At 43.9% G+C, this 288,358-nt stretch overlaps 3 protein-coding genes and 1 long non-coding RNA gene across 13 annotated transcripts in view; 2 read left to right on the top strand and 2 right to left on the bottom strand.

Annotated features, from left to right (window-relative positions):
• Window positions 1-47,413: 47,413 nt before the first annotated feature.
• Window positions 47,414-238,864, top strand: CIT (citron rho-interacting serine/threonine kinase). 7 transcript variants are annotated; one of them, XM_034934622.2, is made up of 49 exons: window positions 47,416-47,495; window positions 48,563-48,671; window positions 55,543-55,684; window positions 67,027-67,202; window positions 74,505-74,606; window positions 90,572-90,714; window positions 91,928-92,021; window positions 99,406-99,609; window positions 101,785-101,938; window positions 121,327-121,510; window positions 139,629-139,734; window positions 140,643-140,786; window positions 142,058-142,177; window positions 147,850-148,020; window positions 148,284-148,334; window positions 148,853-148,906; window positions 151,789-151,929; window positions 153,793-153,918; window positions 157,521-157,616; window positions 163,744-163,860; window positions 166,097-166,206; window positions 167,252-167,426; window positions 172,544-172,741; window positions 182,318-182,371; window positions 189,414-189,611; window positions 190,414-190,607; window positions 194,105-194,240; window positions 196,128-196,232; window positions 203,284-203,424; window positions 204,168-204,275; window positions 205,892-206,054; window positions 206,344-206,508; window positions 210,398-210,535; window positions 211,084-211,264; window positions 211,438-211,529; window positions 212,049-212,153; window positions 212,399-212,568; window positions 213,658-213,702; window positions 214,131-214,211; window positions 214,365-214,500; window positions 216,399-216,538; window positions 220,252-220,344; window positions 222,745-222,853; window positions 222,951-223,079; window positions 223,847-223,927; window positions 226,623-226,701; window positions 226,839-227,018; window positions 234,221-234,524; window positions 236,401-238,864. In XM_034934622.2, exons 2-49 carry the CDS (start codon window positions 48,576-48,578, stop codon window positions 236,422-236,424), a joined length of 6,255 nt encoding a protein of 2,084 aa, XP_034790513.1. In that variant the 5' UTR covers window positions 47,416-47,495; window positions 48,563-48,575; the 3' UTR covers window positions 236,425-238,864. The 7 variants fall into 7 exon arrangements, with proteins under 7 accessions (XP_003832449.1, XP_034790513.1, XP_008956041.1 ...); XM_003832401.4 differs by lacking the exon at window positions 213,658-213,702 and having other exon boundaries at window positions 47,414-47,495; XM_008957793.3 differs by lacking the exon at window positions 213,658-213,702 and having other exon boundaries at window positions 205,937-206,054.
• Window positions 238,865-243,030: 4,166 nt separating this feature from the next.
• On the bottom strand, window positions 243,031-256,730 carry PRKAB1 (protein kinase AMP-activated non-catalytic subunit beta 1). Of its 2 annotated transcripts, XM_063593709.1 has the most exons (8): window positions 256,270-256,410; window positions 252,992-253,166; window positions 252,196-252,359; window positions 250,599-250,692; window positions 250,202-250,316; window positions 247,991-248,124; window positions 244,655-244,723; window positions 243,031-244,408 (listed from the first exon to the last, which is right to left on the bottom strand). In XM_063593709.1, exons 2-8 carry the CDS (start codon window positions 253,124-253,126, stop codon window positions 244,331-244,333), a joined length of 789 nt encoding a protein of 262 aa, XP_063449779.1. In that variant the 5' UTR covers window positions 253,127-253,166; window positions 256,270-256,410; the 3' UTR covers window positions 243,031-244,330. The 2 variants fall into 2 exon arrangements, with proteins under 2 accessions (XP_063449779.1, XP_003832451.1); XM_003832403.5 differs by lacking the exon at window positions 252,992-253,166 and having other exon boundaries at window positions 256,270-256,730.
• The window catches only part of LOC106635409 (uncharacterized), a 281,598-nt gene continuing 249,831 nt past the window's right edge, over window positions 256,592-288,358 (top strand). Inside the window, exon 1 of one of the 2 annotated variants that reach the window (XR_001338735.5) lies at window positions 256,592-256,730. This is a non-coding gene — a long non-coding RNA (uncharacterized LOC106635409). The remainder of the gene's footprint in view (window positions 256,731-288,358) is intronic. The other variant, XR_008620511.2, reaches the window with a different exon arrangement.
• The window catches only part of TMEM233 (transmembrane protein 233), a 49,549-nt gene continuing 42,494 nt past the window's right edge, over window positions 281,304-288,358 (bottom strand). For both annotated transcript variants that reach the window (XM_003832404.7, XM_034934623.3), the window contains one exon: window positions 281,304-283,672. In XM_003832404.7, the coding sequence (XP_003832452.1) occupies window positions 283,666-283,672 (7 nt within the window). In that variant the 3' untranslated portion in view covers window positions 281,304-283,665. The remainder of the gene's footprint in view (window positions 283,673-288,358) is intronic.

Here is a 288,358-nt window from a genome sequence, read left to right as displayed (position 1 = left end):
GTCAGGAGTTGGAGACCAGCGTGGTCAACACGGTGAAACCCCGTCTCTACTAAAAATACAAAAAAAAAAAAAAAAAAATTAGCCGGGCGTGGTGGTGGGCGCCTGTAGTTCCAGCTACTTGGAAGGCTGAGGAGGGAGAATCACTTGAACCAGGTAGGCGGAGGCTGCAGGGAGCCAAGACTGTGCCACTGCACTCCAGCCTGGGGCGACAGAGGTAGACTCTGTATCAAAAAAAGAAAGAAAGAAAGAAAAGCCTCTTTATGAGAGCTCCATCCTCTGACCTAGTCACCTCCAGAGACCCCACCTCCAAATACCATCACATTGGGGATTAGGTTTCAACATATGGATTGAGGGGAAGGGGACCTTCAGCCTATAGCACAGAGAATGCTGAACCCCTTCTCTACAGTTCCTGATTCAGCCGGTTTGGGGTGGAGTCCAATAAATTACATTTCTAACAAGTTCCTGGGTGCTGCTGCTGCTGCTAGTGCCAGTATAACACTTTGGGAATCACGACCTGGCCTACCCTTACCAATTCGGTATTATTCCAAGGGAATCAAAGCTTAGGCAAAGCTTGTTCCTTCCTTCATGCGCTCAGGGAATATTTATTTATTTATTATTTTTTAGACGGAGTCTTGCCCTGTTGCCCAGGCTGGAGTGCAGTGGTGTGATCTCGGCTCACTGCAACCTCTACCTCCTGGGCTGAATTGATTCTCGTGCCTCAGCTTCCCAAGTAGCTGGAACTACAGGCACGTGCCACCACGCCGGCTAATTTTTGTAATTTTAGTAGAGACAGGGTTTTGCCATGTTGGCCAGGCTGGTCTCGAACTCTTGAGCTCAAGTGATCCACCCGCCTTGGCCTCCCAAGGTGCTAGGATTACAGATGTGAGCCACTGTGCCCAGCCAGGGGAATCTTTATTTAAAGCCTGCTTTGTGCAAGGAACTATCCTAGGTGCTCCATAATCAGTGATAAAGTTCTTGCCCCCATTCTTAGAGACTAGTGGTTTGCTCGAGGTAGCACTAGCACTTGAATTTGCGGCTTCTTACTCAAAATCCAGCACTCATTCCATTATGCAACAAGCAGCATTAACAAACACCTCGGTTGCTATTAATTACTCCCTTTGGAATCGCTTGAACTTGGGAGGTGGAGGTCGCAGTGAGCCAAGATTGCACTGCTGCACTCCAGCCTGAGCGAGAGAGCGAGACTCTGTCTCAAAATAAATAAATAAATAAATGCTCCCTTTGATATCTTCTAAGTAGATGTCCTTGAAGGTGACCTCAGATGTGGCGTGCAGGCATTTTCTTTGTAGATAGGTTTGCATTTGTAAGTTTGGAGAAAAAAGCTTCAATGGGAGCAAGGAATGTGAGGGTCCCTCAGCACTGTGAAGAGACAAGAGCAAAAGGGAACTCTCCCTTCTGACAACTGTGGGAGAGAAATGACTAAGAACAGAAGGAATGACTAAAGAGATGCTGAAGACACCATGGTGCCCTACCCAGATCCCCCTTCAAGGATGCAGGATTATTCTCCCAGATGCTGGGAGTGTTGCAGGCTGGCAGCCTCCTCTGGGGACTGCCTTTGCTAAAGAGAGTGGCTTCACTCAAGTTCACACCCCCTTCCTGGGAGGCCCACAACCAGTAATCAATGGGGGACATAAATCTCTCAGGTTCAAGCAATCCCCCTGCGTCAGCCCCCTAAGTAGCTAGGACTACAGGCGTGCGCCACCAAGTCCAGCTAATTTTTGTACTTTTTTTTTTGTAAAGATGTGGGTCTTTCCATGTTGTCCAGGCTGGTGTTGAACTCCTGGACTCAAGTGATCCACCCGCCTCAGCCTCCCAAAGTGCTGGGATTACAGGCGTGGGCCACCATGCCCAGCCTTGCAGAGCTTTTTGAGGGGTCATCTAAAGCCTTTGGTGCGGCTGCATCACAGCTCAACTTCCCCCTGCAAGTCCTGCTTCCTTCCTCAACCTTCACAAGGACTGGGATTCCAGAGTACTCCCTAATAAACATCCTGCATGCTAATCTCCATCTCCGAGTCAGCTTCCCAGGAACCCAACCTGCAACAGGGATTTCAAGGTGTCTATGGTGGGTTGAGTAACCTCAAACTTCTCTTCCTTCCTTTCAAAAACTTCAGTGAAATTAACATTGCTTATTCACATTTTGTGACACAGTATTTGTAGTGGATTAAATAGTGTCCACCTGGAACTCCAAAATATGGCCTTATTTGGAAGTAGGCTCTTGGTAGATGAAACTACTTAAGGATCTCAAGGTGAGATTATGACAGGGTCTCACTCTTTTACCCAGGCTGGAGGGCAGGGGCACAATCATGGCTCAGTGTAGCCTCAAACTCCCATGCTCAAGCAATCCTCCTGCCTCAGCCTCCTAAGCAGCTGGGACTACAGCCATGCACCACCATGCCTGGCTATTTTTTTTCCCTTTGTAGAGACAGGGTCTCAATATGTTGCCCAGACTGGTTTTGAACTCCTGGCCTCAAGTGGTCCTCCTGCCTTGGTCTCCCAAAGTGCTGGGATTACAGATATGAGCCACCATGCCCAGCCCAGTATCTTATAAGGAGTGGAGAGACACACACAGATGATGATCATGCGAAGACATAAGGAGAGATTGAAGTGATGCAGACACAAGTTAAGGAACAGCTAGCACCACCAGAAGCTGGAAAAGCCGAGTAACGATCCACCCTTAGAGCCTTCAGAGGAAGCCTCCCCTGCTGACACCTTGATTTGGGACTTCCAGCCTCCAGAACTGTGAGAGAATAAAATTCCATTATTTCAGCTACCCAGCTTGTGCTACTTTGTTATGGCAGCCTTAGGAAATGAATACAGTATTTTATTTGGAAGCGCTTGAAGGGGAAAATGAGGTGACAGCTGACCATCATGCAAATGGAAATGCAATGCCCGTTGCACGTCATGTAGCAAGCATTCAAAAAGTGCTTGTTGAACTTAACTGAACTGAATGCTAATAAAGGGAAAAGCAAAGTTTATTGGAAGTTATCTTAGGATAGCTGCTTGATTTATTTTCTTTAGACCCTGGGCCTGTGGGCACCTGCTAATTTGCATACTTACTCATGGTATTTGATTCTGTGCGTGGAACTGTGGAGGGAACACTCTTCATTTTTGGACAATTTTAGTACTGCTTTAGAAGTCAGTCACTAATGAGGTTCCTGCACTGTATCACTATAATCCAAGTCCTGATCATTTAAACTAGATGTAAAATTTAAAAATGCTCCTGGCCTTTTTTCCTCTGTTTTGGGCTGCTCCTCTTGGCTTCTGAGGAGCCCCCAGTTCTGTTTTTAGGTGTCTAGGTAGGTAAATAATACATGATTTACAAAGGCGATTTAAGAGCTCAGCAGAGCATCAAATGTGAGTGCCCTTGCTAGTTATTTGTTTTTTCTTTCTTATAATTAAAATTTTTTAATTTTCTTTTTTTTTTTTTTTTTGAGACAGAGTCTTGCTCTGTCGCCCAGGCTGGAGTGCAGTGGTGCGATTATAGCTCACTGCAGCCTCGAACTCCTGGGTTTAGCTGATCCTCCCACCTCAGTCTCCCAAGTAACTGGAACTACAGGCATGCACCACCATTCCTGGCTGGTATTTTTATTTTTTGTAGAGACAAGGGTCTCACCATATTGCCCAGGCTGGTCTCGAACTCCTGGCCTCGAGTGATCCTCCTATCTCACCCTCCCAAAGTGCTGGGATTACAAGTGTGAGCCACTGCCTTTGCTAGTTCTTATCTTGTCACTGTAGCTGATAAATCACCACCATAAGCCTCAATTTGTCTTATCTATAAGATGGAGCTCTCATTGCTTTTTTTTAAGTTACCAATAGCAGGAGAATAAAGTGAGTTATCTGATCAACTCCCACAAGCTGAGGTGTTCCTCAGGTCACATTTGGGGGTCCAAAATCACTTTTGAATCCTGCAGGTTGAGCCTCTGGATCAACATTGCGCAGAGGAGGGTTGCATCTATATATTTTTTTTTTTTTTTGAGATGGAGTCTTGCTCTGTCACCAGGCTGGAGTACAGGGGTGCGATCTCGGCTCACTGCAACCTCTGCCTCCCAGATTCAAGCAGTTCTCCTGCCTCAGCCTCCTGAGTAGCTGGGATTACATGCCGGCCACCACTCCTGGCTAATCTTTGTATTTTTACTAGAGATGAGGTTTCACTAAGTTGGCCAGGATGGACTCGATCTCCTGACCTTGTGATCCGCCTGCCTCGGCCTCCCAAAGTGCTGAGATTATAGGCGTGAGCCACCTCACCTGGCCGAAAGTTGTGTCTATCAATGGCCAAGGGTACAAAAAAAATGAGTTCTGAGCTTTATATGTTATTTTTTCTTTTCTTTCCTTTTTCCTTTTTTTTTTTTCTTTTTTTTTTTTGAGACAGGGTCTCGGTCTGTTACCCAGGCTGGAGTGCAGTGGCATGATCACGGTTCACTGCAACCTCTGCCTCCTGGTCTCAAGTGATTCTCATGCCTCAGCCCTCCCAAGTAGCTGGGACTACCATTTTTTTGTATTTTTAATAGAGATGGGGTTTTGATATGTTGGCCAGGCTGGTCTTGAACTCCTGGCCTCACGTGATCCACCCACCTCAGCCTCCCCAGATGATGGGATTACAGGTGTGAGCCACCAAGCTCAGCTCTGGCCTCTCCATTCTAACTTCCATAGTATTCGCGTCATCTTCACAGTCCACCCAGTGGTCTTATGGCTGCTCCAGATTTTACTTTCTTTTTTTTTTTTTTTTTTTTTGAGATGGAGTTTCACTCTGTCACCCAGGCTGGAGTGCAGTGATGCAATCTTGGCTCACTTCAACCTCTGCCTCCCGGGTTCAAGCGATTCTGGTGTCTCAGCCTCCCAAGTAGCTGGGACTACAGGCGCGCACCACCATACCCGGCTAAGTTTTTGTATTTTTAGTAGAGATGGGGTTTCACCATGTTGGCCAGGCTGGTCTCGAACTCCTGACCTCAGGTGATCCGCCTACTTCTACCAGACTAGCCAGGGGAAGAAATAATATATTTTCTGATATCTCTTATGTTAGTCCTAGGATTCACTCTCTATTGTTGACCTGAATGCAGTCATTTGCTGATTTAAGAGCTCAGCAGAGCATCAAATGTGAGTGCCCTTGCTAGTTATTTGTTTTTTCTTTCTTATAATTAAAATGTTTAAATTTTCTTTTTCTTTTTTTTTTTGAGACAGAGTCTTGCTCTGTCGCCCAGGCTGGAGTGCAGTGGTGCGATTATAGCTCACTGCAGCCTCGAACTCCTGGGTTTAGCTGAACCAATTGCTGTGGCCAGGAGACAAGAACTAGGGAACAGAAAGCTCTCAGGAGTAAACATCTCTCAGGTTTCCCTTTTTATTTTTATATTATTATTATTATTATTATTATTATTATTTTGAGACAGAGCCTTGCACTGTCACCCAGGCTGGAGTGCACTGATGCCATCTCTGCTTACTGCAACCTCTGCCCCCAAGGTTCAAGTGATTCTCCCGCCTCAGCCTCCCGAGTAGCTGGGATTACAGGCTTGTACTACCACACTCAGCTAATTTTTTGTATTTTTAGTAGAGATGGGTTTTTACCATGTTGACCAGGCTGGTCTCAAACTCCTGACCTCAAATGATCTACCCACCTTAGCCTCCCAAAGTGCTGGGATTACAGAGGTGAGCCACTGCGCCCGGCCAGGTTCTTAGATGCCACACCATCTCTCATCTCTATTCTCTCAGTATCTCTGCTCCTTCTTTCTGCACATCAACCATCTCTATTTTTCTCTGCATAGGGTGGAAGGTGACCATCCTCAGTCTTTGAGTTTATGTGGCCTCATTCAAGGGATAGTATAGTCTGACAGATTCTCATGTTCTGATTTTAAATCCTGGCAGAAATAATCTGATTGGGCTTAGTAGGATTAGTTTCTTTCTTTTTTTGAGACAGAGTCTCGCTCTGTCATCCAGGCTGGAATGCAGTGGCATGATATCAGCTCACTGCAACTTCCGCCTTCTAGGTTCAAGCAATTCTCCTGCCTCAGCCTCCCTAGTAGCTGGGGTTACAGGAGTGCACCGCCACGCCTGGATAATTTTTTGTATTTTTAGTAGAGGCAGGGTTTCACCATGTTGGCCAGGCTGGTCTCGAACTCCTGACCTCTGGTGATCTGACTGCTTCAGCCTCCCAAAGTTCTGGGATTACAGGCGTTCACCACTGGTCAGTAGGGTTAGTTTCGACTCTGGTCCCAACAAGTATGGTCAAGGAGTTGGGATTACATTGTCCAGACATGGCCAAAAGGAGCCACCACGGGAGTTGGGAATGGGGACAAGACAGGTCTCAGGGACTTGGTGTTGTTCCCTTATTACCAATGAGAAGAAGTAAATACCCTGATATGCCAAAACCTGAGAAAGGCCTTCCACTCAATAGCCCTGATACATGTATCAGTTAGGATATTTTGGTTGCAAGTGACACAGAAATCAACTCTGGCCAACTCAAACCAAACATTTATACATATATGTATATGTATAAATATACACATGAACACTCTTACACACACATATGTATCTGGAATCCCAAGAGACAGTGTCTAATTGGAGTGGCCTGGGTCACATGATGTGCTAGATCATTATAATAATGGCTCTCTGCAGTGGCTCACGCCTGTAATCTCAGCACTTTGGGAGGCCGAGTCAGGAGGATTGCTTGAGCCCAGGAGTTCCAGACCAGCCTGGACAACATGGTGTAACCCGTTTCTACAAAAAATGCAAAAGTTGGCCAAGTGTGGTGGTGTGCACCTTTTAGTGCTGGATACCTGGGAGGCCGGGGTGGGAGGATCACTTGAGCCTGGGAGGTTGAGGCTGCAGTGAGCTTATGATTGCGTCACTGCACTGCAGTCTGGGAGACAGAGTGAGACCCTGCTCAAAAAGAAAAGTAAATAAATAATGGCCCTTTACCCACCCCTCTTTGCAATGTGGTGTTGCTGTTCCTCCCTTCAAGAGGTGGACTCTATTCTTCTGCTTGCTTGAACTGATACTGGCCTCATGGCTCACATTGACCAACAGAATGTGGCAGACTTGATGCTGTGTGAGCTTCAGAGCTCAGGTTTTAAGAAACTTTGCAGCTTCTGCCTGGCCTCCTGGGGGACAAGCGGTCATATGGAGGAAAACTGAGGCTCCTCAGGGGACAGTCAGCACCCACTGCCAGTTACTGAGGGAGGCTGTCTCGGATCTTCTAGCTCAGCCAAACTTCCGGTTGAATGTAGCCATGTGGATGAGCCCAGGCAAGATCAGCAGATTTGTCCAAATGGCCAACCCTAGAACCATAAGAAATTAACAATGATCATTTTAAGCCTCTGAGTTTGGTGTTGTTTTTTACACAGCATCAATAACTGGAACACATGCCCATCCCCCTGGGCCTGGAGAGAAAGGATCTGCTAGGAGAAGCCTCTAGAAACCTCTTTTGGCTTCCACAGTGTGAGGGCTGCATACTTAGACTCTCTGCCCTGTGAATTTCCCACAGCCAGGGAGAAGCAGTTCTTCAAAATGCAAGCAGGGTGCTGTTTGGAAGAGAAAAATATATATACCTGGAAGCTCAAAAACAACAAATATCCACTCTATTTTGCTTTGAGCTTTTGTAAGCACAGCTGTATAAACACTCCAAATACCTATTACATGTTGTCTTAAACTCATACTTTTGAAAATAAATACCACCAGGATGGGCTGATTTGAATTAAATAGACAGAGACTACAGTTTGCACCATCTGCAGTCCCCCACTTCTCTTGGCCCAATTTGAGAACAAACACATACACACCGAACCACAAGAGAACGACTGATTTAGAACAAATTAAATAAAGTAACATGTAGGATGTCAACACCACGCGCTCCAAGACAGGACCCAGCACACCTACTCTGAGTGTGGAAGACAGGCCAAACCATGTGCTAAACCACCAAGTACCCTCAGGTCAGAAGCAGGATTGGCAGCACTTCCACTTCCCGAGTGAATTCAAACTCTGTGATTCTCATCCAGGGGTGATTTTGCTCCCGAGGGGACATTTGACAATGTCTGAAGACATTTTTTTTTTAAATTTTTTTGGAGACGGAGTCTTGTTCTGTTGCCCAGGCTGGAGTGCAATGGCACGATCTTGGCTCACTGCAACCTCTGCCTCCCGGGTTCAAGTGATTCTCCTGCCTCAGCCTCCCGAGTAGCTGGGACTATAGGTGCCCGCCACCACACCCAACTAATTTTTGTATTTTTAGTAGAGGCGGAGTTTCACTATGTTGGCCAGGCTGGTCTTGAACTCTTGACCTCAGGTGATCCGCCCGCCTCAGCCTCCCAAAGTGCTGGGATTGCCAGCGTGAGCCACGGCGCCCGGCCTTAAGACAGTTTTGGTTGTCACAACTAGGCAGCGGGTGGGAGTGCTACTGGCATCTAGTGGGCTGAGGTCAGGGAGGTTCCTCAACGTCCAGGGTATCCCCCCACAACAAGGAATTATCTAGCTTAAAATAGCAATGGTACTGAGGTTGAGAAACCCTGATTTAATATAAATAGAATTTCCAGAGGGAACAAGAATCAACCACATCCCTGGATGTCAGAATAATCACAGATGAATACAAAGCCCCGTTATTCAACATGGCATGGTATACAACACTCTACCAGGCTCTAGAATCTTGCTGCCCACCAGCGATCCCACTGTTAGGTATTTACCCAAGAGAAGTAAAAACATACCTCCATACAAAGCTTTGTGTGTGAATGTTCATAGCAACATTATTCATAATAGCCCATATGTGGAAGCAACTCAAAATGTTTACTGTGTAAACAAAATGTGGTCTATCGTTACTACTCAGCTATAAAAAGAAATGATGTACTGATACACGCTACGACGTGCCTGGGCCTCGAAAACGTTATGCTCAGTGAAAGGAGCCAGATGCAAAAGACCACATATTACATGATTGTTTTTATATGACATACCCAGGAAAAGCAAATTATAAAGACAGAAAGTAGAGTCGTGGTTGCCTGGAGCTGGCAGTGGAAATGGGGATTAATTGTAAATGGGCATGAGAGACCTTATTGGGGTGATAAAAATATTCTGGCCGGGTGTGGTGGTTCACGCCTGTAATCCCAGCACTTAGGAGGCTGAGGTGAGCAGATCACTTGAGGTCAGGAGTTTGAGATCAGCCTGGCCAATATGGTGAAACTTCGTCTGTAATAAAAATAGAAAAAATTAGCCAGGCATGGTGGCATGCACCTGTAGTCCCAGCTACTCGGGAGGCTGAGGCATGAGAATCACTTGAACCTGGGAGGCGGAGGCTGCAGTGAGTGGAGATTGCACCACTATACTCCAGCCTGGGAGACAGAGCAAGGTTCCATCTCAAAAAAAAAACAAAAAACAAAAAACAAAAAAACCCAAAAAAAACCTGGTGATGATATGGTGATGATGCATAACTCAGCAAACTTTCCAAAATGTATTAAATGGTACACTCAGGATGGCCAGTTAATCTCTTGGTGTTCTTAGCTGCATCATCTATAAAATGGAATATATAGTACTTACCTCACAAGACCGTTTTAAGAAATAAATAAAATTTATTTTCCAAATATAAACATAATGGCCAAACTTTTTCTTCTTCTTCTTCTTCTTTTTTTTTTTTCCTAGAGACAGGGTCTTGCTATATTGCCCAGGCTGGTCTTGAACTCCTGAGCTCAAGTAATCTGCCCGCCTTGGCCTCCCAAAATGCTGAGATTACAGATGTGAGCTACCTGGCCTGACCAACCCTTCTTCAATCTAAGTTTAAGTTGCATCAGAGATGCTCTCTTTCTACATTTTGCTGGGATCAGCAGGCAATACTCCTGGGTCCTATTATGATATGGATAGAAGTCATTTTTGCCCAAAGTTATGATTGGAATGGATTTGCTTCCACATACTTCAGCCAAAACAGAATTGAAAAAAAAAAAAATAAAAAGGAGTTTTTGGGAGGTTATATTCTGTAACAAAAACCCTCTCTCTAAACAGACCCGACTGGTTTAGGTGACATTCCAGGACTTGATTACTTCCTATAAGTGCCTCCTTGCATTTAAAGAATCTCTGCCATGTTCTACTGAGTATGGTAAGAAAGTTCTCTCAACTCTGTGTTGACAGAATTATTTGAGTAATTAGACACAGTTCTCAACACAGAGAGAACTGTATCTAATTACTCAAATAATACATGCTCATTATTAAATAAATCAGGTGGGGCATGGAGGCTCATTCCTGTAATCCCAGCACTTTGGGAAGCCGAGGTGGGAGGACTGCTTGAGTCAAGAAGTTTGAGAAAAGGATGGGCAACATAGTGAGCCCTTGTTTTGTTTTGTTTTGTTTTTTGTGGGGGGTGGAGTCTCGCACTGTCGCCCAGGCTGGAGTGCAGTGGCGCTATCTTGGCTCACTGCAAGCTCCGCCTCCCAGGTTCATGCCATTCTCCTGCCTCAGCCTCCCAAGTAGATGGGACTACAGGCACCCGCCACCACACCCAGCTAATTTTTTGTATTTTTTAGTAGAGACAGGGTTTCACCATGTTAGCCAGGATGGTCTCACTCTCCTGTGCGAGACCAGGATGGTCTCGCTCTCCTGTGCGAGACCAGGATGGTCTCGCTCATTTCTGTGGAGAATGGGGTCTTGCTATGTTGTCCAGGCTGGACTCAAACTCCTGGGCTCAAGCTATCGTTTTGCTTCTGCATCTCTCAGTGTTGGGATTACAAGTGTGAGCCAATGCACCCCGCCCAAAGTTTTTACCTAACAAATAGGTCCTGTTCTGCAGAAGTCAGTGCCAGGGTCTTGAGTGGGGAATAATTTTTGATGCCAAACTGAAATAATTGGAAGCATCAGAATCTAGTCTTAAAGAGTTTATTCAAGCGAAGAGCTGGGAATAGCCAATCTGGGAGACACAGACTCCAGAGAAATGAGGTGAGAGTTCGGAAGTTGAAAGTTAAGTTCTTGGTTATAAGCAGAAAACAGAGTCTAGTAGAATGGTAACATTTTCTACATAAGCCTGGTTTATGAGTTACAACAATTTAATTAGTTACAGTTTGTTTTCTTTTCCTTAAGGCTTGTTTTCTTTTCTTTACAGCTGGCTTGCATTTCCTTTCCAATTTAAAAGAGTATATTTAGCATTCCATCTTAAGACAATGTGATAGCTATGAAATCTTTGTGTGAGAAAGGTAAGCAGGAAGTTAATCTATAATGAAAATCAACAGTAAAGAGGCAAGGGGTCTTCTCTGGTGCCCTTTAGTCATTTGCAACATTTTACAAACAACATAGTTTAGGAAGATGGCTAATCTGGCTAGGCACCAGGGCGCGGTGGTTCACACCTGTAATCCCAGCACTTTGGGAGGCTGAGGTGGGCAGATCACAAGGTCAGGAGATCAAGACCATCCTGGCCAACATGGTAAAACCCCATCTCTACAAAAGTTAGCTGGATGTGGTGGTGTGCGCCTGTAGTCCCAGCTACTTGGGAGGCTGAGGCAGGAGAATCACTTGAATCCATGAGGCAGAGGTTGCAGTGAGCTGAGATTGCATCACTGCACTCCAGCCTGGTGACAGAGTGAGATTCCGTCTCAAAAACAAAACAAAAAGGCCGGGCCCAGTGGCTCATGCCTGTAATCCCAGCACTTTGGGAGGCCAAGGTGGGTGGATCACGAGGTTTGGAGATCCAGACCATCCTGGCTAACACGGTGAAACCCTGTCTCTACTAAAAAATACAAAAAATTAGCTGGGCATGGTGGCAGGCGCCTGCAGTCCCAGCTACTCAGGAGGCTGAGGCAGGAGAATGGCGTGAACCCGGGAGGCGGAGCTTGCAGTGAGCTGAGATCATGCTACTGCACTCCAGCCTGGGTGACAAAGCGAGACTGTCTCAAAAAAAAAAAAAAAAAAAAGGAAAAAAACTAAAAAAAAACAAAAACAAAAACAAAAAAAGAAGATGGCTAATTTATAATCAGAGAAACAAAGGTTACAGCTGTCTAGGTTACAGCTGCCTATCACATGACTCAGTCCCCATAATCACATTCCTTTAAGGCTCAAAATAGAGTTTCAATGGCTTAGATTTCGAATTACTTATTTTTACATTTTGTATATAATGGATAGAGTGTAATCCTCATTTCTTTCCCATACCACAGTATGCATTTCACCCAAGATAACCACTGATACATTTTATATGTATTTCCCTAACTTTTCCCAAGCATATGTCAATAGATCTTTATCTTATTTGTATGGGATGGCACTGTACATCCCATAAGATACCTTGGCATATGTATCTTAGATATTTTTCTTTGTACACACAGAGTCATTATTTATTTATTTATTTATTTATTGAGATAGAGTCTTGCTCTGTTGCCCAGGCTGGAGTACAGTGGCATGATCTTGGCCCAGTTATTATTATGATGTTAGGAAAAGTTTTTTACTGTAAGGCAAATTTCTAGAGGAAGAATTGTTGGGACAAAAGGTTAAAACATTTCTTATTTTCATAGATGTTGCCAAATTCCTCTCCAAAAAGGTTTGTGCCGATTTCAGTTTCTACCAACAGTGTATGATAAGAATTAAAAAAAAAATATATATTTTTTAGGCCAGGTGTAGTGGCTGAGCCTGTGATCCCAGCCTTTTGTGAAGCTAAACAGAAGGATTGAGGCCAGGAGTTTGCGACAAGCCTGTACAACAAAGTGAGACCCCATCTCTAAAAAAATATTTGAAAAATGAGCTTCTAGATAAGATTTAATGTTCTAATTGCTGTTGGCAACCATAGCTGAGACTTAGTAGTGATGATGATTGATTTCCTCATGAGCCTTTTGTTCTCTTTCCCTGGTACCTTTATTTACATCATTATCTCTAAGTACATCCCAACAAGTCTTCCAGATTTATTACAAATACCACCTCTAGCCCAGTGGCTTTCAACTGGGGACAACTGGAAATATTTGAAGACCCCTTTGGTTGTCAGAACCAGAGGTAAAGGGTATTGCTGGCATCTAGTGGGTGGAGGCCAGGGATGTTGCTAAGCATCCCACAATGTGCAGGACAGCACCACAAGAAAGAATTATGCAGCTGAAAATGTCAAAAGTGCTAAGGTTGGGAAACCCTGCTACAATTTTTTTAAAAATAGAGATAGGACCTCGCTATGTTGCCCAGGCTAGTCTCAAGTTGATTTATCCTTTCTCTGCACACTTGATGCTTACTGTCCATTCTTCAGTTTTGGCACATAATAAATTGCTTTATATCATTGGTCACTCTCTGTGTCCATTGAGATTCTTTTGTTGGAAGTGATAGGAATTTCAACTTGAATACATTTAAACAGTAAATTGAGCTTATTGGCTCGCATAACTGAGTTTCTGAGGTCATGCTGATTTCAAGTGAAGCTTGAGCCAATGACTCCAATGATGTCAGTGAGGACCCAGTTCTTTTTTTTTCCTATTAGTTGTGGTCAGTTTCATCCTAAAGTCCTCCTTTTCCACCTACTTGTGCTATGAGTAAAGCAGATCAAGTTTCATATCCTTATATTTTACTGTCCAGAGCTTCACAGTAGCCACTAGTCACACGTGGCTCTTGAGAAATCTGTTTAGGTCTGATTTGAGATGTGCTGAAGGTATAAAATACACATGTCAGATTTCAAAGACTCACTATGAAAAAAAAAGAATGTAAAATATTGATTTTTTTCTACTATTGACACACTGAAATGATAATATTTTGGTTATATTGGATTAAATAAAATATATTATTAAAATTAATTTCACCTTTTCCTTTTTAAGCTGCAGCCAATAGAAAATTGAAATCTGAATATGGAGCTCACATTATATTTCTATTGGATAGCAGTGGTGTAAGAGAAGAACCTCTTCTGAAATCTTCCTCAAGAGAGAGGAGACTTTTCTTTCCCAAAGACCACAGTAAGCATCTCCTTACCTATCGTTGACTTTGGTTGGGTTTCTTCTTCAATTGTGAACCAATCATCATAGGGAAAATGTACGGGATAAGTTGATTGGCTGATGCTGGATACAGGCCCACCCCTGGAGGAGGAGTTGGATCAATATCGCCTAAAGTTTATGGCTGAGAAGATGAGGACTGAGAAGATGAGGGAGGGAGGGAGGGGGGTTTCACACAGGATTTTTTTTTTTTTTTGAGATGAGTCTCTATCTGTTGCCCAGGTTAGAGTGCAGTGGCACGATCTCGGCTCACTGCAACCTCCACCTCCTGGGCTCAAGTGATTCTCCTGCCTCAGCCTCCTGAGTAGCTGGGACTACAGGCTTGCGCCACCATGCCCGGCTAATTTTTGTATTTTTAGTAGAGACGGGGTTTCACCATGTTGGCCAGGCTGGTCTTGAACTCCCGACCTCAGGCTATCTGCCCACCTCCGCCTCCCAAAGTGCTAGGATTACAGGCGTGAGCCACTGCACTGGGCCCACACAGGATATTTTGGATTCTGTTTCAGAAGGTAGGGTAAGGGACATTGACTCTCAGCTCTTAGCTTATGCTCTCAGTTGCAAGTAATTTATAAAAAAAAAATTTGTTATTACACAAATGACATATGCGGATTATTTATAACTTTAAGAGCTGTCCACTGTGCCCTTTAGGTTGACAGTTCTCCCTTGGGTAAGACTTAAAGCAGTTTTCATCTGGATTGTATACATCTTGAGTACCATGCCTCATTATTCTTTGTGTCACAGTCCATGTCTGACACTGTGCTTTGGCCCATGGTGCTAATGAACTGTAATGGTGATGACAGTGGCAATGGTGGGGACCTCCATGTACACAGTTACATTTCTAGAGATGGACGCACCTCCACTGGGAAGCATCCAAGCAATGCTCAGGGAGCTGTGCCCACCAGAGCAGCAGTGTGGATTCCTGGTATTTGGAGGGGAGGTAGACAATGGAAGGAGAAAGAGGGAGCAGATAAGAAAATACCATCATCCAAGATCATCCTCAATTTGGGGTAAATGCTATACTGGAATTAAAGGATTCACGGCAGAGGATGGTCAGCCATGGGATGGAGATCTTGATGTTTAAGCTAAAGTGATGTTAGCAACCAGTTTGGACAGTGCAGAGGACAGACTGTAAGGTGGCTAAGGTGGTCCCCATGATCTTCATCTCCTGGTGTTCATATCCTGTGTGATCCCTTTGCCTTGAGTGTGGGCAGGACCTGTGATTTGCTTCTAACCAGGTGACTATGGCAAAGATGATGGGTTATCACGTTACATAAGATTGTCGTGTGTGTCTTGCTGAGAGACTCTCTCCCTTGCAAGCTGCCATCTTGTGAGCTGCTCTGTGGACAGGGCCACGGGGCAAGGGAAACTGGGAGTGGCCTCCACTGACAGTGAGTAAGAAGCTACAGCTACAGCTTTCAAGGAACTGAATGTTGGCGGCAATCATGTGAGCTTAAAAGCAGATTCTTCCCCAGTCAGACCTTGGTATGAGATTCCACTGCCCTGGCTGGGACTTTGATTGCAGCTTTGCAGAGCACCTACCTAGGCTGTGCCTGGACTCCAGACTCACAGAAGCTATGAGATAATAAATGCAGGTCGTTTTATGCTGCTAAGTTTTGGCAGTATGGTTATATAGCAATAGATAATGAATACAGATAGATCTGGCTGGGAGTGGTGGCTCATGCCTGTAATCCCAGCACTTTGGGAGGCTGAGGTGGGAGAAGTGCTTGATCTCAGGAGTTCAAGACCAGCCGGGGCAACATAGCAAGACCCATCTCTTAAAAAAATTAAAAATTAGCCAGGCATGGTGGTGTGCACCTGTAGTCCCAGCTACTCAAGAGGCTGAGGTGGGAGGATGGCTTGAGCCTAGAAGCTCGAGGTTACAGTTAGCTATGATCATGCCACTGCACTCCAGCCTGGGAAACAGGATGAGGCCCTGTCTAAAAACAACGACAAACAGACAGACCTGAGTGATATGTCCATTTAATTTTCAGCAGGCATTCGGAGCAGCTTATAGGGTTGTTCTTGTTTTATTGACTAGTATCAGTGAATAGAGAGACACTTTAGTAGCTTAGAAAACACAAGACTCTCTCCATACATTATTTTATGATGGATAGACCCCAATTTCTGTCATTGATTGGCTGCCATAAATATTTCCAAAAAATGTTCAGTCTTAATGATTTCTTGTTCCTTGAAGAAGCTTAGTTACACAGAGTGAAAAACTGGTGGAGAATCTTAGGTGAATTACCCTTTTGTTAGTGCTAGAATTAGTTTTTACTTGGCAAAGGAAAGGGAGCTGGAAACTGTGTTCTTGAAGGCACAAAACCTGGATTTTCAAAGGCTGTTTTTTTAGACCCTGCTAATGGGGAACAGAGAGAAAACTGCCTTGGAAGGGCAATCATCTTCAAACCACACCACCCCTGAAGGAGAAATTTGATTCTAAAAATACACTACCAAGCACGCCAGTTGAAAGAGAAATGCCTAATGGTTGTGGAAAATCTTTATGCCCAGAGAAATTGGTCACATTAAGGTCCTGTCTTGCTTTTATCTGCTGTGAACACAATGTATGTTGATGCATCAACCCATTGTTCTCCCTTTTCAGGAGTTTCATCTTAGATAACAGCAAACTGTGGGAGTTCGCAAAATCGATTCATTGCTGTTCTCTTATTTCCTGTTTAGCATGTGCTAGAATCTGCCCTACCATCTAAGGTTCGCACATTTCTGCTTTTAAATTTTTAGAATTTATTTTGCCTTTTTTTTTTTGAGACAGGATCTCACCCTGTTGCCCAGGCTGGAGTGCAATGGTGCGATCTCGGCTCACTGCAACCTCCCCCTCCAAGGTTCAAGCGATTCTCCTGCCTCAGCTCCCCGAGTAGCTGGGATTACAGACACCCACCAGCATGCCCGGCAAATTTTTGTATTTTTGGTAGAGATGGGGTTTCACCGCGTTGGCCAGGCTGTTCTCGAACTCCTGACCTCAGGTGATCGACCTGCCTTGGCCTCCCAAAGTGCTGAGATCACAGGCATGAACCACCACGCCTGGCCTATTTAACTTTGTTTTTGTTTTACAGACAAGGTCTCGCTGTGTCACCCAGGCTGGAGTGCAGTGGCATGATCATAGCTCACTGCAGCCTTAAACTCCTGGGTTCATGCGCATGCGATCCTCCCGACTCAGCCTCATGAATACCTGAGACTACAGGTGTGTACCACTAGGCCTAGCTAATTAAAAAAATTTTTTTTTTTTTTTTTTTTTTGTAGAGATAGGGTCTTGCTATGTTGCTAAAGCTGGTCTCAAACTCCCTGGCTCAAGTGATCCTCCCGCCTGGGCCCCCCAAAGCACTGGGATTACAGGTGTGAGCCACTGCAGCCGGTCCATGTTTTTATGCCATGAAATAATATATTCTTGAAGACCTCCATGATATAAGGTGCATGCCAAAGGAGTTTGATCCTTTTTCTTGCCTTTTGTCACAGAACAACTCTGGAGGAGGCAGCCAGGGCTCAAAAGCTGATAAAAAAGCTTCATGGACTCCATGTTCCAAAGAAAGAAGAAAATAACTGGAGTCCCCTCTTCTATTAAGAAGTAACCAAATAGGCTGGGCATGGTGGCTCATGCCTATAATTCTAGCACTTTGGGAGGCCGAGGCGGGCAGATCACTTGAGGTCAGGAGTTCAAGACCAGCCTGGCCAACATGGCGAAACCCCGTCTCTTCTAAAAATACAAAAAAATTAGCTGGGTGTGGTGGCATGCGCCTGTAATCCCAGCTACTTGAGATGCTAGGCAGGAGAATCGCTTGAACCCAGGAGGTGGAGGTTACAGTGAGCCAAGATTGAGCCATTGCACACCAGCCTGGGCTACAGAGTGAGACTCAGTCTCAGAAAAAAAAAAAAGTAACCAAACTACTTCGCTATCCACAGCCTCACTCTATCCCATCCTGCATCCCAGCCTGTGTATTGGGGGAGGGAAGGTGTTAAACCGAACTGAGTTCTGCTCGCCTGGCACGGTAAGGCCAGATATCCACATGGAGGTTTGCAGCAGGAGAAGGGAAGGTATTTATATGCAGGGTGCCAGGCAAGGAGAATTGGGCAGCTAATGCTTACATCCTGACCTCCCTGATGGTTTTTAAAAGCAGGGGTAAATTTTAAGGAAGCAGAGTTATAGGCAAAATTGTAAATCAATACATGGAGGGTACAACTTGGTTTTTGGCCTAAAAAGGCAGGATACCTTGAAGTGGGGCCCCCAGGTTATAGGTGGATTCAAAGATTTTCTGATTTGCAGTTGGTTAAGGAAGAGAAGCTTTGTTTAAAAATTTGGGGTCAGCAGAAAAGAACGTTAGCTCCTGGCTTCCTCCAGGCCCTTCAGGAACAAATTTAGAACAAAGCATGGTGGTCAGAGGTCGGTCATCAGTCTCCCCTCATCTGAGGTCTGTGCGCCCCTGGATGCCATTTGGTAGGGGTCTGGGTTTTTGAAAAACAACTTAGGGATGTATGTTTTTTTTACTTTTATTTTTTTCTGTTTTTGTTTTTGTTTTTTTGAGACAGGGTCTCACTCTGTCACCCAGGCTAGAGTGCAGTGGCGTGATCTTGGTTCATTGCAACCTCTGCCGCCGGGGTTCAAGTGATTCTCCCACCTCAGCCTCCTGAGTAACTGGGATTACAAGAGTAAGCCACCATGCCCAGCTAATTTTGTATTTTTAGTAGAGACGAGGTTTTGCCATGTTGGCCAGGCTGGTCTCGAACTCCTGACCTCAGGTCATCCACTCTCCTCAGCCTCCCAAAGTGCTGGGATTACAAGCGTGAGCTAGAAGCTTTTCTTTGAGTTGGAGGGCACCTGGCAGAAGTGAGAACCAAAGGCATCTCATTCCTAGGGTGGCCAGAGTGGCTGCCTACTTGGGCTGCAGAATTGTCAATGGACTGTCTGGGCTCACGGTGTTTTTCTTGTCTGTTCTCATGCATTTATTCTTCCTGAAGAATTTCATTTTCAGTTCTCTTGTCTCTGCCATACCTCTCCCTGAAACCCTGAAGTTGGAATTCTTTTTATTTTTGTTTTTGAGACAGAATCTTGCTCTATCGCCCAGGTTGGAGTGCAATGGTGCTATCTCCATTCACTCTCTCTGCCTCTCAGGCTCAAGTGATTCTCCCACCTCAGCCACCCAAGTAGCTTGGACTACAGGCACGGACCACCACACCTGGCTAGTTTTTGTATTTTTTAGCAGAGATAGGGTTTCATCATGTTGGCCAGGCTGGCCATGAACTCCTGACCTCAAGTGATCCACCCACCTTGGCCTCCCAAAGTGCTAGGATTACAGACATGAGCCACCACGTCCAGCCTGGAATTTTTTTTTTGAATTGCATTTCAATTTTTTCTTTTCTTTTCTTTTCTTTTTTTTTTGAGATGGAGTCTCGCTCTGTCACCCAGGCTGGAGTGCAGTGGCATGATCTCAGCTCACTGCACCCTCTGCCTCCTTCAAGCAATTCTCCTGCCTCAGCCTCCTGCGTAGCTGGGATTGTACGCTCACACCACCATGCCTGGCTAATTTTTGTATTTTTAGCAGAGACGGGGTTTCATCATGTTGGTCAGGCTGGTCTTGAACTCCTGACCTCATGCTCTGCCCGCCTGGGCCTCCCTAAGTGCTGGGATTACAGGCTTGAGCCACTGAGCCTGGCCATTTTTTTTTTTAATTGAGATAGAGTCTCACTCTGTTGCCCAGGCTGGAGTGCAGTGGTACGATCTTGGCTCACTGTAACCTCCAGCTCCCGGGTTCAAGCGATTCTCATGCCTCCACCTCCTGAGTAGCTGGGACTACAGGCATGAGCCACCATGCCCAAGTAATGTTTGTATTTTTAGTAGAGATGAGGTTTCACCATGTTGGCCAGGCTGGTCTCGAACTCCTGACCCCAGGTGACCTGCCCACCTCAGCCTCCCAAAGTGCTGGGATTACAGGCATGAGCGACTATGCCTGCCCACATTTCAATTTGAATTACATTTTATTTTTTCCCACTTTATTGAGCCATAATTTACATACAATAAAATGCACCATTTTAGGGCTATATTTAGATGAGTTTTGACAAATGTATACACCATGTCACCGCCAATGCAATTAAGCTATAGAACATTCTTGTTAGACCCCCGGAGATCCTTTTGCAATTAATCCTTACCTTCATCCCCAACTCTAGCTGCCGTCATTTTTTCCCCTCTCTAGAATTTTATATAAATGCAATCATACAGCATGTATTCTTTTGTTGTTTGTTGCTGTTGTTTTTTTGAGACAGAGTCTCGCTTTGGTACCCAGGCTGGAGTGCAGTGGTGTGATCATAGCTTACTGCAACCTCAACCTCCCAGGCCCAAGGGATCCTCCTATCTCAGCCTCCTGAGTGGCTGGGACTACAAGTGCATGCCACCATGCCCAGCTAATTTTTATTTTATTTTTTGTAGATACGGGGTCTCACAATATTGCTCATGCTAGTCTCAAACTCCTGGGCTCAAGCAATCCTCCTACCTTGGCCTCCCAAAGTGGTGGGATTACAAGCATGAGCCACTGCCTTCAGTTTTGTGCTCTCTTCTGAATCTGGCTTCTTTCACTCAGCCTAATGGTTTTGAGATTCATTTATTTTCATTTATTGTATTGTTTGTATCAATAGTACATACCTTCTTTTTTTTTTTTTTTTTTTTGAGACAGAGTCTCACTCTGTCACCCAGGCTGGAGTGCAGTGGCACGATCTCAGCTCACTGCAATCTGCACCTCCAGGGTTTATGTGATTCTTCTGCCTCAGCCTCCTGAGTAGCTGGGATTACAGGCGTGCACCACCACGCCCGGCTAATTTTTGTATTTTTAGTAGAGATGGGGCTTCACCATGTTGGCCAGGCTGGTCTCGAACTCCTAATCTCGGGTGATCCGCCTGCCTTGGCCTCCCAAAGTGCTAGGATTACAGGCATGAGCCCCCGTGCCTGGCCGCACATACCTTCTTAATGTTGAGTAGAACTGCACTGTATGGATAGACCACCATTTATTTATTCTGCTTTTCCTTTTTATGTTAAATTGGGAAGAAAAGGAATTCTTACAACATTGGCACTTCTTATTTAGGAACAGATCATCCCTGTCTTTTCTTACTCAGGCCTTGTTTGTAAGTCTGTAGTCAAGCTTTGCGGTTTTCTTTATGAGCCCCTTGCCCTTTTCTTATTGTGTTGATTTCTAGGAACTGGATAGTTTGTTGTTACTGGAGGAGAATAATTTCTCTTTAACATTAGCTCAGTGGTTGTTACTAGTGTAATGGAAAGCTATTGATTTTCTGTGTATGTGCATTCATCTTATATTGGGCTATCATTTGGAATGCCTGGTCTACAAGTGCACGCCACCCCACCTGGCTAATTCTTAATTTTTTTGTAGAGAAGGTGGGGTCGGGTAGATGGTCTCACTTTGTTGCACAGGCTGGTCTCCAACTCCTGGACTCAAGCAATCCTCCTGCCTCAGCCTTCCCGGGCTGTGATCTCCTTTTCTAAGAGTGATACTCCTTTTTCTTATACGTGTAATCTCTGAGGAAAGGGAGAAAAACGGGAGGCAGATGGTTGGGGTACAGGGGTAGAGAGACAGAGAGAGGAGGCGAAATGAGGCAGCTTGAACTCCTGATGTTGGGTGGGACAAGAATGAATTAAGTGGACTCCCTGGAGCTTAGCTGAGAGAAGGGTAATTGGAAAAGTCCAAGCAAGAGTCCATTTCCTATGTCAGAAAATTGTACAAGGTGTGGCCCTTTTCCTTTATTTCTAGTCTCTGCCCCAAGCATCAGAGGAGCTTTGAACGAAGGAGGGTGGGGCAGCATGTGAGAGCAGACCACTCCCCACAGATCATTCTTTCCCCCCACTCCAAAGCTGGGCTTATCGGGGAGGGGAGTAGGAGATGATGCATCAGACACACTATCAGAGCCTTTGGGGCTGGGGCAGTGGCTCATGCCTGTAATCCCAGCACTTTGGGAGGCCGAGGCAGGAGGATCGCTTGAGCCCAGGAGTTCTAGATCAGCCTGGATAACAAAGGGAGATCCCACCTCTACAAAAAATATTTAAAAATTAGCTAGGAGTGGTGGCATGTGCCTGTAGTCCCAGCTACTCGGGAGGCTGAGAGGAGAGAATTGTTTGAGCTTTGGGAGGTCGAGGCTGCAGTGAGCTGTGATCACACTGCTGCATTCCAACTTGGGCAACAGAGCAAGATCGTATCTCAAATAAAGGGGGTGGGGTGGGGGGACTTTGGGAAAGTTGAGGACATGAAAGCCACGGGGTTTGCTAGGGATGTCTCTTAAGGGTGGAAAAGGAAGGTTCCATAGAGAATGGTTGAAGGAAGAGACTGGAAAAATAATAAATCGGGGGTTTTTTTGGACATAATATTTAAACAGTTGCTTTTACAATGTCAACTGTATTTCTATCATCCCTGTTTTAGGAATGGTGCAATTAAGGCCAGAGAAGACATTGTCATTTGGGGCGAAAGCCCATCTATCTCATCTTTGTAGAGACATCCCTCTCTGAGTCAGACTTGGATCTTGACTTTCATGGCACTGCCAGATCAGCAGCACCAGATAAAGCATATCAAGGACCTTGTTACTAAGACAGGCACTAGTGAAAATGGGGGCTGCCCCTGCAGCTACTCTATTGGGCCACTAGATAGCGCTTCTGCTTCGAGGAGGTAAAATGCTAAACCAAGCAATGGTGCTTTAGATGGTTTAAAGATAAGGAAGCAACTAACGGAAGTAATTTCCAGGGCAGGACTCTAAAAAGGCTATTTGGAAGAGAAGTACAGGTGCTCATTAGGTAGTGTGGAATGAATGTGATCTAGAAAATTGCTTGCATTCCATAGGAAAAATTTACATTGCTAAACAAGGAAATTAAAAAGACACAAGGAAATGCCACTTCATCCCTATTAGGATGGCTATTATATATAATATAATATAGATATTAAATGGAAAAATATATATTATTTATAATATATAAGATATATAATGTATAATATATTATTATATAATGTAATTATATTATATATTATTTATATTTATTGTTTTATATATATATAAAATGGAAAATAATTTAAGTGTTGGTTAGAATGTGGAGAATTTGAAGCCCTGATTCGTTACTGGTGGGAATTTCAAATGGTGCAGCCACTTTGAGAAACAGTTTGGTGGTTCTTCAAAAAGTGAAACAGAAGTGATGTATGATCCACTCCTACGTATGTAAATATACCCCAAAGAATGGAAAGCAGGGACTCAGATATTTGTACACCAACATTCTTTCAGAAAACAGAAGCAACCCACGTGTTTATGAACAGATGAATGGATAAACAACATGTGGCATATACATGCAATGGAATATTCAGTCATACATGGAATGAAGTCCTAATACATGTTACAACATGGATGAACCTTGAAAACATGCTAAGCGAAATCAGCCAGGCACGAAGGGCTGCTGTATGATATCATTCCACTTATATGAGGTGCCTAAAATGGGCAAATTCATAGATACAGAAAGTAGAATAGAGGTTAAGAAAGCAGAGGCTGGGTGCAGTGGCTCACGACTGTAATCTCAGCACTTTGGGCGGCCGAGGCGGGCAGATCACTTGAGGTCAGGAGTTCGAGACCAGCCTGGCCAACATGGTGAAACCCCGTCTCTACTAAAAATACAAAAATTAGCCAGGGGTGCTGGTGCACACCTATAATCCCAGCTACTTGGGAGGCTGAGGCAGGAGAATCACTTGAACCCAGGAGTTACAGGTTGCAGTGAGCCAAGATTGTGACATTGCACTCCATCCTGGGTGACAGAGTGAGAGGGAGACTCAGTTTAAAAAACAAACAAAAACAACAACAACAACAACAAAAAACAGAAAGCAGAACGGATGTTGCCGAGGGAAAATGAAAAGATGTAATTTAATAGGTACAGAGTTTGTTTGGGATGATGACAAAGTTCTGAAAATAGGCAGTGATCATGATTCATTGCACGTTATGAATGTACTTAATGCTACTGAACTGTATGCTAAAGAATAGTTAAATAGGCCAGGCACAGTGGCTCATGCCTGTAATCCCAGCACTTTGGGAGGCCGAGGCTGGCAGATCATCTGAAGTCAGAGTTCCAGACCAGCCTGGCAAAACTAAAGTCTATACAAAAAAATACAAAAATTAGCTGGGTGTGGTGGTGGTTGCCTGTAATCCCAGCCACTCGGGAGGCTGAGGCAGGAGAATCGCTTGAACCCGGGAGGCGGAGGTTGCAGTGAGCCGAGGTCGCGCCACTGCACTCCAGCCTGGGTGACAGAGCGAGACTCCGTCTCAAAAATAAAAGTAAAAAAATAAAGAATAGTTAAATGAAAAAAATTATGCTGTGTATATTTTACCACAATAAAAATAAATAAATAGCTGGCCAACATGGTGAAACTCCGTCTCTACTGAAAAAAAAATACAGGCCCGGCGCGTTGGCTCACGCCTGTAATCCCAGCACTTTGGGAGGCTGAGGCTGGCGGATCACGAGGTCAGGAGATCGAGACTATCCTGGCCAACATGGTGAAACCCCGTCTCTATTAAAAATACAAAAAATTAGGCCGGCACCTGTAGTCCCAGCTACTCAGGAGGCTGAGGCAGGAGAATGGGCGTGAACCTGGGAGGCGGAGCTTGCAGTGAGCCAAGATCGTGCCACTGCACTCCAGCCTGGGCGACAGAGAGAGACTCCGTCTCAAAACAAACAAACAAACAAAAAAAAAACAAACAAAAAACAAAAATTAGCCAGGTGTGGTGCCATGTGTCTGTAATCCCAGCTACTTGGGAGGCTGAGGCAGGAGAATCACTTGAACCTGGGTAGTGGAGGTTGCAGTGAGCCGAGATCGCGCCGCTGCTCTCCAGCCTGGGCAACAAGTAAGACTCCATCTAAAAAAAAAAAAAAAAGAAAAAAATATTGATAAAGCTATGCCCTCTGATATTTGTTCTTGGCTAAGAAAGCTGCTCCTGACATTTTATTAGCTAACTTGCAGTTGGATGTAAAAGCCTATAATCAAAATACACCAAGGTGGGCAGATCGCTTGAGCCAGGAGTTTGAGACCAGCCTGGGCAATATGGTGAAACTCCATCTCTACAAAAAGTACAAAATTTAGCCGGCCATGATGGTGCGTGCTGGTAGTTCAAGCTACTCGGGAGGCTGAGGCATGAGGATCACCTGAGCGTGGGAAGTTGAGGCTGCAGTAAACTGAGATGGTGCCACTGCATTCCTGCCTGGGTGACAGACTGAGACCCTGTCTTGAAAAACAAACAAACAATCAAAACAATCAAAAACAAAGAGAAAAGAAATACAAATGGCTTTTAAATACATGAAAAGATGCTCAACTAAAACTATACTGAGATAGCATTTTTTTCATCTATCACATAGCATAGACAACACATTTAAATAACATGCTGCATCAGTAAAGATGAATAAAAGGCAGCTTTGTACAACTCTGGTAGGGCTATAAACTAGTACTGCCCCTCTGGAGGGCATTTTCATCTACCAAACTGCTGAAGAGAACATCTGACCCAGCGAAATTGCACTTAAAAATTTGTCATACAGGGTCTAATGGTATTTCTAGTTCTAGATCCCTGAGGAATCGCCACACTGACTTCCACAATGGTTGAACTAGTTTACAGTCCCACCAACAGTGTAAAAGTGTTCCTATTTCTCTGCATCCTCTCCAGCACCTGTTGTTTCCTGACTTTTTAAATACCATTCAACCCAGCCATCCTATTACTGGGTATATACCCAAAGGATTATAAATCATGCTGCTATAAAGACACATGCACACGTATGTTTATTGCGGCACTATTCACAATAGCAAAGAGTTGGAACCAACCCAAATGTCCAACAATGATAGACTGGATTAAGAAAATGTGGCACATATACACCATGGAATACTATGCAGCCATAAAAAATGATGAGTTCATGTCTTTTGTAGGGACATGGATGAAGCTGGAAACCATCATTCTCAGCAAACTATCGCAAGGACAAAAAACCAAACACCACATGTTCTCACTCATTGGTGGGAATTGAACAATGAGAACACATGGACACAGGAAGGGGAACATCACACACCGGGGCCTGTTGTGGGGTGGGGGGGAGGGGGGAGGGATAGCATTAGGAGATACACCTAATGCTAAATGATGAGTTAATGGGTGCAGCACACCAACATGGCACATGTATACATATGTAACTAACCTGCACATTGTGCACATGTACCCTAAAACTTAAAGTATAATAAAAAAATCATACAGATAAACTTGCACGTGTGAAACATACATAAAAGTCACTCTTTGCAGCATTGTTTGATGTAGCGATACATTAGAGACAACCTAAATGTCCATCATTTTTAGGCTGATTAAATAAAGTTTGATACAACCATTCCATGGAATACTATGCAGCTATAAAAGATAAATAAATTGTAGCACTATCAGAGGCTGAGGCAGGAGGATCGCTTGAGCCCAGGGGTTCAAGACTAGCCTGGGTAACATAGCAAGACCACACCTCTACAAAAAAACACAAAAATTATTTGGTTGTGGTGGCAGGTGCCTGAAGTCCCAGCTACTCAGGAGGCTAAGGTGGGTGGATTGCCTGAGCTCAGGAAGTCGCAGTGAGCCATGATCATGCCTCTACACTCCAGCCTGGGTGACAGAGAGAGACTCTGACCCCCCCGCACCCCCCAAAAAAAGAAGGAAATAAAGCAGGAAGAAAGCTAGAAGCTCTTTATGTAGTAATAGAGTTGCCATATATATATATATATATTTTTTTTTTTTTTTTTTTTTTTTTTAGTCAGGGTCTCACTCTGTCGCCCAGGTTGAAGTGCAATGGCATGATCATAGCTTACTGCAGACTCCAACTCTTGGCTCAAGTGATCCTCCTCCACCTCAGCCTGCTGAGTAGCTGGGTCTACAGGCACACGCCACCATGCCTGGCTAATTTTTGTATTTTTAGTAGAGACAGGATTTCATCATGTTATTTTATTTTATTTTTTTTGAGACAGAGTTTTGCTCTTGTCACTCAGGCTGGGGTGCAATGGTGCAATCTCGGCTCACTGAAACTTCTGCCTCTTAGGTTCAAGCGATTCTCCTGCCTCAGCCTCCTGAGTAGCTGGGATTATAGGCGAAAACCAACACGTCTGGCTAATTTTTTTTATTTTTAGTAGAGATGAGGTCTTGGTATATTGCCCAGGCTGGTCTCAAACTCCTAGACTCAAGCAGTCCTCCCTCCTCGGCCTCTCAAAGTGCTGGGATTACAGGCATGAGACACTGCGCCTGGTCAAATATGTGGTTTTTCTATGGAATGTAATTCTGGGAGGAATCATATAAAAGTCGTTCATTGATACCTCCATGAAGAGGAAATGGTAGTCTGGAGGGAGATATTCTCTTTGGATGTGCCTTTTGAGTTTGAACTATGTAAATGTACATATTGCCCAAAAATAAGTAAATAAATGAAAAAGCGGATGACTAATCCCTAAAATTTTGCTCAAGTCTAGTTGCATGGAGTTAAGGTGAAAAGGCAAACAAGATATCTTAGATAGTAATGATTTTGACATTGGTAATGATACTAGTAGCCAATATTTATTCAATGCTCTCTGTATGCCAGGCCTTGATTATAAAATGCATTTTTTTGTGGTAGGCTGCAGAATAGTCCCTCAGAGGATGGCCATGTTCTAATCCCTGTAAATGTTACCTTATTTAGAAAAAGGCTCTTTGAATGGCCGGGTGCGGTGGTTTACGCCTATAATCCTAACACTCTGGGAGGCCAAGCCGGGTGGATTACCTGAGCTCAGGAGTCCGAGACCAATCTGGGCAACACGGTGAAACCCGTCTCTACTAAAAAATACAAAAAATTAGCTGGGCGTGGTGGTGCGCGCCTATAGTCCCACCTATTCAGGAGGCTGAGGCAGGAGAATGGCTTGAACCCGGGAAGCGGAAGTTGCAGTGAACCTTGATCATGCCACTGCACTCCAGACTGGGTGACAAGGCCAGACTCCATCTCCAAAAAAAAAGGAAGGAAAAGCTTTGAAGATGTGATTAAGGATCTTGAGATGGCCAGGTGCAGTGGCTCATGCCTGTAATCCCCACACTTTGGGAGGCCGAGGCGGGTGGCTCACCTAAGGTAAGGAGTTCAAGACAATCCTAGCCAACATGGCAAAACCCTGTGTCTTTTAAAAATACAAAAATTAGCTGGGCGTGGTGGCAGGTGCCTGTAATCCCAGCTATTTAGGAGGCTGAGGCAGGAGAATGACTTGAACCTGGGAGGCGGAGGTTACAATGAGCTGAGATCTCACCACTGCATTCCAGCCTGGGCAACGAGCAAGACTGTCTCAAAAAAAAAAGGGTCTTGAGATGGAGAGATTGTTCTGGATTCTATCAAGTATTTTTTTTTCTTTTTTTGGGACAGAGCCTTGCTCAGCCATCCAGGCAGGAGTGCAGTGGTGCAATCGTCGCTCACTGCAGCCTCCACCTTCTGGGCTCAAGCAATCCTCCCACCTCAGCCTACTAAGTAGCTGGGACCACAGCATGCACCACCAAGCCCAGCTAATTTTTTGATTTTTTTGTAGACAAGGTCTCACTGTGTTGCTCAGGCTGGTCTCAAACTCCTGGGCTCAAGTGATCCTTCCAAAGTGCAGGATTAAAGGCGTGAACCACCGCGCCCAGTCACATATATTCTTTTAAGAGGGAGGCAGAGGGAGATCGGACAACATACAGAGAAGATGACATGAAGACAGAGCAGAGGGAGACTTAAAGATGCTAGGCTTGAAGATTGGAGTGAAACAGCCACAAGCCAAGGAATGCTGGCAGCTACCAGAAGCTAAGTGAGGAAAGGCAAAGATTCTCCCGCTAGAGGCTCCCGAGGGAGTGTATCCCCTGCTGACGCACTGATTTCAGTCCAGCAATAGTGATTTCATATTCCTAGCCTCTAGAACTGTGAGGGAATAAATTTTGTTTGCTTTTAGCCACCACGTTGCTGAAAAATTGTGATAGCAGCCATTAGAAGTGGACACGCATTTCAAAACCAAAGTATTCAACTAAGCCCTCATCTTCATCCCTCACTGTGTTCAGAGCTTTAGGGACACTGCTTTCTTTCAATTTGATACTCAAGGCTCTCTTGCCCTTCCTCCTCCACCTTTATTCAGGTATAATCAACAAATACACATTGTGTACATTTACAGTGTGCAACATGAGGTTTTGATGTACGTATACATGTGAAATGATTAAATCAAACTAATTAACATATTCATCACCTCACCTTTATTTGTAGTGAGAACATTTAACATCTACTTTTTTTTTTTTTTTTGAGGCAGAGTCTCACTCTGTCACCCAGGCTGGAGTGCAGTGGCACGATCTCAGCTCACTGCAACCTCCAACTCCCGGGTTCAAGCGATTCTCCTGCCTCAGCCTCCCAAGTAGCCGGGATTACAGGTGCCCACCACCATGCCCGGCTCATTTTTGTATTTTTCGTAGAGATGGGGTTTCACCAGGATGGACCAGGCTGGTCTCAAACTCCTGCCCTCGGCCTCCCAAAGCGATGGGATTACAGGCATGAGCCACCACGCCTAGCCAACATCTATTTTTTAGCCAATTTCAAGCACACAGTACATTGTTATTAACTAGAGTCACTATGCAGTACAATAGCTCTCCTGAATTGATTCATCCTATCAAGTGAAACTTTGTACCTTTTGACCAACATCTTCCTGTCAGGGCTCCTTTTCACTGCTGGGTCTTTGAATGTGCTGTTCCCTCTGCCTGGAATGTTTTCTCCCACTCTTTCCCTGGTTAACTCCCACCTTTCCTTCTGATATCAGCTCAGAGACCACTTCCCCAGAAAAACTTTTACAGCTTCATTGCCTAGCTTCAGGTTTGTATACTTCCAGATGGACATTTTCTAAGATAAAGACCCCTGGAAGAAACCCAGGTCGGAGGCAAATTATGTAACATATTTCTTACAACAGCCCAGGGAGGTAGGTGTTATGATCTTATTTTATAGATGACGAAATGGAGACAAAAAAGAGGTTACATAATTTGCCTACACACAGGTAATAAGGGGCATAGCTAGAAGTTAAACCCAGGTCTGCCAGCTTCAGAGATGTGTGTGTGTGTGTATATAGGTGTGTATGTATATTGTGTGTGTGTATATATGTGTGTGTATGTATATATGTGTGTATATGTGTGTATGTATATATATGTACAGATGTTGGTATGTATATATATGTATGTGTATATATGTATGTATATATCGTGTATGCATATATATGTGTGTATATTTGTGTATATATGTATGTATAAATATGTGTGTATACACGTGTGTATGTATATACATATGTATATGTGTATTCATGTGTATACGTGTGTATATGTGTTTCTGTATGTGTGTATGTGTGTGTATTATATATGGGCATATATGTGTGCATATGTGTATGTGTGTATATATGTGGGTGTGTGTATGCGTGTGTGCATGTGTGTATACATATGTGTATTATATATGTGTATGTGTGTATATATGTGTGTACGTATATGGATATGTATGTATGTGTGTGTGCATATGTATGTGTGTATATATGGGTGTGTATGTATAATAGGTGTGTATGTATGCATGTATATATCTTTGATTAGTTCTGCATCTCTGCATCTCTGAAGAATCCTGAATAATATAGTCTCAGTTTTTTTGTCATTTTAATTTCATTGCTTTCATGAAGTCATGATAACAGATGCTCTTTTAAAATTATTTGAACATTTAGAAATATTAAAATACATATTATTTTTAAATAAAATAAAATAATAGAACCAGGTGCTGTGACATGCATCTGTAGTCCCAGCTACTAGGGAGGCTGAGGCAGGAGGATTGCCCAGGGGTTCAAGGCTGCAGTGAGCTGTGATTATTCCTGTGGATAGCCACCATACTCCAGCCTGGACAATATAGCGAGGCTCTGTCTTTAAATAAAACAGAATAAAATATTATAAAACAAAAATATTATAAAATAACATTAAACATTTTAAAAAATATTCTTATTTTGCAAAATAAGTTGTTGAAATCCTATGTCAGTCACACACACACACACACACACAGAGACATACACACACACACACACACAGACACACACACACATACATTTGGAAATTTGATCATCTGTAAAGTCTCCTAGCCTAGCTTGGGAATCAGCTGGCTTAAACCTATTTCCTTGTGCTTCATTTTGGAGAACATCACGACTCCTTCAGTTTCTGTCCAGTTCTCCCGGGGTGGACCAGGAAATGGAAGTCAGGAGTTCAGAATTAAGGCTATGGAGGGCATATGCTGGCATTCTCCCTTTATGTAATACGTGGGAAGTAAAGGGCTGATGTGACAGCTTCGAAGAACTATGCAAGGAGATGCCACTTCCCACCCATTAGGACGCCTACTGCCAAACAGAAAACAACAAGTGTTGACGAGGATGTAGAGAAATTGGAGCCCTGGTGCATTGCTGGGAATGTAAAATGATGCAGCTACTGTGGGAAACAGAATGGTGGTTCCTTAAATAACTCAAAATAGAATTTCCTTATGATCCAGCAATTCCACTTCGGGAGATATATCCAAAATAATTGAAATCAGGGATTCAAAGAGATATTTGTACATATTATTCACAATAGCCAAAAGGTAGAAGTAAACCCAAGTGCTCATCAACAGATGAATGGGGGCCGGGCACAGTGGCTCTTGCCTGTAATCCCAGCACTTTGGGAGGCCGAGGCAGGTGGATCACCTGAGGTCAGGAGCTTGAGACCAGCCTCACCAACATGGTGAAACCCCCGTCTCTACTAAAAATACAAAAATTAGCTGGGCATAGTAGTGCACACCTGTAATCCCAGCTACTTGGGAGGCTGAGGCATGAGAATTGCTTGAACCTGGGAGGTGGAGGTTTCAGTGAGCCAAGATCACACCACTGCCCTCCACCCTGGGCAACAGAATGAGACCTTGTCTCAAAAACAAAAAACAAACAAACAAACAAACAAAATGATGCCGTGGTGCATGCCTGCCATTCCAGCTACTCAGGAGGCTGAGGTGGGAGAATTGCTTGAGCCCAAGAGTTGGAGCTTGCAGTGAGCCCTGATCACACCCCTGCACTCCAGCCTGGGTGACAGAGCAACACCCTTTCTCAAAGCAAACAAACAACCCCCTTCCCAAAACAGATGAATGGATAAACAAAATGTGGTCTATCCATACAATAGACTATTATTCAGTCTTAAAAAGGAAGGAAATTCTGACACATGCTACAACATGGATGAACTTGTGTTAAGGGAAACAAACCAGTCACAGAAGAACAAATATTATATGATTCCACTTATATGAGATATCTAGAGTAGTCAAAATTTCAGAGACAGAAAGTAGAACGGTGGTTTCCAGGGCTTTGGGGGAGTGGAGAATGGGGAGTTTGTGTTTAATGGGGATGGAGTCTTAGTTTTGCAGGATGAAAAGAGTGCTGTGTATGGATGGTGGTGATGGTTGCACAACCATGTGAACGCATTTACTACCACTGAACTGTACGCTTAAAAATGGTTAAGATGGCATGGCGTGGTGGCTCACACCCATAATCCCAGCACTTTGGGAGGCCGAGGCAGGTGGAGGACCTGAGGTCAGGAGTTTGAGATCAGCCTGGCCAACATGGCCAAACCCCGTCTCTACTAAAAATACAAAAATTAGCTGGGCATGGTGGTGCATGCCTGTAATCCCAGCTACTAGGGGGGCTGAGGTAGGAGGATTGCTTGAACCTGGGAGGTGGAGGTTGCAGTGAGCCGAGATTGTGCCACTGCACTTCAGCCTGGGCAACAGAGCAAGACTCCGTCTCAAAAAAAAAAAAAAAAAAAGGTTAAGATGGGCCGAGAGTGGTGGCTCACACTTGTAATCCCAGAACTTTGAGGGGCTGATGTCAGCGGATCACCTGAAGTCAGGAGTTCAAGACCAGCCTGGCCAACATGGCAAAACCCCATCTCTACTAAAAATACAAAAATTAGCCAGGTGTGGTGGCAGGCGCCTGTAATCCCAGCTACTTGGGAGGCTGAGGCAGGAGAATCGCTTGAACCCAGAGGTGGAGGTTACAGTGAGCCGAGATCTCACCATTGCACTCCAGCCTGGGCAACAAGAGTGAAACTCCGTCTCAAAAAAAAAAAAAAAAATGTTAAGGTGGGCCCGGTGCAGTGGCTCACACTTCTAATCCCAGAATTTTGGGAGGCCCAGGTCAGCAGATCACCTGAGGTCAGAAGTTTGAGACCAGCCTGGCCAACATGGTGGCCCTCTCTAGTAAAATGCAAAAATTAGCCGGGCATGGTGGTGGGCGCCTGTGGTCCCAGCTACTCAGGAGGCTGAGGCAGGAGGATCACTTAAACCTGGGAGTTGGAGGTTGCAGTGAGCTGAGGTTGCACCATTGCACTCCAGCCTGGGCAGCAGAGTGAGACCCTGTCTCAAAAAAAAAATAATTTAAGCAAAGAGCTATGCAAGGCTGGACAGTGTTTTTGCCAATATATACATGCCCCAGATAGAAATCTTTGGGTTCTGTAGATCTTTCTCACACAGAGAGCTGAATTAATGCATCTTGCAGTCAGCCTCTCCAAGTGTTTTCACTTTATTAGAAGTTGAAAAATAGAGAAAACATTACAAAAGCAGTCTAAAAGCAAAAGGAGTAGAAAAGTGCAACCCAATATTATTTATCATGGAAAAGGCCAATCCAGTTAGTCTTAAAGAATGAAACTGCAAATATAATTCTTTGTAATGGATAAGCATTTAGTCATTAAAAAGGAATGTCTTTAAGGCTGGGCACGGTGGCTCACGCCTATAATCCCAGCACTTTGGGAGGCTGAGGCTGGGCGGATCACGAGGTCAGGAGATCGAGACCATCCTGGCTAACACGGTGAAACCTCGTCTCTATTAAAAAATATAAAAAATTAGCCAGGCATGGTGGCGGGTGCCTGTAGTCCCAGCTACTTGGGAGGCTGAGGCAGGAGAATGGCGTGAACCCAGAGGCAGAGCTTGCAGTGAGCCGAGATCGTGCCACTGCACTCCAGCCTGGGCGACAGAGCGAGACTCCATCTCAAAAAAAAAAAAAAAAAAAAAAAAAAAAAGGAAAGTCTTTGACCTCACCTACCTGTTCTTGCCTGCACTAACTTTTCTTCAACCTTTCCAGTAGGCCCAATATTAGTGCTTCAAAGATGTCCACATTCCATTCCCTAGAACCCATGGGTATATTACCTTATAACAAAAGGGATTTTGCAAATGTGATTAAATTTGCAAATTTAAAATCTTGAGATGGGGGAGTTATTCGGGATTATCCAGATGAGATACAAGAGTCTTATAGAGGGAAGGAGGGACTGGGTGCAGTGGCTCACGCCTTTAATCCCAGCACTTTGGGAAGCTGAGGCCGGTGGATTACTTGAGGTCAGGAGTTCGAGACCAGCCTGGTCAATCATCTCTACTAAAAATACAAAAAATTAGCTGGGTGTGGTGACGCATGCCTGTAATCACAGCTACTTGGGAGGCTGAGGCATAAGAATTGCTTGAACCCAGTAGGCAGAGGTTGCAGTGAGCTGACATAGTGCCACTGCACTCCAGCCTGGGTGACAGAGTGAGATTCTCAGAAAAAAAATAAACTAAATAAAATAAAAAATATTTTTAAGAAAGAAGAAAAGAGGAAGGCCAGAAAGATAAGGAAATAAGAATGTGACAAATAAATGGGTCAGAAAGAGAGAGGGAACGGGAGAGAAGGAGAGAATCAAGATGCTGTATTTGCTACATTATTCGCTTCGAAGATGGCAAATGAAGCCATGAATCAAAGAACGTAGGTGGCTTCTAAAAGCTGAGGCAAGGATAAGGATTTTCTCTCAGAGACTCCAATACTTTGATCTTAGTATGTGATACCTGTGTTGGTCTTTTGACCTCTAGCACCATAAGAGAAGAAATTTGTATTCTTATAGGCTGGGCGTGGTGGCTTATGCCTGTAATCCCAGCACTTTGGGAGGCCGAGGCAGGAGGATTACATGAAGCCAGGAGTTCAAGATCAGCCTGGGAAACATAGCAAGACCCTGTCTCTAAGGGAGGAGACCACCCCTCATACTGTCTTATGCCCAATTTCTGCCTCCAAAGAAAGAAGAAGTAAAAACTAAAAGGCAGAAATGAAATCCACAGGCAGATAGCCCTGCATGCCCTGGGCCTAGTAGTTAAAAATCAACCCCTGATCTAACTGCTTGTGTTATCTATAGATTCCAGACATTGTATGGAAAAGCATCGTGAAAATCCCTGTCTTGTTCTGTTCTGTTCTAATTACCAGCGCATGCATCCCCCAGCCACATACCCCCTGCTTGCTCAATCGATCACAGCCTTCTCACGCGGACCACCTTTGAGTTGTAAGCTCGGGGAGCTGGGCTTTTTGAGATGCAAGTCTGCTGAAGCTCCTGGCAGAATAAAGCTCCTTCCTTCTTTAAACTGGTGTCTGAGGAGTTTTGTCTGCTGCTCGTCCTGCTACATCGCTACAGGAAAAAAAATTAGCTGGGCATGGTGGCATGCACTATGATTTTGTCACTGCACTCCAGCCTCAGTGTCAATGTGAGACCTTGTCTCAAAAAAAAAAACAAAACCCAACAAAGCCATGCGCCATGGCTCATGCCTATAATCCCAGCACTTTGGGAGGCTGAGGCAGGCGGATCACCTGAGGTCGGGAGTTTGAGACCAGCTTGACTGATATGGAGAAACCCTGTCTCTACTAAAAATGCAAAATTGGCTGGGCGTGGTGACGCGTGCCTGTAATCCCAGCTACTCGGGAGGATGATGCAGGAGAATCGCTTGAACCCTGGAGGCAAAGGTGAGCCAACATCGTGCCATTCATTGCACTCCAGCCTGGGCGACAAGAGTGAAACTCCGTCTCAAAAACAAAACAAACAAACAAACAAACAAACAAAAAAACTGTGTTGTTTTAAGCCACTAAATGCGTGGTCATTTGTTACAGCAGCTATGGGAAGCAAATACACCAACCTCCTTACTGTTTCTTGAGTACATCAGCCTCCTTCCCACCTCGTGACCTTTGTCCTTGCTGATCCCGCTCTACCCCAGTTACCTGCATGGCTTTTTCCCACATTTGGGGTCTTTACTCCATCAAGCTGCTCCTGACCACTTTGTTTAAGATTGCAACCCTCCCCTGTACTCCAGGAGCCTTTCTCCTGGTTCACTTTTCCCCCCATAACATATTTTACCTCTATTTAGTTTTTATTTTTTTTTGCAACAGGGTCTCAGTCTGTCCCGCATGCTGGAGTGCAATGGTGCAATCTCAGCTCACTGCAACCTTCACCTCCCAGGCTCAAGCACTCCTCCCACCTCAGCCTCTCAAGTAGCTGGGACCACAGGTGCAAGCCACCATGCCCAGCTAATTTTTTGTATTTTTGGTAGAGATGGGGTTTCACCATGTTGCCCGGGCTGGTCTCGAACTCCTGACCTCAAGTGATCCACCTGCCTCGACCTCCCAAAATACTGAAATCACAGGCTATTTTACTTCTTAATCTTGCTTGCTGTCTGTCTCCACCCACTGGAACATGAGCTCCACAGGCCAGAGATGTTTGTACAGTTTATCTCCTGCTGTCTTTCCAACACCAAAAAACAGTGTCAGCAAATAGTAGGCATCCAATAAATGTTTGTTGAGTGAGTGAATGGAGAAATGAATGATTGAAGTCTTACAAAGTCTTCCTATTCTTTCTACTAAATAAATAGTCCAGTTACTTTAATCCCTGTATTTTCTATTCATCTCTCTTTTTTTTTCTTCTTCTTTTTTTTGGGGACGGAGTCTCACTCTGTTGCCCAGGCTGGAGTGTAGTGGGGTGATCTTGGCTCAGGGCAACCTCTGCCTTGCAGATTCAAGTGATTCTCCTGCCTCAGCCTCCTGAGTAGCTCGGATTACAAGTGCCCACCAACATGCCCAGCTAATTTTTGTATTTTTAGTGGAGACAGGGTTTCACCATGTTGGCCAGGCTGGTCTCAAGTGATCCGCCCACCTTGGCTTCCCAAAGTGCTGGGATTACAGGTGTGAGCCACCGTGCCTGGCTTCTACTCATCTCTTGAAGGGCTTTTACTGATGTCTTCCTGTGTTTTTTTGTTCTTCCCCAGGATGACTGCTTCTAGATATTTATTCCATGTTCCGATTCAAACCCATCAACAGTCACAAAATTCTTACATGAAAACTTAAAGCAGGGTGTCTTTTACACCTGACCTTTATATGTAGCACTTTATTGACTTATAGGTGCATTGATTCATTTAGTCACACATTAATTCGGAGAATACAAATTTATTGAGAGACTACCAAAGGCCAGGCACTGTGTAAGATATTGAGGATTGTCGCCTTCACCAAGACAGGCATGATTCTTGCTCTTGGCTGGGCGAGGTGGCTCATGCCTGTAATCCTAGCACTTTGGGAGAATGAGGTGGGAGGATCACTTGAGCTCAGGAGTTTGACACCAGCTTGGGCAACATAGTGAGATCCTGTCTCTTAAAAAAAAAAAAAAAGAAAAGAAAAGAAAAGAAAAAAAGGATTCTCTCGTGCAGCTCGAGTGCGTGGGCATAGGAGAGGGACTTAAAAAATAAATATTAGATTGACAGGAAAGGTTAGGAGTCAATTATATTAATTAATTAACTTATTTATTTTTGAGATGAAGTCTCACTCTGTCACCCAGGCTGGAGTGCAGTGGCACAATCTTGGCTTCCTGCAACCTCTGCCTCCTGGGTTCAAGTGATTCTCCTGCCTCAGCCTCCCGAGTAGCTGGGATTATAGGCGTCTGCCACCACACACAGCTAATTTTTTTTTTTTTTTTTTTGTATTTTAGTAAAGACGGGGTTTCCCTATGTTGGCCAGGCTGGTCTTGAACTCCTCACCTCAAGCAATCCACCCGCCCTGGCCTCCTAAAGTGCTGGGATTACAAGCATGAGCTACCGTGCCTGACTGAGAGTCAATTTTATTAAAAAGTTATTATTATATGCAGGCCTAAGACAAGCCCAGATGAAAGATATAGGGCATATATATGTATATAGTTAAAAAAAATTTTTTTTAGACAGAGTCTTGCTTTGTCACCCAGGCTGGAGTGCAGCTCACTGCAGCCTCCACCTCTGGGGCTCAAGCAATACCCTCACCTCAGCCCCCCAAGCAGCTGGGACTACAGGCACACACCACCACGTCTGGCTAAATTTTGTGTTTTTTTGTAGAGATGGGGTTTCGCCATGTTGCCCAGGCTGGTCTGAAGCTCCTTGCCTCAAGTGATCTGCCCACCTTGCCTTCCAAAGTGCTGAGATTACAGATGTGAAGCACCGTGCCCATCCAATGTAGGGCATGTTTAATCATATTCCTAGGACAAGATATTTGGCTTATTGGAGCTTAGCCAAGGCATGAGACACAGTTTCCAATAAGTATATGCTTTGCATCAATTTTGAGAGATTGACATTAATCTAGTCTCTTTCTAGTAGATTAGACATCAGTAACAATTATGTTAAGTATACAGAGCAGGGACCCGGATCACTGTATGAATTTGATGACATTTTTTTTAAGCTGTCCTTAGAGAATAGTTGGTATGAATCAGGTGCCTGAGTTTCTTGCATTATAAATGGATTGGGAATTATAAAACACTCCTGAAGTCAGTGGGCTGAAGGATTAGAGGTATGTTTTTATATCTTATAACATTAGAAGAAACACAATTAATGAACATACCCAAGCACCGTAGAAAAATTGCCTAAATCAAATGGCAGGGAGGCTAATTACCATTTAATTGAGTTTTGAAAATTTAGCTTTTCTCGTTAAAAGCTTTGTCTCAGGTCAAAGAGGGAAAAAACCATCGGAAATCATTTGTTCAAACTTGGAGAAAACACTGGGAAAGTGATGGGATCAGAATGAAAGTTCTAATAATCAGTTAAAATTGTCATAATATTTAAAAACTGGGTAATGTATTTTGGTTGTTTTGTGAGCGCTGCTGGCTTAATTAAAGTATATTTAATGAATTCATTGAGAATGTTCACATCATACAGTTATAGCAGGTGCTTTTCAATCCAGGGTGATTTTGTCCTCCAGGGGATATTTGACAATGTCTACAGACATCTTCGGTTGCCATGGCTGGGGTGTGTGTGCTAGTGGGCGGAGGCCAGGGATACTACAATGCACAGGACAGAGCCTCGACAACAAAGAATTATCTAGCCCCAAATATCAACAATCCTGGGACTGAGAAACCCTGAGTTAAAATGTTTCACATTTATATACTGGCTTTAGAAATTTTTTTACATTAAAAAAATTGAGGCCAGGCACAGTGGCTCATGCCTGTAATCCCAATGTTCTGGGAGGCTGAGCTGGGAGGATTGCTTGAGGCCAGGAGTTCAAGACAAGCCTGGGCAACAAAGCCAGATCTTATCTCTACAAAAACAAACAAACTGGGTATAGTGGCATGCACTTGTAGTCCTAGCTATTTTGGAGGCCGAGGCGGGAAGATCCCTTGAGCCCAGGAGTTCAAGGTCACAGTGAGCTATGATTGTGCCATTGCACTCCAGCCTGGGTGACAGAGTGAGACCCCATTCCTAAAAATATTTTCAAAATTGAGGTATAATTCACATACCACAAATTTTACTCTCGAAAAGTGTACAATTCAGTGAGTTTTAGTATATTTACAAAGTTGTGTAATCATCACTAATATCTAATTCCAGAACATTTTTGTCACCCCAAAAAGAAACTCTGTACACACCTATTAGGATGGTCAAAATTCAGAACACTGACAATATCAGGTGCTGACAAGGATGTGGAGCAACAGGAACTTTCATTCATTGCTCGTGGGAATGCAAAATGGTACAGCCACTTTGGAAGACAGTTATGTGTTTTCTTATTAAAAAATAGTGCCGGGCGCGGTGGCTCACGCCTGTAATCCCAGCACTTTGGGAGGCTGAGGCGGGCAGATCACGAGGTCAGGAGATCGAGACCATCCTGGCTAACATGGTGAAACCCCATCTCTACTAAAAAATATAAAAAAATTAGCCAGGTGTGGTGGCGGGCGCCTGTAGTCCCAGCTACTCAGGAGGCTGAGGCAGGAGAATGGTGTGACCCTGGGAGGTGGAGCTTGCAGTGAGCTGAGATCGTGCCACTGCATTCCAGCCTGGACAACAGGGTGAGATTGCGTCTCAAAAAAAAAAAAAAAAAAAAAAGTAAACATATTCGTACAATATAATCACACTCCTTGGTATTTACCCAGAGAAAATGAAAACATGTCCACACAAAAACCGGCACACGGCTGTCTATAACTGCTTTATTCACAGCTGCCAAAACTTGTAAGAAACCAAGAGGTCCTTCAGCAGGTCATGAATAAATAAATTATGGTATATCCAGACAAAGGAATATTATTCATTGTTAAAAAGAAACGAGGTGTCATGTCATGTAAAAAACACAGAGGAAACTTAAATGCGTATTCCTAAGTGAAAGACACCAATCTGAAAAGACTACATACTGATTCCAACTATATGACATTCTGGAAAAGGTAAAACTATGGAGACAGTAAAAATATCAGTGGTTGCCAGGGATTGGAGAAACGAAAGAATGAATAAATAGGCAAAGCACAGAGGATTTTTAGGGCAGTGAAAAGACTTTGTATGATACTATATTGGTGGATACATATCATTATACACCTGTTCAAACCCACAGAATGTATAATACCAAGAATGTAAACCATGGATTTTGAGTGATAATAATGTTTCTTCCTCTTTTTCTCCCTTCTTTCCCTTTCTCTCTTTTTTCTCTCTGTCTTTCTCTTTCTCCCTCTCCCTCTCTTTCTCCTTCTCTCTTTTCCTTCCTTCCTTCATTCCTTCCTTTCTCTTTCCTCTCTCTTTCCTTCCTTTCTTCCTTCTTTCCCTCTCTTTCCTTTCTTTTTTGATAGGCTCCTGCTCTGTTGCCCAGGTTGGAGTGCAGTGATGCAATCATAGCTCACTGCAGTCTTGACCTCCCAGGCTCAAGCGATCCTCCCATCTCAGCCACCAGAGTAGCTGGGACTACAGGTGTGTGCCACCATGCCTCCGTTAATTAAAAAAAATTTTTTTGTAGAGACAGGGTCTTGCTATGTTGCCCAGGCTGGTTTTGAACTCCTGGGCTCAAGCAATCCTCCCACCTCAGCCTCCCAAATTGCTGGGAGATAATAATGTTTCATTCAATTAATCAGTTGTAACAAATGTACCACCCTGGTGGAGGATAGTGATAATGGGGCAGGGTATGTATGTGTGGGGACGGGGGATGTAAGGGACATCTTCGTACCTTCCTCTCAATTTTGCTGTGAACCTAAAACTTCTCTAAAAAAATAAAATCTGAAAACAAAAACCACAGTGGATCCACTACACCACCTATTGAAGTCACTAAAATAAAATACGCTGACAATACAAGAAAAAAGAAAGAAGGAAACTCTGTACCCAGTACCCATTAGTAAATCACTTCCTATTTCCCCATCTCCACAGCCCACTAATCTACCTGTCGTCTCTATGGATTTACATACTCTTACGTATTTCATGTAAATGGAATCTTACAATATGTGGCCTTTTGCACCTGCATTCTTTCACTGAGCATAATGTTTTTGAGGCTCATGCACATCTTAGCATGTTTAAGTGGTTCACTCCTTTTTATGGTCAAATAATATTCCATTGCATGGTGATACCATCTTTTGTTTATCCACTCATCAGTTGACAGATATTTGGGTAGTTTCCACTTTGTGGCTATTGTGAATAGTGCTGTCAGGACCATTTGTATACAAGTGTTTGTGTAGATATATGTTTTTATTTATTTCTTTTTTTTTTTTTGAGATGGAGTCTCGCTCTGTCACCCAGGCTGGAGTGCAGTGGCGCGATCTCGTCTCACAGCAAGCTCCGCCTCCAGGGTTCACGCCATTCTCCTGTCTCAGCCTCCCGAGTGGCTGGGTATACAGGCGCCCGCCATCACCCCCGGCTAATTTTTTGTATTTTTAGTAAAGACGGGATTTCACCGTGTTAGCCAGGATGGTCTCGATCTCCTGACCTCGTGATCTGCCCGCCTCGGTCTCCCAAAGTGCTGGGATTACAGGCGTGAGCCACCGCGCCCGGCCATGTTTTTATTTCTTTTGGTTATATGCCTAGGGAGGAAATTGTTAGGTCATACTATTGCTCTATGTTTAACTTTTTGAGGAACTGCCAAACTGTATTCCAAAGTGGCTGAATCATTTTACATTCCCACCAGCAGTTTAGGAGGGATCCATTTTCTTACACCCTCACCAATACTTGTTATTGTCTTTCTGTTTATTTATAACTATCCCAGGGGACATGAAGTGTTATTGTGATTTTGATTTGCATTTCCCTAATGACTAATGTTGTTGGGCATCTTTTCACGTGCTTTTTGGCTATTGGCATATTTTTTTGGAGAATTGTCTCTTCAAATCTTTTGCTCGTTTTTAAATTGGGCTATTTGTTTTTTATTGTCAGACTGTAGGAATTCTTTGTACATGATGGATGCTAGTTTCTCATTAGATATTTGATTTACACATTTTTCTCCCAGTTTGTGAGTTGCTGGCTTTAGATTTTACAAAGCGTTTCACATCTCTTAGCTTTTAAATCTCCCTACAGCTAGGCATAAATTTAGGCTCAGAGGTTAAATGATGTGTGTAGAATCAGAAGTTTGTTCATATGTGAATTCCATAAACTTTTATTGAGAGCCTACAAAGTTGACTGTTGCTAGGCTAGAAAGATCAAGTGTCTAGAATTTGATTTCCATTTCAGTTAATTTTTTAATTTTTTAATTTTATTTTTTGAGACAGAGTCTCACTGTGTCACCCAGGCTGGAGTGCAATGGTGAGATCTTGGCTCACTGCAACCTCCGCATCCTGGGTTCAAATGATTCTCCTGCCTCAGCCTCCTGAGTAGCTGGGATTGCAGGCATGGGCCACTCCGCCTGGCCGATTTTTTTGTATTTTTAGTAGAGATGGTGTTTCACCATGTTGGCCAGGTTGATCTTGAACTCCTGACCAACTTCAGGTGATCCTTATGCCTTGGCCTCCCAAAGTGCCAGGATTACAGTCATGGGCCACCATGCCCGGCCTCCATTTCAGTTTAAAACCTCAAATGGAACACCATTGGAATGAGAGAAAGTGAGGGGAAGGAAGAGAAAAGGACAGAAGAAAGAGGAGAGGAAATCAAGTTGTATGTCCTTTGCTTGTGTATAGTGCTTGGGAATCTCTTCCTTTTGTATACCCATCTTCACTTAAGGCTCCAAATATGAAAACACGAAACACTTATTTTAGAATTCAGTCCTTACTTAAGCTGAGTATAACCCATACGCCCCAGTCTCCTTCTGTTAAATTACTTAGCCATCACCCTCTTTGGTTTCACCATGGTGGATCACAGAGCAAGGACTGGAAGGCCCATTCTGAGGTCTCCACTTTGCATCTGAGCCAGTGCGAGAGTGGGTCCTCTCCATAGGGGCAGACTCTTGTTAACAAAGACTGATAATAAAGCCGCATTGTCAGTTTATTAAATTACAATGAAAAATACACTTTGACATTTGGTTAGTAGTATATTTGCCCTTTCTAGGCAAGTGGTTCATGACATTGGCTGCACATTGGGGTCACTTGGTGTATTAGTCTGTTTTCACACTGCTGATAAGGACATACCTGAGACTGGGCATTTACAAAAGAAAGAGGTTTAATGGACTTGCAGTTCCACATGGCTGGGGAAGCCTCACAATCATGGCAGAGGGCAAGGAGGAGCAACTCACATCTTATGTGGATGGTGGCAGACAAGAGAAGAGGGCTTGTGCAGGGAATCTCCCCCTTATAAAACCATCAGATCTCATAAGACTTATTCTCTATCATGAGAACACCACAGGAAAGACCTGCCACCATGATTCAATTACCTCCCACCGGGTCCCTCCCACAACACGTGGGAATTCAAGATGAGATTTGGGTGGGGCCACAGCCAAACCATATCACTTGGGGAGCTTGATCAACTTCCAATTCCTAGGCTTGATCCTGGAACAGTGAAATGAGGATCTCCAAGGATGGGGCCCAGGTATCAATGTTATTTTAAAGCTTGCCAGGTGATCCCAATGTGAATGCAAGGTTGTGAACCACTGCTTCCGGAATACCTGCACCATGAGAAGGTATAATAAATGGTGTGTGTAGAATCAGAAGGCAATTCATTTGTAAATTCAGTACACTTCTATTGAGAGCCTGCAAAGTTGATTGTTGGTAGGCTGGAAAGAAGTAATTAAATTGTAATCAAATGCACATGGAGTTAGATTTCATCATTTAGTCCACAAATATTTATAAATATTATGTGCTAGGTGCTGGGATAAACATAAGTCAATACAGTTTGGTGGTTATCAAAATGGGCTTTAGAATGAAAGAACGAACTGATGTCCTGGCTCCACTGTTTACTAGTGTGTGACTTAATTTCTCTAAGCTTGAATTTCTCTGCTGGTAAAATGGGGTTGCTAACAATAATGCCTACTTCAGAGGCTTGCTTAAGAATTATGTCAAATGATGCAGTGTTTCCCAAATTTCAAGATTTGTTCTAAAGCTATACCCATGTACAACCTGTACTACTGTTTACTTAATATTTCCTTTACTGGCTCGTTTTTTCTTCTTAAATATTTCCTTTGGTCTCACTCCAAGTGGTATCATCTATAAAATACTTGGTTTGATGGGCTAGCTATAGTTTTTCTAACATATAGTAAAATATATAATTTAACAAATAAGTGACTTTTTTTGCCACTTGAAAGTGTTGCTCATACCAGTTGTGGGGACACATCTTTGGGAAACAGGGAATATCTGGGATATTTGCCTCTGAGCCAGCGTGAGAGTGGCTCCTTTCCATAGGGGTGGATGCTAATAATAGTGCCTACTTCAGGGGCTATTGAAGGCTTGCACCTAGAAACCTAGAAAGCACTCAGCTAATGATAATTATTCTTTTTTTTTTTTTTTTTTTTTGACCGAGTCTCACTGTCTCACCCAGGCTGGAGTGCAGTGGCAAGTGAGATCTCGGCTCACTGCAACCTCCGCCTCCCAGGTTCAAGTGATTCTCCTGCTTTACCCTCCTGAGTAGCTGGGATTACAGGCACCTGCCACCTCGCCAGGCTAATTTGTATTTTTAGCAGAGATGGGGTTTTACCACATTGGCCAGTCTGGTCTCAAATTTCTGACCTCAAGTGATCCGCCAATCTTGGCCTCCCAAAGTGTTGGGATTACAGGCATGAGCCATTGGGTCTGGCCAGTTATTTTCTTTATATAGAAGTTTCTGGGCTGGGCGCAGTTGCTCACACCTGTAATCCCAGCACTTTGGGAGGTCGGGGCAGGATGATTGCTTGAGTACAGGAATTTGAGATCAGCTTGGGTAGCATAGGGAGACCCCATCTCTACAAAAAAAAAAAAAAACAAAGAAACAAAAAAACAGCCAGGCATGGTGGTACATGCTTGTGGTCCCAGCTACTGGAAGGGCTGAGGTGGGATGATCACTTGAGCCTGGAGAGGTGGAAGCTGCAGTAAGCCGTGATTGTGCCACTGAACTCCAGCTTGGGTGACGGAGTGAGATTCTGTCTAAGAAAAAAGAAAAAAAAAGAGGTGCTTGATAAATAGTAGCTATCCATTATTGGCCCCGGGAACAAGAAGTAAGTTATGTTTGGGGAAGGAAAAAAGAACAAATGTGTATTAAGCAAGCCTGTAGCTCTAATTATGTGCTGGTGTGCGTGTGTGTGTGTGTGTGTGTGAGAGAGAGAGAACACATTTCCAGTTCTGTCTACTGTAGAATTAGGAGAGTACAAAAAGGACTTTACATATATAAATAGAACATACACACACACACATGCGTGCACACATATACACACAATTTAATCCTTATGAAACCACATCCATATTGTTGCTACCTAGGTTAAGAAATAGATCACAGCAGCACCCCAACACCCTGAAAGGCCTCCATCCCAACCCCAGGTAACTACTATTCTGGCTGTTGCTTTCTTTATGGTTTTGTCATTACTTTAAACAATGACAAAAACTGCAATGATTTGCATCAACCTAATACATCCCTCCTTAAACAATGTTGCTTTGTTTTGTCCTGTTTTGGAACTTATATGAATGGAATCATAATGGAATCATATGTTATTGTCTTGCTTCCTTCATTAGGCCTTGTTTTGAGACTCATTATGTCATTGTGGTTAGTTGCAGTTTATTCTTTTTCATTGCTTGTGAAAACACTGCAATATACAATTTTGTCTTTTCTACTGCTGATGGACATTTATATCGCTTCCAGTTTTTTGCCAACACTATTTTGTATTCTTATACACATCTCTTGGTGTACATAAGTAGGAGTTTCTCGCCGGCGCGGTGGCTCAGGCCTGTAATCTCAGCACTTTGGGAGGCCGAGGTGGGCAGATCACTCGAGGTCAGGAGTTCAAGACCAGCCTGGCCAACACGGTGAAACCCCATCTCTACTAAAAATACAAACAATTGGGCATGGTGGCATGCGCCTGTAATCCCAGTTACTTGGGAGGCTGAGACAAGAGAATAGTTTGAACCTGGGAGGTGGAGGTTGCAGTGAGGCGAGATCGTGCCATTGCACTCCAGCCTGGGAGACAGAGCAAGACTCCATCTCAAAATAAATAAATAAATAGGAGTTTTTCTTAGGTAGAGAAACTACACCTAGCAATAGTCATAGAATGCACAAATCTTCAATGTTAGCAAATAATGCCAAACTTTTTTTTCAAATTTCAAAGAGATTGTATCCATTTACACGCCTACGGGTACTGTATAAGTGTGTGTACTTCCACATCTTCGCAAACACTGTCATATCCTTTTGTTGTTGTTGTTCTCGAATTTGAGTGTTATTCTTTCTCACTGTGACTTTATTTTTCATATTTTCTGATTATGAACGAGGTTGACAACTTTCACACATTTGTTGGTCATCTGGATTTCCTTTTTGGTGAAGTGCCTGTTTAAGTATCTCGTCTATAATTTATTTTAAAGTGTCCTTTCAGACAGTCTCAATGACTGTCACCAACTCCTTGCAGGGCAGTCAGCCCGGAGATAGAGTAATCAAGGTAGGTTGAAGTCAAGCTCAAAACATTCGCTGCCTCAGCTGTAGCAGAGGACCACTGGGCTTCCCCAGGTAACAAGTACTTCTACCTTAGCCACATGAGAGAGAAAGAAGACCAGGCAGAGCAGCCTGGCTGCCTTCCTCCTTGCAGGTGGCCGAGAGCAGGGGACAGCGCCCTGGCGACCTCCTCAGGGATCCTAGATTAACAGTCGCGTCCTCAAACGCAGCATCCTGCGTAACCGCCAATTTCAAACTTCCAAGACCTGCCCTGCTGATTTTGCCCTTCCCTTTTTCCCGTTGGTCGCGAGTCAAAGGAAGATGCAATTTGATTGGCTCTCCCCTTCACTTTCCTCCCTGCCTTTAGGGACATGGGCGGGTCCTGGCTGAGACGCCCATGTCTATCATAGGAACGGAGACGCTGATTGGTCCAAACACGGCTGAGACCCGCCCGCGCCGTTCCTCGGGTTCAAACGCGGCGGCGGGAGGCGCGGGGCGGAGCAGATCGCAGACCTGGGGGTCCGCAGAGCGTGAGTCTGATCCCCCAGACCTAATTCTACCGCACCCGGCTCTGCAAGGCCAGGGGAGGGCCGCCTCCACCCATACAAGTCCCGGGTTTCCCTCCCGCCCCGGGAAGGGCGGCAATTCCATCCCCAGGGCTGCGGGAGGCCTGGAGGGTCTTCCTGGGCTAGCTGTGCGCGCGCCCACCTTCCTTGGGAGCCGAGGGGTCAGCCGAGTGGTGCTGGGGCAGGAGGCTTGCTCCTCCCCTAAACCAGGCGGAGTCCTTTGTCTCTTCAGCTCTGGCTCCTGTCAGCACTAACTGCATTATTCTGCCCAGTGTAGTCGGCCGGTTCCTTATTAACTGCGTGAACTTAGCCATTTGCTTAACCTCTCTGTTTCAGCGTATTCATACCCCGTGCCCACCCCATCACCTCATGATGCCCCCGCCTCTTTCGCTCTGCTCCAGTCCCTCTGGCCTCGCTGTTGCTGGAGAGGCCAGGTCCTGCCTCAGTGCTTTTGGCTTGGCTGTTTCGTTTGCCACGGATATCTTTCTTTCCCCAGATATCAACATGGCTTGCTGGTCACTCGCTTGAGGTCTTCAAGTCTTGGGTCAAATGGTGGCTTCTCAGTGAAGTCTTATTTGACCACACTAAAAATTGCACCATCTCACCCCCATTGTCCTTTTCTTGCTCGATTTTGTTTTTACCCCATAGCACTTAACACCTTACAACAAGCTATATATTTTGCTTATTTCAGTCATTCATTTAATAACTATTCGCACCTATTTGTGTGCCAGGCTATGTGTGCCCCCACTGCATGGGGGCAAACATCTCTGCCCTTGTGGAGCTTCCATTCTAAGGGGGGAGATAATAAACACATTTATAAGTAAGAGAATATGTCAGATAAGTGTATCATCTCCTGTCACAGTGAGTTAAAATCTGGTGTTTAATCTCCATGATTAGACTGAGCTTCCTAAAACTGGAGTGGTAGCTGATTTTCACCTCCTTGTCCCTGATATCTTGAGGGAGATCAGGATCTCTCAGGCCCTTCCTGCTCAAAACATAGGACACACTTGACTTTTCTGATATCCTTTCAGCGCCAGTGGGGAGATGTTGAAGTTCAAATATGGAGCGCGGAATCCTCTGGATGCTGGTGCTGCTGAACCCATTGCCAGCCGGGCCTCCAGGCTGAATCTGTTCTTCCAGGTAACAGCCTACCCTGCCAACTTTGCTCACCTGTGTGTGTCCTTGGAATCTCCTTGTCACTCACCTTTGCTTTTATTTATTTGTTTATTTATTTAGAGTCTCAGTCTCTCAGGCTGGAGTACAGTGGTGCAATCTCGGCTCACTGCAACCTCCGCCTCCTGGGTTCAAGCGATTCTCCTGCCTCAGCCTCCAGAGTAGCTGGGACTACAGGCGCCTGCCACCACACCCGGCTAAATTTTGTATTTTTCTTTTTAGTAGAGACGGGGTTTCACCATGTTGGCCAGGCTAGGGTCAAACTCCTGACCTCAAGTGATCCACCTGCCTTGGCCTCCTAAAGTGCTGGGATTACAGGCATGAACCGTGCCCGGCTTGCTTTTATTATAGGACCAGGGATAATATTTTAGGGGAAATTCTGTTTTGTTTTGTTTGAAACAAGGTCTTCTGTCGACTCTAGGCCTGTGCCACCATGCCTGGCTAATTTTTTAATTTTTTGTAGGGATGGGGTCTCACTGTGTTGCCCAGGCTGATATAGAACACCTGACTTCAAGTGAGCCTCTTGCCTTGGCCTCCCAAAGCACTGGGGTTATAGGTGTGAGCCACTGCACCTGGCCCTCTATTTAGAGTTTTATATGCACTGATTCTTTTGGAAAAAAGACACTGTGCAGAAGTAGATAGCTGAACTTGCCTTAGAAGGGAGATCTTTTCATATTTCTCACACTTTACACTTCTGTACTAAAGTTTATTCATTCATTGATTGATTGGTTGCTTGCAAGACAGGGTCTTGCTCTGTGGCTCAGGCTGGAGTGCATTGGCACAATCACGGCTTACTGCAGCCTTGACCTCCTGGGCTCAAACGATCCTCCCACTTCAGCTTCCCGAGTAGCTGGGACCACAGGTGTGTGCCACCATACCTGGCTAATTTTTGTATTTTTTGTAGAGATGAGGTTTCACCATGTTGCCCAGGCAGGTCTCGAATTCCTGGGCTCAAGTGATCTACTTGTCACAGCTTCTGAAAGTGTTGGGCTTACAGGCATAAGCCCCTGTACCAGGGCAAGTTTGTCCTTTTATTGAAGAAAGAAAAATAAATGAACAAAGATGCTTTTTAAAACTACAATTTCTGTGGGTATAATCCTATTCATTTTCATTGCAGGGATGTTTATTTTTTAAGATTTTTTTTTTTTTTTTTTTGAGACAGAGTCTCGCTGTCGCCCAGGCTGGAGTGCAGTGGCGCGATCTCGGCTCACTGCAGGCTCTGCCCCCCGGGGTTCACGCCATTCTCCTGCCTCAGCCTCCCGCGTAGCTGGGACTACAGGCGCCCGTCACCTCGCCCGGCTAATTTTTTGTATTTTTAGTAGAGACGGGATTTCACTGTGTTAGCCAGGATGGTATTTTTTAAGATTTTAAAAAAAGTTTTGATGAATACCACACCTGTTTAACCCTCATTCCTCTCAAGATACACATTTCTGTCACCCCAGATGCGTTAAAACTTAATATCATAAGATTACTTCCAAATAGATTTTTAATTCTTTTGTTTCTGATGTATGTGGAACACTGGTGAAGTAGAAATCCTTGTTTGATTTATGTATTCGTAAGTCAGGGGGACAATAGAGACCATGAAGATTTAGAATTGAATCCCAGTCCCAGCACTAGTTAGCTGCATTACTTTGGGTGAGTCAGTTACCTTTTCTGAGTCCATTTGCTATTCTTTAAAATAGGTTGTAGCCTGTAATCCCAGTATTTTTGGAGGCTGAGGCGGGCGGATTACTTGAGGTCACGGGTTCGAGACCAGCCTGGACAACGTGGTGAAACCCTGTCTCTACTAAAAATATAGAAAATTAGCTGGGCATGGTGGTCACATGTACCTGTAATCCCAGCTACTTGAAAAGCTGAAGCAGGAGAATCATTTGAACCCGGGAGGCAGAGGTTGTCGTGAGCCGAGATGGTGCACTGCACTCCAGCCTGGGCGACAGAGTGGGTAAGACTCCATCTCAAAACAAAACAAAACAAAAGAAAACAAAAAAAAATAACATAGAGGTTGTAGTACCTAATCCACAGGGTTGTTGTGAGGATTAGATGAGATATTCCATTTAAAGCACTTAGCACCTTGCCTGGCTCTTAGTAAACTCCTTATAAAAAATGGTAATTATTGTTAATACTCAGCATAGAATAGTATTAGTTATAATATTAATACTAAATTTGTTTCCTTAATAGTAATTATATTTGGGAAGGTAGTTATGTAGGATACCTGTAAGATGATGAATGATGAAGTATTCTTGATAACTTTTTTTTTTTCCAAAATATTGGTATTGGGTGTTTAAACAGATGAGAGTGGAAACAAATTGAAAGCTTAGGTTTTTCTGTGGGACCATCCCCATCAGCATTTTAAGTCTTGACATATCTTTCACAAATGAATAGTCTGTCTTTAACCTTAGATGGCTGGAGTGCTGCCACGTTTCAGCCCCTTTATCATGCTACTTTAAAATATCTCCAACTTGCTGGGCGTGGTGGCTCACGCCTGTAATCCTAGCAATTTGGGAGGCTGAGGTGGGTGGATTGCTTGAGGTCAGGAGTTCGAGAGCAGCCCGGGCAACATGGTGAGCCCCTCCGTTTCTACTAAAAACACAAAAAATAGCTGACTGTGATGGTGTGTGCCTGTAGTCCCAGCTACTCGGGAGGCTGAGGCAGGAGGATCGCTTGAGCCCTGGAGGCAGAGGTTGCAGTGAGCTAAGATTGTGCCACTGCACTTCAGCACTTCAGCCTAGGCGACAGAGCAAGACCCTGTAAATTAAAAAAAAAAAAAAAAAAAAAAGGAAAAAAATTTCCAACTTATTAAGGGCTTATAATGTGCTGATTATGTAATAGTTATGGCTTCCAATGTGTCTGGCATAGAACTGGCATGTTTCTGAGTATCTCACTTCAGCCTCATGACAGAGGTAAGGACTATTTTTTATTTAAACTTTAAATAGGAGGCAACAGGCCAGGTGTGGTGGCTCACACCTATAATCCCAGTACTTTGGGAGGCTGAGGCAGGTGGATTGCTTGAGTCCAAGAGTTCAAGACTAGCCTGGGCAAAATGGTGAAACCCCATCTCTACAAAAAATATAAATAATTAGTCAGGCATGGCGGTGTGTGCCTGTAGTCCCAGCTACTCAGGAGGCTGAGGTGGAGGCATCTCTGGGGCCCCGGAGGCAGAGATTGCAGTGAGTTGAGATTGCAACACTGCACTCCAGCCTGGGCAACAGAACGAGACCCTGTTTCTAAATAAATACATAAATAGGAGGCAACAGATATAGACAGATATGGAGGTAGGTAAGGCCTTGCCCAAGATCATATACGTTGGGTTTTGCAGATGAGGCCAAGATCAGACTCCATCTTTGGTTGGTCTGACTCCAAAGGCTGACCACATAGCCATTGGGCCACAGCACCTGTGCACGTCAGAATTTATTAAGTATATCTTGTATTTAGTCATTATAACAGGAAGACGTATGGGTAACCCCTCAGTTCATCTCTTTTTAATGCTGAGTTCCCCCTGCCCAGTAAAGCTATTATTGCAAGTATAGTATATACCTATCATTTGCCTTGAGTTATCAGGTAAGGATGCTGTTTGTTCTTTTCCCATATAGTGCTGTTTGAATGAGGTTGAGATACAGTAGCAATTTTGTTTTCCATTCAGGTGAGTACCTTAGACTGAGTGTCATTTTGTCTTTTTTACTTCTACTCAACAGGATTTCCTGACATGTTCGAGGTCAGTGATTGTCAGACTTTCTGAGCCAGCAAAATTTCCCAAATTGCTGGGTAGACACAGGTTTTCCAACTTTTTATTTTGCCAAGTAAGGATATATAAAAAAAAATAAAAAGAAAGACCTATTATTTTCTGGCCCTTGTATTTCATAAAGGGCATTTTAAGAAACAACAAGACAGGAAGAACATCATCTCAGAATAAAGGACCATTTTTAAATTTGAATACATTTAGTTTTATAAAAAAGATATCATGTGGTGTTCATTTTTTCTCATTTCACTGCAGGCTGTTGAAAACTTTGTTAAGAACCAGTACTATATTTGGGAACCCCTGCTTTAATTGATCTAAACTCTTGAAGAATAGAAGAAACAAAGCATTTTATTTTTCTGAGTTACTGGCAACTATTACTAAAGTGACAGATATGGTGGCCTTGAATGCAGTGCTTCCCAAACCTGATTGAGGTCTGACTCTCTTGGGGACCAGGGTCTCATTCTGTTGCCCAGGCTGGAGTGTGGCAGCACAATCTTGGCTCACTGCAGCCTTTACTTCTTGGGCTCAAGTGATCCTTCTACCTCAGTCTCACAAGTGGCTAGGACTACAGGACCATGGCACTACACCTGGCTAATTTTTGTTTGTTTGTTTGTAGAGATGGGATCTCGCTGTGTTGCCCTGGCTGGTCTTGAACTCCTGGGCTCAAGTGATCCTCCCACCTTGGCCTCCCAAAGTGCTAGTATTCCAGGTGTGAGCCACCTCTCCCTGCTGGGGAACTTGTTAATAAAACAGATTCTAGGCTACAGTCTGGAAAATTCTAATTCATTTGGTTGTGGGGGAGGGGGGCATAGGACCAGAGAATGTGTTTGTTTGTTTGTTTGTTTTCTTAAATTCTCCAGTGCCGTTGTGATTCAAATGCAGCCGGTCTGTTTCTGTTATCAAGTGCTGTGTAACAAAGCACTCACAAAGTTTAAAGCAACAATGATTTATTTTTTCTTAGGATTCTGTGGGTTGGCTGGACTCAGCTAGGTAGTTCTGCTTCATCCTGTGATGTCAGCTGGGGTCACTTGTGGGGCTACATTCAGCTGGGATTATGTCTGGGACTGGAACATGTGGGTGCTGACTGCTGGCTGGGGCACCTTAGTGTTTCTCACATGGCCTCTCTTCTCCATGAGGTCTTTCAGTAGTGTAGCCCAGGACTCGTAACTTTTTTTTTTTTTTTTTAAGACAGACTGTCGCCCTGTCGCCCAGGCTGGAGTGCAGTGGCACGATCTCTGCTCACTGCAACCTCCGCCTCCTGGGTTCAAGCAATTCTCCTGCCCCAGCCTCCCGAGTAGCTGGGATTACAGGCACGTGCCTCCACGCCCGGCTAATATTTGCATTTTTAGTAGAGATGGGGTTTCACCACGTTGGTCAGGCTGGTCTCGAACTTCTGACCTCGCGATCCGCCTGCCTCGGCCTCCCAAAGTGCTGGAATTACAGGTGTGAGCCACTGCACCTGGCCGACTCGTAACTTTTTTTGTAAGTAATAAATATTTTAGGCTTTGTGGGTCCTGTAGTCTCTGTTGCAACCACTCAACTTGGCCATGGTAGCACAAAAGCAGCTAAAGACAATATGTAAATGATGGGTGTAGCTGTGTTCCAGTAAAACTTATAAAAAGTCTGTGGGCTGGATTTGGTCCAAAGGCTACAGATTGCACACCCCTGGTCTAGCCCAAGCATCTGTGCATGGTGGCTGGCTTCCCAAAAGTGGAAGCTGCTAAGCTGCGTTTTTTTTTTTTTTTTTTTTGAGAGGGAGTCTCACTGTGTTGCCTAGGCTGGAGTGCGGTGGTGTGATCTCGGCTCACTGCAACCTCCATCTCCCAGGTTCAGGCAATTCTCATGCCTCAACCTCCCAGGTAGCTGGGATTACAGGTGCCTACCACCACGCCTGGCTAATTTTTGTATTTTGGTAGAGACAGGGTTTCACCATGTTGGCCAGGCTGATCTCAAACTCCTGACCTCAAGTGATCCACCTGTCTTGGCCTCCCAAAGTGCTGGGATTACAGATGTGAGCCACCGTGCCTGGCCGCTTGACAAGCTTCTTAAAGGCACTGCCCTGAACTGGCACAGTGTCACTTGTGTCACATTCTTTTGGTTGAAGAGAGTCTCAGAGATGGCACAAATTCAAAGGCAGGAGAAATAGACTCCAGCGCTTAAAGGAAGGAGTAGCATGTGCCTACAGAATTGGAGGAACTGTTGGAGGCCATCTTTGAAGAGAGACCACCACTATCCATGGCTTGGCACGTGGGAATCACTGCTCTATACCAGGGTTGCAGACTCATGTCTTTGGGGGCCAGGCAGTGAGTATAAATGAGTCAAGTGGGCCAGTTGGAAGATGGAGTCAGACCTGCAGTGAACTCCCAAACACATCTGCTACCGGGAGGGGCAGCATTACTCAGCTCCAGCTCAGCGTCATCAGGCAGGAAGGCGAGGCAGTGTTGCCGGATGTGCCAGTGTTTCAAAAGAAGCCAGAGACTCCATTTTTTTTTTTTTTTTGGTATGGAATCTCCTGATTTTGAAATATTGGCAGATAATTCAAATTATCTTAAACACTACAGGCCAAACAAAACATATCTGTGGGCTAGAGACAGTCTGCCAGTTTGTAACTATTTCTCCAGATCATGAGTAAATTTGGCTTTATGATAGTCACTCAGTTCTTATTACTCTAGGTTGTTCAAATGAATTAAAAAAGCTGAAATTATATGAATAAACCCCTGGGCACACATGAAAGAAGTGAAAAACCCATTGTTTCCTATTGTAGAAACATGGAAGCATGTCAGAGCCAGAGGATCCAGAGGAAATATTCTCACTAGCCTCAGACCCTCAGGAGTGAGGGAGCTTTTCTTGTTAATGGCCACGCTTGTGCAGTTTTCCTTCCCAGGTGCTGGTGAAAGAAACCCACAGTCTTGGAATCATGGAAGTGATACCATAATGACTGTCAGTTGACGTTGCTTTAAAGAATGAAGCCACAGAATTGTGCTGTTAGCGTGTCGTGAGCAGTTAGTTGAGTTGGTGGCTTGTAATTTACTCTGTGTGGATGTTATTGATCAAAGCTTTTCATTATTGACAGTGTCTCCATCTGCTGTTTGCTGTTTTTAGGGGAAACCACCCTTTATGACTCAACAGCAGATGTCTCCTCTTTCCCGAGAAGGGATATTAGATGCCCTCTTTGTTCTCTTTGAAGAATGCAGTCAGCCTGCTCTGATGAAGATTAAGCATGTGAGCAACTTTGTCCGGAAGTGTAAGTTTGGGGAACTTTTTCTTGAAAACCGTCCTGAGAGAGAAAACTAGAAAGATGCTTGAGGCAGAATGAGTTACTGGTTGATAGTAGTCGGTAAGAACTCTGGTTCTATATAAGACAGATCCAGGTTCAAATTCAGGCTGCACCTCTTATAGCTGGGAGACCAGGTAAGTTGGGCTTCTTGGTTGCAAGCGACAAACTTAATTCAAAGACTGAATTTAGGCCAGTTGCAATGGCTCATACCTATAATCTCAGCCCTTTGGGAAGCTGAGGTGGGTGAATCGCTTGAGCCCAGGAGTTCAAGACCAGCTTGGGCAACATGGTGAAACCCCATCTCTACAAAAAATACAAAAATTAGCTGGGTATGGTGGCTTGCACCCGTGGTCCCAGCTGCTGAGGAGGCTGAGGTGGGAGGATCACTGGAGCCCGGTAGGTTGAGGCTCAATGAGCTGTGATTGTGCCATTGCACTCCAGTCTGGGTGACAGAGTGAGACCCTGTGTGAATAAAAGAGTGAATTTATTGGCTCATGAAACTGAGAAATCCAGGAATGAGTTAAGTTTTAGCTTTAGGCATAGCTAGTTCCAGAGACCTCAGTAATATCCCGTGGCCCTATCCTTATACTCACTCAGGGCTGACTTTCTATTAGGCAGAGTAGGCACGGTGCTTAGGATCTGTGATATTTAATTTTAATGAATTTAATTAGTTTTAATTAACTGAATTAAATTTTAATTTGTTTTAAAATTATAGGAAAAATGAATATAATAATGTATAATGATTCTGGATTACATTCATCTTTATACTAATGTAGTCATAAAATATAATTTTTGTTTTTTTTGGAGACAGGGTCTTGCCCTATTACCCAGGCTGGAATGCAGTGGTATATCATGGCTCACTGCAGTTTCAACCTTCTAGGCTCAAGCAATCCTTCCACCCCAGTGGCTGGGACTACAGGCTCACACTACCACGCCCAGTTAATTTTTGCTTTTTTTTCTGTAGAGATAGGGTCTTACTATGTTACCCAGGCTGGTCTCAAACTCCAGGCTTGAAGCAGTCTTCCTGCCTCAGCCTCCCAAAGCTTTGGGATTACAGGTGTGAGCCACCATGCCTGGCCCCATAAAATATAATTTTTGAATTCTTTTTTGTTTTTAATGGAGGAAGGGGCTGAGGAAGGCAAAAGTACCTAGGGCCTATGAAGTCATATATTGGCCTTGCCTTCACCCTGTTTCTGACTTTGCTTGACTTCCATGTGATGAGGCAGTTGGCTGTTAGTGTCCCAGTTTCATACTCTTACATTAGTGTTTTTCAACCAGTGGGTGATTTGATGTTTTCGGTTGTCAGAGCTAGTTGGGGGTGGTGGTGTGTGAGTTTGGGGGGAAGGGTCCTACTGTCAGTTAATGGGTGAGGCCAGAGATGCCACCAAACACCTTACAGTGCACAAAGCAGCCCCCATAACACAGAATTATGTAGCCCACAATGCCAACAGTGCTGAATTTGAGAAACCCCACCTTGTACAACATTGCTGTGCAACCAACCACCCTAAATATTACTGACTTAAAACAATAGTCACTGTGGCCGGGCGCGGTGGCTCATGCGTGTAAGCCCAGTGCTTTGGGAGGCTGAGGCAGTGGATCACTTGAGGTCAGGAGTTCCAGACCAGCCTGGCCAACATGGTGAAACCTTGTCTCTACTAAAAATGCAAGAATTAGCTGAATGTGGCAGTGGGCGCCTGTAATCCCAGCCACTTGGGAGGCAGAGGCAGGAGAATCGCTTGAACCTGGGAGGTGGAGGTTGCAGTGAGCTAAGATCTCACCATTGCACTCCAGCTTGGGCAATGAGTGAGACTCTGTCTTAAAAAAAAAAAAAAAGTTATCGTATTACCTCTTGTGTGTGTAGGTTGATTGGACTCAGCTGGGGATTCCTCTGCTCTGTATTACATTGGCCAGGATTTCAGTCACCTGGGGCTCTCCTGGGCTGGAATGTGTGAGAGGGCTTACTCAGTGTTTGGTGCCCTGGCTTGGAGGCTGGGCCCAACTGGGCCTCTCTCTCTTCATGAAGTTTCAGGGCCTTTTGCTGTCCACATGGCACCTCTATGTGGTCTCCAAATCAGAAGTCAAGGAACTACAGCCTGTGATGCCTATTTTGTAAAGAAGGTTTTACTGGAACACAGCCCTACCCATGTGTTTGTACAGTGCCTATGGCTGCTTTCACATCATAACAGCATTTTATTTCATTTTATTTATTTTTTTTAGAGACAAGGTCTTACTCTGGCTGGAGTGCAGCAGCACAATCATAGCTCACTGCAGCCTCCAACTCCTGGGCTCAAGCAATCCTCCTGTCTCAGCCTCCTCAGTAGCTAGGACTACAGGCCCATGCCACCACTAATGGCTAATTTTTTAATTTTATGTAGAGATGGGACCTTGTGAGATTGCCTAGGCTGGTCTTGAACTCCTGGCCTCAAGAAATCCTCCCACCTTGGCCTCCCAAAATGCTTGGATTACAGGCATGAGCCACTGTGCCCAGCCCACAATAGCATTTGAGTAGTTGTGATAGAGACCAAATGGCCTACAAAGCCCAAAATAGTTCCTGTTTGGCCCACTTCGAAAAGGCTTGCTGACCTCTGAGCTACATGGTCTCTCTAGCAGGACAGCCTCGACGGTAGCTCAGGTTTCCAAAACACAAAAGTGGAAGCTGCCAGGCTTTCTTAGGGGTTATCCTAGGAGGGACATAGGATCTCTTTGACTGCATTTTATTGTTTGATGCATGCTCTGGGCTGCTCAAATTCCACCTGAGAGGAAACTACACAAGGTCATGAATCCCAAGAGGACTGGGGCATTGGGTGCTATTTTTGGAGACTGGCTACCACACCCTGCCCAATGGTAGTCTTCCCTTATCTAGATTAATACAACCCCAGAGAAGATTCTAACTTGGCTCTGCTTTGGGTCATTTGCCTCCCTGGAGGTGAGGTGTTGTGATCGGTTTTGTTGGAATGCCCAAAGGGGTCAGGGCAGTGTGATTACCAGGACCTCATGCAATGGGGGATGTGTGGTTATGCAAAGGAGCCGGGGATGCTGAGTAGAAAAAAAATCAGCATATGTTCACTATAGTCCTCTTCAGTATTTTACATGTACTTTGTTCTCAGTTTTCTCATCTGTAAAATAAGAATAATGTATATCCTTTTTTTTTTTTTTTTTTTGGAGTCTTGCTCTGTTGTCCAGGCTGGAGTACAGTGGCACAATCTCAGCTCACTGCAACCTCCGCATCCCGGGTTCAAGTGATTCTCCTGCCTCAGCCTCCTCAGTAGCTGGGACTACAGGCATGCACCACCACACTCAGCTAGTTTTTGTATTTTTAGTAGAGATGGGGTTTCGCCATGTTGGCCAGGCTGGTCTCAAACTCCTGACCTCAAGTGATCTGCCTGCCTCGGCCTCCGAAAGTGCTGGAATTACAGGCATGAGCCACCACGCCCGTTGGGAATAATGTATATCTAATGAGGCTGTGTTGGGATTGAATGAGTTAATGCACAGACCAGATTTGTCATGTTGCCTGGCCCATAGGAGACAATAAATGGTACCCAGTATTAATAACTGTGAATGTCAACAACATTTAATATATTGTATATCTTCAAAATGTACTTGAGGTATTTGTTCATCATTCTGTTTTTGTTTGAATAAGCTCCTGCCTTCTTTTTGTGAATATTTAAATTTATAAGTAGCGAGTGGGAGGGGAAGGAAATTATGTGATGAGGCTAGCTTACTGAGCCATCTGCAGGCACCTTCATTAGTCTTGAGACTGTCCTCTGGTTACTTAACAGCAGTGAATTATCTAGAACCATTTAGTGATCAGAAGACTTGGTTTAGTGGAATGTAGATTTTTTTCTAATAGAACCCTCTTCCAGGGAAATGTTTCATATTTTTGAAGAGGTTTCCTGGGGAGTGGTTAAGAGGCCATGATTGAAAATGGGTGATTACATTAGTATGTTTTCTATTCCTCCCCTTTTTGAGTTTCTGTTTTGGAATGTAAGCTTTGTTTTTCTGTGTGGAGAAGGGTCCGTCAGCTGCTTCTGCCCAGGTTTTTTGAATCTTCCTATAGGGATGGAGATTTTCTTTGGGGACTGTTAGAGAAAATGGAATAGAGTGTAGCTCTGAAGGAGAAGGATGTCTCCAGCAGAAGTACCTCTAGCCTTGGGCCAAGGGAGGGAAGGGAAGGGAATGAGCATCTGGGAACCAGGGAAGGGATTTTTGTCTTTCTTAATTACTCTTACATCCCCAGTGCCTAAAATAGTGTCTGGCGTATGTTAAGTCCTTAGTAAATACTTGTTGAATGAGTGTATTGCTCAGTGAACAAAATAAATGGCAAACATTAAGCACATTATCAGATAATTTGTGTAAAAAATATACAGCAGTGTTATACTAAAACTTGCACAGAGGCCAGGTGCAGTGGCTCACGCCTATAATCCCAGCACTGGGAGGCCGAGGTGGGCAGATCTTTGAGCTCAGGAGTTTGAGACCAACCTGGGCAACATGCTGAAGCCCTGTCTATACAAAAAATACAAAAAGTAGCCGGGGCATGGGGACGCACATCTGTGGTCCCAGCTACTTGGGAGGCTGAGGCTGGAGAATTGCTTGAAGCTGGGAGGTGGAGGTTGCAGTAAGCCAAGATTGTGCCACTGCACCCCAGCCTGGGTGACAGAGTAAGACCCTGTCTCAAAACACAAAACAACACCCCCTTCAAAAAAAATCCAAAACCACCACCACAACAAAAAAACTTACACAGAAAAGTGTTGATAATTGTCAAAATTGGGCTGTTATTGGCAATTTGACAGTAGCTGAATGACTACCATTTGAGCTATATTCACTATAGATAAGATCTTCAATATATTTACAACTTTAGTACTAATGGGCAAATGATAACTTTTGAAAAGTTTTTTTTTTTCTTATTGGAAATAATACACAATACAATGTTAAATATAGAAGGTTAAACGTGCATCTGAGTCTGTTTGGGCTGCGATAATAGATACCTTAGACTTGGCAATTTATAAACAATAGAAATTCATTGCTGACAGTTGTGAAGACTGGGAAGTCCAAGATCAAGGTGCCAGCGAATCTGGTATCTGGTGATGGCTCCCTGCTTCAAAGATGGCACCTTCTTGCTGCATCTTCATCTGGCAGAAGGGGCAAACACCATTCCTTCAGCTTCTTTTTTTTTTTTTTTTATGTTTAAAACTTTTAGTCCGGCGTGGTGGCTCATGCCTGTAATCCTACCACTTTGGGAGGCCGAGGCAGGTGCATCATGAGGTCAAGAGATCGAGACCATCCTGGCCAACATGGTGAAACCCCCCCGTCTCTATACTAAAAATACAAAAATTAGCCAGGCATGGTGGCGTGCGCTTGTAGTCCCAGCTACTCAGGAGGCTGAGGCAGGAGAATTGCTTGAACCTGGGAGGCAGAGGTTGCAGTGAGCCAAGATTGCGCCACTGCACTCCAGCCTGGCAACAGAGTAAGACTCCGTCTCAAAACAAACAAACAAAAAAAACAAAAAAAACTTTTATTTTAGGTTCATGGGTAAATGTACAGGTTTGTTATGTAGGTAAACTTGTCTTGGGGTTTGTTATAGATTATTTCGTCACCCAGGTACTAAGCGTAGTAACCAATAGTTATTTTTTCAGATTGTCTCCCTCCTCCCACCCTCTGTCCTCTAGTAGACTCCAATGTCTGTTGTTCCCTTCTTTGTGTCCTTGTGTTCTCATCCTTTAGCTCCAATTTATATGTGAGAACATGTGGTATTTGGTTTTCTGTTCCTGCATTAGTTTGCTAAGGATAATGTCAGCCTTTTTTTTTTTTTTTTTTTTTTTTTTTGATACAGAGTCTCGCTCTGTTGCCCAGGTTGGAGTGCAGTGGTGCGATCTTGGCTCACTGCAACCTCTGCCTCCCGGGTTCAAGTGATTCTCTTGCCTTAGCCTCCTGAGTAGCTGGGACTACAGGTGCGTACCACCATGCCAGGCTAATTTTTGTATTTTAGTAGAGATAGGGTTTCACCATGCTGGCCACGCTGGTCTCCAACTCTTGACCTTGTGATCCGCCGGCCTCGTCTTTTTCCCAAAGTGCTGAGATTACAGGTGTGAGTCACTGCACCTGGCCCAATGTCAGCCTCTTTTTTAGGGAAGTGATTTAATCACTTCCCTAAAAGTCCTACCTTGTTTTTTTTTGTTTTTTTTTTTTTTTGAGGCAGAGTCTTGCTCTGTCACCCAGGCTGGAGTGCAGTGGTGCGATCTTGGCTCACTGCAACCTCCACCTCCTGAGTTCAAGCAATTCTCCTGCCTCAGCCTCCTGAGTAGCTGGGATTATAGGTGCCTGCCACCACGCCTGGCTAATTTTTTTGTATTTTTAGTAGAGTTGGGGTTTCACCATGTTGGCCAGGCTGGTCTTGAACTCCTGACCTCAAGTGATCTGCCCAAAATGCTGGGATTACAGGCGGGAGCCACTGTGGCCAGCCCCTGCAAGTCCTACCTCTTAATAGTATTACACTGGGGATTACATTTCAACATGAATTTTGTAGGGGCGAGGGGCACAAACATTTAGAATATAGCACATCACATACATAGTGAGAGAAAAATCCCTCAAAATCTTACCTGAGACAATCACTGCCAACAGATTGCTGTATAGTGTGCCAATTTTGTGTGTGTTTGTGTGTGTGTGCCTTAAAATATTTATTATGGAAATTTAAAAACATACCCCAAGGTGGCTAGGTGTAGTGGCTCACGCCTGTAATCCTGGCACTTTGGGAGCCCGAGGTGGGTGTATTACTTGAGGTTAGGAGTTTGAGACCAGCCTGGCCAAAATGGTGATACCAGTCTCCTAAAAATACAAAAATTAGCCGGGTGTGGTGGGCACCTGTAGTTCCAGCTACTCGGGAGACCAAGGCATGAGAATTGCTTGAACCCTGGAGGCAGAGGTTGCAGTGAGCCAAGACCATGCCACTGCGCTCCAGCCAGGGTGACAGAGTGAGACTCCATCCTAGAAACAAACAAACAAACAAACAAACAAACCAACTAACCAACCAGAGATACTCCCTGTCTGTAAGGAGTATGTGTTCTAATGGAGACTGAGCCATCTTGTTCTGTTTAACATGTGCCTAATGTTCTTTTATATGGGCGGACTTGTAGGTTGTTTCAACTTTTCTGTTGATGAACCTTTAGGTGGTTTCTGATTATTTTTGTGTTACAACAGTTTTCATCATTCACATCTTTGTATGCATCTTTTTTGAGCACGTGTGCAAGTATTTCTGTGGACAATGGATGATTCCTAGAAATTGAAAGTTTGGATTACTGTGTTCCAAAAAAGGAAGCAATACACCCAGCTATGCTGGCTTTTGCTCTTAGGTCCAGATGATTATCTGACAAAGTTATTCTCTGATTGCATTTTCTTTTCTTTTCTTTTCTTTTTTTTTTTTTTGAGACGGAGTTTCGCTCTTGTTGCCCAGGTTGGAGTGCAACAGCGCGATCTCGGCTCACTGCAACCTCTGCCTCCCAGGTTCAAGCGATTCTCCTGCCTCAGCCTCCTAAGTAGCTGGCATTGCAGGCGTGCGCCACCACACCCGGCTAATTTTTTGTATTTTTAGTAGAGACGGGATTTCTCCATATTGGTCAGGCTGGTCTTGAACTCTTGACCTCAGGTGATCCACCCGCTTCAGCCTCCCAAAGTGCTGGGATTACAGGTGTGAGCCACAGTGCCTGGCCCTCTGACTGCATTTTCGCAGTGTTTTGGGTCCTTATCTCTACCTCAGTACCTCAATATTCAGTGCCCACTGGGCCCTTAGATACTGCAGCTAAAAGTGCACAGGGGTGGAGTGATGTGACGGTTTTGGGGTCACAGAAGCAGCTGGTATAGAGAGAAGTTGTGAAGTTTTTTTTTTTTTTTCCTGAGACAGAGTCTCACTGTATACCCTAGGCTGGAGTGCAGTGGCTTGATCTCGGCTCACTGCAACCTCTGTCTCCCTGGTTCAAGTGATTCTTATGCCTCAGCCTCCCGAGTAGCTGGGATTATAGGCATGTGTCACCATACCCAGCTAATTTTTGTGTTTTTAGTAGAGATGGGGTTTCACCATGTTGGCCAGGCTGGTCTTGAGCTCCTGACCTCAGGTGATCCGCCCACCTGGGCCTCCCAAAGTGCTGGGATTACAGGCCTGAGCCATTGCGCCTGGTCTTTTTTTTTTTTTTTTTTTAAGTAATCAGAGGCTTGAATGTAGCCTCTCATCTGTTCACCTTAATAATCCAAAAGCCTTTAGATAAAGAAATGGAGATTTGGAATGGCTTCTCAGAATTCCAAGAGAGTATTGTCATGGTTTTGCCTGCAAAGCACCGTGGTCTGTCTCCTTGTGCAGTTGAGAAAGCTGGTGGTCGCCAGTGACAGGCCCAGAGTTATTAAGTTGGACACTGCTTTAAGCAACTTTGTAAACAATCCAAGGCATACTAGAGAATTAGGAGAGATTGGCTTTGTGTATGAGCAATAACAAAATCAAGTTCAATCCAGCAAGTTTTTGGGGAATTATAATTCAAAACTCAAATACTTGACCTGGAAGAAACTTGGAAAGAGGGAAGGAAGACGGGCTTGTTACAGCATTGTCAGGGTAAAAGGAAAATACCGTGCAGCTTTTAATTTTGCTTCTTCATGGCATTCCCCATGTAGGTGCCCTAGATTTGTTTTTTACAGTGGTCACGACTTCATGCGGATCCACCCACCACTCTTGCCTGGTTCCCCAAGGGACCAAGGGAAGGTGTATTCAGGATGATTGCTGAAGTGAGGGGTGGGGTCTGTGGCTGAGAAGACTCTCAATACCGCAGCACTCATTATAAGCCTCTGACACAGGAGATTTCAACTCCACCCGTGCAACAAAGGAACAGGGTGGGCAAGAGCAGTTACAGTTGCAGGCTGAGTGCGATGGTTCATGCCTGTAATCCCAGTGCTTTGGGAAGCCAAGGTGGGAGGATTGCTTGAGTCTAGGAGTTTGAGACCAGCCTGGGTGACATAATGAGACCCTACCTGTACAAAAAAATTTTAAAAATTAGCCAGATTGGTGGTGTGCGCCTATAGTCCCAGCTACTCTGGAGAATGAGGTGGGTGAGGGTCCCTTGAGTCCAGGAGTTCGAGGCTGCAGTGAGTTATGATTCTATGATTTCACCACTGCATTCCAGCCTGGGCGACAGAGCAAGACTGTGTTCTTTTTTTTTTTTGAGACGGAGTCTCACTCTGTCACCCAGGCTGAAGTGCAGTGGTACGATCTCCGCTCACTACAACCTGCACCTCCCAGGTTCAAGTGATTCTCTCCCTCAGCCTCCCGAGCAGCTGAGATTAAAAGCGGCCGCTTGTGTGCAGCTAATTTTTGTATTGTTAGTAGAGATGGGGTTTCATCATGTTGGTCAGGCTTGTCTTGAACTCCTGACCTCAGGTGATCCACCCGCCTCGCCCTCCCAAAATGCTGGGATTACAGGCGTGAGCTACTGCACCCAGCCATTTGTGTCTCTTAAAAAAAAAAATAAGAAAATGAAAAAAATGACATTGGCCAATTCATTAAAATGCCACTCACTGACTGTGGTATGAAATGGCTTTCCCTTTGATGGACCGAGTCTGTCTCATTGTGTGAGCCACTTGCAGGGCTGAGTATGACTCTAGAATGTAGCTCCTAACCTTATCTGCTGCCCAGCCATTGAAATGGCCATGCCTTCCAGTTCCCAGAAGATTCCAGTGTGTGTTTGGGATTTTAAGACAGTCTCTTGGTCTTCAGTGTGGCATCTTTCTGCCGGATTCTCCAGGATAATTTTGATTATAAGCATTGCATTGCCCTTGGTGTGTAATGCCTGTGTATGATGCTGTTCCCTTGTAACGTGCAGGATTAAATTTTTGGGTCAGCCACTGCTGCTCCCCTTCATTCCTGCAGGTCATTAGAGTCATTGTACATCTAGCGATGTCTCAGATCAGTGTATCTAGAGTGTTAATAAACATGTTAGATTCCAAATCTACTGTCCATTTAATCCATACTTCATACATTGAGGATCTCTGACTGAAAGATTAGACTTGGAAAAAGAATAAGACTGTGTGGTAAGAAAACTATAGTTGCAAATCCATTTGGACGTGTAGTATGTCAGCCCTGCAGAGCAGATGTCAGAACCCCATTTAGTTCTCTGAGTGCTAAGCCCTTCTGCCCACCACGCTGTTTTTTTTTTTTGAGATGGAGTCTCGCTCTGTCACTCAGGCTGGAGTGCAGTGGCGCGATCTCGGCTCACTGCAAGCTCTGTCTCCCAGGTTCACGCCATTCTCCTGCCTCAGCCTCCCAAGTAGCTGGGACTACAGGTGCTCACCACCATGCCCAGCTAATTTTTTGTATGTTTTTGGTAGAGACGGGGTTTCACTGTGTTAGCCAGGATGGTCTGGATCTCCTGACCTTGTGATCCACCTGCCTCGGCCTCCCAAAGTGCTGGGATTACAGGCGTGAGCCACTGCTCCCGGCCCCCACGCCTTTTTTTTTTTTGGAGACAGAGTTTCACTCTGTCACCCAGATTGGAGTGCTGTGGCACAATCTCAGCTCATTGTGTCCTCTGCCTCCCAGGTTCAAGTGATTCTTGTGTCTCAGCCTCCCGAGTAGGTGGAATTACAGGCGCGCACCACCACACCTGGCTAATTTTTGTATTTTTAGTAGAGATGGGGTTTCACCATGTTGGCCAGGCTGGTCTCGATCTCCTGACCTCCAGTGATCCACTTGCCTAGGCCTCCCAAAGTGTTGGGATTACAGGCGTCAGCCACCATGCCTGGACCCCTCTGCCCCTTTAAGCACTGCCACATATTAGATCTACGAAGGCTTTACGGATACAATCCAAGGAAGATGAACCTTGGGCTAGTGGGATAAAACTAAGCGCATGTAGTTAGAATGGAATGATCTGGAAACCAGGTCCCAAGTTGGTCTAAATTAGACTCATGTTGACTATGTCACACTGTAAACCAGTCTAAATGCTAATAAGCATGCTTGACCAAACACTGCCCTGCAGCCTTCAGAGAGGAAGAAGGAAAACATAATTTGTATCCTCTCTCCCTATTTTCTGAGTCTATGGGATTCAAATTGTAGCTGCCATGGAAACTGTACTTTGGAATTTCTGGAGCCCTTAATTTTAACTTAACATATAAAAACACTTTTGTACTGATTTTATAATTATTCATGATGGATGAGAAAGTGAATGTCTTTGACAGTGAGGGAAGCTATCCGAACGCTATTTTCTTTTTTTTTTCTTTCATAAAGATGCATATATTTGCATGCTTTATTTACCTGGGGCTAACTCTTGCATCTTTTGCAGATTCCGACACCATAGCTGAGTTACAGGAGCTCCAGCCTTCGGCAAAGGACTTCGAAGTCAGAAGTCTTGTAGGTTGTGGTCACTTTGCTGAAGTGCAGGTGGTAAGAGAGAAAGCAACCGGGGACATCTATGCTATGAAAGTGATGAAGAAGAAGGCTTTATTGGCCCAGGAGCAGGTAGGAGGATTTTAACATCATGCTTTTCCACTTTCTGTACCGGAGTGTTCATTGCAAAGACGATAATCTGCTGCACTGGCGTCTAGGATCGAGCACATTTTCCTCTGTGACTCTATTTAATTATGGTTGGGGCAAAAAGGTCTCTCATGTTCTTAGCTCATCTTCTTGAACTGATGTTGGCTAATTTTGAAGGCTCACAAATTCCTCTTGATGTATCATGTTTCTATCGTTGTAATTTATTTCAGAACCAAGGTGGCCTTTTAACTAATGAATTTAAGATGATCTTTTATGACCATTAGCGGAGGACTCAGGATATACATATGGTGGGGTGAATCAGATTGCTTTTGTACACGCTTTAGGTATTTGTGTTGTGGGCATATGGATTTGGTTTTAAAACAGGCCTTTGAAGAAATCAAATAACATTCTTTGTTATGTGGCTAGGGAGTTGCTTGTTTGAGAGCAGGTAGAACGTTATCTTTTTTGTTATGGTATTTTTCTTTCTTTTAAACAAGGCTCTGTCTCTAGACATATTGATTCATTTGCTGTGTTTGAGAGAGATGGCTGTCAGCCTTGGAATTCAGAGAGTAATTTATTACTTACAGACATTTTAGTGCACATGATATGTCTGATAATGTACCCAGCTCTGCAGGAAGCTTGCAAAAGGAATAGAAGTCCCATGGTTGCTATTTTCAGTGTTTAAAAACAACCTTGGAAAGTGGAGGAAAAATGCAAATGTATAAAGCAGGTGCTTACCAGCTAAAGTATCACAGAAGTGGGAGAGCAATTAGCAAATTAATTAATGATGATGTGAGGGGAGATGTTGTGGGTGAGCAAGGGACAGTTAGGGACAGTTCTCACCGATGGGGGGAAATGTAGGTTCTCGGCAGAGAGAAGTGATGAGAACATGTTGGGTAGAAGTGTGACATTCTGGAGTACTAGAATGCTATGCAAGTGTGTGTGTGTGGGTGTGTGTGTGTGTTCAGTGGTTCAGAACAGACTGGGAAATGGCGAAATGAGGACATTTGGGTGGGGAGGGGGAAATGGGTGGGAAACTCAAGAACCTTTTTTTAAAAAATTGTGGTAAAATATATATAACATAAAGTGTACCATTTTAACCATTTTTAAATGTGCAACTGAGTGGTATTCAGTGCATTCATGATGTTGTACAACCATGACCGCTCTCCATTTCTAGAATTTTTCTATCATCCCAAACAGAAACTCTCTATCCATTATACAATACCTCCCCATTCCCCCAAGAACCAGTTTTTGAATTGCAGTTTACTTTGTGAGGCTGTTGGGGATTATTTAGGCCTCTGGAAGGAGGAGGTTGGGATCAGAGTCTGGCCCTGTGGACTTCAATGACTTTGTGTGGCCTCCAATCAGAGAAGCAGCGGAGGGCAGGAAGCTGCTTGTCAGAATCTGAGAGTGATGTGGCTTCTTTGTTTAGCAATAAAATGTGAGCACATGATAGAAAGGAAAAGTGACAGGACATGGCAGATAATTTGGAAGAGAGGAGTGGAAGATGCTCACTCAGCCTCCCAGCTCCTGAGAAAGAACTGTGTCTCATCAGTTCACACTACCTGAGCATCTGTTGTATCTGGTGTGTTTCTAGGTCCTGGGGAAGAGGCATTACATGTAGCCCTGACCTTGTGATGCTTATGTTTTTGATGGGAAATAGTGCGTGTAAAAAGAAAATAATCCATCAGACCACACGGCAGGCAAACAATAGAGATATTCAAATAGGTATACCTTCCTCCAGGCGAATGGCCTGAAATGACCATGTGGAAGTGTGGGCTGGGGGCTTATAAAATTATACACATACAGGCGCTAACTAAAGCCGCCTATTCATTCCTTAAGAGGATGCATAGAAAAGAAAAGTAGGGTCCTTAACTGAGCCATTTGGAATTTAAGGGCATGAGAGAAGCCAGCACAAGCAGTGAAGGAAAAGAAGTGCCCGAGAGGAGGGAGGGATGCTGTTCTGCAGACAAGGCCTGCTGCCTGGGAGAGGCCCGCACGCCCACCCAGGGTTCTCTGACAGCTGGAAGGGGTCTTCAGAGACTGTTTCTATTTTATTTATTTATTTATTTATTTATTTTGAGACAGTCTCTGTCACCCAGGCTGGAGTGCAGTGGTGCGATCTCAGCTCACTGCAAGCTCCGCCTCCCAGGTTCACACCATTCTCCTACCTCAGCCTCCCGAGTAGCTGGGACTACAGGCGCCTGCCACAATGCCCGGCTAATTTTTTTGTATTTTTAGTAGAGACGGGGTTTCACCTCGTTAGCCAGGATGGTCTTGATCTCCTGACCTCATGATTCGCCCACCTCGGCCTCCCAAAGTGCTGGGATTACAGGCGTGAGCCACTGTGCCTGGCTGACTGTTTCTACTATTTTAGAGAGAGGGTCTCACTGTCATCTGTGCTGGAATGCAGTGATGCAGTCATAGCTCACTGCACCCTCAAACTCCTGGGCTTAAGCGACCCTCCCACCTCAGCCTCTTAAGTAGCTGGGACCATAGGCATGTGCTGCCACACCCAGTTAACTTTATTATTTATTTATTTATTTAGAGAATGAGTCTCATTCTGTTGCCCAGGCTAGAGGTGCAGTGGCACGATCTCGGCTCACTGCAACCCCGCCTCCCAGGTTCAAGCGATTCTTCTTGCTCAGCCTCCTGAATAGCTGGGATTACAGGCACCTGCCACCACACCTGGCTAATTTTTGTATTTTTAGTGCAGAGGGGGGTTTCACCATGTTGGTCAGGCTGGTCTCGAACTCCTGACCTTGTGATCTGCCTGCCTCGGCCTCCCAAAGTGCTGGGATTACAGGCGTGAGCCACCGTGCCCGGCCCACTTTATTATTTTAAAAACATTGTTTTATTTTTATTTTTTTGAGACAGAGTCCGCTGGAGTTCAGTGGCCGGATCTCACTCACTGCAACCTCTGCCTCCTGGGTTCAAGTGATTCTTGTGCTTCAGCCTCTCTAGTAGCTGGGACTACAGGCAGGTGCCACCATGCCTGGCTAATGTTTTTTGTATCTTTTTAGTAGAGACGGGGTTTTGCCATGTTGGCCAGGCTGGTCTCGAACTCCTGACCTCAAGTGATCTGCCCACTTCAGCCTCTCAAAGTACTGGGATTACAGGCGTGAGCCACTGTGCCTAGCCCCCAGCTAACTTTAAAAAAAAATTTTGTGGGCCGGGCGCAGTGGCTCACGCCTGTAATCCCAGCACTTTGGAGGCCAAGCGGGGCGGATCACTTGAGGTCGGGAGTTTGAGACCAGCCTGACCAACATGGAGAAATCCTGTCTCTACTAAAAATACAAAAAATTAGCCGGGTGTAGTGGTGCATGCCTGTAATCCCAGCTACTTGGGAGCTGAGGCAGGAGAATTGCTTGAATCTGGGAGGCAGAGGTTGCAGTGAGCTTAGATCACACCACTGCACTACAGCCTGGGCAACAAGAGCGAACACTCCGTCTCAAAAAAAAAAAAAAATTATGTAGAGGTGGGATCTCCCTATGTTGCCCGAACTGGTCTTGAACTCCTGGCCTCAAGTGATCCTTCCATCTCCCCCTCCCAAAGTGTTGGGATTACAGGCATGAGCCACCCCTCCTGGCTGAGACTGCTTATTTTATTTATTTTTAATTTTTTTTGTTTTGAGACTGCTTATTTTAATGGAAGCTTCAGGGGTCAGACAGAGTCAGTGGTGAGCAAGCAAAGGTGTAGACTGTTCAGTTCAGCCTTCCTTGGACACCTTTTATGTGCCAGACAAAAGAAGGATCAGCATATCAGGTGCAGTAAATTATTGGGGTTATGTTGGTGTTTCCCAAATGTGTTAGATTTATCCCTGGTAGTGTTAAATCTCATGATTTTAGGTAGTACATGGACAACCTATGTAAAAACATTTAATAGTTTAATATTAACTAGCATATCAAAACCTGTGACTTTGCTCACGCCTGTAATCCCAGCACTTTGGGAGGCCAAGGCGGGAGGATGGTTTGGGCCCAGGAGTTTGAGGCCAGCCTAGGTAACATGGTGAGACCCTGTCTCTAAAACAAAACAAAACAAAACAAACAAATAAATAAACAAATCCCCTGTAACTTGTTCTAACAATAACCTAAACAATTTTTTATTTAAAATTAAATAAAAAAAATTGAAACAGTAACCTTTTTTTTTTTTTTTGGAGAGAGTCTTGCTTTGTCACCTAGTCTAGAGTGCAGTGGCACAATCTCTGCTCACTGCAACCTCTGCCTTCAAACAATTCTCCTGCCTCAGCCTTCTGAGTAGGTGGGATTACAGGTGCACTCCACCATGCCCAGCTAATTTTTGTATTTTTAGTAGAGACGGGGTTTCACCATGTTGGCTAGGCTAGTCTTGAACTCCTGACCTCCAGTAGTCCACGTGCCTCGGCCTCCCAAAGTGCTGGGATTACAATCACAAATTTATAGAAAAGTTGCAAGTACCGTGTAGTCAGGGTTATTAAGAGAAATGGAACTAGTAGGAGATAGATATATAATCATCTCCTAGGATTATAAGTTGACACATAAGACTAACCGTCACATACAGTATAAACAACTTTTTTTCTTGAACCATTTGATAGACACACACACACTGATATACATAGAATATATATACACACACACAGAATGTATATACACGTAGAATATATGTGCATACAGAATATATATACACAGAAATATATATGTACACATGCATAGAATATATTTACATATATATGCATATATATAATTTATTTATTTTAAGCAGTTGATTTATACAGTTTTTGTTTTTGTTTTTTTTTTGAGACGGAGTCTCACTCTGTCACCCAGGCTAGAGTGCAGTGGCGAGATCTCAGCTCACTGCAACCTCTGCCCCCGGGTTCCAGTGATTCTCCTGCCTCAGCTCCACAAGTAGCACACCACCATGCCCAGCTAATTTTTGTATTTTTTTTAGTAGAGACGAGGTTTCATCATGTTGGCCAGGCTGGTCTCGAACTCCTGACCTCAAGTGGTCCGCCCGCCTTGGCCTCCCAAAATGCTGGGATTTCAGGCGTGAGCCACCACGCCTGGCTCCCATAATGTCTTTTAGAATAAAACGATCGAGTTGAGGATCACATGTGACACTTAATTGTCCTGTCTCTTTAGTCTCCTTCAATCTGGAGCAGTTCTTTGATTTTTCCTGGACTCTCATGACCTTGACAATTCTGATGATTATAGGCCAGTTATTTTGTAAAATTTGAATTTGTCTGATGTTGCTCATGTTTAGATTTAGGGTCTTGGTCTTTGGCCGGAATATCTCAGACAAGATGCTCTGTTCTTATTGCATCAGAGCAGAAGACTCTCTGTTTCAGTTGATCACATTTATGTTGATGCTCACTTTGATCACTTGATTAAGGTGGTGTCAGTTATGCCTTTCTACTTGTAGGGTTGCTCCTTCCTCCTTCGTGATTTTATTTATTTTATTTTTCTTAGAGACAGGGTCTTGCTTGGTTGCCCAAGCTGGAGTGCAGTGGTGGGATCTTGGCTCACTGCAGCCTTGAACTCCTGGGCTCAAGTAATCCACCTGCCACAGCCTCCTGAGTAACTGGGACTGTAAGCGAACACCACCACACCCAGCTACTTTTTGTATTGTAGAGATGGGGTCTCACTGTGTTGTCCAGGCTGGTCTGTAACTCCCGGCCTCAAGCAGTCTTCCGGCCTTGGCCTCCCGAAGTGCTGGGATTACAGGCATGAGCCACTGCACCCAGCCTCCTTTGTAATTAAAAAAGTATTTTATGGGGAGTTACTTTCAAGTGATGGAAATATTTTATATCTATGTGGACTTGCATTTTCCTATTTCAGTCAGTGAGTTATAATCCATTTCTGTCACTAGTTTTATACTTAAATTGTTCCCAACTTGGCCACTGAGAACCTTTTTAGGTTAGCTTTTGTGTCCTTTTCACATGTCTCCAAGATTCATTGAATACTTTCCTGCTTTCTGGTATAGCAAGATGTTCAGGTTCTTTTGGTACTTTTACTTTCTCTGCCCTGGCTCTGGCATCAGTCATTTCTCAGAGGAGCCCTGTTCCTTTCAGTGGACAATGGTGTTTAGAAGCCAAGATCTGGACATTGGGTGTTTTCATTGCTACCGGTGTGTCACTACTCCCAGACCCCTTTCAGTGGACAGCACTAAGGAATACACATATGTATATACAATATATCCACCTACACATGTGTGTGCACTCACACACACACATATACATTACATCTATATTTGTGTATCCATGTCTATATATTGAAAACTGTGGCTGGGCACAGTGGCTTATGCCTTTAATCTCAGCATTTTGGGAGGCTGAGGCAAGAGGATCACCTGAAGCCAGGAGTTCAAGACCAGCTTGGGAAACAGAGAGAGACTCTGTCTCTACAAAAATAAAAAGGGAAAACCATGAGTTCACACCAGTGCCCCCAGTTCCAATCCAACTTCACAGGGTTCATTTTAGTTTTCACCCTTTCCATGTTTGTAATTCTCTTCTCTGACATTATACCCTTAATATGTTTACTTATTTTATGCATCTGTATGCATCCAATCTACTGTCTTTGTTGGTATCCCACCTCCCCTTGGTGGGTCCAGATAATCTGCTCTGGGTTGCCCTTTCACGTGGATGTCTTCCTCACCCTGTGTGGGCCTGTGATACCGGGCTGCCCCCACACATGAGTGTTGCCCTCCTCACGTTGCTTGGGACTGGCACTGTGTCCTGGGCCACCATGACTTTTCTCATAACCAGTGTGGATGCTTACCTTGTTCCACACCAGTGAATGGCTTCAGGAAGAGAAGAGGAAGAGAAAAATATTTACATTTAAAGAAAGGTAGTTTAAAGAAATATGTTAGGTAAAGAATTGAGCAGGTAATATACGGAGCTGGCAAAAATTGTGACCAAAGTAGGTGAATGATTGAGATTTATGCAATTCTGGGCTAAGTGACAGCCCCTTCCCTTTCCCTTCCCTTCCCCTTCCCTTCCCTTTCCTTCCCTTTCCCTTCCCTTTCCTTCCCTTTCCCTTCCCTTTCCTTCCCTTTCCCTTCCCTTCCCTTCCCCTTCCCTTCCCTTTCCTTCCCTTTCCCTTCCCTTTCCTTCTGTTTCCCTTCCCCTTCCCTTCCCTTTCCTTCCCTTTCCTTCTTCTTCCTTCCTTCCTTCTGTTTTCTTTTCCCTTCTTTCCTTTGCTTTTTTTTTGTTTTTAAAAGCTAGAAACATCAGTTTAGGCATAAAGACAGAGGAAAAGGCTTCTTTTTCCTCTCACAGTTCTTTACAATTGTCTAAGCAGTTTCTTTTTTCCCTAGGTTTCATTTTTTGAGGAAGAGCGGAACATATTATCTCGAAGCACAAGCCCGTGGATCCCCCAATTACAGTATGCCTTTCAGGACAAAAATCACCTTTATCTGGTGAGTCTTTACATCTGTCTCTCTGGAATTAGCCTAGCACTCTGACACTCAGATGCCTGTGGTAGAACTGAATGTTGTTCTTGCCCATGTGGTCTCATTCATACAAAGACTTTCTTGCCTTACAGGTGTCTCCCTGGTTTCCTTGTTATAAAGATCAAGAGCTAACCCATTTAGAAACAGCCTCATTGGGCTGAACGTGGTGGCTCACGCCTGTAATCCTAGCATTTTGGGAGGCCGAGGCGGGTGGATCACGAGGTCAGGAGATCAAGACCATCCTGGCTAACACAGTGAAACCCCGTCTCTACTAAAAATACAAAAAAATTAGCCGGGCATGGTGTCGGGTGCCTGTAGTCCCAGCTACTCGGGTGGCTAAGGCAGGACAATCGCTTGAACCTGGGAAGCGGAGCTTGCAGTGAGCCGAGATTGCGCCACTGCACTCCAGCCTGGGTGACAGAGCAAGACTCTGTCTCAAAAAAAAAAAAAGAAAAAAAAAGAAACAGCCTCATTGACGGTTGGATATTGTAGCTGTGGCTTTCAGGCAATAATAGGGAATCATTTGTTGGGGAATAGTCTGTCATTATGTATAAGATAATCTTGCTTTAATTTTTAAAAACTTCCTGTGTTAGCTTGCTTAGGATTAAAAAAATGATAATAGTGCATGGTTGTTATAAGAAAATGCAAACACTGCAGACATGCATGAAGTTGAAGGGAAAGCCCCCCATTTTCTTTTCCTTTTCTTTTTTTTTGAGACAGAGTCTCGCTTTGTCACCCAGGCTGGAGTGCGGTGGCACTATCTCGGCTCACTGCAATCTCCACCTCCCAGGTTCAAGAGATTCTTCTGCCTCAGCTTCCCTAGTAGCTGGGATTACAGGCACGTGTCACCACGCCCAACTAATTTTTGTATTTTTAGTAGAGATGGGGTATTACCACGTTGGCCGGGCTGGCCGCAAACTCCTGACCTCAAATGATCCACCTGCCTCGGCCTCCCAAAGTGTTGTGATTACAGGAGTGAGCCACTGTGCCCGGCCCCTCCGTTTTATTTTCTAATCCTCCTCCCTAGGGGAAGAAATGTTAAATGGTTACATAAGCTTTCCCTTTCTGACCCTTAACTGTGCTCTGTAGGAGCATGGTGGGGGATGTTTCTTTTCTTTTCTTCTTTTTTTTGAGACCAGGTCTCGCTTTGCCACCCAGGCTGGAGTTCAGTGGCATGAACATGGCTCACTGCAGCCTCGACTTCCTGGGCTCCAGCAAACCTCCCACCTCAGCCTCCCGGGCATACACCACTGTGCCTGGCTAATTTTTGTATTTTTAGTAGAGACGGGGTTTTGCCATGTTGCCCAGGCTGGTTTCGAAGTCCTGAGCTCAAGAGAACTTCCTGCCTTGGCCTTCCAAAGTGCTGGGATTACAGGTGTGAGCCACCATGCCCAGCTCCGGTGGGGGATATTTCTATATCCACATGTGTATAGTTTACTTTATAAAAATGGTATGTTACTCTGTGCTTGGCTCTCCAGCTTGCTGTTGCCTTTCACCAGTGTATCCCAGACATCCTTTCTTCCTTGTCAGTAACGCAGGTCTACTTTATTCTTTGAGCAGTGGCATAATTTTCCCTGATGTGTATATATCATAAGTTAGAGAATGCTAAAATTCATTTTGGGGCCTTGTTTAGGTTCTTGAGGGATTAAATTCCTAAATTTAAAAAGTGTATCCTAGAAACAATTTTTGTTCCTGATTCAGCCCTTAAAAGAGGACTATCATGTTACCTTGAATGGAGATAAACAGGCTCACGTAAGAGAGAAGGGTAAGAGGGATGAACTCCCACTTATCTTAAACTTCTACTGGCCTGTTTTTGGGGAATTTGCTGCTTTTATTCCTGACCTAAAATAAATAAGTTTATGTGTCTTGGTTTCATATTAGTTGAGAACCCAGTGCCTGGAGAGAAGTTTTCCTTGTCCTCTGAGTGAGGACATTCACATATGAATCTATTGGCAGACTGACTTTGACTGACCACACGTGCCTTCAGAACCAATGCCACAGCTCTTAGGTTTATGGCCTGAAACACCCTTTCCTTACATATTGCCTTAGAAGCTTTCCTTCCTTGAGACATGGGGCATGGAACCCTCACCTTCACAGATGACCTTGGTGTGTTTCTAGGGTTGCTGGTGTTCCAGGACATCTGTTGCAGATGCAGTACTTACCTTGTGCTCTCTGCATCTTAAGCAGCTTCTCATGTTTGAATGTATTAACAGACTTTTAATTTTTTTTATTTTTGAGACAAAGTCTCACTCTGTCACCCAGGCTAGTGTTACCCAGGCTGGAGTGCAATGGCTCAATCTCAGCTCACTGCAACCTCCACCTCCTGGGTTCAAGCGATTCTCTTGCCTCAGCCTCCCGAGTAGCTGGGATTACAGGTGCATGACACCACGCCCTGCTAATTTTTGTATTTTTAGTAGAGACGGGGTTTCGCCATGTTGGTGGGGCTGGTCTCAAACTCCTGACCTCAGATGATCTGCCCGCCTTGGCCTCCCAAAGTGCTGGGATTACAGGCGTGAGCCACTGCGCCTTTTCTTTTCATTTTTTTTCTGAGATGGAGTCTTTCTCTGTCACCAGGCTGGAGTACAGTCATGCAATCTCAGCTCACTGCAACCTCCGCCTCCTGGGTTAAAGTGATTCTCCTGTCTTAGCCTCCTGTGTAGCTGGGACTACAGGCGTGTGCCACCGTGCCCAGCTAATTTTTATATTTTTAGTAGAGACGGGGTTTTGCCATGTGGGTTAGGCTGGTCTGGAACTCCTGACCTCAGGTGATCCACCCGTCTTGGCCTCCCAAAGTGCTGGGGTTATAGGCGTGAGCCACTGTGCCCAGCCTCAGGCTTCTTTATTAAGAAGAAGTTCGGGCCAGGTGTGGTGGCTTACACCTGTAATCCCAGCAATTTGGGAGGCCGAGGTGGGCAGATCACGAAGTCAGGAGATCGAGACCATCCTGGCTAACATGGTGAAACCTCGTCTCTACTAAAAATATAAAAAATTAGGCAGGCATGGTGGCGGGTGCCTGTAGTCCCAGCTACTCGGGAGGCTGAGGGAGGAGAACGGTGTGAACCTGGGAGGCGGAGCTTGCATTGAGCCCAGATTGTGCCAGTGCACTCCAGCCTGGGTGACAGAGCGAGGCTCCGTCTCAAGAAAAAAAAAAAAAGAGAAGACGTTCCCTTGAAACAACAGGGCTTTTGTTTGTTTTGGTTTGTGTTTGTTTGTTATTGTTGTTTTAGATACATATTTTTTTCTTTTTTTTTTTTTTTAAGTGATGATGTCTCTGTTGCAGTGGCATGATCATAGCTCACTGTAACCTCAAATTGCAGGGCTCAAGTGATTCTCCTGCTTCACCTTCCTGATTAGCTGGGACAACAGGTACAAACCACCATGCCTAGCTAATTTTTAAATTTTTCATAGAGACTAGGGTCTCACTATGTTGCCTAGGCTGGTTTCGAACTCCTGGCCCCAAGTCATCCTCCTGCCTTGGCTTCCCAAATTGTTGGGATCACAGGCATGAACCACCACACCCAGCCTATTTTAGATATTTTAATTCGAGCTCTACAACAGGTTTAGAACACTAGCTTGTGAAGATAAACTTCATTTTCAAGGCCACACAGAATCTAAGCAGTCCTGGAATTAGGAAGGGCTTTGATTTTTTGGACCAAAGTTGAGAGTCCACAGTTTTCTGGTCTACCTTGCACTGCTCCATAAACTCATATTTCTATTCTCTGAGCTGAAGAGCTCCCCTTGTTGGTGTCTAGTCTCAGGCAGCTTATTCTTAAAAGTAAGCATTATTGAAATGCTTTGGGATTTTCACATCATCAAGGTCCATTTTGGTAGAGGCACTGACAGATTTTGAGTGTTCTGTGTGAAGGAACTCAGTTGAGGATTTAGTGGTCCATGTGGCAGGCTACTGCTCAGTAGCTTCAGGGAAACCACTGCTTGCCTCCCCTGTGGCCAGTGAGGATGATCAGAGGAGTCCCAGCAGGAATGCCCAAATGTAGTTTTCTTACATGTTGATGGGAGTGCATTGTTTCATGTCTAAACAGTTCTCAAATCACATCTTCAGGAGGGTACTATCTGGGCACTTTGATAATTTCTCACTTTGATGTCACCGTTCTTATTACCATCACCTAGTTTTGTCATAGTAGAAATAACTTTCCTTTTTCTGTGTGTGTGTGTGTGTGTGTGTGTGTGTGTGTGTGTGTGTGTGTGTGTGTGTGTGTGTGTGTGTTTGAGATGGAGTCTTGCCGTGTTGCCCAGGCTGTAGTGCAGTGGCGTGTTCTCGGCTCACTGCATCTTCTGCCTCCCGGGTTCTCCTGCCTCAGCCTCCCGAGTAGTTGGAATTACAGGCGTGTGCCACCACGCCCGGCTCATTTTTGCATTTTTAGTAGAGATGGGGTTTCACCACTTTGGCCAGGCTGGTCTTGAACTCCTGACCTCATGATCCGCCCGCCTTGACCTCCCAAGGTGCTGGGATTGCAGGCATGAGCCACCGCGCCTGGCTTTTTTTTTTTTTTTGAGACAGAGTCTCGCTCTGTTGCCCAGGCTGGAGTGCAGTGGCGGGATCTTGGCTCACTGCAGCCTCCACCTCCTAGGTTCAAGCAATTCTTCTGCCTCAGCCTCCTGAGTAGCTGGGATTACAGGTGCCCACCACCATGTCCGGCAAATTTTTGTATTTTTAGTAGAGACAGGGTTTCACCATGTTGGCCAGGCTGGTTTCTAATTCCTGACCCCAGGTGATCCGCCCGCCTCAGCCTCCCAGAGTGATGGAATTAACAGGCATGAGCCACTGCGCCTGGCCACCTTTGTCTTCTTAGTTGTGGATTTAACTGCTGTGGACATCTGCTTGGGCATAGCCTTCCTGGAGTACCTCTTGGATTGGGACTGTCTGTGGGTTTCTGTGCTAGGACAGGCTCCCAGATGTAGAGGGGCTTCCCCAGTGATCTCACCACTGGCATCGGCATCCTTAGCTTCTACTCAGCTTTTCCATCTGCCATCTTGCAAGATGGAAGGTTGTTTTTTTTTTTTTTTTATTTTTTGCGACAGAGTCTCGCTCTGTCGCCAAGGCTGGAGTTCAGTGGCGCAATCTCGGCTCAGTGCAACCTCCACCTCCTGGGTTCAAGTGATTCACCTGCCTCAGCCTCTGGAGTAGCTGGGATTACAGGTGCGTGCCACCACGTTCGTTTAATTTTTTGTATTTTTAGTAGAGACAGGGTTTCACCGTGTTAGCCAGGATGGTCTCGATCTTCTGACCTCATGATCCGCCTGCTTCGGCCTCCCAAAGTGCTGGGATTACAGGCATGAGCCACCGTGCCCAGCCTAGGAGGGTTCTTAATGCAGCTGTTTTTTGGAGTTCTGGTTGCCTCAGCACATTGCTACTTGGGTCAATGACATTTTTACTCCCTTGTTTTGTAGCTCAATTGGGTATTACTGATGGGATTTTGTAATTATTAATATTTTCTTGTCTCCATTTTCTTCTTAAGTACTTTGTTGCTTTTGAGTAAAATGCTTGCTAAGGGTATAGTTTTCACATAAAAGCTCAAATTTAGCATGGAAATTAAGATATGATCATATGTCTGCTATCCCTTATCTGTAATTCTGAAATACCTAGAGTTCTGAATAACCTCAAATTCTTTTGTTACTTGTTTATCAGCAAAACCTGATTTGAACTCAGTTTTTGGCAAAACTTGATCCAAGCTCTCTTAAGGCTCTTTTTAGTCTTTATTCATTCCCTTTAGTGTGACTTCCCATTTTGCTATAAAATTATGGTGTGTTTGATTACAAGGTGATGTCCCCAACCCTACTGAGGGTGTTCCATAATATAAACTGTATGTATGGCCGGGCGCGGTGGCTTATACCTGTAATCCCAGCACTTTGGGAGGCTGAGGCGAGCGGATAACCTTAGTTCAGGAGTTCAAGCCCAGCCTGGCCAACATGGTGAAACCCCGTCTCTACTAAGAATACAAAAATTAGCCAGGCGTGATGGTGGGCGCCTGTAATCCCAGCTACTCCTTAGGCTGAAGCAGGAGAATCACTTGAACCCAGGAGGTGGAGGTTGCAGTGAGCCAAGGTCATGCCACTGCACTCCAGCCTGGGCGACAAAGCAAGAATCTGTCTCAAAAAAAAAAAAAAAAAAAAAAAAAGTGTATGTACCACTTTACCTTTCTAAAATCTGAAAAATTCTGAATCTGGAAACCCATTCTGCTTCAAGATAAAGGGATCCTAGATTTATATCGGTACCGTACAGTCCTGAAATTCCATCCTATCTATTGGCCACTTTTACATCAACAAACCTTTGAGGTTTGGGGAAACTTACATATCACGCTCCCTTGGCAGTTGAACATTATTTATTTATTTATTTATTTATTTATTTTGAGATGGAGTCTCGCTTTGCCCAGGCTGGAGTGCAGTGGCGCGATCTTGGCTCACTGCAACCTCTGCCTCCCGGGTTCAAGCAATTCTCCTGCCTCAGCCTCCTGAGTAGCTGGGATTACAGGCATGCAACACCATGCCCAGCTAATTTTTGTCTTTTTAGTAGAGACGGGGTTTCACTATGTTGACCAGGCTGTTCTCGAACTCCTGACCTTGTAATCTTCCCTCCTCGGCCTCCCAAAGTGCTGGAATTACAGGCATGAACCACCACGCCTGGCCCTGAAGATACATTTTAAATCAATGAAAAAAACAACAGGATTCTACCTCCTATGGTATATCCCTCCTGGCTGTCTCTTCTCTCCAGTCTTGCCTCTGCTGTGTGGGTTTCAGGCATCCATCTTCTCTACCCTGAATTACTGTGATAACCTCTGAAGTATTTTCCCTGCCATCTGTCTGGCCCTTCTCCCAGGTCTTCCACATACTGCAGCCAAGTCAGCCCGCTGGTGAAACCCTTCAAGACTCCCTGCTGTCCTCTGGATGAAGTCCAGACTCTTCCACGTGACTTACCAGGCCTTTCTTGCACTTGCCCCCAGCCACTTACTGTTTCTCTCTTTCTACCTTAACATCCATCCTGAACTTCCTTTGGTTCTTTGACCTTGCCTCTGACCTTTTTCCATGCTGTTCACTCTTTCCCTATTCACCTTGCTAACTCCTCTTTCTGGGTTGGATCAGATTTCACTTCTTCCAGAAGCCCTTCCTAGACCCTATACTTCTGGAATGGCGCCTTTTGACTGTACGTACGCTCATTGCACCCTGTACTTCTCCTTTATGAGTGGGTGCTGGTCTGTCCCACTAGGCTACTTCATCCATAAAGGGAGAATAGAGCTTTACCAAGTCAATGCTTAAGCAATATTTATTGGATGAATGTGTGATTAATTTCATAGAAATTTGATGTGCATTCAAATTTACTTATTGTATTACAGAACTTGCATTATATTCTCAGCGGAGTTATTTTCTTTCACGTGTGTAATTCAAGATAGACTCAGTGAGATTTTCAAAATTTGGAATGCAGTGCAAGGAAATTGAACTTGAGTTCTTTTGCATTTTGATGGTTAAAAATTTCCCATTTGTGGTGACATACCAGTGAATGTGGCTTATTGTTTTCTGGTCTATAGAAAATTGTCACAAACTCTGTCATAATGTCTGGTTCTAGATAACAAAGCTAGTCCTGTATTCTGCATGTGGCTGATGGAAACAGTGCTCTGTTGATCTGGTTCATGAAGAAATCTGTTCAATTCTGCATAACAGATGCCTTCATCAGTGTCCTTCCATGAAGGAGCTGATCTTCACAAAGAACACATAGTTTTGCATCCCACCACTTGCCACTTGCAGTATTGTTTTTTTTTTTTTTTTGAGATGCAGCCTCGCTCTGTCACCCAGGCTGGAGTGCAGTGGCATGATCTCAGCTCAGTGCAACCTCTACCTCCTGGGTTCAATTGATTCTCCTGCCTCAGCCTCCTGAGTAGCTGGGATTACAGGCACACACCACCATGCCTGGCTAATTTTTGCAGTTTTAGTAGAGACGGAGTTTCACCATATTGGTCAGGCTGGTCTCAAACTCTTGACCTCATGATCCGCCTGCCTTGGCGTCCCAAAGTGTTGGGATTACAGGCGTGAGTCACTGTGCCCTGCCAGTATTGTTTTGTCTAAATTATTTGTGCTGATGTTTTTCCTACTGTGGTTTTCTTCAGATTACCCTTGCTCTGAGCCTGCAATTGACTCATGAACTTCTTTTCCATGTTCTAACTTTACAATGACTTCCTTGTGTTCACTCCAAATGTTTTTCCCTGGTTGCATGTAGAGATGTATTAGCTAAGGTACATGCTTAGCTGCTGTATCAAAGAGACCCTAATGTACAACCCAGGCTGGTAGAGCAGCTCTGCTGTATGTGTTAATTCAGGGACCCAGGTTCCTTCCATGTTGTGACTCCCCCCTTCCTTAGGATGTTGTCTTCTTTTACGTGGCTGAAGTTGGGCCATTTCATGTCTCTGTTCCAGCTGGCTGGTAGGAAAAAAGAATAGAAATTCAGAGTAAGCAAATTCTTTTTCTATAGATGGATGTGGAAGTTGGACACATCATTTCCTCTCACATTTTCTCGGCCAGAACGTAGTCATGTGACTGCACATCTAGCTGCTAAGGAGACTGGGAATTTACTGTCGGCTGCGTGGCCTCTGTCAAGCTAAAATTCTTATTACTGTGGAATAAAGGAAGGATGGATTTGGGGGCACAATTAATAGTCTGTCACAGAGGCTAAAACAGCTGCTTTTGGCTGGGCATGGTGGCTCACACATGTAATTTCAGCACTTTGGGAGGCCGAGGCAAGTGGATCACTTGAGATCAGGAATTTGAGACCAGCCTGGCCAACATGGTGAAACCCTGTCTCTCCTAAAAATACAGAAATTAGCCGGGCATGGTGGTGGGTACCTGTAATCCGAGATACTCCAGAGGTTGAGGCAGGAGAATTGCTTGAACCTGGAAGGCAGAGGTTGCAGTGAGCCAAGATGGTGCCACTGCACTCCAGCCTGGGCGACACAGCAAGACTCCATCTCAAAAAAAAAAAAAAAAAAAAAAGATTAAATAAACAGCTGCTTTTGTAGGTGATACAAGGTACAGCTAAGCTTTGAAGCCAGGCCTGTAGTTTCACCTTCCATATTCTTACTCAAGGCATTATACTTCTGGATCTGAAACCACTGGATCTGATGCCCTGCTTGGGATGAGTTCTTTATATTGTCTTGCTTTCAACCCACACCTGTGCAATTTTATGGGCAGCGTTTGTTTCCTATATAGGAACAATTTGAAAGTGGGCTGTTTCTAGGCTTTCATGAATAGCAGCCTATGCTGTCATTGGGAATCTGGAGGGAGTTAATGAACACAACTTCATTGTTTACTTTAGTGAAATGTGGCAGCTTATGATAGTTTTGACAGTGAGACATGTGCTGTTTTGATCTCTCAGCTAAGATTATCTGATTTTTCAGGCATGTCTCAAAACTCACCAGGCCTGCTCACATGCTGCTGCTTCTGAAGCCAGGGTTTGGAAACCAGCTGCCCATCAGAATGAGGCTGTGACTTAGAATATTGGTTCTTGTTTTATTACCATTCCTTGTTTGGTCTCTCCAGAGTCACTGGCCTTTTCCGCCTCAATTTTCTTATCGGTGAAATGAGATATTAATTCCTCTTATTGACTTCAATTCAATTGCTGAGTGTATTGTTGCCTTTGGGAGGTTCTTTGAGTTTTCTGTGCCTTTGAAATAGTTGATTTTTTTTATTCTGGTGTTTTGAGGCATGTTTCAAGTGAGTGCATTTACACTTCTACCATTTTAGGAGCCACAATTCAATTATGTTGTCCCAGCTTCCTTGGCCCCATCCCCAGAGTTTCTGATTCAGTAGGTCTGGGGTGGGGCCCAATAATTTGCATTTCTTCTTTTTTCGAGACAGAGTCTGACTGTGTCATCCAAGCTGGAGTGCAGTGGCACGATCGTAGCTCATTGTAGCCTCAAACTCCTGGGCTCAAGCTGTCCTCACCCTCCTGAGTAGCTGGGACTACAGGCATATACTACCATGCCCTGCCACCTTTTTAATTTTTTGTAAGGATGGGGGTCTCACTGGGTTGCTCAGGCTGGTCTTGAATTCCCGGGCTGAAGTGATCCTCCTGCTTCAGCCTCCCCAAATGCCGGCATTCCTGGCATGAGCCACTGCACTTGGCCAAGACTTTGCATTTCTAACTAGTTTCCAGGTAATGCTGCTGCTGGTGTAGGGACCTCATTTTGAGAACCATTGTTTTATAGCTGTAGCTATAGTTAGTTTCTGGTTATAGCTTCTTCCTTTTGTCCCTTCAGTAATAGTGTACACATCCGAAATCCCTGTCCTTGCTCTTTCAGGCCCAGGCATGGTATCTGGTCCTCTTCTGTTGCTAGCCCTGGGGTGCTTCATCATCCCAAGTTTATTTTTCTTCTCCTAACCCGAACCTTTGTAAATAGCCCCTTCCCTAATGAATGTCCTCAATTCCCTGGTTTGCGTGTCCTGTCTGTTTCTTGGCAAGACTCTGGATGATTCAGTACTCAATGAGGATTTTTCGCATAGATGGATGAAACAGGCTGGGTTTCATGTTTTCTAAGATAAAGGTGCTTCTCTCTTTTTCTCTTGGTCACTTTGACCAAGAAGAAAATAACAGAGTTTTTATTCTCAAGAAGAATAATATCGGGGCCACTCTGCTCAGAGGCCACTCTGCTTTGAGGACCCCTTCTCTCCTCCCTCATGCCAAAGATCAGGAACATTGGGCAGAGCGGATAACAATGCCGCCAGCGTCATTACATTTTCATGGCACTTTCAGTTGTGCTGAGCGTGCAAACATTTCAAGGAGACATTTCTAAGAGGTGGCTAGCACAGCATGCCTCTAATGCCCTATGTGAATTGGAATAGAGTACTAAAGAACTGTTCAATATTCACCCCATCTCCGCATATGCAAGCATGCACGTGGGTTCATTGTATATGTGTGTGTGCACACGTGCACACATGCACACACACATTTGTCCTTCGTTTCAAATGCAACACAATGGATGGAAATTGCCTTCCTGGTACTGGGGTATGGATGCAAACACCAACAGGGAAGCAGCCGCTACTTCCAAACTGAACACATGTGAGATTTGCCCTTTAATTAGCATCTGCAGCTGCTGCCATCAGAAGGGTCTGTCTCTGTTGGCCTGAAAGTCTTTGCTTTAAAAGAGCAAGTCCATTATAGCTCCAAGCCAGGCTCGTCTGTCAGCTGCTGTGCTTTCTCTGCCATCAGCGGGATTGCCACATTGTTTTGGGCTGTTTCACTCTAGGACTCTTTCCTCCTCCTGTGCCCCTAGCCTTTGATTACCATGCCTTGGTGATCCTCATTTGGGTGACCTGCAGCTGCTCATTGTGTGTGCAGGAGACATCTCCAGTCCTTGTAAGGAGGGAAGATCACTGGCTTCAGTGCTGATGGACTGGTTATTTTCCAGCCCTTTGTTGTCAGTGATCTTGTCTTGATATGCAGAAAGGCTCCAGGTAGTCACTGAAAAAAATATAAGCAGCAGAGGTGATGGCTATATGAAAGTCACGTTTCATCAAGGGCATTGCTGCTATGGAAACTTTCAATTCACTTGGAGTAGGGAGCCATATTGGTTCCACAGCCTCCTCAGCAGTGGGTCCCAACACAGTGCTGGGCTAGCTGCATCTGAATCACCACAGTAGCTCCTTTTACTATAGATTCCTGGGTCCCACCCATGGAATGTGATCCATGAAGTCTGGGGTTATTCCCTGGAATCCTTTAAGCTCCCTAAGTGGTTGGGATGGGAAAGAGATATGCTTTATGTTACTATACTGCTTATTATTATTATTTTAAAATTCTTGCCGGGCGCAGTGGCTCACACCTGTAATCCCAGCACATTGGGAGACCGAGGCGGGTGGATCACTTGAGGTCAGGAGTTCGAGACTGGCCTGGCCAACATGATGAAATCCCGTCTCTACTAAAAATACAAAAATTAGCTGGGCATGGTGGCACATGCCTGTAGTCCCAGCCACTCCGGAGGCTGAGGCAGGAGAATCGCTTGAACGCGGGAGGCAGAGGTTGCAGTGAGCCGAGATCGTGGCACTGCACTCCAGCCTGGGCAACAGAGTGAGACTTCATCTAAAAAAAAAACCCAAAAAAACAAAACTCTTTTTCATTATACTGGAACGTCAGCTGTATGGAGTCGGGGATTTTTTCTGTTTTATTCACTGCTGTTTCCCTAACATCTAGAATAGTGGCTGGCACGATAGGCACTCAAGTATTGATTTAGATGAGTCTATTTTATTTTCTTTTAAATTTTTAATTTTTATTAGAGGTGGGGTCTCGCTTTGTTGCCCAAGCTGGTCTCAAAACTCCTGGCCTCAAGCGATTGTACTGCCTCAGCCTCCCAAAGGGCTAGGATAGGCATGAGCCAACATGCCTGGCTTGTCTTATTTTTAACAAGCACTTCTGGTGATTCTGATGGACAATCAGGCTTGGGAAGTTCTAACCTAGAGGACCTACAGTTGTCTTGGGGTAGAAGCCAAGGCTATCCTGGTTTTTAGAATCAGTGCCTTACTGGGCATCTCTGAAGAGTAAAAGTCAGGGACAGAGTTACATTTTTGGACAAAACCAGATGCTGTGAATGGACTCTTGGTCACAACCTGGGTGGCGACTTGGTCCTTAACTTCTTCATCATTTTCTGCTGACCCTGTTCTTTGGTTCACAGCAAGTCACCTGATAAGAAGACTCGAAGGCTCCTAGTTTGTTACTTTAGATGATGCTTTTGGAACCTCTTGGTACCATTTTAACAATCCAAACGTATTTTATGAAAGCACTCAAGTCCTGGGTCTTTATTGTATCTTTAAGCTCTAACAGCATGATGATTGAATAAGCTGTGGTTGGCCACACACAAGCCATCTTCCCCATGGCCTCCATTCATACTAGAATGAGCAGCTATACCCCAGTAGTATAGTTTTGGGATATGGGTAACATCTTGGGATAGCCACATTTACTTAGTAAATGTCTGACTTACATTCTCCTAATGGTGCACTGTTGGAATTTTTGGTGTGGTAACCTGGAATAGTGTTGGTGGGTCAAGTTTGATTAGCATCTTTGATAAGGACCCGGTCTATTTAGAGGTTTGTCATTGAGTGTGTCTGTTTTGGCCTCATGTTGTGAAGCATGCTGTGTAGCAGCTGTTGTAATTTTTGTTGCTTGTTTTCTCAATCAACCCTGGTTTTGAAGAAATGGGAAGTTGTTCCACTCTTAGACTGATCTGACTTGGGAGGGGATTTTCAGTTCAGGAAGTTGGATCTTCTGAATGGAAGCAAAGAATACATGTCTTTTTGCCACTTTACAAGCTGGCTCTTGTTTTCTGAACTATTTTACTGGTCATTGCAAATAGAATGTCAGGAGTAGCTGCCAAATACTAAGTTGTGTTCAGTTTGTCAGTTCTTAAGAGTTGCCGGTGGCTGCTCTGCTATGCGTATGACTTTCTCAGCCTTAAACTTACAAGCCATACTGTTTTTTTCACATCTTTAATACAGCCATAGGAAATTTATAACTGTGGCGTGTCGTCATAAATATGCATTGTTCTTATTTTAAGACATTTCAGTACTAAAAGTATAAGTACTTCTGTTATTATCTGTGAATTTCTTTCCTTTTTCTTTTTTTGGATATTTAAGACCTTTTTAATGTCAATATATATTTAAAACAGACATATAAATTAGCATTCACCCACATACCCAGAGCCTATGGAGAACCAGGTTGGGATGAGTGGGTGAGCTACAGGCAGCCAGGTGGCTCCTGTGGGCTCCTCGAGGACTGGGGTGAGTAACTAATGTCTGCTAGGAACATGGGGGAAGGAAGGTGTGTATGTTAGGTGCTGCCCCCTTCTAAGTGTTCCTCTTGTTCATAAATTTTTTTTTTTTTTTTTTAGATGGAGTCTCGCTCTGTTGCCAGGCTGGAGTGCAGTGGCGTGATCTCAGCTCACTGTAACCTCTGCCTCCCGGGTTCAAGCGATTCTCCTGCCTCAGCCTCCCGAGTAGCTGGGACTACAGGCATGCACCACCATGCCCAGCTAATTTTTGTATTTTTAGTAAAGACGGGGTTTCACCATGTTGGCCAGGGTGGTCTCGATCTCTTGACCTTGTGATCCGCCTGCCTCGGCCTCCCAAAGTGCTGGGATTACAGGTGTGAGCCACTGTGCCCAGCCCATAAATCAAAATTTTTTCAGCAATTGTTATACAAATGGAACCTTACTCTTCAAATGCAATTGTCCAGTGTCTGGCTTAATGTCTGCTGTTGTCAGAACCCATGTGAATGGAGTAGATTCCCAGGTTATAAGGAGCCCCCGGGGAGGATGCGCGAGTCACTGGCTTCTCCAGGGGTCTCTGGTTTGGGGTTGCCTTGGTGCTGGGCACACTTTCTGGAGATTTTACTGGACCAGCCTGAGGCCTTTGGGGCTCTGTGCAGATGCTCTACTTCTGACTTGTCTAGAGCTTTCTTCTAATTCTGGACTAAAAGCAAGCAGGAGTTTGGAGGATGATGGTGAGAATTCACATCCCCGAGTTGGCTTTTGGAATGCAGTAGTTTGTGAGATTTAGTGTTTTTTTTAAGAAGTATATTCAGATCTTGCCTTTTTCCCAGAAAGCATATGAGACAACTTCCAAGACATTTATAGCATGGCTAATAAAATGGGAAATCAGGGCGAAGGACAGGAGAACTCAATAAGGGTTAACATGGCTACAGCGATTGTCTAAATGGGTTCTTTTTGCTGGCCAGAGCAGAAAGGATCATGCAGTAAAGTGGGGGGGAAGAAAGGGAATTGAATGGTAGGTGAAGACTTCATGTTGGTGCCAGGCACTGTGCCAGGCCCTCCTAGGACCTTGTCTTAATCCTCACACAGTGCTGCAAGAGGATTAGTCTTATCCCTGTTTTAGAGAGGATGAAACTGAAAGGCAGAGAGGTGAAGTCACCAGCAGGAGGCTGAAGCCACCCAGGCTAACTGGCCTTATAGCTACCTAGGGACTCAGGAATATCACACCTGTTTATCATCAAAAGGAGAAAGGATTTCAGTTCCTTGGGGTAGAAGAGTTTCTTTTTGCTAATCAAACATTTTACTTGAGGCTTCGTATTCTTCTTCAAGATTTTTTTCCTGTGTATGTACCAACACATGTAATAATTCCTTATTTATTTCAAAAAAGGGGTTGTACTTTATTCTTTACAAGATTTCACTTTATATTGTCATGGACAATTTCCCATGGCAGTATGAATAAATGGAATCTGTTTGTTTTTAATATCTTTGTCTTATCCCGTTGTTTACATATGTCATATTTTAGCCAGTCTCTAACTGATGGATAGCTGAATGATTTCCATGTTTTTTTCCCCTGTTACAAACAATACTGCAAGGAATCTATTTATCTTTCTATTTATCTGCAAACTATTGTAAGTACCTGTAAATTGTTAGAAGTGGAATTACTAGGTCAAAGGGGATATTTTCACATTTAAATTTTGAATAGAGGCTGTCAGTTGCTTTCCACACTGACTATAAAAGGAAAAGATTGTATCACATTTATTGCAAGCCTTCTGTATTCTGCTGGGTGCTGAGGGGAATACAGAAAGGATATAAGAGAGTGGTTGCCCTCTAGGAATATCTGTCTACACTGTACCTAATCCTAGGGAATGTCTGGGATGTCAACTTGTGGGTGGGAAAGTGGGTGGATTTAATTCAACTGTTCAAGCTTGCCTTGCAAACACTGTGCATGGTGTCTAGGACTAGTCTTTCATTATATTGATTCCCCTGGGTAACAGATGTAATTTCCTTAGGGCAGGGACTTCATCCTACATGACTTACAGCGTGCCTTACACATCTTCTTTGCTTTGTGGAGACCTTGTTATTATAACACGTCAGGTGATATTCGAGGATCTAATTGAGGCATTCCCTATTTTTAGGTGTGTGAAGAATTAATAACTTTGGCATTCTATACAGGTCATGGAATATCAGCCTGGAGGGGACTTGCTGTCACTTTTGAATAGATATGAGGACCAGTTAGATGAAAACCTGATACAATTTTACCTAGCTGAGCTGATTTTGGCTGTTCACAGCGTTCATCTGATGGGATACGTGCATCGGTAAGTGAGACTCTGGTAGCATTTTTATGCTGAGGATTTTCCTGTGTCGCATAAGAGTTCCTGCATGGAAATGAGTGGATGAGTGATTTCAAGATCAAGATAACGCCCCATCCAGTTTTTAGCCAGTCTACCAATAACTGGCTGAAAGCAAACTTTCCAAGATGGAGGACATTTCAGCTTGCTTATCCAGCAGTGCAATAGATCTAGAATTGTAATGTGCTCAAGTTTGCTAGTAATATCTATTAATGTAGCTAAATAAGACTGGGAACTCCTGCATGGGTTCTTTGAGTTATATGATAGAAGAACTGAATTTTGGTTTGCAGAAGGAAATGTCATACCACATAGTAGTGTAAGACCATGGAGCTGTACTTCTCTAACTCTGCCCGTTAGAATTTACAATTTTTTTTTTTTTCTTTGAGACAGAGTCTAGCTCTGTTGCCAGGCTGGAGTGCAGTGGCACCATATTGGCTCATGGCAACCTCCGCCTCCTGGGTTCAGGTGATTCTCCTGCCTCAGCCTCCCAAGTAGCTGGAATTACAGGCACGCACCGCCATGCCCAGCTAATTTTTGTATTTTTAGTAGAGATGGGGTTTCACCAGGTTGGCCAGGATGGTCTTGATCTCCTGACCTCATGATCCACCCACCTTGTCCTCCCAAATTGCTGGGATTACAGGCATGAGCCACCATGCCTGGCCTACAAAATCCTCAGTTGATAAGTGGTTCTTCATGTCTTCATTCATCTGATGTTTTGTGTACATCTGAGAATGTTGTGGGAATACAATGATTGTTAGGCCAGGAATCACGAAATTTGAGATAGATTCTCAGCTTTTCCATTGCCTAGCTACATGACCTTGGGAAAATTTCATAGCTCCTTTTGGCCTTAGTTTTCCTCATGTGAAATGTGTGTCTCTAGGAGAAATAATCCATTGAATAATATGTGTTTCATTTCTCTTCCTTTTCTTTCTCTCCTATGCTTCCTTGCTCCCTCTCGCCCTCTTTCTCTTTCCCCCTCTCCCTCCCTCTCTCCTTCCTTCCTTCCTTTCAGTTAAATTCGTTTTGCAAAATGTATGCTAATCATTTATATCCACCAATAGAGGAGGTCTATATAACAGAATACATAAACAAAGGTTTTTGGCTCAATTGAGATTCTAGGTTAGCACTTGCTTGCTGATTGGGATGGAGGAGGCAATTCATGGTCCTGATTTTCTTACAGAGACATCAAGCCTGAGAACATTCTCATTGACCGCACAGGACACATCAAGCTGGTGGATTTTGGATCTGCCGCGAAAATGAATTCAAACAAGATGGTAAAAAATGGAATAAGATAGCTTAATAGAGTTTATACTAAAAAGTATTCTTGGTCCTCCTAAGTTTGGGAAGTGTTGGGATAAAATGGTGAACAATTTTTTTGGAGCCTTTGGCAGTGTATGCGGGTGGGGACAGGGACACAGAACCATTTCCCAGACGGTGGCACCTTTTTATGTATAGTGCCTGTTAATACCCTCCAAGACATTTTTAGGAGCATTGTTATAGTTTGGTTAGAAATAAAGGAAAATGCTTATTTTGTTTCTCTCTTCATTTTCCTTGCCTGTTATAGACTGTCTTTTGTTATATTATCTTTTTTACTTTCAAATATTTTGATGAAATGGAAACTCCTGCATGTCAAATCCTCTATTTCCTATGCAGCAAAATTGAAATTAATCACTGGAGCATTTGAACCAAATATCCTTAAGTGTTAAGAACCAAGTGCTCAAAATATCATTTTTAAGTCTTGGATCTTTGGTAGAAATTAAACTGTATTCCACATGCTAAGTAGGATGGCAGGAGGGTAGCTACTGAGATCAAGAGTGAGACTACTTTAGGAAAAAGATGACAAAGTAAAAAAAGATTAGAGTTTAAAAATCTTCTAATAAAGTTGGTATGTACTAAAATATGAATTTGGAAGTCAACTCCGCAAAAAAGGATAGGTCTAAGAGAAAATCGACTTAGGTTTTAAGACTGATTTTACAACTGAGCCACTTGGTGACCTAGACAAATCCTTGGGAAGTTGATCTTTTATACTTTCTCTAGAAAAAACTGATGCTAGTGAAAATGCATAATTTAAGAGGTTAGAGAAGCTGCTCTTCAAAATGCCCCCCAAGTCTGAGAGTTAAATCCTTTACATAAAGGACAATATGTAAAATTTTCTTTTTCTTTTTTCTTTTTTTTTTTGAGACGGAGTCTCGCTCTGTCCCCCAGGCTGGAGTGCAGTGGCGCGATCTCGGCTCACTGCAAGCTCCGCCCCACTGGATTCACGCCATTCTCCTGCCTCAGCCTCCTGAGTAGCTGGGACTGCAAGCGCCCGCCACCACGCCCAGCTAATTTTTTGTATTTTTAGTAGAGACGGGCTTTCACCGTGTTAGCCAGGATGGTCTCGATCTCCTGACCTCGTGATCCACCCGCTTCGGCCTCCCAAAGTGCTGGGATTACAGGCATAAGCCACTGCGCCCAGCTCTTTTTTTTCTTAAACTGCTTCCAGAAAAGTGGATATTATTAGGTTGATGTTAAGAAAAGGCTTGGAGTTGCATTAACTTTTTGCTTTCTAGCATCTGGCCTGTCTGTTCTGCAGACCTGAGACCTTCTTGAGATAATTTTCTTGGTGTTCAGGCCCTTGGAAAAATAAGTTTCCTATGTTGTCCAGTGTCAAAGTTTCTCAACCTCAGCACTATTCTTTTTTTCAGGTTATTTTCTTGTAATCTGTTCACTTGATCATTACATTAAGAATTAGATTATATTGCTATAACTACAAAGCATTTTATGTTTTAAAAATTATGTACAATTTAGAAACAGGCATGAAAACTTAGGTATTAAATTTAGTGGAATAAAGCACAGAAAAAAAGTTAAAATAATGCAGTTTTATCACTTAGGATTAAACATTTATATGGGCCAGGTGTAGTGCCTCACACCTGTAATCCCAGCACGTTTGGAGGTCAAGGCGGGAGGATTGCTGGAGTTTGAGACCAGCCTGGGCAACAAAATGAGACCTAGTCTCTACAAAAAATCAAAAAATTAGCCAGACATGGTAGTACATGCTTGTAGCTCCAGCCACATGGGAGGCCAAGACAGGAGGATCGCTGGAGCAAAGGAGGTTGAGGCTGCAATGACCGTGTTTGCACCATTGCATTCCAGCCTGGGCGACAGAACAAGACCCTGTCTTAAAACAAATTTATATGCTGCATTCATGAAATTTAAAAAAAAATCATGGATTTAGAAATAAATTGAAGCATAGGTACATTGACAGTGTAACCTCAGCACTACTGACATTTTGATCTGAATAATTCTTTGTTGTGGGGGATGCGCTGTATAAGATGTTTAGCTGCATCCCTGACTCCTACCTCCTAGATGCCATTAGCACCCTCCCCTCCAGATGTGATAACCAAAAATGTCTCTAGACATTGCCAGATGTGCCTGGGGTAGGAGGGTTGGGGGAAGTGGGGTTTGAGAACCCTTAGTTGATCATGCCTGCAGTAGGTTGAGAAGCATCAGAAAGCTAATTAATTAGACAGGAATATGTGTTTGCAGTAAGAAAACCTCAGCAAACTAATCAAGTTCCAAAGTTACTGCTTGGTAAATAAATAGGAATTAAGAATAAGACCCTATCTCTGTGTCTGGGGTCATTCTCTTTGGAGCTCTTGGTGGAGAGACAGGGTTCCCAGTTTCTATTTTTTAGTGCTTCAGACTGCCCTTTTCAGTTATAATTGTAACAACCTTCACTCCAGGTGGGGAGCCTCCCAGGTTTATTTACAACAAGGCTCAATCTCTGATTATTTTGGTCAAGGAGATATGACACTCTATACCACACACTTGAGAATATTGCCTCTCTTTTTCTCTTGAGCTTTTAGGGTTGGAACGTGACAGGCAGATAAGGAATTTTTTGCATTAAGTGCAAAGTCCTTTTTCTTATAGAAGAGCAATAATCTGCACACTAGATCAAGTCAAGTGTGGATATAAAATTATAATTTTTGGGGGGATATTTTTAATAGTGGTTTTGGGTTAAACATATTTCCTTTAAATGAAATGTCTGTAGGCCTAAAGTAGGTTCTAAATGTTGCCTGTACTCATAGTATACCATATAAAATATAATCCACATTTACTGGAACTACCGTATATTACTTACCCCAAATCAATCAATCCCTTCCCTATCACCCCCACATAATATCTTCGTATTTTGGATACCTGTGAATCTTAGATCTGTTCAGTTTTCCATTATCCATTGTCTTATTTCAAGCTTCTGATTCAGAATGTTGCTTTGGAGTATTTTCTGTTAGTAAACACAGGGCCTAGTGACTCTAGGACCTGCTGTGTGACTTAGGTCACCCACTTCACTTTATTAGAATCTCAAAGAATGGTGAACAGCTGAGTTCCAATCTGTCTCATTTGGCTCTCATGAAAACAGTCATAAGGAGATTGTAGATAAACCACATTATATAGCACAGTAAGTGATAATCAACCCCATTTGGCAGTTGCAACCCCACAAGAGATAGCCCTTTTTAGATTTATGTAGGAGTGAAAAGCTTTATTTTCCACAAGAGGAACGACGTAGTAAGAACTCCTTTTCCCCCTGCTTCTGCAGGTATATGCTTATGCCCTAGGCAACTTGATGGGTAAAGTTAGGTTTAAATAGTTTTATTTGTAAGCTCTTCTCTTCTCTTCTTTTCTTTTCTTTCAAGACAGAGTCTTGCTCTGTCACCCAGGCTGGAGTGCAGTGGGCGACCTTGGCTCACTGCAACCTCCGCCTCCTGGGTTCAAGAGATTCTCCTGCCTCAGCTCCCCGAGTAGCTGGGATTACAGGTGCCCGCCACCATGCCTGGCTAATTTTTGTATTTTTAGTAGAGATGGGGTTTCACCATGTTGAAGCATTTTATGGAAAGGGGTTAGGAGGAGGAAGACATTGGTTTTCTTTCTTCCTCATCTGCTTTTTGTTAGTGAAAGAACCTGCTAAGCTAACTCTTTTCTTTCTCCCTCCCTCTCTCCCTCTTTCAGTTCTTCCCCCCTTTCCTTCCTTCCTTCCTTTCTTTTCCTTCTCCCCCTTTCTCCTAAAATATGGCAGACTCTTCTGTCCCCTAGTCATTCTCATATAGTCTTCTGAACTTGTTTATTTTCTTCCCTGTTAATACAGTAAAAATTAACTAAGTTGGCCGGGAGTGGTGGCACATGCCTGTAATCCCAGCACTTTGGGAGGCTGAGGCGAGCAGATCACCTGAGGTCAGGAGTTTGAGACCAGCCTGGCCAACATGGTGAAACCCTGTCTCTACTAAAAAAAAATTGTAAAAATTAGCTGGGTGTGGTGGCGCGCACCTGTAGTCCCAGCTATTCGGGAGGCTGAGGCAGGAGAATTGCTTGAACCCAGGGGCTGGAGGTTGCAGTGAGCCAAGATTGCGCCACTGCACTCTAGCCTGGGCGACAGAGCAGTCTTTAAAAAAAAAAAAAATTAATTAAGTTAAGTAGTACTTGGGCCCTATCAGACAGTGTCCTCCTGCAGGCAGGCTGGGCCCCTACTACAGTTTCACTTTTAATATCTCACCCAGATTAGCTGGCTGAATTGCCACCAGAGGAGAGTGAAAGCATATTGCAAAATCATAATCAGGACATGTGAGATTACGTGTTGAACAGGTTTAATGTGCTTGGGGGTCAGTGACTAATGGGAACTTAGCAGTCATTAACTGTCATTAAAAACGTTTGTTAATTACTATTACACACTTAGAGATTTGTTAATTAACAAAGAGTAATGCCTTTGCTAATCACTATTATGCACTTAAGAGGAAGCCAGTGGGTATTTTTCCCTTCATAGCTTTCTAGTACAAATTAATAAAATTTAGAAAATTAGAAAATGATTGTGCATAAATGTGTATAATCATGTATCTGTTAGGGGGCAAAAATTAGTTGGGGAATTATCTTTCTTTGATAAGTCTTACCATTAGTTTGAAAATGGGGCATTGGCAATTCATACTGTTTGGCTGGGTTGTCCTGAGAAACACTCCCCAGTCAATTCTGTTTTTGCAACTCTTTGGTTGTGAACAAGTGACTGCCCTGTGAGCTGCAAATAAGGAGAACTGAATATTCCTGAACAGTCTGTGGCAATAAAAACAAAATCCAGTAAGTGCAAATGGTATGTATTCAACAATTGCGTAGTTAGGTCCTGCAAGGTAATTAGACATAAAGGATAAGTATTTAATCAACAATATAGTAGCATTTTCATTACCTAGTCAAATCAAGATGTTACAGTTTTCCTTCTCTTGTTTTGTTATTTAAAAAATATCTATTGTGGCCAGGCTCCGTGGCTCACACTTGTAATCCCGGCACTTTGGGAGGCCAAGATGGGTGGATCACGAGGTCAAGAGATCGAGACCATCCTGGCCAAACATAGTGAAACCCCGTCTCTACTAAAAATACAAAAATTATCTGGGTGTGGTGGCATGCACCTGTAGTCGCAGCTACTCGAGAGGCTGAGGCAAGAGAATTGCTTGAACCTGGGAGGAGGAGGTTGCAGTGAGCTGAGATCACAGCACTGCACTCCAGCCTGGTGACAGAGCGAGACTCCATCTCGGAAAAAAAAAAAAAAAAATCTATTGGTTATTGTTGGTGCATTTTAACCAAAACCCTTTAGTTTAACCCTAACCTGTGCTGAGCTCTTTAACATTTACATACATATTAAAAAACAGAATCAGCCCAGATTTCCCAACATATTAAGTCTTCTCCTTGACTTAAGCTACTTTCAGTTCTTCAAGCTTAAGTCACCCTGTGGTTTTGTCTTAGGCCAAATATTTTCCCCTTTGTCTCCCCTTCTGTCTATCAAGCCAAGCCTGCCTGTGGGTTTTGGATGGTGTGACCATCTGGCTTTCTTGAAGGGGCACTTACAGGGGAAGTTTTATTGCCCAAACCGGTGGACAATCCATGTCAGGAATGATTGTATCACACTGCTTTCTGGGTTTAGGGCTTGGAAAAACCTGTATCAGAGCGTGGGCCCGAGGGAAGGGGTAAAAAGAGAGGAGAGGGAAGAATAGGTCTGTTTCATATAACGAGAAAGTCTCATGGCAGAGGAATGGATGAGATTCAAGTTACAGGCTGGAAAAGCTTCATCCAGAATCAGCCCCAGGGAGAGGAGACCTCATCACGTCCTCACTAAACATTCACTTTCCTCTCCACACCCAGTTAAAGTAAAGCAAATTTACTTTCTTGATGTAAAGCCCAGCCTTCAAGGTATGTGGACTTACCCACAAAATCTCTTGGCTCACTCAGGTTCACTTACCATCGTTTAATGAGGAAAAAGTTCTTTTGTACCATGTAACTGCTGACCTGAGAGAAGCCCATTATGATATAGAGTTATAGGACAGCTGGCCAACACACTATATAGCTAAAATCAGGGCCTCTCTGTTTTGATGGGGAGAAAAGTTAGAGAAGGAATCTTTAGACTTCAAATTTCATGGCTCAGTAAAACGTCAAAATAATTTTGAAGACCAAAGGGGTTGCCAGCTTACTAGGCTGCCTAGACAGGGGTGGGTATGAGGGGAAGAAAGCCTGCTTCTTTCATCAACAGCATATCCAGAAACAAAGGACATTTAAACACTAAAAAAAGTCAGAAGGACAAATTCTCAGAAAAAAAGGACAGTCCTTTAAATGGGTTACATTTAGCTTTATAAAATGCCCTCCTGTATTCTCCTAATCTTTCTTTGCCAAGGTCAAGTGCTTGGGTGCCATTGGATTATAAGCCCCTGGGTTTCTGAACGGTCGGGGAGGGAATCACAGGAACAAGGGTTAGGGGTGAGGAAAAAGAACTCATTAACCTTGGGCGCTGGGTGGAAGTTAATTATCATGTCTTGCCCTGCGGGTGGGTTGAAGTAGGAACGTTAATTCCAAAGGCAGTTTTCCAAATTTTTGAACTTGAGATTTGTAATATTATCTTGCCAGTTAGCCACCAGTTCTCTTCTCTTCTCTTCTCTTCTCTTTTTTCTTTTCTTTTCTTACAGTCTCGCTGTTACCCAGGCTGCAGTGTAATGGCGCAATCTTGGCTCACTGCAACCTCCGCCTCCCAGGTTCAAGCGATTCTTGTGCCTCAGCCTCCCGAGTAGCTGGGACCACAGGTGTGCACCACCACGCCTGACTAATTTTTGTATTTTTAGTAGAGATGGGGCTTCACCATGTTGGCCATGCTGGTCTCAAACTCCTGGCCTCAAATGATCCACCCACCTTGGCCTCCCAAAGTGTTGGGATTACAGGCATGGGCCACTGCACCTGGCCAACTGCCAGTTTTCTAGTAATGGTTAGGTTGATATTTTAGATTCATTTTTAGAGTTTATTATCATTTTGCTGTTATCATAAGAGAAGTTCCATCATGTCAATAACTTGTATTAGGAAAGACATCTTCCATTCCCGGTATATCCAACTCTCATTCGTATAACCGAAGGCTGTGTGTATATCATCAACAACTCTTGCCCTTTTGCCCTTGGATTGCATTATATGCTGTGTGCTTTTTTTTTTTTAAATTAGTAAAGCGTTTGCATTTCCTGACAGTGTGCCACTTGACAGCTGGTTTAAGTGCCTGGGAGAATAGTAATCAGTGGCAAATCAGCTTGTGTCTGAAATGTGGCTGTTGGCAGTCTACTTGAGGATAATTGAAAGTTTGCTGTATTCGTTTTATTGATGGGATTCTAGGTGAATGCCAAACTCCCGATTGGGACCCCAGATTACATGGCTCCTGAAGTGCTGACTGTGATGAACGGGGATGGAAAAGGCACCTACGGCCTGGACTGTGACTGGTGGTCAGTGGGCGTGATTGCCTATGAGATGATTTATGGGAGATCCCCCTTCGCAGAGGGAACCTCTGCCAGAACCTTCAATAACATCATGAATTTCCAGGTAAAGAGTCCTTAGAAGATTTCGAAGTCACATTGAGAAACGTTATTTAAAAATTGTGCAAATGAGGCTGGGCGTGGTGGCTCATGCCTGTAATCCCGGCACTTTGGGAGGCCGAGGTGGGTGGATCACGAGGTCAGGAGATCGAGACCATCCTGGCTAACACGGTGAAACCCCATCTCTACTAAAAAATACAAAAAAATTAGCCAGTTGTGGTGCCGGGCGCCTGTAGTCCCAGCTACTCTGGAGGCTGAGGCAGGAGAGTGGCATGAACCCGGGAGGCGGAGCTTGCAGTGAGCCAAGATCGCGCCGCTGTACTACAGCAGCCTGGGCAATGGAGTGAGACTCCGTCTAAAAAACAAAACAAAACAAAACAAAAAAACAAAAAATTGTGTGAATGAATGTTTCTAGAATGTTGTTTAAAAATTGTGTGCATGAATATTTTATACGTATTGTGTGAATGAATGTTTATAGAGTGTTAGATGTTATTTAAAAATTGTGTGAATGAGTGTTTCAGCAGTGGTGGAAAATAATAATAGCAAATACTTATATGGCACTTAACTCTGTGCCAAAGGCTATTCTAAACATTTTATTAATTGTATTTCACGGAATCTCAGCTGCCAGTAATGATAAGACTACACCATTATTTTATGTACTGCTAAGGAAGAAAAACTGTTGCCAGTGAGTCTATGATATTTTTCTTGATTATAGAATGCATCTTGATTTCAGTGCTGTTAACTGTGAATAACTGTGAGTCTTAGAATTGAGGAGATATAGTTTAGTCAGTTAGTTAATCTTCAAACAACCTTGTGAGGTAAGTATTATTATTTTCATTTATAGATGAGGAAACCAAAGCACTGAAGGTGAAGTAACTGGCCTGAAATAACACAGGCAGTCTGGCCCTGAAGTCCATGCTCTTGATTTTTCGATATACTCCTTCTTAGTACTAACTGTTGAATATGGTATTACACTTGAATGAGGAAATGAATTAGAAATACAATTACATATAGATATGTGTTTTACTGTATATATATATATATACACAGTAAAACTATTTTCTAATAACTGTGCTTTCTACTACATTAAGCCTATTTTTTTTTTTTTTTTTTTTTTGAGATGGAGTCTTGCTCTGTTACCCAGGCTGGAGTGCAGTGGCACAATATCGGCTCACTGCAACCCTGCCTCCTGGGTTCAAGCGATTTTCCTGCCTCAGCCTCCTGAGTAGCTGGGATCACGGGTGCCCACCACCATGCCTGGCTAATTTTTGTATTTTTAGTAGAGATGGGGTTTCACCATGTTGGCTAGGCTGGTCTTGAACTCTTGACCTCAGGTGATCCGCCTGCCTCGGCCTCCCAAAGTATTGGGATTACAGGCATGAGCCACTGTGCCTAGCCTGTGAAGCTCATTTCTTAAGGCTCTGATAAATGTATATGTTTTAGTTTCAACCAAAAGGAAAAGGAACGTATTTCCTAGATTTTTGTATCTCACCTAATTTTCATCTTTCTGGAATGCTTAATACATATTTTTATGTACATACATTATTTGTTATTCTTGAGCCTCCTCTTGAGTGAAAATTTCCCCTTAGATGACTCTTGGAGCTAATTTATTTCCTTCCCTTTAGCTCACTCACTCATTCAGTCATTCAATAACGAGTGCGTTATCATACCAGGCACTGTTAGGTAGCAGGTTTACAGGGATGAGCAGAAGAAGCAGGCCCTCTCTGCCTTCTTTCTTTTTCATCACACCGAAATCACAGCGCATTGTGTGTGTGCAAAAGTAGAGTGCAGAGGGAACATGCAGAAAGGAGTTATAGGATAGAAAAGGTAGCCAAGGAAAGCAGCAAGAACAGCGTGATTTGTTCAGGGATCTTTAAATAGCTCATCATTGTTGGACAGCAAAGGGAGAGATGGGGAGCGTGGCAAGATGAGATGAGAAGGGGAGCCGGGGTCAAGCCATGGAGGACGCTGAACCCCTACAAAGGAACTAATCCTATTGATGTGAACAGGCCACTTATTTTGGGAACATGCCTTTGGTCCAAAGGGAAGAGGGCACGAAACTTCCTTCTCTAAAAAACAAAAAAAAAGAAACTTGCATATATGAGAAATACTTTCTTCACTTTGCGGCATGAGAAACGGAATCCCTACTAAGGAAATAATTCTCTTATTTTTTTTGGAACAGCGGTTTTTGAAATTTCCAGATGACCCCAAAGTGAGCGGTGACTTTCTTGATCTGATTCAAAGCTTGTTGTGTGGCCAGAAAGAGAGACTGAAGTTTGAAGGTCTTTGCTGCCATCCTTTCTTCTCTAAAATCGACTGGAACAACATTCGTAACTGTAAGTAGGGCTGTTTTCGTTAATTTGGGATGTTGGGATTATGAAACACTCAAGAGAGATCTGAGATTGTTCTGGCCCAAAGAAGCTTCTGTAAATTACATAAATAAAGGCTTTAATTATCTACAGGAGTAGTAAAGGCTAATGATGTAGCTGTCTTTGAGTAATAATTCTGCTTTAAAATTGTTTGTGTAGAACTGGGTCATTTATCAAACTCTGTGTTTATGTGGCCTTTAGAATATTATCCCTCAGTAAGTTAGAGGCACAGATTAATGGAGTTTGAAGGTTGTCACTTGGTTTGACACAGTTTCTTCCAAAAAAGTGGATCTAGGTATTTCATTCACATATCAGGAAAAAGACTCAGATTAGGCAACATGCCCAGGTTGTTCTGCTAATGGCTGAGTTTAAACAAAAACCATAAACACCTCCCTGTGTTTATTCATTTGTTTCCCTCGATAATATTTGTCTTTGCTCACAAGCATGTAAAACCTGTAATGTATATGCACAGTAGATTCATTCATACATCACTTTTTATAATCAGTTAGTGCAAACTGAATGAATTCATTAAAAACAAAGACCTGGTTTATTATCAACAGAAACCACACAATGCTCTTTTTTCTTTTACCAGTTGGTGATCTTTTAAAAATCCTTTTAATTCTTGGATGTGTTGTTGATTGAATGTGTTCTACTGAATGATCAGCACGGATTAGAGCCAGTAGGAAAGCAGTTATCCTGTTTGAGTATGTGTTTTGTTTTTGGTGATGGAGGGAGGTTGGGAAATGGAATCTGTTTCTAGGTGTCAAAACCAGGCTTCTGATTGGAGATGTGTTATAATTATAATTGCTTGCACCTTCAGCTAGGACATAGTATGGTAAAAAATCAGTATTGTCCAGTTGTAAACCATTTTGATGGTTTCTCTAACCTTCTGCTGAAATATTTAAGTAGGTCGCATTTCCATAAATCTTTCTTGGCAAATGTTTTTATTATTCGGGTGGCCACATTGCTTTATTTTTCTAAATAAATAGACATCTCCCCCCAAATCTCCAAGGTTCAGACCTTTTAATCAGTAATATATTTTCAGGGCATTCTTCCTTTTATGCTTTTAGAAAGATGTAATAGACTTTCTTTTAGATGCTGTTCAAGTACTTAATCTTTTCTTGTCTTGCCTTTTTATCTCTGTAATCTTCTTGAATAAGCAGTTAATTTTTTTTATTCATGAACCTGCTGATCATGCCTAAGAATGTATCTCCACTTAAGTAAGTCAGTGAATGGTGATTACCTGAATAGAGTTAAAGTAGTCCCCCACCCTCCTATCTGTGGCACATATGTTCCAAGTCTCCCAGTGGATGTGTGAAACTGATGATAGTACTGAAACCCATCTACCTTTTTTCCTGTGCATACATACCTATGTTATATAAAGCTTAACTTATAAATTAGGCATAATATATTTGACTCCCAGCTCCCAGCTCCCAGTGTAGTGGCTCTGAAGACTCACAAAATGTATTTGCTTTAAAAAATTCTTTTTTTTTTTGAGACGGAGTTTTGCTCTTGTTGCCCAGGCTGGAGTGCAGTGGTGCGACCTCAGCTCACTGCAACCTCCGCCTCTTGGGTTCAAGCGATTCTCCTGCCTCAGCCTCCCAAGTAGCTGGGATTATAGGCATGCACCACCACACCCAGCTAATTTTCTATTTTTCGTAGAAACAGGGTTTCTCCATGTTGGTCAGGCTGATCTTGAACTCCTGACCTCAGGTGATCTGCCTGCCTCGGCCTTCCAAAGTGCTGGGATTACAGGTGTGAGCCACCACGCCTGGCCAAAAAATTCTTTTAATTTAAATAAATCTTTATTTATTTACTTTTGAGACAGAGTCTCACTCTGTGGGCCAGGCAGGAATGCAGTGGTGTGATCACGGCTCACTGCAGCCTCGACCTCCCACGCTCAAGCAGTCCTCCCACCTCAGCCTCCTAAGTAGCTAGGACTACAGGTGTGTGCCATCACACTCTGCTAATTTTTTTGTATTTGTAGAGATGCGGTTTCACCAGGTTGCCCAGGCTGGTCTTGAACTCCTGAGCTCAAGTGATCCTCCTGCTTTGGCCTCCCAAAATACTGGGATTACAGGCGTGAGCCATTGCACCCGGCCCTAATTTTAATAAATCTTTTATTTTGGAATAGTATTAGATTTATAGAAAAGTTGCAAAGATAGTATGGAAGAGTTCCCACATACCCTTCACCCAGTTTTCCCCAACGTTAACTCTTTTTTATATTTATTTATTTATTTTTTGAGACACAGTCTTCCCGTCGCCCAGGCTGGAGTGTGGTGGCATGATCTCGGCTCACTGCAACCTCCGCCTCCTGGGTTCAAGTGATTCTTCTGCCTCAGCCTCCGAGTAGCTGGGACCACAGGTGTGCGCCACCATGCCCGGCTACTTTTTGTATTTTCAGTAGAGACAGGGTTTCACCATGTTGGTCAGGCTGATCTCAAGCTCCTGACCTCAGGTGATCTGCCTACCTTAGCCTCCCAAAGTGCTGGGATTACAGACATGAGCCACCGCACCCAGCCCCCAGTGTTAACTCTTACATAACAGTGTCACTGTCTAAGTGTTTGAAAAACTATTTGTCAAAACTAATATTGGTACATTATTGTTAACTACACTTCAGACTTTTTTTGGATTTTACCAATTCTCCCACTCATGTCCCGTTTCTGTTTCAGGAATCAATCCGTGGTACCATATTGCAGTTAGGGTGTTTATATTTGATGGGACTGGTCCTAGTTTAGATACTTAGTGTAGCTCAGCCAGCAGGTGGGATCTTCATGCCCACCGAGGATTAGTATTGTGTTTCCTGGTGGTTTTATGACATTTCCGACTATGCAGAGAGGCATGGTATTAACTTCAGTGTCTCCTAGCAAATTTTCCTGTTTTTCACCAACCTCTGATCCCTGCATTATTTGCAATCAACTCAGAGATTTGTGATTGAAAACATTGCTTGACTCCATGCTCTTTAAGCTATTTTCTAACTAGGTAACTGTAACATAAATTATGCTTTTATCTAGCACTGTTTTTCATAAACACATGTTGAGTGATTTTCATCAACCGAAATACTTCGAATCATTAAGTTTCCCAAGTTCATGGATGCTGCTTAAATGCCTGGTGGTTCCAGGCTGTCGAATATTTCCGCCTTCTGCGATAAGAGATTGTCCCTTGTTAAAAGCAACATTAGCCTTTGTGCGGTTTCACCCCCAATTCTTCTTTTTCTTGTTGTAACCAATGAAAGGAAGTACTGCTTAACACAGCAGGTAATAATCTTCTAAAACTCATTATCTCAAGAGGTGGTCCTGGCAGGAATATATAAATGCAGTTTAAGAAAGGTCTTGGCAAATTTATGAATGACAGAACTGGGAGTGGCTACCGAGAGAAACTAGGATGCGCCTTTGCTTTGACACTGAGGTCAGGCATAGCTTCTGTACCCTCCTGGGTCCTGCCTCTTGGGGTTGCTGCAGGCAGCACCCCATGAACCAGGCATCTGACCCAGTTCCAGGATACTTATTCTTCCAGCAAGTCGAACACTCTGTGATGAGTGACTGCCATGCTCATGGGTCACCAGGCTCTCATTATTCTGTTTCATTTCCAGCCTCCCACAAGATTGGTTTTTCAGCTGCTTATTTATTATTATCATTATTTCAAGGCTGCTTTCCAAGTTTCAGTGGGGGGTTTCCTAAGCGTACCAGCTGCCCTGGTTGTGCAGTTCCGGCGATGTTTCAGATGCTGGGCCGGATTCTGGCTGTACCCAGCCTGATCTTTCTGGGCTTCAGGAAAGCTGAAGCCAATCAGAGCTCCTCTTTAATGCCTTTGGGATTATGCTTACCTTGCCTGGCATCGTGTACCTGCTCCCATCCATGGGAAAGTTTTGCTGTCTGGTCCTGTCTTCTATCAACATCTTTTAAGATATCTTCCCCCGAGGCATCGTGATGTCAACGGAACCAGCACACTTGTACCTTTTATCCGAGACTGCCATGTCTCAACAGTGAGAAATGCATAACGGAAGTGGTGATCACGGATTATTTCCTAGGACATTTATGGCTAATGTGCTAGAGAACTCGGATGGTCTGTTGCGTCTGACATGGGCTTTTTCTCTTGAGTTGTCTTTCTTTTGCTATTCTCTGAAAGAAACAATTCTTGCCACATGATCCTGATTTTTCAGGTCCTCAGCATTTGTTAGCAGAAAGTACATTTTGTTTCCATCCGGCAGTGACTCAGTGGTGGTCCCATGCTGATGAAACGCTGAGATAGTCTTCTTCCAAATAGGTATCGTTTTGATTGTTGCTGCTTATTTGCTAGCTGGCCCTCAGTAGTGACAATGAAACCTCAAGTGTATAATATGGTTGCTCAATAATCCTGAGGGAAGACAGTCTTTGGTTTGGGGGATAGGGATTCTGTGCCTACTTAGCTTCAGGTGAAAGTCTTACAGATTTTTGTGTGTAGAAATAAGCACCATGTACCTCCTTGGGTTTTTTTTTTTTTTCTAGTCCTTTAGTATGGTCAACAATATTGTTTAGGGAGTACCTATTCTGTGCTAACCACTAGGCATTCAAGTATATTACACTATGCTCCTTCAAAACACTTCTGTCAAATGTAAGGATTATTATACCCATTTTACAGATGTGGTTACCATGGTAACTTGGCCAAGGTCATATGGCAAGTGAATAGGGGATTCTGGATTTGGGTGGAGGTCTGTGTGATTCCAAAGCCCATGCTCTTTCTACAATACTATATATGCCTTTGCGTAAGTTATTGTTATTAGTAATAATATTTGTGATGATGGCAAATAATAAACCATGTCACACTAGAGAGTGATTTAATCTCTAGGTCTATTTAAGAACATTTGGAATTGCAGGAATTGGATTTTTTTTTTTTTTTTTTAAGTGATGGAGTCTTGCCATCTTTGCCCAGGCTGGTCTCAAACTTGTGGGCTCAAGTGATCATCCTCCCTCTGCCTCCCAAAGTGATGGGATTACAGGCATGAGCCACCATGCCCAGCCTAGAATTGCAGGAATTTTTGAATTGATGATTCATTCTGATATTTGAATTTCTACAGTATGTTAAGTGCAATGTCAGGTGCTGGTGCTGTGGCTCCATTGATGAACACATTTGGGTATGGCCCTACCTTCACTGAATTTAGAGTCTAAGAGCCTAACCGGTCTTTTGCTTGAATAGAGCTGTAGTCCTGTTAAATTGCTGTACCTCCAAATGGTGGGAAGTTTAATGCTTCGTAGGCCTCCCCTCACTAGTTTACTGAACCACATGTGCTTGATTTTTTTTTTGAGATGGGGTCTCGCTCTGTTGCCCAGGCCGGAGTGCAGTGGCGTGATCTCGGCTCACTGCAAGCTCTGCCTCCCAGGTTCACGCCATTCTCCTGCCTCAGCCTCCCGAGTAGCTGGGACTACAGGTGCCCGCCAACACGCCCGGCTAATATTTTTGTATTTTTAGTAGAGACAGGGTTTTACCATGTTAGCCAGGATGGTCTCGGTCTCCTGACCTCGTGATCCACCTGCCTCAGCAGGGATTACAGGCATGAGCCACTGTGCCTGGCCCCACATGTGCTTGATTTTAAGCAAAATACAGACTATAGGCTGTGACCTGGTGATCTCTTCCCCACATACAGCATCCTGCTAACCTATAACTCTCCCCATGTCTCAGATCTAGCCTGGGAAAGGACAATGTTGGATCGATGGCCCACTTCTAATCTTGGGATTTCTAATCTCAAGATGAGTTGAGAAGACTCAGGATGTGTCCTGTTTTCTGTTTATTTAGAACAGGGTTTCTCAGCCTTGGCACTGTTGACATTTGGGGCCAGATAATTCTTTGCTGTGGGGGCTGTTGTGTGAACTGCAGGATGTTGAACAGCATCGCTGTGCTTTCTCCATGGATACCAGTAGCACCCTCCCCCTGCAGTTGCAACAACCAAAAATGACTCTAGACATTGCCCAGTCTCCCCTTGGGGGCTACAGTCACCTTCAGTTGAGAACCATTGATTTAGAAGAATTGGCCAGGTTATTATCAGGAGAGGGAACATCATAGTAATCTGAATCTCTCAATACTGCCACTGTTACTGTTAACGAACAGCAAAACTATTACGTGGAGGCAGTAGGACCTTGCTACTCAGAGTGTGGTCCGTGGACCGGCAGCGTCGGAATCACCTAGGAGCTTGTTAGAGCTTCAGAGACTCAGGCCTACTGAGTCAGAAGCTGCATTTTAATAAGGATCCCCAGGGGATTTCTGTGCATATTAGAGTTGTGAAGCCCTGCAAGAGGAAGAAATTGGATGCTAGCCTCAGAGTTTCTTGCTCATCTTTGTGGGTCTTCCTCGTTTTGTCTTCGGGCTTAAGGTATGGGGAGGCCACTTTTTGGCTCAGGACTCCTATGGGTGAATGGGACTGCTTAGAACTGCTGGGTTTTAGGCCTTGCTTTGAGGAATTTAAAGCTTTTCTCTTAGATGGACATTACATTGTTCATATACTTTAAAATGGTGGTTTGACCTAATCTCTGCCTTCTGATAACAAAAAGATATTTCCTTGACTCCCTGAACCCCACTTTACTGTTGTCCCATATTGGATTTTAATTAAGGGTGGAATAAGTATTCTTCACTAACATGTTTATACATGTATGATATTACCATGCCATTTATTGAGTGCCTACTATGTGCCAGGAGCTCTGCAAAGTGCTTTATGCTTATTATTGTTCCATTTATTCTTCCCCAAACCTCTGTGAGGCAGGTCCTATCACTAGTCCACAATACAAATGAGGTCATGGAGCCCGAAGTTGGCAGTGGTAGGAATCAAACTCAGGTCTCCCTGACTCTAAGTTCTCTTTGCCTTTGTTTTTTTGAAAAAGTGGTATAGCCCATAGCAGAAAATTCACATTATACAGAAGGTTATATGGTGAAAAATGCCTCCTTCCCACCCCACGCCCAACCCCTCTCCCTCAAGCAAACCACTATTGTCAGTTTCTCATAGAACTTTCCAGAATATTCTATGCTCCTATAACACTAGCACAACCTATCCTCTTAACAACATCTTTATGCTGCCTCCCAAGAATTCAATAATTTTTTTTTTTTTGAGATGGAGTTTTGCTCTAGTTGCCCAGGCTGGAGTGCAATGGCGTGATCTCGGCTCATTGCAACCTCTGCCTCCCACGTTCAAGTGATTCTCTTGCCTCAGCCTCCCGAGTAGCTGGGATTACAGGCATGCGCCACTACGCTTGGCTAATTTTGTATTTTTAGTAGAGATGGGGTTTCTCCATGTTGGTCAGGCTGGTCTTGAACTCCCAACCTCAGGTAATCTGCCCACCTCGGCCTCCCAAAGTGTTGAGATTACAGGCGTGAGCCACCGCACCTGGCCAAATTCAGTAATTTTTATTGGCAGGTTATTTTCCCGCATCATTGAAATGAATGAAGCAATCTTTATACTTCATTCATTTAAGCATGGCCCTACCATGCTTATCCTTCGAATCTGCCACTCAGCCATTGGTTTCTGATAAGCAGTGCTCTTCTCAAATGAAAACCCCTTATGGCTTTTTTTTTTTTTAAACAAGGCCACAGGTGATATCATGATTTTGACATTATTTTTTCATTTATTTTGTTTAGTGTCCTGCCTTTAGAATTGCATTATCTCAATGGCTTGTGCATTTAGTGTGTGTGTGTGTGTGTGTGTGTGTTGTGTGTGTGTGTGTGTGTGTGTGGTATGTGAGCACGCAAGTATTTGTTTTGGGCCTTTTTTTTTTTTTTTTTTTTTGAGACAGAGTCTTCCTCTGTCAGCCAGGCTGGAGTGCAGTGGCACGATCTCGGCTCACTGCAACTTCTGCCTCCTGGGTTCAAGCAATTCTCCTGCCTCAGCCTCCCACGCAGCTGGGATTACAGGCATGTGCCACCACTCCTGGCTAATTTTTTTGTATTTTTAGTAGAGACGGGTTTCACCGTGTTGGCCAGGCTGGTCTTGAACTCCTGACCTCAGGTAATCCGCCCACCTTGGCCTCCCAAAGTGCTGGGATTACAGGCGTGATGTTTTGGGCCTTTTAAAGTTCATCTTGTTTGTGTATTCATTTGTTTGGGGCCTTTTAAAGTTCTTCTTGTTTGGGGCTTCCTGTCATTTGAAGGGTTATCTGGTCATGTTTTGTTTTCTAAGCTAGTTCCATGAGGATTGTAGATATGCTTCTCTGTTAGGCTTGGTTGGCCCTTAAACTTGTCTTCCTTTTGGACACTCACTTACTTCAGGGGCAGGAGGAAGTGAGGAAGAGGAGTTGGGTCTGTTTGGAGTATCAGCATGGACGGGAAGGGGAGCAAGAGGGATGGGATGGTGAAGTAGTGATGGTAGAAATTCAACTTACTAGACCAGGAGCGTGTGGGCACCACCTACTAAAACAAAAAAGGAATAATGAAGAGCTATAGTCAGTAGCTCTTATAATCTCTTATGGGATATGTAGGCAAATATTTATGTGTCTCTTGGGGGCTGTTCTGTTTTTAGAAGGTAAATGATTGGTAAGAAAAAATAGGCCAAAAAGAGCTAAATGCTTATGAATTAGGATTATAGGATTTTCCCCCACTAGTCTGAATTTAGAAGCTACTTCCAGAGATGTCAAAAATATGTAATATTCTACTTTATTCCAAGATAAATTGAGGGCAACTTATTCTAGAAATAATTGCAATATTAAAAATATAACAATGAATAAATAGAGAAATCTAGATGAAAGGAGTATGAGGATAGGGAAATAAAGTTAGGGTTGAAAGTAAAAACAAGGAAGTTCCTGTTAAGTTGCCAAAGGAAGAATGATTTGGGACTCTCAGTCTCCCAGTAACCAAAGCAGAAAGGAGAATATAAACAGTTACAAGAGCCCCAGTCACATGAAAAAAAAGTCCAGAATGCTCTGCTCAGAGGAGACCCAATTTTCTGAATACTGAGCCCTGAGGAATTTCACCACTGGGTTTCCCATAAATGAGACCCCCTGTGACCTGGTGGGCCCCATCCCTCGGAAATGTACCCTGGCATTTCCATAGGACTGCTTCCTTCTGGGCCTCTTAGTGCAAGCCAGCAGTGCAATGCCACATCCAAGTTTGGTAAATCAATTCTAAGTGAGATAAATTAATGCCTTTTTTGGGGGAAGATGGGAAACAGAGTGGGTTTGTTGGAGAGCCCATAAATTGGAGTCTTCAACCCTTAAATTCTCACTTGCGGGAAAACCTTTCACAACCAAGCAAACGTGGAAATGATTTGGCCAAAGATTCAAAATTATATTAAACATCTGGGACTATATTCAGCAGCCAACTTTCTAATCAATTCTATGAGTGTGGTGATTGCAGTTATGCTCATTTTCTGAGGGTGAAGTTTGGATAGAACTAAAAAGGGCGGTTGGCAGGAATCAAAAGAGATGAAAGCCTCAGGACAAAGAGTTAGAGGCCCAGGTGGTTCATGACTGAGAGTTTGGAAATGATTTCTGGTGTCTCATTTCAGAGAAAATAAATATAGCCAACTCTGTTCATCCGTGGTGATGGAACATTCAACTACAGCACTGGCAGTTTGGGATCTAAGACCACCCTTCCAGCACTTCAAAATTCTGACTTATAAAGGACACACACAAAGAACAGATAGCCAGATAGAGACCAAAATACCCACTTTATTCTTGGCAGGGCAAGCACCCAGTAAGCTCTGATGCAGGGCTCTGGTAAATTTGCCCATCCTACCAACAGAGAAGAATGGTGGCCTCCCCTCATGAACGGGGTCGGAGGGGGGCCTTGCCACAACAGGGGGCCTGATGGAAATAAGGGGGACAAGAGTGTTTGGTTGGTTGAGTGCCTGCTATGCCTGTGCCTAGGCAGTAAAAGGGGAAGTTTTAAGTTTGGCCCTTACTTTCAAGACATAGTAATTCTACCTTCTAGTAAAACATGGCCAAATAAATGTCTGCTTTTCATGAGCCAGATAACCTCCTTCTTCCTCATTGGAGGAGTGAGTAGAAGGGTGAGACTAGCCGGGTGCGATGTCTCCAACCTGGGCGAAAGAGCGAGACTTCATCTCAAAAAAAAAAAAAAAAAAAAAAAATTAAGAATAAATCTTTTCACTGTTGGAGAAAAGTTTTGAGAGGCCGAGGTGAGAGGATCACTTGAGGCCAGGAGTTTGAGACTAGCCTGGGCAACATAGCAAGACCCCTGTCTCTACCAAAAAATAATAATAATAAAAGCTAGCTGGGTATGGTGGTGTGCACCTGTAATCCCAGCTACTTGGGAGACTGAGGTGGGAGGATTGCTTGAGCCCAGGAGTTCAAGCTTATAGTGAGCTATGATTGCACCCCTGCACTCCCTCCTGGGCATCAGAGTGAGACCCTGTCTCTAAAAAAAAAAGTTAGAGAAAAGGATACTAAAGAGATAAAAGGGTACTAAAGAGATCGGGAAGGCAGCAAAGAATGAATCCAGTCTGATGTGTTATTGGGTGTAGGTAATTCATGGCGGAAGGTGCTGAAAGGGAACGTTGCCTGGGCCTACAGCAAGCAGGTGCTGATGAACTAGCTCCTTTGCTATTATTTAAATGTGTCCTGGTTGGGCCAGATGTGGTGGCTCACACCTGTAATCCCAGCACTTTGGGAGGCCAAGGCGGACGGATCACTTGAGGTCAGGAGTTCGAGACCAGCCTGGCCAACATGGTAAAACCCCGTCTCTACTAAAAATACAAAAAAAGTATCCAGGCATGGTGGCAGGTGCTTGTAATCCCAGCTACTTGGGAGGCTGAAGCATGAGAATTCCTTGAACCCGGGAGGCGGAGGTTGCAGTGAGCCGAGATCATGCCACTGCACTCCAACCTGGGCAAAAGAGCGAGACTGAGTCTCAAAAAAAAAAAAAAAAAAAAATTCCTGGGGAATATCCACCAGGGTGAAAAATTGGGTATATCCAAATTCAGCTTTGCAAAGAAATGCACTCATGACTAGTTGCAATTTGAAACGTTCCTCTTCTGAGTATTTCTAGCCTATGTAGGTGTTTCACAGATTGCTGAGTACCTAGACTGAGAGGGAGAGAAAAAAACAAAGTAAAGCTAAAATGTTAAGAAGTCTGGTTAAAGTGCAATCCAGAAGTGAGGGAAAGCATCTCTAAAAGTATGAATCTTTGGGGAAACATAACTTGATTACCAAAAACTTAATATTAAGCAGCCTCATAGGAACATGGCTTTTGGGTATGGCGAGAGCCAGCTAGAGCTCACATCTCCATTGAAATCCACCACCAGAGAGGTTATCTGCTTAGTTGTTGGCAGCCAGACCCTGGCATTGTTTAGATTGATTGATGGAAGACTACTTTGGGAATGCTGGCTTCCTTATTCATTGACTTTAAAGACAGCATTGTAAAAATTGATCACCAGCCCAAATCAATGTTACCCTGAAGTATTTTTATGACTTTTTGGGGAGGCAAAGAGATGGGATAATTTTTGATTTATTTAAGTCTATTGCAAACTGGATCTCCTTTGTCTTCTTTTTGAACTACCTTTTTTGTTTTTTTGAGAGAGAGTCTTGCTTTGTTACCCAGACTAGAAAGCAGTGATGCAGTCACAGCTGACTGCAGCCTTGACCTCCCAGACTCCGATGATCCTCCCATCTCTCCCATGTGCATCACCACACCCGGCTAATTTTTTGTATTTTTTGTAGAGACAGGGTTTTGCCATGTTGCCCAGGCTGGTCTTGAACTCCTAGACTGAAGTGATCCACCTGCTTTGGCCTCCTAAAATGCTGGGATTACAAGTGTTAGCCACCAGGCCCGGTCTTGAACTTCGTATATACAGTGTGTTGTGTGGGCAAGTCATGCCTGACCACTTCCTAGTGGGAGGGGAGAAACTAGAGGGCTTGCCTGAGGCTTTAGGCAATGTAATCTGTTCTCTTGGGATCAATTACTTATGCATATTTAGTAGCCAGCTCTATTTGCTGATCACCTAATCTGTTCTCTTCGTTCATTCCCATGAGACTTCGATATGGGATATCTTCCTCTTCTTCCCATTGCAGCCTTTTCTCTCAGAATTGTTCCCATGATAAGAACTCCCATCAAAATCTCTGCTCTAACATCAGTTGTCAGATTTTGCCACTGTTTTTTTTTTTTTTTTTGAGATGATGGAATCTCACTCAGCTGCCCAGGCTGGAGGCAGTGCCACCATCTCGGCTCATTGCAACCTCTGTCTCCCGGGTTCGAGGGATTCTCCTGCCTCAGCCTCCCGAGTAGCTGAGATTACAGGAGCACCCCACCACTCCAGGCTAATTTTTGTATTTTTTTTAGTAGAGAGGGGCTTTCACCATGTTGGCCAGGTTGGTCTCAAACTCCTGACCTTAAATGATCTGCCTGTCTCTGCTTCCCAAAGTGCTGGGATTACAGGTGTGAGCCACTATGCCCAGCCACATTTTGCCACTTCTTTCTGTAACCTGCATGTGGAAAAACTCAAACTGTCTTTCCTCCACTCTCACACCACAACTGTCAACACCACAGAAGACTTCCGTGACCAAATATGTGGTCACCACCAAGCAAGCAGTAAATTCTGCAGTGGACACCACTAGGCGTCCTCCAGTTCAGTTCCGGCGCTATCCGCCTGGAGATAGGGCTCAACCCCACAGGCGGAGGGCTCAGTCCCCAAGAATGTCCCCTCTTCAGGCACCAGTTGCAAGTCCAGGCCTCTGGAACTTCTCGCTGACTGGCTTCAAATTGGGGTTCCTGCAGCCCCCTCTTTGAGTTCAATTAATTGGCTAGAGCTGCTCACAGAACTTGGGAAAACACATTTACTGGTTTATTCTAAAGGACATTGCAAAGGATAAAGATGAAGAAATGCATAGGGCGAGGTATGGGGGAAGGGTTGCGAGCTTCCACGCCTTCCCTGGTCGCCCTCCAGGAACCTCCACGTGTTCAGCTATCCGGAAGCTCTCCAAACTCTGTCCTCTTGGGACCTTTCATGGAGACGCCATTGGATAGGCATGATCAACAACCATGTAGAAATGGGGTTGCACAAAAAGGCTATGATCTAATCCTCATAGGCTGAGTGGGGAATCCCAGCAAGGCCTGTTTGTTCAGATCCTTCTGTAGCATTCATTCCTCCAGGTGATGGGGCAGGACCCCTTTTGAAATGGGGTCTTCTGACCTACAATCAGACAAGGCAGAGGAAATTTCTTTATGGCCAGCTCCAAGTCAGAAAGGTGGGGGAAGATTAGAGTCCTGCCTTGAGCAGATGAAAGGAGGGCTGGAGGAGGTCAGAGAGAGAGAGATTCTGTTTTTCAAGGCCTGCTTCTAAAGCCTAAAGCACCCCGAAATAACAAAAGATTGTAACAAGGACTATGGGAGTCATGAGCCAGGAGCCGTGGACGAAAACATATATATATCTCATAATATTTCAAACCTGTCTCCTGTTAATCCCATCCTCTCTGTTTCTGTTATCATTTCCTTAGTGTAGAATTTGTCATGTTGACTATTGTAGACTTGTCTTTTAGAGTTTCTAGCACTAGCCTCTTCCACCCATCACTATTGAGATGATTGTATCCGTCTCAGTACTGACACTAACCCAGCACTCTGGTTTTACATCTGTCAATCCATCAAGACTTCACTTTCACTTTCTTCCCTGCCTCATTATTCACTATGCTCTTGGGCCATTGCTCTGACTTCTGGGGCTTTTCTAAAGTAGCACTTTTCCCCACTCCAGCCCATGAAGATACCTTTTAACCAGCTCTTGAGATTAAATCCCCTCCGTGACACTTTCCTGCAGGAACTTGCAAAAAAGTACTGCATTCCCCACTGGCAAAACTTGCCACCAGTCAGTTTATGTATTCTCTGCTTTTCACACCCATATCTTGACCTCTAAACAACACACATATTCTCCTCTTCATTTATTTCACAGTTCTGTCTTCATAACATTGATAAGTATGATCACATTAGTGCTCTAGATTTTAAGCAACTGGAAGATAGCTATTTTTTTGGTACTCTTCCTTTAAATTTGAACATAGCATCTAATTAGTCAATTAACATTTTTTTAAAAGGATGAGGGACATCATGGTAGAGAGAACGAAGTTGAACATGTTTTTGGTTGAATATTAGCGCATGCCCACTGTATTCTAGGCACAGTCCTGATTCATTATATCATCACACAATAATTATTTATGTGCCTTCATCCTTTATGACACAGTGCTGGCTCTTATTCATCTCCCATTTCTGCAATCCATGGTGATGATTAAAAGTCTTAGGAGTTTTACTAGGCTCAGTATTTTTTTTTTTTAATATGCTAGTTCTTCATGAATACATTGGGTACTCTGAAGCATATCATTTCCTGGGTTTCCTGAAGTGGTATGTTGCGTGGAATGGCACATTAGGTCTAAATAATTATCCTCTATGTAAGGTTCTTGTTTTTCATTCATTCTCTTAAAAAATAGATATTAAACATTAAATAAGGACAGCCAGGTATTGTTTGAGGTGTTAGTGGGCTATGCTAAAAAATCAAAGGTGGGAATGAGGCAGCTGGAGCTCAAAGGAGCATGTTAGAAGGAGTCCCAAGAGGACAAATCCATTTGGTTCTTCTTTCCTTGTTTTTTTCCGAATATTTTTGAGGATGATAATTTTTTCCCCTCAAAAGCTTTTAATGAATGTTAGGATTAAAAAAGAGAGAGAGAGAATTTATAGAAGAGAAATTAACTATAGCTTCTAAAATAGCTCTTTGTTTCTGAAAGCCTTGATTCTGCTATCTATTTTATAACTGAAAAAAAACAAAAACAAAAACAAAAAACAACCTCAAGAAGTTACTTGTATAGCCTCTGCTACTAAGGAGACTGTGTTCTGATGTTACCTCAAACAGGCTGATTTATTAAAATATTTAAAAATATATGTGGAAATATTTTTTTCTATTTTTTTTTTAGTGGCTTTTCCCAGTGAACAATAGGTCTTACTATATGATTTCTTATTTGTCATTAGTGAATGTGGTGGGTATGTGGCAGCGGGGGGAGCTGATGATTTCATAATACTGTATCAGAAATGATTAATGTAGGTACTTATTAACATATTTCTCAGACAGAACAATCTTGACTTTTAAAACCTCTTCATTTAATTCAAACATCAAGTACCCTGTTTGTGGCCTGTGTTATGTTAGGTGCTCTCTTTACAAGACCTATTTTCTTGCTATTTAATTATATATCTGCTTAGCAAATATTTACTCTGCACCTACTAGGTACCTGGCACTGTGCTGTGTACTGAGGTGCCATGTGTACCTCCATCAACATAGACTCAAGATCAATATGATTTCAGTGAACTAAAAATACCTTTATTGAAGCAAAAAAAAATCACATTTTGTAAGGATCAAAAAAGAGACATTTTATATAAGGTACAAGAAATAGAAGAATTATATCCCCAAGATATATGTGATCACATACTTGTTAGTTTTTGGACGTGACCAGAGTTTACACAATCCTTAAAAATTGCAGCAACCAGATTTTAAAGTAGTTCTCTAATCTCTCTTTCTGTGCCCCATTAGATGTATATTGGATCTTCTCATTCTGTCTGTCTTTTGACCTCTCATGTTTTCCGTCTCTTTGTCTCTGTGTGTTGCATTGTACACAAATGCTTCTTGAACTGTGGTGTGCACATGAATCACCTGGGGACCTTGTTACAATGTAGGTTCTGATTCCATGGGTATGGGGCAGGGCCTGAGATTCTTAGAGAATTAAATTCTAACCAGCTCCTGAGTGATGGTGATAATGCCAGTGTGTAGACCATAGCTTAAGTATCAAGGTTCTATGTGATTCCCTCAGATCTAACTGCTAGTTCACTAAGTTTCTCTTCAGCTGTATCTAGTCTGCTATTTAACATATTCAGTGAATTTTTAACCTTAAATTCAAAAACAAGACTTTTTATTTCTGGAAGTTCAGTTTGGTTCCTTTCAAATGTACCTGGTTCTTTTTCAAAGTGTCATGTTCTTTGATAAGAATTTCTACTAATTTACCTTGATAATAAAAACTTGTTTCATGGCTCATTTTAGATTGTTCTTTTATCTGCAGTTTTTGGAGGGCTAATTCTCCCATTTCTTGTATCTGTTGTTGCACCCGTAAGGTGTAGTTGTTGATTTTTACTTTTTAATTGTGAATTTATTTCTGGTAGGGATTGGAAGGAGGTTGTTGGGGTGGGGGTGGGGTGGGGAGAAAATCCTGCGTGCCCTGGGTTGCAAAAACACCCCTACAAGTTGTTCTCCACTTGCATCTGCCAGTGCTCCAAGGGCTCAGTGATCCTGGACCAGTAGTCATGTTAATTTCTTGAATTGTAACAGGATACTGTAAATGTGGACACTGTACCTGAGGTTACTGCTTCTTCCTATCTGCTTTATTTCCTTTCCACTGAAGGGCCCTGGACAAGGGTAAACATCTCATCACTTTCTGGATGGCAGAATATTTCCACTTCCCCCACTTCTTTTTGGCTTAAGGCTGTGGCTTTTTCCTCTGCCTGAATGTGGCCCTAAGAAGCCCTTCTTTTCAAACTTTCATGTTGTACTTGACCGACTAGCTGTCTAGAGGTTTATATCCCTAGCTTTTAATCTTTGCTGTGAATATCTTACCTGTTACCAGCTAGTATATTTCACATTGACTTCTCTTTCCCTTTTTTTTTTTTTTTTGATACGGTGTTTCGCTCTTGTTCCCCAGGCTGGAGTGCAATGGCACGATCTCGGCTCACTGCAACCTCCACCTCCCAGGTTCAAGTGATTCTCTTGCCTCAGCCTCCCAAGTAGCTGGGGCTATAGGCATGCACCATCACATCTGGCTAATTTTTTTGTATTTTTAATAGAGATGGGGTTTTACCATGTTGGCCAGGCTGGCCTTGAACTCCTGACCTCAGGTGATCCACCTGCCTCACCCTCCCAAGGTGCTGGGATTACAGGCATGAGCCACTGTGCCTGGCCTACTTCTTCTTCCTTTTAACTTGAAGATTATCTGCCCCTTTTTCTAATCTTAACCGCATTAAGCTGGCTTTGAGCATGGCAAGAGTTTTATAGATGAATCTTATTTTATAGTACAGGATTTCAAAATCATAATTATTTCACTGAGGGTGGCTTTTACCCTCCATTAATTATACTTCTCACTCAGAAATGGAATTCTGTTTTGGTCTCCTAAAGATAAATTAGTATATAGTGGAAAGGAATTAAAGTTCTACTAGGAATTAAATGATATGATTAACACAAACATCCACATGGATGTGTCTCTGCCCTGTGCAGGAAAGAAGAACATTCAGTACAGATTCTGCTGTATGTCACTAGCTTTCAAGACCTGCAGGTTCTCTCCTAAGCATGCAATTCCTGTGAGCAGTAGCAATAATAGCAGGCCATCTTTGTGGAGTGATTACTGTATGCTAAGAACTGTGGTAAACACTTTTATATGGATTATTTTATTTAAACCTCCTAATAGTCCATTGAAATAGATATTGCCATGTTGAAAACTGAGGTTCAGAGAGGTTAAGTGACTTACCCAGTGTCACAGAACTAGTAAGTGGTGGAGCTGGGATTTGAACTGAGATTCCAGAACAATTGCCATTAACCACTTTGCTTCCATATTAGTATCATCTGCAAATCTCTCTCCATAAATTTCCTCAGTCTTTATCTGAGTTTCCTTATTTCAGGAAGGAAAACTTCTCTTTTTGATCCTTATGAAATACAATTTCCATTAAAGCTTTTTTTTTGGCTATTAAAAAATGTACCGGATAATTGAAATCAGATTGGATTTGAGCCTGTGTTGATGGAAGTACACATGGGATGTGGGCTGAAGTGTTCAATCTAATTTTTCTTTCCATCAGCTAATTTTTAAAGTATTAAGCAAGTAGATTCTGACACTAACAGGGAAGATTTAAATTCTCTTGAGAGACTGGAGGTGTTAAATAATTTTCTGGTAGTGCACATTTTACATCTTAAATCTTCCTCACTCTCCCACCTCATCTCAATGTACCTGAAGCTCTGGGAATGTTCTTTTGTACTTCTCAGGAACAGCCAGACCTCTGGCTTCATCTCCTCTCCCCTCCACATCCCTTCCCTGCTCCAATTACTTCCCAGCGCCACTTGGATGTTGTTGTCATCGGGGAACTTTGGAAACAGCCAGATTTTTTTGGAGTCTGTAAGCAGAAAACAGACTGCTTGCTGCTCATATCTGGCACCCAGCTTTGTCCAGAAAACGAGGAGTTAAAAAGAAGTCTGGGCTGTGAAGGGCTGTGACAACTGTCCTAGGGGGAGCTCTAGCGAGCCCTGGCGGGCAGTGACTCATGCTGCTCTGTCACTGGGATCAGCACTGGCCCCTGGCAGGCAGGCGGCAGCCAGGTGGGGTTACAGCCAGAGCACGCACGCACGGAGCCGGGAGCATGCAGCCTGCACTGCGGGGGATGTGATGCTCGGCTCTAACTCGCCTGGCTGGCCCGCCACGGACGCCTCAGCTTGCAACCATGGTAACGTTTCTGGCGGGGGACACCCCCGGGAGCCCACCGCGATGGGCAGCCTCCTGGTGACTGATGGACGAGTGTCCACCTCCCTGACCGAGAGCGCTTAGTAGGTCGGAGGAAGTGGAGAGGATGTAACACGCCCCCAGCCGGGAGTGAAGCCCTGAGGAGGTAGGAGCCGCATATGTCCATCCGTGCATTCCCACCGTCAGCGCGCAGGGGTGCTGTAGATCACCGGTAGGAACTTTATTTGGCTGGTGCTTCATTATGCTGATTAAACTGCAGTGGATTTGATGGGCATGATTGCGCTGGGGAAGATGCATAATGAACTAAAAAAAAAAAAAAAAGGTGGTTAATAAGATCTTGGAGTCGACTTGTCCGGGTATGAATGAAGTAGACTGCAGTGGTATCCTAACAGGAGTTCCAGAACCTCACACATCCCTTTTCCTGGTCCTTCCTCTCATCCCGGTTAATCCATGAAATGTAGAAGTTCCATCTTATTTCAACGATTAGTGCTAATCATTAATAATTTAGACCTGTCTGGAAGAGGGAATCCATAGGTTTAGGTCTCCTAGCATCCTGGCACTAGCCAGCAGCTGCTCTGTAGGAGCCTTCTGGAAACAGCAGGAAGGAGCGGCTTCCCCACGAGTTCCCCAAGTGCTTTCGTTGGCCCAAGTGCTTTCGTTGGCCCAAGTGACCTGTTTGAGTTTGCTCTTCAGTTTACCCCAGGCGGGAAGGCAGTCTGTCTGCGGGTTGGTGGCCATGTTGGCAGAGAAGGGGTTAATCTCTTGTTGCTGTAGGAGCCGAGGTTGCGAGCTAGATTGAAAGCAGGCGCTGCAGTGCCATCGCCAGCGCCGAAGGAGTAAGACGATCTTCTCCGCAACAGTGTTGAATCCGGCTGAAATTTTTTTTCCTCCCCGCCTCCTTTCTTGTTTTTCTTTAACCAGCTCCTCCCCCCTTCGTTCCCACCCTCAAGTCTGACGATGACACCTCCAATTTTGATGAACCAGAGAAGAATTCGTGGGTTTCATCCTCTCCGTGCCAGCTGAGCCCCTCAGGTTTCTCGGGTGAAGAACTGCCGTTTGTGGGGTTTTCGTACAGCAAGGCACTGGGGATTCTTGGTAGATCTGAGTAAGTGAAAATTTGACTTTCTAAAGGGACCTGCATTGATGCAAGGCTTTTGGAGCCAAAGGTGGTGGTGGTGGGGTGGGGGAATAGGTGGGGGGAGTGCAGTGGAGGGAAGCTGCTAGTCGCCTGCATTGGGAAAGCAGTCTACCTGTTAGGGCTTTGCGGGGGTAGCCTGTTAATATTCTCGTTTTGCAGTGTGTAAGGTACCTGTTCCTGTCTGTGGTATGATAATTGTCAATTGGGTACTTTGGGTTAGTTTTCCAATCTTTGGTCTTCTTTAAAGGGGAGAGAGTGGGAGATTTCCAGCAGTGCAGATCCCCGGTCAAAGGAGAAATGTGCAGGAGTTAAGATGAGCTGCCCATCTATCTAACCATCTATGTATCTGTCTCTCAAGTGGGTGGATGGGGGTTGCTATCTTGGCTGTATAAAGAATCCTAAAAACCTTGTCTCATAAGCTAGAGGTTTCCTGATGGGTTTAACTGAGCTGCAAGTGGCTGAACCAGAGCTCTAACAGAGAGATGGTGCTCGGCTCTTCTCCAAGTATGCTGCAAGATCAGGGATCTGGCAGCTGAGCCTCTCTGAGCTGGTGGAGCGCTGGCGGCCAGAGAAAGCCCCGTTACTGTGAGCCACCAGGAGGGAGTGTGATGTAGCCGAGTCATTGATTCACAGAAACTGGGCTTCATAGGGGGAAAAAAACCAGGAGACTAGAAAATGGAAATATAAATATCAATGTAAACCTCTTGACCTGGTAGGTCTTTCTCCATTCTCATAAAAGCTATTGAAAAATGCATTAACAGAGCACTTGGAATTAGAGGGTCGAGGCTTCCAGGAGCCTCCTGGAATTTCTGTAAAATGCAGTAGCTTCTGTGGATGTGGGAGGTCAGTATCTTGCCTCATTCTCTCATGATACAATGACATTCTGTTTTCAGAGGAGTGAGTTCCCCAGAAGATCTTGGACTGATGGTGTTATTTGCCAGCCACGCTGGTCCCTGCACTTTCAGGTTCTCAGAGGGTAATGTTGGGTTAGTTGCTGCCCACTTAGGAGACGAGCAGAATTTGATATTCTTCTTGGCAGCATCTTTCCCTCTTTGTGGTATTTGTAGCTTAGATATCAATTTATAGGGATGTTATGTTGGTTCCTGGATGGTGTCTCCCTATGGGTGCTATTTTGACAGTAACGTTCCTGAAAAGATTTCAGGGTGTTGTGGGGAATTGGGCATTTGATACGAAATAAGGTTGTGGGCTGTGATTGAATGTGAGGGAGGTTTTTATGTTGCAAGATGTTGAAGTGGTCTTTCTTGATCCCCTCTCTGGGGGCTGGGTTTCAAATTCGGGTTGGATTTTGGTAGTGTTAGATGTGCCTCTCTGTCTGATTTGCTCCACAACCCCAAAGCAATCTGGATGGTGGTGGGAGAGGCAGAGAGCTAACTAGCTGTTGAATGTGCCTTCAGATGGGTTTGAAACGGCTCAGCAGGATTGGGAGGTTTTGCCATTGGCATCAAAGAGCAGGGCAGAAGCGGAGGCCTGATGTTGAAGGATGCATGGTTAGTGGGCAGTATAACCTTGACACACGCAGCACACTGAAGGTCACACGTTGTACGGGAAGGACATGTGTGGAGAGTTCTAGTTCTGGTTAGCAGTGGGCTGGCTGGGTCAGAATGCAAGCTTGCTTAGGGTGTTGGTCAGTGATCTGAAAGACCAGGGAGGATTCGAGGGAGTTAGATTTCAGGGGAAAAGGCAGAATGATATGGGAGATCTTAGGCATTGCAATTAATCTGAAGCAGTGTGTGATTAATTGCTTATTTTTCAGGAAGACTTGAATGACATCTTTCTGTTTCTCACAGAAAGCTCAGTTTAGGGAGCTCTCTGACAGGGACATCTCAGTATTAAGGCTGAGGCACTCGATAAATATTTGTTGATTTAATTTACCTATGATCCTTTCCTCCAGAAGTGTTTATATTGCTTATTGTATTTGAAGATGTGCTATCTCACCTCTGGTAGTTTAAACTATATCCTTAGAGCACAAAACGAGCTGCTGTTCCTGACCCAACAGAATGTTTAATAAGATTCTTATTTCAAAAAAGGTCCATGCAAATAAAACTGTGTATTTCTTATTTGGACGATGGCATCAGAGTATTCCTATCATTGGGGAACTTTACCGTTTTTTCAAAGCTTGGCAACGGGGTTGGAATCAGGAAGATTTTCTTTCATCTTGCGTCTTGTTATGTGATATTGCTATTGGACTTGGCTACTCTGCTGTAGGCAGCCCTGTGGGTGATACCTACAAGCATCATTTTAGAAATTCATCCACCTGTTGGATGTAGATGACCCTGGACATATCAGATTGTGATTAATTAGAAATCTAATAAAAGAGAGGCAGTGATGAAATTACTTAGCAGCTCCTGCAGTTTTATTGACAAAATTTACTTGGAGAGAGGGGGAGACATTTTCTGGGGGTACCACCTTTGCTGCCAGCGACCCTGTGTTTCTTCCTGAGTTTCTTTTTCTTTTCTCACTGTTTTCAGCATCACAGGTTTTTATTTACACACATTGATTACCTGTGCTGTTACTCATTCTTCACACCACTGAGGAAATTGCAGATGCTGCTGTACTGTGCTAGGTAAATTGACCTCAGATTTTTTACCAGTGAATTGAATGAAATGTTCAGAGGTGGAGCTGAATGAACGAGGAGTTTTTGTGGAGAAATTGGCAGTGAGAATGATTTAAATTCTGTGATAGCTCCTCGTTTTTTGGGATCCTTATTTTGGGACCCCAGACTATTTTTAAGCCATTGAGTGCATCATTATTTTAGGCTGAGCAAGAATCTTGATGACAGCGTTTCAATGGCTGAGGCGTAGTGGGAGTTCCTTGCAGCTTGAGTTGGTGGGAGCTGGAGAGTTTCTAGAGAACTAGGTTTGGTTGTCTTTGGGGTGGGGTTATGGTGAAATTAGTCTTGGAGAGTGAGTAGCTGTCTGATGCTGCTTTTCCTTTTTAACCAGCAAGAACCCAAACCAAATCCCCAAGCTCTGAATGCCTGGCTGTTCCTCTCAGCCTTTCTTTGCTTGAACTTGACAATAGTAGGGTAGTAACAGGAAACAGCATGTTAAAGTTTTAAAAATAAAATAGATCTCAGCTGTTTTCCTTCTCGTTAGCAAGGGGTACATTTATTTAGGTTTTTCCTTCTAGATTGAGGCACTGCCTCATTTAAGTTCTTGGTGAAGCCATGCATTTCTGCAAACCATAAGTATAAACTCTAGAACGGGGGTGTCCAATCTTTTGGCTTCCTTGGGCCACATGGGAAGAAGAATTGTCTTGAGGCACACATAAAATACACTAATGATAGCTGATGAGCTAAAAAAAAAAAAAACTCATAAAGTTTTAAGAAAGCTTACAAACTTGTAAGTTTTGAGCCACATTAAAAACCATCCTGGGCTGCATGCAGCCCCCGGGGCCGTGGGTTGGACAAGCTTGCTGTAGAAGGTAAAAATCAGTTGGTTTTATGTTTTTGTTTTAAACATGCTGGTTGTATGCTTTTGGAAGAGTTGGGGAACACTGAGGGTAATGGGATCTTGATGGGGCTGGAATTTGTGGGAAGATGGTGTCTGGGTAGGCTGTTTTTAGGAAGGGGCGCTCTCTTCCTTTTGATTCAGGGATTTTTCCTTTCTTTTCGGGTGGTTCTGAAAACACAGTGATGGATCCAGGCATTCAAACACCATGGAGGAAGGAAGAGTGCCTGTTGCCATTGCTTCCCAAATTTTCTGGGAACCAGTTTTTGGTGCCTCTTCCTTGCTCTACTGGGGCTTCTCTGCATGTCAGTTTCTTCAACTGCGAAGTGGAAGGACAGCGATACTTTTCTTACAGGACTTTTGTGGGGATGGATGAAATACGTAAAACACTTGGTCTAGTACCTGGCACATGGAAAAGCCTTGATAAATGTTCACTGTTGTTATTTTTGTTATTACTAATACACTAGTCCTTGTATGTATAGTGTCCTCCTATACACACCAAGAGAATATGGAAAGGACTCAGCAATGATTAGGTAGTCCAAAGTCATACCAGATTGGAAACCAAGCTTCCCAGGCCCTGGGACTTTTCTGCTAGAGACACTTCACGGTTCTGACCAACTACAAAGAGTTAATATGCAGTTGCCAAATACCTGTTGGAAAAGGTGGATGTTGGGGAGGAGTGGATTGGGGAACAGAATTAGAAGGTCCAGTCCCAGAATGGGTACCTTCCCATCAAGTTGAACAAGTCAAAGCAGGTTATGTTGAAACAACTGAGAGAAAGTAAAGCAAACACCATTGCTGCAGAATATCATGGTACAAATTGGACATCTTTGGGAGTTAGCGGAGTAAGGCAAAATCCAGTGAGGGACACTTAATGGGTAATGCCAATTCACAATTCTTGTTAAATTACATTGCTGATCTTCCTTGGAATGTCTGTCCATTCCCCCAAGTAGACTGTGATCTCAAGGCAAGGCTGGGTCTTATTCATCCTGGTTTTCCTGGAGCAGTAAATACTTGTGCTGGGACTGGGCTTATAAGCATACTAATGGAAAGTAAAATATTTGGGTTGGTTTTTTAAAAAGACAGTGGATTTGGATCAGTGGAGAGGAAGGTAGAGGGAATTTCAGGTGGGCAGGGTGCTAACAACAGCCCATCCTTACAGGGCACCAACTGCGTTCTAGGCTGTGTTCCAACCACTTTACACAGATGAATTCATTTAAATTGCACAACCAGCCCAAGAGGAAGGTACCATTATTATTCTCATTTTGGATGTGAGGAAACTGAGGCGCGGGGAGATCAAACAACTTGCCTAAAGTTATGTAGCTTTGAGTGGCTTAGCTGAGATTTGAACCCTGTGGGTATAAACGCCACAGACGGGAAATTTGTGTGGGGTACCCAGGTTCATGTGCTTGTCAGAAGTGGAAGCCATTTGTAGAGAATCACGAATGATGAGGTTGGGGCAGGGTGTGATGGGAGCTGACAGGCAGGTCTAAATGCTGGGATTCATTTTCAGTCTCTGTGTTTCTTGAGTAGGTAGACTGTATAGCTCTTGGATTTCTCAGATTTTTTCCTCTTTTCATTTAGAGACTCTTATCTGGTGTGTGTGTGCCCGCACACATACATAAACCCACGTGTATATACTCTTTCCCTGAATGTTCTTATTTGCTAAAGCTTAAGCTTGGCAAAGAGAGGAAACTGCACTGACCTTACTCTCCACCATATCTTCAGGCTGATCATACACAAGTTGCTTAATAAGCATTTGGTTAATCCATCTAAATCATTCTTATGGCTGCAACTCTCATTTTGTTGATGACTCTACTATCTATGTCTATTCACATCTACATTTTGTACTTTTGTTTGCCTCCCATCTGTCCTGGGATGGCTGATACCAGTGGAAGACAGCCTGAACTCTCCAATCAGTCCTGTTTCCTTTTTATGAAATACTTGGAGGTTGGAGGATCTTCCCTTAAAAAGTGTTTTCCTTTCTACATCCAGCCAAAGGTTCTTGGTCCTTGTGCTTGCTACCTATCCCTATTGGAAAGAGTCTTGCCTGCAATTTGATTTTTAAAATAGCAGCAATAACAGAGTCTTCTCTGCTACACGAAGATATGCATCTGCTGTATTTCCCAGACAAGTTCAAAAACCTTAACTAGCTTCTGCCCATGGTTATTGCTCTCAAGTGCCTTGTGTTGTTCCCATCCCCTCATTATCTGGATTAGATGTTTAACATTCGCCTGTGTGTGTTGTGTTGGATTTTCTCCTCTCCTCTTGCTCATTCAATTTCTTCCTTCTCTCAGCCAAGCACAGCTTGTTCTCCTACTTGCCTTATTCTGTTCTCTATTTAGACTGTGCGTGCCTGCCTTGCAGCCCTGGCAGGACCATTCCACCGCCTTCTCATTTGTCTTAAAGATACCTTTAGGAAATCTAATCCAGACAATCCTAGCCCAGTCCTGAAGATTAGGCTCCAGAAGATCTGTCAAGTGTGTTTTTTGCTGGCCTACACATGCTAATTTGCATGGTTGCCTGGGATCCCTTAAGAAGACAGTCATTGACTAAATGGCGCTACATGTTCCCAAGCTCTGCGCCAGTCTGGCAACTCTTCCTTTGCCTACGTGAATTTCTCCTAGTTCTTTTTGCTTTGCTTGCTGTTCATCTCCTGACCTCTCTCCGACAAACTTCCTGAAAGAAGAGCCTGCACTCAACACCTCTTTTTTCCACCTCTTCAACAATACTGAAATGACTGTCTCAGAAGCCGTTGATTGTACCTAACCACCAAATCTGGTGATTTCCATCACACCATGTGATACCATTAATACTACATTTCTTCAAGACAACGTTCTACTTTCTTCTCTTCTGTATTATGGACACTTGGTTTCCCTCCTACCTCTCTGACTGTCATTCTCACTCTTTTGTGGCTGCCATCAGGCTCTTGCAATGTACGTACCATCTCCTCAAGTTCCATCCTCAGTTATCTTTCTAGTTGGTTCTTGGTGATCTCATTCAGTTCCTTGACTTTAGTTCTCACCTCCCCATGGCCTCCTCCCATCGTACACTGTGTTCCTCATCACCAGGATGTTTTACCAGTTTCTCATCATCCCATCCTCTGTTCCCTTCCTACATAGACAGACCCACTCGCTCACTCAGTAAGCCACTAGGTGCTAGTTTTGGCTTCTTCATTTTATGTAAGAAACTACAACCTTCCCTACCCTTCTAGGCAAGAAAGCTGAGTCATCGTAAATTCTTTTCTGCCTCCCCCGCCATCCCATCAGTTGCCAATTTCTCCAAGTGGTGCCTCTAGGATGCCACTTGCATCCATGCCCATCTTTCTTCCTCATTGGCACCCATCATGGACTCTTGCTTGGACTGTTGCAGTAGCCTCCTCAGTGATTCCCTTGCCTCTGGTTTTCCTGGCTGTAATCCATTCTCCACAAAGGGTGGAATTCTTCCAAAGCATAGGTTGGATGATGTCATTCGCCAGCTTACACCTTCAACAGCATCCCAGTGTGCTCAGAATTAATGGCTGCTCCTGAACTTGGTATTCAGTCTTGGTATGCCAAGACCCCAGCCTGCCGGCTCATTTGTGTCTCCTTCTCATCCCCTACTGAATCACTTCAATAGTGTTGTCTGGCCAAGCTGTTCAAGGCTCATTAAGGACAGGACCAGGTCTTCCTTCTTTTGCCTGAAACAGTGCCTTGCCCCTGGCAGGTCTTCAATGAACATTTGTTGAATTGAATTAGACTAAAATGGCCAGGGATTATACCAATTCCTTCTGCACAGTGTAGACAACTGCTAATGGAACCTGTTTTCTGTAGAGCACTTCTTGTGTTCCCAGAACTATGCGAGTACTTTATGTGTATTATCTCATTAAATCCTCACAATCTCACTGTAACTCTATGAGGTAGCTGGTATTATCCCCATTTTACAAATGAAGACACTGATTCAGGAAGATTAGATTATTTTCCTGAGGTTCTGAAGGTAGAAACACATCTAAGACTTGGATCAATATCTGGTTGCCTCTAGACCACTGTACTATCTACCCTGCCTCTAAGAGCCATGACTTTGCTAGATTATGCAGGGGTTATGGACTTGTCTAATAGTAAAGGTAAAAGAATTGGTTTTAAAGAGAATCTACTCTTCCAGGTACTATTCTGAGTGCCTGACAAGCATTCTCATGTAGCCCCAGCAATAATTCATTATTTTACAGATAGAGAAAATGATGATCATGATGCTTGGGTTATTTCTTAGGTTCACTCAGCTCACACCTGGCAGAGGGTGGTCAACTTTTCCAAGTTTTAACTTATTTATTTATTTATTTTGAGACAGAGTCTCATTCTGTTGCTCACGCTGGAGTACGGTGACACAATCTCAGCTTATTGCAACCTCCGCCTCCCAGGTTCAAGCGATTCTTGTGCCTTAGCCTCCCATGTAGCTGGGATTACAGGTGCCTGCCACCACGCCCAGCTAATTTTGTTTTTGTATTTTTAGTAGAGGCTGGGTTTCACCATGTTGGCCAGGCCTGTCTTGAACTCCTGACCTCAAGTGATCCGCCAGCCTCGGCCTCCCAAAGTGTTGTGATTACAGATGTGAGCCACCACGCCTGGCTCAACTTTTAACTTTAGAACTGATATAAACATGCCTATTTTTTTGGGACTGACTGTAGCATACCCATTCAAAGTCCAGGCTTTGGAATCAGGCAGACGTGGGCTGAACTCAGGGTTTCACCCCTTGCTTATTGTGTGAATGAGACATTTCACTGCTTTCAGCCTCAATTCCCTCATCTATAAAGTGGAAGGTGTAAGGTCGCCTATCTGATAGGTTTGCCATGGGGATATGAAGCGCACTTAGTGTTGGTGCCATGAGCAGAATGAGTGTTCATTTCATATTTGTTAATGTTATTTAGGTCCGAGGATGGGTATGGGGTGCTTTTGACTCTCTTTTTCTCCCTGCTTCCACCTTATAAAGACATCTTGCTGGTTTCTGCCCATTGAGAGAATCCAGCTCCACGTGGGGGGCCTGACAGATGTCCTAATATCTCCATCCAATTTTTTACTCTGAATGGAGTCTGTGATGTATCACTTCAACCTGCACTTTCTATAAAATGCTCTCCAGGCTTCTGGTAGGATCCAGTGCCAGTGGGAAGTGTGCATGTTCCCAGCCTAGATGTCACATGCTCCCACCCACCCTGGAAGCACTTGGGTATCCCCTGGATGGGTAAGTCTGTGTGTCATTGTGCCATTCCTGTCTCGGAACCAATGCTGGGCATCTCTACTTGCAGGTGCTGGAAAGCTTTTTCATGCCAGCATACATGCAGCACACTTCTCATTTTGGATTCCTTTATCCCATGGTGACCTTTAAACTGGCTGCCTGGGGGCACAGAAGTACTAGCACACCATTCACTTATTTATTCATTTATTCATTCATTCATTCATTCACTCAACAAATATATTGTTCTAGTCCTTAAGGCACAACTCTGAGCAAGACAGGTAAGGTCTTTACTCTCAAGAAGCTAGCATTTGGTGGGGAGAAACAAAGGAGAAATAACTACTGTGCACATGCGAGGCAATTGCAGATGGTGGTCTGCAGAATTGGGATTGAGACTGCCTGGGGGTGGCCACTTTAGACTGGGTCCACAAGGAAAGGTTCTCTGAGCTGAGCATGAGTATTTGTTCAAGAAGGCTGAGTTGTATCCCAAGGTGACACAGCTTTTAAGCCCACACTGAGCAGCTCTGAGGTCCTAGGGGCTGTTCGAGAACCTGGGATACAGCACTGACTATGAGACAAAAATCCCTGTCTTCATGGAGCTTACATGATGGGGGCAGATTCACATTCATTCATTTGTTCATTCATTCATTAATTCATTCAGCTATTTGAGAGCCTACTATATGCCAAGCACTTTCTAGGCACTGGAGAAGTAACAGTGAATGCAAAGGAGCAAGCATCCCTGCCCACACAGAGTGCATTCTTCCAGAATATCAATAAGGAGTCGGTTAGCAAAAATAAGTGGGAAGAGTATTCCAGAGAGAGGAAAAAAGGGCAAAGGCCCTGAGGCTGCCACTAACCTATGGGTGCTCAATGAACAGAAGGCATGTTTGGGTAGGGGGAACTTAAGGATACACAAGGAACATGGTCTGAGTTGAGATCATCAGGGCCTTTAGGTATGGACTTTGCTCTAAATTGCACTGAGTAGGAAGCTTTTGCAGGATTTTGAATAAGGTCATGGAATATCTGGGTCTTATTTCACAAAGTGTGCCTCTGACCATTGTGTGGAGGGTGGATAGTGAGGGACAAGAGTTGGATCCAGGGAGGTAAGTGTGGTTATTGCAGTCATCCAGGTGAGAGGCAATGAAATTAACCTGCAAAGTGAGGCACTGGCTTAGAGGTGGGAACTGAATTAAAAATCATGGGGCTAGCTATTCTTTTATTAATAGCGTGATTTTTGATAAATGATTCTGGAGCTACATATTAATCATTTCAAAGCAAGTGCTCTAATTTAACTAGAGACCACTGCTGGTTGTGTGTGTGAGTGCATATGTGTGTATGTATATGAGTATGTGTGGTGTGTGTCAGTATGTATATGTGTGTGTGGTATATATATAAATATATATATTGTGTGTGTGTGGGGGGAAGGGGGGTGCCCCAAAGCTAGACAGACTCTGACTGTCTTTAGGGGAATAGTGTTTTTGATATTTCCAGGTGTTCCTGATGGGCACCATTGTTATTTTATTTTATTTTTATTTTATTTTTGAGATGGAGTCTCACTCTGTCGCCAGGCTGGAGTGCAGTGGCGCTATCTCGGCTCACAACAACCTCCGCCTCCCATGTTCAAGCAATTCTCCTGCCTCAGCCTCCTGAGTAGCTAGGACTACAGGTGCGTGCCACCACACCCGGCCACCATTGTGTATTTTAAAGTGTGCTTATAAAATTAGTTCAGAGGCCAGATGTGGTGGCCCACGCCTGTAATCCAAGCACTTTGGGAGGCCGAGGCGGGTGGATCATGAGGTCAGGAGACCAAGACCATCCTTGCCAACAGGGTGGTGAAACCCCATCTCTACTAAAAATACAAAAAAATTCGCTGGGTACGGTGGCGCGTGCCTGTAGTCCCAACTACTCCGGAGGACAAGGCAGGAGAATTGCTTGAACCTGGGAGGTAGAGGTTGCAGTGAGCCGAGATCACACCACTGCACTCCAGCCTGGTGACAGAATAAGACTCCATCTCTAAATAAATAAATAAAACAAGTTCACAAATTTCAGAATGCTCAATCTTAAAAGCCAGTATATTTTTGGAAATGGAATGCTGATGAGTTTTTTATTTTTTGCAGCATGTTACATCTTGCAGTTGCATGTATTTTTAGTGCTGTTGGCCAGCACTAAAGGTGGGGCCCTCAGCTGAGCTAATTTTGAGTCCCCTCATTTTGACTTCAAGTATACTCATTCTTGGTTTTCCCAAGAATATCTGGGATTTGTGATCTGTGTTATCTGTGGTTTGGTGCCGTATTTTGCAGGCATAGGGTCCTATTCCTAAGGGAATAAATGGATGGCTTGATGCTTAAGCATGAACTTAATCATCACAGTAGTGATTAGAGAGTATTCAACATGTACACTTGCTTGTAGGAAGGAGTACACATTGTATTCTCTTTTGATATGCAATATTCTATTCATAGCCCTGTTAAGTAATTTTTTTTTAACAAAGTTATATGGATTATTTACAGGTACATCATCGGGAAAACTGCATTTTATAATTTTCACTGAAATGTTGAGGTTACATGTAAAGCAATTTTTGTGTCATATCTGATACATTTTAAGAAAACATGTCTTCCTGTTACAGCGGTAATGACCACGCCTGCTCTTTCTTCTGTGTCATATACCATTATCCCTATTAATACTCTTTGGGCTTCTATAATTATAAAGCAGATGTGTATATCAGGGAGAGATGTTGATTTCAGAGTAAGTTTTTCTAGAAAATAGAAGCTGGAAAAAAAAGGAAAACCCAAACTTGGCTTCGTGCTCGAAGAGACAGCACTGCTGTGTGTGGGCGGGTGGCTGCGTGCACCCGCTGCTCAGAAGTGCCTTTTCTCTCCATGGGGATAACTGGCTGTGTATCCGAGATGTGGCCAGGAGTAGGCAAGCAACGTGTGGGCAGGCTGCATATTCTTTTATTAGCATCTTCATTGTACTGCATCTCATCGAGCCCAGAGCATGAACTGGCCTGGGTTTCTAATATCTACCCTGCTTCCCACCTAATTACTCCCCTGAACCCTAAAGTGAGGGAGGGAGAGTTGCTCTTGTGGGGTGAGCTTTCCCTGGGGTGGCTGTGAACCAACCTGGCATGTGGATGTTCTTGGGTATCCAGAGCTATCCTGGACTCAGGCTTGGAGTCAGCTTCTTAGCACCGAATGCAGCCAGTCATGGATGGAGGTCACTGTATCTCACATGTTCCGTTCTCCCTTTCCTCCATGACCTTGCCCCTCTGAGCCTCTGTAGCACTTTTCTTGAGTGTGTCCAAGGCCATCTAGCCAAGAAGTAGCAGAAATGGGATTTGAAGCCATGACTGTTTGGTGATAGAGCCTCAGCTTTGAACTGGGGTTCTACTGCCTGGCACCCCTGCACAAATCATGGTAACGTGGTAGGAGAACATAGAGGTATAGGGCAAGCCCCTCCTTAATGCCATTAATAATACCCATCTTATAGGATTGTGGGGAGGACTCAGTGAAGTAACCCGTGAAGCACTAAACACGTGCCTGACACGTGCTCAATAAATGAGCACTTGTCCTGATGACAAAGGTCGTGGCATTAATTCTCTCTCCTAGATTGTTACTTCCTTGAGGACAGGAATTGTGGCTTCCTTAATAGCCCCTGCAGCACAGTTTCTCAAGTTGGCACTATTGACATTTTGGGCTGGATAATTCTTGTTGTGGGAGCTGTCCTGTGGATTGTAGGATGTTGAGCAGCATCTTTGGCCTCTACCCACTACATATTAATAGCACCCCTAGTCATGAAAATAAAATGTCTAGACATTGCCAAACTGCCCCTGTTGAGAACCACTGGTCTGCAGGTATCTCTCATGGGGATCACAGGGCTTTTATATTCTCTTCTCTGTCTCTCTCTCTCCCTCTCTGGGTGTCTCTCTCTCTCACACACACGCTTAGAGAAGGTGGTTAAAAAAATTTTTGTTGAAGTTTGAGAATTTTGAGAACAAAGGAAAAATTTTGGAAGGCATTTTAATGAACAGATAGACTCTGTCCCATTCCATGGTCAACAGAACTTCATAATTAGATAGTTTGTTTACTGCAACTCTGCACCCCATTGCCCATGATTTTAGAGTTCCAACCAGTTAGAGGATTTTTCTTGCAAACTTTCCTTAAAGCAGTGATAGTATCAGCTCTTTAAATACTATGCTTGATGAAGTGGTACTTTTCGGGATAATTTGAGACCAGCAGACTTGCTGCTTGAAGAGGACAGGGCTATATTTGGTAATAATATATATGTGATAATATGTATGTAATGTTATTATAATGTAATATACAATAATATTTGGTGTAACTGGTGACTCTGAGGCCAGTCTTTGATCGAACCTCTCAAGCTATGATTTACATTATGGTCAATGTTAGCATAATGCAATTATCAGCAATCACTTGCTGTTGCTTTGAAAGTCAGAAGGATGGCTAATAAAAATCTTAGAAAAAGAAAACAGGCTGGGCGCAGTGGCTCACGCCTGTAATCCCAGCACTTTGGGAGGCTGAGGCGGGCAGATCATGAGGTCAGGAGATCGAGACCATCCTGGCCAACATGGTGAAACCCCATCTGTACTAGAATACAAAAAAAAAAAAAAAAAATTTGCTGGGCGTGGTGGCGTGGGCCTGTAGTCCCAGCTACTCGGGAGCTGAGTCAGGGGAATCGCTTGAACCCGGGAGGTGGAGGTTGCAGTGAGCCGAGATTGTGCCACTGCACTCCAGCCTGGTGACGGAGTGAAACTCCGTCTCAAACAAAACAAAACAAAACAAAAAACAAAAAAAGAAAATCTTAGAAAAAGAAAATAAATTGTAATATTTCAGAATATTTGTTGGGGAGGATATGTGTGCTCAAGAAATACATACTGAGAACTTACCATTGATGCTAGAGATTGAATTGCCCCATGTCTACATGAAAAATGAATAGAATATAAACATTTTAAATTTAGCCATGTCTATCTGTATTATATTTCTTTTATAGAAATTCATGGAAATGGTATATTTTAACTGAATTATTAACACTGGGGACAATAGGCTTTAATCATTATCTAATACCTGTACGTTGTTTTGAAATTCATAGCCCACCACCATTAATTTCAAAATTGGGTTCTTACTCAAAGAGTGACGAAAAGGCACCAGTACCAAATGGTCTGGCCAAAATGCCACATGGAACTAAATGCTGGGGATGGTCATACAATGAGTTTTAAGTGGCTAGACCCTAAATCAGAAGCACTTTCTTCTAATTAGCACCATGGTTCTTAATCCTTTCTGTACATTACAGTCATTCAGTAGCTTAATACAAATGTTGCTTCCCGGGGCCACACTCCACATCTTTCTGACTCTCTGATTTAATTGGTCTGAATGGGGCCTACACATCAGGTGTTTTTTAAAAGGTCTCCAAGTGATTCTAATGTGTACCTGCATTGAGAACCAGGGAAGGTGTAGGAAGCCTGATAACCTTTACTCTCCAGTCTCATCCTCCAATCCCATGATTGTTTATGGGATTGTTGCTACACACCCAGCTTAGTCATAGCATTCTTACTCTAGCTTTTTTTTAGATGCAATTTTTATTTATTCTTAAAGAAAAAGATTTCTTTAGCACCTTTATTCTGAAGAGCTCTTAATTGCTGTGCTTAGAACTTCTAAACAGTGAGCATTTGTCAAACATGGAATAGCAGAATGAAGGGGTTGGACCTCGGGTGAGGAGGGCTGTCGCATGGTCTCCTTTGAGTGCCGGTGGGTGGGGGCTGCACATCTCCTCGCTTCTGGGCCCATTGATAAGTGACCTAAAAGTGCCTTTCGTTTTTTTTGGTGGGGGGTGAAAAAGCGATCTGTTTTGTACCCACAGCAGTGCACTTTAAACAGGAAGCCCTACTGGGGCCAGCCTTCTATGTGTCATTAAGTTTTTCATGCCACATCCTACCTATCATCATGCACCCATGTCATCGTTCTTTTAAAGGGTGCCAGTTTTTTGCTTAAGCACAAGGAGGTGTGACCTGTGTTGTCATCCCTGATGCATGTCATGCATGTGACTTCATGACATGTGGGTGACTTTTGATCTCTGAAGGACCAGGGACCCAGTCTGTGGATCACCACTCTCTCCGTGGGTGGTTTGGGTCTTGTTCTCTAGCCCACCCAGCCAGGTGCAATTAGGAATAAAGGAAATAGCAAAGGAATTTTGCTCAAGGCCATGCCAAGCATTTCATCTTATATGAAAAGGAAAAGAGAGAGAGTGTGTGTGTGTGTTGGCTAGATTTAGGTAGAAAACAGGCTGGTGAGAAGCGTAGAACTTGGTTAAAATTTCTAGCCAAAAGTAAGATTTTTAAAAAGATTTATTTCTGGATCCAATCCCTGTTGCCCATTTCTATGAATAATCACCATTTGTTTTAATGTGAATAATAGCACACAGCAAATTCAGCCCCCTGAGTTTTACCATTTTAAGCAATTGCTTTAGGCCCGTGAGGCATGTACTATTTATGAAGTTGCATGGGTAGTAATGGAAAACACAACGACAGTAGTAACAGGTGACATTTGTCGAACACTTGCAGTGTGCCAGGCACTGTGCTGAGAGCATTACATGCATTATTAAATTTAATCCTTCCAAGAACTCTTTGAAGTAGGTTGGTAATTATGGCCATTTTACAATTGAGGAAACTGAGGTTCGGAGATGTCAAATAACTAGTCAGTGGTGGGGTCAGATTTTTCTTTTTTTTTAAATTTATTTGCTTTTTTTTTGAGATAGAGTCTCGCTCTGTTGCCCAGGCTGGAGTGCTGTGGTGCTATCTTGGCTCACTGCAAGCTCCACCTCCCGGGTTCACGCCATTCTCCTGCCTCAGCCTCTGGAGTAGCTGGGACTACAGGCGCCCGCCACCAGGCCTGGCTAATTTTTTGTATTTTTAGTAGAGATGAGGTTTCACCGTGTTAGCCAGGATGGTCTGGATCTCCTGACCTCGTGATCCGCTCGCCTCAGCCCCCCAAAGTGCTGAGATTACAGGCATCAGCCACCGCGCTCGGCCTATTTGTTTTTTTTTTTAAGAGACAAGGTCTTGCTGTGTTACCCAGACTGGAGTGCAGTGGTACAATTGTAGCTCACTGTAGCCTTGAACTCCTGGGCTCGAGCGATCCTCCCACCCCAGCCTCCCACGTAGCTGGGACTAGAGGCATGAGCCACTATGCCCGACTCATTTTTAAACATTTTTTATAGAGACGGCTGGGTGTGGTACCTGTAATCCCAGCACTTTGGGAGACTGAGGCGGGCGGATTGCTTGAGCCCAGGAATTCGAGACCAGCCTGGGCAACATGGAGAAACCCCGTGTCTACAAAAAATACAAAAATCAGCTGGGTGTGGTGGTGCATGCCTATAGTTCCAGTTACTGGGGAGGCTGAGGTAAGAGAATCACTTGAGTCTGGGAAGTCGAGGCTGCAGTGACCTGGGACCACCGCACTCCAGCCTGGGCATCGGAGTGAGACTGTCTTTCAAAAAATAATTTATTTATTTATTTTAAAAATAGAGACAGAGTATTGCTGTGTTGCCCAGGCCCGTCTTGAACTTCTGGCCTCAAGTGATCCTTCTGCCTCGGCCTCCCAAAGTGTTGAGATTATAGGCATGTGCCACTGTGCCCAGCCTGAGATTTTGAACAGAGGAGCATGATGCTGGGCGTTGACTCATTTGGCTGTGAGTGTGGAAAGCTGTCACTGGAGTACAGCAAGTCAGCACTATCAAGCCAGCCCTTGTCATTGCCAGGAGCTGCGGGGAGAGAGGTGTTTTGCATTGCTGCAGGGAACTGACCTCTTTTAGTCAGGGAAGTAGTTTGGGCAGCAGAAAGCAGAACTTGCACCTGCTGGTAAGATCTGAGTGGTCACTGACAACCAGCTCTGCAACCCTGTTACCAGGGCAACAAAGATGGGCCCAGGCGTAGTGGTGGACTCTGCCACATCTCTCTGTGCGTAAGAACCTTTGGCCACTGTTGCTCTGGCCTTGTCTTTCACCAGTCGCAGTGTTCATATCCAGTGTACCAACCACTGAGGGCAGCTGTCCTGGAATCTCTCTCTCATCTCTGCCCATAATTAACTGCTTCTGGGCACAGTGCATGAGTTACATAGATGTGTGTGGGTAAGTTTGCCCTTTCTGTGGGGGGAGCATCCTTTTGGTTCACTCTCAGGAGGGCATCCTATGTTATTTTTGTGATATTTTCCTAAGAGTTGTATAAGCAAGTGCATCAAGCCAACTTGTCTACCCCAGCTCCCTCTTGAGACCAGCAGAAACTATTTATCAACTGGCAGTTTATGTAACCTCTCTGGGCCTCAATTTCCTCATATAAAATGAGGATAATAAATCGTATCTGCTCATAGAGTTGCTGTGGGGAGTAAAGAGTTCAAATGTATCTGTCAGTGAAGGAAAAAAGAAAAAAAAAAAAGAAAAAACAAAGGGTTCAAATATATCTAGCGTTCAAACAGAACCAGGTATGCAGCCAGTGCCCAATAGGTGTATGAGTTTCCTATGGCCACTGTAACAAATGACCACAAACTTAGTGGCTTAAAACAACACACATTTATTATTTTACAGTTCTGGAGATCAGAAGTCTAAGATGATGCCAGGCTTGGTGGCTCAAGCCTGTAATCCCAGCACTTTGGGAGGCTGAGGTGGCAGGATCACTTGAGGTCAGGAGTTCCAGACCAGCCTAGCCAACATGGTGAAACCCCATCTCTACTAAAAATACAAAAATTAGTCAGGCACGGTCACGAGCACCTGTAATCCCAACTACTCAGGAGGCTGAGGCAGGAGAATTGCTTGAACCCAGGAGGTGGAGGTTGCAGTGAGCCGAGGTTGCACCACTGCACTCCAACCTGGGCAACAGGACGCGACCCTGTTTCCAAGAAAAAAAAAAAGTCCGGGATGAGTTTTACTGGGCTGAGATCAGTGTAGACAAGGCTGCACTCTCTCTGGAGGCTCTAGGGCAGAATCTGTTTCCTTGTCTTTTCCAGCTTCTAGAGGTTGCCTGCATTCCTTGGCTTGGCCCCTTCCTCTGTGTTCAAAGCCATTGGTGTAACATCTTCAGGTCTCTGTGACTCCGATCCTTGCTTCCATCTTATAAGGATCCTTGTGATTTCATTGTACCCATCCAGATATCCCAGGAGAATCTTTCCATCCCAAGATCCATAACTTAAATCCCATCTGCAAAGTCCCTTTTGCCATGTGTGGTAATATATTCACAGCTTGCAGAGATCAGGACATGGGCATCTTTGGGAAACGGGAAGGGGGCATTATTTGACCTAACATCAAGAGCATGAGATGTTTTTGTAAAATGAAACAAATGTTGCAGCTTCCTAATGCAGCTTCTTAGGCCCACCTGCAGGCCCCCTTGACGTTGGTTTTTCTCTACCTAGGTCTGTTGTGTCGGGTCTGGACTCCCCTGCCAAGACTAGCTCCATGGAAAAGAAACTTCTCATCAAAAGCAAAGAGCTACAAGACTCTCAGGACAAGTGTCACAAGGTATTTATTTCCGCAGCCGGCCTCCTTCCTTGCTCCAGGATCCTCCCGTCCGTATATGCCAAGGGATCCGCCCGGGGCCGCTGCTGGCTCTGAGCCGCCTGATCCGTAGAGAGTGAGGCGCTCCTGCCCTCGCTGAAGTCGCGCCTCCAGCAGCTCAGAGGGAGATGAATTCGGGCCTTGCCGTTGCTGTAAATCCTTTAAATCTAAACCAGAGGAGGCCCTGGATTTAAACAGTCCGTTTCTCAGCATGACCCAGCCAGATGTCTGCTTCTTCCGGCAGGTGGCCTGGGTCCTCACCTGTGGCTGAGATACATCCCATCTGCTTTGAGTGATGCGAAGTCTCTCTTCCTAGTCTTTTAAAACTCCTGCTTATGTCACTGCGGCCACTGTGTTGATTACGCTCAACGTCTCTTAACATTCACTGTTCCTGCCCAGAGGCAACGCTCTGGAAACTAATAAGTCACTGCTTGCCTGGGACTCCTAAGAGTGCAGACGAATAAATATCTCCTTGCCCTGTCCTGGATTTGTCCTCTAGATCTTTGCAAGGAGATGGGGGGGGATCAAGATGGATTTGGGATAAAATTAAAGTGACGTCTGCAAAAACAAAACAAAAACAAAAGCAAACAGGTGAAAAATGATGATTGTGGCTTCCTTGCTAACTGGGTTAGAGAAGTGATCAAGTGTGAACCGGGACTTGAATGAGAGGAGTGACTTAGCATTTGGTGACTGTCCTTAACGAAGAACTGTGCGCTCCTGGGCGAAGAAACAATGGTATTTCCATCCCAACTTAACTTTTGGCGAATTAGCCTTAGCCCAGACCACCAGGTGGTTTCGGAGGCTACTTGAGATGTGATTGCTCCTAATGAACCTCCACGGGCCTTTTTAACCTGTCGATGTGTTTATTTCAGATGGAGCAGGAAATGACCCGGTTACATCGGAGAGTGTCAGAGGTGGAGGCTGTGCTTAGTCAGAAGGAGGTGGAGCTGAAGGCCTCTGAGACTCAGAGATCCCTCCTGGAGCAGGACCTTGCTACCTACATCACAGAATGCAGTGTGAGCCTTCCCTGAAGCCCCCTTCCCTTGGAGGTGGCACTTCCTGTTGTGTGTGTCTCATCCTGTTTCATGATGGCTCCATGAGGCACATCACAGCCAATGGCAGAGAGTAGAGAGAGGGAGAGCACAAAAGCAAGATCTGTGTTTTGCAGAGTAGTGAGAGCCAGGCGTAAGGTCCCCAAGAAATGAGACTGGACTCATTTCCAGCAGAAAGTGCAGGTAGATGGCTGGTACCACGGAGTCTGGGGATGGGAGTAATCCATCTTTGCCGCAAGTTGCAAAAGATCTTAACATCTCCCATCCCAGCCTCTGTGGTCTGCGTTGTGTCTGACATGAGCAGCCTTGAGAACCAGACTCCCAACTATGTACAAGAAAACTTGCTTTCAATCTTCCTGACATCAAATTTTCCATTGGCCAGAACCAGTGTAGTGACAAGAAAATAGCCTTGAAAACCCAGACCCTCTGTCATTATTTACCATGTGACTTTCATTTTTTCTTTCCTTCACAAGAGTAGACTGTCTTCTTCTCCATTGTCTTGTTAAATTTTTCATTCAGGTGTTTTTTTAATGTGCCCAATTAAACAGTCTTAAGAAGTTGAATCACACATTTCTAAAGTTTTTTTCACAAGGGAGAGGAAATCTATAGAACGTGGCTGATTAAGAATAACTGCTATGTTTCCATTCCAGACTTGGCTGCCTTTCAGTGGTGGGTGAAGTTATTCAGCTATGTATTTCAGATATAGATTTCAGTGCCATTGAAGCATTAAGGGATTCTTATGGATGAAAGGTGTCCAGGAAAAATAAGCCAGGAGGTAGAAATAGACCACTTGGAGTCTTAAATGACAACTGGGCAGAGGATATGAAGTCATTGCTACTTTGAAAGAGGCATATGTACTTTAGGGCCCACAAATAACTGTAAAAAACACTTTGTAGCCATCCACATGGTGGCTGTAATAGCTACTGGGTCTTAATAGGTTTTAGTCCTGAACATGCAAGTAAGTATCTCCTAGGACGGGTAGATGGTGGCAGGAGACAGGCTGATGCAGTTTCCGGCTGGATCCCTAAGGTCACCAGGTTGAGATGATGTTTCTTGAACCAAGGGGTTTTACAGGATGGAAACCGGAATCGGCAACCAACTGGAAGTTGTGAACTGTGGTCCGTCACTCGAAACCGTCCTGGTGTCTGCGAAGCAGCTTGCAGCTCTCTTAATGAGTCTTTTCAAACAAAGCAGGATCCACAGGGCATCCCTATTAAAATTTTTGCTTTCTGCAGAGCTTAAAGCGAAGTTTGGAGCAAGCACGGATGGAGGTGTCCCAGGAGGATGACAAAGCACTGCAGCTTCTCCATGATATCAGAGAGCAGAGCCGGAAGCTCCAAGAAATCAAAGAGCAGGTAGGCCTGCTTGCCTGGGAGCACAGCAGCATCTCGGCTCGCTTGGACCTCTAATTTCAGGAGAGGCATGTTTGAGAGAGAAATAGGAAGAAAGGGAGAGAGAGAAAGGGTGGGGGCAGAGTGGAAGAGAGACAGGTATGTAGGTCATTCAGAAACTTCAGATTTCTCATAATTTATATACATCATAGAATGCTTGTTCCAGCTCCTTTTGAAGCTGATACCCCATAATGTCTGCTTTTAAAAATAAAGATGTAGGTTTAGAGCAAGAGTGGGCAAACTTCAGCCTGTGGGGCAAAGCTGGTCCAACACCTATTTTCTATGGCCCACAAGCTAAGAATGGGGTTACGTTTTTAAACAGTTGGAAAAAAATCAAAAGTAAAACAATATTTCATGACATTTGAAATTTATATGAAATTCAAATTTCAGTCTCCATAAATAAAGTGTTTTTTTTTTGGAACACAGCCATGCTTGGTAATTTGCATATCGGCCCTGGCTGCTTTCAGGCTACAGAGTCAGAGGTGAGTGGTTATTACAGAGACCATGTGGCCTGCAAAGCTGAAACTACTTACTATCTGGCTTCTTACAGCAAAAGTTTGCCAATCCCTGCTTTAGATGGTTAAAAACAATTAAATGTTTTAATAGCTTCTCAGATGCACTTTTAAGTTTTTGAGTGAAGCCAGGCTAATTCATAGTTTTACTTATATAAAGAAATATTCTAGAAGAGAAATTTGAACCATTCTGGTCAAGGTCAAGTCAGGATTAACACTGCCTATCTGAGTGCAGAAGGCTGTCCCCTGTGTTTTCAGAAAGGAGAATCGAGACCTTTAAAAAGCCCACTCTTTTTTTTTTTCTTTCTGAACGGGTTTTCTTTCTAAATGGCTCATTTTTGTATTGCCTCATTGTTTCCTTTTTAGCATGGATTTTTGTGTCTTTTGAAAAACTGTAAATAGAGACTTTAATGAAGAGATGGCAATGAGCAATTGGAGAGCTGAACTATCAGCTGCCAGGCAACTCTCATTCACTTCAGAAAATCTAATGGAAACACTGATAGAAATGAACATTTCTGTCTCTGGGTAGCACAAACTTAGCCATCTGGCTGGAGCTAATGCAAGAAACTTCTGCAAATAACTCTATCCATTAATTACTCTTTAAAAAAAGAATTACTGTCTTTGGAGTTTTGTTGGCATATTTATCATCTGAATATTTTAAAGTTGTGATCAGTTAATATTCTGTTGCTTGATAAAAACATTATAAATAAATGTGCATAGGACGGAAACCCTGTAAAGGATCATCAGATCTCTGAATAATGCAGTCTTAGAGGTTTTGAAGGCTGCACATTGGCTTTGAGAAATCTGCTTTGACAGTTGACTCATGCTCCTTTTATCAACATAGTTTTTCATCCTAAAAGTTTCAAGAGGTAGGAATCATTTTCTCCCATTAGTTCAACATACCTGGAAATTTACTTTTGGTGACATCCTGGGGAAATGAAAGCTGTGTTTGGCCACCAGAGGGAGCAGCTGGTGTCCATAGATTCCTTAGAAACGGAATTATCAGGACGTTTTGAAAAGGTGTATGTTGGTGGCCGAGTTCAAAGACACGTCTTTTATGATTCATACCACAGTTGGCATGCATGTGGAGTCTTAGATTTAATGACTGCTAAAAGTTCCATTGTGGGGAAGAAACGTGGTTTCAGTTTTGATTTTTCATCGGAACAAGGATTTATTTTATGACTTTTGGTAAGTTTTGTGAGAGCAGGATGTTTGCAGACTGGGAGAAAGCTTTTAATGCTTGCAGCAAACTTTCAGTATTTGGTTTGTGGCATATTGATTTTTTCTAGACTTGGGATTTATTCCCTGATCTTTCTCTTAAAAATCTAACTTTCTATATCACTCTTTATTTTTTTGAGATGGAGTCTCGCTCTGTCACCCAGGCTGGAGTGCAGTGGTGCAGTTTCGGCTCACTGCAGCCTCCACCTCCTGGGTTCAAGTGATTCTCCTGCCTCAGCCTCCTGAGTAGCTGGGACTACAGGTGCACGCCGCCACACCCAGCTAATTTTTGTGTTTTTAGTAGAGATGGGGTTTCACCATGTTTGTCAGGCTGGTCTCGAACTCCTGACCTCCTGATCTGCCCGCCTTGGCCTCCCAAAGTGCTGAGATTACAGGCATGAGCCACTGCACCTGGCCGGCTCTTCATTTTTTAAAAAAATATTTTACTTCCACCTAGCTACCCCCTCTAGAATATTTAGATTTGGTTTAAAAGAAAAACACCTCAAAGACTCATGTGAAATTTGATTCCTAGATCATTACTAGCAATTTCAGCTTCTTCCTTGCTCCCCTACTCAGGAAAGGAGACAAAAGTGTGGGTAACACAGAAGTCACTTGTGTTCCATGGTTTCTGAGTGAATTGCATCATACCTGATCCTTCCTCCCCACAAAATTCTGAAGCTCCATTCAGAAGACTTGCGTTAGGTGGGCCTTGAAACCTGTCTGCAGTTCCCCATCCTGACCTGACTCACACCTACCAGTCTTTCATTCCATCCTGAGATACCACAGCTCTCTCTCAGCTGATCTTGCAAACAGACCTGATGATCACCTCTCAGGTTTTTCCTGAAGCAGGGATTTGGTTAGCTGCTAGATTTATAGGATTTCCTTGAAGTATCCAGCACAATATCAAAGGATCCACAAATGAGTTAGAATTTTCTTTTGATGCTGTAGCAGACTGGGTGCCCCGAGAGCTTGGAGAGCTGACAGAATGGTTGCCTGGTTCCTGCCTTCCTCCCTCTTGTGTGCTGACAGCTCAGGGAAGAGAGATGTTGCGGGGAAGGAACAGACACTCTGTCCTCGCTCTTGACAAAACACAAAAATTACATTCCCTTCTCGCCGACATAAATTCAAGAAAGAAAAGTGAGCTTGAGGACAAAAGATGCTCAAGATTTGGTGTCGATGCCTGTAGCCAGAACTGGCTTTCCCATTAGCTCTAGCAGGCACGGTATCTAGGGACCACTTTACTTTTAGGGTCTCACAAAATGTTTTAATTTTTTCATCAGAAGAAAAAAGTTGAGCTTAGGTCAAAGACACTGTTTTCATAGATGATGTTAATATTTTTGTATTTATAGGAGCACAACTGTAAAATGTAATTTTTAATTTTAATTTTTATGGAGGAAGGCAAGACAGGCTCAGTGCTCACAGTTATGAAAGCCATAATATGGCTCTGCTTGAGGGGTTCCAGAAAAACCGATGTTCCATTTCACATACAGCTCATGTTCTGGCCTGTGAATTAATTAATTCATTAATTAATTTGAGATAGAGTCTTGCTCTGTCACCCAGGCTGGAGGGCAGTGGTGTAATCTCGGCTCACTGCAACCTCTGCCTCCCAGGTTCAAGCAATTCTCCTGTCTCAGCCTTCCAAGTAGCTGGGATTACAGGTGCTCACCACCATGTCTGGCTAATTTTTGTATATTTTGTAGAGATGGGGTTTCACTATGTTGGCCAGGCTGGTCTTGAACTCCTAACCTCAAGTGATCCGCCACCTCGGGCTCCCAAAGTGCTGGGATTACAGGCGTGAACCACCGTGCCCGGCCTGCCCTGTGAGTTTAGATAATTGTGAGCAGGTTATAGACCTTTGGTTATATAATCCAGCATTGCCTGCTTAGTATGCATGACCCAGGAAACCTGTGTGCCCCATGATTCTGAGGATTGACCTTCAATAACAGTATGCTTTTGGGTGGGAGAGAGTGAAATGAGACCCGTGTTCCATTTTGGGCTGTTTTTTCCTTTCTCCTTTACAGATAATAGAGGGAGAGGTGTGCTTGCATGGAAACCATCCAGTTTTCATAAGAGCAGCACATCCCCTTTAATATGCTCTGGGGGGGCGTCACCTGCTACAATGGGATAAAAGGTTTCCTTTATACCCTGTTATTCAAAAATTGCAATTTATCAGTTAAAAGAATATCCTTGCTCAATCGATTATTTCTTGGGAGAAATATTCAAATATTCCTCACCAATTATTTCTTGGGAGAGTGGATCTCAGAGATGTTACTGAATATTGTGATTTTTAAAGACATTCTTGATTCAATTCCTTGTTCATTTCGTTTTGTATCTCTCTCGTCCTCACCCCACAAGTCACCTTGGATTACATAAATGCTCATTCATAATCCTTATACTTAGCCTTGATTTTTGCTAACACAGAATATTTTTATACTTTGTCCAAAAGTTTTCAAAATCACCGGCCATTTCTTTTGGTGAGCCCAGTTCTGAGAAACTTCAATGTAAATGTTTTGATTTTAGAAATGCATTTTGGAAAAGGTTGGGCTGTTTGGATCACTTAAAGGGTTCGCTCAAGGGAACAGGAAGGTTCTTTCCTTGGAATTTTTCTCACAAGTTATTTTGACCGAAGCCAGGGTTTTGTGACTCTTCCAGATTTCAGGGTGACTTGCATTGCAGGAGTGATGTTACGGTCATCATTCAGTTTTGGGCCCAGAAAAATTAATGGTGAGAAACTGACATGATGAGTTTCACCTTCCAGAATTCTTTCCACTGAGATTTTCAATTACCCTCTTGTGCTGTCTGAAAGGTTAATTTTAAAACTAGTACCATATCCAATTTGTGTTAGGAGCACATGACTTCTAAAGGACAAGTCTATATAAATGATTACCCTTGGCGGAAAACTACATGTAAGCAGTTTATCCTTGTTGTTTAAAGAACATCCCTTTTGGCTCTCCTGTGTTAGGCCTTAAGGTTCTGTGCATATCGTATGGTGTGATTTGCATGTGTGTTCCCGGTGGTTTTGCTAATGACACATGCTCTACATTAAAAGTGTTTTTTTTTTTTTTTTTTTTTTGAGATGGAGTCTTGCTCTGTCACCCAGGCTGGAGTGCAGTGGCACGAACTCGGCTCACTGCAACCTCCGCCTCCCGGGTCCAAGCAATTCTTCTGCCTCAGCCTCCTGAGTAGCTGGGATTACAGGTGTCCACCACCACGCCCGGCTAATTTTTGTATTTTTAGTAGAGACGGGATTTCACCATGTTGGCCATGCTGGTCTCGAATTCCTGACCTTGTGATCCGCCTGCCTCAGCCTCCCAAAGTTCTGGGATTACAGGCATGAGCCACAACACCCGGCCAAAACAGTTTTAAGGTTTAATATTTTTTTCTCCCTCATCTTCACCCCACACTTCTCACCTTTGCCTACTTGGTGCCTCATTCTGGGTCCATCTTTCTACTCCCCTTGTCTCTAGGCCTGTAGGTCTTTTTTTTTTTTTTTTGAGACGGAGTCTTGCCCTGTCACCCAGGCTGGAGTGCAGTGGCACGATCTCGGCTCACTGCAACCTCTGCCTCCTGGGTTCAAGCGATTCTCCTGCCTCAGCCTCCCAAGTAGCTGGGACTATAGGCCCGCACCACCACACCCAGCTAATTTTTGTATTTTTAGCAGAGACAGTGTTTCACCATGTTGACCAGGCTGGTCTTGAACTCCTGACGTCAGGTGATCCACCTGCCTTGGCCTCCCAAAGTGCTGGGATTACAGGCATGAGCCACTGCACCTGGCCAGGTCTTTTCTTTGCCAGTCTCTCTTCACTGTGCATCTTCCCTGTGTGGTTAATACTCTTCCGTCCTCACTGCCTGTCTATTCTTTTTGGAGTTCTAAAGTTCTCTTTTATTTCATTGCCTGCTCTTTAGGAGTACCAGGCTCAAGTGGAAGAAATGAGGTTGATGATGAATCAGTTGGAAGAGGATCTTGTCTCAGCAAGAAGACGGAGTGATCTCTACGAATCTGAGCTGAGAGAGTCTCGGCTTGCTGCTGAAGAATTCAAGCGGAAAGCGACAGAATGTCAGCATAAACTGTTGAAGGTAGTCAGCCACCCTCCAGGAGGGTGCTTTTTGGGTAAAATTGTACATGATCTTAGCAAGAAAAAGGAGAACCTAGTTTAATGAGAAACAACCTAGTTTGAGACATAGTAGGATACTTTGGAAAACTCTTGGTCTTTATTTACAGAAGATAACATTATTCTTATTTACTATTATTATCTTGGTCACAGAGACCAAGAAAGTAGTCTACACGACTTTTTTAGGTTGTTGAGATTTCCCAATATGTTGTGTCTTTTTAATTACAGGCTAAGGATCAAGGGAAGCCTGAAGTGGGAGAATATGCGAAACTGGAGAAGGTATACTTTCCATGATTGGTTTTGCTATTAATATTTTGGGTAGATAACTTTTTTCATGTTATTATCAGTGGCCCATCATTGATGAAGAGTATTCTTCATCAATGAATAGAGACCTCTCTTCGAGGCTTATTTTGATAGTCCACCTTTGGGTGACCACGTTTGACTTTATGGCTCTAAAAGAGGTAAAAGACAGCTCATTTTTGTCACACCTGCCCACAGCAACAAACCCAGACACTTAGTAAAAAGTATAGGAAAATTGTTATTGTCTTAAAGGACTGAGCGACTTTCTCTTTTTGCCATTTGTATGTTGCTGGTCCTACATGCATCATCAACATGGAGCTTTGCACTGGGACAAAGTCTTCCCTGAGAGGCCACTGTTCTTCCTCTCCCTTAATAGGTTCTGGAAACCCAAAGAAAAAGACCCCATAGAAACCTCAAGAGAATAGGACTGCAATAAATGTAGCAAGATGTTAATGCCGATTTGCCTTTTGCTTTATTTCCTGGGATTTTAATTATAGATCAATGCTGAGCAGCAGCTCAAAATTCAGGAGCTCCAAGAGAAACTGGAGAAGGTAAGCCCAAGGTGATTTTTCAGGAACTTACCCCCCACCACCTCCTTTCCAAACATCTTTGCCTTGTCCCAGAGCACGAAAGATGAAAGAAACAGAATTAGTCACCCAGCGCTGAGGAAAATGAAGGGGGAGTGAGCGATTACCTGAAAATATCAGAGTTCTGAATATAGTTTTTCCTTTTGAGACATGTCAGCAGTGTTTATTTTTAAAAACCAAGCTGTGTGAGACTCTCAAGTAAAAGTTCTAATTATACTACGACAGAACCCAAGAGGCCTGCATCTCTCGCCTCAGGGGGCCTGGCACCTCATTTATGCACATTTGTAAGAGAAGTAGTTCCCCACCCAAACTGCTTTCTGCCAGCAGGAGGCCTGCCCTGCAGAAGGCTGGAGGAGCCATGGGGTTGTCACGTGATTGGGAAGGGGCGTGGATTTGGTTTATAGCATCCTGCAAAGTTTGTGCTAATGGCCCTTTTATTTCATTGTTTAATTAATTTAAAAAAAAATTTTTTTTGAGATGGAGTCTTGCTCTGTTGTCCAGGCTGGAGTGCAGTGGTGTGATCTTGGCTCACTGCAACCTCTGCCTCCTGGGTTGAAGCGATTCTCCTGCCTCAGCCCCCTAAATAGCTGGGATTACAGGCATGTGCCACCACGCCTGGCTAATTTTTGTATTTTTAATAGACACGGGGTTTCACCATGTTGGTCAGTCTGGTCTCGAACTCCTGACTTCAGGTGATCTGCATGCCTAGGCCTCCCAAAGTGCTGGGATTACAGGCATGAGCCACTGCACCTGGCCAACTTATTTAACTTTTTTGAGACAGGGTCTCACTCTGTCACCCAGGCTGGAGTGCAGGGCATGATCGTGGCTCACTGCAGCCTTGACATCACACGCTCAGGTGATCCTCCCACCTCCGCCTCCTGGGTAGCTGGGACTACAGGTGTGCACCACTACATCCAGCTGATTTTCTGTATTTTCTGTAGAGTTAGGATTTTGCCATGTTGCCCAGGCTGGTCTCAAACACCTGGACTCAAGTGAACCACCTGCCATTGCTTCCCAAGATGCTGGAATTACAGGCATGAGCCACTGTACCTGACCATTTTATCTTGTTTTTAAAATTTTTATTAATTTTTTCCCTAGCTTCATTAAGGTATAATTGGCAAATAATAATTGCATATACTTATAGTATGCAATGTGATGTATACACACACACACACACACACACACACACATACATATACATTGTGAAATGATTAAGTCAAGCCAGCTAACAGATCTATCACCTCACATTCTTCTTATATTTTTTGTGGTGAGAACATTTAAGAGCAATTTTCAAGCCCTTTCTTTAGTTGAACACTGGAAATGCTTAATGGAAGGGCCAGAATGAATGTGGTTGTGGGACGTACCTTTGGCATTGAGAGTGCTTGTGAATGTGTTTGCTGGCTTGGTTTAATAGAGTTCCTCCTCCTCCTCCTTCTTCTTTTTTAAAATTGTGGTAAAAAAAAAAAACACATAACATTAAATTACCATCTTAACCATTTTTAAGTGTACAGTTCAGTTGTGCTAAGTTTATTCCCATTACTGGGCAATGGATCTCTGGAACGTTTTTGTCTTGTTACACTGAAACTCTATAACCACCAAATACGAATTCCTCTCATCCCCTTACCTTTCTACTTTCTGTTTCTATGATTTTGACTACTTTATGTACCTCATATAACTGGAATCATACAGTGTTTGTCCTTTTGTGACTGGCTTCTTTCATTTAGCGTAATGTCCTAAAGTTGCATTCATGTCGCATGTATCAGAATTTCCTTCCTTCTTAAGGTGGAATCATATTCCATTTTATAGATATACTGCATATTGCTTATCCACTATTTGCTCCCTGCTTCCTTATTCTTGAGCTCTCTAATGAAAGCCCTCATGGCCCCCTTTAGCTAAAAGCTTGTGAGAGGACGCGTGTCTCCATCTAGAACTCTGCTCTCCAATCAAAGTGTGAGGGAGCCACAAATATTACTTACAGATGTAATTTAAAATTTTCTAGTAGCCACATTTAAAAACAGCAAACACAGGCTGGGCATGGTGGCTCACGCCTGTAATCCCAGCACTTTGGGAGGCTGAGGCGAACTCCTGAGGTCAGGAGTTCGAGACCAGCCTGACCAACATGGTGAAACCCTGTCTTTACTAAAAATACAAAATTAGCTGGATGTGGTGGCGCATGCCTGTAATCCTAGCTACTCGGGAGGCTGAGGCAGGAGAATCACTTGAACCTCCGGAGGCGGAGGTTGCAGTGAGCCGAGATTGCGCCATTGCACTGCAGCCTGGGCAAGAAGAGCAAAACTCCGTCTCAAAAAAAAAGCAAAACAGGTGAAGTCATTTGAATGATATATTTGTTTTAACCCAGTATATCTCAATATTTCCCATAGGAAAATTAACAAATGAGATAATTAAAATAAGGAGAAAATTAATGCTTAGAGGCAAATACATTGATACCTGGGTAGATCAATCCATTTAGATCTTTCTATTTCCATTCATTACGTTGCATCGAATCGAAGATGCTAATGATGGTCAGATACACCATTATCTTATATACCCCAAGAAAGAAAAATGCATCAATTTTAATTGTGGGGTGGATTTCAAATTCAGTGATGTTAAAAAAAAGTGCACCTTAGAATAATGAAATATAGAATTAAATGATTGTGTATTTGTTTTGACAAATGGTAAATTCAGTATTACCTGCTTTTTTAATTTAGGACACTGTCACTATCTTTTTTTTTTTTTTTTTTTAGATTATACTTTAAGTTCTGGGATACATGTGCAGAACATACTGTCACCATCTTTTTATATGAATAAGTTTGGCCACCTATCTCCTTTTCCTTCTCTCTTCCTAGGCTGTAAAAGCCAGCACGGAGGCCACCGAGCTGCTGCAGAATATCCGCCAGGCAAAGGAGCGAGCCGAGAGGGAGCTGGAGAAGCTGCAGAACCGAGAGGATTCTTCTGAAGGCATCAGAAAGAAGCTGGTGGAAGCTGAGGTGAGCAGGGAACCTCCAGCCCAGGCCCCAGCGGCCTCGGCCTTTGGCTGTGCCCAAGGAAAGAAACTGCCAGACCATCACTTGCTTATGTTTGACCAAAGCTGCTTTCCCTTCTGAAGATCTCTTTGAAACCTGAGAGGCTGGGAATCATTTCCCCCCAGGGGAAAGAAAGATTTGTCATAGCAGCTTCAAGTAGAAAGATGTCTTCATAGAAGCTTTTTCTTTCTGTTTATTTTCCTCTGACCTACCCACTAATCTGGGAGAATTTTGATTTTTATAGGTTAACCGAAACTCCATCACTGGGTTTTTCTTTCTCTTCCCTCTGTTTTTTCCTTGCCTTTCCCCTCCACGATATTAATAGCATATTAATTTTCAAGGCTTCACCTATTAACCTGCGTGTCAATGACTCTCAGATCTATATTTTTGGGCCTCTTCTCTACTTCAAATTCTTTGTTGTTGTTGTTGTTGAAATCATTTGTGTAATTTTACCAGAACCACATGAGTGCCTTTTCGTTGTAAAAAACTTAAAACAGTACAGAAGAATATAGGATAAAAAGCGATTCTTCTCCTTTACTCGTATCTGCCTCCTCTGCCCCTTGGTGTTTGTCCCACAGAAGGGGCGTGCCGTAGTCGATTTCACCCTCCTCCTATTGCTGGGTCTTTTGCTTTTTCCTGTCACATTCTTGGTGTAAACCTCCTGGTACATGTCTCTTTTGGGCCATCCTCACCCACATTCATCTGCATTTCCCCCATCTCCCCTAAATTCCAACTGAGTGTCTGAATGGTGCATCAGATTTAGAATGAGCTCAGTCTCTTCCCTGGCAAGCTGGTTTCCCTTCTCACTTTCCTCATGCCAGGCAGGGCCACCATCATTCATCTCGCCATTCCAGGCTTGAAACCTTGGTGTCATTTCGTTTTCTCTGGACGCCGCTATTCAGTGAGTCCCTCCATCCTATAAATGCAGCCATACATCTCCTGTTCATCTCCTGCTTCCCATTTCTGTAGCCCTCCTTGTAGTCCAAGCCCTCTCCTCTTGGCTGAGAAAATCTAATAATTTCTTGGCCATCTGCCTCCAGCTTCTCCTTCCTTCCAGCTAGTTCACACAGTGAAAGATTCATGGACCTCAAGGACCAGATTTCTCAGAATTCCCTGCCCCATCCCAAACCTTTCAGGGGTTCCATAATGCTCAGGTGCACCCCTGAGCCTGGTACCTGAAACCCTCAACCTTTGACCTTTCTGCTTTTCACCTGCCCTTCCCCTTAACATGTGCTGTGCTGTAGCCATTCCAGGCTTCTCTTGGGGCCCAGACTGGCTCTTGACTACTGCTGTGTTTCTGCTAGTGTGTCTCCTTTTGTCTGAAACATCTTCCCCCTCCTCTCCTGTCCTTCCTCCTGCAAAACACCATATACCACCCCCCTCCAGAGCGCACGCCTCTCTGATGTCTCTGCTCAACTGTCCAATTAAAAGTCCTCTTTCCTGCCTGCAACCTCCTGCAGCACTTTGTACCTCTTTGCTTTATGGTTCTTCCTCCTCTTAACCTATATTATGATTATTTGTGTTTATCTTATCTCCTCCAAGGGCAGGAATGATGCCATCTTCCTCTGTATTTTCCGTGATGCCTAGGTGGCACTTTGCAGATAGTAGGTGCTTGGTAAATATTTGAATGAATGAATGCACTCTTGTAACCTACACAACTGAGTACCTAGATTATAGAATCTTATTTTCTCTGCTGTTGCTTCGGGTGCCTGAGACTTTTCTTCCTGACTCGAGTGTATGCTTCTTGAGGGCTCTTTCCCTCGGTGCAGGTGTTATGCCCATAGCGGTTACTCCATTAAAACTCTCTGATTGATTCATGATCTACAGGAACGCCGCCATTCTCTGGAGAACAAGGTAAAGAGACTAGAGACCATGGAGCGTAGAGAAAACAGACTGAAGGATGACATCCAGACAAAATCCCAACAGATCCAGCAGATGGCTGATAAAATTCTGGTGAGCAGGAATGAAAGTCGCAAAGTTAAAAGATAACAGGTTAGAGTTTGCAAAGGGAAGGGGGTAAGAAGAAGAATTAACCGCCACAATAAGGGAGGTATCTCCAAGTAGATGAATTGAGTGAGGTGGTTTCAGCATATGCCACATCGTAGAGTAGTATGAATAACCAAATAACGGACATTTCAGCACTGGTAACAGATCCGTAAATATCGTTTTTTGCTCTGTTTGCTACAGCCTGGCTTTTTTTTTTTTTTAGTGGAACGTGCATCTATCATTGTCAATACATTTTTAAAGGCGTGTTGACATACTTCTATCAGCAGAGCTTTGGATAGCTGTCAACTTCGCATTGCCAATTTAAAAAGCTGTAGGGGTTTAGACCTTGAAGACCGAAATTCAGATTCTTGCTTTTAGAGAAGAAAGCAATTAGTCATACAGAATTGTTTTGCTAGAAGTAGTATTTGTCATAGATCCCTGTTCACCCACTCACTTTCTCTGCTACAGTTGGTTATTATTATTATTTTTTTTTCAATTTCCTTAGATATAGCAGGTCTTTTTTTAGGGTCTGTAGTCATCCTGATTCTGTCTCAGGCTCTGATCACCAAATTAACTTGATCAAGGAAGGTTCGGGTGGTATTTGCAGATGTGTTGACGTTTTGCCCCTGCCAGGGTGGAAGACAGCACCTTTGAAGGGCTCTCCTTGGACCTCAGTCCCACAGCCAGAAATTTGACAGCATGTTTGAGACTCAAGGATGACTTGGAGTCCATTCCTATCCCACCTGGGGAGAGTCTCTGAAGTCATTGGTCATTCCTCTCACCCTAAGGAGGCAAGGTCGTGAGCAGGGCACTTCATCTCTCTCTCTTCACATCACTTCTGGGAAATGAGTCACCAGCAACTATTGGAATTCCAGAGTGGCCAACTTATAGGTCTATACTTAATACCAATCAAACTGTTTACAACTTTACATTTCTGTTTGTGTGTATTTATAAATATATGGATATTCTCGAATCAACAGGTAAAAGAAAAATGGGTTAAATTGTTTTGCTAAGACACCCAGTCTTTGTATATATGTCTGCACACAAAGACAAATGTGACTGTTAGTCTACCCTTTCTGTTCTCTTGTTCCGTCATCAAAGTTTCTCTTGGCTATTGTCAAGTGTTTGAATTTTATCATGAGTATAAAATTAGATCGCACTGAGATCCCACCGCTGCTGTCCCTTGCTTGATATAAACGGAGTGGTTAACTCTCTTGTGGTTGCAAAGTGTTTCTCTGTTTAATGGTGATGTGTTCATTCATTCATTCAACAAATATTTAATGAGCTTCTACTATGTGCCAGGCACTGTTCTAGGAGCTGGAAATTTAGCAGCAAACAACAGTATTTGCATAACAGGACTGAAGAGTTGATCCAATATATCTAGAAAATACCTGTTTAAAAAATGACAACAACAACAAAAAATGCCAAACCACCAAGGAGTCAGATTTTTAGAATATCTGCTCTTCCTAAGGTTCACTTACAATTAAAATGGAGGAGTAGAGAGTTCTGCATTCTTGGATTATGTGTTATAAACTCCCATTCACAAATAGACCAGAAATTTGGTCTTAAAGCTGTCAGTCTCAGATACCTGAGTTTTTTGATCTAATTTTAGATTCTGATTTCCATTCCTGTGCTATCTTATGAAGACCGAAACTGGAAAAAAAAAAAAAAGGATGATTATCAAATGATTTCTAACACAAAGGAAAAATAAGTGGATTTCTTCGTCCGAGTGTATCTTGCCACCCGCCGGAGTACCTTTGTGGTTGTGACTTCATTTATTAGAAGGTGCCTTTTGCTCAAGAACCCTGTGCTTAGGCTGCAAAGTATCTAGGAGGTGGGCAAAGAGTGGTCCTTAGTACCATTATGTAATGATGATGCCTGAACATACATCGCCAAATGTCATTGGCTTTAAAATATTTGCTATTCTGATAAGAACTTTCAAAGCAGATAATGGTACAGTCAGTACAGTAGAGTCCTTGGCCTTAGTAAAAGAAGTTACTGCAAGAGATCGTTTAGCCAAGTACATATAGAACCTTTTAAAATATGTTTTTATTAATCCTGTTTATTTTCAACTCTTCAAGATCACATCTATTGAATTGCGGTAGATCTTGTGCACCTGGTCTTAAGATTGAACTTTAATTGCCCTCAGAGCAAAGCCAATGCTTGGAGACTTTAGAATATCAAAAGCTTAATCACTAACATTTTAAGTGTGTGTGAATCTCAAAGTACTTTTTCACCCCCATTTTATGAACATATCCTATATAATTTCCTCATTCTTCAAAACCCTCATAATTGCTTCCACTTCAAAGAAAAATTTCATAATAGTATAAAGAGTTGAAAACTTGGAGTAATGACTTGATATTAGTAATTAACTGATGGGTCCAGATTCATAAGAATTAATATAGATGCAGCTGTGCATTTACAGAATGTTTTAGTGAATTGAATGCTGCCTTTTAAAAGGTCAGTTTATAAAACATTGGCAAATGAACTGCTGCAATTTTCAAGTGAATTACAGTTTTGTTTAAAAGCTAGAAACTTGGTCAGGCATGGTGGCTCATGCCTGTAATCCCAGCACTTTGGGAGGCTGAGGCGGGTGGATCACCTGAGGTCAGGAGTTTGAAACCAGCCTGACCGACATGGTGAAACCTCGCCTCTACTAAAAATACAAAAATTAGCCGGGCGTGGTGGCGCATGCCTATAATCCCAGGTACTTGGGAGACTGAGACATGAGAATTGCTTGAACCTGGGAGGTGAAAGTTGCAGTGAGCCAAGATCGCGCCAGTGCACTCTAGCCTGGGCAACAAGAGTGAAAATCCATCTAAAAAAAAAAAAAAAAGCTGGGAACTTAACAATAAAAGAATTAAGAGAACATTAAATGTAGGCTATTTATATTACTCCAGATTCTCTTCTAACCTTTAATATGTCTGTACATTTTTATGTCATTATTATCAGTGTATTATATGTTTGTCTTTGTCCCCATTTGCATTGTATCATATGAACATTATATCACATGCACATCTACAGATAGTCACATATGCCACTTACCAGTCAGTTAAAATCATCATTCAAAACTTGAAGTGCTTGGATCATAACATTAGTTTTCCTTTTTAGCTAGGGTTCTTGAGCAATAATTCTGTTAATGAGGAAAATACAAAGTATTTTTTAAAATCATAATCATATATTAAAATGACTTTTCTCATTTAAGGCTCAAGATAGTGGTCAGGGCTTTGTCATGTACTAAACTTTCCAATGTTGCCTTGTTACTCTTATTTCTCTATGCAAAGATGAAGAGCTGCCTTTGTTCGACCTGTCATACTGACGTATTTGTGGTCTCAGGCCTTACAGCCCACCAGCTATGTGTGTATGTGTGTGCGAATACTTGGACTTGGAAAACCCAGGGCCAAGGCATGGTGGTGGTTTCCTTCCCAAGAGCCTTAGGCTAGTAATGGAGGACCAGATGCCCGTTACCTGTGGTACCTGTACCAAAGTCATCTTTCCTGTGAATGTCTAACGTGCATTGGCGGTGTCCTGCCCTCTGCACACCTGACTGTCTTTTCTTTTGTGTCTAGGAGCTCGAAGAGAAACATCGGGAGGCCCAAGTCTCAGCCCAGCACCTAGAAGTGCACCTGAAACAGAAAGAGCAGCACTATGAGGAAAAGATTAAAGTAAAGACATTTTCTGATCTTCCCTGGCCTTGCTCCTATAGTACCATGTAGCTCCCATCTCTTCCTGGGCCCTTGTGGCCATTTCTTGCTGGACCAAAGTACTGTTTGGGGTGAATAATGTCCTTATTCCATGGTGAGAGATTTCAAGGTGTTACTTATGTGAAGGATTGGAAATCTGAAGTTCCAAAAAAAAACCTTTTTTTTTTTTTAAATGTGGTCATCATTTATCTCAATTTCATCTTTAAACTGATTTTTTAAACTCATTGTCGTTTAATCCATGATCATTTCTATAATCCTTTTTCTTTTTTAATTTTTGTGGGTACATAGTAGGTGTATATATTTATGGGGTACATGAGATGTTTTGATACAGGCATGCAATATGAAATAAGCACATCATAGAGAATGGGGTGTCCATCCCCTCAAGCATTTATCCTTTGAGTTACAAATAATCTAATTACATTCTTTAAGTTATTTTAAAATACACAATTAAGTTACTATTGACTATAGTCACCCTACTGTACTCTCAAATACTAGGTCTTGTTCATTCTATTTTTTTGCAGCCATTAACCATCCCTACCTTCCCTACAACCCCTTCTACGCTTCCCAACCTCTGTTAACCATCCTTCTATACTCTATGTCCATGAGTTTAATTAAGTTGATTTTTAGATCCCACAAATAAGTGAGAATATGTGATGTTTGTCCTTCTGTGCCTGGCTGATTTCAGTTAATATGATGATCTCCAATTCCATCCATGTTGTTGCAAATGACTGGATCCCATTCCATTTTATGGTTGAATAGTACTCCATTGTTGTATCTGTACCACATTTTCTTTCTTTTTTTTTCCCTTCAACTTTTAAGTTCTGGGGTACATGTGCAGGATGTGCAGGTTTGTTACATAGGTAAACGACGTGTGCCATGGTGATTGGCTGCACAGATCAACCAATCACCTAGGTCTTAAGCCCAGCATGCATTAGCTATTCTTGCTGTCTTCCTGATGCTCTCCCCACCCCACCCCCGCTGACAGGGTTTGTGTTGTTCCCTGCCATGTGTCCGTATACCACATTTTCTTTATCCATTCATCCGCTGATGGACACTTGGGTCATTTCCAAATCTTAGCTATTGTAAATAGTACTGCAGCAAACATGGGAGTGCAGATATCTCTTTGATATACTGATTTCCTTTTCTTTCCTTTCCAGCGGTGGGATTGCTGGATCATGTGACAGCTCGATTTTTCTTTGGCTTTTTCTTTACAATTTTACTTTGCCTTTAATTTTTCTGAGGCTTACTGTATTGTGTCTAAATGTGGATTTCTTGGCTAGGTGTGGTGGCTCATGCATATAATCCTAGCACTTTGGGAGGCCGAGATGGGTGAATCACTTGAGTCTAGGAATTCAAGACTAGCCTAGGCAACTTGACGAGACCCCTGGCTCTACAAAAAATACAAAAATTAGCTGGGTGTGGTGGCACGCACCTGTTGTCTCAGCTACTCAGGAGGCTGGGATGGGAGAATTGCTTGAACCTGGGAGGCGGAGGTTGCAGCGAGCCGAGATTGCACCACTTCACTCCAGCCTGGGTGACAGAGAGAGACCCTATGTCAAAAAAAAAAAAAAAAAAAAAAAAAAGTCTGTTTCTTTTTACTTATCTTATTCTGCTTAAGATTTACTGGGCTAAATATATATATATATGTTATATGTAATATAATATATATTATATTTAGAGACATGATCTTGCTCAGCGCAGTAGGCTCAAGTGATCTTCCCTCCTCAGCCACCCAAGTAGCTGGGACTATAGGCACATGACACCATACCTGGCTATTTTAAAAAGGTTTTTTGTAGAGATGGGGTCTCCCAGGCTTTTGAGTAGATTCATATCTTTTTATTTATTCTAGAAAGTTAGTGGTCATTATATCTCAAATATTGTCTCTTCCCCCTTCTCTCTTTTCCTTTTAAGAATTTGATTGGGGCTGGGTGCGGTGGTTCACGCCTGTAATCCCAGCACTCAGGTGGATCACCTGAGGTCAGGAGTTCAAGACCAGCCTGGCCAACATGGTGAAACCCCGCCTCTACTAAAAATACAAAAAAATTAGCCAGGCGTGGTGGCGTGCACCTGTAGTCCCAGCTACTTGGGAGGCTGAGACACGAGAATCTCTTGAACCCAGTGAGCAGAGGTTGCAGTGAGCCAAGATTTCACCACTGCACTCCAGCCTAGGTGACAGAGTGAGACTCTGTCTCAAAAAATAAAAAAATAAAAAAGAATTTGATTGGGCATCAGTTAGATCAGCTCCAATTTAGCCTTTTAAAATATTTTCTATTTCTTTGTTTCTTTGTGCTACATTTTGGGTAGTTTCTTCTGACATATTTCCCAATTTGCAAATTCTTTCTTAGCTGTGTCTAATCTGCTGTTCCATTGAGGTTTTTTCTTCTTTTCTTTCTTTCTTTCTTTTTTTTTTTTTTTTTTTTTTTTTGAGACAGGATCTCACTCTGTCACCCAGGCTGGAGTGCACTGGTGCAAGTCATAGCTCACTGCAACCTGGGCTTAAGCAATCCTCCTACCTCAGCCTCCTGAGTAGCTGGGACTATAGGTGCATGCCACCACGCCTGGGTAATTTTTAAATTTTCTGTTGAGTTTTAATTTCGGTTGTTATATTTTTTACTTCTAGACATTCTATTTGGGTCATTCCCAAGTTTGCTAGATTATTTAAGACAATCATCTTCTGTTCTGTGCATTCATTTTCAAGCCTAACTTTTCTTTCTTTAAATGTACTGAGCATAGTTATTTTATCATCTGTACCTGACAACTCCACTATGTGAAGTATTTGAAGGTCTGCTTCTGCTCTGTTGTTTCTCTTGGTTCTTTGTCATGGTGACTGTTTTATTTTCCTTGGAGAATTATTAATGGAAATTCTTTGAGGACTTGGATGAAATGTGTGCCCACCTTGGTGGGTGGTCGGGGGCTTTCATTTCTGCCTTTTCTTGACCACTGAGGCTATAAAAACTGAAACTCAAGTTAATTTGTTTCAGTAAAATATCTCAGGTTAAACCCTTCTTGCCTCTCCCTGCTTCTGTTTTACTTAGTTTTTCGCAATTTCTTACTCTCTTGCCAACTTGTAGGTGCTTTTGGGAAAATGTTTTTTATATTTTATCTAGCATTTTAAATCATTTTCAAGAGAAGGGCTGGCCTGACATGTAGCCCACTATGCTATTAGAAATGGCTGCCGCTCTATCAATTTCCTTTAAAATCACATCCCATTTTCATGATGATTTGGATCAAGCCTTTAATTCATTCTTATGTTCTTGAGAATCAGATGCTGTTTATTATATCTTGAATATTGTCGCTTCCCCTTTCCAACCAGACATTGAAGGGGGATTTCAATTTTTGTGATGATCTTGTTATTGATTTGGTTGGTATTCTCAAAGAATTGAGTGGTCCTTTCTTGGAGAATCTAACACGTACATGCTCACACAGCATCATCACCATCACCACCCTGGCATCTTTTACCGCTGGCGTTATTTTTGGTTGTTTTTCAGTAAAAGAAATATAGGAGGCCAGGCACAGTGGTTCACATCTGTAATTTCAGCACTTTGGGGGGCCAAGGTGGGCAGATCGCTTGAGTCCAGGGATTCGAGACCAGTCTGTGTAACAAAGTGAGATGCCCTTCTCATCTTGTCTACAAAAAATACAAAAATTAGCCAGGCAGGTGGCACACATCTGTAGTCCCAGCTACTTGGGAGCCTGAGGTGGGAGGATCGCGTGTGATCAGGAGGTTGAGGCTGCAGTGAGCCGTGGAAAGACATATGGGAAAACAACCCAGAAATGACCTCAAAGTGTTCTCCGGTGACCCCTGGTACTTCAATTGTTAGAAAATTATGAGAATGTATACAGTAGTCCCCTGGCACCTTTGCATGATGAAAGTAACCCTTTGTGAAACATATTCTATGATTTGGTGATATATTGATGTTCCTACCAAAAGCCATATTCTATCTTAAATTGATTTAGATGTCTTTAGTGGAATCTCTTATTTCAAATAAACATTTTGCTCCCCTTCTTCCCCATACATCTTGTTCATCTTTCTGCCAGTTGAACCCTATGAAAGCTAAGAGAGATCCGTATGTTCTTTTATTTATCTGTTTATTGTTTTGAGACAGGTTCTTGCTCCATCACCCAGGGTAGAATGTGGTAGTGTGATCATAGCTCAATGAGGCTTCGAACTCCTGGGCTCAAGCAATCCTCCCATCTTATCCTCCTGAGTAGCTGGGATTACAGGTGTACAACACCATGCCCAGCTAATTACTATTTTTTATACTTTTTGTGGAAATGAGGTCTTGCTATGTTGCCCAGGCTGGTCTCAAACTTCTGTCCCCAAGCGATCTCCACCCGTGTCAGCCTCCCAAAGTGCTGGGGTTAGAGGCATGAGCCACCATGCCTGGCCTAGTGCATACGTTCTTGATAGAGGCTTATCCCTTCTAGCTCATACTTACCTCTTATCGGTATCCTTCTTGACCAAAGTTGAGGTCTTATTTTGAGCAGAGGCATCCTGAAAATGTATTTCATTGCTTTAGCACCTCATAAAATATAAAGGGCATATGTGGTCTAGATATTATGTGGTCTCTGCTAACTTCTAGATGGAAAGAAATTTGTTTTATAGATCCCAAGGAATGTCAGGGAAAGATCTGTCTTTCTTCCCTACTGGAATCTTTATGAAACCATTTCTTTTTAGCCTGTTCTGCTTTGTGTTTCCTGTTCCAGCCTCTATCAGGCCATTTTAGTAATAATTATGATCATACCCTCGATTCTACCCTGTTCTTGCTCATAATTTTAGAATCATGCTCAGACATCCAAGACAGTGGGCCATTTCTCATCCTTTTGAGCTTCTTCCTTTCTCTCATGACCCTGTTCCCACCTTTTGGTCTTCTCTTCCAACTTCCATTCTATTTTTTTCATCAGTCAGTTCTAGTTTAAAGACCTCTTTGAAATCTGTTCTTTCCTTTCTTTCTCCTGTGGACTCCCTCCCCGCTGACTGGCTCTTTTTAGGGACGTCGTCCCCATGAGCTGTGACAGTCCTTTCACAATAGACATTGTTGGAAAGGCAGATTTTAGCCCTCTCTGTGACCCCAGCTCTTTCAGCTTTATTCCCAGGATCCTGTTGTCCTCCTTGATGTCGTTGGTGTTCTTTGGAAAAGTCGAATGGAGCCTCTGTGGTGAGGAACGTAGGGTTGTGGTCAAAGGCTCGGGCATGTTCTGATGTCGTCTTCTTTTTTCCTTCCTTTTTGCTTGTTGTTTTGGCAACTCGTAGGGCTGTGTGTGCCCCAAAGAACATTAGATCAAGTTGGCGATTGGTGATACCATTACTGTTTTATGTTTCCTCTTGGGAACAGTAGGTGCTTACAGTGGCATTCTGAGCACTGAGAACACATGATCTCTCTTCCCCTGGGAAAGGTTTCTTTTCCCAGTGACTTTTTTTTCTCCCCCTAGTTGGATCAGAGGAAAGAACCAGGGAAAGAGGCATTTTTTTCTTTCTTTTATGTTGTCTTTTTAATCTGTTGACCATCCACCTACGTTATTGGTGGCCAAAAGCCTCTTGTCCCTGGTTGTTTCTGAGCATCATCCTTGGTCACATAGACTTCCTCTGTCTTCGGCTTCTCTCCCTCTTGCACACAGCCCAGGAGTATCTAGAATTAATTTGTATAAATTAGGAGTGAGGAATATTCTGAAAACTGCGGGTGCACTGGCGAAGAAAAAGTTGTCCCCAGGTAATATCTGCAGATTATAAGAAATTTATTCTCTAGGTCTGGATCTAGAGCAATCTTGTTTCCTCCTCCCTTCTCATTCTGGAGTCTGCCTCATTTTGAATATATCTCTCTGGTCTTTGGGCTGCTGATTTTAAAATAAGTTCTTGGTTCAAGTCAACCTGTTCCTTGCCATTGGATGGTAATATTTGACTTTTTAATCTTATCCTGATTGATAAGCAGACTCCCAGTTTTTGCCTTCTCTTTGCCCCAGAATTTGGAGACCTCGGGCCTCTCCCCTGCTTTTCTCCTCTTTCCTAGATTTTCTCAAGTGTCCCCGTTTAGTCTTCCCTCCTCAGCTTGGCTCCTGAGAACATTTGCTGCTGCTTTTGTTTTTGTAGGTGTTGGACAATCAGATAAAGAAAGACCTGGCCGACAAGGAGACGCTGGAGAACATGATGCAGAGACACGAGGAGGAGGCCCATGAGAAGGGCAAAATTCTCAGCGAACAGAAGGCGGTAGGTAGAAGGAGTTGCCAAGCCAGTGTTCAAAGGAGGGTTTTTGAAATATGCCAAGAATCACCCCTGATAAGACTCTATTTCACCTGGTGAAATTCCTTCTGTTGAATCCTGTGGAGTTGTTGGTAATAGGAGGCTTTCTCTGAAACTGTTTCCTTTCCTAAAAGCAACTGAGGTGGTGGCTCTGGATGGCCAGTTTTGTGTTTTTCAAGAACTCATGCTGTTCTGCTGTCTGCTAAAATACTGTCCTTCTAAATGCTCCTGACAAAATGGCCAGTGGCTCTTGGTCTTCCTGCTCTTTTTTTTTTTTTGAGGTGGGGTTTTGCTCTGAAGCCCAGGCTGCAATGTGGTGGTGCAATCATGGCTCACTGCAGCCTCCAACTCCTGGGCTCAAGTGATCCTTCCATCTCAGCCTCCCAAGTAACTGAGACTACAGGTGCGTGCCCCCATGCTTACCTAATTTTTAAGTTTTCTGTAGAGACGAGATCGTGCTATGTTGCCCAGGCTGGTCTCAAACTTCTGGCCTCAAGCAATCCTCCCGTCTTGGTCTCTCAAAGTGCTGGGATTACAGGCCACCATTCCTGGCCCTACACTTCTCTTCTTTTTACTTGCCTGTTTGTCTCTTTTCTAATCCACATAGGCAGTTGTTTCAGAAACTTGTTGCCTCTAAGGTTTACCTGTGGTGCTTATTTATCTGCACCCCACCAAGACTTACCATATCAGAATCTCTTTTTTTTTTTTTTTTTTTTTTGAGATGGAGTCTCACTCTGTCACCCAGGCTGGAGTTTAGTGGCATGATTTCAGCTCACTGCAACCTCCGCCTCCCAGGTTCAAGTAATTTTCCTGCCTCAGCCTCCCGAGTAGCTGGGATTAAAGGCATGTGCCACCGTGCCTGGCTAATTTTTGTATTTTTAGTAGAGACAGGGTTTCACTATGTTGGCCAGGCCAGTCTCAAACTCTTGACCTCAAGTGATCTGCCCACCTCGGCCTCCCAAAGTGCTGGGATTACAGGTACGAGCCACCGCGCCCGACCCCACATCAGGATCTCTGAGGGGAGATCCTGGGAAATTAAATATTTAGTTAGTACCCCCACACCCCAATTCTTATGATTTTTTAAGTTGGGGAAACTTTGCTGTAGAGAAGCTGTCCCCAACCTTTTTAGCACCAGGGACCGGTTTTGTGGAAGACAATTTTTCCACAGGGGTGGGGGGATGGTTTTGAGATAAAACTGTACCACCTCAGACTATCAGGCATTAAGGCATTAGATTTTTGTTTTGTTTTGTTTTGTTTTTGAGACGGAGTCTTGCTCTGTCACACAGGCTGGAGTGCAGTGGCGCAATATCGGCTCACTGCAACCTCTGCCTCCCGAGTTCAAGTGACTCTCCTGCCTCAGCCTCCCAAGTAGCTGGGATTATAGTCATGTGCCACTGCACCCGGCTAATTTTTGTATTTTTAGTAAAGACAGCATTTCTCCATGTTGGCCAGGCTGGTCTGGAATTCCTGACCTCAGGTGACCCACCTGCCTTGGCCTCCCAAAGTGTTGGGATTACAGGCTAAGCCGCCGCGCCCGGCTGGCGGCATTCGATTCTCATTAGGAGCACGCAACCTCGATCCCTCGCTTGCGCAGGTCATGATTGGGTTCACACTCTGAGGAGAATCTAATGCCACTGATCCCACAGGAGGTAGAGCTCAGGCAGTAATGCTCGCTCGCTGGCCGCTCACCTCCTGCTGTGCAGCCTGGTTCATAACAGGTGGCAGACCGGTAATGGGGTACTGCTCTGTGGCCCTGGGGTTGGAGACCCCTGCTGTGGAGTCTAGAGCAATGGTGGCTGGGTGAGAAGGAATCACTCAGAAAATGACAACCCTCGAGGTGGTGATAAATGCGAATGTGCAGATTTGAGTTAAGAGACTCTTGCAGGCCCAGGTCACATGCAGATGAGATGGGGTTTAACAAGGCCTGATTACTCCCAGGATGTTAGGTTCTTGAATAGGTCCTTATGTCTGTTTTACATGCAAGCCACTTAGCCAGTGTGGGGAGATTTCATCACTGAAAAAACAACCAAGTACCATCCATTTGAGTGGTACCATCTGTGATCCTCAGAGTACAGACTAGTTGAGTGCCTTGTTACCTCTAGCCAAATTGCCGTCATTTCAGATGAAACTTTTACCCTGGCCCGCACTGCCCCTATTACTCCTGTTCTGGTGTGTGAAGTTTCATAGGTGCCCTGTGTTTCAGATGATCAATGCTATGGATTCCAAGATCAGATCCCTGGAACAGAGGATTGTGGAACTGTCTGAAGCCAATAAACTTGCAGCAAATAGCAGTCTTTTTACCCAAAGGAACATGTAAGTATTCAAATTCTAACTGCCCTACATTATTACACTTTGGTCTCCTCTCCTGTGGCATAAACTCCCTTCTTCTGTTTGATGGAGCTGGAGTGGATTGAATGACTTCTGTAGCTCAGCCCAGCCCTCAGATACTTACGTCATCTTGCCCTGTCTTAAGTGGTCTCACTCTGCCACTTTTGAGTCGGGTTTTCTTAAATGCCTTCAATTACCATCACATAACAGAGTGTTTTGCTCTCTCTAATGAGGCTATTTATAATTTGCTTGTGGAAAGCTGCAGTTCTTGTTCCCTAGAGTTGCATCCTGTAACTAGTAAGAGGTGAAATTGTGTGTGCCCAGTTGGGCCATCCATTTAGTTGTCACTAGGTTAGACCCTATGGAAGGAAGTTTGGGGTTCAGCAAGGGCTGTGTTCCAGGAGCACTTTGAGCTGAATCTTTTCCCCCAGAGAATTACAATCTCCAGGATTTTTTTCCCCCTTAGGTTTCTCTCTTCAGAGATCTCCCAAAACAGTCCCATCTTAATCTAAACCAGCTTAGTAGGCTGTGTTTTGGGTCTTTGAGTCGTTCTAGGTTTTGATACTTCTAAGCAGTTTGCTGGAGAGGTGAGGGAGATCTGCAGAGAACTAGAAAGAATACCATTCTTTCTCCTTGGTCCTTTTTCTCCAGGGCCTGCCTTCATGAGTTACTGGGGTGCCCTTGTACAGTAATCTAAGGAGGCCCCCTTCTGTCCCTACACAGACTCACAGAAGAAATAAACAGGCCTGTCAAAGGAGTGAAATGTTAGTATCTCTTGCATCCTCCTGGACCTTACTTAATCCCATATGTGAGGGACTGACACTGAGTGGTGATGAGTAAATGGTCCCCACGTTCGTCATGCCGGGATCATGCTTATGAGGCCAGATCAGGAGACAGCTAACCCAGGAATGGCCCTAGTCCACTTAGTGAGGAGACATGTCTAACTCCGTGTCCGTCTACCTCCCGTGGAAACGGGCTCAACCCTAATGAGACTGTGATTTTGTTTGGATCCTCCCACCACCCCCACCAGGAAGGCCCAAGAAGAGATGATTTCTGAACTCAGGCAACAGAAATTTTACCTGGAGACACAGGCTGGGAAGTTGGAGGCCCAGAACCGAAAACTGGAGGAGCAGCTGGAGAAGATCAGCCACCAAGACCACAGTGACAAGAATCGGCTGCTGGAACTGGAGACAAGATTGCGGGAGGTGAGAGCGAGGAGTCATCTCCTGGGAGGATTTGCTGGGCGATTCGGGCTCTGAACAAGTCAGCTTTCGAGCACAAATCAATATCTATACAAGAGACATTGTGCTTGGTGGTTAAGGGGGCAGACTTGAGGCAGGAGAAAAGGGTCTGGAGGCAAGGAACCTAAGGCCAATTCATGCTGAATCAAGGAAAAACACCAAGGTTTATGGGCAGGGAATCTGAGGCCCTTGTGCTAACCTCTTTTTTTTTTTTTTTAAGAGAGTCTTGCTCTGTTGTCCAGGCTGGAGTGCAGTGGTGCGATCTTGGTTCACTGCAGCCTCCGCCTCCTGGGTTCAAGTGATTCTCGTGCCTCAGCTTCTCGAGTAGCTGGGACTACAGGCGCCTGGCACCACACCCAGCCAATTTTTGTAGAGACAGGGTTTTGCCATGTTGACCAGACTGGTCTTGAACTTCTGACCTCAAGTGATCCACCCGCCTCAGCTTCCCAAAGTGCTGGGGTTACAGGCGTGAGCCACCATGCCTGGCCAATTTGTGCTAGCTTTCTAAAAGAGAAAACACCAGGTTCTGTGGGCAGGGAACCTAAAGCCCATTCCTGCTGACTTCCCAGAGCTGGATCGAAAGGAAAACACATGGGGCTGGAGGCAGGGAACCTGAGGCCAATTAACGCAAACTTCCTAAAGCTGAACCAAAAGGAAAATCCTCATCTTCCCACGCCCCAGTAGTGAAAGATGGAAGAGGCTCCTCTCCCTGCAATGCTCCAAAAGATGGAAGACTACTCTCCCTGCAACCCCCTCCCCCCACCTTCCACCATTGCTCAGATGGAAAGGAAGAGCACCTTGGATGGGCCGCGGGCCAAGGAGGGACTATCTCTTCATCTGCATAGGGCACCAGTTCGCCTCAGCCTGTAATTAGCCACAGACCGAATCCTTTATTCAGATAAGGAGTAACCAATAGGAACCCCAAAAGGAGTACTTAAAACCCAGAAAACTTTGTAACTGGGCCCTTGAGCCACTTGCTGGGGCCACTCCCACCCTGTGGAGTGCGTTCTTGCTTTAACAGATCCCTGCTTTCTCTGCTTCATTCCTGTGTTTCGTTCCTTTGTTACTTTGTGCGTTTTGTCCAATTCTTTGTTCAAAATAGACAACTTAGACCCCAGGCCCTCCTTCTGGTAACAGACTGGGCCATGGGGATCTGGGTTAGAATTCCACCTCCACTCCTTACTGGTTTTATGACCTCTTACTAGTTTTGCAAGCTGCCTCATCTCTCTGCTGGGCTTCAGTTTCTTCATCTGTAAAATGTCAGTGATAATGTATCTCCTTTATAGGGTCCTGTGGGCAGTGTGTCAATTTGTGCATCTGTCAAATGGGAGCAGAGCAATTCCTCCTTTATCAAGATGTAATGACAGCCCCGTGACCTAGTCAGAGCTTAGCCATGGTGGCCCAGTGCTGGTGGCAGAGGTCTGTCTCATAATGACGGTGGGAGATTAAAAGACAAAACCAAATTTAGGTGTGATTGATGAAAGGTAGCTCTCTTCAAAAACATAAGGAGGCTGGGAAGAGTGGCCAGGTTTTGGGGAGGAAAATACAACAAATTGGGTTGTAGACATGTTGAGGTTGATTGAAGCCATAAGGTTACATTTATGTAGTCACTGTATATTTGTCAAATGTCTGCTGTGTGCCAATTTGTAGCCTGGGTCTACAGTGGCGACAAGACAGACCTGTTCCTGACACGAGGGCTTTTAGCCTAGCAGCAGGGTTCGCTGGCACCAGCAGAGACACAACTGGAGTTCAGGATAGTGATTGTTGGAAGCTGGACACCCAGGCTGGGAGGGAAGATACAGTGTCTCATGTAAAATAGTTGCTCAAATATTTGTGATGGAATTCTTCAAAAAGCAGATGATCTTTCTTAAGGAAGGTCCTGTTAAGCAGACAGCAGTCTGAGGTCTAAGCCTTGGGTAGTACTCATGTTTATGCATGTCTTTATTTGTCTTGGAGTATTAAAATGAAGTCAGTTCTCCAAGGGACAGTAACAATGTGTTATCTCATGTTTTTTAGGGGTTGTCAAGGTGTGAACTCCTCCATTAGGGTCACCTGGAGTGTCTGGTTTTATTTTCATTTTTTCTAGCAATGGGGTCTTGCTATGTTGCCCAGGCTGGTCTTGAGCTCCTGGCTTTATTTATTTATTTATTTTTCTTTTATTATTTCTTAGGTCAGGATTTCTCAGAAGGAGGACGTCTGGCTTTAAGCAGTCCTCCCTCCTTGGCCTCCAAAGTGCTAGGATTACAGGCATGAGCCTTAAGCCTTAGGCGATGGTTTAACTTTTATCATCCAGGCTATACTTTCACTCTTCTGTAAGTTTAACAGCAAGATCACGGGAGACTCGCCCTTAAGTTTGAGTCTAAACAATCCAGATGGACTTCTCTAGCTTGGGGGCCTTGACTGGCTGTCTCTTGCCTTCCCTTTGCACAAATGTTCCTCTTAGGAGCCTGCCCTGCTGCTGTAGCTCATCTGGGCTATTAAAGTGTCCCAGGGAAGCTGTTGTTTTTCACTTGAATCAGTAGAGCCAGCCCCTCAAGGATGGTAAGAGAAACTTCAAACGTTTCACGAGAGGTTCAGGCTCTATATTCTCCCTGGGAGTTTTGCAGTTTAGCTCTAAATATAACCGGATCAGTCCCTCTTCTTTTGGCCACATGCTGCTACTGAGATTGAGGGCAGAGGCCTCCACCTGGAGTTTGATCCGCCTTAAAGGACCTGGGCCTTCCCCCAACTTTGTGTGTGCAGCGTTAGCTCTTCTCTAGCCAGGTGTGTGGAGTCACAAAGATGCAGGCTCCCGGGTTCTTCCTTCATTGTATAGCATCCAGCTCCCGCTCCTCCCCTTGAGTCACTGTCACCTGCCTCTCTTGGTTTTGCCAAATGGCATCGGAAGCATTTTCAGGCTTGCTAGTAGAGGTCCACTCTGCTGTGACTGCTGGTGTTTTAGTAAGACAGAAGGGTACAGTGTTTACCCTGTACATGGTCAAGTGCAATGGTCAGGACACGTAGGGATGTTGCAGGAATACAGCAACATGTTACATGGACTCTTGAGCCAGACTTTCTGGGTTTGAATGCCAGTCCTGCCTTTTAAAAAGATTTTTATAGCTGTGTGACATTTGCTCAGTTACCTAATCTCTTAGTGCCACAGTTTGCTTATCTGTAAAATGGAGGTAATAGTAGTACCTCCCTCAGTGAGTTGTTCTGAAAATGAAATGAGTTAATTCAGGGCCCAGTGTGTTGTGAGGACCGTATTTGCTGCTGTGACATCGTCGTCATCACCATCATCACTAGAGAGAGATAATAGCCATGGCTTCAGCTGTCACTGATTTTTTAAGGCCTCCCGGATCCAGGTTGCCAATCCAGACCTTTCTTTTGAGTTTCTGACCCATTGTCTTACTAGTAGACTACTTATTAGTAGACGTTAGACATCTCCACTTGGATGTCTCCTGCAGGGCTCAAGTTCAACATGTTAAGACTGAATTTCTTATCTTTTGCCTCAGACTGGCCCTTTCTCTCCTATTCTGTCATAGCAATGGTCTATTTGTGTAATTCACCTGTCCAGAAATGTGGAAGTCATCTTTTTTTCTTTTTTTTGAGGCAGAGTCTCGCTCTGTCACCCAGGCTGGAGTACAATGGCGCAATCTTGGCCCACTGCAACCTCTGCCTGCCAGGTTCAAGTGATTCTCCTGCCTCAGCCTCCTGAGTAGCTGGTACTACAGGTGTGTGCCACCACACCCAGCTAATTTTTTGTTATTTTTAGTAGAGACGGGGTTTCACCATGCTGGCCAGGCTGGTCTCGAACTCCTGACCTCGTGATCTGCCCACCTCGGCCTCCCAAAGTGCTGGGATTACAGGTGTGAGCCATTGCACCCGGCTGGGAGTCATCTTTGACTCCCTTATGTCCTTTGTTCTCTGCCCCACATCAAATTCACCACTAAATCCTGTTGGTTTTGCAGGTTACATCTTTTGCAAGTGTTTCTTCTCTTCACCCCTATGGGCTTCGGGATGTGGGTGCCACCTTTTCTAGGGAGGAGCCTTCTCCGACCCTCTGAAGCTGGGTTGGAGGTCTCCTTTTTATCCTCACGGCTTTCAGGGCATAGCTCATCGCAGTGTGTTCTTCTTGGCAGTCCCCTTAGACAGCAGGCTCTCTGAGGGCAGCAAGCATCTCTGAGTTGCTTGACATTGATCTTTAGGACCACACTGTCCATGTTTGTCAGGTCAATAGATGTGTCGTGGTCTCCCTCACCCCCATACCTTTGGATGTCTTGCTTCCCCTGCCTGGAATTTTCTTTCACCTCTTACCTGCTTGTTTGACTCCTGCATATTCTTCAACAGAATTTAACAGATCCAGAGTTAGCTCCTCTACCCACCTGCGGTATTCCTGCAACATCCCTACATGTCCTGACCGTTGCACTTGACCATGATATATGGTCATGGTTGGTTTTCATTTTTCTCCCCACTTGAAGGCAGAGACTGTCTTTCATCTCCATATTCCATTTTCCACAGAAATTGCTGAGTAAATTTTTGTTAAATGAATGATGAAAGATTGAATAGATAGGTGGATGGATGAGCAGATGGAGGGAAGAATGATTAACTTCTAATGTGACATTAAAGCAGATTACCTAATGAGGACACATCAGAGAAAGCGTGTTTAAAATAAATAGAATTCAGTCTGTTGTTTCATTTACAATCGAATTGAAAAGATGTCCTTGTTACTAATATGTTGTTATTTATATCTGCTTAGCTTTAAATGTTTTTCTAATAAGAGTAATCATCATCATTTTCATTAGTGATTCTTGCTGTGTGGCTTTTCCTTTTAAAGTCTTCCCAGGCATTTGAATATATGTAAGTAAGGGGTGGTTAGGAGATATAGCCCTTACCTGTTCTTACTCCTGTTGAATTCAGAGATGCATGGAAGTCAGGCCCATTTTGTTGCATTTTCCTCTCCTCTATCGAGTGCCGAGAAGGTGGTTCCAAGACCAGGTTTCAGCTGCAGGTTGAGTAGCAGGTCATGTCTTCACTTTCTCTTTTGTTCAGACCAAGCAAGGGTTTATCTCTCTTTCTCTCTGTCTCTCTCTCTCTCTCAGGTCAGTCTAGAGCATGAGGAGCAGAAACTGGAGCTCAAGCGCCAGCTCACAGAGCTACAGCTCTCCCTGCAGGAGCGCGAGTCACAGTTGACAGCCCTGCAGGCTGCACGGGCGGCCCTGGAGAGCCAGCTTCGCCAGGCGAAGACAGAGCTGGAAGAGACCACAGCAGAAGCCGAAGAGGAGATCCAGGCGCTCACGGTAGGTCTGGGGAGCAACATCTTCAGGTTGCTAAAGGCCTCAGCTAGGATGAGTGTGGAACTGGCACTGAGTATACTGGCTCACCCTTAGAAATTCCAGGAGGGAAAACATGATCCACAAAGATATTCAGTGGCCAGGAAATTGGCTTACATAGGCTGCTGCTTCATTGGAACTAGTAGATTAGCTTGGTTGGTTATATTCAAACTTTTCTTAGTATCTTGAATAGTTCCTCCTTTACTTATATATTTTCCTTCTTTTGAAAAAATCATCATTATATTTTAAAGTTTGGTTTCAGTTTGTTTAAAAGTTTGTTTACCTTGGCCTTCTACTTTAGTTTTCAATAATCATTTAAAATAATAATAATAATCTTATATCTTATAGTAGTTTTTCTACCATATTTTTACTTTTTGTTAACCTTACTCATGTTACTTCTTTTTTTTTTTTTTTCAAGCTGTAGATTCTGCTTCCTGTCTTTTGTATGCATCTGGTATGAACTGGATGGGAAAAATTCTACTGAATGAAAGATTCTTTCTCTAAAAGGGACCTGGCTTCCTTGTTCTTTCTGAGAGACTAGTTTACTTAGCTGGAGACTATTCTCAGGAGGTAGAACTTGGAGCGGGGGTGTTACTGGATTGAAACCTTAGTTCTTTTTAGAAGTCTGAAATGGATTTTTTGTGGGGCCATTTTCCCCACATTTGATCATTCCCACAGAGACTGACCCAGAATAACAAAACTCACAAAAATCTGATATGTGAAATGCCAACTTAACTTGAAGGGGGAAATGCAACTGCCAAGTTGACTAGGGTACTCTGGGTGGCCAATCTTCACATTTTCTTTTTCCCATTCAGGGAAGTATACTTAGAAAATCCCGTTAATCTTGGAAGGATCCCTGGAGGACCTAGACTGTGAGCATAGAAGGCCAAATGAATTTTAATGGCTGGTGTCAACCAAGCTCATACATTTCTCATAGTATCATACTGTACCTGCCAAGCAGACAGGCACACACCTGCCTGCTGGTCAGGGTGCCCTCTCCTGTGGGCCAGTCACAATACAGCTGATTGGGTTTAGTGTTTTTTTAATGAGCCACCTAAATAGGTACCTTATTCATTCTGACTCAACTTAGATGCTGTCCCCATTTCTGTCAGTGAACATCTCTAAACCTCTCTTTGATTGGGGTTACTTCCGTGGAATGAATGGCCATGTACATTCATTGCTTACACTTTACCTCGAGGTAATGCACGTGTACATCTCTATCTATCTATCTATCTATCTATCTATCTATCTATCTATCTATATCTATATATATTTAACGTAGTTTCATTCTTAGAAGTTATTGCCCATTGTTGGGTTTGGGGATCCCAGTATCTGAACCAAACTGGGAATGTGATCTGACAGTGCCAGGGTCTGTATAGGACCAGTCCAAGGTTTAGTGGCTTCCAGTATGTTTGTGCATCCTAGATTTTCTAGGACTTACACCAAGTTCAGATATTGACTGCACATTTAGGTTCCATAGTCTCTATGAGAACACTCATTAAATGATGCCACATCATGCCCCCAAAATTTGCTTTGGCAAAAAATAACCACAGTATGTCTTTGTGTATACTGTCTTGTTTCACAGTGGACTGAAAACCACTTGGAAAGATGCAACACAGTAAAACAGAACAAAATAAGAAACAAAAGGCAAAGAGAAAATAAGTCTGTAGAAGAAAAAATGGAGCTAGGAATGAAGTTGATATATAAGAGTTCATGCCAAGAAGGCTTATAGACTTGCTGGAGTTGGGAGTTGGGTGGGTGGAGAGAGAGAGAGAGACAGATAACATTTCTTAGCTTTTAAAGGGAGGCACCTAAATTTCAACCACTATTATATTTAACGCAACGTATATTAATATTTTCCTCCTGTACCTATACCCAACCTCTGAAAGAAAAAGAGACATCAGCAATTTAATCCATATTTAATAAGCCCTTGCTATGGGCCCAATGCTGTGTCTTTAGCTTTTTCTCCCCAGGGGATTGGTCTGTAATTCCTCAAATCTGTTTATTTCAGAGCAGCCGAGAAGGACACATTTATCTTGCTGCTCTGTTGGAATTGGGAAGGAGGGGTGACTGTGTATCTTATCCTGGCCCTGTTTGGAAGGAAGAGGGCATAAAATAGAGCACGTGTCACTGCTCTTTATCTATGGGGAAATTAGTCCTTTAAATCCTTTCTTGCTGCTGGTTGGAATGTGCTGTGTCTGATGGCTGCTGGAAGCTGAGCACAGCAGCAAGTCACGACTTAATTTAGTTAGATGAGATCACTGCCTCAAAGCATCTTCTTAAAGAAAAAAAAATAAGGAAACAAACCTCCCTTGGTTTAGAAACTAGGGCTCTGTTGCTCTTGCAGATGAAGATGCTGTGGAAAAAACAGGGCTTCTTCAAATGATGGCAGAAGTGCCTTCCTCCAACAGCTGTTTGCAAACCCATCATACGGAAATCCAAACTCCATTTCCATTTGCTTCCATTCAGTTTCAAGGCTGTGGGCTTTTCCTTCCCCCTTCTCTTGATTATGTTCCATAAACCTGGTTATGGACAGCATGTGTTTGTTGCCTGAATGGGTTAGTTGAATTTGTTCTGAAAAACGTCTTTTCCAAGAAAAAGCGAAAATGGTCCCAAAATGCCACACTTTCCAACTTTCTCATTGTTTGAGACCCAAGTGGAGACCCTGCACAAGCATCAGTCAAATGAAATCAGCTGGATCTAAAATGATCGCCTAGGAGATTTGTGAGTTTCACAGCAGGCTGTTTTGTCAATAAAAGGGAATAGTCAAATGTGCTATGATTGTTTAATTGTAAGAGGCAGTCATCTCCTAGCCTGTGAAAGGGAGCAGTTACCTTGTTTGGCCTCCATCCCTGGGCCAAATGAGATGGAGCACAGTTAAATTAAAGCTCTCAATTGAAGAGTCTTGGCGGTGCAGCTGGGAGGCCTTTGTTGCCGTTTCTAATGCTTGCCTCTTCTCCACTTTCACTTCACCCATCCTATCAAATTTAAACAGAAACATGCTTTTAAGATACTTCCGTACTTATTGCTGGAAAAGAGACATTTCAGCCTGAACTTGATATTTAAGACTCCATCTCAAGGGAGATAATTTGAGTCTGCACACCTTATAGCACACGATGTGTGATGTGGTATAAGCATCACTCTGAAGAGGACCACCAGGCAAGAGGCGTGCTGTGTGCTCTGTGTACACCAGCCAGGCCTCATGAACACATTTTGTGTTTTCGCTCCTGTGTTCTTTTACTGATTCTGTCAAGTGACTAATGTTGAATAATCAAGAGTTGAAAGCTAGAGACACTAATGAAAGGAATCCTTCTCCCTGCATAGCGTGATGATGGGATCCCAAAGTCATCCTCTTTGATTTGTTAAAATCATGAGTCAGTGCACGTTCTCATTCTCGTACATAAATATCAAGCCCTCTGTTTAATTAATTAGTAAGCCATCGGCATGATAGCCAAGATGTGAAATCGGGGCACGTAAGGTGACATTCTTGCCTGGTGCCTGCCTTCACCCGGAAAGGGGGTGGGTGCACAGAAGCCTAACCGTTCTAGAATCCTGACCATGGATCCCAGAAGGTGGTCAGACATCTACACGCTTGTTTCCTTTCTTCAGTTCTGCAGATATTTTGCTCCCTCAAGGCTACATTGTAGTTTACTTTTCTTTCTTCTTCTTGTAACTTTCCTGAAAATTAAGGCATAAATACTTCCAAAAGAAAGTATCTCTCTGGTCTTAGGGGCAGACTGGCTGCAGCCTGTCCGTCCACATTTTTGCCACCCAACTCCTAGGTTAGTGGTTCCCAAAGTGGATCTGTGGACTCCTGGGTTTCCCAAGATCAGATGGTTTTTTTCCCTTTTTTTTTTTTTTTTTTGAGACAGGGTCTCACTATGTCACCCAGGCTGGAGTGCAGTGGTGCAATTGTCAGCACACTGCAGCCTTGACTCCCGGGCTCAAGAGTGATACTCCCACCTCAGCCTCCCAAGTAGCTGGGACTATAGGTGCTCGCCACACACCTGGTTAACTTTTGTATTTTTTTGTGAAGAAGAGGTTTCACCATGTTTCCCAGGCTGGTCTTGAACTCCTGGGCTCAAGCAATTCGCCTGCCTTGGTCTCTCAAAGTGCTGGGATTACAGACATGAGCCATTATGCCTGGCTGTCAGACTGTTTTCATAACAATACTAAGATGTAATTTGACACTTTTCACTGTGTTAATATTTGCACTGATGGTGCAAAAGCAATGTTAGTGTTATTTTAAAAGAAATAAAAAATAAATATTTGAAAAATATCTGTCTTAATTTTTTTTTTTTTTTTTTGAGATGGAGTCTCACTCTCTTGCCAGGCTGGAGTGCAGTGGCGTGATCTCTGCTCACTGCAACTTCCACCTCCTGGGTTCAGGCGATTCTCCTGCCTCAGCCTCCCGAGTAGCTGGGACTACAGGTGCTCGCCCACCAAGCCCGGTTAATTTTCGTATTTTTAGTGAGTCACGGGTTTCACCATGTTGGCCAGGATGGTCTCGATCTCTTGACCTTGTGATCCACCTGCCTCTGCCTCCCAAAGTGCTGGGATTACAGGCTTGAGCCACTGTGCCAGGCCTAATTTTTTTTTTTTTTTTTTTTTTTTGAGATGGAGTCTCCCTCTGTTGCCCAGGCTGGAGTGCAATGGCACGATCTCGGCTCACTGCAACCTCCACCTCCTGGGTTCAAGCGATTTTCCTACCTCAGCCTCCTGAGTAGCTGGGATTACAGGCGTGCGCCACCACTCCCAGCTAATTTTTAAATTTTTAGTAGAGAAGGGGTTTCACCGTGTTGGTCAGGCTGGTCTCGAACTCCTGACCTTGTGATCCACCTGCTTCAGCCTCCCAAAGTGCTGGAATTACAGGCGTGAGCCACTGCGCCTGGCCATCTCAGTCTTAATTTCTAATGTTGCAAGTGTAGGTGGATACTACATAAACAAGAGCTCTTTGGGGTCCTCAGTAATTTTTAAGAAGAGTGTAGATATTTATTCTCTGTAGCACCTAATATCTAATTAACACTCACACATTTCATTGAGAGCATCCAAAGCTTGTCTTATGTGTTTTGCTGTCTTTATGTATATATTCTATTGCATGAGCTTTTGCCTTTTTGTGTATTTGTTTTATAACTTATTTCAAAAAACATAAAACATATGACTTACCATTTTCTTACTGTGACTAGTTCAGTAGTTAAGTGCTTACAGTATGTCTAGCAACCACAACAGGGTCAGTTCTACATTTTGTGTTTATATTTCATAAACAGTAATAAATCAAAAGCCATAATGACTGTGGTTCATTATATTAACTTTCAGAGAGGATTGCTTGACATGATCCAAAGGCCCCATAATGGTTAATTTTAATGGAAATGGATCAGTATTAATGACTGAAATTTCAGACTCCAGTGGGAGAGTTAAATGAGTTTTTAATGGTGCTGTGTTATTTGAAACTTTGCTATTAATAAGAAAGTGGAATAGGGCTTCTGTCCCTGTGGATAAGCCAGTGAGCTTTTTTATGGTCACCACTTATGCTTTGAAGGAGCTAACTCCACTCTCAGCTTCCTGTTTCTGTTTTTGAGAGATTTCACACCAAATAGTCATTTAGAGCAGAGACTGGCAAATTACAGGCCAAATTTTAGTCTGTCACTGTTTTCTTTAAATAAAGTTTTATTAGAACACATTAGAAACAAACATGTCCGTTTGTTTACATATCGTTTGTGGCTGCTTTTGCTCTAGAAGAGTAGAGTTAAGTAGTTCTAACCAAGACTGGATGCTCTGGAAATTTTAAGGAAATTTCCTTATCTGGCATTTTAAGGAAAAAATTTGCCGATTCCTGACCAAGAATCTGTTAACATAAGGGCCTTATTCTTTCTCTAGGAAGAATCCTTGCCTTTGGTTTTTGGTGATCATGGAAGACACTAAAGGGGGTTGTGTGGTCCTTGGGTCTAGGCTGCTTCTTGGTCACAGATGAGATTTTGACATAGTGCAGATAGCCACAGTCTTACTTTGGATAAGCAGTATTCTTATCTTAACAAAGGAATAAATCTCTCATTATTGCTGGGCAAAAAGCAGGTAGATTTTTAGAAAAAAAATTAAGATCTGTTAAATTAGTCCATAGAATATAGGCTAGTTATTTAGGAAGTCAATTCTAAACAATATCTTTTTATTTATAAATCTGTCTGTGATTCTGTCTATGCAACTATCTATTTTTTGGTATTTTATACATTTTTTAATTGATAATCACAGTCATACATATTTTTGAGATACATGTGACATTTTGATACATGCCTACAATGTGTAATGATCAAATCAGGGTAATTGGGATATCCATCACCTCAAACATTTATCTTTTCTTTGTATTGGGAACACTATAATTCTCTTCTGGCTATTTTCAGCAACTAATCTATTTTTGTTTTGTTTTACCATCTCTCCAGGGCTCTTCATTCATTTGTGTAGATCCAAATTTCTGGTTGCCATTTTCCATCTGTTGGAAGGACTTTCTTTAACATTTCTTATAGCACAGGTCTGCTGGTGTCAAATTCCTTCAACTTTTGTATGTTTGAAAAAGTTTTTATATTACCTTCATTTTTTAAGAGGTATTTTTGCTGGGTATAGAATTCTATGTGGACAGGTTTTTTTTTTTTTTTTTTGCTTGTTTCTTCTGTTTTTTATTTCAGCACTTTGAAGATATTGCTTTACTGTGTTCTGGCTTTTCATGCCCACTCCTTCTCCCCATCTTGGTGAGAAATCTGTCTTTCTCATTTTTGTTTCTCTTAATGTAACATGTATTTTTCTCTGGCTGTTTTTTTTTTTAAGATTTTATTATTGGATTTAAACAGTTTCATTATAGTGTGCTTTAGGTTAATTTTCTTCACATTTCTTATGCTTGGTACTTACTTGTTGAATATTTTGCATCTGTGGGTTTATGGCTTTCATCAACTTTGGAAAATTTGTGGCCATTATTTCTTGAAATATTTTTTCTGTCTCCTGTACTCCTTCTGGGTCTCTAATTGCATGTGTGTTAGGCTACTTGAAGTTGTCCACAACTCCCTGATGCTCTGCATTTTTTGAAAATGCCTTTTTCTTTTCTCATTGTGTTTCATTTTGGTTTCTACTTCTTGTCTTCTACTTCTTTGTTTCTACTTGTCTTCAAGTTCACTAATCTTTTCTTCTAAAGTATCTAATCTGCCATTATAAACTTACAACAGTATTTATGGAAAAATAGACATATTAGAAAAAACATCACAGCTCTAAAATTTTTGATTCAGTTATCTTATAGACTTTTTTTTTTTTTTGAGACGGAGTCTCGCCCTGTTGCCCAGGCTGGAGTGCGGTGGTGTGATCTCAGCTCACTGCAAGCTCTGCCTCCCAGTTCACACCATTCTCCTGCCTCAGCCTCCAGAGTAGCTGGGACTACAGGCATCTGCCACCACACCCGGCTAATTTTTTGTATTTTTTAGTAGAGACCATCCTGTTAGCCAGGATGGTCTTAATCTCCTCACCTCGTGATCTGCCCACCTCGGCTTCCCAAAGTGCTGGGATTACAGGCATGAGCCACTGCGCCTGGCCTCTTATAGACCTTCTTATGGAGACTTTTTTTTTTTTTATAATTAAATAGAAGGATCACTCTTACATCTGCCCTAAACTGGGTTCCGGGTTCTTATTTGGGTTTTCATACATAAGCAGATGGGACCATATCCACTTTGTCTATCAAGTGAAAAGTCTGTTAGGGCATCTTTGACTCCTCTTTCCTCTTGGCCACACATCTATCAGTAAGTCCTTTTCCTTATGTTTTCAAAGGAGATCTCAGTTTCATCCACTTTCTGTTTGGTTTGTTTGTTTGTTTGTTTGTTTGTTTTTGCCACCATCCTTCTCCAAGCCACCATCATCTCTCGCTTGAATGACAGTAACAATACCTTTAGCGGTTACCCTGCTACGTTCTACCTTTGTTCTATTTTGATCCTCTTCTCCCTGTAACATCTACAGTGATCTTAAAACAACAGTAAAATCCGTCACTTTCTTTCTTAAAATTTTCCATTGGTTTTCAATTAATTGAATTTTGAATGAAACCTAAATTCTTTACTGGACCTTACAGATTCTTGGTCTCTGCCTTGGTCCCTGTGATCATCTTGGGCTACTTTTTTTTCTTCTTTGCTGTGCTTTTTCAAAAGTTGACCACAACCCACAGAATACATTTTACTTGCAATGCAATAGAAGGGAGTATATATACTGTATTTCACTGTTTCTAAGGTATCTGAAATCAAGGTGCATATTACAGTCATATACAGACATAAACATGTCATAGTTTAACAGCACTTTTTCTTTCTTAATGTTACATAAAATTAGGTTTTACCATGGAAAGTACCTTAAATTTGGTTAGTTATAGTATCTAAAGCAGAAGTTTCCTATAACAGACCTCATGTTTACTACTCAAGGCACATTCTGATGTTTTCAATTCTATCTTTTTTATTCTACTTCACTGGATACAACAAACCAAAAAACCCCACTTGTCATGCTTGCTATTGGGTCACAGCTTGCAGTTTGAAAAACTCTGCTCTAGCCACTCAGTTTTTTTGGTTGTTGTTGTTCATCAAATGCACCAGACCCTTTCCTGCCTCAGGGTCTTTGCAACTGCTGCTCCCTCTGCCGTCTCCTGTCCATTGCATGGCTGGCTCCTCATCATCCTATAGGTTTCAGCTTACATGCCACCTCCTCAGAGAAGCCCTCCTTGACCATCCCATCTAAGTAAGTTTCTACCTACCTTTCTTATTCCTTTTTTTTTTTTTTTAAACTGGTCCCTATTTGTTTTCTTTATAACATTTGTCCCAATCTCTAATCACGCACTTATTCATTTCTGATCTTCCCTCACCAGAATGAAGGCATGGGTCATGGATGCCTATATCCTTCCACGGTGTCAAGCATATAGTATGCACTAAAAAAGTCCTTGTCAACTGAAAAAATGCTGCTGGTTTAAGGCAGCTTTGTCCTGGAGAAAGCCTATATATATTTATTTCAAGGCCGATGTAGAGTTTTCTGAATGTCCGCAGCTTTTAATGAAAAAACAACACACACACAAAGTCCCTTTGTCTTGGCTATTGTCCTGTGTGTGCGTTTCTGTGTGTATGTGTGTGTGTTTGTGTCAGGGAGTAGGCTGGGGAGGAGTCAGTTGGAGGGAAGAGGGAAAATACTCATCTTTTCAGAATGGGAATAGGACAAATGAAGGAGAGTAAAACTTCATCCTTTATTGCTTTTTTTTCCCTTTTCTCCTAATAGTCTGTAGGTGTTAATATAAATGTTAAAAATATTTGTACAGGGTGTGCATGTGTGGTCTAAAGAATTAATTGTTATTAACACAGCATTGTGTATTCCTGTAACTTATTTCTGGTGTTGGGGATGATTTGATTAATTAGTTCTTAGAAAAACGGATGCTGGTGCTGCATTCTCGGCTTTCCAGGCAAATTGCTATTCTCTATATTTGACCCGTAGCATGTAGAATTGTATTCTACCCTACGAAAAATTTATAATCAACTTCTTACCTTTTAGGCACATAGAGATGAAATCCAGCGCAAATTTGATGCTCTTCGTAACAGCTGTACTGTGAGTATTAATTACCCAAAGACGATTAAAATAACATGAAACTAAAACAGAGAAGGAAAAGGGGACGTCTCTTTAAAATATTGGTGACTGAGTTTTGATACGAACTTGCAGCTTGAAGAAGATAATGCAATCAACCTTATTTGGAGTTTTTGAGCCCTAGATAACCTGTTTTTGGGGGTTCTTCCAGTTTTCAAAAACTGAAACCATTCTTCATGTTTTGGGGAAGAGGATAGTTGGAAGGGTCAAAATAATTCTATTAGTGGAACAACTAATAGGTTTCAGCAGCCGCAACAAAAATCCCAAGGCAGTTCCACCTCCTGCCCCAATGTAGAAGGTTCCATGGCTAGCCCAGGTCAGAGACTCCCCTGTCACCAGGGCAGTTGTATCTGTGAGACTTCTCCAGATTGCTGCCCCTGCGGAGGAAAGACCAATGAGCTCTTCTCCTGGAGACCTAGAAATTGTAACTTTCTACCAGGCAAAATTTGGCTTTCCAACATGCAAATTCAAAATCTAGGACTCTTTGGGAGATGTTATTTATATTGAGAGAAGTAAATTCTATGAGTGGATAAGCATCTTCCATAGGTTATATAATAGAGTAGGGTCAGTGGGAATTCAGTCTATTTTTGATCAGAGTGAAGAACTGAAATAGGCCCCTTTCAGAAGATGGGGATGTTCTCCTTATTCATGTGCCCTCTCTTTTCTTTGGCCTTTTTGTCACTTTATTACCTTCTTAGTCCTCAGTGATCTTGTCCTTGTTTGTATTATTTGCATTTGTGAATTTCCAGAGACACCTCCCAGCCTCCACACACGTACATATTTTATTTTCTTGTTATGAGCCCTTTCTTTCCTCTTTAGCTACTGTAAATGAAATATTAAGTCCTAATGGTATTTTTTTCTTAATTTAGATATAAAATGTATCTAGTAAAGCACATAATAATGTAGTAATTTTAAGTATACAGCTCAATAAAATTTTTACACAGATAGACAACTGGGTAACCCCAATGTAGATCAAGATACAGAACTTTCTTAGTCCCCGAAGGCTCCCTCATGTCCCCTTCCCATCATCATCCTTCACCCAAAGGGTAACCACTATGCTGACCTCTGATAACCATAGTTTAGTCTTGCCTGTTCTTGAATGTCATATAAATGGAATCACAGAGGATGTGCTCTCTGGGGCTTAGCTTTTTTTTTCGCTTAAATGTTTTGTGAGGTTCCTCCATGTTGCTGTACCTATCAATAATTTGTTCTTTTTTTTTTTTTATCACTGTGTGGTGTTTCTGGTGTATGAATAGAACTATAGTTTGTTTATCCATTCTCCTTGTTGGTAGACATTTGGATTGTTTCCATAATGGATCAAGCTGTTAGGAAACCCCGTTACACAAGGCCTTTGGTGGCTGTGAGCACTTACGTCTGGTGAACATATCCCCAAGAATTACTAGGTCATGAGATTTGCCTCTGTTTGACTTTAGTAGGGAACTGACAGACCAGTTTTTTGGTCTGTATTTCCTGATGTGATGGTGGATCGGGATGGGCCTGCCTTAAAATGTCTGTGGATTTCCTCCATCCCTCCTCCCTTCCTTGAGGAGTTGGGGGGTGACATTCTGGTAGTTTTCTGCCCTAGGATTTTAGTTTCTTGTTGTCTTCATTTCTTATTTTACACAAGAGTTATTTGCTTATATTACATGTATGCACGTGAATGACCACTGAATAAAATGTAGATCATTTTATGACTATGGAATTTTTTATATTACTATTTTTTCCTTATATAAGCTTGGATTTTAAAAAATGTGTGCATTAGTAATCCTGTTCCATTCATCTGGAGTTCTTTTTTCCTTTTTTAGTCTTTTGGCATAAGAACTTTCTAAAAAACTTTTTTTACAGTTTTATTGAGGTATAATTGGTGTACTATAATCTGATGCGTTTTAAAATGTGTGTATAACTGTGAAACAGCAAAACAATCAAAATAATGAATTTTGTTATTATTTTGGATAATAAGATTATCCAAATTTTATCCTTGAGCGATAAAAACAAAATATTTATTGTATTCATGACCCTCAAAAGTTTCCTTGTACCCCTTTGTAATTCATCTTGTCCCCCATTTTAAAAATTGGAAGTTTAGTTTTAGTGGAATACACTAGTATGTGGAATGCATTTGATTACTCTCTCATGTAACTCTAATGCTCTCCAAATTTGCATTTCTGGAAAGGTGACTTCTAATCTTTGCTTCATTTACCTCTGTGTTCTGTGGCGAAGCCTATGGGGGCCTTCCCAAGTGTGTGTGTGTGAACCTGAGAGAGATGCCCTTCACCCACATTTCAGCCAGAGGAGCTGGGTAACTTAGTAGTCTAAGTCATGGGCTCTGGAATCAGATAGAGTTCAGATTATAAATTGGCCTCTTAGTAACCTACGTGTATTATCCTACTAAGCCTCTGTTTCTTTGTCTGTAAAATGGAGATAACATTGTATACCCTCAGTTCCAATCAGTACGCTCATTGATTGTAGGATGCATAATTTATTTAATAACTGCTCTTTGGGGGCTGGGTGAGGGAAGAGAGAGAGCTGCTGGTTCCAGTATACCACGTATCCACATTTCAGAAACAATACAACTTATGGAACACTGAGTCATGGGATTTGGTAGTAGTACCTCCCTCATAAGGTTGCTGCGAGAATTAAATGAGATACGTGCAAACTGCTTGCACAGGGCCTGATCCATAGAAAGTACTAAACAACATTGGTTACTACTATTATTTTATTCTCCTAGGCTTATAATATTATCTTTTGTTTGGAAAATGGCTCTGCTGCTACTTTAAAAAGTTTGAAAACCACTACTTTAGAACAACATTTGGCCACAATAGTAGGTCTCAATTATACTTTTGCAAGTTCAAGACCGCTTTAAAGACACTTCAGAGGAGTGTGTTGGAGGTTCCTTTCTTTTTTGGCATTGCCCAAGATTGTCTCCGCTAGGAAATGTCATCTTTGTCATTTAAAAATGAGTTATTATAGGAGTTCCCACAACTCCCATAATAACTCAATTGATAGGAGCTCTCTTCAGCTTTCAAAAAGCTCATGCACAGTAAGATTTTCAAGCTCAGACCATTTCTATATTTTGAAGACATTTAAAAAGGATTTGATTCAATCTGGCACCTAAAACCCTACCTAAGTCTGTTTTAGAGGGGAGTTGGTGGGCAAACATATGACACAGTTTTAATTATGAATCAATCTGTCAGCTATAAGATTAAAAATAAATAATATGCAAATAGCTGCCTTCAGAAGAGAACCAGGCATTAAAATAGGATTTCAGTCCTGTGTCTGTTTAGCCTGATGCTCATTATCTGACTGGTTTCTTCACCCCTAACATGCCATTGGACTTTTACCTGGTAATTTTCCTCTCCTGGTCTTCCAGTTAGGTGTGAGAGGTTCACATCTTCTTCTCAGAACCATGATAGCACTGAAAAACAACAGATAAGCCCAAACAGAGTTGTTTTTTTTTCTTTTTGACACTGAGAGTGGATCTTTTTTTTTTTTTTCTGGAGATTGAGTTTCTCTCTTATTGCCCAGGCTGGGGTGCAATGGCGTGATCTTGGCTCACCACAACCTCCGCCTCCCAGGTTCAAGTGATTCTCCTGCCTCAGCCTCCTGGGTAGCTGGGATTATAGGCATGTGCCACCATGCCCAGCTAATTTTGTATTTTTACTAGAGACGGGATTTCTCCATGTTGGTCAGGCTGGTCTTGAACTCTCAACATCAGGTGATCCACCCGCCTCAGCCTCCCAAAGTGCTGGGATTACAGGTGTGAGCCACCACGTCCAGCTTAGATCTTTTTTTTTATATCTTCTGTCTTAGAACTGTACCAAGACCTCTCATCTGTAAAAACAGCATATAAGAAAGCTCTGCTGGCCCCTGTGTTGTGAAGATATTTTGCTCATCTTTTTTTGCTGCTAAGATGGAATCAGCCTTTCAGTTTCTCTTTTTTACCCTCTATCTTTGGGGTTAAAAGGTTAACAGACTCATAGTAAACAAATCATTTGTCCTTGGTGGGTAGAGAATATACCCAGGACCAGAAAGTAGACCTAACAATTTTCCTTGCACATTCCGTGGATCAAAATCAAGAGGGGTTGTCCTGAATGGTCAATATATCTTACCTCCATCATTTCAGTTTTCAAACATCTGAATAAAAAAGTGAATAAACACTTCTATCCCTATTTTAGACAGGCAGTATGGTTCAGGGGGCAAGAATGTAGATTCTTGAGTTTTAGTGTTGGTTTCAAATTCTGGCTTTGTTATTTACTAGCAGTGACCTTGGGCAAGTTACCTAGCATCTCTGTTTCCCCAATTTCCCCATCTATAAAATAGAAATAAAATAATACCTACTTCAAAGGACAGTAGTGAACATTGCCTGTTGTTATGCCTTTTTTAAAAAATCCACGAAGACCATTAATTTACTGCCTATGTCATAAGTCAGTTTAATATCTGTAAACTCAGTAACGTATGTGTGTGTGTGTGGGTGTGTCCAACATTTAATATCATGACTCCAGCAACTTGAAACAAGGTCACAAGCTAAATGTGTTATGGCTTGGGTAGATAGAATATGTGTATAAAAAGTCCAAATCAATTAAAATGCCTTAAATCTCGGCATGGGTACTTTACAAAAACATGTAACACTTCTCTTGTCAAATGGGCAAAATAGAGATGATGACCAAATATAGAACCAGCAATCACAAACCGGAAATATAATTAGAGGCGTGAGAACCCTTGAAAACTGGATGACAACAGGGAAATAGAAAGACCCTTCTTATTCCAATGGGCCCATCTCAATTGAGTGATACAAAATTGCCCTTTTTCAAGTGTTTCTTCTTTAGCATTTTATAATATAACTTTGGGAGAAAAAGAAGAGGTGGCAGAAATGGGCTACCATCACAAATGATAAATTGCATTTTTTTCGTGAATCAAAGAAAGCAGGTACCCAAAGTCTTAAGTACATCCTTGAATGGCAAGTAAATTATTTTGGCAATGATGTATTTTCATGTGAGTAGACTTTCTATAGTCTAGTCTATTTATTCCCCAAGAGGCTTTTTTTTTTTTTTTTTTTTTTTGAGATGGAATCTTGCTCTGTCACCCAGGCTGGAGTGCAGCGGCACAATTGTGGCTCACTGCAAGCTCCGCCTCCCGGGTTCATGCCATTCTCCTGCCTCAGCCTCCCGAGTAGCTGGGACTACAGGTGCCCGCCACCACGCCTGGTTAATTTTTTGTATTTTTAGTAGAGACGGGGTTTCACCGTGTTAGCCGGGATGGTCTTGATCTCCTGACCTCATGTTTACATGATGCATTAAGGTCAAATAACATGCAAGAAAATTAAAATAATTAAAAAGGTAAAAGCAGATGAGTAAATATAGTGTTCACTCCCATGTCACAGATGAAGAAACCAACCCAGCAAAGGTCAGATGGCTTATTGGGGGTTCCAGAATCCATTTTATATCTTCCAAGCCAGCTTGCCTGTCTTATTTTTCTTTGGGAAAGAGGTAGGGGGAGGAATTAGTAGTTAAATGGAGACATTATGAAAAACATCTTAAGGAATGGGTTTACTACGTACAGGAAGGAGACCAGTTGAACTAGTGGGCATTGTTTATTCATTGTTTCTGGTTTTAGGAGATTTAACATGCCACAGAAAGGGAAAGGCAGGGACCCTGCAAGTCATAAGTGTCTGTTAGGAATGGCAAACGTACAGATTTTCCTTATTTGTCTTCCTTGATAAAGAATGTATCTGAGCTAAGAACCTGACCAGATAACTTTTATTCCCCCTCTTGTAGCTGACAGTGTACTTCAAAATCGTACATAGGAATTAATGTGGCTTTTGACATTAAAAAGCAAATTACTAGACCATTAGACCATACACTAAAAGGTTATCAGTTCAGTTAACAAAATGAAAAGTTGTATCTCCTCTGAGTACATTTGTGGACAAGTGTACTTAATTGATGTTCTTTAATTTCATGTGCCTGGGAAGATTTTTTTTAAAATTGATAATCAAAGAGGGTTAAAATAGGGAATTAGTCATGAAAGCAATGGCAACATTTCATAAACGAAATCGGCTCTAGGTTTGAAAATTGGAAACAATTAATAACTGTAGGCTTAACGGCATTTCCTTTTAATTTCCTTCTTTTTGTTATGTAAAATTTAATTTACTGCCTGTGTGCCTCAGTCCAACTATTATTAGAAAATTGCCCTTAAACTTCCAAAGTATTATACATAAAAGCTCTCTGCAAGCCGTAATACTAAATCTCAGCAAAGAGAATAGGAAAGCTAAATGTTCTGAAATTGAAGTCATTCTGCTACTGAGCAGGAGAGTAATTTAGCAAACCCCGATTAAATCTCTCTCAATAAAATAACAATTTCATATACATGGCTTCCCATTGTCTGATAGCCAACTGTATAGTAAAATCCATTAAAGTCATGCTATAGTACAGTGAATTGTATTTTCAGGGTTTTTCTGAGTTTCCCTGAAGTTTTTTTCCTTTGTTGTATGAAATTAAATTTATTGCTTGTGATATTATCGAAATAACTCCTGGTGTCTTTCCCTGTCAGTCTTCCTTGATAAGAACTTCATTTTGCTTTCTAAGACTATGGCCATCTCCAATAATAAGGTCCTAGTGATAGTGTCATGGGCATTTTTAGCTTAATTAGTGGAAGGTGATACCAGTCTATTCTTAATTTGCATTTTCTTTCCACATTATATTATTTCCGTCAATTTGATCTCATTCGAAGTCATCCGTTTCATGCAGTGATTACTTTTGATTGCTTTTGCCATGTTTTTTAGATGTGTCCTGAGTTAGAGAGAAACTGAGTCTTTTTCTTCCACTGCTCGTGTTTAGAGTTAAGTGGCTGGGCATAGGAGCTTAGACATGGCTCTCAAGGTCAGGTGGGCAAACTCATGAGCGGCACGTTGATTGCCAGTGTCACGTGGGTTCAGAAATCCATAGCCCTAGAAGCAATTTCTTATTTGAAATGAATGTGCTTGGCGTGTAACTGGATTCCTTTCCTCTTTTAGGTAATCACAGACCTGGAGGAGCAGCTAAACCAGCTGACCGAGGACAACGCTGAACTCAACAACCAAAACTTCTACTTGTCCAAACAACTCGATGAGGCTTCTGGCGCCAACGACGAGATTGTACAACTGCGAAGTGAAGTGGACCATCTCCGCCGGGAGATCACGGAACGAGAGATGCAGCTTACCAGCCAGAAGCAAGTAAGGAGGGTTAACAAGGTCGTGAGATCCCTGGAGGACTTTTAGAAGGATTTTAGGAGTGCTCGGTGCGTTCTCCCAGGGGTTCCAACACTGAACCTCATACAGTAATTGGGCTCTTTTTAAAATCATGTCTTGTTTCCAAGTCTTTAGGGTTTTAAAAATGTATTTTAAAAGTGTGTAGTTCTTATTAATTTTGATTTTAAAAAATAGGGCCAGTGTGGCAGCTCTTCCCTGTCATCCCAGTACTTTGGGAGGCCGAGGCAGAAGGATCACTTGAGCCGAGGAGTTCAGGATCAGTCTGGGCAATATAGTGAGACCCCATCTCTTAAAAAAAATAAAAATAAAAAAGATAAAAATTAGCTGGGCTTGGTGGTGCATGCCAGTAGTTCCAGCTTTTCAGGATGCTGAGGCGGGAGGAACGCTTGAACCCAGGAGGTCGAGGCTGCAGTGAACTGTGATCATGCCACTGTACTCCAGCCTGGGTGACAGAGCTGGACCCTGTCTCGAAAAAATAAAGATAGATAAAAACAAAATCAAATGCTTTGGGGGATCAATGTAAATGGCTTGATTTTAAGCTTGGTCACTTCCCCTGGCTTTGCTTTGGATCCTGCCTCTAAGGTGGCTGCAGAACTGGCCCTTCATCCATTCTTGCCTGGTCCCCTTGGGCTGCAGAAGCAAAAGACAAACCGCATTTCAAACTGTAGTTAGAAACTTGTGCTTTTCTGAAACTGACCCGACCAAAGTAATCTCCAGGAAATCCTTGTTTAAAGACAAGGCACAAATCAGTGCTACTGATTTGCAGACGATGGAGGCTCTGAAGACCACGTGCACCATGCTGGAGGAACAGGTCATGGATTTGGAGGCCCTAAACGATGAGCTGCTAGAAAAAGAGCGGCAGTGGGAGGCCTGGAGGAGCGTCCTGGGTGATGAGAAATCCCAGTTTGAGTGTCGGGTTCGAGAGCTGCAGAGGATGCTGGACACCGAGAAACAGAGCAGGTGGGGCTTTGTGTTTGTGGAAAGCTCATGACAGGTGACCGCAGGAGGATCAGCCTGAGAGTTGTGGACAGGGTGATCAGCTATTCCCGCCGAGACTGAGAAGTTTCCTGGGTCACAAGCCTCCTGGTGCTAAAAACCAGGAGACTCTTGGGCAAACCAGGATAGGGTGGTCACCCTAGTTGTAAACGTAGATAGTGTGAGTTGGATTCTGTGGCTATGACTGGTATCTGTTTTCCCCATGCAGAGGCCTGGGCATCAGGGCAAATACCTCTGTTTTCTGTGCAGAAAACTCTCATGAGGTTTCTTGTCAGAGTGACCATAGCAAGACCATAGCAAAACCATTACCATTTTAATCCTGGTCTTCCCTCCACCCCAGGGTTCCTCAACCTTGGCACTATTGACATGTCAGGCTGGGTCATTCTTTGTTATGGGGGCTGTCCTGTGCATTGTAGGACAGGACAGCATCCCTAGTCTCTACTCACTAGATGCCACCAACAACCCCCTTCCCACGTTGTGACAACAAATATGTCTCTAGACATTGCCCCCAATATCCCCTGTGTCTCCATTGTCCCCAGTTGAGAACCACTGCTGTACAAGAATAGTTTAGTGGGTTTTTTTTGTTTTTTTTTTTTGTGACAGAGTCTCTGTCACCCAGGCTGGAGTGCAGTGGCACCATCGCAGTTCACTGCAACCTCCACCTCCAGGGTGGGAGGAATTCTCCTTCTTCAGCCTCCCAAGTAGCTGGGAATACAGGTGTGCACCACTATGCCCGGCTAATTTTTTTTGTATTTTTGTAGAGACGGGGTTTCAGCGTGTTGGCCAGGCTGGTCTCAAACTCCTGACCTCAAGTGATCCACCTGCCTTGGTCTCCCAGAGTGCTGGGATTACAAGTGTGAGCCACCACACCTGGCTGGTTTTTTTTTTTTTCTCCTTTCTTAGTAGGAAATGATAATAATCAGTTCAGGCAGTATCGTTCCTCTGCTTTCTCACTTTTGTTTCCACAGTTCCCCAGTATAGATTTCCCTTCCTGTGGGGCCACAGTGGCACAATTGCGTACTCCATAGTTCTAAGGGTTGCTGGTCACATTAAAGATGTCATAGACTGGAAGAGTTGTTATGACAGTTTTACACAGCTCATGGCAGAAAAGTGTTTTCTTTCTGACAAAATTGGTACATTGTGACATTTCACAGATGGAAAGAAATGGTCTAGAAGGACGGGTGCCGCTTTCCAGTTTGTACAAAGGCACGATATGGGCTAGTGTGTGCCCCGTGACTTCCTGTCTGCACAGCTGAATCGGATCCATTTTTCATCAACTTGCTCATGTCACCTTCCTCTGAAACTTACCTTCCTGTGATTCTCTGAACTCCTTAAGCAAGATTAGCTATCCATAGAAATATCGATCAATGAATTAGTCTGTATTACACTCACTTGGGTATCTCTCACATTTGCTTGGCCATAGTAGGCTTAACTAAATATGTCAGATGGATTACGCAAAGTTCAGTTGAGCTCCAAAAGTTTGGAGGTAAAAGATGAAAACCCTTACATTTCAAAAGAAATGGTAGAAATAGTTCCTTTTTGTAGATCCTCCCAGCTTCCCCACTCAGGGTATTTGTTGATGTGAGGGACTGCTGTTTAAGTCTCCTATTCCAGCTTCCTTCTGAATCCTTAGACTCCCCCATCCTCATTGTAAGTTCTGGTTGTTTTCCCACAGACCCCTTCCCTCCCACCCTCAAGTCCAGCTCCTATCCTAGCTGTTTCTAGGGACCTACAGAGATCATTTTTGGGTTAGGATCTGGCTTCAGCATCAAGAAATACACGACCATACATGGAAGGTATAATTATGAACTGTTCTCAGGAAGACTAGCATTAGTCTGCTTTCATTTCATGTCTGCTTTCAGGGCAATTGTGGAAGATCGTGCCTTTCTTTTCCTTTTTTTTCTTTTTTCTGTTTTGGTATTATATGGGATACTGAGATGAGTAAAATATAATTGTTAATCTTTGTCCTCAAGAGCCTAAGAGTCTACTGGAGGAGATATGGATTCAGATATTTAGGAGAGATGGGGAGGCCGAAGTGGGTGGATCACTTGAGGTCAGGAGTTTGAGACCAGCCTGGCCAACATGGCGAAATCCTGTCTTTACAAAAAATACAAAAATTAGCCGGGTTTGGTGGCACGTGCCTGTAGTCTAAGCTACTTGGGAGGCTGAGGCAGGAGAATCGCTTGAATCTTGGAGGTGGAGGTTGCAGTGAGCTGAGATCACGCCACTGAACTCCAGCCTGGGCGACAGAGTGGGACTCCATCTCAAAAAAAAAAAAAAAAGTATATATATATTTAGGAGAGAAATACAGTTATGCTTTGGTTACAGAACAAGGTGAGGTTGCTCCTGAGAAGAGAAAGTGGGAATAGTTTTATGGAGATCATAGCATTTGAATTTATCCTTGAAGGCTGAGTAAGATTTGAGTTTGCAGAGTAGCAAAGGAGGGAATGGCCAGTGGAGGAGATTGTATAAGCCAAAGTGTGGAATTAGGAAGCATGATACCTAAATGGGGAAAGGGAAGTGATTTTTTTTTCCTATTTTGCTTCTGGTTTTTCTATTCTTTAGCATTATTTATGGAGACACTCATCAGATTCAAGTTTCACTTTCGTTTTTTCTTTTTTTGAGAATGGAGTCTTGCTTTGTTGCCCAGGCTGGAGTGCAGTGGTGCCATCTCGGCTCACTGCAACTCTGCCTCCCGAGTTCAAGCAATTCTCCTGCCTCAGCCTCCTGAGTAGCTAGGATTACAGGCATGAGCCACTATGCCTGGCTAATTTTTTGTATCTTTTGTAGAGATGGGGTTTCACCATGTTGGCCAGGCTGGTCTCGAACTCTTGACCTCAGGTGATCTGCCCACCTCAGCCTCCCAAAGTGTTGGGATTACAGGCGTGAGCCACCGCACCCAGCCTCAAATTTCAGTTTCTTGATGAGTACCCAAAAACATTTAACTTCGATTTTGTTTTGTTTTGAGACGGAGTCTTGCTCTATCACCCAGGCTGGAGTGCGGTGGTGTGATCTCGGCTCACTGCAACTTCCACCTCCTGGGTTCAAGTGATTCTCCTGCCTCAGCCTCCCGAGTAGCTGGGTTTAAGGGTGCACGCCACCACACCCAGCTAATTTTGTATTTTTAGTAAAGATGGGATTTCACCACGTTGGCCAGGCTGGTCTTGAACTCCTGACCTCAGGTAATCCACCCACCTTGGCCTCCCAAACTGCTGGGATTACAGGCATGAGCCACCGTGCCTGGCCTGTTTTGTTTTTCCTTACCCAAGCCTAACATGGGTCAAATCTTTGCTTTGTAAGCTGTTGGAAAGGAAGACAGTTTGGAACTAAGAGTCAAGGTTGGGCATCTTTCTGGCCTGCAGCCTGTTTAGTTGCTCGTCAGGATTAGAGACGGACCAGCCTTCTTTCCGCAGGTCAGCTGTTGGGGGGCTACCAAAAGCTGACCTGTGTCTTTCTGGCAGGGCGAGAGCCGATCAGCGGATCACCGAGTCTCGCCAGGTGGTGGAGCTGGCAGTGAAGGAGCACAAGGCTGAGATTCTCGCTCTGCAGCAGGCTCTCAAAGAGCAGAAGCTGAAGGCCGAGAGCCTCTCTGACAAGGTCAGCGCCCACCCCTTCTGCTTTTTAGGAAAACATTTTCGTTTCCTTCTTTTAAAGGCACGCTTGATAAAAATTCAAATGCAATCCATGGCAAACATATTTCATAAACATATGTTCATGCACTCCAAAAATGTCCCATGGTTTTGCCTTACCACGGGACATTTTTGGTTGGCAGTAGCGTGGGTGGGTGCGGTGGGTACCCAGTGATCACAGTCGGCCAGTGACTTTTTAAAATCTGTGTGTCTAGGCCCTTGAAGTTCGAATTTTGATCTGGGTGTTCTACTCTCTGGTTGTCTGGCATCCTATTTCCAGAAGGCTTTATGGATTGAATGCTGTGCATCTTTGGGAAGTTCTTGGTGGCAGTGACTAATGCTCATCCCATTGCTGCAGTAATAGGCAGCTCAGCTTCTCCGTGTTCCAAGTTCAGGGTCGTGATAGGGTCTGATGACGCATGCTGGTTCTCAGTATTTCACATCAGAAATACACGTGTTCCATCCATGTGCCTCTCCATATTACATTTATAGTCATAAACGATGTTTTGGAGATTTTAGCTAATAATCTTGAGAGAGATACAGAATAGGCGCTTCAGCGTACAGATCACGAAAGTGAAGATCAGAGGACTTTTATGTATGAACACACAGATGCATACATAGACACTCTTTTTCATGCACATGCACACACAAAATAAAATAACGATCTGATTTTATATTTTCTATAACTTTGTTATTTCATGATAGAAAAATAATTATTTGGGTCATTGTGGAAAATATAGAAACCACAGAAAAGTAAAAGAAATAATGGCTGGTCACCCATCGCTGTTGTTTTATTGGTGTATTTATTTGCAGTCTCTGTGCTTATGTTTATGCATACACACATATACATAGACATACGTATGTATTTTTATAAATTAGATTTTCATTATATATACAGCTTTACCTGTTTTTATTAAAAATCATTTAACTTCAGGTTTTTTCTGAGTTGAATATGTTTTGAATATGTGATTCTAAAAAAAATAAATTGCATGGAAGTACCTACTTGAATCATTATACTTGTATTGGAAATTTGAGCTTCCAGTATTTTACCATATAAATAACAATATGATAAACATGAATCTTTATGGACATCCGTGATTATTTTCTTACCAGATACTTATATTAATAGAAGCAGAATTATTAGATTTAAGGCCAGAGCTCTCTAGTCAGGAATGCTCCTGAGTTCCCTGAAACTGGGTTACCATTTTTTTTAAGCATGAGGAAACTAGATTTATTAGAGCTATGTGAGGCCTTTTATGTTTAATGTGAAAAATATTTTTTTCTAGTTGACTGTTCTTAAAATGTTAAGCAGCAAAGTCCTTCATATCTTTTAAAGCTCCAGACTTTGCAATACCTTATTGTCTTGATCTTCTCCTAATTGGGTTGAATTTCTTTCCCAAGCCTTTCTTATCAAACTTATAAGCTGACAGAGCAGTCATTATTTGCATACATGTCTAGTTATGGGCCTTTCTGAGTTGACGTAAGATCCTTGAGAGCTTGGTTATCCTTTCATCCTAAAAGCTATAATGCAGGTAGTAAGCATTCAGCGTATGATTATTTAATTAAATTCAGCCAAAGCATGTCAGATAAATAAGTCCTTGAGCAGTTATCCTCCTAGAACTTGTCACAGCCATATTTAAGAGCCATCCCTTAGAAATAATTTCCATCCTCATATAATAACCTATGGAAGACTCACCAGTGACAGGGACTTCTGTATTTAGAAAAAAGCAACCTTTACGTTCTGACCTTTAGAACTCAATATTCTTTCTTCGTGAAGGTTCGTGGACATTCATAAACGTTGTCAGCATCTAACATTCCTAAGTGTGGCATTATGCCAATCTTTCCAAATGTCTAGCTCAATGACCTGGAGAAGAAGCATGCTATGCTTGAAATGAATGCCCGAAGCTTACAGCAGAAGCTGGAGACTGAACGAGAGCTCAAACAGAGGCTTCTGGAAGAGGTGAGTGTGAAATACCTGGGAGAAGGGCCAAGTGGATTTTTTTTTTCTTTTAATAGGCTTCTTTTTTTTGGAGCAGCTTTAGGTTCACAGCAAAATTGAGCAGAAAGCACAGAGAGTTCCCACATACTCCCTGTCTCCTCCTCCCACAGTGTCCCCAGCTATCAACACCCTGTACCAGAGTGTCCATTTGTTACAATCAATGGGCCTGCACTGACACATCGTCATCACCCCAAATGCATAGTTTAAATTAGGTTTGCTATTGGTGTTGTATGTTCTATGGGTTTTGACAAATGTGTAATGACAGTTATCCACCTTTACCGTATTATACAGGATAGTTTCACTGCCCTAAAAACCCTCTGTACTCTGCCTGTTCATCCCTCCCCACCCTCAACTCCTGGCAGCCACTGATCTTTTTGCTGTCTCCATAGTGTTCCCTTTTCCAGAATGTTGCATATCTGGAATCACACAGGATGTAGCCTTTCAGATCAGCTGCTTTCACTTAGTCATATGCATCCAGGTTTCCTCCATGTCTTTTCATAGCTGGTAGCTCATTTCTCTCTGGAGTCTTTTTTTTTTTTTTGGTCTTGCTCTGTTGCCCAGGCTAGAATGCAGTGGAGCAATTACTACTCACTGCAGCCTTGACTTCCTGGGTTCAGGTCATCCTCCCACCTCAGCCTTCTAAGTAGCTGGGACTACAGGTATATGCCACCATGCTCGACTAATTTTTGTATTGTTTTGTAGAGATGGGGTTTCCCCATGTTGCTCAGGCTGGCTGGTTTCAAACCCTTGGGCTCAAGTGATCTACCTGTCTTGGCCTCCCAAAGTGTTGGGGTTACAGGCATGAGTCCCCGTGCCCTGCCTGGACTTGTAAACAAATTTCTTTAAAAGATTTTTTTATTTCAATAGCTTTAGGGGTACAAGTGTTTTTTTGGTGACATGGGTGAATTGTGTGGTGGTGAAGTCTGGGCTTTTCGTGTACCTGTCACGCAAATAGTGTATATCATACCCGATAGGTAATTTTTCATCCCTCACTCCCCTCCTCGCCTTCCCCCTTCTGAATCCACAGTGTCTATTATACCACTTGTATGCCTTCATACTCATAGCTTAGCTCCCACTTGTAAGTGAGAATGTGCAGTAGTTAGCTTTCCGTTCCAGGTGGAATTTTGAAAGTGACAATTTGTCAGATCCAAATTAGATATTTTGAAATTAGAATTTTCAAGTAAGAGTATGGGGGTCATATAATACTTGTCTTAAGGTATTTAACACATTAAAAGACTATGTCATGAAGGCCAGAGGGTCTCTGTCATTTTTATCCTTCTATGTGATGCTTAATGGAGTGTCAAGCACATAGTAAGTGTGTGCCAAATAGAAGTTTATTAAATACATGGGTGAATGAATATTGAGTTAAATTGTTCTTTAGAGCTAATATCCAAAGTATATTAAGTTTCATGCCGATAGGACATCCATGCAAATTAGCTTCCTGCACAGGGCAGAATTTTATCAGATTATTCTGAGTACCAAATTTCATGAAGGTTTTTGAACATTGGGTAATTTAGTTAAAAATAATGTGTGCCCTGCTTTTGAAGCATAATAGACAAGCTCAGACTGATCTTCTAAACCCATCCCTTACGTGATGGCTGGTACCTTTTCACAGAACTCTGAGAATGGCTATTTAAATTGATGACTACCTCCCACTCCCCAACCAGAGCCCTCTGTGTTGAATCACTGATGATTCCGCTTTGTTCTTTAGGATTGACCTGCAAGGACAAATGCACTTTATAATGAAAAATTGGACTCCAAAGAGTATTCTGTTTAACCCTTAGTGAGCCTGACAGTTTAATTAACCAGAATGCCCTGTTCTGGCTGATGAGGTTTTGTCACGTGATACCCATAGCTCCTGAGGCACTTTGCGGATAGAAATAATATTGTTATGCTGTTAAGTTTGAAAAGTATAGTGACATTTTTGCGGGTGAGTATAAAATATTTTATTGAATGATACTTTAAAAAATATGGGTGGCCGAGGCGTGAGGATTGCTTGAGGCCGAGAGTTTGAGACCAGTCTAGGCAACATAGTGAGACCGCATCTCTACAAAAAAAAAAAAAAAAAAAAAAAAAAAAATTAGCCAAGTGTGGTGGTGTGCAGTTCTAGTCCCAGCTACTCAGGAGGCTAAGGTGGGAGGATCACTTGAGCCCAGGTGTTTGAGGCTGCATTGAGCTCTGATGGTACCACTGCACTGTAGCCTGGGTGACAGAGTGAGAGCCTGTCTCAAAATAAAAATTAAAAATGAAAATGAAAAATATGGGTGGGAGTTTGAGAAAGTTCTAGAAATGGATGGTGGTGGTGGTTACACAATAACATGAGTGTACTTAATGCCACTGAACTATACACTTAAAAATGGTTAAAATGGTAAATTTTATGTCGTGTATTTTGCCTCTGTAAACAATTTAAAAAATAAAATTAATACTAAACACACACACACACACACACACACACACGTATATTTGGTGAACACACATAGGAATTCACCCCGTGGCCTTAAGAACAACACTACAATGGAAATGTTAAATGTACCTCATGGTCAAATAGAGAATTAGGGTCTTTTATCTGGAGTGAATAGACAGTGTTCCCACTTAGGCACATCCTGCAAACAGAAAGAACAGAAATAATCAATGCTCTTGCCTGTCCTATTTTCCTTCTGAGAGGGCGAGTTGGCCCTGACAGCCCAGTACTTTGGTCCAAGGTTATGTGGTGAGTCAGTGACGACTCTAGGAATAGAGTGCCGGGATCCCAATTCAGTTCCCTCCTTCTCACTTCTAACCTACATGAGAACATTTCCAGTTTCCCAGGATGTTCCTCACAGAAAGATTTTTGAGCACAGACTTCTGGCTGACATTGAGCCGGAGGCAGATTTCAGTGACAGTTGAAACCATTCTGGAACAAAGAATGCTCTTTATTGTCTACATTGTGATTGGGCCTCCTGGTTGGTGTGTGCTGTATAAGCATATGTGCCCAAGGCTTCCACCTAAGTATCCTCTTCGTAGGTGCGGAGACTTTTATTTTTTATTTTTATTTTTATTTTTTGAGACAGAGTCTTGCTCTCTCGCCCAGGCTGGAGTGCAGTGGCGTGATCTTGGCTCACTGCAACCTCCACCTCCGAGGGTCAAGCAATTCTCCTGCCTCAGCCTCCCGAGTAGCTGAGATTACAGGTATACACCAGCACTCCCGGCTAAATTTTTTTGTATTTTTAGTAGAGACGAGGTTTCACGATATTGGCCCAGCTTGTCTCCAACTCCTGGCCTCAAATGATCCGCCCATCTCAGCCTCCCAATGTGCTAGGATTATAGCATGAGCTACCATGCCTGGCCTATAAGGAGACTTTTAAATGGAGCCAGAATCAAAGTCTCAGAATTGAAAGAATTTTTATATCATCCAGTCTGAATTTCCAGCACTATTCCCTTTATCTTTGCTCCTGACAAACTTTACTAATGGATCTTTCACATTTTTCCTCCTGGGCCCAAAATGGCTTCAGAAGCTTTCTCAACATGACACTTTTTTTTTTTTTTTTTTTTTTTTTTTTGAGATGGAGTCTCGCTCTGTCGCCCAGACTGGAGTGCAGTGATCTTGGCTCACTGCAAGCTCCGCCTCCCGGGTTCACGCCATTCTGCCTCAGCCTCCCGAGTAGCTGGGACTACAGGCGCCTGCTATCACGCCCGGCTAATTTTTTGTATTTTTAGTAGAGACAGGGTTTCACCACGTTGGCCAGGATGGTCTCGATCTCTTGACCTCGTGATCCACCCACCTTGGCCTCCCAAAGTGCTGGGATTCCAGGCGTGAGCCACTGCACCTGGCCAACATGACACTTTATAGCCACTATCTGTTCATTGGAAGTAATATCAGTGATCAAAGTCCATTTGCTAGTCCTGGTCAAATTCATCTCTCATCCAAGGTAGAAGATCCCTTCCCCAACACTCCTCATAGGTAGGCCCCATTGAACCTTGGCCTAAATACTTACAATGACTTTGGACATCCCAACCCATTTTTCAGCAACTCTCATTCTTAGAACATTCTTATTTTGAACTAAAAACCTTCCACTTTTACCTATTGGTTCTATTACGTTAAAACACATGAAATTAGAAAGTAGTCTGATATCTCCAACCAAAATGGGAGATTAATACTGATTAATAGATTACTTGATTAATAATTAAAATAACTAATGTTTAATTAGCACTTACCATGTGACTGACTCTCTGAGTACATGAATTAACTCTTACAGTCCTTGCAACGTTCCTGGGAGATAACTAGTTTTATTATCTCTGTGACAGTCAACTAGATATCCAAATAGCTCTCCCACTCCAAATTGCCTTCTCTTTTATTTTTTCAAGTATTTTTGTAGAGACGGCGTCTCCCTATGTTGCCCTCAAACTCCTGGGCTCAAGCGATCCTCCTGCCTTGGCCTCCCAAAGTGCTAGGATTACAAGAGTGAGCCACTGCACCCGGCCACCTTCTCTTTTTTAAGTGAAACATTTTAGATCCCCTCAAGCTTTGGATGTTCTTTTCTGGTAGATTTGTCTTTCCACAGAGAGTTTCTACAAGTCCATGTGGTCTGAATAGCACTGAATACATTGGGATCTTTCCGTCTCCATACTGGGCTCTAAACCTCTGCCAATTACCTGTGCTCTTTGGGTAGTTTTGATCACATCATTGACACCACTGGTCTGTTAAATCACTACCTGCCCTTCCACAAGTTTGCTTTTTCTTAAAAACATCTTTATGTTCTAGATTTATTCCATTGACAATTTTAAAAATACCGCCCTACTGAAGTTTTTCTTGTTGGTCTTGATCCATTCTTCCAGCCCACGGGGGTTGTTTCATGCTCTTGTTCTATCATCCAGGCCCTTTCTTTTTCCTCCCAGTTTCCTGTCTTTTTCCTTACAGTTTCCTTGTGAAATTGTTGGACAGGTCTAAACACACAGCTAAGACCCCCCTTTCAGTCTAACACTGGCCCATGAATATACCTCTGTTTGCTTCTTTCTGGGAAGCAGGTAAATGCTTCTGAAAAACATTTCATAGAGTACAAATGCCCCGCTTACTTTTTTTTTTTTTTATGTATAGGGAATAACCAGCCTATTTCTTGGAAAGCTAATGGACAGTTGATGCGTTTATTCTAGAAAAATATTTTGGGCTCAGCTGTCACCAAACAGATTCTCGTCCCCAGCACTTGTTTCTCTGGTTTCTGCCTAGTAATTAATGTTGTCCTAAAATAGTGGGAAGAAACTAAAGAGGGTAATTTGCAGAAGAAATCACTCATGCTGCGGAGGAGGGTATCTTAGCTGTTTCTTTCCTTTTTTCCTGTATTTTAGGGGGCTCTGTGGTTTGATTGAGAAATTCCAGATTACGCACACAGGCCAAATGATTTTTTTTTTAATTTTCGTTTTTATTTTTTCAGAGACAGGGTCTTGCTCTGTCACCCAGGCTGGAATGCAGTGGCATAATCATAGCTCATTGCCACTTCGAACTCATGGGCTCAAGCCATCCTCCCACCTCAGCCTCCCAGAGTCCTGGGATTTCAGGTGTGAGCCACTGTGCCTGGCCCCAGGTGATCTTTAGTTGGTAGCTCTTCCTTTGTGGCAGTACTGTTAGGGAAAGGCAGACGGGAGGATGAGAGGGAGCACCTTAACTGAATGGAGGGAAGAAAGAAGGACAAAGGAGATGGAGAGGACAAACATTCAGTAAGCACCTACTGTATACTGGGCACTTTGTTCAATATGTCATCCAATGAGGCAAGCTAGTATACCCACTTTCAAATGAAGAAACTGAGGCTCTGAGAGGTGATAAATACAGATTTTAACAGGTATCAGTGATATGATAAGTGTAAAAGTCAGGATTTAAACCAGGGTCTGTAAGAATCCAGCATCCAGGTCTTTCTACTGCAACACGATGCCTTAGGGAATCAGCTACATGTTAAGAGGAAGGGCAGGTGAGGAATATAAATGGAAAGAAAAACAGAGGTAGAGAGAAGCAAAGAGACAGAGAGGGCCAGGAAATGCTGAGATTATCAGTGGCTCTGGGCCTGCTGGGATGGAGGAGTTTGGGGGCTGCCATAGGCCTTTTGGAATCTCCAGTGATGATGTTTATTGCTTTGAGTAGCTCTCTGTCCCTAAGTCTGCAGAGGACCCAGGCTACCAGGGAAGAGATTATTTGGGCCACACTAAGTGTAGTTAAGCTATAATCCAGGGTTTGGATAAAATCAAGCACTGTCTCATCAGGATGCCTGCTCTCTCCTGCTTTTTTAGAAACAGATGCATTTTAGGAAAAAGAACCACAAAACCAGCGTCTTTATAGCCTGTCCTATTTTCTGGTTAACTTCCATTATAAAAATTGGAGCGAGATTTGCAGCACAAAACTATTTTCAATATACTTAATTGAATTTCTTTTCTGGGTTTTACCAACACTCTGTACTGTAACTGGGATCTTCTTCTTTTCCCCCAACGTTGTAGAAATATGTCTCATGATTGTGGTTATTCATGTACTTGTTGGGGTCTCTTACCCTGATGGGACCTTTATTAAGTAAGGGATGATATGATTTCTCTTTGTGTATCCCACACTGCCTGCATGGAGTAATTTCTCATAGCAACAATTAAGATCTTGAAAACAGAAAATAAAGACATTGGAACTTAGTTGTCATGGCACTGAGTCGAACTGCCTTAGATGTCAACTCGGATGGCTCATGCCATCCAAAATATCCTCACCTTAATGTACCAAAATATCCGCAATTGGAACTCTGTCTGGGAAGGCCATCCCTGCAGCCTGGACTTCCTGTGACGGTAGGGATCCTCGAACTTGTTGGCCGGCAGAGGTTTCTGTGCAAATTCATTTTAACTGTGCTTGCATCCTTTTGGAATAGATGACAATTGGTAATTCTGAATTGAGATGATTTCAAAAGCTGTACTTCTGGTGCCATGCCTGAAATTAGTTTGAAATAGGAACAGCAGGGGAACAAATTGTATTGTGTGCAGTATCAAGCACTTCCCTGGCCCTTCTCCCCACTAGCAAGCCAAATTACAGCAGCAGATGGACCTGCAGAAAAATCACATTTTCCGTCTGACTCAAGGACTGCAAGAAGCTCTAGATCGGGCTGATCTACTGAAGACAGAAAGAAGTGACTTGGAGTATCAGCTGGAAAACATTCAGGTGAGGACTGGCAGAGGGAATCTGCTTAAAAATGGTCTGCACGGCTGGGCGCAGTGGCTCATGCCTGTAATCCCAGCACTTTGGGAGGCTGAGGAGGGCAGATCACTTGAGGTCAGGAGTTCGAGACCAGCCTGGCCAACATGGTGAAACCCCATCTCTACTAAAAATACAAAAATTAGCCTGGCGTGGTGGCGGGTGCCTGTAGTCCCAGCTACTCGGGAGACTGAGGAAGGAGAATGGCTTGAACCCGGGAGGTGGAGGTTGCAGTGGGCTGAGATCACGCCACTGCACTCCAGCCCGGGCAACAGAGCAAGACTCTGTCTCAAGAAAATAAATAAATAAATAAATAAATAAATAAATAAATAAGTCTGCAGAGGCAAAGCATGATTGTACAGTCATCTGGTAAAATGGTCAGTATCTTTGTGCTGCATATTGTGTGTATTTTCCCCAAGATTTTATTTTCAAAGATTGCAAACATTCAGAGAAGTTGGAAGATTTCTATAGTGACCATGACCTACAAGGAACCTGTTGCTATTTTTACTTTTTCACATATTTATCTATAAATATATCTTTTTTCTCTTTTGCAGTAAAATTGGACTAAATAAATACTGACTCAGTACTGTCTGTGTTGGATTTTCATATATTAGTGTCCTAACAACTTCACTTTTTAGTTTCTTAAAGTACCAACTTTAAAAGTATACTTCTGTCTGGATTTGAGGTTAGTTTGTTTTCTTGAATTTTAGGTTCTCTATTCTCATGAAAAGGTGAAAATGGAGGGGACTATTTCTCAACAAACCAAACTCATTGATTTTCTGCAAGCCAAAATGGACCAACCTGCTAAAAAGAAAAAGGTGAGTCAAAGTGTTTGAAAAGTGGGAATTGTCAGTTTCACTCATCATTCATGGCTCAGTGGACACCACTGTGATATATAATCATAGGAACATAGAAGAAAACAAAGTATACTTTTTTTGTTGTTTTATTTTGGGTTGAAAAATAGATTTTGAGATAATTATAATAGGTCTTACTGAAAGATATCAGTGATCAAGTCTAACAAACTACTTTTTGTTTATGACCATTCAAATCATAGTATCTTTGTTAAAGAAGTAATCCCTCCCCAGCCCACACACATAGCAGTTGGGGCAGAGGGATATATGCAGACAGAAAGATTTATACCAAGTCATGCATACATGACTCTAGAGGGAGTTAGCAAGTCACAAGTATGGGGCTTCAGCAGTTCAGGTCTCTCATACCACACTCCAGAAAGGACTTTAACAGTGATCTAGTCCAGTCCTTTTGATTGGCTCACAAAGAGACTAGAACTCAGGGAGCTGGGGTGACTTGCCTGAAGTGTCTGACTGGACACTTCTCCCCTCTGCCAAGTACTGAACATCCCTTTTAGATTGCAGGAGACAAATTACAAACTAGGGGCAGGGTTATACATAGTGCACATGAGAAGATTGTTTTTCATAAGCCTGATCTGTACATGCTTTCCCAAACCACTAAAGCCTTCATACTAGGTTTGGCCAGGTGTTCTCAGTTCCAGAAAAGTCTTGAAGAAGCTTGCAGTTTCCTTCCAAATGCAGAAGCATACCATAGCGGCAGTGGCAGTGGTTTTGCAGGAGAGGCCTTGATGACTTAGAATACCTAGGAGGAAGGAGTGGAGGGCTGAAGTTGACAGTTGTCTCAATATTTCCGGTGCCATCTTCGCTGTAAGGGGATGAGCACAACATTCAGAGGCCGCCTCCCACTAGACGCTGGCTACACGGGAAGGATTTTCTTGCATGCTGCGTGACTGTATATGGTTGTTATGCTTATGATATTTAATCTTTTTTATTTTAGCAGTGAACTGTTACCTGGTTATGTCACTTGATTTAGTTAGGGTGTTTCCATTTGTTATTTTTTTTAGTTACCTTTTTTTTAAGTTGCATTATTCTGTTTTCCTTTTTTTTCCATGTATAGTAAATATTTTCATTTGCATTTTTTTTTTAGTAAGCCCCTTGTTTTGACCTCATTTTAGAATTCCTTTTAAAATTTTGCTTCCTTTTACAAAACACTCATCTCTGTGTCTTGTAACTGAGCATCATGAGACATATTCCAAGGCAAGAGTGACCTCTGAACCATCTCTCCTGACTCCATACTCCATACTCTCCTGATTCCATTTTTTGAATGGGAAAGACTCAGGACATGACTCTCCTGTCTTGGCAATGCTAGAGGAAGAGGTGGTGGCCATTCAAGCATCTTTAATCCTCTTGGTGAAAACTTCCGCACCCCTATTTTTTTCAGCCGGCTGGAACGGGCTGTGGCTCAGCCTACCCTTCCCCCCCTTCACATGCCATTTTTACTAAATACACTTACAGTGAGTATGCTCCTGGCTTTTGTGGTTTGCTCCTCCCGAGTCAGATTTCCTTTAGCTAGTTTCAAGTGCCAGTTTCCAGGAGTTAGGAGATATCTCTGTTTCCATTGCTAGGGTTTATTTAGTCGACGGAAAGAGGACCCTGCTTTACCCACACAGGTTCCTCTGCAGTACAATGAGCTGAAGCTGGCCCTGGAGAAGGAGAAAGCTCGCTGTGCAGAGCTAGAGGAAGCCCTTCAGAAGACCCGCATCGAGCTCCGGTCCGCCCGGGAGGAAGGTAGGGGCTCACTCTCTCCAAAATGCTCAAGGATGTGGAAAAGGCAGAGGATTGATCTCAGTGAGATCAGCCAAGACTAACTAGCTCAGTGTCTTTGTTTATGGCCCATACGCTTTCAGACCAGACATCCCATGTCTGAAAAACGTATGGCCCCTGTGCATTGCCAAGTTGATGTGACGCATATTCTTTTGGTCTCGGGTCCTTGAAAGACAGCCCAGGGACATTCGGCTTAGTTTGGTCCTCTAGGCGACCCAGCTAACCAAAAGGCATTGTCCTGGTCTCTCTGCAGCTGCCCACCGCAAAGCAACGGACCACCCACACCCATCCACGCCAGCCACCGCGAGGCAGCAGATCGCCATGTCCGCCATCGTGCGGTCGCCAGAGCACCAGCCCAGTGCCATGAGCCTGCTGGCCCCGCCATCCAGCCGCAGAAAGGAGTCTTCAACTCCAGAGGGTACGTTGGAGTTGTATGGAAATTTCTTTTAGTCGACTAAGACATGCGGGCATATGGTAAAAATTACAAGTAATACTAGGGGTTAAAGATTAAAAAGTCAGTCTTGGCCAGGCACGGTGGCTCACACCTGTAACCCCAGCACTTTGGGAGGCCGAGGTGGGCGGATCACCTGAAGTTGGGAGCTCAAGACCAGCCTGACCAACATGGAGAAACCCCGTCTCTACTAAAAATGCAAAATTAGCTGAGCATAGTGGTGTATGCCTGTAATCCTAGCTACTCGGGAGGCTGAGGCAGGAGAATTGCTTGAATCCGGGAGGCGGAGGTTGCGGTAGCCGAGATTGCGCCATTGCACTCCAGCCTGGGCAACAAGAGGGAAACTCCATCTCAAAAAAAAAAAAAAAAAAAAAGAAGTCAGTCTCCTGGCTCCCCATCCTCAGTGTTGGTTCATATATGTGACCACATGTCTATATCATTCATGTATCTTACATTGTGTGATTATATTTAAAGAATATGAGAAAATAGGCTGGGCGTGGTGGCTCACGCCAGTAATCCCAGCACTTTGGGGCGCTGAGGCAGGTGGATCACCTGAGGTCAGGAGTTTGAGACCAGCCTGGCCAACATGGTGAAACCTCATTTCTACTAAAAATACAAAAATTAGCTGGGTGTGGTAGCATTCTCCTGAAGTCCCAGCTACTTGGGAGGCTAAGGCAGTAGAATCATTGGAACCCAGGAGGTGGAGGTTGCAGTGAGCCGAGATCACCCCACTGCACTCCAGCCTGGGTGATAAAGTGAGACTCCATCTCAAAAAAAAAGAAAAGAAAAGAAAAAAGAATATGAAAAAATAAGCACATCTCTCTCTCAGGCCTTTTTTCTTTTATAAATATTATAGTGGTGGCTCACGCCTGTAATCCCAGCACTTTGGGAGGCTGAGGTGGGCGGATCACCTGAGGTTGGGAGTTCGAGACTAGCCTGACCAACATGGAGAAACCCTGTCTCTACTAAAAATACAAAATTAGCCGGGTGTGGTGGTGCATGCCTGTAATCCCAGTTACCTGGGAGGCTGAGGCAGGAGAACTGTTTGAACCTGGGAGGCAGAGGTTTGCAGTGAGCCAAGATAAAGCCATTGCACTCCAGTCTGGGCAACAAGACTGAAACTCTGTCTCAAAAACAAAAACAAAAAAACATAAGCTTATCTCTCAGGCCTTTTTTCTCTTATAAATATCATAGCACACTACAGTATACACTGCAAGACACCTTCATTTCATTAAAGTGCTATCTTAGAGGTTTCACATTAGTACATAAGGACCTACCCCATTCTTTCAGAGAACCACACAGTATTCTGTGGTGTGAGCATGCAATTCACCTGTTAAGCCAGGCTCCTGTTGATGGCCATTTAGGTTGTTTCCAATCCCTTGTTACTGTAAACAGCTTGCAGAGGACATCCTGTGCCTCTGTGGGTGTTGTGCCTGGAGAAATTCCTGGGAAATGAATCATTGGGTTAAAGGTCATGTACATTTTGAGTGCTGATAGTTTGTGCCAATGTTTATTTCTACCAACAGTGTGAGGAGTTTTCTTGCTGGTCTCAAATGTACTCCATTTACCTAGAGATTAAAAGGACTTAAGAAAAGGCCAAGGAAGCTGTTTGGAATGTCTTAGGAACACTAGGGTAGAGCTGTGGTTTAGCAATCATGGCATTGCAATCAAACCTGTTTTGGTTGTAAACCAGATGGTGTTTTCTTGTTGCTGTTGTTTTTCTTTAGCCTGAAGTCATTTTCTTCCTCCTGTGTTTATATAACTCCTTGAATCAAAGAGCTTTACTTTTTTTTTTGTTTGTTTGTTTGTTTTGAGACAGAGTCTCGCTCTGTCGCCCAGGCTTGGAGAGCAGTGGTGCAATCTTGGCTCACTGCAACCTCTGCCTCCCAGGCTCAAGCGATTCTCATGCCTCAGCTTCCTGAGTAGCTGGGATTATAGGCATGCGCCACCATGCCTGGCTAATATTTTTATTTTTAGTAGAGATAGGGTTTCACCATGTTGGCCAGGCTGGTCTTGAACTCCTGACCTCAAGCAATCCGCTTGCCTTGGCCTCCCAGAGTGCTGGCATTACAGGTTTGAGCCACTGTGCCCAGCCCAAGAGCTTTACTTTTAAACTCATTAAAATGGTGATGACAAGATAGAGGAAAGCATTGCTTCTGGCTGTGGTGTCCACTGAAATGTCCCTGAATAGTGATAGTACTACAGTATATTGCTCCTTTGTGTATACTGCACCACACAGTTTCAAAGTGCATTCCTGTTACTTATTCCTTGCACCTTTCCAAGAAAGGAAGGGGGGTGATATTGTAAGGAGAGCCTACCGTATAGTCAGTCAATCTCCTACCAGTAACATGTTCTTAAAGCCTGATTCCTAATCACTGGATAATGGAGATTTTAAGTTGAGTCTTATAAATCTAGATGCATCTGTTAGTGTTAATAGTTTCAAAATCTGTAACTAACCTGTTCTAATGGTTTTAACAGTTTCATTCAGATGTAATTTGCATACCATACAGTTCGCTCATTAAAAATGTACAATTCAGTCTTTTTCAGTAAGTTTACAGGGTTGTGTAACCCTCATCACATTCTAATTTTTGAACAATTTTGACACCCCCCCACCCAAAAAATACTCCATACACATTATCAGTCCCCCGCCATTCTCCTTCCACTAATGTTCTTCTTAGCAACCACCAGTCTACTTTCTGTCTCTGTCGATCTGCTCTCTTAGACATTTCATAAAGATGAATCATACTGCATGCGGCCTTTGTGTCTGGCTTCTTTCATGGAATGTAATGTTTTCAAGGTTCACCCATGTTGTAGCATGTATCAGAACTTCATTCCTTTCATGGCTGAATAATACTCCATTGTGTAGATGGCACATCTGATTATCCATTAATCCATTTTCATTAGTCCATTTTCACACTGCTGATAAAGACATGCCCAAGACTGGGTAATTTATAAAGAAAAAGAGGTGTAATAGACTCACAGTTCCATGTGGCTGGGGAGGCCTCCCAATCATGGTGGAAGGCAAAAGGCATGTCTCATGTGGCGGTGACAAAAGAGAATAAGAACCAAGCGAGAGGGGTTTCCCCTTATAAAACTATCAGATCTTATTCACTACCACAAGAACAGTATGGGGGAAACCACCCGCATGATTCAGTTATCTCCCACCAAGTCCCTCCCAACACATGGGAATTATGGCAGCTGCAATTCAAGATGAGATTTGGGTGGGGACGCAGCCAAACCATATCACCATTGATGGACATTTGTGTTGTTTTCACTTTGTAGTTGTCATAAATTATGCTGCTGTGAACATTTATGTACAGATTTTTGTGGGTACATATGTTTTCAGTCCCCTTGGATATATAGCCAGGAGCGGAATTGCTGGGTCCTGGGGTAACTATGTTTAACCTTTTACAGAACTACCAGACTGAGTTCCAAAGTGGCTGCACCATTTTTACATTCTCACCAGGAATGTGTGAGGGTTCCAGTTTCTCCACATCGTCATCAACACTTATCTTCCTTTTTTTAGACTGTAGACATCCTAGTGGTTGTGAAGTGGTGTCTGCTTGGGGTTTTGATTCGCATCTCTCTAACGACTAATAATGTTGAGCATCTTTTCATTTGCTTGTTGGCCATTTATCCTCTTCGGGGAGGTGTCTATTTAAATTCTTGGCCCATTTTAAAATTGGGTTGTCCTTTTATTATTGAGTTGTAAGAGTTCTTTATGTATTCTAGATATGAGTCCCTTATCAGAGATTTGATTTGCAAGTATTTTTTCCCTTTCTGTGGGTTGTCTTTTCACTTTCCTGATGGGATCATTTGCAGTACTCTAATGATTTTTTAAAACATTTTCCTCCAGAATTTAGTCGGCGTCTTAAGGAACGCATGCACCACAATATTCCTCACCGATTCAACGTAGGACTGAACATGCGAGCCACAAAGTGTGCTGTGTGTCTGGATACCGTGCACTTTGGACGCCAGGCATCCAAATGTCTCGGTAAGATCAGTAGTTGTGCATCTGTGCTGGGCACCTGTGCATCTCCAGCTTAAAAACTCTATCAGGTGGAGGTGATTTTTTTCTAACTCATCATATAGTGCATTCATTTTCGAGCTTCTTATTTCAGTAGGAGGATGCTATTTTTCCCCTGTTGAAGCTGTGAGTTTATATATGTCTGCAGCTCATGACTCCAGCCTGCTGCTCAAAGTGCCTTAGGCTTTGCTAATTTCCAGCCCCTTTTTGTCAGGCTGGTCTCTCCCTACCTTTCTGCTGACTCCAACTGAAACATGCAAACGTGTTCTTTACACACCTGTTTGTGGGCGGCCTGGATTGAAGCCTGGAAAACTGGGTCAAGAGCACTTGGCACTTTTGTTTTCCCTTTCTGCAGGGGCCTGGCACCAGGGGAAGCTCAGGAGACTACCTGCAAGCCAGGGCCAGACTCTCTGGGCCCGGCTGGGGTAGAGAAGCCCAGGGGTTGGCTGGCAGAGGAAGGGAAGGGTCCGGGGTCGGCTGAGCATGCCCTCAGGTTGCTCACTGTTCTTCCCTAGAATGTCAGGTGATGTGTCACCCCAAGTGCTCCACGTGCTTGCCAGCCACCTGCGGCTTGCCTGCTGAATATGCCACACACTTCACCGAGGCCTTCTGCCGTGACAAAATGAACTCCCCAGGTCTCCAGACCAAGGAGCCCAGCAGCAGCTTGCACCTGGAAGGGTGGATGAAGGTGCCCAGGTACCATGGCAGGGTGGCTTGGGCTGGAGCAGGTGCTGCCACAAGCCACTCTGTCCCTGATGTTTTCTAGGGAAGTGTCTTTTCTAGGAACTCTGCCACCCCCTCATCCTATCCTCCAGCCGGATGTTTCTTCTGAGTTCAGACATTTTTCTTTTCCATCTTTCTTTCCCCAGGAATAACAAACGAGGACAGCAAGGCTGGGACAGGAAGTACATTGTCCTGGAGGGATCAAAAGTCCTCATTTATGACAATGAAGCCAGAGAAGGTAAATTAATAATTCAGGGGGAAGGTCATTGCACGTGGCTAACCCAGGTCTCCCCAGTGCTGGCGCGAAGGCTTTGTTTTTTGGACTGCCTTGCAAGCCTTCTACGCTTTTCCATTTTTGAAACTTACAAACCAAATGACTTCTCTAAAGGTTATTGGTGCGATACTCACATCTATAGGTCTCCCCCCTGAAGAACCCGCAGGGCGCTGCCCTGAAGATTCCACCTGCTAATACACCTTCCGAGAACTTCTGCCTCAGTCAACTAACCCATAAATCCGCATCGTCATCAGAAATTTGACTGTGCTACTCATCTGACACACTTTATTTTTTTTTATCTTCCCTCTCTGCCTTCTCTGCACACCTCTGTCCCTTCCTTGTTCTCGTGCGCCTCTCTTTACACACGTACCCTGTCTCTCTCTCTCCCTTGCTGTCTCTCTCGCTCTCTCTTCTCCTCTCTTCTCCCCTTGTTCTTGTTCCTGTTCTTTTGTTTTTCTTTCTGCCCTTCCTCTTTGCACCAAGCTGGACAGAGGCCGGTGGAAGAATTTGAGCTGTGCCTTCCCGACGGGGATGTATCTATTCATGGTGCCGTTGGTGCTTCCGAACTCGCAAATACAGCCAAAGCAGGTGAGGAGGAGCCGGAGGAGCCCCGCCCTGGAGGTGGGCCGGGCTTGGCCAATCAGCAGGGACAGAAGGGGTGGTACAGGGAAGATTGGCTCTGCAAAGGAGGCCCATCTTCCTCCGCTCCCCGCCTTGGCGGTAACTGGGATTTGCGTGGTTTGGTGGGCATCTTTGATCTCTCAGGCCCGTCCCTCCCAGTGGGAACGGGGGAAATCCACACGCAATCCTGTGCTCTCTGTGAAATCTCCTAGATGTCCCATACATACTGAAGATGGAATCTCACCCGCACACCACCTGCTGGCCCGGGAGAACCCTCTACTTGCTAGCTCCCAGCTTCCCTGACAAACAGCGCTGGGTCACCGCCTTAGAATCAGTTGTCGCAGGTGGGAGAGTTTCTAGGGAAAAAGCAGAAGCTGATGCTGTGAGTATGAAAACGGGCCCTGGAGGTTGTCTTTGTAAAGGGGGCTGACTTGGTAACTGGTGTTAACGACGAGAATCCCATTGGCCATTTTGACTCCCCTCAGACACTCTCTCTGAGGGCTGATGGCTCTAGACTGTGTCATGGCCAGGAGTCTGGTGGTGATGAAGGCACAAGCACCAAAGTAGCTTGTGTGGCATCATGATCCATTTAGATTGTGGGAATCAGGGATGCGGTGGCTCATGCCTGTGGTCCCAGTGACCCAGGAGGCCAAGGCAGGAGGATCACTCGAGCCCAGGAGTTTGAAACCAGACTGGGCAAGATAGCAAGATCCCATCTCTTAAAAAAAGAAAAAGAAAGAAAGAAAGTTAGCCAGGTGTGGTGACATGCACCTGTAGTTCCAGCTAGTAGGGAGGCTGAGGCCGGCGGATCGCCCAGGAGTTTGAGGCTGCAGTGAGCTACGATTGTGCCACTGTACTCCAGCCTGGGCAACAGAGCGAGGCATGGACTGTAAAAACAAAGGAAAAAGAATGGGGGAATCGGCATCAGTAGCCTACTCTGGTGGCATTGTAGACCTTGGTTGTGGCGATGCAGCAGCAAATGTACTTATAAGGAAATCCTCTCTCCTGTTTACTCAAATGAGTTTGTCTGGTTTGAAGGCTTGAGTTAGAAGCACTTTGGCCACGAAGCAGCACAATAGGCTGCCGGCAGCTGCGTCCCCTCCAGGAAGGCTTTTCATAAGCATCTCAGTTGTTTTTGCAGTATTTGCTCTTCCGTAGGCAGGTTTGGAGTCCTACTTATCCTTAAGCTGTTAGAAACGTAGGTGTGCTGTGATTGGCATCACCCCACCTAAAATGTTCCAGGATACAAACAGTGCTCATTGCTCATTGACGTTTGCTCCAGCGAAGACCAAACAGCTCTTTTCAGACTCTTCACTCCTAATAAACACTTTATGTGTCAGCAATTGGCAGATTCTTAACCACAAGCCTCCTGAAAAGGGCTTTACTCAGTGGTTAGACCTGTTTGGATGACTTGTTGGTCGTTTCACACATGAGCCTTTTACTGAAATCCTTGTTAATATGTGTACAATAGGCCCGCGACTGTGTTTCTTACGAGCTTCTGCCTGCCTGGGTTCAGGTAAAGAGATGCCAAGGCGTGCTGGCTCGCTGCTAACACGGCGCCTTTGCACTTCTGCTGCAGCCTCATGGGGGAAGGAGTCTTTCATGTGTCTTATTAACCCTGCGCAGGTGAAATCTCCTTAGCTTCAGCTTATTTCTTATCACAGAATAGCTTTCCATGTCTTCTACGCTCCCTTATTTCTGCATCCCAGCCAAGTTATAACTCAGATGCTAATTAACAGCTGCCCCAGAGATACCAATAGCACTCGCATTTTGCATTTGGAGCTCAGATCAAAATACGGGCTGAGCTAAGAGCATATGTGCGTTTCTGAGCATTTCCAGGAATAACTTGGCCTTAACCTTCTCTTGGTTTCTCTGGATGGTTTGGTCATAAACAGATCAGCCTCATGATGTCTTCTGTTTTTCTTTTCTTTCACCTATGAAAAGAAACTGCTTGGAAACTCCCTGCTGAAACTGGAAGGTGATGACCGTCTAGACATGAACTGCACACTGCCCTTCAGTGACCAGGTAATGCTTGCATGGGCACGGCCAGCTGGTGTCTGGTTACAGCCACACCCCATCAAGAAAGAAAGGGCTGTGGAGGCCTTGTTGCTCTTACTAGAGATTGTTCTGGTGACGTGACCGTGCTTATGTTCTGCCTTCGGACTTCTGCCCTTGCAGGTGGTGTTGGTGGGCACCGAGGAAGGGCTCTACGCCCTGAATGTCTTGAAAAACTCCCTAACCCATGTCCCAGGAATTGGAGCAGTCTTCCAAATTTATATTATCAAGGACCTGGAGAAGCTACTCATGATAGCAGGTGTGAGGCCAAGGACATGGTGTTTTTTCTTTACTTTCAAGGGAGCCAATATGTTGAAGCCACGTTTCATGCTCGTAAAACACAAAATAGTAGAGAGGAGCCGTTGTAGCTCTTATCTCTGTGTCCCCATAGATGCCCAAGCCTCAGCTAATGGACCCCCTCTGTCCAGATTGAGTTCCCTTCCAGTATCCAGTTTAGCACAGTCTGACATTCCCAAAGAACATCCCACTGTTAGGCCAAGTGAAGAGTGCTAAGCCTCAAAGACTCTCTAAAGCCAAACCCTTTGTCCTGATTGCAACGAAACCACTGTGGGCCCTGACCTTCTGAGAGCTTGCTTGCTCTGTTAACTCTGTGATCTCTCTCAAGTCACCATTTGCTAATATTTTGTCATAATTTTTTTCTCTGTCTTCTTAACACACACACACACACACACTCTCTCTCTCTCTCTCTCTCTCTTTACTGAACCATTTGAGAGTTAGTTGCAGGTATGACGCCAAGTTCTTCAGTATATCAACCTAAGGATTGAAGACATTCTGTCACATAACCAGGGTACAATTTATTTCTCTCTGTGTTAGTGACATTATTTTTAAAGGGGAAAACAGTAATATATCAATTCAGTGTTCAAAACAACAACAGTTAGGTCTTGTTTCAGGCATGGCTGGATCCAGGGACTGACATACTATGGACAAGAACTGGCCTTTCTTAATCTCAGCTCTTTTTCCTCCGTCTCTTCCTCTCTTCCTTATTTTATTCTTTAGAGCAGTTTTAGATTCACAGCAAAATTGAAAGGTACAGAGAGTTCCCATATACCCCCATTCTCATATATGCATAGCCTCCCCCACTGCCAACATCCCCCACCAGAGTGATACGTTTGTTAGAGTCAGTGAACCTACATTGATACATTGACAGTGACACATCGTTGTCACCCCAAGTCTACAGTTTACATTATAGAGTTCTTTCTTGGTGGTATACATTCTATGGGTTTTGAAAAACATATAATGACATGTATCCACACATAGAGTATCATTTAGAATAGTTTCACATACTGTAATTTTTGCATTTAGGAAATTTACCCTTACTATAATACAAGTATCCGCTATGCTGCCCATAGTTGGATTTTACCTGTGGCTTCTATAATGTCCCCGAATTTGCATTGCATTTAATCATGTCTCTCTAGTCTCCTTTAATCTGAACGGTTCCTCAGCCTTTTGTCTCTCCTGACATCCACATATTTGGATAGTCTAAGTCTGTTTTTTCATAGAATGCCTCCTCATTCCTCCCTCACACATTCGTTCTTTACTTTGCTGGGGAGCATGTTTGAAAGTACAGTTCACATTCTCCAATTTTATGTCTGCAGAATTCCACCCTCCTCAGAATCTTGACTAAAAGGCCAAATGTTATTGTCTTAGATTTAAATCATGGACTTGGGCCGGGCATGGTGGCTCACGCCTGTAATTTCAGCACTTTGGGAGGCTGAGGCGGGCAGATCACAAGGTCAGGAGTTTGAGACCAGCCTGACCAACATGGTGAAACCCCGTCTCTACTAAAAATACAAAAAAAAAAATTAGCCAGGCGTGGTAGCATGCACCTGTAATCCCAGCTACTCAGGAGGCTGAGGCAGGAGAATTGCTTGAACCCAGGAGGCAGAGGTTTTAGTGAGCCGAGATTGCACCATTGCACTCCAGTGTGGGCAACAGAGCAAGACTCTGTCTCAAAAATTTAAAAAAAAAAAATAAATAAATCATGGACCTAAAATGTGTTTATATGGATTTGTGGAAAACTCAGATCATCTGTGTGGCCTCTTGTGACTTTTACTTGTGACTAGAACTAGAACCACCATCCCGTACCTTTACTTAACGGCTTCACGCTGACGAGAGGTTGTTCCTTTTCCTGTTCAGGAGAAGAGCGGGCACTGTGTCTTGTGGACGTGAAGAAAGTGAAACAGTCCCTGGCCCAGTCCCACCTGCCTGCCCAGCCCGACATCTCACCCAACATTTTTGAAGCTGTCAAGGGCTGCCACTTGTTTGGGGCAGGCAAGGTAAGCTCCCCTCAGAGTCCTAGCTGGTGGAATGTTCTGGAAATTGACACTACCTCTCTTCCCACAGAGCTCATTGATTTGACCTTCAAGATAGTGTCAACTTAAATAACAAACAGAGAGGGGCTCTCTGAAAGAAAAGAGATTGATTTGGGAACAGGGCTTTGCAATGGGAATACATGTGCCATTGTAAACTATGTGGGTATCTAGGGAGATAAAGGAAGACAGAGGTTTGTAAGTGAGGATTCCATAGTCTTTTTGAAATAATTATCCTTGGCTTCAAAGATTAATAACAAGACTGACGCTTGTCTAAGGTTGGACAGGTAGTCACTGGGCGGATGTCCTTGCAGAAGTATTTTTTGTGTAAGATTGCAATGGCCTGGCCGGGCGCGGTGGCTCATGCCTGTAATCCCAGCACTTTGGGAGGCCGAGGCAGGTGGATCACGAGGTCAAGAGATCAAGACCATCCTGGCCAACATGGTGAAACCCCGTCTCTACTAAAAATACAAAAATTAGCTGGGCATGGTGGCAGGCGCCTGTAATCCCAGCTACTCGGGAGGCTGAGGGAGGAGAATGACTTGAACCCAGGAGGCGGAGGTTGCAGTGAGCCGAGATTGCGCCACCGCACTCCAGCCTGGTGACAGGGGAAAAAAGAACAGATTGCAATGGCCTTTGTGGTTTTCGTCGAGTCTCTTTTTTATCAGGCACACAAGTGTGAGAATCCTCTCTTCATGGCCTCCTCCTGCTCTAATGTCAGCGTTTTGTTAACATTGGCAGCTCCATTTTGATTCTGACAACTTTCACAATTGTACATCCTCAAACTAGGTTAAATTTCTGTTGCCTCCTTTAGGCACGTGAAATAATTTGTGTAGCCATGAAATTTGTACAGGTTTTGAATCTAAAATAAATGTCTGAGAGCAAAATGGGAATAAAATTAACAAAACTAGAAGGATGATCCATAATTTAAAAATAAGTGTGTGTGCATGTGCATGTGTATGTCTGCTGTGTCTGTGAGAGAGTGATGAACCTTAAAAAAAATCTAATGTGGATCTCCATGTCTGAACTAGATGAAAGTATGTTTCATTACTAGAAATTTAAAAATTCGAATTTATGACATTTACATAACAAAGTCAGTTCATGAGAACTCAAGTTAATTCATTTGTAGCTTCTGGCATATTGAAAAGTGGCACATAAAATACCTTTGTTTGCTTCTTTAATCAAAAAGTCAAAAAATAACAGATGCTGGTGAGGTCGTGGAGAAAAAGGAACACTTATACATTGTTGGTGGGAGTATAAATTAGTTCAACCATTGTGGAAGACAGTGTGGGGATCCTCAAAGACCTAAAAATGGAAATACCATTCAACCCAGCAATCCCATTACTGGGTATATACCCAAAGGAATATAAATCATTCTATTATAAAGTCACATGCATGTGTATGTTCATTGCAGCCTACTCATAATAGCAAAGACATGGAATCCACCTAAATGCCCATCAATGGTAGACTGGATAAAGAAAATGTGGTACATATACACCATGGAATATTATGCAGCTCTAAAAAAGAATGAGATCATGTCCTTTGCAGGAACATGGATGGAGCTGTAGGCCATTATCCTAAGCAAACTAATGCAGGAACAGAAAAACAAATACCACATGTTTTCACTTATAAGTGGGAGCTGAATGATGAGAACACATGGACACATAGAGGGGAACACACACTCTGGGGCCCATCAGAGGGTGGAGGGTGGGAGGAGGGAGGGGATCGGGAAAAATAACTAATGGATACTAGGCTTAATATGCAGGTGATGAAATAACCTGTACAACAAACCCCCATGACATGAGTTTATTGATACAACAAACCTGCACATGTGCCTGTGAACTTAAAAGTTAAAGTAGAAAATAATAAAAAAGAGTGTTTGCGGGTATATATACATGTACATGTATAACTTTAATTAAGTCTGAATCAGGTGTTTATAGACCCCCTGAGGCTACTGGCGTTCTGCTGTTGAAAACCATCGCATTTTGACCCTCAGAAGAGAGCACACTGCACATTTGTTCATTCAGCCGCTCAATCAACATTTTTTTTTTTTTTGACACAGAGTCTTGCTCTGTCACCCAGGCTGGAGCACAGCGGCATGATCTTGGCTCACTGTAGCCTCTGCCTCCCGGCTTTAAGCGATTCTCCCTCTTCAGCCTCCCAAGTAGCTGGGACTACAGGCACGCACCATCACAGCAGGCCAATTTTTGTATTTTTAGTAGAGACAGGGTTTGACCATGTTGGCCAGGCTAGTCTCGAACTCCTGGCCTCAGGTGATCCACCCACCTTGGCCTCCCAAAGTGCTGGGATTACAGGCACGAGCCACTGCACCTGGCCAAAATTTTTTTTTTTTTTTTTTTTTTTTGAGACGAGTCTCACTCTGTCACCCAGGCTGGAATGCAGTGGTGTGATCTTGGCTCACTGCAGCCTCTGCCTCCCGGGTTCAAGTGATTCTCCTGCCTCAGCCTCCTGAGTAACTGGGATTACAGGCATGCCCACCATGCCCAGCTAATAAAAATTAGTTTTTTAAATTAGAAATTATTTTCATTCTAATATCTGAACTGTTCAAAAAATGTATGGAACATATATGTAAATCATAAAGCCTAATAATGTCATAAGCATCCACACACTCACTACCCAGTCCAAGAAATAGAACATGGCTAACAATTTCCCTTTTCTTGTGTGTTCCTCCCTTATCCCGGCCCATCTTCATTCTCCCACTGTACCAGCTGCTGACCTTCGTGCCAGGACTAATTTGAGCAGTAAGCCTCATTTGGTGAATGATAAACATCTGGTTGTAGCAGGAGACGTTAAAAGGGTTTCAGCTGTTCTAGAAAAAGAGTGTTTTGATGTAGAACTCTGCACGTGTATGAGTTCTTAGCTAAGAACTTTTCCTTTTGGATTGAAATTTTCTCTAAATGTGGGCTGGGTGTGGTGGTTCACACTTGTAATCCCAGCACTTTGGGAGGCCGAGGCAGGTGGATCACTTGAGGCCAGGAGTTCGAGACCAGCCTGGCCAACATGGCAAAACCCCATCTGTACTTAAAATACAAAAATTGGCCAGGCATGGTGGTGCGCACCTGTAGTCCCAGCTACTTGGGAGGCTGAGGTGGGAGAATGGCTTGAAGCCGGGAGGTGGAGGCTGCAGTGAGCCGAGATCATGCCACTGCACTCCAGCCTGGGCGACAGAGTGAGACTCCGTCTCAGAAGAAAAGAAATTTTCTCTAAATTCGTTTAGCAGTCTCTACCACCTTTCCTCTCCCCTCCCTCATTCTGTCTTCTCCCTCCTCACAAGGTAAGTTTGTCAAAAGATTCTGTCTCCAGCAGAAGGCACATGTGTGGGAAAGGTGTGTGGTGTCAGGTGCCTCCCTGAGGCCTTCTCTGGATCCCAGGTAAAGCCTTGGTTCTCGACCAGGGGTAATTCTGCCTTACCAGGGGACATTTGGTAATGGCTGGAGACATTTTTGATTGTCACACATTGAAGTGCTGCAGGCATCTAGTGGGTCAAGGCCAGGGATACTGCTCATATCCTGCGATGCCCAGGACAGCCCTCCCCCCACCACACAGAATGATCTGGTCTGAATCATCAATGGCGCTGAGCCTGAGAGCTTTTCCTAGTTTTGCCCCACAGCCGGTATCACACTGGTGACAGTCTTTTTCTTTTCTTGGTTGCTTTTCAGATTGAGAACGGGCTCTGCATCTGTGCAGCCATGCCCAGCAAAGTCGTCATTCTCCGTTACAACGAAAACCTCAGCAAATACTGCATCCGGAAAGTAAGTCCTGGGCCTTGCCTTGGTTGAACGTGGGAAAGCCAGTCCTGCTCTCTCAGCGAGCCAGTGTGGAAAGTGCACTGTCCTGGGACACAGCCTGTACTGGGTTCCTTCCACCCTGCGGGCCTTTAGCCTGGGGTGACCTCTGTCGTCAGCGAGATCCTTCCTTTGTGGAGGATTCCCCAGGGCCACTAGTAGCTGCGGTTTCCCTCCTGCTTTTCTTCTCACATTTGCGAACTGCCTCCCCATCCAGCCCAGTGAGTTCAGCCTTTGTTTGAACAGAAAGTTGACTGATAGGAAAAACCAGTGGAAAAAAAAAAAGGGGGGGCTCTTTCTAAGATCCTAGCAGTCCCAGGTAGCACTTATCAGAATCTTTCTCAAATTCTAGAGGTGTCTATTAATATAACCTTCTGCAATAACCAGTGCTAGCAGTATTTTGATATGTAATTAGGGAGCTGCTTCTTTTCGGAGCAGAGTGAGCTGTGATGATGACTGCAATATGGACGAGATGTGTGTTAGATCCTTAAATCTGCCTGGCTTCTGGAGAATGCTGTCTGATGTCCCTACCTAGGAGTGTCCCACTCCTCCTAAGCCTGATGTATTTCTGGTGCTTTCATGATTAGTCTCAGAAATGAAATGAGGCTGGGCATGTTGGCTCACGCCTATAATCCCAGCACTTTGGGAGGCCGAGGAGGGTGGATCACTTGAGGTCAGGAGTTTGAGACCAGCCTGGCCAACATGGTGAAACCCTGTCTCTACTAAAAATACAAAAATTAGCCGGGCATGGTGGCGGGTGCTTGTTATCTCAGCTACTTGGGAGGCAGAGGCAGGAGAATTGCATAAACGTGGGAGGTGGAAGTTGCAGTGAACCGAGATTGCACTACTGCACTCCAGCCTGGGCAACAGAGCAAGACTCCATCTCAAAAAAAAAAAAAAAAAAGTGAAATGAAGGGTGAATAATATATAAGGGTCATTACCTGTTAGAGAAACTGTTCCATTCTGGGCAGGGTGGTGTTAGTTTAGTTGGTGTGTTCATTGGGTGCCCACCCTGTAAGGGACTGAACTGGCTGTTTTACAAGCACCTTTCACCACAGTTCTGAAAAGCAGAGACAGTTATTCCCAATTTTCAGGTAAGACAACTGAGGCTGGCAGAAAATCCTCAGTTACAAAGTTGAGACCAGAACTGAAGTTTGATTTTTTTTCCTACCATTTCACTATATCGTGCTTCCTCAAAGTTTTCCCATACTTAGTAGGTGACCAAGAAATATTCAGTGATGATGATAATGCTCACTAGAATTTGAACTGTTAGCTTCAGGAAAATTCTCAGAAATCATTGCTTCTTTATGATTCCCGGCCACACATTTTGAATAGGTGTGCCTGGTTTTTTGATGACATTAGGATTGGCCTAAAAACAACTAAAAATAATCAGGAAGCAGGTAATTAAGATGACAATAATGATGATCATGATGATGACTGCATAGGTAATATAGGTTCAAACTAGAAACTTGGAAGCTAGCAAAAAGAAGGAAACCAAAACCATTGCTGCTGACCACCACTGTTAATAGTTGTTGTATTTTTCCTGTCTTATTTTTCCTGTGATAACAATGTTGTATTGTTCAAGATCTGTCTCTTCATTGGAATGCTGTTTCTTTCTTTTCTTTCTTTTTTTTTTTGAGACAGAGTTTTGCTCTTGTCGCCCAGGCTGTAGTGCAATGGCACTATCTCAGCCCACTGCAACCTCTGCCTCCCGGGTTTGAGCGATTCTCCTGCCTCAGCCTCCTGAGTAGCTGGGATCACAGGTGCACACCACCACACCTGGCTAATTTTTTGTATTTTTAGTAGAGACGGGGTTTCATCATGTTGGCTACACTGGTCTCGAACTCCTGACCTCAGGTGATCCACCTGCCTCAGCCTCCCAAAGTGCTGGGATTACAGATGTGAGCTACTGCGCCCAGCCTGGAATGGTGTTTCTGACCCCATCTTTTTTTGGCTGCAGTTTGACCTTGTTTTCTTAGTTTTGGGTTGCATGGAACAATAGGAAGAGATAACAAATGGATCACTGTTCATCCTGAGAGGCATGAAAGGTGAATGGGGCGTGTGCAGTGGCTCAAGCTTGTAATTCTAATGCTTTGGGAGGCTGAGGTGGGAGGATTGCTTGAGCCCAGCGGTTTGAGGCTGCAGTGAGCTATGATCGCACCACTGCACTCTAACCTAGGTGACAGAGCGAGATCTTGTCTCCAAAAAAAAAAAAAAGATGAATGGCTTTCTATGACAACGTGAACAAGCTTGGTGACAATGTTCTCCAGGGCTTGGCTAGATGCTGTAGGCAGAAGCAGAACAGCTGTGGACCTTGGCTGCCCTGTGTTACCTCTCACGTCCTTCTCTTCTGCTCTCATGTCTCAGGAGATAGAGACCTCAGAGCCCTGCAGCTGTATCCACTTCACCAATTACAGTATCCTCATTGGAACCAATAAATTCTACGAAATCGACATGAAGCAGTACACGCTCGAGGGTAGGACCCACCTCCTCTTTCCCACCCACCCATGGCTCAGGCCGCGCTGAGACTCAGAACTCACTCCTGAAGCCCCGCTTCTCGCCTGCCTTTACAGAATTCCTGGATAAGAATGACCATTCCTTGGCACCTGCTGTGTTTGCCGCCTCTTCCAACAGCTTCCCTGTCTCAATCGTGCAGGTGAACAGCGCAGGGCAGCGAGAGGAGTACTTGCTGTGTTTCCACGGTGAGTCGTGGCTGCGCCCACTGCCCTTTTGGGTCCTCATGGACACTAGGGACCCATGAGGGGTTGGAGGAGGGTACATGGAGCTCTGGGGCAGGATAGGTTTGACTAGGGGTACAGAGAATGTCCTTCCAGCACCACCAAGTCCCCTTGGGGATGCTCCTCTCCATCACCAGATACTAGCGTGGTCTAACTTTATCACATTCTCTCCAAAGAGCAGGCAGTTTTTTCCTCATCCATCCCTTGCCTTTCTTTCTCTCCCTTTCCTTTCTCTTACTCTGTCCTCATTTCATCCTGCCCTCCCTTCCCCTCCCTTTCCATCCTTCTATCTGTCTTTTTCTTTGTTTCATTCTTTCTTTTCTTTCTTTCTTGGGTCCTCCCCTCCCCCTCCCCATCCCCTCCCTCCCCTCCCCCTTCCCTTCTTTCCTGAGTCTTTCCGTCTTTCCCTGTCTGTCCTCCTTCCTCCGGATCGCTTCATTCCCCTCTCTCTCTGTCTCTTTCTCTTTCCCTCTCCTCCTCTTATTCCTTTCCTTCTTTTCACTTGAGTTCTCTTTCTTTAATAAAATTTAATAAATTAAATTAAATTTAAAAAGTCCCTCATTTTTAATAAAGCTGAGAGCTGGCTCAGCAGAGAGCCTCTGGTTTTCACAGTCAGTCCCATCTGGCCAGGGGTCCCTGGGCTCTGCTCCTCATTCTTCCATCACCATGTGTGTCGCTGATGCCCCTGCTCTTGGCTGTGCTAATGCCCACGTGCTCTTGACACCTTGCAGAATTTGGAGTGTTCGTGGATTCTTACGGAAGACGTAGCCGCACAGACGATCTCAAGTGGAGTCGCTTACCTTTGGCCTTTGGTACGTGAGGCTCAGTGTGGGGGCTTCTCTTTTGCCAGCAGCTGGTGTCCTGGAAAAGAATTGCATCCGGGTGCGGTGGCTCACGCCTGTAATCCCAACACTTTGGGAGGCCGAGGCAGGTGGATCATGAGGTCAGGAGTTTGAGCCCAGCCTGACCAACATGGCGAAACCCCATTTCTACTAAAAATACAAAAATTAGCCAGGCATGGTGGCATGTGCCTGTAGTCCCAGCTACTCAGGAAGCTGAGGCAGGAGAATTGCTTGAACCCAGGAGGCGGAGGTTGCAGTGAGCTGAGATCACACCACTGCACTCCAGCCTGGGTGACAAAGCGAGACTCTGTCTCAAAAAAACAACAAAAAAAAACCGCAATTGCAAGTGGAAATTTTTTTCTTTTTTGGCCTAAGCACTGTGCATGTGAATTCCATTAGATACCAAGTGCCATGTGTAACAGTCACCCGGAGAACTGTTCATGGAAAGATTCTGAGGCTTGATGAAGAGCTGCCTACGCCAGATTCACCAGCCCACAGTCCCAGCCCTGGGAAATATTTGCTAGGCTCTCATGATAGAAAGGAGCCCAATTCCTGTAGATTTATTTCAGTCATTTCCAAAGGCTGCAGAGTGTCCCATGGCATAGCTGAACACCTGTTCACTTAACCAGTTCTAATTAGGCAAAGCAGTAAGGCCATGCCCGTTTTGTTTGTAAGTGTAAACAACACTACGATGAACATCCTTGTACTAATCTTTTTGCACTTGTTAGATAGCACCCCCTGATTATAAGCTCCTAAAAGTGGAACTGTTGGATCAGAGACTAAACACACACATACATACAAGTATGTACATACGTATCTGTGTGAATGTTCTGAAATGCCGTCGTGGCCCAGATACCCTTCGAGGCTATTTTGTTTCTCTCTTGCTGCATAACAAGCCATCTGAAAGCTTAGTGACTTCAAACAACAGCTTATTATTGGCCCCAACTCCGTGGCTTGACTGGACAGTTCTGCTTCATGTGGTATCAGCAGGGCCACTGGGACAACTAGAAAGCCCAAGACAGGCTCACAAACATGGCACGCAATGAGTGCTGGCCATAATGTGGGCGCTCAGCTGCGGCTGGTGGCTGGAGGCCTTGTTGCTTTCCACGCTGGCTTCTTCCAAGAATATAGAAGCAGAAGCTGGCAAGCTTGCTCACTTCCACCACGCTCTACTGGTTAGAGCAGACCGCAGAGTCAGCCCAGATTCAAGGCCAGGGAACTGCACCAGGGCACGCATACCAGAACCCATGACTTTAAAAGTCTAATACCAAGTCTTGCCACAAGGAATAATAGTGCTTTTTCCCTTTAAGGCAGAAAATATTTCCAGTCCTGTGTGCTCTAGTTTCAGTGACACTGTCATACAGAGATAGAGTATTAAGAAGACCAGCAATGTCTAAATATCTGTGAACCCAGTCTTTTTTTTAAAATAGAACCCAGTCTTTTTTTTTTTTTTTTTTTTTTTTTGAGTCGGATTTTCACTCTTGTTGCCCAGGCTGTAGGGCAATGGCACAATCTCAGCTCACTGCAACCTCTACCTCCCGGGTTCAAGTGATTCTCCTGCCTCAGCCTCCCAAGTAGCTGGGATTATAGGTGCCTGTCACCATACCCGGCTAATTTTTTCTATGTTTAGTAGAGACAGGGTTTCACCATGTTGGCCAGGCTGGTCTTGAACTCCTGATCTCAGGTGATCCACCCGCCTCGGCCTCCCAAAGTGCTGGGATTACAGGCATGAGCCACCACGCCCAGCCCGAACCTAGTCTTTTTAAAAATTGAATTCTTTGAAGATGTTTACAATCAGTTTTAAAAGGTATACAATGAAAAGTCTCACCCAGAGAGTCCATCTCCCAAATTCTCCATCGCTATTCCTCCAAAGAAAAAAAAGCTCATATGAGTTTCTTGTCCTTCCAGTACTTTATGCAAATACTAGCACATAAAATATATATATTCTTTTTCCCAGCTTTTTAAAAATCAGTAAGGCAGAATACTTCCCACATGATTCTGAACCTTGCTTTTTGCACTGAGCAGTGTACCTTGGGCATTCTTTCATATCTGTACAAAGAGAGCCTTTTCATGCATGTTTACAGCTGCACAGAATTCCATAGATGTATTATAATTTTTTTTTTTTTTTTTGAGACGGAGTCTCCCTCTGTTGCCCAGGTCGGAGTGCAGTGGTGCCATCTCAGCTCACTGCAACCTCTGCCTCTTGGGTTCAAGTGATTCTCCCGCCTCAGCCTCCTGAGTAGCTGGGATTACAGGTGTACACCACCATGCCTGGCTAATTTTTGTATTTTTAGTAGAGATGGGGTTTCACCATGTTGGCCAGGCTGGTCTCGAACTCCTGACTTCAGGTGATCCACCTGCCTTGGCCTCCCAAAGTGCTGGGATTACAGGCGTGAGCCACCACGCCCAGCCAGATGTATTATAATGTATTTAGCCAATCCCTACACTGTACACTTGAGTTGTTTTCCATCTTCTGCTGTAACAAACCACACGGCAGTGAATATCCTCGAACATGCATGACTGTTCTGGCGCATAGATATGTATTTGTTGGGTGAGTTGCTTTACACAGGATTGCTGGGTCAAAGAATGCATTGCGGCCAGATTTTGATTTTCCCTCTTTTCACCATTCTTTGGCCCACACTGTGCCTGCATGGTGATCACACAGCCTACAGAGAACCCTATCTGTTTGTGACCCACTTCAACTCACTCGAAGTAATTGAGATCCAGGCACGCTCCTCAGCAGGGTAAGCATTGTCCTCCCATGCGTGGAAAACTTCAGCTATTGGGGTAGGTGTTGGGGCCGGCTGCATGTTCCTTCCTAACTTGCCTAGCAACGGAGGTAGCCTGCAATGAAGGTAACTGGAACTCTGGGACTCTGCAGGACCCCTGCCCGAGCGTACCTGGACATCCCGAACCCACGCTACCTGGGCCCTGCCATTTCCTCCGGAGCGATTTACTTGGCGTCCTCATACCAGGATAAATTAAGGGTCATTTGCTGCAAGGGAAACCTCGTGAAGGAGTCCGGCACTGAACACCACCGGGGCCCGTCCACCTCCCGCAGGTAACCAGCTTCTCCTCTTCCTCAGTACCAGGGGCAACGTGCTTTTCTGCAAGGCAGAAGGAAGTGATACTAAACCAGTGGAATGTTTCCCAATCTTCACTTTGTTCTTAAGCTCAAACCATTCATTTGTTTGCGATCTGCGGCACTGAAATAACACAGACCATTATGAGCATCAGGAGAATTAGAAAATACCACCTTGCAAAAGTCAGAGGGGAGAGGTCTGATCTTTCTCTCCTGGGTATTTTCATTGGCTTGGTGAGAAATGGAGCACAAATTAGGCATTTATTGCTTTAGCAGGTATTCTGCGGTGCTAGTTGTTGGGCTTGTGGGGGAGGGAGAATGGTGAATAAAGCAGACGTAGCCCCTCCCTGATGGCACTCACAGCGCAGTGGGAGAGATGCTGGCAATCAGAGATTAAGGCATGGAAGGATGAGGCCCTGGTGGGGTGGTTGAAAGCCTGGACGTGGAGGTGAGGGAGGATTTCCCATCAGATACGAGGTGGGGGCAGGGAGACCAGTGAGGGGTGCTCAGGCAGGAGGGAAGGCAAGCCATGCCTGGAGGTCCAGAGGTGTGAGGTCGTGAGAGCAGGTCAGGGACTCCTGGCCAGCCTCGTGCCTTCCCTGGAATGCGAGACCTCCTGAACAGGATTGGACTCAAACAGCCATTGATAAAGAAGCAGTTAAATAAATTAAAGTACAGCCCTGGGAAGGAATGTTGTGCAGGCATCTGGGGAAAAGAATGAAGAACTCACACTGACATGGAGCAATCGCCAAGACACATCAAGGTACAGGAGAGTATGCAGATATGCTGCCACTTGTATTAAAAAGGAGGGGAGGTGGTGAGGTGGCTCACACCTGTAATCCCAGCACTTTGGGAGATGAGGGCCGGCAGATCACTTGAGCCCAGGAGTTCAAGACCAGCCTGGGCAATGTGGTAAAACCCCATCTCTACAAAAAATACAAAAATTAGCCAGGTGTGGTGGTGTGTGCCTGTAATCCCGGCTACTCTGGAGGCTGAGGTGGCGGGGACTGCTGGAGCCCGGGAGGCGGAGGTTGCCGTGAGCTGAGATCACACCACTGTACTCCAGCCTGGGCACAGAGTGAGACCCTATCTCAAAACCAAAAAAGGATGGGAAGGGCACTTCCAGAATTTCAGAGTAAGGATCTCTGATAACCTGTTTCTCCATAAAAGCAATGGGACCACTGGCAATTATCAAAATCAACTTTTCAGAGCTCTGGAAATTAACCCTAGCCCTCTGAGTGGTCTCTGTCAAGGCAGAGTCAAACCAAAAGAGTCAGGAGCACATGGGTATTTGGCACCTCTGCTTTTCCAGCAAGTTCCTGGGATCAAAACCACATTGAACAAGCATGTTCCAAAAAAAGGCCTCTTCTTAAAAGGCATTCTTTTTAAATTTTACTTCTTTTTGAATTGATAATCTAACCACAGGGCACAGAATTCAAAGGATAAGGAAGGTGTACAGTACAGAGCCTCTCTTCTGGGTCTCTCTTGCCTCCTAACTCTCCTCACTCCCTCTCCCCAGGTCCCCACCTGGGAAGGAACCAATTTTTTGAAGTTTTTGTGTTTCTGTTTAGGGATCCTTTATGCCGATACAGCCAGCCCTCTCTGTCTATAGGTTATGCCTCTGTAGATTCAATAAACCATGGATTGAAAATATTTGAAAAAATAATTGTGTTTGTACTGCACATGTTCAAGCTTTTACAAATTGTCATTATTCCCTAAACAATATAGTATAACAGCTATTTACAGAGCATTTACATTGTATTAGGTGTTATAAGTAATCTAGAGATGATTTAAAGTGTACAACAGGATGTGTGTAGGTTATATGCAAATACACTCCCCCTACTTTTTTTTGGGACAGGGTCTCTGTCATCTAAGCTGGAATGCAGTGGTACCAGCTCACTGCAGCCTCGACCTCTGGGCTCAGGTGATCCTCCCACCTCAGCCTGATGAGTAGCTGGGATTACAGGTGTGCGCCACCACACCCAGCTAATTTTTGTATTTTTTGTAGAGATGGAGTTTTACCATGTTGCCCAGGCTGGTCTCAAACTCCTGGGCTCAAGTGATCTGCCCGCCTTGGCCTCCCAAAGTGCTAGGTTTATAGGCATGAAGCACTGCGTCTGGTCCTACACCATTTCATATAAGAGATGTGAACATCCATAGATTTTGGTACCCACAGGAAGTCCTGGAAGCAGTCCCCCAGGCCACCAAGGGACAACTGTACAACCAAATGTACAGTCAGATCCACTGCCCTGAGAATGGGTCTTTTCCACGGAGCGTCGCTAGGCAGGTCAGATAGCAACAGTTTTCTGGGGATGGGGCTTTTTGGGGAGCTTCAATCCTGATCTGCTCCCTCCAGTGGCTACTAGACTGCTGGTTTTCACAGCTACCGTGGTTCCAAGGACATTGGTTTCAACTGTTCCGCAGATCTGGGGAGAGCGGAGTGGGTATGGGGCAAGTTGAATGTCACAAAACATTCGGTTCTTGCTGAGATTCCTTTGTTTTTCTTGCATAAACACTCTTTGAATTGTTGCAGGCCTTTTTTGCAACATGCTTGTTCAGTGTGGTTTTGATCCCAGGAACTTGCTGGAAAAGCAGAGGTGCCAAATACCCACGTGCTCCTGACTCTTTTGGTTTGACCCTGCCTCGAGAGTGGCCGCGCAAAGGGCTAGGGTTAATTTCTAGAGCTCTGAAAAGTTGCTTTTGACAACTGCCAGTGATCTTGTTGCTTTTATGGAGAAACAGGTTGTGAGAGGTCCTTAGTCTGGCATTCTGGAAGTGCCCTTCCCCTCCTTGTTTATTTATTTTTTATTTTTATTTATTTATTTATTTTCGAGGTAGGGTCTCACTCTGTGCCCAGGCTGGAGCACAGTGGTGTGATCTCGGCTCACTGTAATCTCCGCCTCCTGGGCTCAAGAGAGCCCCCGACTTCAGCCTCCCCCCGAGTAGCTGGGACTACAGGCGCCCGCCACCACACCTGGCTAATTTTTGTATTTTTTGTAGAGACAGGGTTTTACCACATTGCCCAGGCTGGTCTTGAACTCCTGGGCTCAAGCAATTTGCCTGCCCTGGCCTCCCAAAGTGCTGGGATTACAGGTGTGAGCCGCTACACGCAACCACCCCTCCTTTTTAATACAAGTGGCAGCATATTCTGCATACTCTCCTGTACCTTGATGTGTCTTGGCGATTGCTCCGTGTCAGTGTGAGAAGCAGTTATTCATTCATTTCTCCCCAGATGCCTGCACAACCTTCCTTATCAGGGCTGTACCTTAATTGGTTTAACTGCTTCTTCATTAATGGCTGTTTGAGTTGTCTCCAATCTGTTGCTGCAATAAATGACTTTCTCCTTACATCATTTTACATGCTGAGGAATCTATCTGTAGGATAAATTCCTAGAAAAGTGTGGGTGAATGGGTGACGGCTGATGTGGATTTGTAAATCTGATGGACAGTGTGGAGTTTTCTGCCCTGAAGGCTTCTCCCATTTGCCATCCCACCAGCTGCGTGTGGAAGTGGGACTGGCCTTGTCTTGACACAGTGCTAGGAGCTAGATCCAGCTCGAGGTGTAGGAAGTTTGAAACCTTGGCCTGCAAAGAAGGTCTGAGATTATTTAACCCCGGGAATAAATGACCTAAGATAATCTTCTGGATTATTATAAGGTGTGTCTACCTTATAAATAGTTATGTGGACTCCATACCATGTGCCTGACATAATGTCTATGGCTGGGGATACAGAGATGTAGAAAGCATGTTCTTATATTCCAGGAGCCCATAATTTGGTGGAAGAACCACAACTAATATTACAAAATACCAAGATCTTGGGCAAGACTGTCTTAATGAATAATCTCTCTTTTGTTGATGTATAGGAGTTAATTAATCTGAAATGTTTGGTTAGTGTGGTTTTAACCTGAGGAACTTGCTGAAAAACCAGAAGTGCCAATAATTAAATGTTCCTAACTCTTGGCTTGGCCCTGCTTCAAGAGTGACTGCTCAGTGCACCACAGTCCTCCCCTGAAAATGTCTAGATCTTTTTTAAGTAGTTCCCAAGTCATGCCAGAAACACATTGAAATATTGTGATTAGATTTTTTTCCTCCGTTGCCTCACTGGATAGGTGGCCAGGCACCTTGCTTTTGAGATTATATAGTCTCTCAAAGGAGTTGCTTACTGTGCGATCAAAACAGTTCCAGTTCCTGAGAACGAGGGGCAGAAAAGTGTTTGCTTTCCTGTGGCATGTCTGGAAAATCAGTAGTTGGTTATCTCTTGGCTTATAGAACGATCTTTTGGTCGCTGACTTCTTTGGGCAGTTGAGAATGTAGAAGGTTGGCTTTCTGGGTCTGATTCACTGCAGGCTTCGTTGCCCTGGTCTGTTTAGCAGAGCAGGAAACGTAACTCCTTGCCAAAAAACCATAAAATTGATGTGGTAGATTATGGGTCATTAATGGATAAGGAGATGGAAGACTGCCCACTTGGCTTGGAATGACGGGTGTGTTCCTTCCTCCCGTTAATCTCAGCTGACGTCCTGAATGGCCTTCCCTTGAGCAATCCTTCTTCCCCTGGCCAGTGAGCACCCTCTCATTTGTTTTATGATAGTTCCTTGTGGACACATCTTATCATTTCTTTTCCATTACAAGTAGGCTTAATGTAGTTCTCCTACTCGGAATTTATTTTTTTGTTTGTCTTCCAGATTTCAAAGCCATATGGCTAGAGATGAATATAAACCTTGATTTCAAGATGTTGAAATCTGAGTTATCTTAAATCTTACTGCTGCAGAGACAGGGGTTCTGGCCTTCTGAGCATCCGTTGTCTGAATCTCCAAACGTTACAGTTGCATGGGAAAGCAAGAGCATGGCATGAAACTATTCACTATGAACTGAGCCCTTATGAAATTATCTCTGCACACCAACTTCTCTGTTATATTGTAGAGGAGGAATTGGCAAACTTTTTCTGCACAGGTTTAGATGGTAAATATTTTCGGCTTTGTGAGCCATATGGTCTCTGTCTCAGCTGCTCAACCCTGTTGTGGTCATGCGGAAGCAGCTGTAAGACAATGCATAACCAGATGGGCATGGCTTCATTCCAATAAAACTTTATTTATAAAAACAAGCATCTTCCGGATTTGGCCCTCAAGCCTGTTCTAGAGTCTCTCCTTCCACAATAAACACTGTCTTTGCTATCACTTCTCAATTATGGACGTTGACAGAAGAGGTTCTGATACAGTTAGACCAATAATTGAAGAAAGAAATGAACAAGTTGATAAAATTATAGCCTCTTCCAATGAGAAGGATTTAAATATCAAGGATTAAGATAGTCCTTTGGGAAAACACTTTTCTTGTTTTAATTTTTAGTTTTAGTTTTTTAGAAGCGGGGTCTTGCCATATTGCCCGGGCTGGTCTTGAACTCCTGGGCTCAAGCAATTCTCCTTCCTTAGCCTTCCTAATAATAGCTAGGACTACAGGCATGCATCACTGTGCCCGGCTTTTTCAAATATTTTTGAAGAGCCTTCTTTAGGATCTCACTGCAAAAGTCCAATGTGTCCAACGTTGGTGTCAGAGCATGTTAGCAACAATTTTGTTGAGACAATTAGCACAAAACAAATCATTCTGTGATTCATGCTTGGTTCATTTTTGGAATCAGCATGTAATTGCATTGTAATTTAAATACTAAAAATATCTAGCATAAAATAAGTTTATATTCCAAGATAAAGCCTCAATCAAACAAAATATGTTTTCAAGTAATATTCACTGTAATTTTTTTCCCCCATTTTAAGTAGGGCCTTTTCCAAGCACAAATTATGCTGAGATAATAGGGACCCTAGTACTTTTAGAGCTGATCAAGGGTGGGAAAGAATTGACTCAGAAGGCCACATTTCAGTTCTCTCTGTGTTTGTAGGTCTTACTACATCTTCAGAGAGGGAGTTTGGCCCCTGGGTCTGCTGAAATCTTCATTTGAAATATCCAGGCCAGGAGTGGGTGGAGGATTGGGTTGGGTTGTACAAAAAGGCCCCAGTGTTTTCAACTGTTTGGTTACTAATTATCAACCTTTGAGGCCTGGGACGTTTTCTGAGCCCGCTCTACTTTGTCTGCCCTGCTCAGTTTCCTGACTCTATCAGGCCTGATCCCTACACCTCTCGGTCGTCTTATTGTCATGACTGAGAACCATCCACCTTCTGAGCATCTGCATTTGCATCAGGTGTCAGAGACTCTTGGAAAGCCACATGGGGGCAGAGGTGACCAAACACCAGGCCCAGGAGTGGGACAGACATGGCAGTTAACAGTGATCAGTACAGGGTTTCTCCAAACTGCTTCCTTGCACTGAGGGCCTTTGTGGGTCCCTGACTTCTGGGTCTTAGTAGGCTGACCTCCTAGTTGATGACTTCCTTCTGTGCCTTCTAGGCTCTGGGAAATAGTAGGTCAGTAGGATATTATGTGGGGCTTATGACATCAAACTGGTCTTTTTTTTTTTTTTTTTGAGACGGAGTCTTGCTCTGTCACTTAGGCTGGAGTGCGGTGGTCCGATCTTGGCTCACTGCAACCTCCGCCTCCCCAGTTCAAGCAATTCTCCTGCCCCAGCCTCCTGAGTAGCTGGGACTACAGGCGCACGCCAACACGCCCGGCTAATTTTTGTATTTTTAGTAGAGACGGGGTTTCACCATGTTGGCCAGGCTGGCCTCGATCTCCTGACCTCGTGATCCACCCACCTCAGCCTCCCAAAGTGCTGGGATTACAGGTGTGCGCCACTGCACCCGGCCTATCAAACTGGTCTTTATTGGAATCCCAGCTCTACCACTCATTAGCTCAGGCAAGTCACCTAACTCCTGTCTGTCCCCATTTTCTTGCCTGTACAGTGAGGGTCATGCTTGTTCATAGCTCAAAAGCTGCTGTGATGATTTAATGAGATAATGAGAGATGGCAGATGAAGAACTTAGCACAGGCCTGGCACACAGTAGGTGCTCAGTAAATGAAAGCCTGCGCTGAGGAAGGTGGGTTGTCTTTTGTTGCCATCTTTGCTCTCTTCCCTGTCTTTGCTACCAAAATCAAATGCAGGCAAAGTCCAAAGAACTCCAGGTCTAATCTCTTGATAATCAGTGGTGAGGCTGGGTCAAGGAGGGGGTTGCTCAGGTGAGAAGGAAAATGCCCCTCTGGGGTTGTGGCCTCGCAGCTCCCTACGTTCCTCTTGTGTCGCCAGCAGCCCCAACAAGCGAGGCCCGCCCACGTACAACGAGCACATCACCAAGCGCGTGGCCTCCAGCCCAGCGCCGCCCGAAGGCCCCAGCCACCCGCGAGAGCCAAGCACACCCCACCGCTACCGCGAGGGGCGGACCGAGCTGCGCAGGGACAAGTCTCCTGGCCGCCCCCTGGAGCGAGAGAAGTCCCCGGGCCGGATGCTCAGCACGCGGAGAGAGCGGTCCCCCGGGAGGCTGTTTGAAGACAGCAGCAGGGGCCGGCTGCCTGCGGGAGCCGTGAGGACCCCGCTGTCCCAGGTGAACAAGGTGAGGCAGCATTCCGAGGCCTGTGTGTCTGTTGCGGAGGCCAGGAGTGACTTGGGGAACTGAGGCCCCCACGGGGCCACTGTTGTTTAAAAAAGGAACTCCATGACTGTAATTCAGACTTTGTGAGACACAGGAATTTAGGAAGAAAATGTACCTTAAGAAATAGCTTCCTGGCCGGGCGTGGTGGCTCACGCCTGCAATCCCAGCACTTTGGGAGGCCGAGGCGGGTGGATCACGAGGTCAGGAGATCGAGACCATCCTGGCTAACACGGTGAAACCCCGTCTCTACTAAAAAAATACAAAAAATTAGCCGGGTGTGGTAGCGGGCGCCTGTAGTCCCAGCTACTTGGGAGGCTGAGGCAGGAGAATGGCGTGAACCCCGGAGGGCGGAGCTTGCAGTGAGCTGAGATCGCGCCACTGCACTCCAGCCTGGGTGACAGAGCGAGACTCCGTCTTAAAAAAAAAAAAAAAGAGCTTCCTAAGCAAATGGATAACGTGTGTGTAATTAAAAAGGAAAATATGTATGCGTATAACTCAAAATATAATAGCTACCAAAAAATGTTTTCCCTTCTCCAGAGGCAAGTGGTAGCAGTTTCTAGAGATATTCTGTGTGTACCAGCAAATATATATGTGTGCTCTCCTTTTGAAACCCAAATGATAGCATCCTATATGAAATGTTGCATGCTTTTTTCAAACACACATATAGATTCACACACATACACACATATTCTTTTTTTTTTTTTTTTTTCTTTTGAGAGACAGCGTCTTGCTCTGTTACCCAGGCTGGAGTGCAGTGACGTGATTATAGCTCACGGCAGCCTCAAACTCCTGGGCTCAAGTGATCCTCTCACTTCAGCCTCCTGAGTAGCTGGGAATATGGGCTGTAGCTACCACGTCTGGCTAACTTTTTCCCCCACTTTTTGTTTGTTTGTTTGTTTTGTTTTGTTTTAGAGACAGGGTCTTACTATGTTGCCCAGGCTGGAGTGCAGTGGTGTGATCATAGCTCACCACGGCCTTGAACTTCTGGGCTCAAGTGATCCTCCAGCCTCAGCCTCCTGAATAGCTGCGACTATAGGCTCAAGCCACCATCTGTCTGATTCCCACCCCCACCCCCGGCCCTTTTTATTTTTTTTAGAGACATAATGTCGCTATGTTGCCCAGGCTGGTCTTGAACTCCTGGGCTCAAGCAATCCTCCCACCTTGGCCTCCGAAAATGCTGGGATTACAGGCGTGAGTCACCACGCTCAGCCCACACACGTGTATATATAAATTGTTTTTCTGGAAGGCTACACAGAAAGTGTTCACAGTGGTTGCCTTCCAGAAGAACTTTGAACTTTTGGAAATGTTTAAATCATGTGCATGAATGATCTGTGTAATTTTAGGTTTGTGATCGAGGAGAGGGATGGGTGTTGAAGACCAGGGGCTCCCCCAGGCAGGGCATGGCTCAAGTGCTTGGTGCCTCCTTAGCAGGCTAAGCAGGTCAAGGAGCCACCTTTCTGCCATTTGGGGCTGATTTTCTGGGTGGCATTCTCCTTCTGATGCCACCTGCAGTTCACCTGCTGGTAAAGAAAGAAGGAAACACCATCCATATGGCTTCTTATCCCTCCCAATTGACCGATGAAACTGTGTATGTGCATGTGTGTGTATCACATGCTTACAGCATCGCAGGTACACACACGGCTTTGGGATTTTCCAGTGAGTTTCACTCCCTGGCTTCCCCAGGCTCTGGAGCGGGTGCTGCCCTGCCAAGCACTCACTGCTAGCTGCTGAAGGGGATAGCCCAGGGGCTGCAGATTCCCATTTGCATCATGCAAGGTGAGCACAGCAACTTCTGGCCTCGGATGGCTAACACTCCTCCTCCTTATTTCACTCCTAGGTCTGGGACCAGTCTTCAGTATAAATCTCAGCCAGAAAAACCAACTCCTCATCTTGATCTGCAGGAAAACACCAAACACACTATGGAACTCTGCTGATGGGGACCCAAGCGCCCACGTGCTCAGCCACCCTCTGGCTCAGCGGGGCCCAGACCCACCTCGGCACGGACACCCCTGTCTCCAGGAGGGGCAGGTGGCTGAGGCTCTTCGGAGCTGTCAGCGCCTGGTGCCTGCCCTGGGCACCTCCCTGCAGTCATCTCTTTGCACTTTGTTACTCTTTCAAAGCATTCACAAACTTTTGTACCTAGCTCTAGCCTGTACCAGTTAGTTCATCAAAGGAAACCAACCGGGATGCTAACTACAACATGGTTAGAATCCTAATTAGCTACTTTAAGATCCTAGGATTGGTTGGTTTTTCTTTTTTTTTTTCTCTTTGTTTCTTTCCTTTTTTTTTTTTTTAAGACAACAGAATTCTTAATAGATTTGAATAGCGACGTATTTCCTGTTGTAGTCATTTTTAGCTCGACCACATCATCAGGTCTTTGCCACCGAGGCACAGTGTAGAAGAGTCCCGGTCAGTTGGCCAACCTCCCGCAGCCAAGTAGGTTCATCCTTGTTCCTGTTCATTCTCATAGATGGCCCTGCTTTCCCCAGGGTGACATCGTAGCCAAATGTTTACTGTTTTCATTGCCTTTTATGGCCTTGACGACTTCCCCTCCCACCAGCTGAGAATGTATGGAGGTCATCGGGGCCTCAGCTCGGAGGCAGTGACTTGGGGCCAAGGGACCTCGAGACGCTTTCCTTCCCCACCCCCCAGCATCATCTCCCCAGCCTGCTGTTCCCGCTTTCCGTATAGCTTTGGCCAGGAAAGCATGCAATAGACTTGCTCGGAGCCCAGCACTCCTGGGTCTCGGGGTCGGGGAGGGGACGGGGGCACCCACTTCCTTGTCTGTGACGGCGTGTTGTTCCCCACTCTGGGATGGGGAAGAGGCCCGTCGGGAGTTCTGCATGGCAGTTCACTGCATGTGCTGCCCCCTTGGGTTGCTCTGCCAATGTATTAATACCATCCCATAGCTCCTGCCAAATCGAGACCCTCTGACGACTTGCCGACTAACTGGCCACCACAAGCTGCAGTCTGTAGCACTGAACAAACAAAAAACAAAACGCTCAAGCCTTACGACCAGAGAAGGATTTCAGCAAACCACCACCTCCCACTCAGTGTCCCCTCCAAACTTCACACTTCCCTGCCTGCAGAGGATGACTCTGTTCACACCCAATCCAGCGCGGTTCTACCCCACGAAACTGTGACTTTCCAAATGAGCCTTTCCCTAGGGCTAGACCTAAGACCAGGAAGTTTGAGAAAGCAGCCGCAGCTCAACTCTTCCAGCTCCGCCAGGGTTGGGAAGTCCTTAGGTGCAGTGCGGCTCCCACTGGGTCTGTGGACCCTCCTATTAGAGTACGAAATTCCTGGCAACTGGTATAGAACCAACCTAGAGGCTTTGCAGTTGGCAAGCTGACTCGCGGCCTTATTTCTGCCTTTAATCTCCCACAAGGCATCTGTTGCTTTGGGTCCTCCACGACTCTTAGGCCCGCCTCAACAACCCAGGCACCTCCTAGGTAGGCTCAAAGGTAGACCCGTTTCCACCGCAGCAGGTGAACATGACCGTGTTTTCAACTGTGTCCACAGTTCAGATCCCTTTCCAGATTGCAACCTGGCCTGCATCCCAGCTCCTTCCTGCTCGTGTCTTAACCTAAGTGCTTTCTTGTTTGAAACGCCTACAAACCTCCATGTGGTAGCTCCTTTGGCAGATGTCCTGCTGTGGCGTTTTATGTGTTGCTTGGAGTCTGTGGGGTCGTACTCCCTCCCCTCCTGTCCCCAGGGCAGATTTGATTGAATGTTTGCTGAAGTTTTTGTCTCTTGGTCCACAGTATTTGGAAAGGTCACTGAAAATGGGTCTTTCAGTCTTGGCATTTCATTTAGGATCTCCATGAGAAATGGGCTTCTTGAGCCCTGAAAATGTATATTGTGTGTCTCATCTGTGAACTGCTTTCTGCTATATAGAACTAGCTCAAAAGACTGTACATATTTACAAGAAACTTTATATTCGTAAAAAAAAAAAAAGAGGAAATTGAATTGGTTTCTACTTTTTTATTGTAAAAGGTGCATTTTTCAACACTTACTTTTGGTTTCAATGGTGGTAGTTGTGGACAGCCATCTTCACTGGAGGGTGGGGAGCTCCGTGTGACCACCAAGATGCCAGCAGGATATACCGTAACACAAAATTGCTGTCAAAAGCTTATTAGCATCAATCAAGATTCTAGGTCTCCAAAAGTACAGGCTTTTTCTTCATTACCTTTTTTATTCAGAACGAGGAAGAGAACACAAGGAATGATTCAAGATCCACCTTGAGAGGAATGAACTTTGTTGTTGAACAATTAGTGAAATAAAGCAATGATCTAAACTAATGTGTGCTTTAGTGCAATGACCTCTTCTTTTTTTGAGAGACTGTGAAAGAAAAACTATCACCAGCGTGTCAGTGTAGGTGTATTATCATGGATGGGACCTTCTTTACGTTGTGGGGAGGGTTTTCCTCTGGAGTGGGATAGAGGAAGCCACGTGGTGGTTAGGGCACACTGCTATCCTGGAATTAAGCGATTGGTGACATTCTCTGCCAAGAGTTTGACTGTGGAAATTTGGTCAATACTTCCAGTGAACCATGAATTGGCTATTAAGGTCATTTTATAGGACTGCAGAGCTGGAAAGCTCTTCAAGCAGTCACACAGGACATTTGGAAAGGATTACTGAAGAATGGATTACCCATTTCTATAATCAGCTAACCAGGAACAGGTCAGCTCAAGATTTCTTTCATCTATTAAAAGGCCAACTACAATTTAATAATGTAGATTTCTTTGTAGAGAATAATTCAAATCAAAGGTAATTAAAAATGAAAATACTTCCATTTTTAACTAGAGGAACTTTTACAGTCTGCAAGATAAATTTTTTCTCATTCTTTAGTTTGTTAGCATAAACTTGCTCGATCCAGACAAAAGGGTTTTGGCAAATGGTGATGTTTTTGTTTTCATGGTTCCTGTGGGTTGTAGTCTTTGAATTTTTATTTTCTAATGAAGTCGTCTGACCACGGTCAAAATTGGACTCGCAGAGTCGTATCTGTCTTTGTTGCTTGTGATGGGAACCACAGATGCAATTCTGTTCTTTTCGATGTTACTGTTGGGCATGAAAATCTGCCACAAGGTCATAGTTGTAAGAATGAAAATAATTCAGAAGATGAAGAAGTGAAATGTGGAACCTTTCTTTCCTCATAGCATTAGAAAAACATCTGTTAAATATCAACCAAGCATTTCAGTGATTGTCTAGAGGATTGTGGGAGGTCACAGAAAACTTCCAAAGCTAAGTCAACATAGTTTGGTTTCAAAAGGAAGTGCCAAGGAAGAGTGTTTGAACCCTAAGGAATAGCCCGAAAGAAACAACCAACCAATTCCACAGCCACACCGTAAAATGAGGCCTAACTCTTCATGCTGGCCACTCCTGTTTCATAAGCACAAAATTAGATGTCATGTTTTCTGCGCTTACAACTTAATTGTCACCAGACTAAAGAGGTTGATTGCATAGCAAATTCCATAACCATGGAACTTTAGGATTTGGAGGGTTAGGCCAAAAGAGAATTTGCTTAATAGGACTGTCTTCAGAATTGGACCTCTTGAATGTGATTTGCTATAGAAAGCATTCGTCGGGGCCAGCTCAGATTCCATTCTCAGAATACAGTGGTTACACTGGCTTGTTCCACTGGTTCTAAGCCATGGGGAGATTTTGCTTCCCTCCTCCCAGAGGACATTTGACAATGTCTGGAGACATTTTTGGTTGTCACAACTCGGGAGTACTACTGGTATCCAATGGGTGGAGGTCAGAGATGCTGCTCAACATCCTACAAGGCAAAGGACAGCCCCCCACTGTAAAGCATTATCTGGCCCAAAGCCTCAATAGTGCCAAGGTTGAGAAACCTTGGTCTGTTCTAGTTTTAGTCCCATGTCTTCCTTGGCAATTTAAATACTGCTAATGATGTCTAAAGCATGTAGACCGTGGCTCTAGGCCTACAGTGTTAAATGAGAAAAATAGTTTCTTATTTGCCCACTCAAATGCTGAAGCTGTTTCCTGAAGCTGGGGAGGGTGGGGGTAGTGGAAATAGAGTCCAGTGTTGATCACTTTGTTTTCCCTTGAGTCTGTTAATGATGAACGGAACTCTATTTGCCCTAGAGAGATTGTTAGAGGTAGATGAAAGAACCTTGAAAATGACTTTATTACTCTGCAAGAGTCAGGCTGTCTTTCAGAGAGCCACAAAAAAGGAAACACAAAATCGACCAAGGGTATACACATCTTGGCCTGTTCTCACTGGCCACTGAGTATTTCAGATGGGATGGGTGAATTCTTCTAGGGGGAGGTAGCAGTAAGAGCTGGCATCCTCATCTGGGGAAAGGCCCTTTAGTTGTATGAAAGACAAGACGACAATGTAGTTGTGGGAGCCCACCCTGAGGGCAGAGCCTGGTGGCTCGTTCTAGAGCCAGTGGCTGGGGTCCCAGAGACGGGGCTCCGGCTGCTGCTCCAGCTTTTGGGATCTTCTCCAAATGTCTGACTCACTATAGTGACGATGACTCTTAGGAGGACCCTGTGGATGTTTTTACAATTAATAGGGATGACTGGGGTTTTAGAAGAAATGTATACGTATCTACAACTTCCATGTTTTCTCCTGAAGACAATTATAGTTGGCATACCAGGGCAGAAGGCTCTAGTTTGTTTCTCCACTAATTTGCTGGCCAAGATAAGTGCTGAAGCTTTTATTCCTCAGAAACTTCATGATTTGATGAGTGGTCCATGTCTTGGGTCTTCATCAATTCATTCAAACCATTTGTAAACATTGGTGGATGTCTTAGCCCATTTAGTGCTGCTTTAACAAAATACCTGAGAATGGGTAATTTATAAAGAACAAAAATTCATTTTCCCACAGTTCTGGAGGCTGGGAAGTCCAAGATTAAGGCATGGGCAGGTTTGCTTGTCTAGTGAGGGCTACTCTCTGCTTCCCAGATGGCGCCTTGTGCTTGGGTCCTCTGCAAGGGAGAAAAGCTGTGTGTCCTCACATGGCAGAAGGTGCCAGGGCACATGAGCTGAATGCTGCCTGAAGCCTCTTTGATAAGAACCTCAATTTCATTCATGAGAGGAGGGGCTCTCATGACCTAATCTCTTCTTAAAGGCCCTACCTCTTAATACTATCACATTGGGGACATTTGAATTTTGAAGGTGACACAATAGCAGAGGAGGATCAGATACGGGAAGTAAATGCTTGAAACTGCTCATACAAAAGGAACTGAATTAAAGTGAAATGTTGTTCTTTCCTAGACTGGCTCGTTCAGTCTCTGACCTCAGCCACAGATCGTATCATGATGTTCCAGGTTTTTTCTCTCAGTCTTAGGAGCCTTGGAGATTTCCTAATTGAGCTAGTTGAGGTGCAGGCACAATTTTCTTGTCTGGCCTTTTGACTTCCTGTTTGTGGCCTTAGCCCTGCAATACTGATTTACATTTTAGTAATTTTTAGGCTTTAATTTGGCTCTATAAATTCATCTGTATATCAGCTTCTAGAGGGAAAAATATATCTTCATTGAAAAGCAATTTGAGTTAAGCTTTAACTAACTCTAAGTCCTCACCCATAAAGGAAATGCTAATGAAGAAAGGATTACTTGGTCATAGGACACGATTTGACATAGGGCTTTGCCCCTGTGATTTGGGCAAAACAAGGTCTCCTTTTCCACCTTTGTAAAATCACCATTAACCTTTAGCTTCTTGGGTATGGAGGCTTTCACTTGGTGGGCAGGCTTTCCGACTATAATGTGCTTTTTAAAGAAAATGAGATCCTTTGAATACGCACAGAGATGTGTTGTCTCTGACCATGTCCTCTTGTTTTGTGTCTCCTCCATCATCTCAGCAGTGACCTCACCTGGAAGTCCCCTGTGGCCCCAGGGCTTGGAGAACTCATGGGGTGACTGGCTCCAGTAAACCAGTCTTATTTTACATAGCATTTTCAGCTTGGGTTTTCTGCACCAGTGGGTAGAGCTCATTAGCATGCTTTTCTGCTAAATTTAAAATGTTTCCTGATACCTGAGAAGGCTTAAAGGGCACCCATAACCTTCCACCTTTTTGGAGGAGGGACACGGCCTCTTTTAGTGGATGAAAACAGCTCTGACTCCACAACGTCCTGCTCTCTCACACGCCAGGGTCACGATCCCAGGCTGTCCCACCGGGCTTGTTTAGGAGCAAAAGGAAACAAACCCTCTGGCCTGGGGACACCAACAACTGGCCGAAGCCAGGAGCCTCTGCTGTTACCCCTCTTCAGCTTCCCCTTGTGACTTGAGCTGTTCAGAGGGGCTCAGTTTTAGGGGTCCCTTAAGCTTCTAAACTGTGTGAATGGGTGTGAGTCACAGGAATGGTTCTCAGGCCTGGGCAGCTGGAGTAGCCCTGTCCGCTCAGAGCCACAAGAACGGTACTGAAACGCACCTCTCGAAGAGTTCCAGTCTCTTCTCCAGGGGACTGAATAAAATCAGAGCTCCTCCAGGCACATGTCCAATTATTTTTACAAAGTAAGTTTTATTGAAACTTGTACATCAAGGTGACAGTAATTCACTGTTTTGAAAACAGTCACAAAAAAGGGTACCCCCAAACTCAGGTATACCAAGTAAATACTGGAACCCAGGGAGCTCACTCCTCCCTCTCCCACCAGGAGCAAAGGGCATAACGGGAGCTTCCGCTGACTCACAGCAACCTGGGCTAGTGGGTACATCTGTGGCGACTCCCGGGAAACTGAGCTGCGTATAAAGAAGTCTGCTTTGGTCCAAAGGACATCTTCCTGACCCAGACTCAGAAGGCTGCTGTCAAGTTCTACATTCCTTTCAGAATAAGCAACAGCAACTGCTGCAGTCTTGCTAACTAGGGGCAGAGGTCCTGAGCAAGGTGCCACGGGACCTTGTAAAATCACGCTGTGTGATTTTATAGGGAAGAGGGCAGAGTGCCTCTCAAGTTTTCACGGTTAACACTGTCACCTATTATGACTGGAATAAAAAGCTGGACAACCTGCCAGCTAACTGGTCAGTCCTGAGGATCATCCAGCTGAATGGAGAAATCCGGCAGCAGGTTGAAAAGTCTGTTCTGAGAACAGATTATTGCTGAGCAGAGTTCATGTGACTTCTAGTCGTGGTGACTTAAAAAATGGCCTTAAGGCTGCAGAACCAGCCACCTCTGCTTACAAAAAGAGTACTTAGTGCACACGACTGTAAGAAACAATTGTAAAACTTCATCTAGAAATCAGAAAGCTTCTAATTTCTATAGAAATGACACCTCCCTGGAGCCGAGAGACAATCTATTGTTGATTTTGAAGGACAGGCAAGACCAACACTATATTTAGTTCCATAGCCAGGCCTCAACAGGGACAAGTGGCTGGCCTTAAAAACACACAGATGACTGGAAATGATGTGTGGCCTCCGTCCCTGTTTCCCAGAATTTTACTGGCAAAGGAGTTAGCATTCATTTTTGGCTTAAGAAAAATCGAGAATGTAGGTTTAGAACTGCACCCGGCCTCATGCACCGCGGGGCCAGGGCTGCAGATCCTCTGCCACCCCTCCCTCTTTTCTTGGACTTGATGAGTCCCCGAGGCTCAAAGCCATGGGGGTGCTAGGAGGACTGTCACAGACCGAGGCGCGGCAGGAGCTGCTCTGCCTGGACAAACCTTCAAGCAGGACCAGGGCAGGTATGAAATGTCTTCTGAAGAGTGTGAAATGAGCAATGTACAGTCCACTCCCTCTTGGGGAAAGCATGCGCGTGTGGAGCCTGGTGGTGCGCTGTCTCCTGGGCCACCATCGGCCCCCAGCTCTTCATATGGGCTTGTATAACAAGGTGGTGACGTACTTCTTCTTGTACCGGTGGGTTGCGCTGAGCACCATCACTCCATCCTAAGGAACAAGGTGGAAATGATCAAAGGCTGGACTAAGGGGCTCAAGCCTCAGAGTACATGAGAATCATTAAGGGCTTCATAAAACCACAAATTCCCGGGCCAGCTTCAGAACCTGAGCCTGATGGCCTGTGTCAGACCCTGGAAGCTGCCCTTTAAGTCAGTCCCGCCAGGTCATTCCACTGCTGGGGGTCCTCAGAGCACACACTGGGCAACACAGCTCTCATGGGGACAGACATGTCATTACCTTGATAGACAGCGCGTATAGGTGGTTCAGCATGACGTGATTGGGCTCAGGGAGCAAAGCTGGATCACACTGTGAGGGAACAAAGGCAGCGGTGAGCATTTGGGATTTGGAAACCAAGATTCTCCCCTTTACTTCCCAGTGCCAGATATCAAAGGACAGGAGGCAGCGCTCAGGCCGACCTCTCTTCCCAAATCAGGCAGCACAAGGGCTTGTCCAAGACGACAGGTGAGATGAAGGTCATGCCTTCTGACCTGAAGGGAGCTCCCTGCATGCCTGCTGGAGGCATCGGTGTGTGTTTCTGGCCAGGCATTTACCCCGGCCTCTTTCAAGTGTGGGCCACGGCCCTGTCCTCTTATGGAGGGAGGGGCAGGAAGAAAGCAGCTATTAAAAGCACGTTCAGAGAACACAGGAAGAGACCATCTGCACTAAACGCTCCTGAGCAATGGATTCAAAACTTGTATCTGTAAGACTCAATGAACCTGAAGAATGAAACGGATACCTGGGCAAGACACCACTACTCTGGAAAAGCTGCCACCGGGCTGGCACTCAGAGCTGCCCGCCGCACCTTCCTATGTTTTAAGAGAAGCCAGAAATCGGGATTTATTTTTTCATTGTATACCCCCAACTTTTATAAATGCAATTCAAATGGAAAAAAGTGTAGAACAACTGCTGTAGGCTTAGGATCCCAGAGGCTGGGCCAATCATTGTGTCAACAAATACTCAGCAAGCTCCCGCTGGGAGGCCATTCAGGGTGGCTGCTGAGAGCACCAACTACCAAGGATCTGGCACCAGCCAAGCCTGATGTGACTGCTGGCTCAGCCAGTTGCTGTGTGAGCCTAAGAGGGGTTTTTAAAAAATTAATCAATTTCAAAGATTGACAGATAAAATTATGTCTATTTACCATGTACAATATGTTGTTTTGAAATATGGACACATTGTGGAATGGCTAAATCAAGCTCATCAACACACGCAGAACATGCTTACCATGTTTTTGTGGTGAGAACACTTAAAAGCTACTTTTAGTGCACTGCTGATGGGCATGTAAATTAGTACAACCATTATGGAAAATGGCATGAAGGTTCCTAAAAAGTTATAACTAAAATTACCACATGGTCTAGCAATCCCACTACAGGGTAGATACTCCAAGGAAATGAAATCAGCATGTCGAGATATCTGTACTCCCACGTTCACTGCAGCTCTATTCATAATAGCCAAGACGTGGAATCAACGTAGGTGTCCACAATGGATGAATGGATAAAGAAATGAGGTACTGATACACAATGCAGTGCTGCTGAGCCTTACAAAAGGAATCCTGTCATCTGTGACAGCATGGATAAACCTGGAGGACATTAAGTGAAATGAGCCAGGCACAGAAAGACAAATCCCATGTGATGTCACTTATGTGGAATCCAAGAAAGTCGAACTCACAGAAGTAGAGAGTAGAGTGGTGGTTGCCAGCGGCTAGGAGTGGTGGGGGTAGGGAGATGCTGGTCAAAGAATACAACATTTCAGTTAGACAGGAGGAACACGTTCAAGACATCCACTGTACAACACGGGGACTATTAGTAACAATGTATTCTTGAAAATCTCTAAGACAGTAGATTTTAAGTGTTCTCCCTACTGCTCTGTGCCTCAGTTTCCCCATCCCTAAAATGGGGGTAATAATTGCACCTACTTCACATGGTTGTTGTGAGGCTTGAATAAGAATACATGAAAAGCACTTAAGATTAGTTTGGGGCAAAATAAATGTTAACCCTTTAGTAGTGACAACTGTAACCACAGTTTACATTAGAGCTTAGTGCTACCTTGGACAGAGGGGTCCTGACATTCTCATATTCCCAGCCCCCTGGGCCACTCTCAGCTGGTCTATTCCCAGCAGCAGTCTCCATCAGAGAAGATGGCTAGTGATGCCTCCCTTTTCTAGAAAAAACAAAACCTGGCCAGGCACGGTGGTTCACACCTGTAATCCCAGCACTTTGGGAGGCCGAGGCGGGTGGATCACGAGGCTAGGAGATCGAGACCATCTTGGCTAACATGGTGAAACCCCATCTTTACTAAAAATACAAAAAATTTGCCGGGCGTGGTGGCGGGGGCCTGTAGTCCCAGCTACTCGGGAGGCTGAGGCAGGAGAATGGCGTGAACTCGGGAGGCGGAGCTTGCAGTGAGCCAAGATGGCACCACAGCACTCCAGCCTGGGCAACAGAGCAAGACTCCGTCTCAAAAAAAAAAAAAAAAAACCTCACTAGCTTAGGAGGGCACTGAAAGTCATCTTACCCACCAACCTTTGTAAAGTTAGAGCTAAGGGAAGCAGTGTCGACTAAGTGCTTCTAAGGCAGAAGCTACATGTCCTTGAAACTCTTCACCTGTGACCTATTTGAGACTGTTGCCAACTCAGTGCTGGAAAGATGGTGGGCCCTGCCAGCTGAGGCGTGCTGTCCTTACCACTGGCCTCTTCTGGGCCTATACCAGGATGGCTACCCAGCTGCAGGGGCACTCCCAGCACGGGAGGTGACCTGAGAAAGGCAAGCCCTGTTGGGTACCCTGTAGGGTAACAAGCACTGAGACCCTGTCCTGGCAGCCCGGCAGGGACCACTGTAGGGACACCTGCATGTGTACACGTGCATTCCTCGTCTCAGCACACATGCCCTCCACTTCAGGGTGGGGTGTTCAGTAGCAGCATGGTCACTTTAAGCACCTCATAAACAATGCCTCTTAAGAGGTAGCTTGGACCAAGCTGAATTCCTGGATTCCCAAGAATTACGGCTGTGCCATGCGTCCCAGAGCTAGGCGGACTGGGCAGGCAATCCAGGTTAGATGGAACAGAAAACAGAATCACAACAGAACTGGCTGTTCTTCAAGATCCAGGAGGACACACACTTCTTTTCTGCATGCAATAATTTCCCGGAGGAGAAATGTGTGTTACCTAGATATCCCAAATTTTGATCCAGGAGTACTGATATTTCTAAAAGCAATTGAATGATTAAAACTAGATTCTAAAATGTGGGGGCCAGAGCATGAGTTCCAATATGTAGCTTACTAAGAAGAGATGGTGATACAGTTTGTCATGAAATGTAAATTGAACAGGGCTTAGACTGAGGCAGGCGTGAAGGACAAGAAAGAGAAGTGCAGAAAGGCTTTGCAAGACGAGGCAGCGGTGTCCACACTGGGAACCTCTTGTCATCAGCCCATCCCTACAGCAGAGGTGAACGGCACAGTTCACACTAGGGGGTGACACTGAGCTTGCTCACCAGCTGCTTTGCAAGAGGTGGACACAGGAAAGAAAGCAACTGAACATGACCCACAGAGGATGGTCCGGGCAGATGCCCACATACTTACGGAAATCCCCGTGTCCTTGTTCAGGATGACCTGGAGGAGATGTGGGGGGAGAATAGGGGGTGCCCGAAAGCGCTCTTCGGGTTTGCAGACGTAGGGCTCCTGATGGTAGGGTCCTGGGGGAGAACTGGACAGCTCTGTTGGGAGATGGTAACAGGACATTTACTTTGAAAATCAGGCATTCTAGGAGCAGCCTTACTTATGTTGTCATCATCTCATTTTCCTTGTCTCTTGTTCCCTCAATGCAGATTTACATTCTCTTGAAGGATGCACTGGTTCCAAGAGTGCAGAACAGAGGAGAGGAGAAAACCCTTTTGGAATCTGGGTGACTAGCATACAACTCAGTAGTCAACTCAGATGCCCTGGTGGAAGACACGGCCCAGCCAGTGAGTCTGCGTCAGATCACAAGGAGGCTGTTCTCGATAACTTAATCCCACGGCAGAATAAGACTTCCTTCTCCCTTCAGGCTGGGCTGGCAAAACCACAAAGAAGCTGGAGGCTAAGTGAGGATTGAGTAGCTAAGTCCAAGTTATGGGCACCCCCGGCCGCAATGCAACAGAAGATGAGGCAGTCTGTTTACACAGAGGCCGTGGAGAAAACAGGCTAAACGAGGCACATTTCAAAATGGGGGGGAAAATTGAAAGCCCAATATCTAAAGGCTCTTTAACTCCATTACACTCAAGTTCCTTCCAAACTCTTGCTTGAGTATCTGGATTATTCAGATACACTGAGAAGCTGCTACAAGAGCAGGATTTCATAACGCTAGAACACTGGATAGTGACGTTTGGCCAGCCAGAAGGTACCAAGCCATCATCCAAAGAACGCATGGGATGGTTCTGGTCGCCAGATCCCGGGACTGGTCCAGGGAAAATCTGCTATGCCCCAGCTCTGCCAATTCCCTCAATGTCATTTTTTAGGGGACAAGCCCCGTTTATGTGACCCAACCATATCACAGCAAGAAACTGAGAAAAGCATGAAGTGCAGAAAACTGAGCCATAAGGAGTAAATAACATTTTGAGGAAGTAAGTGTTGAAACAGAAGTCTGTAGAGAACGTGGAATTAGCTTCGTATCAGTGAGGGGTCCGTTTCCTTTCCCTAGGTGGAAACTTGACTAAAAAGCTTGTAAGTGGCTTAAAATTACATGTATCAGTAAGTTATATATTTTGGAGGATATTTGGGCACACTTCCTCCATTCCCTGATTCTCAACTATCTGCAAAAAAACTAGATGATATCTCTAAAAGACGAATTACCCAGATAAAAGCACAGATTTTGGATTTCCAAGTCCTGCTCAACAAGCTGTCAACCACAGTGAGCCCATTGTGATCATTTTACCACTGTGATTTCTGAATTGGTAACAAGAAATCCTGGTGGCAGAACTTCCAGGCCTAACTAGACAATGATGAAGAACTCTCCTGTCAACGAACGGAATCTGTTTTCTTAGGGCGCCAGATATTCTGCCAGGGCATCTTTCCACTGCCTCCCTCAGAGTCCAGGAATTGTTAAGCCCCCGCCTCCAAGAAGGGGAACACTTTAGATCGCAACCCTCTTCCCCCGAACTGTATGAATCATGTTCCAGGTAGTTTCTTCCTGTGGGGCTTGGAGGGAAAGCAATTTATTGAAACCTCGATGCCTGAAAGGCTCTTACAAGATGGAGAAGTTTTACTGGGTCTGTATTTCTGTACCAAATAGCTTCCCATCAAGGAGAGTTGGGCTGTGCAGGCTGTTTCCCGTGGGGAGCTGCATCCTCCCCAAAGGGATTCTGACAAGGTGCTAATGTACCACACAAGTGACTGCTAAGGTCACTGAGGTGTCCATTTACACCTGTCAGGCTGAAATTCTTCAGGCACCACAAGTGGGATGAAACACAGGCTTCCCCAGTGCTGGGCTGTCACTGACTCAGTGCCACCCTCCAGGGCCTCTTCAGCCCTGCCCTTGGCACGAGATCAAGCTATGGTTCCATTTCTGCTGTCGCGTTCTGTGGCCAAGCAGATCTACTGAATACCTGAGATGACCAGGGAAATGACTTGTAGCTCCCTTAGGGCTAAATTTCAACAACCTGACAGGAATTAAGTTCTGTGGCCTTTAAGGGGGGGGCTATAAATGCCTATCTGACTGGGCAGCTTCAGCTCAAGAGAGGCAAGAGAAACAAGAGTATGTCTAGACTGTACAGCCCCCACCTGCACGCATGTGGTATAAAATAACTGTGTTCATACCAGACACATCGGAGCACTTTTGGGAATCCACCATTAAAGCATCAAATACTTCAAAGTCAGTTTTCTTCACTTGAATGATGTTGTTAACTGTGCCAAGCTGGCTGGTTACTATGGGCTGGGAAGAGACAGATAGGCAGAAATCATAACGTGGAAGGTCTGCGGAGTTATTCTTCAGAGGACTTGGAATTCCTGGCTGGAAGGCCTCATCTCCTGGCTAGCCACCCTGCTCATCTTGGTCAAGTATGCCAACTGTCTGACAGGTAGTGCTGCTACTCAGCTCTGCCACACACGGGGACTTTTACTAGCTGGGCAAAGGGACCTAGCGGCAATCTCTTGGGAAGGTGATTTGTTTGGAATGTGCGGGCACCCAGAGGACCAGAGGTGGGAGGAAGAGTACCTCGGAAGGGTCGTGGGTCCACTGACCATCCACAAAGAACTTGTACTGATGCTCTCCTTCCGGCAGATCCAGGATGGCTACAAAGTTATTGTGGCTGCAAGGAAAAAGGAAGCAGAGGACTTCCGTGGGGTGGGTTGCCCCCCGAGCTTACTTGCCAAACCAGCTACAGAACAAAACATTTCCACATAAAACCAAGAGTTCAGCTGCAGGAGAACAAACATTTTTAGCCCATTTAGACAATTCAGCATAATGACCTCAATCTGAAAAGGCTATAAGGAAGCAGCAGTGCGACACAGTTTCCTGAAAACTCACCTTACTCAAATACCAGGAAACCACATCCCTAATGTTAAAAGGTCAACAGTCAGGCATTTGTGCGTCTCAAGCTCGCAAGGCTCCTGGATGCCAAGGAGGATGACAACACAAGATAAACAGAAGCTGCCTCGTTTTACCCTTTGTCGCTTTGCCTTGGGCAGGAGAAGGGATCAATTGAATAGGAAGCTCAAATGTTCTCTAAAGAAACTTGCCTAACGACTGAAAAACCAAACTCCGAAAGAGCCCTTTCACTGGGTTGTTTTGTCCCCTGGCTTGAACTGACCTGTGACTACTGTGCTGAGTGGCTCCCTCCTTCTCCAATGGAACCGCTGGAAAGCAGGCAGCCCCTGACAATAGGCCTGACACTTTCTCCCTCATTTTATCAAGAATACTTACTAAAGGTGTTCTCTTACTGACAACTTAAGACAGAAGTCCATGCTGGGGTTCCTGATAAAATGTCTTACTATAATCCATCCTTGCTAATGACACCTACATAGTATGTATTTTTCTTTTCTTTTTGGAGACAAAGTCTTGCCCTGTTGCCCAGGCTGGAGTGCAGTGGTGCAACCACTGCTCACTACAGCACTGACCTCTCAGGCTCAAACAATCCTCCCATCTCAGCCTCCCGAGTAGCTGGGGATACAGGTGTGCACCACCATGCCCAGCTAATTTTTAATTTTTTTGTAGAGATGGGGGTCTCACTATGTTGCCCAGGCTGGTCTTGAACTCCTAGCCTCAAGCAATCCTCCTGCCTCAGCCCCCAAAAGTGCTGAGATCATAGGCATGAGCCCCCATGCCCAGCCAACATGTACTTTTCAAACAAAGTATTACGCAGAGTCAAAGTTAGATGAAACCTCAGAGATCATCTGGTCCAATATTCCCTCTTTACAGAAAGGAACGCTGAGGCTCAGGTTAACTAATGTTAGGTGACTGACAGCATGGCCAATGTGGGCTCAAATGTGGGTTTCTAAGATTCCAGCCCAGTGCTCCCTTACTGCATTAAGACAGATTTTTGTGTTTCTGTGGAAAAGTCCTGACTGAACAGATAGCTGAGGATCTGAAGTGAAAGATGTCTGTGACACAGAAATATTCTCTTTCTTCTGTACTCTAAACCTAGAGACCACCAAGGTTTAACATTTGAACCTTAAGACTTATTAAGCAAAATTATTTTTCCACTAGGCATCCATTTCATAGAAACATCCATTTTCTGTTCTCTCTCAGAGATGTTTTAGAAAGAAGAGAATTTATGTTAAGACAAATATGTGAACACTCCCCAGGCAATTACCTTCTGGTGAGGGGAAGTTTACTCCAGTTGTTGAAGGACCCAGATAAGTAAACTTCCTTTCCGCCCCCCGTCCATCGAAACACCGTTGGCCGAGCCTGGGCGGGAGCTTTATCATTCACTTCCAGATCATGCTGCCAGGCCAGGAATTCCTCCTTCTCTGGTGCCTAGAAGCAGAGCAGTTTACTCAGAAAGCCATAAGCGAGCTCCCTACAACAGACAATATTGACAATTCATTCTAAAGAGGCAGCTGTTACTATCTTGGTTCATGGTTAGGATCGGAAACTTACTAGTGGTGCCTCAGTTTCCTTGCCTGCAAAATAGAAATATATTTTTTAAGGTTGTGAAGACTGAGACAGTCCATGTAAGTGCTCTATATAGTGTCTGACACAGTGAGTGCTAATTATTAGCTATTGTTGTCATTAAAGAAGTTGACATCAAAATTCTAGAAGAAGCTATGAAACACACTTGGAAGGGGCTACTACGAATCCAAGACTAGCTTAATGTCATGTTCCTCCCTTAATCAAGCAAGATTTGAAGTACAGTCATGTGCATGATGTCTTAGTCAACGATGGACTGTGTATATGGTAGTCCCATAAGATTATACCATATTTTTATTGTTATCTTTTCTATGTTTAGATACATTTAAATACACAAATCCTTAAATATACTTGTGGAATAAGTGTCTACAGTATTCAGTAGAATAACATGCTGTACAGGTTTATAGTCCTTGAGCAACAGGTTACACCATATAGACTAGGTGATACGGTTTGGCTCTGCGTCCCCACCCAAATCTCACCTTGAATTGTAATCCCCATAATCCCCACGTGTCAAGGGCAGGACCAGGTGGAGGTAATCGATCATGGGGGCGGTTTCCCCATGCTGTTCTCTGACAGTGAGTGAGTCTCATGAGATCTGATGGTTTTATAAGCATCTGGCATTTCCCCTGCTTGCTCTCATTCTCTTCTGCCGCCCTGTGAAGAGGTGCCTTTTACCATGATTGTAAGTTTCCTAAGGCCTCCCCAGCCATGCGGAACTGAGTCAATTAAACCTCTTTTCTTTATAAATTACCCAGTCTCGGGTATTTCTACATAGTAGCATGAGAACAGACTAGGTTTGTGTAAGTACACTCTACGATGTTCACACAATGATAAAATCACCTAATGATATATTTCTCAGAATATGTCCCTGTCATTAAGTGATGTATGACTGTACATGAAAATTTAAGAGGAACAATTCTAGAGCTGTCAACTTGAAAATAGGCAAATCCAGATTTTGAGGAAGGGAAAAACTACTCACAAAGTTCTGTCTAGGGACTGGGGAATAAAGCAAGACAAAGACCGAACCCTCTTTAGGATAAATGATAACCTCCAGTGTGGTAAGCTCCGTATAACTGAGGTATTCCAGAATAAGAAATAAACTCATCCAAATCTATCTGGATGACATATGTAGTCATGCACCTTTTAGATTTTTTCCCAGTCAGAAGCCAAAGACTTAAAAAGAGCAGAAGGTTCAGGCTGGAAAAGACTCTTCAGGGAGTTAGGCAGGCTTCTAGCACCTTCATCTCAAATACCGACCTCAGCTTATCCAAATGATGCCTGTATTCTTTGAATTCTAACAAGATCTACATATTAAATAACAGACTGGAATCACTTCACACTAAGGATAACTAATTATACCCAAAATAGCACCCTAGTGTAGTTAAAAGAATTCACGACTTTTTTGGTATCTGGGGATTTCAGTAACTTCTAATGAAGTGAGAATGGATGCTGCTTGAAATCATTCCCCATAGATGATGTGTGTGCTCAACATTTCCTGGAGGAGTTTTGGAATAGTAACAGAACAAATACTTCTGAAGAAAGTAGTTTTGATTCTTTTGGTGTCTTAAATAGCCTTCTTGGGACCAGGGACCAAAATTACCTCCTGGGGAAAGGACGTCAAGTCATTAGAGAAACATGATTCTAAAGTTCACTTTGCACACAGCTCTTCAAGAATGCAACAAATTCAGAGAGCAAGTTCAAACCACAGGTTGTAGGGCCACATAAAAGCAGCCTCTTTGTAGTCAGGCTCAAAACTAAGATCCAAAAGAAGGTGTGAGATGTGATCACCTCGCTCAACATGAGGACAAACACAGATGGAATGAGCTGCCAGGCAATTAAATGGATGATGATTAACATGCAATTGGATACAAACAGGGTATGTTGGGCAGAGGGCAGCTTTATCTTTCCTAAACCTACTTTGTTCCTTGAAACAATTAGTTCCTTTCGGACATAACACATAAATACCAGCTGCCAGAATCACTAAGTGTCCTTGGACTGAGCCCTGAGGCTGGAAATATCCACCATATGAAGGTGGTTAACAGGAGTGTGGTTGAAGCAGGAGTTAAGTCACCTGAGTTTTTGAATTTAAACAGGCTGCAGCAGGAAGAAAAATGTTTGCACTGGCCTGCTTAAGAGCGATTAAGTCACATTTAAACAACACTAGAGAGAAGTTCAGTAGCTGCTGGCTGCCTCCTTCAGACAGACCCTCACCGCCCACTGACCTCTAGAAGCCGAAAGACTTTTCTATGTACGCTTTAAAAAAAAGCAGGGTGAGGCCGGGAGTGGTGGCTCATGCCTGTAATCGCAGCACTTTGGGCGGCCCAGGCGGGCGGATCACTTGAGGTCAGGAGTTCAAGACCAACCTGGGCAACATGGTGAAACCCCACCTCTACCAAAAATACACAAAATTAGCCAGGCATGGTGGCACACGCCTGTAGTCCCAGCTACTCGGGAGGCTGAGGCAGGATGGTTTGAGTCCGGGAGACGAAGGTTGCAGTGCCCCGAGATTGTGCTACTGCCCTCCAGCCTGGGCAACAGAGTGAGACTCCATCTCAAAGAAGGAAAAAAAAAAAAAAAAAAGTAGGGTGGGTGCAGTGGCTCACGCCTGTAATCCCAGCACTTTGGGAGGCCGAGGCGGGTGGATCACGAGGTCAGGAGATCAAGACCATCCTGGCTAACACGGTGAAACCCCGTCTCTACTAAAAATACAAAAAATTAGCCGGGCGTGGTGGCGGGCGCCTGTAGTCCCAGCTACTCGGGAGGCTGAGGCAGGAGAATGGCGTGAACCTGGGAGGCGGAGCTTGCAGTGAGCCGAGATCGCGCCACTGCACTCCAGCCGGGGCGACAGAGCAAGACTCGGTCTCGGAAAAAAAAAAAAAAAAAAAAAAAGTAGGCTGAACCGGCCAGCACCGTAGCTCACGCCTGCGATCCCAGCACTTTGGGAGGCCAAGGCATAAAGATTGCTTGAACCCGGGAGTTCGAGACCAGCCTGCAGAACATTGTGAGACCACCGTCTTTTTTATTTTTATTTATATATATTTTTTGAGACGAAGTCTAGCTCTGTCGCCCAGGCTGGAGTGCAGTGGCGCGACCTCGGCTCACTGCAAGCTGCGCCTCCCGGGTTCACGCCATTCTCCTGCCTCAGCCTCCCGAGTAGCTGGGACCACAGGCGCCCGCCACCACGCCCGGCTAATTAGTGAGACCACCGTCTTTTAAAAAATAAGTAGGGTGAATCAAAAGTGTTGGGCAGAACTAAACACCTCTAGCAACTGCCGTCAGCTGTTCCGCTCTACTTTCAGCTTGTATATGTACCTGGTTTGCCTCCAAAATGGATAAATTCCCAAACTAACTTTTACAAAAGCTCCAGTTTGTGTAAAGGTGAGGGAATTTGTCTCAAAGCAGTGCAATTAATTACACCTAAGAGAAAAGCAGAAGCTGGGGCTCAATTACTGTTAGCTCGACTCTGAATTAATTAAGAATTTGAAACTCTGTCCCAGAGCTGCTTTCTCCTTAATGATGTTAAACCAAGTGAGCACCTCCTCCCTCAGGGTGACTTTCTCATATTGGTAATTAGACACAGGTTCTTGGACCGCTAAGAGAACTCTCACAGGACCATCTGGCTTTTAAGTGCACCGGGTAATGTACCACCTCCCTCCCCGTTCTGGTGTTTTTCGAAAGGATGTGACGGGAATCTAGTGGAGGGTTCCTCTCCTCAACATTAGTCAAGGGGAATCGGGTTCCTCCACACCGCTCGCACCTTGATTTCCTCGGAGTGGAAGAGGTCGGCGTCTTCGGGGCTGTCCATCAGGATCTTGGGCCTGTCCCCGTCCTTGGTGCCCCCCGAGCTGTCCCTCCGGGGCGTCTTATGGCCACCATGCCGCTCCAGCGCGGCGCGCTCACTGCTGGTATTGCCCATGATGGGGGTCTGCGGGGACACAGGGAAGGCGGACGGCGCCTCACTGCAGGAAAGGGACCCTGAACAAGGGACTCCCGGAACCGCGGGTCCCAAGGAGCCTGCGGAAGGAGTCGGAGCACCAGGATACCACGCCCCTCGGGCCGGGAGCCGGTTCCGGCTGAGTCGGCAGGGTTGCCGAGCCCTCGCAATCGCGCTTTACCTGCCCAGGCAAGCCGCGGCAAGAACGCAAGGGGCGCGAAGATAAACCGACACTTTCCCAACCGCTTCACCACCCCTCAGCGACTTCCGCTTCCGGCGACTCCGTAAGTCGGCCCGGCCTGGGGCGTGGGGGTGGCGGCGGCCGGCTAAACGCGCGAGGCTATCTCGATTCCATTTCCGCTTCCGGTCTTGATTGGTGCGGTAACAGGTGCCCCGGGCCGTCTCTGCAGGCCTCGGAGCGCGCAGTCGCAGTCAGCAGCCGGCCGCCCAGGGCCAGGCCCAGGACGAGGCGCTGCCGAGGGCCGGCAGGGGGCACGCCAGCGCGCGGGCAATCTGAGCCGTTCATGCGCTGGGCTGAATAATGCCATTTAGCTATCTTTGCTCACTTATAGTTGATTCTACACTCTGCAGCCAGAGGGATCTTTCTAAAATGCAAATCTGATTCAGAAACTCCACTTCTTAAAGCCCGCTTAATGCACGTGTTCTCACGCTTTACAGTGCATTAGGTTAACCTGGAGCGCTTGTTAAATGCATCCCCCACTGCAGACCTGCAGAATCATGATTCCTACAGATTAGGGTCGGGGGTGCAGGCAGTCTTGCAGGTATTTGAAAAAATGGCAGACCATAAGATCTCTGGAAATTTCATATGTCTAGTAGGTTGGGGGTTGTAAAATGCTGGAGTTATTCGTGTATTTTTATTGAGTGTGCAATCTTTTGATAGGTAATTTTGCAAGATATCTTGTAATCACTTCGGAAACATCCTTCTGCATAAGATGCATTAGCGTTTGTCATTTACTCTGGTCAGTGCTTCAACAAGAAGTGCATACAAATACGGTAGTAAAATATTCTCATCTTCTCACTGTCAGTCATTGTCATATTTTGTGGGTTTTTTGGTGTGTGAATATCTCAAAATACTTTGCATTTGCCGGGTCAGGTCATGCATTTCACCCACTGAACATTTATTTAGTACCTAAAAAAGTACCAGACATTGTGCTAAGGAAATGAGGAACACAAGATGACTAAGATAAAGTTTCCTGGGGGGAATTCAGCAGTATGCATCAAAATTTAAAAATGCACCTTCATTTTGACACACAATTTTACTCCTAGGAAACTTGTGCAGAAATACACACATGAAAATTATTTACAAGCATTATCTACAAAATATTTACATGCAAAAATATATTCTAAGATGCACTTGTCACCCCCCATGCCCCCATATATTTTAATTTCTGAAACTGGATGCTTTTTACAATAATGGAATCTTACACTTGGTGAAATAAGGAAATGAAAAACTACAAAATCCTAAAAGTTGTTCAGTAGGAGAATGGCAAAATGAACGGAATACCTTCATTTTGTAGAATACCAAGCAACTTTTAAAAAGGGAGAAACCATTTTTAGGTCACTATGGGGAAGTGTCTATGATATTGCAAGGTCCGGAAGCAAGTGAGAGAACAAGTTCAAGGGCAGGAGCTCTGAATTCAGCCTGGCCAGGTTCAGATTCTGGCTTTACCATTTAGTAACTGTCACCTTAGTCTCTTCTTTTGTGAAATGGGAACAAAAATAACACCTACTTCATAGGCTTGTTTTGTGAATTGGGAACGTGCATAAAAATGCTGGGCATAGCACTTGACTCTTAGTAAACACTCAATAACTGTTAACACTTTTATTAGCACTATTAGGCTAGCAAATGGAAAGTTCTGGAAGGGTATACAACACATTGTTAATAGTGGTCTTCTCTGGGGAGAGGAGGGAGATTGCAAATAGGAGCAGACAGAAAAGGGACTTTCACTTTTCATTTATATGGGTCTGTATTTGAAAATTTTTCTATTGTGAGGATGTACTACTTTTTAATTTAAAAAAATAAGATATGGTTCCAGCCCCAAAGGAATTAATACAGTACAGGCTGGCACCGACCCACAGAAAAGCAATAATATAGCTAGGTAAGGGATCCTGTGGGAGCCCAGAAGGGACTTAAGCCAGGCCAGGAAAAGGGATGGGAGCCAGGAGGGTCTTCCTGAAGCTGATGACTGAGAATTTGAATGTATTCAATATAATCAGAAATGTTGAATGTGTTTGCTGAATTAAATAAGCTAAGATACTGTGGATGACCCAGGATATCTTCTTTGAGCTGCTTTTCTAATAGTGGCCCTGACTTGGTTACATGAGACAGTGGGGTGTTGAGTTTTGAAATCTCTCCCAAACAGCCGGAGAGATAAGAAAGAACACATGAGCTGTGGATTCTTTATCTGAGCTATGCAGATGCTTTGATGCATGAAGAAAGTTTTAAGACATCTGCACTAGCTTGAATAAGATAACAGTGAAAGCATGGGTGGCCCTTGATGTCAAATACAATCAACAATATCCTGAGGATGCCACCAACTGCTGATTGGAAACTCTTACCACATTGTATCAAGATTTCATGACAAAGAAACTAACATTGGTATCTATCAGCTATTGACCCCATATTGAAAATCATGGGTAGGGTAGACTCGCCAATTACAAGTGTCTACTTGGGTCCCAGCTGTGTCTCTCTTGGGTCATTTTGTGTTACTTATCTGTGTAACAATGGTTTGTGACTTTCCTAAGCATCAGAGCGTCTCATCTTTCTCTGATTCTCTGCTGATATGGATGTCAGACCATTCCATCTTGGGGGCTGGAGGTATGCCAGGAAGTATAACTGTTAGCACATTGCTGTGTAAAAGGCATCATCTACTCACTGCTGTCTGTCTGGCACCAGGGCAAAGACAAATGATAAATACCCTAGATTCTCCCCCAAACAAACCAGGGCAATTTTAACACAGCCACAGCTAGGAGCACCCCTCCCCAACCCCCGCAACCCTGACTTCAGATTCACTCCAGCTCCAAGCACAAAAAGAAGTAGGTTTTCAAGTCCTTAAAAGTCACCCAGAGTGAGATAAAATCTCATTTATCCTTAAATTTATGATTAAAAGGGTTAAGGATAATGTTTTGGGGCCTCCTCCATAGGATGGATTAGAATCAGTATAGCACTTCTGAACTGACCAACCCATTTGTTTTATATAAGGAAGAGTCTAAGGCCCAGAGATCAAACAGTTTTGCCTGAGGTCACTCAGATGATCATAGGTCATACTGAGACTGAATTCTGGATCACCTGGCCACTCCCCACCACATCATAGTCATGGCACCTCATCAAAAAGACCTTTGGTTCCCCAGCTGGCCTGTCTACAAACATTTGTACTGTTCTGAAGAACCCTCCCCATCTAAGAACAGCCAGGGCTCTGATCACAAATAACTCAATGGCAATATTGAGTGCCAATTATGAGCCAGGCACTGTTGTAACTCTTGGTTACAACAGTGAACAAAACCAAGTTCTTGCCCTCCAGAGGAAAGAGTCCACACACATATGCACATGTGGTGAGAACATGCAGTGTTCTCACTAAACATCGGTAGCTGGAGGAAGAAATTTCACATTTGGACTATGCTGTAGACTAAATTGTATCCCCCCAAAATTCATAATTTGCACTCCCACTCCCAATTTGATAATGTTTGGAGGTGGGGCCTTCAAGGGGTAATTAGGGTTAGATGAGCTCATGAGGGTGGGGCCCCCATGATGAGATCAGGGTACTTATGGGAAGAAGAGACGCCGGAGAGCTTGCTCGTGTGCTGTCTATTCACGCCCGTGCTCAATGGAAAGGCCATGTGATGACAAAGCAAGAAGGTGGCCATCTGCAACTCAGGGAAAGAGCCCTCACCACACATCAACCATCCTGGCACCCTGATTGTATTAGGCCATTCTTGTATTGCTATAAAGAAATATTTGAGGTTGAGTAAGTTATAAAGAAAAGAGGTTTACTTGGCTTATGGTTCTGTAGGCTGTACAGCAAGCATGGCTCTGGGTATCTGCTTGCTTCTGGTGAGGCCTCAGGAAGCCAAGGGGGAGCCGATGTATTGATGTATCACATGGCAAGAGTGGGAGTAAGAAAAAAAGTGGGAGGAGGTGCCGCACGCTTTTAAACAACCAGATCTTGTGAGGGCAGCACCAAGACGATGGTGCTACACTATTCGTGAGAAGTCCACCTCCATGATGCAGTCACCTCCCACCATGTTGGAGGCCTCACCTCCAACATGGGATTACATTTCAGTGTAAGATTTAGGGGGAAAAGTATCCAAATTATATCACTGATATTAGACTTCCAGCTTTCAGACCTGGGAGAAGTAAATCTCTGTTGTTTAAGCCACCCAGTTGATGATTTGTTATAGCAGTCTGAGCTGACTAAGACAGACTCAAATGTGTGTGGGCTGCTAGGATAGAATTACAAGCTTACTTTTAGGGCTTAACCAGATTTCCACCAGGCCTTCTGAATTTTGCCTAGCCAATGTAAGTAACACTGCCAATGTTTGAGAAACTTGTCCATCTTTTCTTGCTAGACATTCTTGTGTTCTCTTCTCACTGAGATGCGAATATTGTGACAGAGAGTCATCAACATAGAAGTAAAAGAAGTTCATTCTACAGCATTTGGTCTACAACCTTAATTGGCAAATAGCCTCATTTTGTGACTTTTAGGTTGTCTGAGAAAATTCTGTTTCTTGACCTGGGTTGGTAATCATTAACATGTTTGCCTTGTAGTAACTTACTAAGCCATACATTTCTTTTGTGTAGTTTCCTGTATCTTTATTTTATTTTCAATAAAGTTTTTTTTAAATAAATAGCTTCACTCACAGGGTAAGCTGAAACCTAGAAGGGAGAAGTGCCCAGTTCAAGGTAACACAATGTTCTTAATAAAGTTCACCTCAAGTCTATCTTCTTTTTTTTTTTTTTGAGATGGAGTTTCACTCTTTTCACTCAGGCTGGAGTGCAGTGGTGCAATGTCGGCTCACTGCAACCTCCGTCTCCCGGGTTCAAGCGATTCTTCTGCCTCAGCCTCCCAAGTAGCTGGGACCACAGGCGCACCCCACCACGCCTGGCTACTTTTTGTATTTTTAGTAGAGACGGGGTTTCACCATGTTGGCCAGGCTGGTCTCAAACTCCTGACCTCAGGTGATCCGCCCTCCTCGGCCTCCCAAAGTGCTGGGATTACAGGTGTGAGCCACTGCACCTGGCATCTCTATCCTCTTTTAAGAGCTTTGAAGGAATGGAGGAGAAAAGGATGTACACTTTCTACCCCTTTTCTAGAGGACAAGTGACAAACTAAAGCAGTATCCAGGCAAAGATCCAACAGAGGTGAAAACAATGAGAGGAAGTCTGTCTCTGTCTCATCTCTTTAAAATGTAAGCTCCCAGGGATTTGAATATCAAAGTTTCATAATCACTTTAACATATGCTGTTGGGACCATCATACCCCATCTGCATGTGCCCTTCTGCGCATGCCCCAAACTTCCTAACTGTGAGCAGGTGCAACTCTGAGGGCCTTCTGGAGAAAGCTTGGTCGACACAAGTGGGAACCCAAGGGGACCAGAGAAGACACCCTGAGAGAAGCCCTCAGCCAACCACAGAGGAGCCAGTTCCCTTGCCCCTTGGATGTGCTAACTCTAATGAAGCAGCGTCATTTTTCTGGGGTAACACCCGAGGTTCGATGTCTCATGCTAAGGAAATTGAAGACATGGACATGCAAGGAGTAGGTTTAAGAGTGGAAAGTTAAATAGATGAAAGAAAGAAGAGAGCTTCCTCATGCAGAAGAAGGGGTCCTGAGTGGGTTTCCCTGGTTTGGGGCAAGGTGTGATTGGTTTTAGGGATGAGCGTGAGGAGATGGTATATGATTTACATGGGGCGTAGTGGATTGGTTGGACCAGATGTGCCATTTTCATAGCCCGTGAAGAGGCTGGTCATCCCACTCTAATCTTTTATTATGCAAATGGGATTTTAAAAAACCTGGCTGGTGCCATGTTATCTGCACACGTGGCAACAAAGAAAAGGGAAGAGGGAACCTCCATGTTGAATATACCTGGTTTCCAGCTATCTGTTTTCTATTGGCACAGCTGCTGGTATTTACCTATGCAAGCCTCTAGCTTGCTTATCTATGCTTGCAGCTTGATTTTTCAGGCTGCTTTTTGTTAAAAAAGAAATGATTTGGAGGCTGCGTTTTTATTAAAAGAAAAACCTTACTGAGGACTCTCTTACCCTCACTAACTGTCTAAATAATTTCTTTTTAGCTCTCGTATAACTAAGATATATTCCCTACCGTATCTCAGAGGTCCCCAGTGCAAATGCACCCTAGATGTCCACAGCAGTAATTGGATCAAGGAATTCATTGATTATCTTCCTTTCCTTTTCTTTATCTCTTTTTAGGAGCATCTTCCAAATAAATACTCAGAAACACCTCCCAAGATACACTAATTGCATGAAAATCCTAGTTCAACCACATAGGTTACAGATGAGGAGGGACAATAGCTTGCTGAATTATAGAAAAAGTTAGTGGTCATAGATCATAATTTGGATCTTGTGTCTTGGTTTCTGGTCCAGGGTACTGTGAGATTATCATTCTTCTTGATATGATGAACCATGGAGACTTTTAAAAAACAGGGATCGGCAGCATTATCATAATAGACAGAAGGTGGAAAGAATCCAAATGTCCACCAAGAGATGAGTTTGTAGGCTGGCACAGTGGCTCATACCTGTAATCCTAGCACTTTGGGAGGCCGAGGTGGGTAGATCAACTTGGGGCCAGGAGTTCGAGACCGGCCTGGCTAACATGGTGAAACTCCATCTGTACTAAAAATACAAAAAATTAGCTGGTTGTAGTGGCGCACACCTGTAATCCCAGTTTATTGGGAGGCTGAGGCATGAGACTTGCTTCAGCCTGGGAGGCGAAGGTTGCAGTGAGCTGAGATTGTGCCACTGCACCCCAGCCTGGGCGACAGAGAAAGACTCTGTAGCAACAATAACAAAATGAATTATAAACAAATTGTGGTATGTTCATACAGTGGAATATTCTTCTATCACAAAAAGGAATAAAGTACTGTTACATGTTACAATGTGGATGACCTCAAAAATATTAACATTATGCTAAGTGAAATAAGCCAGACACAAAAGGTCATATATTGTATGATTCCATTTATATGAAATATACAGAATAGATATATCCATGTCAATAGAAAGCAGACTGGTGGTGACCACGGGCTTGGCAGAAGAGGGAATGAGGGCTTTCTTTTGGAATGATGAAAATGTTTTAAGACTTGGCATAGATGGTGGTTGCACAACATTGTCAATGTACTAAATGCCTATGAATTGTTCACTTAAAAATGTCTACTTTAAAATTAACATTTATGTTGTATGAATTTTACCTCAAAGAAAATAGGGTTAGTCCTAGAACAAATGGTAGAGGTGTACAGTTTATCTTTTTTCCAATTTATTTTCTGCAACTGTCTTACAAAATAAACCTCTCCGCACCCTGTCCTTCCCTGTAAGTGTCTCATGACTCATGTCATCTAGCCCATCAGAGCCTAACTAGTTCATGGCACTTGTTCTAGTTAACACTGATTTTTTCAGAGGCCTTCAGTTTTCTAACTGTGTTAATTCATTTCTTTATCAATAACTTTTTCATGGCAAAAACTCCTATCCACCGGGCACTGTGGTAGACACTGGGGAGAGAATTGTGGGCAAAATCAAACCCAGGCTCTGTCCTGAGTGTTTACGATCTAGTAGGGAAGAGAGAAATTAATCGAACAATCATCCAACAGTCTTCTGTGACAAACGCTAAGAAGGAGAAGTGTGACCTAGTGAGAAGGATGTGACCAAGTCCTGAGGTCAGAGGAGGCTTGCTGAAGGAAGTGACAATCAAGTTGAGATTTGGAGATTGTAGGTGTTAAAGTGAAAGTTGTTTATCAATCCTTATTATGCACCCGGCATTGTGTTTGATGTATGAACTCATGTAATGCCACCAACAGTCCTTTGAGGGATCTACTATTATTACCACTTGCATTTTTCAGGAGAAAATGAGGCTCAGAGAGATGAAGTGACTTATTCAAGGTCACACAACTAGAAAGTCATGAAACCAGCATTCAAATGCAGGCAACCAGACAGATGTCAACATTTTAGCCACCACGGACAGATCATTGAGTGAGGGATGAAATCATTTTGGGTGGGCCAATGGGTTGGGCTGATCTAGATTATAAATATAAAGGTGGAATGGTCATTCAGAGAGGGAGATCAAACTAGGTGTTCAATTGTTTTAATATCTATTAAATTTTCTAGGCTAGATGCAGTGGCTCTCAGCAGCTTGGGAGGCCGAGGCGGGAGGATAGCTTGAGTCCAGGAGTTTAAGACCAGCCTGAGCAAGCTGACGAGACCCCATCTTTATTATATTTTAAAAAATAAAAATTTAAAAAATAAAAAATTTTCTAACTACGAATCCATGTTTGTTTTTTCTTTTCTTTTTTTTCAAAAGAGCATCAGCTTTCTCAACCATGTTTCTTATTGTTACAAAACTCAATAAAAATCTGAAAGTTGGAAGCCATGACTTGCTGGGTGTAACGTACTAATCAAGAAGGTGGAATCAATTATTAAATAGTCAATAGGGTTAACAGCAATGAGTGATCATGGCAGGCAATGCCCCTAGCATCCCCTAGGTGGCAATAAAGAGCAACAAAGATTATTCCTATGGCCTTTCAAAAAATTAAATGTACATATTTTAAAGTATGGATGAACATGGTTAAAAACTTCAAGCAGTATGGGAGGGGGTACAGAATCAAAAACAAAAGTCTCCCTTACACCTTCTCCTACATCATTAATTCGTTTCCCCTCAAATAACTTGTTGAGAGTTTCTTGTATACTTTTTGGGGGTATATTTTGTTACAATTATTATAATTATAATTTCCTATAATTATAACTATAGAAAAAGTACTTACATCGCTCTTCTTTAAAAATGCAAGCAATTAGTACTTTTTTTCCTTAGTATATCTTTCCATATCAGCATATACAGCTCCACCTCGTTTTAAAATTTTAATTAAAAAAATTTTTAAGTAAAAAAAAAATTTCTTAAAAGAGACAGGGTCTTGCTATGCTGCCCAGGCTGGAGTGCAGGGGCTAGTCACAGGTGCAATCATGGCTCACTGCAGCCTCAAAGTCCTGGGCTCAAGTGATCCTCCTGCCTCAGCCTCCTGAGTAGCTGGGACTACAGGTGTGTGTCACCATGTCCTGCCACCTCAGTTTTGTAATGACTGCAGATTTCATAACAAGAAGAGGTCTATGTATAGAGTGCTTACTGTACACCTGCCACTGTCCTAAGCACTTTCCTTGCTTTAAGCCATGTACTTCTTATAAAGCTTTAAGAGGTGCATTTTGTTATTATCCCCACTTTACATAAGAAAAAACTAAGGCACAAGTGGAGACGTAACTTGTCCAATGGCACAAAGCTAGTAAGTGGTGAAGCCAGGATTTAGATACAGGAAATTTAATTCTTGAGTCTATGCTCTTAGCCACCATGCAAAACTACTGCTGCATAGATATACTATATTGCAGTGGTCCCCAGTGTTTTCGGCACCAGGGACAGGTTTCGTGAAAGACAGTTTTTCCATGGACTAGGGTTGGGGGGATGGTTTTGGGATGATTCAAGCACATTATATTTTTTGTGTACTTTTCTATTATTATTGCATTGTAATATATAATGAAATAATTATACAGCTCACCATTATGTAGAAACAGTGGGAGCCCTGAGCTTGTTTTCCTGCAGCTAGATGGTTCCATCTAGGGGTGATGGGAGACAGTGACAGATTATCAGGCATTAGATTCTCATAAGGAGCATGCAACCTAGATCCCTCGCATACACAGTTCACAGTACAGTTCGTGCTCCTGTGAGAATCTAATGCCACCACTGATCTGACAGGAGGCAGAGCTCAGGCAGTAACGTGAGCGATGGGGAGCAGCTGTAAATACAGATGAAGCCTTACTTGCTCACCTACTGCTCACCTCCTGCTGTGCGGCCTGGTTCCTAACGTACCGTGGTACTGGTCCGTGGCCTGGCGGTTGGGGACTGCTGCCTTAAGGTACTGAATCTATCATTTCCTTAATGTATTTTTTAAAATGTTGTAGGATATACTGTTCTAGAATGTACCTGGGACTTTGGGTTTATTCATGTATGGTAAGGCCAATGGATCGGAAGACCATTGCCATTAAAAATATAGTTTTATTGCTCACAGTTCCTGATATGCTTTGGCTGTGTCCCCACCCAAATCTCATCTTGAAGTGTAGGTCCCATAATTCCCACGTGTCGTGGGAGGAATTTGGCGGGGGCGGTCATTGAATCATGGAGCCGATTACCTCTATGCTCTTCTCCTGATAGTGAGTGAGTTCTTATGAGATCTGATGGTTTTATAAGGGGCTTTTCCCCCTTTGCTTGGCACTTCTCTCTCCTGCCTCCTTGTGAAGAAGGATTTGTTTGCTTCTCCTTCTGCCGTGATTGTGTTTCCTGGGGCTTCCCAGCCATGGGGAACTGTGAGTCAATTAAACCCCTTTCTTTATAAATTACCTAGTCTCAGGTATTTCTTCACAGCAGTGTGAGAAGAGTCTAATACAGTTCCCAAGGGGCAGGAGCACGCCGTGCCATGCAGAACCACAGGAGAGAACTTTGAGGTTGGTCACAGCCAGAGAGGATGAGAAGAAAGCCTAGGAAAAAGCCTTTATTGTGGTTTTTGCCAGGAGGAATGGGCGAGGCAAGGTAAGCAGCTGAACAGGCTTAGGATTGGATAGTCTGAATAATTCAGGCCAGCTGTGGGCTATAGGTGTAGTCCCTAACTGTCTGACACCCGACCCTGGGATGATTAGGGTTTAGGATTGCATAGTTTGAATAATTCAGGCCAGCTGTGCGCTATGGGGGGCGGCGGGGGGGAGTCTCTAAATGTCTGACACCTGACCCTGGGATGATTAGGGCTTAGGATTGGATAGTTTGAATAATTCAGGCCAGCTGTGGGCTATAGGGGTAGTCGCTAAATGTCTGACACCTGACCCTGGGATGATTAGGGCTTAGGATTGGATAGTTTGAATAATTCAGGCCAGCTGTGGGCTATAGGGGGTTAGTCTCTAAATGTCTGACACCTGACCCTGGGATGATTAGGGCTTAGGATTGGATAGTTTGAATAATTCAGGCCAGCTGTGGGCTATAGGGGTAGTCTCTAACTGTCTGATACCTGACCCTAGGATGATTAGGGCAGAGGAAACTTGCTTCTCAGAGTGGAACAGCCAGAGAGAGGAGGTGGTTCAGAGTATGGGCTCTGAATTGGTTGGACTGCATATTGCGGGAAGGTCATCTGCTATCTCTTGGAATGAGCTAACCCTGGGACAAACAGTCTCTTTCAGGTTGGTGAGTCCCCAAGATGTCAAGCCTCATAAGATATAGAAAATGAAAAATGTGATTAATACATATACATAGCATAAACTTTATTATTTTATCCATTTTAAAGTGTACAGTTCAGTGACATTAAGTACATTTACATTGTTTTGCAGCCGTCATCACCATCCATCCACAGAAGTTTTTTCATTTTGCAAAACTGATACTTTATGCCCATTAAACAGTAACTCCTCATTCCATCTTACCCTTGACCCCAGCAACCACAATTTTACTTTCTGTCTGTATAAATTTTGCTGCTGCAAGTATCTCGGATGTATGGAATCAAACAGTATTTGTGCTTCTGTAACTGGCTTATTTCACTTAGCATAATGTCTTTGAGTTTCATCTATGCTGTAGCATGTATCAGAATTTCCTTCCTTTTTAAGGCTGAATCATATTTTGTATGTATACACCACAGCTTGTTTATCCATTCATCTATTGATGGACAGTTGGGTTGCTTCTACCTTTTGGCTATTGTGAATAATGCTTCTAAGAAAACAGGTATACAAATATTTCTTCATGTCCCTTTGAGTTGTTTTGGGTATACAGAAATGGAATTGCCAGATCCTATGGTAATTCTATTTTTAATTTTTGGGGAATTGCCGTACTGTTTTTCATAGCTGCTGTACCATTTCCCACTAACAGTACACAAGAGTTCCAGTTTCTCCACATCCTCCTATATTTTCTTCAGAAATTGTATCATTTTAGGTTTTACATTTAGCTCTATGATCTATTTTGAATCAATTTTTATGTATGGTGTGAACTATGGGTTGAGTTCATCTGTGGGCACATGGATGTCCAATTATTCCAGCATCATTTGTTGAAAACACTATTCTTTCTCCATTGGATGACCTTTGCACCTTTGCCAAAAATCAATTTACAGCCAGGTGCCGTGGCTTATGCCTGTAATCCCAGCACTTTGGGAGGTCGAGGTGGGAGGATTGCTTGAGCCAAGGAGTTTGAGACCAGCCCTGAGCAACATAGTGAGACCCCATCTCTACAAAAAGTAAAAGAATTAGCTGGACATGGTGGCATGCACCTGTGACCCCAGCTACTTGTGGGGCTGAGGCAGGAGGATCATGTGAGCCCAGGTGGTTGAGGCTTCAGTGAGCCATGATCGCACTGCACTCCAGCTGGGAGACAGAGAGACACCCTGTCTCAAAAAAAAAAAAAAAATCAATTGGCTTAGTCTAGTGGTGGCTCACACTTGTTGTCCCAGCTACCTGAGAGGCTGAGGTGGGAGCATCACTTGAGGCCAGGAGTTCAGACCAGCCTGGGCAACATAGGGAGGCTCTGTCTCAAAACAAACAAACAACCAACCAAAAAACAATCTATTGACTTAATCTAGTGGTGGCTCATACTTGTTATCCCAGCTACCTGAGAGGCTGTGGTGGGAGGATCACTTGAGGCCAGGAGTTCAGACCAGCCTGGGCAACACAGGGAGACTGTCTCAAAACAAAACAAAACAAAAACAATTAACCATATATGTGTGGGTCTAGTTTCTATTTTGTTCCATTGATCTATGTGTCTGTCTTATCAATACCACACTGTCTTTTTTTTTTTTTTTTGAGACAGCGTCTCGCTCTGTCACCCATGCTGGAGTGCAGTGCATGATCATAGTTCACTGTAACCTTGAACTCCTGGGCTCAAGCCTCCTAAGTGGCTAAGACTATATTCATGTACCACTATGTCTGGCTAATTAAAGAAAATTGTAGAGATGGAGTCTTGCTATGTTGTCTAGGCTGGTCTTAAACTCCTGGCCTCATATAATCCTCCCACCTCAGCCTCCCAAAGCTTACAGGTGTGAGCCACTGTGCCCAGCCTCACACTGTCTCAATTACTGTAATTTTATGGCAAGTCTTGACATCAGGCAATGTGACTTCTCCAACTTTGCTTTTCTTTGTCAATATTGTTTCAGCAATTCCAGTTCTTTTGCCTTTCTATATAAATTTTAGACCCCACTTGTCAGTTTCTACAAAAAGTCTTGCTGAGATTTTGATTAGACCATAGATTTATGGTCTTTAATATTTATTCACAAATTTAATATTCCTACTACTTTTCATTTTTTTTCCTTTAAATACTAATTCCCATCTGGTTTCATTTCCCTGTAGGCCAAAGGACTTCCTTTAGCATTTCTTGTAATGCAGATCTGCTGACAACAAAGTCTCTAAGTTTTTAACTAAAAATATCTTTATTTTGCTTTCATTGTTGAAGAATATTTTCACTAGAGCTTGACACCTTTTTTCTTTCAGCATTTTAAAGTTGTCATTCTACTCTATTCTGTATTTAATTGTTTCTGATGAGAATCAAGTCTTGATTCCAAGACTTGAAAAAAAAGAGAAGTCAATTATCATTTTTACCTTTGTTTCCATGTACGTGATGTATCATTTTTCCCTCTGGCTGCCTTTTAGATTTTTTCTTTTTCCAGTAATTTGCCTAGGTGTGTTTTCCTTTGCATTTATCCTGATTGGGTTTTTTTTTTTTTTAAGTTTCTTGGATATGTAGGTTGATATTTTTAATACCATTTGGAAACATTTAAATAAATTTTTCTTAAGCAAACTTTTTAAATGCTCCATTCTTTCTCTCCTTTTATTTTTAGGACTCTAATTACATATATGGTAGAATGCTTGATACTTCTCCGCAAATCACTGAAGCTCTGCTTATTTTTTTCTTTAAATCTTTTTTCTTGCTGCTGCTTCAGTTTGGATAATTTTTATTTACCTGTCTTCAAGATCATTGCTCCTTTCTTCTGTATGTTTAATCCCATACAAATAATTTATTTCAGGATTTGTTTTCTTAGTTCTAGGATTTTCAGGGGTTTTAAAAAAATGTTTTAATTTTTTTTTACATTGCATAGCTTCATGAAACTCATCACCTCTTCACCTATTATATTAATCTATTCCTCTAGATTCTTTAACATATGTATTGGAGTTATTGTAAAATATTTGCCTACTTATTTCAACATCTGCATTGTCTTTGTGTCTGTTTCTATTAACTATTTTTTCTCTTGACTACCACAGTTTCCTGCTCCTTCACATGTTTAGTGATTAAATTTTTTTTTTTTTTGAGGTGGCGTCTCGCTCTGTCACCCAGGCTGGAGTGCAATGGTGTGATCTCGGCTCACTGCAACCTCTGCCTCCCACGTTCATACCATTCTCCTGCCTCAGCCTCCCAAGCAGCTGGGAGTACAGATGCCCACCACCTTGCCTGGCTAATGTTTTGTATTTTTGATAGAGACTGGGTTTCTCCGTGTTAGCCAGATGCTCTCCATCTGCTGACCTCGTGATCCATCCACCTCGGCCTCCCAAAGTGCTGGGATTATAGGTGTGAGCCACTGTGCCCGGCCCAGTGATATTAAAATTTTATACTGCACATTGTGGATAATATAGCAGAGGCTCTGGATTCTATTATCTTTCTCAGAAAAGTGTTGAGTTTTGTTTTAACTGGTAGTGAAATTACTAGTGACTCGTTCTTATGTTACGAAGGTATGGTTTGGGGCTTCTTTTGGGTGGATCCATTTTGGTTTCGTGCCTTCTATATACTAGTTCTTGGATGTGGTCTTTCTGACTAATCTGTGACCCCTCTGGGTTTCAACAGAAAGACTGAGGAGTTTAAGCTCCTCTAATTTGGTAGAACTTGAGCTCCAAACTCTGCCTCCCCAGCACTGATCAATGCAGTTCTTTGCATTCTCCTCCAGCTTTTTGGTTTGGTTTTGTTTTCTGTTGGGCTTCACAAATGCAGTTTGAGTCAGCCAAGGATTTGAGGGGAGTTTATATTCAGATTTTTTAGGTCCCTTTTCTGTGGCTCTATCATTTCTGGGATTTCTCTTATCAAATTCCAGCCACCATGGGGGCCCCAAACTCTTATTTTGCCGCCTAATAAGACTATTGCTTTTGGCTTGAGCTCTGTTCTCTGTGTGCTATGCAGACTGTGTGACCCTTCAGAGGAAAAGCCGGGTAAATGTGGATGATTCCCATTTGATGAGGATTCTTACTGACCCTCCAGTTTTTAGTTGTTCTCAAGTGTCTTTAATTTGGAAAAATGTTTTGTTCAGAGTTTGTAGCTGTACTAGGCAGTGGAATTTGCCCAATATAAGTTACTCCTCCACTACTAAAATCCAGAAATCTAATTAGTCTCTATTGATGGACATTTTTGCTTCTCATTTTAAACTTTCACACATAACACTGCCTTGGTATATCCATACAATGTGACTGATTCACATATCCTAGCTCACATATCATAGTTTTCTGAGTAAAATAGTGGGAATAATTTCTAATATGGAATCACTAGGTCCAAGGGTACATACCTTTACACTTTTGCTAGAAATTGTCAAATTTCTCTCCAAAAGTGTTGCGGCAATGATGTTTGTGATATGTTTCTCACATCCTCCTCAACACTAAGCATTATTAATTTTTAAATTTTTTTGGTAGTCTGATTAATAAAAGTTGTATGCCATTGGTTTCCTATGCTTTTGTTGATTTATGAGTGAGGTGGACTAACTTTTCACTATTAGTCATTCTACTTATACTTTACTTGGGTACAGAAATTTTCATTTATTAGAATAAAAATTTCTAAGAGCTACTGTTTACCGAGCAATTCTTTTTTTTTTTTTTTTTTGAGACGGAGTCTCACTCTGTCGCCAGGCTGGACTGCAGTGGCATGATCTCGGCTCACTGCAACCTCTGACTCCCTGGTTCAGGTGATTTTCCTGCCTCAGCCTCCCGAGTAGCTGGGATTACAGGCACGTGCCACCACATCCAGCTAATTTTTTTTTTTTTTTGTATATTTAGTAGAGACGGGGTTTCACCGTGTTGGCCAGGATGGTCTTGACCGCCTCACCTCATGATCCACCCACCTCTGCCTCCCAAAGTGCTGGGATTATAGGTGTGAGCCACTGCACCTGGCCTACTGAGCAATTCTTAAGGCAGGTCCTGACTGGACAATCCTACCCTTCTTGCTGCAGTTTTTTTTCAGAATGGACACATAACCCAGACTGGAGCACTGGGTTCAGGAATGGTTGTATGACCTAACTGTTACAGTAAGAATACAGTGGGGCTTTTGTCTGAAGGTTTAGGGTAGAAAGGCCTTCCTTCTCTCAGGACATTGATGAGGAAGTTTGTAGCCTGAAGAGCTACTCCCATGAGAGAAACCAGTTTGAGGTCAACGAATACACAAAGGTGGACAAAGCTGAGAAAATCAAAGGGAAACAGAGCCATAGCCTATTAAATTTGTGATGTGCTGAATCAAACCAACCTTGAAGTTTGTCTTCTATCTGAAATTTTCCATTGTGAGAACTGGTAACTGCCCTTATTAAAGCCAGTTGGATTTTCTGTTGCTTACAACCCAAAGCATCCTAAATCGTATACTCGGATGGACTCATATCCTTCAACAGTAGAAATGTAGCTGTTTTTTCTTTCCTGTGTATATTAATTATTGTGCGTAGAAAATATATCTTAGACATTGAAGTGAGACCTCAGAGCTTCTTAAATATCGAATAAGCAGGCCGGGAGCAGTGGCTTGTGCCTGTAATCCCAGCACTTTAGGAGGTCAAAGTGGGGAGATCACTTGAGTTCAGGAGTTCAAGACCAGCCTGGCCAACATGGCAAAACCCGATGGCTACTAAAAATACAAAAATTAGCTGGGCGTGGTGGCTCATGCCTGTAATCCCAGCTACTGGGGAGGCTGAGGCAGGAGAATCACTTGAATCTGGGGGGTGAAGGTTGCAGTGAGCTGAGATTGTGCCACTGCACCCCAGCCTGGGCAACAGAGCGAGACTCCGTCTCAAAAACAACAACAACAACAACAAAATCAAATAAGCAATCCCAAAAGGAATGTGTTATAATTAATGCAAATTGGCCGTAAAAGTTCATCTCACAGAAATTTATGTCAAGTTTGCAACGAATTAGGGACAATGGGTAATAGGCTATTAGGTCATTGCGCGCTGTTATGCGTAGAAAGTAGTTCTGTTATTTTTGCTTAGTTATGAACTACACTCTGAGAGTTAGTTTATCATTTATGGGAGTTAATTGAGTGTAATGATTAAGATCATGGATTTTAAAATCAAATGGCCCAACATTCAGCAGTTGTGCCTCAGACAAATTATTTAACTCTTTCATGACTCAGTTTCCTCAGATGCAAAGAGAAGTTAATGGTATTTATATCTAGGGTTGTTAATAATGATCAAATGAGAGATCATGTCAAAGGTTTAGCAGAATGTCTGGCAAATAGCAAGCCATAATGTTTGTTATTATAGTTACCCACTTTTTTTTTTTTTTTGAGATGGAGTCTTGCTCTATTGCCCAGGCTGGAGTGCAGTGGCGCCATCTCTGCTCACTGCAAACTCCGCCTCCCGGGTTCACGCCATTCTCCTGCCTCAGCCTCCTGAGTAGCTGGGAGTACAGGCGCCCGCCACCGCGCCCGGCTAATTTTTTGTATTTTTAGTAGAGACGGGGTTTCAACGTGTTAGCCAGGGTGGTCTTGATCTCCTTACCTCGTGATCCGCTCACCTCGGCCTCCCAAAGTGCTGGGATTACAGGCGTGAGCCACCGCGCCCGGCCCTTTTTTTTTTTTTTTTTTTTTTTCCTTAATAGTTAAACAACTACTTTGGGACAGAAGAGCTAAGTTTAGAATTGTAGAATATAGAGACTGAAGAACAAGCCCCGCTGAGCCAGTGTTGGCATTTGATGATCTTATCCACCTTGAATTTCTAAGGAACAGAGGTGTGACTAATTGAATCTACATCATTTTTGAAAAGTTCCATATCAGAAATAAGTCTTAGAGTGAGATAGCCCAAAAATTACCATCAGAGATCAGCCAAAAATCTGGTTCCAAAGCAACAGTTGCTCAGTTTTTGTTTTACTGAAAGTTTATTACTCTAGAACATCTTGCTTCTTTGCTTCATCAAAGCTGTGTGATTTTCTTCCAGTTTGTTTCTGGATCCTACACTAACTCAGAGAGTATAAAAAGCAAAGAAATACGATATTTGTCCATTTGTTAGGGAACACTCTAAATTGTCTTTCTCCATTTTTTCCACTAGGGGGCATCCCAGGCACAAAGGAGGCTGGGGTTCATTTGGGTCTCTATCTTTTCTTTTTCTCTTCTTTTCTCTTCTCCTTTTCTTTTTCTTTTCTTTTGTTTTTTTGAGACAGAGTTTTGCTCTTGTGGCCCAGGCTGGAGTGCAGTGGCACAATCTCGGCTCACTGCAACCTCCGCCACCTGGGTTCAGGCGATTCTCCTGCCTCAGCTTCCCGAGTAGCTGAGATTACAAGCATGCACCACCACTCTCGGCTAATTTTTGTATTTTTAGTAGACATTGGGTTTCGCCATGTTGGCCAGGCTGTTCTCGAAGTTCTGACCTCAGGTGATCCTCCTACCTCGGCCTCCCAAAGTGCTGGGATTACAGGCATGAGCCACCGCGCCCAGCCGGGTCTCTATCTTCTTGAAATTATTTTTTGGTATAAGTCGATTTTCATTTCTTCCTTTTTCTAAACCATCACGATAAGGAATATGTGAGAAAGTTTTGAGACAGGATTTACAGCCAATACCTTGGTTAGCTTCATCTTGCTTTAAAATTCAAGTTTAAATCTTGTCAGATAACAATGTAAAAATAAAGCTATGATGATGGAGGAAGCTTTGACTCAGTTTTCTTCTTCCATTTCTCTCTACCTCATTCATTCATTCATTCATTCATTAAATAACTATTGGAAACTTATGTGCCAGGTACCAAGCTAGGGACCAGGAAGACAGAGGTGAACAAGATGAACATGGTCCCTGCCCTCATGGGGGCTCATGATCTGCTGGGAAAGACAGATATTAAATGGTAATTGTGCAAACTGCATCTAACTACCATTGTGATATGACCTTGAGTGAAACCACGGGGAAGTGTGAGCGTGCAAAAGGGAGACCCTCATGTTCTTGAAACGTTGGCATATCAGAGAAGGCACCTCTGAACAAGAGGCACTTAATCTGAGATAAAGGAGTGGACATTAGCCAGGAGGAAGGGCACATGGGGAAAAGAACCTTTCACTCATTCAGCAAATAGCTATAGAGTATCTGCCATGGGCCAAGCCCTAGTCTAGATGCTGGGGACACATCAGTGAACAGAACAGACAAGGTCTCTGCCCTCACAAGGTCAACATCCTAGGGGGAGGAGATAGATAATAAAGAAGATAATAAATAAGTAAACAGTTAAATAAAAATATTGTTAGTGGTGGCAAACCCCATGGAGGAAGTAAAACAGGGTGGTGTAATAGCAAGTGATGAGGGGTGGGGTGGCTGCCTTAGAGATGGGGGTTAGGTTGGTCCTCTCTGAGAAGCTGTGACCTAGGGCATGGGGAAGAAAGGACCAGCTATGTGAAAATCTGGAGAATGGTGTTATGAATGGAGGAAACAGCACACATAAGGCCTTGAGACCACAATGATCTTGTCATGTTTGGGGCCAGTGTGTGGCTGCAGCTGAGTAGAGTGGGGGCGAGGTAGAAGATGAGATCTGAGAGGCAGCCAAGGGTCTGATCATGTAGGGCTTTGCGGGGTATCATTAAAAGTTTGGATTTTAAAACACCGCATGTTCTCACTCATAAGTGGGAGTTGAACAATGAGAACACATGGACACAGGGAGGGGAACATCACACACTGGGGCCTGTCGGGGTGGGGGGTGGGGGGCAAAGGGAGGGAGAGCATTAGGATAAATGCTTAATGCATGCAGGGCTTAAAACCTAGATAATAGGTTGATAGGTGCAGCAAACCACCATGGCACACATATACCTACGTAACAAACCTCCACGTTCTGCACATGTATCCCAGAACTTGAAGTTAAAAAATAAAAAAAAGTTTGGATTTTAGTCCAGAAGAGTAGATGCTCCAGAATGAGCAGTCCTTTTGACACTGAAGAAGAGAACAGACTCGCTGGCACTACAGCCCATATCTAGGGGACCATCAACTTGTTAATGTCCCTTGGTCTTTTACTCCGAAGACAAAAAAAATGAAGAATAAACAAAGTTGTGGAAAAGGTACTGATTTCACCTATCAAGGATGAAAAGGCAAAATTACAAGAACGGGTTCCTGATCACTGGTCAACGAGGGCAAATGCTTGTCTTAACTACAAAAGAGACACCAACTCAACTAAAAAGCCTGCTTGTCGAGGCAAAGTAGCATTTTGTGATTGGGGGTTAAAGACTGACCTTCCAGCTTTTAATAATAAAGACCTTTTTAAGGACACACAAAAAAAGTTTGGATTTTAAAGGCTGGGTATGGTGGCTTACACCTACAATCCCAGCACTTTCGGAGGCAGAGGTGGGAGGATTGCTTGAGGCCAGAAGTTTGAGACTAGCCTGGGCCACATAGCAAGACTCCCATCTCTTCCAAAAAAAAAGAAAGTTTGAGTTTTAATTCCGTGGGTGGTCACTGGGTTTGTGGGTTGGGTTTCAGCAGAGGAATGATGTGATTAAGTCTAGGTTGTGAGATAACCCTGGCTGCTGTGTGTGTTTTTTAAGCGAATGGATGTCAAAGCAAGATGTAGTAGACAGAATAATGCTCGCCAAAAGATATCCCCATACAAACACCTGGAACTTGTGAATATGTTGGGTTACATGGTAAAGAGGAATTAAGGGAGCAGATGGAATTAAGGTTGCTAATCAGCTGACCTTAAAATAAGGAGATTTTCCTGGATCATCCAGGTGGACCCAAAGTAATGACAAGGGTCCCTAAATGGGGAAGAGAGAGGAAAAGGAGTCAGAACAAAAGAGATGCAGTGTGAAAAAGGCATCTTAAGGGGAGGAGGTAGATAATAAAGAAGATAATAAATAAGTAAATGGTGACTTTGCTGCCGTTGAAGATGGAAGGAGGCCCTGAGTCAAGGCATGTGGATAGCTTCTAGAAGGTGGAAAAGGCAAGAAAAGGGATTCTCTCTACGAGCTTCCAGAAAGGAATCCAACCCTGCCGCCATCTTGATTTTGGTCCAGCAAGACCTGTTTTAGACTTCTGACCTCCAGAACTGCAAGATAATAAATTTGGGTTGTTTTAACTCATTAAGTTTGTAATAGTTGTTATACCAGAGAGCCCTGTAAGAAAGCTACTGTAGGACTGGCGCCGTGGCTCATGCCTTTAATCTTGGCACTTTGGGAAGCCGAGGTGGGCGGATCACTTGAGGCCAGGAGTTCGAGACCAGCCCGGCCAACATGGCGAAACTCCGTCTCTACTAAAAATACAAAAAATTAGCTGGGCATGGTGGTGCTAGCCTGTAGTCCCAGCTACTCGGGAGGCTGAGGCAGAAGAATTGCTTGAACCTGGGAGGCAGAGGTTGCAGTGAGCCAAGATCATGCCACTGTACTCCAGCCTGGGCAACAGAGCAAGACTCCATCTCAAAGAAAAAAAAAAAGCTACTGTAATTGTTTAGATGAGCTTTGGTAATGGCTCAAGAAATATTTATTTACCTTCCCTTCTAGGCGTGCTTTAGGTCCTCTTTCTTGGGGGTGATCAGGCCATTTCTATATAGGCAGAATTTGGCCTTTTATGAGTTCCTCCCAATACTTTCACTCCAACTAGTACAACTAGTACAACTAGTACCCATGCATGGGATTCCACGTGACCTGGGGGAGTAAACACTGGGTCACAGTGCCAGGAGCAGACAGCTTGGGTGCATCAGTGAACCAGTGTGGGTGCAAACTGGGAAATTCTACACTGGGACAGGAAGAGAGATGAACGCCGTGACCAGGTCATTGCAGGTCTGACTGGCTGCTCACCCGAGGTTTGGACCAGGTACTCGAGATGAAACTCTCTGATGCCTCATGCAGGCAATGCACAGAGGCAACTTTGTACTTCCCTCTCCTGACCCCTCATAAATAGATGTCTACTGGAATGAATGAATGAATGTATTGGAAAGGGAATTCCTTCTTTCTGTGGCTTCTCCAGCAAGTGTAGGTGATGCCTGAGTCATCTTTATGCCTGCCTCTCTTTGTGCTTGTCCAAACCAGAATTCAAAGTGTTTTGGTGCAGGGACCTATTTTTATAGGGCAATTCCCCAGACTTAAATATTCAATATTTGTGAGTATTTTTTAAGAATTGGTTGTAACCCATGAGTATGAATGTTATCTTACAAGATTTTTTTTTTTTTTTGGTAATTGGTGGCCCAGAACTCTCTCTTATATTTAGAAGCCTGAATCTAGGGTTACGTATCAAGATACGTGCATCATGCTGTTTTGCTGAATGCAGCTGTCCTGCTGTAGGCCAAAGGTAATTTGCTGATCCAGGAGCTGAGGCCAGCGATTTTATATCTGCATCTGTTTCTGCCCATAACTTGTGGGCAGAGACAGGGCAACTTCAAGAGCTGTAGCCCTATCAGCCTCAGCAGTGTGAAGAATGGTAGGACAGGGACTGAGTTTTCCTTCCCTTCAGTACAGCCAGTGTGTTCTGCAAAGTGATGGCATAATACTTTGTTTATGCCTCTGTCTGGGCACTCTCATGTTTCCTTCTCATTGTTTGTGTGTGTCTGTTCCCCCCACTAGACTACTGCCACCTTCTCAGGGGTCTCTCTTAAACATTCTGGAATTTCCACCAGCCCAGTTTCTGCGGTTGAGCAGGTGCTCTATAAATACTGGTCAGAGAAGGAGCTGGATGAAAGTGACAACACCACGGGGAAATTGAAAAGCTATGAGGAGGCTGGGCGTGGTGGCTCACACCTGTAATCCCAGCACTTTGGGAGGCTGAGGTGGGTGGATCACCTGAGGTCAGGAGTTCGAGACCAGCCTGGCCAACATGGTGAAACCCAGTCTCTACTAAAAATACAAAAAATTAGCCAGGCGTGGTGGTGCACACCTGTAATCCCAGCTACTCAGGAAGCTGAAGCAGGAGAATCGCTTGAACCCGGGAGGTGGAGGTTGCAGTGAGCAGAGATCGTGCCATTGCACTCCAGCCTGGGCAATAAGAGTGAAACTCCATCTCAAAAAAGAAAAAAAAGAAAAAGAAAAAGAAAAAGAAAAGCTATTAGATTACTTTGCCCTGCATATGGAAGGTATAGTAAGAAGCAGCATGCTTAATGTGGACGCTGTTTTTTTTTTTTTTTTTTTTTTTTTTTTGCCTAGCAAATCTCTCTCCTTCTTCTGTTAAGAGTACTTTGGTTTTCCTCTGGGGAACCACCCTTCCCGCACCCTCAATCTATAAGGTTTGAGTGGAGCTGACCTCACATTCAGTTCCAGTGATTGAATCCTGACTTCAAGCCTGGCCAATGAGGGCACCACACACCGCTGGCCACAGTATCCATTTATGTTGGTACAGTGGCCACACCTGTTTGTTAATGACTGGTATCCATTTTGATAGGTCGGTTTCCGATTTGTATCAGTTGTTCATTATATTGAATTGAACCATTTTTTCCCCCTGGAACTATTAGGGAAGAAACACTGTCTTTCCACAGGCATTGCTAAGCTGGTAGGAAAAAGTCCAAAGCTGTTGGCAGTCGTCTTGTCCCTATTAAACTAAAATGAACTCAGCAAGTTGGGGCTGAGACATGGAAAGGGACACGTTCCCAAAAACCCTGCTCACCAGGATCCAGCTGCCTCTGAAGCTATCCCTGGAAGTTTCCGTCTTGTGAGGGTAAACTCTACTTTTTCTGCTCTATTTAGCCAGTTTTGGTAACTGGCTGATGAAGGAGTCTCTTGGTTGATAATACACCCTTTTTTTTTTTTTGATACGGAATCTCACTCTGTCGCCCAGGCTGGAGTGCAGTGGCATGATCTTGGCTCACTGCAACCTCCGCCTCCCGGATTCAAGCGATTCTCCTGCCTCAGCCTCCTGAGTAGCTGGGACTACAGGCGCCCACCACCACGCCCGGCTAATTTTTTGTATTTTTAGTAGAGACTGGGTTTCACTGTGTTAGCCAGGATGGTCTTGCTAGCCTGACTTTATGATCCACCTGCCTCGGCCTCCCGAAGTGCTGGGATTACAGGCGTGAGCCACTGCGCCCGGCCACCAATCTCTTTTTAAACTGTGCTTTTGCGAGTGCAGCAGGGTCAGTCTTAGCTTTGGAGGAAGCTCTGGACAAGCCCATCATCCCAACAAAGACCATTTTGTCGTTCTTAGAGCTTAGGACCTGGGGGACGCCCAACAAAAATCATGGCCCTCTTGACCCCAAGGAGCACATTTAATGACAAGATTTTTCTTATTTTATTTTTTTACTTTAATGGGACCAACATTTTCAGTGCCTCATAGAGGGACGTTTCTGGCCATAAATTAGTTCAGAGTGATGCCTCTCTAGCGCCACCTCTGGCCTCTCTGGGCACTTCCCTGGGGACTGATGCTGGACTAGATGAGTTTATTTTGGTTACGGAAATCTCTGGAAGGTGGGGAACCCCAAGAAAACACAATTCACACACTGTGGTACACAGGCTTACTTAAAACCATTTTTATTCTGCCTCTGAGCAACACTTTTCATTTGATTTGGGTAAAAGACCAGGGACCCAAACACTCACAAACAAAAAACAGGATGTCAGAAACAGAAATCAGGATCCAATCTATTGGAATGATGCTAGAATCTCTGTGTGCTGAGATTTCGTGTCCCTGATTCAACGTCCTCCTGGGACAAGTGCTGGCTCATCACAACATCCGGGTAAAATGACAGGTTGAATCTGATGTTCATCAGAATTTTTTTTTTTTTTTGCTAGGGTTCAGTATATGAAAAAATGCTGAAATTTGTATTGGTATAGTACTTAGAATTCTCCCCGCCAATGGTTAGTCACAACTATTACAACAATTAATTCTCATAACAGCACTGTGAGGTAAGTAGGCAGGCATTCTTATCCCCATTTTGCAGGTGAAGGAATTTTAGGCACAGAGAGGCTATGAAACTTGCCTAAAATCAGCTTGCATAGCTAGTTAGTGGCCAATAAAAACCCTGCAAAAACAAAAGGGCGTTGGAACTAGGTATTGACTCTCAGCCTCTTATTCATTCAATTAGAATAATCTGCCTTTCTTTTTTCTTTTTCTTTCGTTTTCTTTTCTTTTTTTTTTGAGATGGAGTCTTGCTCTGTCACCCCGGGCTGGAGTGTAGTGGCGCAGTCTCAGCTCACGGCAACCTCCGCCTTCTGGATTCAAGTGATTCTCCTGCCTCAGCCTCCCTATTAGCTGGGATTACAGGCATGCACCACCACACCTGGCTAATTTTTGTATTTTTAGTAGAGATGGAGTTTCACCATGTTGGTCAGGCTGGTCTCAAACTCCTGACCTTAAGTGATCTCAGCCTCTCAAATTGCTGGGATTACAGGTGTGAGCCACCACGCCCGGCCAGCATAATCTGCCTTTCTTTTGCTTCATTATCACCATCTTTCTGACATTAATTCTTTGAAGTGACTTTTGCCACATATACTTATCTGGTGTGTTAATTACTTGATATTTTCTTGAGTTCTCTTGTTTTTCTTAATTTATTTGAACAGAAACAATATGTCACATCCCCCACTGTGGGAAGCTGTAAATGGAAGGTAATAAATAAAATAAATACCATGACACAAAACAATATCATTAAATTCTATCTAGACAGAAGACTCTGAGGCCTGCTCTTTCTTTGCTAAAAAGGGAAAAGAGCCATAGTGTCTGAAAGGTGTAAAGGACCTGCTAGCACTAAACAGAGACTTTTTCCTTGCTGTAATCAGGATGAAAAAAGAATAGAAAAGGGGAAACATTCTTTGTGATTTGGTATTACTTAATGTTGTTCCTAGAAACTACTTAAAAATTATCTTGTGTACCACCAGTGGCACACCCCTTGTGCTCTGTGAGACACTGGGTTACTGCGTTCTGGCAGGCAGAATAATGGCATCATTAAACCAGTACATTCACATCTAAAGGGTTTACATTTGACAGAAAAGAAACACAATGGGTGGCATTTCCAGGTGGCATCCAGGAAAATCAAAGATCTTGCCTGAGACTTGCTAGAGATAGAGAGGAGAGAGAGTGAGAAATTGAAAAAAAAGCACATTCTATAAATACAGCCAGTTTATTCCCAAAACTGGGATACAGGAAGTGCTCATGTACCTAGAATTGGCCACTAAGTCCATTCTCAGAGCCTGTTTGAGTGAAGAGTGAGGTTTTGGTCAAGTTGACCAACGTGGATGCAAGCAAGGGAGGGGGCCTATTTGGAAATATAAGGATCAAGACAAAAGGCCAGAAAAGCCCCTTCTTTGAGTGTTTGATGACCAGATGGGTGAACTCTGGGCATAGGAGTGCTGACTCCCAGAGGAGGAGTTACTGAAGGTTATAAGAATAAAAGGAAAAGCAAATCCACAACTTGAACTCTACTAGACAATTTTAAACATGCTGCAAATGTTTGTGCTCAACATTGTAAATACCAGCACCTACTGCTCTTCCTAGAAACCTCCATCTCCCCCTATATGGAGACCCCCTGGATCCCCTCAGTGAAAAGTTATGTGATTTCCTGAGGCTCGCCTCTGGAGGACAGGAGTGGACACAACAGGATTCGCTAAACTGAGACAGTGAGACTTCATTTTTCTTTTTTCTGTTTTCTTTTCATTTTTACAAATCAATGACTTTGGCTGATCCGGCTGTGCAGCTTGGATTGCCTAAATTTTGGACTTTTTTTTTTTTTTTTCTCATTCATTTGCCAGGGACCTGCCTCTGGAGAGTCCTGGAGGAAAAGATCTCACAGTCTGAAGTCAAGGATCCATTCCTTAGAAACTCCTTTGGGGTGTGTGTGGATGAGGTCCATCCTCCACGCTCACAGCCCACTGACCGCTGGTTCCTCAGGCACTGTGTGGTACAGACAGAGAGAGAAAGAGAGAAAGACCATGGGCTGAGCTTCTGTGGTTGGCTTTCCCAGCTCGATGCCTTCCTTATTTGATGATGATGACTCTGGTTAAACACATGTTGAAATGTACCAGCCTGCGTGCACACTTTTGACTCTAAGCAGGGGCTTCCTTTTGAGAAACATATTCTATTTGTAAAACTTATTTTATCTTACATGTGGTACGTGCAAAAAAACAAAAGCAAAAACAGGCCAGGCATGGTGGCTCACGCCTGTAATCCCAGCACTTTGGGAGGCTGAGGCGAGTGGATCACGAGGTCAGGAGATAGAGACCATCCTGGCTAACATGGTGAAACTGCATCTCTACTAAAAATACAAAAAAAATTAGCCGGGCGTGGTGGCGGGTGCCTGTAGTCCCAGCTACTCGGGAGGCTGAGGCAGGAGAATGGCGTGAACCTGGGAGGCGGAGCTTGCAGTGAGCCGAGATTGTGCCACTGCACTCCAGCCTGGGCGACTGAGCAAGACTCCATCTCAAAAAACAAAACAAAACAAAACAACAACAACAACAAACAAAATGCGGATATGGAAAAATGCCTCTTGAGCATTTCAGAACCTCACTCTCCTCCCCAAGGATTAGTATAGTAGTGCTGTTAGCAGTTTGGTGTAAGTTCTCCAGGCGTTTTTCTCTGCATTGAAACTGATCAATAAGCATGTAGAAATTATATACTCATCATGTGTATGCGTTTACATAATGTGATCGTGCTGCAATTTCTTTTTTTGTTTTACTCATTCATTTATTCAATGCTTATTTACATGCTGGGCACTGCTTTAGGTGCTGATGATAGTAATAATACCCAACAGTTACCTAGTGAGTACAGAGTGCCAGGCCCTGTAGTTTGTGCAATTTAACCCTCACAGCCCTATGAGATAGGCACTGTTATTATCCCCATTTTATGTATGAGAAAACAGAGGCACAGACTGCTTAAAAGATATACCCAAGGGCACACAGCTACTTAGAGGAAGCACCTGGACTGGAACTCCAGCAGTCTAGCTTGTAAATAGGTCCTCTTTTTCTTTTGAGATGGAGTCTCGCTCTGTTGCCCAGGCTGGAGTGCAGTGGCATGATCTCGGCTCACTGCAACCTCCACCTCCCAGGTTCATGCCATTCTCCTGCCTCAGCCTCCCAAGTAGCTGGGACTACAGGTGCCTGCCACCATGCCCAGCTAATTTTTTTTTTTCTATTTTTAGTAGAGACGGGGTTTCACCGTGTTAGCCAGGATGGTATCGATCTCCTGACCTTGTGATCCACCTGCCTCAGCCTCCCAAAGTGCTGGGATTACAGGTGTGAGTCACCACACCTGGCCATAAATAGGCACTCTTAAGGGCCATGCTCTATTATTATGGGCAATAACAGAAATGAAAATGTCCCTGGAGTTCTCATGCCAGTAGGGGGGAAACAGACATAGATATATAATTTGTCAGGGAGTAGTAAGGAAGAGAAGTAAAACTGGCTAAAGGGATAGTCTCTTTGCTAATGTAATATATGAACAAGTACCAGAAGGAGAAATGGGAACCAGCTGTTTGGGTTTTAGAAGGAAGAGAGTTCCAGGCAGAGGGAACAGCAAGTGCAGAGGCCCTGAGGCAGGAATATGCTTGCATTGCTCAGAGAGGACTCTGATGTGGCTGAAGTGGAGGGAGTGAAAGGGAGAGAGAGGGGAGATGAGGATGTGGGATGGGAGATGAGGATGGGGAGGCGGCAGCCAGATCATGCAGGGCTTGTAAAGTCATAGTAAGAAGGATGTCTCCACCTGTATACTTAAAAAAAAAATAGAGACGGGATCTCAGTATATCGCCCAGGCTGGTCTTGAACTCCTGGGCTCAAGTGATCCTCCCACCTCGGCCTCCCAAAGTGCTGGGATTACAGGTATGAACCAGGGCACCTGGTCCTGTCTTCATGTTTAAACTGCAGTGTGGCATCCCATCATATGAATACATTACTCCTAATTTAACCTGCCTACTGATGGGCATTTAGGTTGTTTCAAGGTTTCTCCTATTGCAAACCAAGCTGCAATGAACATCGTTGCACGTCCGTGGTTCCCAACCCTGGCTGCACATTAGAGTTACCTGGAGAGCCCTACAGTCTACCAATTCCTGGCCCTATTACTGGAGATTCTAATTTAATTGGTCCAGGGTGGGCCCTGGGCATTGTTTTTAAAAATTTTTTTGTTTTAATTTTTTGAGACAGGGTCTTGCTCTGTCACCCAGGCTGGAGTACAGTGGCACAATTATAGTGGACTGCACCCTCGACCTCTTGGGCTCAAGCTGGCCTCACACCTGAGCCTCCCAAGTAGCTGGGACTACAGGTGCATGCCACCAAGCCCAGATATATTTTTTTTAAATTTTTAGTAGAGATGAGATCTTGCTATGTTGCCCAGGCTGGCCTCCAGCTCCTGAGCTCTAGTGATCCTCCTGTTTCTGCCTCCCAAAGTGCTGGGATTTCAGGCATGAACCACAGTGCCCAGTGGCATTGGCATATGTTTAAAGCTCCCCAGGTGATTCTAACACGTAGCTAGGGTGAAGCATTACTGTGTTACATGCATTTCTGTGCACTTGTCTCTAAGGTGGATACTGAGCAGTGGAATTGCTGGGTTGGTGGGTGCCTGGATTTTATATTAGATACATCCAAACTGACTTTCCAAAAGACTGTCCCAATTTTCTCTTTCACCACCAGTATAGTGTCCAATTTTTCACATCCTGGTCAACCTTGATATTATCCATCTTTTTAATTGTTGCAATCTGCCAGACAAAAATATGTAGGATTTTTGTTGTTATTGCTTTAATTTTTGCTTTCTTGATTACCAGTGAGGTTGAACATCTTTTTAATGTTCATTCTGATTTCTTCATCAATGTGCTGCTAGCTTATATCCTTTTCCAAGCAAAAATTCTTCCACTGTTGCTGGCAACTTAGGTCTGATTTGTCTCTACCTGAACTTATCTGAACCAACAGAGAAAGACTCTTCTAACCTTCTAGAAATAGGTAATGATTCCCATTTTTCATTATGGAATCACAAAAATTCTCTGATCAAAACAATTCCCAGAAAGCCTTTCCCCAGCCGACAATATAGAAAAGAAGACGGATTTGCTTTTAAGCTTTTGCAAAAAGGTCAAGTTCCACCTTGATATGTATGTCTCCTTCCAATTCTGATGCAATTGAAGGATATTTTGAGACCAGGAAAGGATTCATTTCCATTTGCTTATGAGAGAGACGCTTTCCCAGTACAGAATGGGTCAAGATCTTCTAACTCTGTGCCTGCTAATGAGACACAGTCATGGGACCCTAACCCCTGTTTAGAGGTAAGTTTTTCCTTAATGAAAACCTTGGAGCACAAAGGCTGTTGTTGTTAAGAATGGCAAACAAGCATTTTTAACACACAGGTGTGTACCTGGCTGTTTACACCTCAACAAGACCACTCAGAGATGTACCTTCAGGGGAGTTACATTGTATGTGCATTTAACATATGGCAGATCAACTATTTATGTTCCTCAAAAACAAAAAAAGCAACTGTTTAAATAGAGCTGGAGTTTCTGACTGCCACCCCGCTCAATGATCATGAGCATGGATGGGGATGTCACATCTATTCCTTCTATGTGAGCCCAGAGTGTGGTTCCAGTGTTGAAACAGATGCCATGAACCCTAAACCCAGCCACATACTTCAGCGGGCTCTCAACCCAAGGAACAGTCACCTGTTCCAACACTGGAAACATTCACTGGCTATGCTGGGCTGATCAAGATACCATGTGTGAGTCTCCAGTAGGGCGCCCTCCTTGGATACTTCCAAGATTAAGTTTGATTATACTCAAAGCTCACCTTGTGCCCTGACATGAGAACCTTACTACTGAGTAACATGAAGCTCCACTGTATTAGCAGGGTCATCCGAGAATATCATATTTGTCACAGAGGACATTTGTCTCATACCCAAATGTTGTCGTGGTCAACTCTTTCTGCTGATAAGGACGTTCCGCTGAATTCCACAGAGCATCAGATAAGTGACCAAGAGCCTAATCTCAATGAGAGATGAAAAGAGCTGGGTGTGGTGGCTCAACCCTGTAATCCCAGCTAACTCAGGAGGCTGAGGTGGGAGGATCACTTGAGGCTGGGAGTTCAAGACCAGCCGGGGCAACACAATGAGACCCCTGTCTCAAAAACCAAAAACAAAAGGGAGGGAGGAAGAGAAAATTCGGGAGGTGTGTAAACTTTCCAGGGAAGCAGCAATAACTGAAGCTTCTACCAGGTACCTTAGGTGTGATATTGTGCTATAATAAGAATAAGAAATATTTGACCCCTGCATCTGGTTCCTGACACAGAGCTCCTAACACCCTTGTAGACTGGGTACTAGGAGAATCTTTTGTTTTGATGTTTTGTCTTTGACTCCAGTTTCTGACACAGAGCTCCCCAATTTCTTGGAATTTCCTGGGTGATAGGACTACATTTGTTCTAATGAGGCAACTCTTGGTGGGCTCCTGGATAGCCTCAGGTTGGGAGTGGGTTGCCAGGGGAACTAGCCATGTAATTAGAAGGTTGGAACTTCCAGTCCCACCCCCTGGACTCCAGGGAGGAGAAATGGCCTGAAGGTTGATTTTGAGTTGGGCACCAACGGCCAATGATGTAATTGATCATGCCTATGTAATGA

This window comes from Pan paniscus, chromosome 10 (genome assembly GCF_029289425.2).
Source record: "Pan paniscus chromosome 10, NHGRI_mPanPan1-v2.0_pri, whole genome shotgun sequence".
Taxonomy (NCBI): domain Eukaryota; kingdom Metazoa; phylum Chordata; class Mammalia; order Primates; family Hominidae; genus Pan; species Pan paniscus.
Note: the sequence above shows the minus strand (reverse complement) of the source record. Positions and strands in the feature narration are given on the sequence as shown.

What these genes read in the sequence shown, in the direction of transcription:
- PRKAB1 (XM_003832403.5), bottom strand. Translation starts at nt 256,428, where the DNA reads ATGGGCAATACCAGCAGTGAGCGCGCCGCGCTGGAGCGGCATGGTGGC. An exon ending in TCCACTCCGAGGAAATCAAG is followed by an intron (nt 252,360 to 256,269) that starts GTGCGAGCGGTG and finishes CTCTGCTTCTAG; the next exon opens with GCACCAGAGAAGGAGGAATT. An exon ending in AAAGTGCTCCGATGTGTCTG is followed by an intron (nt 248,125 to 250,201) that starts GTATGAACACAG and finishes ATCTCCCAACAG; the next exon opens with AGCTGTCCAGTTCTCCCCCA.
- CIT (XM_034934622.2), top strand. Translation starts at nt 48,576, where the DNA reads ATGTTGAAGTTCAAATATGGAGCGCGGAATCCTCTGGATGCTGGTGCT. An exon ending in TCCAAGAGAAACTGGAGAAG is followed by an intron (nt 148,907 to 151,788) that starts GTAAGCCCAAGG and finishes CTCTCTTCCTAG; the next exon opens with GCTGTAAAAGCCAGCACGGA. An exon ending in TGGAGACAAGATTGCGGGAG is followed by an intron (nt 167,427 to 172,543) that starts GTGAGAGCGAGG and finishes TCTCTCTCTCAG; the next exon opens with GTCAGTCTAGAGCATGAGGA.